The 288358-nt window shown below is 38.8% G+C and overlaps 1 protein-coding gene and 1 long non-coding RNA gene across 2 annotated transcripts; one reads left to right on the top strand and one right to left on the bottom strand.

The window, feature by feature from the left end:
• The first annotated feature begins 85547 nt into the window (after positions 1-85547).
• nrg3b (neuregulin 3b) lies at positions 85548-288028 on the top strand. Its single transcript, XM_044338756.1, has 9 exons — positions 85548-87598; positions 185594-185729; positions 258700-258773; positions 264279-264305; positions 268710-268812; positions 271149-271275; positions 278286-278395; positions 283305-283487; positions 286821-288028. Exons 1-9 carry the CDS (start codon positions 86758-86760, stop codon positions 287551-287553), a joined length of 2334 nt encoding a protein of 777 aa, XP_044194691.1. The 5' UTR covers positions 85548-86757; the 3' UTR covers positions 287554-288028.
• LOC122971982 lies at positions 238198-250509 on the bottom strand. The gene is made up of 3 exons (XR_006399609.1): positions 250499-250509; positions 243750-243754; positions 238198-238341 (listed from the first exon to the last, which is right to left on the bottom strand). It is a non-coding gene; the product is annotated as an uncharacterized LOC122971982 (long non-coding RNA).
• Positions 288029-288358: the final 330 nt, after the last annotated feature.

Below are 288358 nucleotides of genomic sequence, written 5' to 3'. Positions count from 1 at the left end.
CTTCTTGTGTCAGCTGTTAGTAAAGTGCGTTCTATCATTTAACGCTTTCATATGGCGAAGAAATACAGCACAGCATGTGTACAAATCCATGCACAGTGTAAATCTTGTATGTTGTCTGCTGTACATTGCATAACCAGCAGGGGGCAGTGTTGTTACACTACTGAGAACCATGAAAAGACTTGAAGTGAAGACAGCACAGCATTTCATAACACCACAGTGGAGATAATCTTAAAAATAGTGCTGAGTGTTGCACTGCCATTGTTTCATCACCTCAAATGCTCTAGGAGAATTTAGCCATCATGCCGTGATCTTGCAAGCTTCTTTTTTTATTTTTTTGAGCTGCATTTTTTCCCCAGTTACATTGAACTAAATTGACAGTCAAGGTCTTAGAGGCAGTCATGTGGAACATTTAATTCCTTTTTTTTTTTTTTTTTTTTTTCCTACCTTAAGCTGGGTGTTTATGGGTTCCTTTTTAACTGCACATATGCATGTAGACAGTGTGTGGGAAGACTCACCGTCCAGGAGGAACACCACTACCAGGTTTCACGTCACGATCACGGAACCAGGTTTCACTGGTGCTTTAATGCTAACTGTTTTGTTCTATGTTAAATTAGATGATCCAGTTCCAGGTGGCGCCTGAGCCGCAGCAATTCCGCTATTGTTTTAACACTCCACAAATATCCTGCTGTGTTCTCCTAGCGGAGTCAGAGTCTGTATCTACAATGCAAGGCTTTGGACGGGGGCCCCCCCAACATTGCTTTACCTCCTGTCTCTGATGCCTGGGATGTTTTGGCCTCTAGTAGGTTTTAAGTGAGCAAGACATATTCTGGCTTGTTATAAACTTGCTCCGTTCTTGTAGAGCAATTATAACAAGCTGCTAGCAGTTGCTCTCATTTGGGATGCTTCCAATGTGGTTATATAATATGGTATTTTCTGGGGATTGCCTACAATTTCACAGGAATAGTGCAATATGTAAAGAGTAAGTTCATATCATTTGAATAATAATCTATGCATAATCATTGCTATATGGCAACCTAAGGCACAGATACGGTATAGTAATGACATGAGAGAATACGCTAATTGTATTCATGGGGATTGATTAAGTGCAGAGCTAAAATTAGGACAATAACAATGAGCAGTCTGAATTATAATATTAAATAAACTTCCTGTCAACTCTCGTTAGTTCATCCTGATACTAACAAGAGACCAGAAATACATTGCCTTTTCATGCCGAGATTCACATTAATTCAAAGCTTTCAACCAGTATTCCTGGTGGCAAAATGGCATACAGTAACTGCAGGAAGTTTCTGAATGGAAGATTAATAATAATGTGAGACTGAATAAGAGATTGATTTAAACAGCCCCCAGTACAAAAAAACAAAAACAAGAATGTTATGTTGTGTTTTTTGATAATAGCTTGAATGTAAAGTAATGTAAGAGTATACGGACACTGTTTTTTCTAATGTACCTTTCTACTGGCAAGATGAGTCCAATCTTAATACACTTCCCAACATAAACAAAGACCACACATCATATTATGGGATTATTATTCTGCATTTGGAATTGTGATCATGTAACATATTGCGTCACTTCTGCGGATACAGCTTAAATATCGTTCCTGGCTTTCACAGTTTCCCTTCACCATCATTTTGTCCTCAGTATCCTCGCTTGGTATTCCCCCCCACACTTCCAATTATCCTTGACGTGATAACACACTATAATGTGACATGCAAGGGCAAACGGCTACTCTGTCTAGAAACAGATCTCCCCCGGACCAACTTTACCCTCTGCATATCGGTAAAAGAAAGTGTCTTGGAAGTCTGAGTGAGTCGTCATTAACCGACATATCCTACAATATTTGAATTATTAGCACTTTAAGTACTGACAACACACTTCTGAAGTACTATTCATAATGCATTTTGCACAACAGCAAGATAATGAGTCCTTTTGCATTCCTTATGATAATAACAACCCATCACTTGCTGTTAAAAGGCAGAAAAGTGAAGTTCCTCAACCTGCTGACAATCTTAACCCATATAGCTGTAAATGTACTGCAAGAAACTAGCAAATCACCATGTGGCAAAGGGAACAATCAGTGCTAAAGCTATAGTTTACAAGTATAAGACAAGACAAGTAGTTGACAAAATAATAATAATAATAATAAGTTTATTTAGTATAGCACCTTTCACAGAAATGAAATTCACAAAGTGCTTCACAGGAACAAGAGTTGAAAATAAGACCATAAAAACATACATAGTGTAAAAACATATGCCACAAGTTAGAATAAAATAAAATAAAAAACACAATCAAACAAACAACTCAAGAAGACACAAAAGCCAATTTAAAAAGATGGGTCTTCAATAGTTTTTTAAAAGCTTCTACAGAGACTGCTGACCATAGTTGTACAGGGGGAGAGTTCCATAGGGTTGGAGCCATAAATGCAAAGGCACGATCACCTCTGGTTTTCAGCCGTGAGCGAGGGACAGCCAGTAGGTCCTGGTTGGAAGACCTGAGTGACCTACTGGCGACGTAGGGATGGATAGGTTCCATGATGTATTCTGGAGCCTGTCCATGCAGGGCTCTATATGTAATAGTAAGAACCTTAAAATGAATCCTAAAACGAATGGGCAACCAGTTCAAAGATCTTAAAATAGGAGTGATTTGAGTCATCCTGCTGGACCTGGTTAGACCTGGTTAAATGAATCCTATATAATTAAAACTGTAATCAATATTCCAACAAACATTTCAGTTAACACACAAGTAACACTGTGCATTATATCTTTTATCAGCCAACTTTCTGCAAGCAATAGCAGGGACTCGCTGCTCTTGCTGCTACCGTAGACAAACCTTTACGGCTTGCTTTGAGCTCCGTCCACAAATGAACAAACACATTGATTTACCTGGTAGAGTTAAAGTTGGCTTTGTTACACACTCCAGCATCCAATTTCCATAGCACACTTGATCTTTGTACAGCTCTACTGTACTGTACCTTTGCTGCCTTTGTTTGGGATATTTTCATCTGAGGAACACTTTCAGATACACAATGGTTGTGTGATTGATTTTCATAACATAATGTATTCTTGTCTAGTTAATAATGTAATTCATTTGGTTCTTATAGTCAGAACAGTAACAACACTGGGCCTTGATTGGGAGTGCAATAGCAGCTTCTCTAATTAAAATGAGGTAAACCTGCCCAGATGAGGCTTTTTGGTGGTAATGTCAGTGTAAATCCTGCAAAATGGCCTGACTGCAGGGGTCTAAATGAAGTTTAGCCATTCAAATAGTCAAATTTTAACAAGGTCTTCATTAAATATTTTTTGATTGTCTTCATTTGAAAGACATAATGGTTAGAGCAGACCATTTAAAGTTGAAACATGTTATCTATGGTGAAGAAAGCAGGTGAAATCACACATTTACTGTAGTTGGAGTTGCTTCCCATGCTTGACAACTTCACACACGCCACACTCCTCTGTAAGCTTTGTTGTTATTTCAACATGCAATGAGTTTGATATTTGAGGTTATATTTTATTGTTTGTTGAAAACAACAGTGTTTACACCAGGCGTTGTTAACACAATTAACATTGATTAGGGACAATTACATATTGTATCTTTCTTTTTCTTGTTGTCTACTACTTAATTGACTTTAATGAGGTATTTAATTTACTAACACATTTTAGGCAATGTGAACCTTAATGGGGATAATGCTGTGGTCTTGCAAGCTGAACTGAACAGACTCACTACTACAGTATATGCTTATGTAGTGCTTTCAGCACTGCAGCTTCAGCAAATATGAAGAGCAGCACATAAGCCGAAAGAGGTGCCTCATACAGGATCCGTACATTTACATGTTATAGAACGGAAAAGCATGCTTGGAAATTTATCATGTTTATAAACTGTAACACATTACCATGTGCACGATAAGCCAAGTTTTACACATTAGACACTTATTAAAAAGATATTTGGTAGATGTATCAAAACTGACACTATAAGCTTTGACTCACAACACTTAAAAGTGGTTTATCCAATGTCAATGTCCCCCAGGAAATGTCACCAATCGGAGGCAAAGTTTGATCATCATTACACCACAGACTGGAGTAGGATCAGCAACTGCAAAGGAGAAATGTAATGAAACAAACAGAACAGATGTCTAGCAGAAGTCTTGTTGGTTCTTCCACCGAGGTGTCAGTAATGACTGTTTCCATATGTGGTCTGAGGACGGGAATGTTGACTTTATTCTCAGCCTGCAGTATCATGTGGACATCCTGTTATTACTCAAAGTTAGACCTTTTCATAAGGTGCAGTAAAAGAAGTGTGATTGGAGTTGCTGCTTATTTACTGCATCCCTGTACAGTTTCTTTTTTTTATCACATTGTAAGATGCTGTATTTGGTCTCCAATGTTTTTCAAAGTAAATATTTTGAAATAAATACTGTTTAAATATGATAAGGTCTGAAATCGAGCTCTATTTCCTTTTCATTTTCAGACTTGGCAGCAATTCACATGAGGAGAGTCGTGACATACCACATTTTTGAAAAGAAAACCTACGATTGTAAGATTATCAACCAATAATCAATAATAATCCTTGAGGAAAACACAAAAGCAAAAGTAGGCACTTCAGTAACACTTTACTTTAAGTTTCCTTATTTAGCATTCATAAGCAGTATATAAATGTTTGATAAATGGTTTATGACACACTGCAGTGTTATAAGAGGATATCATAACTTCTCCTATGAAGACATTTTATATTATTACAACTGTGTTTCACTATATTGTCATTATTATCTGTGTATACCCCAGCCTCCACTTATGGGTGTCCAGGGTAGGTGTTATAATTGTTGACAAATAGATTAATAAACCATTTATTAAAGATTTCTATCCTGCTTATCAGTGCTAAACAGGGGGACTTAAAGTAAAGTGTTACCAGCACTCCTCCTATCTCCTACTTCCATGGTAGCGTTGCACCTAGGGATGCAACGATTACAGATTTTTATGGTATGATTATAGTCTGAGGAAGGAATCTTGGTTTCACGATTATTATGTGTTAATTTATTTCACAATACTATGAATGGATAAAATCACATGAGCATGTTTTTGTTTTGAAGAGGAAGCATAAGACACACATTTCATCAAGGAGATTAATATGGACTTTTTTGATCCCCCAGGGGGAAATATTATTAATTTAGGTAATAAACTGATGTGTTTTTTGTCATCAGCTGTCATTCATGCCTATTTTTCCATTCATTTTTAATGATCTATTTTAATTATTACTCTAATTTTGCATGCAGCCTGAAAAAATCCTGTCTAATATTCTTTTCCTGTCTACAAGGTCCTAATGTTAAGTTAGTCTTTCACACCTACCATACCTATTGTTTACTCAACACAGATGTTAGCAAGCAACAGGATGTAAATGGTCCCACTGAAGCCCTTGAGGGGATTACATGCTGTTTTGGTGAACGTTAATTTATAAATGGAGCAATGCTCCTTTTCCTGCCTTGTTGCCGTTGGGTTACATTGCACTGAAAGCCCGACTCTTAAGTCACTGCTACTTGGTTAATTGTAAGTGACACTTTTATATTTAATTAACTACCAACTCACTTTTTCATTAAGTAACTCTCCACTAAAATAATGTGTTTTTTTTAACTTAGTTATTACTTTGCATATTACCTTCATTTGCGAAGTATAGCTGGATGGTGATCTCGAAGATGTTGCATTAAGTTAGAAGTGTTGGATTCTTTAACAGCGACTTTTGTTCGGCAGGTTTTACAAATCAGAGATCCACCTTCTTGAACAACCCCTTGGCCATTCTTTATATATCCAAAATGCTCCCACAATGACGATTTAAGGTGTTTTGGTGGATGCAACGCTTCCATGTTGGGTCCATCAGTCATTGCCAGAACACTTCTCATCTAATTTAGCTAATGTCACCCCAATCAAACATGAATAAGGGGAGTCGCTCTTGTGACAGCATGTGTAACTTTGCGTACCTGAACTTATTGCAGCGTGGCATTTTAAGCTGGTACACCAGGTTTGTTTTGGTTCCACAATGAGACATCACCTGCAGTCTGCTGGTTGCACCTATGGACATTTTTTTTTAACACCATTGTCTAGTTTTATTTTACTTTTCTCACAGTACAACTGTTGTTCATAGAAAAACACCATAATGTCCCTTTTTTGAGAGTAAGAACAGAAACACTCGGTGTAGCTGAACCTTTATGGTTACAAGACCGTGAGGTTTTGAAGCGTGGTTAATAGTGAAATCCGTTAATCGCTGCATCCCTAGGTGTACCTGAGTGTTAACATGAGTTGAGCTGTTTATGCCCTTTTACTATTCTGATGCAACTCTGAAAAATATGATTGGTGGCCTCTGCTTCAGTCTGATAAATTGCTTTGACCGACTGAATTAGATGTCTCCTGAGTTATTTTCCCCGGCTTTGGAAACTGAACGAGCCAGAGAGGAACGGCAAAACCGTTTCTTACAATGCTCTCACTCATGGCGTGTGCATGTAATTATATCACATTTGAGTGAGACAAAGTAAAAAATCAACAAAAAAATCTACTTTCACTGGAAGTGACCTTAATGTCGACCTGAATCTGCATGTGTAGCCATAAACAATCTTTTTTTCTCTCCTTCTTTTCAGTGTCATTATTTTGGGACACTTCAGTAGAGAACATTGTGTCTTGCTGAATGTGTGAGGACTCAATTGTGCTGCTTGTGTTGCTGCTTCAGCTGTTCTGCTGTAAGTGGAGTGAAATTTCCAAAAAAACGCCTCTTTCATACACTCGTCTCAGTCCTCAAGGTCTTGCCACCTTCTTTATCACTGCTCACAGTGTTCAGAAACAACTCGATTCACCATATTTGTTATTTCTTCAAATGTTTTGTAAAGACATCTGTTCAGCATCTATTTGGATGGATGGGCACAAAATATACAAACATTCATGGTTTCCTGATGATGTATGATATATCCTACTGACTTCTGTGATCCTCTGATGTTTCCTCTAGCGCCACCAATAGGTCAGAGTTTTCACTTTTTTCCACTTTTCCTGTGAAATATCTCAAGAGCTACTGGATGGATTGGCACACAATTTTGTACAGACATTCATGGTGCCTAGAGGATGAATTCTAATGACTTTGGTAATCTCCTCATCCTCCTGATGTTTCCTCTAGCACCACCATGAGGTTGACATTTCTAATTTTAGGTGAAATGTCTAAACAGCAATTTGATGATTGCCATAACATTTCTTACACACATTCATGTCCCCCCTCAGGATTGTTATAACTTCGGTGACCCCTTTATTTTTCCTCAAGCGCCGTTTTATGTTCAAAATTTCCAATTTTTCCAATACTTTGGTTTATGACAAAATACTTGCAAAACGAAGACCTCCAGCTGGCTCCTCACCCACTTAAAGGGGATAAAATAATTTAATCTCTCAGCTCTTTTAGACTTTTCCAATGTTATTGAATGGAATGGATTGATTTCTGATAATAAAACGAGTCATTTTGTGGGGTTGTGACACTCAGAAAAATGTATTCACCCTTTTACAGCCACTCCTTTTCCAATGATTGTGTATGGGAAAAATACATTTTGGGCCAGTGTGCATCACGTAACGGAACCGGAAGTTTTAATTACACGGTTTGACCTCTATGTCAAATTGTTCCTGAGGGCTTGCTAAATACAGACTCACAGAGCCGCTAGCATGGCTGTAGACTCTCAGTCTTGTTAGCATACTGAATGTTGCCATTTTCCTTGTGTGAAGACCCAGTAAGAATTAGTGTTTAGTATGGAATTGGGACACAGCTTGTGGGCCACAATCTCAGCCATGCAAAGTCAAACAAGAAGAGAATAAATGTGGGACTGTAAGCCATTTCCTGAGTTTACCATTTTGATATTCAGTGGATATATTATACTATCAAGCACTGAATTAATCAAGGCAACAGAGAAAATCACAGGTACCATAACTTGACTTCACCATGACTTGCCTGGAAGACCTAACCTCTTTCTCTTCAGTGCCTTTAACCACGGAAATGCTCAGTTTAGTTTTTCCCTCTTAGGCCAAAGTGCCCCTATGAACCAAATTAATAAGTAATATTTTATACTGTTGATGTTGCCACTGCTTCAGTTACTGTTATAATTAGTATTGTGGGGAAACCTGCCAAGTCACTGTTAATTCAGAGATGTCATGATCTTTAATTATCAGCATATATCTTTTAGTGACTGAACTGAGGAGGAACTTTCTGTACACCTACACCATCTCTACACCTTTTTTCTCTCCAATGAACACAATTTAAGCTGTTCTTCATTATAATGTTGGTGATCTATCTATCTTAGGCAGTTACACTTGCCTAAGAAGTAAAGGTCAGTGAGTTAAATAGTATTGAGAACACCACATGGCAGCTATATTTTTTGCTTTAGTGGTCCACTGTAGTAGCTGGTTTTGAACCCTTCTAATGCCTGCATGTTAGGATTTAGGGACATTTCTATAATACCTTTTAAAAGTATGCTATGTTAGTTATTGACTTAGGTTTCATTAGAGATATTGGGGTTAGGTGTCTTAACAGGTTTTGGACATATATTTAGGCCATCATTCGGTTTATTCAGCAACCGTTTGGTACTCAGCATTGCACTTATTAAAACAGGGAGTGAAGTGCAGTCCAGCCTGCAGCCTCTCCCCACCTAGCCAGACACTTTGATGCCCTATGATAAGCTCCATTGCCATAGTGAAGGCTAAAGGGGAGGTTGTGCTCCCTACCATGAAGGCTATTTGCATATTATGCTGTAGCACAGCTGCAAAGCATATCTCAGTATCTTTAAAAATGTGACAGATTGTGCGTGATGTTTGGAGCCCTGAATTTTAGAGTATCTCATGTCTTATCACACGCAGTCCACATGGTCTTTCCTTAAGGCTTGGTTTGCATTATATATTACAGCTGGCTTATATAAAGTTTCTAGTTTACACAACATTATCTTTTATTAAATGTTCAACTTGTATATATTTGGATAATTACCAGTACTGACTGAGTATGAATTGATAATTTATAACTGGTGTTGTTGATCTGCATACTTTTGAATAACTGATTTTTCACAGCTTGCAAGTTATGGTAAAGTTAACATCACCAATGTGAACTAGAGCTGCAAGGATTAGTTGAGTAATCAATTAGTTTCCAGCTATTTTAATAATCACCAACTATTTTGATAATCGATTAATCATTTTGAGTCATTTTTTAAAAAAAAGTCCAAATTCTCTGATTCCAGCTTCTTAAATGTGAATTTTTTCTGGTTCCTTTAGTCCTCTATGACAGTAAACTGAATATCTTTCGATTATGGACAAAACAAGATATTTGAGAACGTTATCTTGGGCTTTGGGAAAAACTCATCATCATCATTTTCTGACGTTTTATGGACCACACAACTAATTGATTAATCGAGAAAAAAATCAAAAGATCAATTGATAATGAAAATAATTGTTAGTTGCAGCCCTAGAGTGAACATTGTGTTTGCATATAAAGATGTTTGCCACATTGGTAAGTTAGCTAAAAAGCTAAAGCCCAATTAAACAGTTATCATTGCCCTTAATTGCCTCATCAAACTCTGATAGTGAAAAAAGTTGACTTGTCATGAAATAAATTACACTCGTTTGACTTATATTTGAGGGCATTTAATTATATTATCTATCACATTTACTAACCTGTTGCTCTTTGAATGGCATGTCTGTTGGCGAAATGTTTTGCCAAGTTGGACATGTTATGCCAATAACAGCATAATGTGCCACTATCGACACGGTATTGCGATACTTTTCTAGTATTGGTATACAGTGCAACACTAGAATAGGCATGTACATAATTTAAGATTATCCAGGACGTGTCAAAATACATCAGCAAGACCCAATTCCCCCCCTCCATTTTTCACCATTCTCTGATCAACATTTGAATGAATATACTTCATACTTGGTTAAAACTCTTAGCCTGGAGCTACATTCGGGCTACACATTAGAGATTTACGTTGTTTTTACAATTTTGATAGATGTCCTCATACATTTAGTCATAAACAATTGAAAGGCAACATTTATTTAGTGATATGACCGACTGAATTCGTTCAGTGCGAGTTGATTTTAATCGAGATGCCTAGACTGGGACAAGGTGTCAGTCACAGTCTCGACACAGAAATGAGACGCCATCTGACGAAAGCGATACCTTTTCACAAATAATACATTACTCATCAGTCAAGCGACTACAATACGGTAGCTGAACCCCCTCTCAGTTGAAGTGATATAATGCGTTTTGTGATCTCTGAGTACACAGTGAAAATGCTCAGGGCGACTTAACAGATTCATCATTCAACATTCAAATACCATCTCTCTGACTAAAATCTCATCTCTTAAAAGCCCCCCTCTGCATGAATCCTCAATAGCGGGTGAATGCCCCAAAGATTCTCTATATAGAGATAATGTGATAACATAAAACAATTGATGCTTTTTGTCTTAATCTACGTCTGTTGTGTTAACAGATTAGCGTTTTATGTGTTGTGTACTGTTGTCTATCTGCTGTGCATACATAGTAGGCCTGCATTCATCTGTGTATGCCTATAATTATAAATCAATTAAAACATCTTCAATAATATGTTTACCATAGATTAATTTGCACCTGGTTGTGAAAAGGCAGTTTAGCTGCACAAGTGACATTGAGAGATAAAGCAGGGGTGGGTGTTTCTTTTCCCCATATTTCCCTCTTTTCTCTATTTTACAGAATTCTTTCCAATTATTAAGTAGTGTATGTAGGTATTGCTATTCAGTACATTTTATGGTTGGCTATTGCATTGGCTAATGTTAAAAACATAGCACTTCACTTTAATAATACTTAAGAAACTAAAAATCAAACACCCTTAATTAAGAGTAGCTTTCAATCTGCTGGTCTTAATCTTATTATAATTATCTTCAGTCTCATGTAGAGACACTGCATGAGGGCCTTTTAAGGATCTATGCTGCCTCATGCTTGAATATTTGAATTGTTGGAGATGAAAATAAAAGCCAAAGCAGAACATTCGCTTTTGAAACATTACTTGTAGACATAGCACTGTTGTAATGATGTATACAATCAGGTTAATGTCCTGCTGGTCTAAAAATGCTTTAAGAATAACAATGCAAAATGTAATTTAATTACAAATAAAGAGGATACACATCATGCACACATGCCTCCATATATGGCATTTGTATAGAGGTGACATTTTGGCGGTGAAAGCTCAATGTGCAATAGATCAGGACCATGCAAGATTTTGGGTAAACCTCACTATTACTTTTTGCTGGTATTGCATATATCCGTGTTCAACATCTACTTTTTCTCTACCTATGTTGGTAACAGACGGCACTTAGTTCAGCCTCAGGCTACACACCATCTCAAGACGGATGGCTCATCAACATGATTGACAAGTGTTGGAAAATGACTTTATCTGCTGAGGAGGAAGAAGCTGAGACCACCAAGGTGTGGCATTGGCAGCAGCTTCAAACTACTTCTGTCAGATAGATTAGAGTGCTGAGAGGCAGTGATTGTATCTCACACTTTTGTTTGCAGCAAGAGACAGTTGTTGCAAGAGGGATTCCCTGCCGCTACACATTTCCGCTTTTCCAGATGAGAATTCCTAGAGGGTGGAACAGCAGCATGTGATGTACTTTCTCTTGTTCTCCATCCAATTATCTTTGGCATGACTTTTAATGAACTTCCTTAACTGTTGGTTAATGCAAGAATCCAAAGACTTGTGGAAAGACTAGAGGAAGTAGATGAAATCTCTGAATGGAACCTTGTTCACATTACTTTCTCCGTTTATTTTTTTTTTCTTTCTCTTTTAGACATTTTTATTTTGCCAAATTGCTATTACCGAGTTCGTGGGGCAGTTCCTAGGGGAGCTACTTCTCATGATGCATATGACATCTGTATTTTCAAAAGTAAACTAAGAAAAATAATAGTACTGCAGGTATTTTGTTAGTTAACCCCCACATTTAAGATTTGAGACTACAGTATGTCTCTATGGCCTATATCAATGCAGTGCTGATGTCTAAACAATCATGGTGATGAGATCATAATCTGAAATCTATTGAAGGGTAAAATTTGAAGTCATAACTTTAAAAGCCCGTGTAGAATTTATAAAGTGGTCTTGCATCTTTTATTATTAAAAAAACAAAGAATATTACTCTTCTAGATTCAGATCCATCTTTCAATTTCACTCAGCACAAAATTCAAATTAATGTGCCTGGCAGCAGAAATGTCACCCCCCTCCACCACACACACACACACATTATGTGCTCCCCAAGGAATTCACAACAACTGATTAATTCTATTAGAACAATCTTTTTTGTTTTGGTGTCATTGAAAGCAACAGGGACAACATTTAAACACTTCCAGACTGACTGATGGAATAAAGCAACGTGACATTTTGTGAAAGTCAGATAAGGCGTTTTGTAAAATATACAACAGAGCAGCTACACACCGCATATGATCTTAATAAAAGCATGTAGATGAATAGCTTGTGGTGGAGGTGTGAACTGATGCAGATGTTCAGCAGCCGGAAGCCTGTGATCTGCTTTTGATACAAGATAAGTAAGAACCACTGTGCAGCAGTGTAGTGGGTACATAACTCAAAAGACAGATAAACAATAGGAGATACTGCCAGTTCAGCAGATGACACTCGCTACTTGTTTAGACTGCACTACATCAGATACAGTATTGTTAAAAGATGGACTATTTGCATACACTCTTACATTATACACACACTGGGTTCCGATCAAAAATGTGGGACAAAAAAAAAAAAAATGGCTGTCTTACCCCGGAGAATATTAAACAGCTTCAAAGCATTGGCATTATATTTAAATTATGCTAATTAAATTAAACAAAGACCACTGCCAAGCAAAGCTCAGTGGCTTCCACACACCTGTTCAGTTTGGATGGAACATTTGGTTAATTTTGAAGCAATATGGCTTCACAGACATGTCTGTCATTGGCATTTTTCTGTATTCCAAAGCATTTTCGTAACATTTTACATCAATTTGAGGATTAAAAAACAACATAAAAACAACAAAGATCACAACATCTAGTATAAACTGTGATGAACTATCCACTTTATTTGTTTCAGTTTGGTGACACGAGTGGACAGTGTTGACTGACCCAGGACAAAAAGGGCTGAGGAAAGTTGGAACATTAGGGATGAATTACAAATATGACAAGAAAAGAAAGGAACATCTTTAAAGCATTTATTTTATCATTACCACTCATCACAGCTCAAAAGAACAAGACACAAAGACAGTTGATAAACACATTTATGCTGTATATCTCTTGATAGCTCAGATTTGTGCCAGTGTTTCTTGAATGGGACACATGGAGAAACCAGTGAAATGAAAATGTAAGATGTTCTGTTTCCCAAAGAAGAGTTCCACTCAACCGATGTGCTTTATTAGACCAGACAAAAGAGGTAAATTAAACATTAAGTTGTGTAAAAAATTATTATGGAGGGATTAAAGATATAGTTTGGAAAATAAAAAGAAATTTAGGTAACCATATCATTTTAAACAGATTTATCCTTCCAATTAAATTTATGGGCAAGTCTGACTATTTGTTAGAGCTACCTTTTGGTTAATTAATTAGAGAAAGAAAGTTATCTTTGTATAATTGTGTTTTTTTCAGAACTTATAATGCAACCTAGGTGTCTTATCTTTTTTTTCCATTGGAAATTCTTAAAGAGGTACTGTGCACTAAAACATGTTTTTTGAGCTTTAAACTAAATTGTTTGACTGTACTGTGATGAAACACGTGAATGCTGGTATTAATATTGACATTGACACCAAATTTATAAAAATCAGCATTTCATGGGTTGAAAATGGCTCAACATGTCAACTGCTGGTTAAAATCAGCCCTGAAAAGGCGGACCCAATGCTGACGTAGAGTCAACCATTTGGGAGTTCTCTACGTCATGAAATATATGTAAGTGGTAGAATGATAACGCCCACCTCCCTCAGCCCTGCGCTTATTTTCAAATATATGCTGATCAAGAGAGAGAATTTTAGCTTCAGGAGCTAAAGGCAACTACAGCGGTGCTGGTCTGCTGGAGGAAATCTCTCTGTCTGCAACTATCTACAGGAGGAAGAGCTGCTGGCAGCCACAAAAACAAAGAAATCCTCCTTGCATCTTGCCCTGCAGCTCTTCAACTCTCTGGCTGTCTGTTCCTACAGTTATCAGATGGTGAAATCTTGTTTTAAAACGTTGAATTGCGGTATAAGCGAGCTCCACTGAAACTGTCTGTCCTGTCTGTCAGCTGAAACTGACCGCTGTGGAGCTGCTCCGCCAAAACTGAACCTGTCATCCACTGCCATCAGAGTCAAGTCTAGTTTTTGCCTCTTGGCATATTGTATTAACGATATACAGGTTCTAATATTGGTTTTAAGACTATTTTGTATAAAGCTAGTCTGATTACAGTGAATTATATCTGGGAGTATCTTGGCTATACAATTATGTAGGACTTTGGTAATAATTTTATTGTCACTATTAATTAAATTGTAAGTCGATACTCAGATGGAGGATTGCCCTCCCGTCCTGGTTTTGGTATTACATTGAGAATTGCTTGGTACATTGTTTGTGGGAGAACATGGTGTCTCCATGCGTTATTATTAATCACATTTAAAAGTAAGCTCATCTGTGTCCAGAATATAGAATAAAATTCTATTGGTAATCCATCCATGCCTGGCATCTTCCCTGGAAGAAAGCTATCAATTCCACCTTTAACTTCTGATATTGTTATTTCCTTTCTTAGATCCTCTTTTTGTTCAGCAGATAGACATTAAACTTTTAAACTGATTTTAGAAAGGGCATTGGATCAAAATTCTTTGTTATGATGTCAGATTTATATACATTTCCATAATATGCTGCAAACTTTTGATTAAATATTTCATTATCTGTTACTGGCATGTTGGAAACTGTGTCCGTCAGTGCTACGGTGTGCCTTTTTACTACTCTTGACTAAAGCACGAATAAAGCGGTATTAGTTTGTTTATGAATATTTCAAAAACAATTCTTTGATTTTTCTACTCTGTCAATCTCTTTATAGTTCTTGCTTCTTTTTAACTGAAAATGATATCATTGTATTATTGTAAATATCTCAATATGGTTTTTTATATATTTAAGAAATTCTGTATCGGTTAGATATTTTTCCTGATTTTACGAGAAAGTTTATTTATTGAAGTTGTTGTTATGCATGTAACTGCAGCGTAATGTGATATGACTATATCATGAATTTTTATTATTACATTGCTTAGCCCTATTCCTGATATGAAAATGTAGTCTATTCAGCTATATACCCTCCATATCTCCTGTAACGTGTTTGTTGAAAGAAATTCTAATTGTCGTATTGGTGGCTGTACACTCCTATTTTTACATGAACCGTGATGTTATAAAGATATAATATTCCTGTTGGAGTCATATCAAGTATTTTCTGGATTTTACTTTTGAATGTCACATGAGATGAAGTTGGGACATAAATATTAAATAATGTATACCCATTTCCAAAAATGTCACCTTTTGTAATCAAGAGTCTGTCTTCTGAGTCTGTATATTATTAAATTAGATTAAAAGAAATACTCGTACTAATAAGTATTCCAACTCCACTGCTGCTGGATGTGAAGGTAAACTCAGACACCTCCCCCACTCACTCTCTACTAAGATATTGTATTTCTCTGGTTTTGAAATGAAGCTCCTGAAGAAAGATAATGTTTTTTTAGCATCCTCTGTTGATATTCCAGGTACAAATGGTAAATTTATTAGGTAGAGTTTCTGTAATCTTACTTGGTACCATTTCTTCTTTTTATCTTACTTGAAATAGCAGTGGTTCTCAAACTTTTTAAAGTCAAGGACCCATAAACTGACACAAATTAGACCACTGACCCCCATCTGATAAGATTTTTGCTTTTTGATGTTTTATTAAAGATGTTTTATTATAGAAACCCATGACCAAAATAGTCATACATTCTGTTCTATTTTTTGTTAGTTATGGATGGTATTATAGTGAAAATGAATTATTCCCCCTTTCTGCTGGGGACCCCTTGGAACCCTCTCAAGGACGCCTGTGGGTCCTTGGACCCCACTTTGAGAACCACTGTATTTATAGGACACATAGCTGCTTCAGAGTCAAGGCAAACCCCAGCAGAGATCCAAGACACAGAACATAACCTAATATGACATAGACAATAGGACACGAATAAAGAAGAAAACTTACACATACCCTTGAAAACTTCTCTTTTCTAGACATGCTTCATTGAGCAGGTTACCTTGCTCCACCCCACAGTGTCATGAAGAATAGAATACCAGTGGTTTCCAAAATTTAACAAAACAGTCTTGTACTTCATCAACAATGTCATCATAATTTGATAATTAAGTTGAAATTAATATAAAGGGAACGAGGAAAAGAGGAGAGAAAAAAAGAGGGATAAAGAAGGGAGAGGGAGAGGTGATAGGTTTGAAAAAAGATTGCAAGGGAGAGTATTTAAGAAAGGGGTAAAAAACAAAAAAAGTAGGTTTCAACTCCCCCTGTGTAATACATTCAATATTTCCTAGTAAATAAAGTATATACAAAAGCACCTATATGCATCCTCTCCCAGTATGTCATAAACAGGAGGACGCATTATCTCAACATCCTCACACATCCACTCCATTACCCACCCATCCATACACCCACACACACACACTCACACACACCCAATACACTCCCATTCACATACTCCCACTATATATCCATTCTGTTGCAGTCCTTCCATCACAAGCTTACGACACATTCACACTCCTCCCCATCATCATCTACCCTCATCCCTGTTACGATGTCTGGACCCTAGGTTAGAAGAAGAGAAATAAAGAAGACAGAAAAGGTTTATCTGTAGACCTAACAAAATTCTTCTTCTTCAAATGTAAGAACAGAAGGAAGTCTTAAATTTCCAAGTCTAGAACTGTATTATTAAGCCTCACAGATGTTTTATATATATTGTATAATCAATAACACAGCTGAAGAACCCTGGATAAATATTGAAAGCAAACAGTTAAAACCTCACAGCCTATTTACATCTCTGTTTACAAAACACAATATGAAAATATCTAACTTTGTTATAAATAGCACGTTAAAATCATGGAAAAAAATGAAAAAATATTAGGAGTGCAATTTAGTATCCCTAGGAACACACAACATTTGGAATAATCCATTCATAAAATTCCAAACTTTGGAGCTCAACTGGGGCACTTGGAGTACAAGGAGAAATAAAACATTTATCAGATATGCATAACAGGGTTCAATCATTTACACAACTGCAGAATAAATTCACATTAACAAATCAAGAATTTTTTAGATATCTACAGCTAAAAAACTGGATTACTGAAAATTTCGATTTATGCTATAATTTGGTACCAGGAAGCTTTTAGGACCTTCTGTTTAAAGGTGGAAAAAAGAAACAGTGGATTGACAGAATATAACATGCTGCTGAGGGAACAATCGAAACATTTCTCACTGCAAAAGTTTGATATGACAAATGGAATTAAGATCTCCATTTTAAAGAAGCCAACACAAAATGAGAGAAATGCTTATATCTCACTAACAGCATTATCACAAATGAAAATCTACAGTTAATACAATAAAAATTGATGACAAGAATACACTACACTAGAGGTAAAAATTTTTTATCTCTAGTGTAGTATATTTCTAGTTTTATTAAGATTCCTCTGATCGAGCGTGAAGTGTGGCTCTCACGACTCCCTTATGCATTCCTTCTGGTTTTGTACAAAAGTGAACAAAATGTGGAATGAAATCCGAGAATGGATATCTACTTGTAAAACAAAAATTCAGTTCTCAGCTGAGCCGTGTATTTTTCAGAATGCTGAAAAAATAAGATATCCTATGGGATGGCAGATTATGTTTTCCTACCTTGTTTATAAGAAGCTCATTTTAAAACACTGGAAGAAAAAAAAACAGAGGTCCTTCCTCTACAGATTTGGAAAGAATTGGTGAGATATTATTTGACCCTAGAAAAGACATTGTCTGAAGATAGCAATAAAACAAAGAAATTCAATAAGGTATGGAAGTACATTTACGATGCCCTATAAGACTTAAACTTAAAAAAAAGAACTTGTGGTATGGCTGGGAAGGGAAAGGGGGGCTCTGGTGGAGACCACAGGACAGAGAATTAATGTGAGGCGTGTGTGTTATGTTTGCAGAGGGTAGGGGGTCGGGATGAGAGGTATATGTGTTACATGTTAAATGAATGAATATGATAATACTTGGAAATATGAATGTACATGTCTCGTGTCGGGTGTCTTATGTCTTGTCTTATGTGTCCTAGGATCGTATATACTATCTTATACATCAAGGTGTTATTCCATATGTTGGTTAGTAAGAGATTGTAATCAAAACCTCATGGTAAAAAGCATGAAATTAAAGAAAGATAATTATAAAAACATATTTTCCGTAATTATCAAGTCTGGCTGTATTTGTTGTGAGGAACTGGAGCCATATATTGTGCTGCTCACAGTAGCTGAATGACATGAATTAGCTCTGCAGCTCAAGGGAATTTGTGTAGCTGTGTTTTACAGTCTGGAACAAATGTTTTTTTTTTAATTTAATGCATTTTCCATATTTATTTTGTACCTGTTAGATGAATATAGGACATTTGGAAAGCTCTACATGACTTGAATATTATGTATTAAACATTAATCTAGTGTTTAAATTGTCATCCACAATGACCTTTGTCTATAACATTTATAGTGTTTAATTAGTTTTCTGTCTTCTTGCCTGTTATTTACAGTTCAGTAAGAGAGTCAGAAACCTTTACTTCGTTCTTTCTTTGTGAGGCTTCAACCCTAAAGACAAAATGAATATTAGGCTTAGGCAAGAAATTGTAAATACATACATGAAACAAATCTTAGATGATAAAAAAAGATGTTCTGTTTCCCAGAACACTGAACATGAGATGCGCCCTGAAATCAAAGTCATAGTGGAGTAGTGTGTGGAGTTCAGACAGCCAGGATAAGAGCCCTGTGCTCATTTTGCCCATTTTATCTGGCTGTTGCAATTGCAGTATGTGATATTTGTCCTCCTATTACTTCCAGATATATTTTCTCTTGTTACTAATTTCCATATGTATATATATTTGTATTTTCCATGGAGGTTTTGCATATGATTGGTCTACATATATACATATATGCATTTTCATTGTTAGAGTGCAAATCTATCGGTCACTTCTTTTTGCTGGTACAATAACATGTGCAATGTATTGAGTAGATCTATCTGTCACTTATCTGGCTGTTGTAAAGTAAGAATGTGATATATTTCCTCCTATCTGATTACTATTTTTCTTACTAATTTTCTGTCTAATATTTGTCTTATTGAGGATGATTGTTCACATTTATGTACATGCATTCGAAGGCTATTTTTTATGGAAATGCTGCAGATGATTAGGTCACATGTAGATCCACATACAGGCTATTTTTTATTGTTAATGTGTACATCAATAAGTCATTATTTGGTTGTTGCAATCACATAATGTGATACATGTCCTCTGGTGGCTTGTTATTTTTCTTATTAGTACTAGTTTTCTGATGAGCCCTGTTTGGATGATTTGTATCAACTAGTTTTAATCACCAGCAGTTTCCTGGCAGCTGTTTAATATGGTTTACACCCACAATTGTTCCAGTAACGCTGAGGAAAGCCTAGGGCTGAAATGTGTCTGTGTTTTTTTTGCTGCTGTGCATCAGTGATATACACTTATCTGTGAGTGCTGACGACTCCATTTGTTATTTTTGTAATTTTTTTTTGGGTCAGCACCCATTACTCTCTAAAGACCCTGAGCTGAGTGCACCAGTTCTTTCGTTTAAGCATTTTGCCTATAGACAATGCTTCAGTGGCCTTTTGAGAATTTCACCAGTATGTATGGCCTGATTTGCTGTAGCATATACCCTTAATTTCAATCTCTGCGAGCATGGCTGCTCAGTATCTGCACATGCTTCACCAGTCATCGTCTTTCCATCTGTCCCGGCAATATCTTTCCCCAGGGAAGCTGCTTTACTTGTAGCAGCAGATCCTTCTTGCCTTCTTTGTAGAATTTCCTCAGCAGTATATTCACACAGGGGTGCCTTAAGTGAAGGCGCAGATAAAACATGGTTGAATATGTTATCATCTATTACATGTTTGTCAGTGGGATTTCTTTTTGTGGTCGTAGTCACAGCACAGTAGCACTCCTAACACTTAATACATTTTCTTGGATATTCCCATTTTGTGGTATGATGGGTTGTGGATTAATGGTCTAGTGATTCCCAGCCCTCTGCCCAGTGTTTACTGACACAAAGAGAAAACACAGAAAGGTAGTTTAGAGTCTCCACTGACTTGTTCGTATGAGTGTGGAAAGAGACTCATCCAGATGTTAGAAAGAACATGCAATCTCCACACAGCCTGCCGTGCTCCCCCTCCTAGCAATTTAGATTTGTGATGTAATTATGGTGTTGCAAAAATTGAAATCCTGAGATAGAGAGACAAATACTGTATAAGTAATTGAGAGTAATTGACTGCCTGAGGACAAACTGTATTTAATTAAATGTTTTTCTTTGTGGTTTTGCTTTCCTCTGGAGGAAAATTATATAATAACTCGGGTTTTATTTTTGTAGTTTTGGTCATAATTCCAATCTGTAATCATGAAATTTTACCCACCAATTTCATATCTGAGTGATCTGATTACATGTGTTAATGTAACTGGTAATTAGTTTACTCAGTAGAACATTGCATTACAACAGAATAAGAGTGTTTGTGTGTTGTGTTCTTTTGTTATTTGGTATTTTATGGATGAGGAAGGTTGCAGTTAACAAGGCACAGGCTGGCAGATTAAATATATTACATCTACAGTACCAGTGAAATGTTTGGACACGTTTTCTCATTTAAGTGAACGGGAAGGTGTGTCCAAACGTTTGACTGCAGGAAACCTGTGAAATTATCCCCCTGTTTAAATGAGCCCACATTCATTATGCATATCAATGCTTTTCACTCAGCACTGAACAGTTTTTACCAATGACAGCAGATAACAGTCCATCTTTTGATCATAAAGATTTATTTCCGGACAAAGTGATCCTGGTCTTCAAATGTGGGGCTTTTACTGTAGGTCTGTTTGGATAATATCACCTTGCAGCAAAAACTTGTGTGTGCATAACATCAACCAGTACTCAAAAAACTGCCAGTCTAATGGAGAGCCAAAAATATAGCAAATTAAAAAGAAAAACTCTGAATTTTGAGTTAAAAGTTTGATTTTCTCAAAGCCTGCAGATAAGACATTTCATTGATCTCCACCCTCTGTAACTCCAGCCTGTTTGTCAAGATGTTCTGAGTTTTTGACAGCTGCTCCAATCCTGCAGCTATGCCTGCCCCGCATCAGACACTGGTCTCAACAATAAGCAGACTGCTTAAGATTCAAATAATGTTTATCTGGGATCTGATACATGTATTCTAAACATATCTTGTTGGAGAAGATGAGCCCTCCAAACTATCAAAAGTTAAAATCTTGCCTGCTGAGTTGTCTCCTACTTTTTTTTTTTAAGTAATACAAGCATTCATTCACTGAATGTGAAATGGCTAAGGTGCAATGCACATCATTTTACAAGTTCATAGCACAAAATTAAAAGGATATATAATCTGAAATTTGCAAAACAATTTATTTGCATTGTTGAATGATGTATTTGTAGTGAAAGTTAAAATAAAAGTTTTAAAAAAAGAAGACTGGGTGCAACACTAGAAGAACAATGATTAAAGACTTATGTTCTTGTGCAACAGCAAAGTTTGGCCCCCTGACCTTTGACAAGCTGTGTGTTACTTTGATTTCTGGGCAAAAAAGACCCCCAACAGATAAAAGCTAACACTGACATACACAAACAGACATAGACAGAAAACACTGGACACAGACAGGCACAAGCACAAAAAGACAAACTCGACCGACGTGTGCAGACAAACAGACTGAGAGTGACCCACACAGATACTGTAGGACAGTCAGTGGAGACAAGGGAAGGGCAGTCTTTTAAGCAGCAGCTGCAGAAAATCTCTCCACAGAAGTAGATCTTAGATGTTAATGATGCCGGTAAGTTCATTAGTGTTTCATGAGATCGTTAAGCCTGACGTCCACAGAGACTTCTAAAAATATTCATTTCAACTTTCAGATTTTACATTTACAATGTAATTATAAAGATTAATAGTAAAGTTAGACCAAAAATGAAGCATACTTTTCTGTTGCTGCTGCTGTTCATATGGCATTTCAAAAGCCCCACCTCCTCCCCAGCATCCACCTATAAGTCCACGGGGGTGGGGGGGGGGTATATTATCACTCCACATTCCCTGCTGTGCTGATCTTTGTTGTTCCTTGTGGGGAGTGACGAGGTCAAAGCCTAGATGCCAAATGTAAGCACTGTACCTTTTCTACATGCACACAATAATCCATATCATGTGGGCCGGATGACTAAACTTAAAATGTCAAATTTTAAAATACCAAGAAATTTAAGATTTGAGTGGAGTTTTAGAATAAAATAGACGATAAAGGGTACAACAACGGTGCATGAGGTGCTGTAGTTGGACCCTGGGGAGCTCCTCCCTAGCTTTACACTCTTGTCCAAATATGTTCACTACGCATCACCTCTGACTCCAAAAAACCAAGATGGCGAACAGTCAAAATGCCAAACTCGAGACTTCAAAATGTGAGTCCACAAACCAATGGGTGACGTCATGGTGGCTTTGTCCGTTATTTTTATATAGTCTATTGTTTTGTCTATATGTTTTAGCTAGGACAAGACAAGACAGAGTACAAGGTAGTGGTTTCAAGCAAGACATATTTCTGTGCTTAATCCTCCCAACATATTTACACAAATATCAAACATATATTTTAGAACTGCAACAATTAATTGATGATTGACAGACAATTAAATACGCAAATGATAATTTCTCATTTTTCAAGCAAAAATGCCAAACATTTGACACTTCTAGTTTCACAACTATGAGAATTTGCTGCCTTTCTTTGTCTTAATTCTGGACTGTTACTTGGATAAAACAATTTTTCACAGTTAACTTAATGTTTTTATAGCCCAAATGATTAATCAAGAAGATAATCGTCAGATAAATCAATTATATTTTGATTAATGTTATATAAATTTTTCCATATGTGACAAACATGAAACGTGTTTCACACATGCTATTTAATTTTGGAGATGAAAGGCAACATTGAAAATATATCTGTGTTAATAAGAGACAGATGGCTGAAGGTTGTGACCGAACATATGCAAGTCTGGAATCCAACCAGTAGACAGAGCCAAGCCATGCTTTACAGCCTCTATATACAGTATGCAGAGACAACACTGTATGGATCTGTGGATCATAATATAAACAGCATATTATGCTTCAGTGAGACGTGCGTTTAAATGTCTCGAGTGAAGCAAAGTATGTTGCCAAGAGAAACAGAAGTGATAGCACATCTCACACCATCAGTCTTCTCAGCAAAAACAGTTAACATGTCTCAGTGGGAGTTCACTGCACGGTACAGTACGCGCTCCTCAATAAAAAGCAGGTAGTTCAGATTAGTATATTAAGGAAGAAGATAGAAATGATTTCTCTTCGTGTGGTATCTAATCCATCTCTGCACAGCAGGAAGGACATCCTGTAGGAGATGGGCCTCTGGCTCTGGACTTTTAACGCTACACAGCTTATAACATAATGTGGACCAAAGGTTGCTCAAATGTTCCCAGTTTCAGAGATAAGCCCTGCAGTCTATAAATTGATAAACACCTTTATCACGCAGGCACTCAACTGTTTAGCTGCTGTTGCGATTCCTGCTCCAGATTAATACAGTTTCTCCAGCAGCAATGACTGAAACACATAGTGTAGATACAAAGACGGGGCGGTTAACCGGCAGTCACTGCTGTCAAACCAACACTCAATCCTCAACCTGCTTGTCATAGATAGCAGCAAACATATAGAAATCTGAAAAAAAGAAAGAATATGAAATCATATTATGTTCAAAGATGGTAAAAATACTAATTACCCTGCTCTGGTAACCAGGAGACAATTACTCTTTGAGAGATTTCATCACATTTTTATATTGTGGATACAAAAAGAATGAAAGTTTTATTAAATGTCAGGTCATGTCTGTTTTAAAATTACTGTAAAGCACATCCTCTTTGGCTTATTGTAGAACTTTAACACAAAGAATATTTGATCATCTGGTATTTACATTCTCTTTAGGTCAAACTTCAAGATCTTATCTTGTGAGGTCACTTTGTCATCAGCATTCCCCTCTGCTCTTGGCCTCTGACAACCTCTGTCCTGCAAATTACACCGTCTGATGCTTCAAAGAGCACCGTGACAAGCCCCCCTCAGACTCCAGCCAACTGCCACTATTTCTAGTCTTGGATTGACACTTGAAATGAAATAACAATCGAACAAGTGGAGAAGAGGCCATCTTTGTCTGCACAGTGGCATCTGTACCCGCTGAGTGTTAGACAACAAGGAGCCATAGGAGGTCTTCGGGTGTCGATGGAGGTTTGTCGGTGGCATGGGGGAGTAAGAGGCTCCACTCAGAAATGTCACGTCTATGACTGTCTGTAGCATTTTATGCTATACTTCATACTTTTGTCAGCAGATGAGACGCCTCTGGTTGTGTGTTTCCGATGTGTTCAGCTCATAGCAAAGGGAGTCACTGTAGGGATGGCAATCGTTGACAGATGGGACAATAAAGATACCATCAAATGCAAATGATTGTAGTATGGCCAAAGACTGTAATCAAGTGACTGACCTTTAGACATCAAACTGCACTTTTTTGTACTGTTTCTTCACACACACACAAGCATTTCACAACCTGTTCTTTGCTCTTTTTTTTTTTGCTACATCATCATCATACATATCATTTTCCTGTCATAAATGTGTTGTTACAGTGCTGTGATCTTAGTATATGTGCATTGTATGTTTTCCACATCTAACTATGTAGGAAATGTATCAACAGGATATTTACACCGCACACTGTCATGAGCAAATTCAATCTGCAGCCAACTGATTGAGCAATTTGCTCAGCAATTGAGCACAATAGGCCATCAGCTTGCAGGAATACTAATGTATATCACAGACCCAGAAGTAACAAGGAGCTGCAAGGAAAAAAAAAACACTGCTGCGAGAGGTTGTATTTTGGCGTTGATGATACACAGAGAGTTGGTAATCACTGTCAAAAGGGCTTTTTACTGAGAATGAAACATCACCTAGGGCTTGAATTTTCCTAATAACTAATGCATGACATGTTCAGCTATGTTTTGTTTTGATTGTGGTTCAATGCACCTTCCAGCACACAAAACGAAAACCAGCTGTTATACCTCTTTTATTCCATTTATATGTTCTGACTTGTTATATTTATGTTTGTGACAGATCTGGTATCCAAAAGTAGACTGAGGAGGCAAACTAAGAGGGCTCAGGCAGGCAGACAGGCAGTAGAAAAGAGGCAGGCGGATCAGAATAGAAGGAGTGTAAAGCAAAGTGATGGTAGTATATGCCATCCTTTACAACTGACAGCTAGCTGTCGTCTTCATACTGAGGCTGACTGTGAGAGTCAGGTGATGAACTGAGGTGGGAAACTTGATACTGACGGCTGGTGGACAGGTGTGAAAAGGCAGGTTTGGAGTGACAGGAGGGGTTAGTATGCACAACGCAGAGAGAAATCAAATAAACTAGAGGCAGAGGACAGATAGGAGGAGGGTGTAGCAGCAGTAAACTTAAATATTGTATGTGTTGAATAAACTCCCATTTGTTTTTTCTTGTTTTTATTAATTTTAGGGAGAGTAGGATGCATTTAACTCCCTAGTCCATTTGTTGTCAAAATACTACAGTTTTTGCTCAAAAAAAATGTAAAACATTCATAGCATTAGTCCTTACTTCAACTGCACTTTTAATACAGGGATTCAGTATTTCTCAGTGGAACATTTCACACTCCAAACTTATGAATAACTCTCAACCACAATTATGAAAGACTATTTACAATGTGGTAATATGTAAGAGATAATGCACAAGAAACATCACCTCAACTTTTGCTGAAATTAGTCACTGCAGAATAAATGAAAACAAATTACCCCTCACATTCCTTCTTGCAAACTGTAAACATGACTGTTGAAAGGGAAATTGTGTATAATATGATTAGATGTTGTATATTTTGGGTATTTACATAACAAGAATCTCAATGAGAGGAAGGAAGGTAATAATTACAGTTTCAATGCATATTGTGCTTTCTGATTCAACATTCCCAGAGACAAACTGAGCATTTGTGCTGAAATTGAAAACACTTAAAGTCCCCCTCCACTCAAAAATGTGTTGTTTATTGTGCTGATTGTTACTTCAATTGGATGTTTGAGTTTCACTGTGCAGAATGATTCATGTGCAGAATTGGACACCATAAGGCTGTTTTCACATTCATCTACTGAAGTTCCTCTGTGCTCATTGAAAATCTGAGTTAAAGGCCTATGAGCATGATTTGTGACATCACAACGAGTTTGGAGGCTAATCCTTCATGGTCCAGTACATACACTGAGAATGGACTTTTCAGTGAAGGAGGAGACATCTTTTGTCAGGAAGTTAAACTTTTTAAATGAACAATATTTGCATATTCATTGATTCTGGATTTTTCTATGAGGGAGAAGGAATAGATGGAATTTTAATGAGGAAATTGTACTTTTTTTTTAGGAAAACAAATTAGACACATGTTATTATTCTAAGTAGAGTATCATATATCTATATCTACAACATGTCTGGAGGGGATCTTTAATTATACAAATACACACAAGTATGATAATTTGATGCACTCTACACCTTACACACAGTCTATAATGGAGGGCACATTGTTTAACCTACAGTAGAATAATCTTTAGGAAAGCAAAGGCGTCCCACTCCATCTGGGCATCTGAATTTGTGTCCTCAGTTTGAGGAAAGTCAGACACAAGGCACAAATGGCTTTTTACTTACACTGGGGTGTCCACCGGGAGCGGAAGGGTTTTTGATATGAATACTGAGTGGAAAAACAAGAAACAAGACATCCAGGGCTCAAACACTGGGAGTTAAAATAGGTTATTGGGCGTACACATACTCTCTGAAGGGATGAATAATGTAAAATAGGCTGGTTAGTTGTCAAAAGAAACTCCTCATAGATTTTGGGTTATTGCGATCTGCTTAGCAAAACTGACTTTCTTTCTCATTCAAGGCAAGCTACCTATTTATGAGCCCCCATTAATTTTCAACATGGCTTCTTTATTCCTCTTGTATTAGCCCTAATTTCAGATGGACAAACAGCAAAAGGGAATCATTTTTGCATGAGGCCTGACCTACATGACAGGAGAGAATAACTAAACTGGGTTATGCTTTGATGCGGAGGAATACTGAGTCGGCTCAATGTTATTGTATAATTAAACTGTTTAGAGCATCTGCTGAAATGACCAGTGACATGGAGTGCTAGGTGATACTGTTGCCAGACATGTGTGTGCATAAATATGGGACAAGCTAGAAGCAGTTGACAGATGTATCTTGTATTAGTGTGCTCTAGCAGAGAGAACATACACTGCAAGAGAGATGATGAAGAGGTAATGATTGTGAAACTATTGGAAAATGGAGTGGCTCTCATGAGCTGTACACTCCAAATATAAAAACATAACAGACTGTAAGTCTTTCTGTGAGGAAATCTCTTTGACTATCACTCCAAAAATGAATTCGAAATAACATTTTTTTTGTTGGAAAAAATCATCAAATGTCATTCAATGTCTGTAGTAAAAGTGGCCAGGGCGGTGGGTTATTATTACTGTTGTGAAATCAACTTGACATTAATTTGGGTGATCATGACAGAAGCACCTCTGAGACCAGGGCATGTGTGGGGGTGGGGAGAGTAATCATTTGCACTCTTGCTGGCTTCTATACCTCACCATCATTCTCTATCAAGTTAAAAGGCCAGAGTTTATGTCCTTACTCCAGAATGTCAGACCTTCTTGTCAAAACCTAACAAGTGATTTTGCTGAACGTTATGGTTAATGTGTGACATTTAATCCAAGTCATGACATTAGCATAATTTCCTGACCGGTCTTCTTAACCTCTAGTCACCTTTAATTGGTCAGAGATTTTTAATGCCCATGTTTCACACTGTGCTGAGCGAATTTCTCATTATTGTTATGACTGCAAGATAGCACTGTCGGACGTTTTAGATATAGATCTAGTTATGGTCAGGAACTGTACATGAAATTAAAACCATAAACATCCCTGAATGGAAGATATTCTCCAGATTAACCATCGTGCTTATTACTTGTCTATTAATGTCAGTGGGAGCCTGATTCTTGAAAAGCAGTGCGACACACACCGGCTCGAAAACAAGCCATCAAGTGTGCAACCAGCAGTGTCGGCCTTGTGAGGAGCAGATGTGATCAGTGACAGATATGTGGACCCTGCAGCACCCCGCTGTGTATGCGAGCTGTGTAGCCCCTGTCTCCTCTCAGTAATGGTGTCTCGGAGATGAGTTAACCCTTGGCTGCGTGTGCATTGTCAGGTGTGACGGCTGGCAGCCAAGCGCTCAGGACACAACACCTCTCTTGAGAGGAATGATTAGGGATGTGCACCAGCTATCACTGGAAGATCACAGAGTTTACTTAAAGAGATACAAAGATTGTGGACTTCCTTTCCGGGCGCCTTCAGATTTAAATCATGGACTTCAGAGAAAGAACGGCTGACCGAACATCTGCTGAAGGCAACAGTGAGAAACTTTGATTTGATCTCTGTCTTGTGCTCAAGCATATGAGCTGCAATTATGCTAAATAATATACTGAGCATTGAAGTAACCATATAGGACTTTAATGAATTCATAGTAGTTTATTTTTCATTTTTTTCTTGGCAATCAATTCTAGAGTGTTATATGTCTTTTTCTTTGGCTCTCCTCTCCATCCTGCTTGCTTCTATATTTAATTTTCTTAACGAGACACACTGCTAAAGCAACAAACTTAATGAAATACTGTCTAAAAAAGTAAATTGTTTGGCAGGAAGCTCCAGGTCATAATGTCTACATTCATATTGCAAGATGACTGGACTTTAATGTTCAGTTCTGATTTAGTGCTCCAAATGCATTTTTATGAGACTGTTCTCTTTGTTTTTAATGTGGTCAATATGAGTCTGAACAAATTACCCCTCGACTGAAATGTGCATGCTCATACCAGAGACATACCGCTCAATACGTGCAAGCAGAAATATATATTGTCAGACGTATAATGGCTTTTAAAAATGCACTAGCTATGTCAGCTCAGGTTTTACTTCAGCTGAAGCAATGCTTCAAATAAATGACCTCCCTAACCTTCCGTTGAACATTCAACTTAATTGCATGTTCCTTTTAACTGCTGAGTAATGTAAAAGTTCAATGGAATCTGATATGAATGTTTAGACAATGATTGTCTCTGGTGGGCATATTAGTAAATCTCAGATATGTATGTAGGACTGCACGACAGATCAGAATTGAAAATGTCAGAATTAACATTTTCTCTCTGTTCGCTCATTAGAAAACAGATATGAGTCACGTGTGAGAGGAAGACGAATCTGATTTGGGCCACTTTTACCTGCAATATGAACATAACCAGTGTTGGCAGAAAATCTAGCATAGGTTGAAACGTTTTATTAAGCATAAATAATTCAGAATGAAGACATGGACACAGCCTTGTGTAGGCTCTAAGCATACAGCACAACTTCAGTCTGCAGAAAACATTTCCAACAAAGTAGCCTGTACATGTTTCAGTGTGAATAAAAATTATTTATGATAACCTTGGAACATATTTTTCACATAGAAACATCAGTAAAATGTATACTGTGTGGTACACATTATAACTGTTACTGTTTGTGGCCTTGTGTATACATGTATGAATCTGGTGTCTAAATATGAAAGAAGCATTTCAATAATGAGGACATGCAGAGTGTAAAAGGTTCAATGCAGGGCAGTCAGGTTCCACAGAAAACAAATAACACATTCCTAGTGGTTCATTATTAAAAGGGATGGTATAGGTGTAGATTTTATCTGCCATCCTTGCATGCATAATGATTCAATATCAACATGGATATTTATAAGTCTTGTAAAGGATGTTACATGTGTTTCCACCTACCTTGCATGTGGATTGCAAGCATTCTCATTAATCCATACCTTCATCAGATGTATTCCCAGTCCATTTCTGGCAGGCAACAGCACACTAAACACCCTAACTTCCCTCCATAAATGTTGAGCCAGATTGTGTTTCCTCCATCCTCCCATCTTATTTGCCAACAAGCCTGCAAATATCCTTCATATAAACAGCCACAGCCACCTCCACATCTCCCTTTTTTTCTCAGAGGAGCGGTCAGCCTCAGTCTGGCCTTCAGGATGTCGCAGAGGGGAGGTAGAGTCTTTTCTAATGTTGTTTTCTAATGTTGCCCCTGCCACATTTTGTCCCCTCCACCCCCACCCCCTACCCAAATTACCCTGTGATTGAGCACGGCTCCTCTGAGACAATTTCCTGACCTTATAAGCAGCGTGGAAAAAAAACGCTCAAACGGTTGTTGTCTTGAATGCAGTGGTTGGCTGTTGTGTTGGAAAATGTTTGCAATCTGTGTTTTCCCATTTAAAAGTGTCTGCGCTGGGATAACTGTTTATAAAGAACTAGGATGATGTTGTTTTGTTATTTTGGGGTAGTACTGGTAAAGTGATTTTGTTCTTAAGTGTAGGGGTTTAGCACTAAGCCTTAAGGCTGCATCAGCTATTAACAGTCCATCACATACACTAAATGTCTTGTCAATAAGAAACGGCCTTACCTGAATCCTGACAAGCTCGACTAGCTTCCCAATCCTTCGCCGCAGCGTTTGCTCACTCGACTGCCTGGTTGGCCGGCTCGCTCCGGTCAGGTCCGCTCCTCTTCTTCTCGTCTCAACAACCGTGCACTGAGCTCGGTGTAAGTTTCAGCTCATTTAACCTGACAAATAGACAGACATGAACTAAACCAAGACGCTTCAGGGATGAGGGTCATCATTCATTATCCATCATGATCTCAATGAAAGGTTGCTCTGTGTATTCATCTGCAGCACACCACTGTAATACATCCATATCTCTACTCCTTTCTGTCTGGTGTTTGCCCCCTTGAAGCTTGGCAACCAATGAAAATTATGAATGGCAACCTATGACTGTGACATAACCCTTAAAATCAATTTAATTCCTCAAATTATAAAAAATCCTGCACATGAAGAGAAATGTATTGTTAACAGGTCCTATAAAATTAAAATTGTACCACTCAGTTATGAGTACGTAAATAGAATTTATACATATTTTATATATATATTACAGTACTACAAATTACCCTTTTAGTTTAAATCAATTTCATTCACTCCAGGCACAAGTTATCTATGTAAATGTGTGTGTTTTTGCACTGTATTATAGACTTAGGCCTACACATTCATTTTATATGTTTTGTCATATTTGACAGAGGACACAACTGAAGCACACAACTTATATAAATTACCAAAGTTTTGTTAAATGTGGTGATCATTGCTTTTATACTGTATATTGGATGTCTAGTGAGTAAGATATCATGAAACCTAATGGTAATATGATGAAAAATCATTACAGAGAAGCTGGAAACCTGCTCCCCCCTCCCTCTAATCTTCTCTGAAATACTGACAATAGATCACTTTTAAACAGCAGAAAAAAAAAAAAGCGTAGGCCAATGAGATTGAAAATGATGCAATTGGATTTCAAAGCGTGATTCTCTGACAAATATCCTGCGAATTAAAGCATTTTTCATTTTTCAACTGAGAGGCTTGCCTGGCCTCAGCTGACAGGAAACATGCCCCTGGTCAGAGATAATTCTAACACCTTTGAATAAACAATTGTCTGCACTGTTTTTATGAGCCCTCTTGTAAAGGAAAACAAATTACATCCACTCTTCACCTATGATTGAAGAAATCTCATAGCAGTACTCTTGAGTTCTTCCACTGTTATTTTTGGCTTTAAAACTTAGCTCTGCACTGCAGGTTTATGGTGGGTTCAGACCAGTTACCGAAGCACCAGGAAGCACAGCCAGTGGCCTTTCGGCGCCCATGTTAACTGATTGGACCATTCAAACTGGACGCACTGTGGCATGGAGCTCTGCGGCTTCGAGCTCTGCGCCTGACTCGTGATCTGCAGCAATAGTTTCAGCGTCTGGTCTATTTTCTCTGCATGCCGCAAGGGAACTTGACAAGAAAACACACTGATAATCTATTATAAATGATATAACTCCACTAAAAATACGCGCCTATTCTCAAAATAATAAAACACTCTTTGTCAATGAGGGACAGAAGTTTATCCACACTCACCTGGAAAAAAAAAAAAAAAAAAAAAAAAAAAAAAAAAATATATATATATATATATATATATATATATATATATATATTTGTCAGTTGTGTCTAAACAGACAGCAAGGGAGATGAGTAGACACACACACACACAAGTTTACTTAAGTCATTTTTGGGATATTTACATAGACATACATTCATTTCTCCAGGAAATGAATGCCAGTCTATGTAAACCCTAATCCTAACCATAACCACTAACTGCCTAAACCTAACCCTTACCCTAACCTTAACCACTAACCCAAAAATCAGCGTTTTACCAATTGGTGACAAGGCTTTTGTCCAAGGTGGGGGGTGGGTTGGCCATAGACTAGCCTAGGCCAATCAAATGTCAAATTGATGGGGTTTTTACTTACCTGTGATAAAGATCATCTCCACATGTGATTAGAAAAGCGCAGAGGAATGTGCCTCTAGTGTGAACAGCCAGGCTCCTGCTCGCACGTGAATTGACGCTTCACAAATATTCTGCATCTGGTCTGAACATGATGTTTGAGTTTGTGCTCTGTGTCAAGTGTCTAATCTCCCTAGTGTTTGGTTGTCATTTTCCTTTATCAACTTTACGCTTCAAAAGTAATTTTGTATCTTTCCTTCCATTTTTCACTTGATAGTGACAGCATACTAATGATGACCATTAGGTTATCTGTCAAGAAGATAAAAGGTGATCATTTTCTGGTTAGAATCAATAATATTATTATTGTATACTGAAGATTGTTCAGGAAATTGATCCCATTATGAAACTTTGACCTCATTTACACTTCACTTCATGCGTCTTGAACAATCCCCTGTGATAATGGCAGTTGAGGTTACACTGAAATTACACTTGAAGATCCCCTCCAGATATGTTTCAGAACATATAAATTTACTCTGCTTTGAATGATAATGTGTATCTCATGTGTTTTTTCCACAAAAAGTTTTAAGAAATTCTTGAAATGACAGCTACTCCTTCTACCTCATTAAAAATCCTGAATCTTTGAATATGCAAATGTTGTTAATTTTAAACATTTAACTGCTGGACACAAGATGTCTCCTACTTCACGTTCCATTCGTAGTGGATGTGCACTGGAGACTACCAAGTTTTCACACTTGTGCAAGTTGCAGATTGGACCAGGATTGGCTCCAAGTTATGTCACAAATCATGCTTGTAGGTACACGCCTTAAACTAGGATTTAACGTGAGCACAGAGAAACTTTCAGCAGAATAATGTGAAAACAGCCTTCAAGTGTCAAACTTTGCACATAGCCTACATCATTCTGAACAGTGAAGCTCAAACACGTTTTTGAGTGGAGGGGGACTTTAAATAAGCTGTCATTCTCTCTGTGTCTTTGAAGCGCCTGTGCTGTTTTAGATTTACAGTCAAATTTGTGAGCTGGCTAACAGAGATGCATATATGTGGCTTAGTGTAAACATAATTGAATCACAGTGTAAATAAGGTCTTAACTTACAGACTGCCAATTCTTAAAACATCCAGATACAGGTATGAAACAGGTCTGAGAGATGTGTAATACCAAGCCGATTCAAACTGATATATTTTTGTTACTGTAATTCAAAGCCCATTGAGCAGCAAAACCCAAAGTATCAGACAGACAGGCTCTTTCAGAATACTACTGAAGGTAAGACTGGGCGTTTGCTACTGTAAGAGCAAGGGATTTAAAATTGAGAGCATAAGATGTTTAAAGTTACATGATCAACAGCAGTTGATCATGTAACTTGTGCTTTGGATAAACTTTATGTAAGTGTTGCCTCCTGCAAAATGTGCAAAGAAAGAACAGAGACTGCTGCAGGCCTACTGAGAGTTGAATCAGATGTTACAGGGTCTGCAGGAAAAATAATAAAGCTTGATGACATGGCTTAGAGCAATACAAGGAATACCAATGAGTGACCTTAAAGGAAAGATTCACTGCTGTGAATATGATGATTTCTTAAAACCAGGTCACCTGTGTAGTAGAAATGTGCAATTATCTTTGCAATTGGTGCCCTATGATTAGAGAGGACTGAGAAAAAGGCTGCAGATTCCCCATACTGATCTTAAGGGTGAATCCTCCAACAACCGGAATGCATTACGTGCATCTTGTACAGTCAGCTTCCAGTGAACTACTCATGATGTGTTTACAACTAGCTGGTTAGCATAGACAAACTGAGCAGTATTATATATCTTTACTGAGGCTTATTTATAAAACGTCTTTTCTCATCGAGTCTGGATATATTGTACCCGTGTTTCTAACTGTAACCGCTGTTTCTTTTACCTATTTTGGACAATGATGAGCTGGACCGGATTGTGCACAAAGCTGGATGCTGCCGCAAGTTACAGGTTACACAGCAGTGTAATGGCTAATCCATTGTTGCTAACTTCAGAGCTGCTGCTTACTGCTAATCGTTTCCTCTGCTCCGCTCGCACTCACAGTCACTTTTCTGACACTCGCTCTCTTGCTTAACCACTCACTCGCTTACGCTCTGCCCTATTCCTTGAAAGGAGTTGCGCTACTTGGAGTTTCCAAGGCAACGGCACAGATGTTGACTCACATTTCGGAACAGCGCTGCTCAGAGGCTCCCAAGCGCTATTGATTTCTGAATGAATTGATATTTGGCATTATTTTTGGCATTTAAAAAAAAAAACGTTTTGGCCTGGCAGGGGTTCTCTTTGGCCTGGCGGCCCACCAGGCCAACAAGTTAGCAAAGTCTGATGTAATATTCTGTCAGAAGACAAAGTCAGGTTTACCAAAGCATCATTAAGTTTGTTCAAGCGCAGAGTTTTCAGTCTGTCTCCATTCTCTCTGACAATCCTCACCGGGCTCCGGTGGCGCAACCACCTCCCCAGCTGCAGCGCCTCAATTTTGGTTGACACTGTTACAGCTCCCCAAAACTGTATTTTGTCTGATTAGACAGCATTATATTCAGCCTCATAAACTGTAGTAGTAGTTTTCTTCCAAATATACTGATATTTTAAAGTATTTAATAGCATGATATTTTAGTGTCTGCTTTTTCCTATCGCTTGCATAACATGGTAGATGGGAGTGTTTTGGGAAACCCACATTTTACTGTCCTTGAAGGCACCACTACTGAAAATGAGGAAACATTGTTTGTAGTCTAATGTAGATCTCCAAAGTTTTGACTTTTGACAGCAAATGAGCAGGGAGCTCTGGGTGCAGGCAACATGGAGGGAAGTTAAACACTTTTCATTTGCATATACTACCCACATTGTAATGATACAATGCTGGTTGGAAATCTGCAAAGTTTCCCTTTAAAGATATTTGTCATTGGCAGGAATAGGCCCATCTGTTAGCTAAGCAGGTGTGAAGACTTTACTTGGTTTCATGGTTCCAGAAGCATAATATACTTCACCGAATGGCTACACTGTGATGTATAGTCATTTCTGTACAGAATTTCTTGCTGCTTAGTTGCCTGTCTGTGCTGTTGTTGTAATGTGATTTGAATGACTCCATGAGGATCCTTTCACCAATTGCATCTTATGTGTGTGCAATGTAGCGGCAAAATAATCATTTGGGTATCATTACCTTTACTATTACCTTACCATCCATTGTGGTTTAACTCAGCAAATGAGATTATTTTCCGCCTCTTGAGATTTTTTTTACTCAGTGAAACACCCGAATCTACTGGGTTAGAAGACACAGAGGTGAAGCTGCAGCACTTAAAGGTCCCTAAACTATCCAAAGACAAAAGGCTTAAGTGTTTCTGAGGCAGTTATTGACTGTAGGGGTTAGAGGAACCTGAGAACAGGTCATGGGAGCTTTATTTGAGACGGCTCCATGCTACCCGTAGCGACAGCCTGCTCTAGGTGGCTGGCTTTATTGTCTGTGCCACAATCCACCACAAAGCATGCATGCATTCAATTTAAATTCTGTTTGTCTTTCCTAGGGCTCTGCTCCTCTCCTCCCACACAACCACTTTCCTAAACGAAGTATAGCTCTAATGAGGGGAGGAAAATATATTAGAGAAGGAGGAGATGTGAGCAGAACTGGGCTGAGACCTTTAAAGGGGACGTATCATGCTTTTTGTGATTTTCTGGTATTTTTTTTAAATACTGTTATGATGTTGAAGGTCTATGTTAAATATGGTCAAAGATCCAAAATTTGAGGTGAACATATGTACAAGAACAGAGTGGGCTCATCGAGAGGGGGGCCTTAAAGAGACAGGAGCTAAAACGGCCTGTTTCAGATAAATGCTGAACTGAGGGGCTGCATAAAGAGCCAGTATAAGATAAATAAGCAGTTTTTGAACTATAAATCATGCAAAGATGTTCCAGTTGAGCCCCAGAATATAAATATAAACCTGGAATTGTGCGTGATACATCCCCTTAAAAAAATATCTTTGTGAATCTAAGTGTTGATTACAAATGGCTCAAGTGGTAAGCTAGTTGCTTGGCACAATCATGTTTAATCATGCTCAGCTGATTTAGATTGCAGAAGGCAACTGATATTTAAACTTTTTGTCATTAAATCTAGTCTGAATTGGCAATTTGCACAAGGTATTTGAGTGGCAGCTGTATGAAGGCTTCAGACTTTCAAGGAGTTTAATTTTAATTCTATAGGCACTACTAGATGTTATAAGTACAGATACATCTTGGAAATCTAGTTTTGAAAAATATTGTTGCAAGCACATAATGCCTGGCAGCTGTGGATTTTATCTTTTACATTGAGTATCCCTTTTTAAACACAGTTTACTTTATGTAGGTCAAGCAGCACATATCCGGTGAGGGGCATTGCATGTAAAGATACTTACTGCAAAGTCCTCTGACAAAACTGCTATGACAGATGTCACAATATTAGGACAGTCAGCCCGATAGTAGGTAAACATCAGTTTCTGTGTCACAAAGGGAAAGATAGAGCAAGAGATGATGGAAGGACACTAGAGAGGAACAGCTGGGTCTGTCTGAAATTAAATATGCTCAAAATTCATACCTGAGCAAGTATTTACCTTTCTCCAACACACATCAGCACCACATGAACACAGATCTGTGTATGTCTACATCTTGGGATTTATGCATTCTGAGCCTCCCACAGCACATGCCCCGAAATGTCCTGTATTTTTGTGCCACTGTATAGATTCCCACCAGGTTAGCGGTTCAGTTTGTTCTTCATTCAAACAAACATAGAAAACCCTTTAGTTTTAAAGTCCCCCTCCACTCAAAAATGTGTGTTTGCTTCTTGTTTGGATGTATTCTTAATTTGGATGTTTGAACTTCACTGTGCAGAATGATTCATGTGCAGAGTTTGACACTAGAAGGCTGTTTTCACATTCATCCGCTGAAGGGGGAAAGTTTCTCTGAGCTCACCGAAAGTCTCAAGAGTTAAAGGCGTGGGCATGATTTGTGACATTGATAACACAACAAATATGATGTAGAAACTTGAAGCCTACAGTGCACATATTGAGAATGGACCTTTCAGTGAAGTAGGCAGTTAAACTTTTGAAATGAACAATATTTGCATATTCATCGTTTATGGATTTTACAAGGAGGGAGAAAGATATGTAATTTTGAATAATTTAATGAGGTAAATGGACTTTTTGTGTGGTAAAACCATATTACACACATTACTATTCCAAGCAGAGCATTTTTAATTGATCTTACAACATGTCTGGAGGGGACCTTTAAAGTCATTGCCAGACTTTTACATGCAAAAACATGCACAGACTGTTTTTTTCCTTTTATTCTTACTGGCAACAATCAAGTGTTGGGTGTGATTTCCAATGTGGTTTTTGAGGAAGAAAAAGGAAAAGAGAAATGATTGTGGAGTGTAGTTACTTTTGGTCTAGCCTAAATTGGTAAAAAACTTTGAAATGGTTGTCCAACAAATGGCTTTGGTAAGCTTCATTTTCTACTGTGTCTAGGTCCTAATGGTTCCCCCAATCAAAAGTGACATTGAGCCATTTATGCTTAGTTTAATATAATTGTGAAATTGGTATTGCAGTTCATCTTGCCATGATAAAACAGACGCATTAATAACCAATTTGGAAGTAATATAGATCTGCTGAGAGAAAAAGAGAAGCCAATGCATAATAGCTCTTTTGTGTGAGCCAATGTTGCTGCCATAGCAACTGCTACCTGTTTCCACTCTTTGATCTGATTGGTTAAATAGTTTTTTTTCCTCCCTCCCCTTTACCCTAAATCCTGTACACAGTTGGCACAGCAACATGCTTCTGTGATCAATGTTTTTTCACCTTCCTTTTCTAACCCTGTCCAACTAAATTGAGAGTCAAAAGATGTGAGTTATTTATGAGGCACATGCGAACAGCTCAACAGTTTGAGAATAAGAAGGTCAGCCAAGATGTTTTGTCTTCTTTCATCCTGTTGATATTAGTTCTTCTCAATCTTGTGTTGCAGTTTTAAACTGACTGAATATCCTCATTTTGAATCTAGTAAATCTATAGCTTGTGGTCACTTCATCGAACCAGTGCCACATGTGGTTCCTGGTTACATGTGTGGTATTCTTTCATTAATATCAGCAAACTCCATATTGACACGTATCCTGATAACTACCTGTTTGCTTTTTCTGTGTCCCTATGAGGAGGGGGGCATACATTGCAGTAGTTCACGCACAGCTTGATGTTTAACAGTCTACACTTACACTTTTAGTCTCTCACTAACACACAGAGGTCACAAGACATACACAGAGAGAGAAACATGTCCGCCTTTGCTTTCAGCTTTATGTATGTTTATGCATGATGATCAATACCAAACAGGTCATGGTGAGTGTATATATTAGCATGCTTCTCCTGTTCGGCGCTATACTACCTACCTGTACGCACACTGGAGACATGCTTAGGCCATAAGTGTTTTAACGAGGGTGGTATGCTGGCTCAGCAGTTAGCACTGTATCCATGCAGCAAGATGTTTGTGTGTTTGAATCTACTCCTTCTTGTTTGGAGGCGTTTTCACCTCCTGTTTGTGTGGGTTTCCTCCAACTGCTCTGCTCTCCTCCTGCCATCCAAACACAGCTCAGGTCAACACTGATCTCTAAATTGTCCAGAAAATGTAAATGTTTGTCTACAGTTTGTATGTGTTTTTAATGTTTACTCAGTGCTTTCTGGGGCAGACTTACAGGCTCCCATGACTAGAAGCTGCTGAAAATTGATTAAGATATGAATCGGTCAAGGATAAAATGTTTAGGTGTACGAGCCAGCAGACAGAAAAATAGCTCTGCTAATATATTATCCAGTGTTATGTTTAAAGTTTCTCTATTCCTCTATTATTTGCAACAATTTTACAACAATACAACAATACAACAGCTGGGTTTTTTTTAAAAACCCTAAACCACTCAGATAAACTGAGGAAATATATTAAATGCGTAGTTCTTGTCAGTGTTTCTTTTTAGTTCCTGAAAATTTGAGATTTTGAGCAAATTATACAATCACACCATGAGATATAGATCTTTTGGGATATGTGAGCTATAAGTTTCTAAAGATGATACATCTACTGCGTACAGAACGACCTCATGCATTTACATGAAAGAAATAATTGTGTGTGCGCATGAAAATCAGAACACTCTTAGACACATTGAGACTGAAATATTGAGGCCTTGCTTCACTGGGACACTTTTATGGTGCATCTGATATATTCACTTATCAGTTGCAAAAAAAATATCATTGAACATCAACTAAGATAAATGTTCTTATAGTTTGAATTATGAAGGAATCACATTAGCAATGTTCAGATGCAATTTTCAGTCCTTTCAAGTCACTTCAAACATCTGTTGAAGTTTGGTTTTTACATAATTTAACAACAAAAATCGAGTGGGATCTCTATTTTCTATCTGCACGTCAAAGATCTTCATTACAAAGGCAGCCACGGGTAGACAAGATGGAATTGTTCAGCGAAAGGACATCTCAGTTGGCTTTATCCTCTCTACATTGCATAATTTCTCCATGTCTTGACTTCATTCCATCCACGCACTCACCTACACAACCTTCACATATGTCGCTCCGCCAAATGTTCCATGTGCAAATGCTCAAAATAGGCACGAATCCTCTACACTGGGGATGGGATGCAGATTTGTGGATTAGTCCGTCATCTCCAGGGTGCAATCATGTCATTCACAGTGGCGCTAATAAATACCAAGCTCATTTCACACCACGTTTCACTTCGATGTAGATGATATCAGAGACATTACCCATTTCTGCCATGTACTATATGGGAAGAAAGAAAAGTACCAAGCATAGTCGGTCCATCAGTGATGTGTTTTTCTGCATATTAGAGGAGACTGAGAGGCAGGAGGGTTAAACTGTGGAGTCTATGAACAGATGGTATGACAAACAGATGATAAATAGAAACAGAAAATAGAAGTGGAGATTAGGATACTGTGGTACAACGGCAAAAAATACTGGTGTAAGAAGAGATACATTATGAGCAGCTCATGATAAAGTGGAAATAGTTATGTGCATCATTTATTGTTTAAAAAAAAACACTCAACTGTAAGGGATTTTTATGTTGTAATTACCTGGAATCTTGCCGAATTATCTTTTTTTTTTTTTTTTTTTTTAACTGCTTCATTCAGTCGCTGTAAATGTAACTACTCATGCCTGATTGCAGAGGAGCTCTCATTTTGGCAGCAGGCCAAATTGGAAGAGTTGCTAATTAATACAACAGGTTAACCACTTAAGTAGCATGCATGCTTGATCGGTGGGTTGTAGTGGCTGTGCTCTCATCTAGATCAATGTAGAATTATTATGGAAATGTTGGCTTTGATGTGTCAAATCAGCACAGCCACGTTTCTGGAGTTTTGATGTCGGACCATCAGAACGCAAGCTTTGAACAGAAAGTTAGGTGGCATTTGCGGGAAGACCTACGTGTTTGAACGGGCGTCAAAGTAATTTGAAATTATGTTTTTCCAGCCTGTCTGTCGACCAGCGCAGGTCAGGTTTGTCAAACTCTATCTCAGCGAGGGCCAGACTGAGGAATTAGAGAGCAATTAAATGTCTGTCTCCAGACTTGAATCCATTGAGACAGAACCAAAGATATAAAGTGCTTCAAGGGACAGCTCGCATTCTAAGAAATATATTTCTCTGAGTTACCCAGAGTCTGAAAAAATAATGAACATTATCTCTCTGCATGCAGTTTGAAGGTATAGAAGACAATCAGAATAGCCTTTCTAAATTACTTGATCTAATATCTGCCCTGCTTAACAGCGTCTTTAATAGTAAGTGTAATTCTATACAATTTATTTAGCCATTTGTGATAGTATTTACCTACTCATTTTGAAATTAATAACATAGTGGCAGCTACACACACTGTACCTAATCCTACATCTAGCAATAAGGCTGCAACTAATGATTATTTTCATTATTGCCAAAATGGTGAGAAATGTCAATCACTGTTTCCCAATGACTGAGGTGATGTCTGCTAATGTATTGTTTGTCCCAATGGTCCATAACCCAAAGACACTCAGTTTACTATCACAGAAGACTAAATAAACCAGAAAATATTCACATTTGAGAGGCTGGAATAAGTGACTTTGGACATTATTTCTTAAAAAAAAGGACTCAAAACAATCAGAAAAGCAGCAAATCCTCCCATTTGAGAAGCTGAAACCAGAGAATTTTTGGCAAAACAATAAATCGATTAGTTGACTAATTGTTGCATATGTAAATAGCAACAATCTGACTGCTGACTAATCAATCTTTCCACATTTACATTGAAATGATTTAGTATGCATGATAAAGACTAAAGGCATAGAATATACTGAAATCCAATTAATTAGGAGCTAATTAAATTACCACATTAAAGTGCATTTTTATCAGTAGAAACTCCCATATACTTTACCTCGCCCCCCCCCCCCCCCACACACACAAACCTTCCCAAGAGGTTTACTGAGTGTGAACCTGCTGTAGATTTGCAGATCATGTCACTCGATTTGTTGAGAAACTCTTTTGACCAAGGGTGACAAAAAAGAAGCATGACCAATCATTGTGATCTGCAGGGGTCAGTGGACGCTAATGAGTGGTAGCCATTTTTCAGACTTCATTAATTGCACATTGCAGCGGGTAATAAATGGCCCTTGCAGTGCTGTTATTGGCTGGTGGGAAGAGCAAATTACCACAGCCATTGATCAGACTCAAGAGGATCCACATCTGCTGTGTTTGTTTGCATGGCTGCTTTCTGCCTCATTTCTGCGCCCCTGCCTTACATTCCTTTGACCTTGGGGGTTCTGAGGTTCCTGTGTCTATAATAGTGTCTTTTCAAGCCACCTCGTATTCGTGAAGCAGTTTTTATTATTATCAGATGGGCTTCCAGGTGGCTCGTTTAGCTGAGGGGTATACCATGTAACTAACAGGGTTTTGTATTCTTGAATGCAAGGTCTACCCCAATCTGTCCCATCTCTCTTGACTGTACCTGCAATTTAAGATGAAATGCCCTTAGAATAATCTTATTATTAATTCCAATGTGATCAATACTGTTTAATACAAAGATGCAGGAAATGTTTGAATTTCAATGTACATGGAGCAATATTGCCCACACTATAATGCGAACTATGTGGACTCATGATGTGACAGGTGGCTAATGGGACGCTGTATACCAATCCTGGATTGCGGCTTCACCATAAAATGAGATTTGCTTCAACAAATAATAACACTGTCATCCAAAAACTCTCATCACAGAAACATCAAAAGCATAATTGAAAAGCACTACCTCTTCAAGGACAACTCAACAATGTAATGGGTGTTAAAAAAAACGGTCTGGACCAGATTATTACAGTGCATTCCTGCCAGTTTGCTCAACGACATAGCAAGCTGTCACCTCTCCCCGCAATATGCGAATCCATAGCTAGATTATCCCCCTGAAAGACTGAAGCATCAGTATGAAATGTAAGTCAAATGTGGGTGGCATCCAGCAGACTTGTAGTCTGCTATCTGCACATGAAAGACTTATAAAACCTCCCACATGAAAAGATTTAAATATGCAGGATGTAAACATTTTCTGAACTTGCTTCTGCTAATCCGCATGATTCTAGGTTTTTACTTAGCATCACTGATCAACTGAGAAACCTTGCCTCTCCTGCTGTTCTGCTTATTGTGAGTTTCTAGCCTGATGGTATCAGATCTGTGATTACTCTTGCTGTTCTTTTGCTAATCTTCTGGGCCCAAGGCTAAGCTTATTAAGCCACATGATAACAATTTACCAGGAGAACCTTTTGGCTATCAGCCTGTCCTGCTGCCCCCTAGATATTATTGCCACTAGATTTCTCACAGAGGTGATGGAGAGTTAAGGCTCCAGCTTATGTTATAATTGAACTGGGTGCAACTCTCTTTAAAAATGATAAGCTTTCAGTGTTATAAAATACTGCTCCCTTGATACAGAAGTCCTATATAATTGCAAAACCTAAGCATCCAATTTCAAATGGGATGTCAACAATATTCCTCTTTCCTTGACTCATTAGTGCAGTGCGTAGACATATACATCTGCATTTCAAGGAGTCACAGAATTATACCAGCAGTGGGAGCTCAGAGGAAATGTGTGTGCCACGTTATATTCAATCACATGACACTGAGGCACATTTTATTGAGACAGGGCTAGATTGAGTCGTATTGACCTGTTGGCTATTTATAAATGTATCTAGATTCATTGGATGGCTGTTTGTATATTGAGATGTGAATTGAATCAGTCTCAGTGGGTGAGATGCACACGCCTCATCAGTGGTTCTCAAGCGTGTAGCATCATGGCCCTAGAGCACGCAGGATTTCTTTCCAGTCAGTCTCTGCAGCAGGTGTCGTTAGTTGAAGGTGCTAATTAGTGAAAGTAAAGTTTGTAAATTTTTAAATTTACTCTACAAAGCCTAAAGCTATGTTTTTTTTTTTTTTCAAATTGCATGCAGTCTGACAGAGCAGCGCAATAACTGACATCCCAAATTCCATTGCCTTTGATCATCATTTAGCGTATGATTTAGCAATTTATTCATAGAATCACCAATCAGGCGTTCTGAAAATGTCACAGACTGGAACAATTTTGCATAATCAAAGCAAAGCAAAGCAAAGCAAACCTTTATTTATACAGCACATTTCATTCCAGGTGGAAGCAAAATATGCTTCACAGAGCGTGAGCTATCACAGAAGTTGCAGCCAAAAAACCATGTGGATAGTGTACAAGATAAAACATTAGATATATAAGTAAACACAATTAAAACAAACATATAAATAATACATGTGAGTTAAAAACCATTAAGAAAGTAGGAATAATATAAAATAATTAAGACCAGCAACTGACTAGTACAAAAAAAATAATAAGACGTGAATTAAAATCATTAAAAAAGTAAGAATAAACTTAAATAATAATTAAGACCAGCAAACCAGACGACTGAGCAAAATGCGGGGGAAACTCAGCTCTGTTTAAGATTGGCTGAGATTGACACTAAAATAAAAATAGCTGGTCCACCTTAAAGGTCAGCCCCCTTAAGTGAGCCTGGTCAGTTTAGGCTAACCCGTTGTTGCTAACTTTGGGGCAAACCCCCTTTACTTTTCTAGCATTTGGGGAAACAACAGACGAGAGCTGCAGCATTTATTAACTCACACACTGTAGTCTGTACTGTGCATTTACTGGCAGATTGACAACTTACTGCCTAACTTTTCTTCTGCTCCGCTTGCATTCACCATCACTGTTCTGCCGCATACCCTCTCACACTTGCTCAACCACATACTTGCTATGTACACATTACACAGTGCCCTATTCCTTAAAGCAGCTACGCTACTCTTATAACAATACCTTTTGCATAGATGTCCTTTGAAGAATGAGGAGAAGGAGGATTCTGGAATTTGATGCACTAGTTGATGACTCAAAACAATTCCGCAATAACATAGGGTGTTATCGTGCTCGCACAGTGTGAGAGTGAAAATTAGTAGTAGTCCATTGATATTAATGATCGTGTGAAATTTTAGCAGCTGTGCTTATAACTCTTTGGGTAGGATGTTCCAGTGGCTTGGAGCATAAAAGCTAAAAGTAATTTCACCAATTTTCGTGGAGACGCAGGGAATAACCAAACGGCCCGTTCCAGATGACCTGAGACCTTAAAAACGAGCATTAAAATTTTAAAATTCACTGATGTCTGTTTTTTAATTTTGCCACCATATTTTCGATGTGAAATTTTGGGACTTTGTTAAATAAAGACCTACACTTTCTACACGGTTCATTTGATGTTGATGTAAACACCCTCAAATTAAAGTTGAAAGTGAGCACTTTACCCTCACATCCAATGCGCTTGAGTACAGAGCCAAAACAACAAAAAAATGCATTGTAAGACACATTGGTTTAAACCACCATGGCTTTACAATAGTATAAAGTCTGGGATGATTGTCCTGCATGCTGCTGAGCTGAGTACACACACGTGCAGTGTGTAGTGCAAGTCCTTAACAGATGGACCTCTTTTTCTCCTAAACAGTGACAATGTATTTTTTGGCCTCGTACAGCAGTGGACAAGCACTTTGTGAGAAAATACAAACACTTTAAAACACAGGTAAAGGACAAGCAAACCTGGACATTAACTGTAGCTTTGTAGCCCTAAAATCATATATGTAAAACTTAATATTAGTTGAGTTAATTTTACACATTTGTACTTTTGCCAGTAATATCAATATTGATTTTCTTATAAAAATGTGAAATATTATTGCTTTTTGAATCCCCCAACTACTAGTCAATCCCTAGATCCCTTTTGATGACTTGTTAATGAGAACTGAACTCCTCCTCAGAGACCAAGCAGTCCGTCTATTTCTACTAGAGAGGTGCTGATCTTCATCCTGACTTTATCCTGAGCAGTGTGAATCCCCAGTAACAGGACATATACTGCATCTCTGTGACATTCAAGAGACATAATAAAATAATAAAAGTTTTAGCCTTGGATAAATCATGCAGCCCTCCTCAGGGTTCCACTTAACATTTTTCCCCACTGGCCCACTTGGAAAGTAGAACAAAGTTTTACTGGCCCCTTGTATATTTTCACTGGCCAAAAATTAAAAACAATATGATGATATAATATGGATTTTTTCCCATGATTTTGGTTATTTATTATACATAATATGTACAACAGTGAAGTTCCTTCAGATTTGGTTGTTTTCCTTTAGTTATTGATATGTAATGTTGATATATTACACAGATGTGAAAAATATAAAATTAGGCACATACTGGATCAGTAAATGAATGCGTATATAAATGTAGGTTTCTCCATATTTTGTATAAAGCCAGAGCTAGAGAAGAGAACATAATTTATGATAATAACATTTCAGTGAGTATGGATGACCTTGATAATAAACTCAATTAAACAAATTAGCATTAACAACATCAACATTACAATTAAATAAATGCTGAAAGATCTGCAGAAATGTAACGGTGAACAGTTAGAGAAAGAACATAATGGCATTTGTTTGTTTTCACTCTGGGTTAAACCTCAGGTGAGTTACCTTAGGTTTAAACCTATATTAACAGCAGTTAAACAAACAGATACAGAGCAACAGCTGTAATATCTGTACTTTAGGAGAGATTTCTGCAGTAGATGTTGACAAAGCTGGCAGGAGCCACAGAGATGAAGGCTATACCTCAATAACGTCATAAAAAAACACCCTTGGTGATCAGCAGCAAGCATTTTGTTGGTTTTAACTAAACTGTATATGTTGTTGGCTGCTGCTATAAAGTCACACAGAAGACATGCACAGAACTATGCAGTAAGGATGCTAACCTGCAAGTGAATTAGTCAGCAAACTGTACAAAACATACCACAGTTGCTGTTTTCCACCCAGGACTATTGTTGCTTCTATGAAAGCAGAAAGCCACTATTTCTTTTCAAAGTCTTTGTTTGTATGCTGACATTTTTTTCAAGTAGCGATGTTACACCATATTTGGTGACTCATTAGATTCACCGGTAAAAGGTTAGTGGGCACAGCCAATCCACATAGAAAGCATTTTTTACGTCTGTCACTTGGTCTCATGGAACAGATACACTTCCATTTTATTAAATATGTCAATCCACACTGACTCTGAGACACATGCGAGTGAAGTGCGTTTCATGGCGACCCACTGCGTTTTTTTACATTCGAAGTCTATTTCCTCGCCTACTACGGTGGGAAATAAAATCAATGAATCAATGAATACAAATGCTGTTGATTTCTTCCCATGGACCCAACATGAAAACTATTTTGGTTCAGTAAATTTGTGCTGTCAGTCAGCCTGGTGAGGGCAGTTTGGCCGGCAGCTGCCCTCTCAGCTCCCCAGGAGCTGCTGCTCACAGATAGCTGCTTCTGTGGACAGAGATGCTGAACACAGGTCAGGTCAGAATCGATGTGGATTGAACAAATAGAATGCACGCTCTTGTCTCGCTTCCTATGTGGATTCCCAGTAAGAGCGCAGCCTTCCCCACGTGTATTTCAGCGAATCACGATGCATTTCGTCAGTTACACTCGAAAATGATGACATCTCCTAAAACATGCTCACAATGCAGACTCTAATTGGCCTGTCAAGTCAATTACAGCCAATCAACTTGCCCTGGCCATTCAACTTGCCCTGCATAAATTTTTACTGGCCCCCGGGCCATGGCTTCTGTTGAACCCTGACTTCTACAGGTATATTACTACAATAACTCTACTTAACAGAAACTGTCACTGAGCTAAATTCTGAATATAGACGCAGTAACCTTGGTTTAGATGATTAACAAAATGGAGTTCTGTGACATCAGTAACCCTTTTGATTTTCATATAAGTGAGCATATCAAAGTTAACAGTGCACCTGTCAACCAATGGAGCTTTTTGTTTCCTTCAAGAGCAAAGGAAATGTGCAGACTCTGCATAAGAAGAGTAGAATGGCTTAGAAATTACATGCTTTATATTAAAATCCTTTTAGCTTTCAAAAAGTATCACTGTCACCTTGGATGAACCTTTTTGCAATGAGATAATGAGGTAGCAAGCTTCACCCCATCCTAAATGTTGACAACTGAGACTACAGGTAGCAGACACTGTTTTTTGGCATTTTTTTTAAGTTGCCTATTCTTATTCAGGTCGATCCTATTAAGATTAAGAATATAAGACCTCTGGTAAATGGGTGTCATGGTGATCATACTCGGAAAACCATCAAAACCAAGGAATTATCATGTCTTACAATCTTGGCCCTGTATCTGTTTACTCTCAGGATCATACATATCTGGGGAAACTGGTCTTCGGCTTGTGTTTGTTCATCTCCACATGCAATTTCACCGGAGAATCTCGCTGCATCCCTTGATTCCTGGAGTCAGTACATCATATACTCCAATTTTCTGGATGGTGAATGAGTGTCTGCCCAGCATAGGCAGCGTGAACATCATGGCCAGACAGCAACCCCCGTACCAACAAACCAGGGTTATTCCTTCATTCTCTGTACTGTCCTCTTGCTATGTGGAGATGTTCACCTATGTCCCAGACCTACAGACGCTTGGCAAATGGAAGATATTGACTCTTGGAAATCAGCTGTCCCCCACGGGCCTGCGGCTAGACCAGAGACCTGCCTTCACCACTCTCTCCCTGCAAGATTACAAAGTAACAACAAGATGACAAGCACGATATCTAAACCACATGATATTGGCCAAAAACTGATAAACACTGGTCCCACTATTATGACAAATGTGCCATGGACTACCACCAACTCTGGGATTTTTAAACAACAGAGAACCATCTTTAAATCAACATGCCACCAAAAGGGATCTTTCATGGACATTTAAATATACAGAGCATTATTTCAAAGACTTAACAACTTGAACATTTACTGTGTCTTACGGAAACTTGGTTAACCCCTACAGCTCCTTTAGCTTTATTTGAAGTCCCAGGTTATAATGTGTACAGATGAGACAGAAGTAAAGGGAAGGGTGGTTGGATTTTGATCTAAGTTGAAGAGAGCATTCAAAGCAAACAAATAGTGATGAATTTGCAATTTATCAACCACCTACTGCAACAAATGTTTTGACTTTTTATCTGCAATGCTCAAACAATATTATGGTAAAGAAGTTCTTCTTATGGGAGACTTCAATTTAAACTCGCTAGATAGAGCATGCCGAAAGAGGCTTAAGGAAAAAACCTATGAGACTAACAAAAGCTTACCAAACTCTACTGGTTTTGAGTTTTACAAATAAAGCAGACAAGATAACAAAAACATACAGATTTAATGTCAGCTTTTATTAAAGTATACCAAAACAGTGGCCTCGAAGCCTAATGCAAAACGCATTGTTTTAATAGTAACCTATGGGACCTAATGAAAAAGAGATGCCTCCCTGAAAAAGTCCCTCAAATCAGGACTGAATACTGATAGATGAATCTATAAAGGTTTGAGAAATAAAGTCATTATCTTAGAAAGGCTAAAGCAATTTTATTTCTTAAAATCGTTAGAAAAACAAAAGGGAACAGTAAAATACTATGGAATTGCATTGACAAATTAACTAGAAAGGAAAAACCCAAGTGTGGTAGCATTACAGCTCAAAATAAATGGTACTTATCAAAATGATAGCTTAGCTGTTGCAACAAATTTGAACTCTGACACCTACAAATGAGGCAAAGGTCAACAAAATCCTCTAAACCCTATCAAACAGCAGAGCAAAGATACAATTATAGACTCATCAGCGTACTCCCCGCCATCTCAAAGGTCACTGAAAAGGCTATAGCAGAACAATGCAATTTGGATTCAGAAAAAAACATTAAACTGAAATGGCATGCTGCTACGTCCTTGAAGTCATTAAAGCAAACCTAGATAAAGGAGGGGTGGTGGGAACAGTCTTTCTCGACCTGCGTAAGGCTTTTGACTCAGTAAACCATCAAACACTTCCCAACAAACTGGCAAACTACAACCTTTCCATAACTACACAAAACTGGATTAAATCATACGTAAATGGCTGACATTAGTGTTTGCAGATAAACAATAAATTATTGCCCCTAAAAGCCTGCACCATGGGAGTGCCACAAGGCTTGATTCTAGGACCACTGCTTTTCAGTATATGCATTGATGATTTCCTGTCTGTTTGCTATGATGCTGAAATTGTGATGTATGCAGATGACACCGTGCAATACACCCATGGGAAAAATGCAATAGAAATCACCACAAAATTAACAAAGGAAATGGAAAATGTTGCTAAATGGCTAAATGACTCCTGTCTCACTTTAAATGTTGGAAAGACTGTAACTATGCACTTTACCAATAGAAACAAACTTAGAGATTGTCCTTACATCTGCTAAATGGACAAAAAATTAAAAATGTGGATGAATTTATATACTTGGGTGTCACTCTTGATCCCACTCTTGATTTCAAAAAGCATATTAAAAAACTAGGTAAGAGACTGAAAATTAACCCTGCAAATTTTAGACATATAAGAAACTCCCTTACAGTTGAGGCAACACATGTCTATTTAAATATGATTCTTTCACACCTTTCGTACTGTATGATTAGTTGGTCTCAGGCAGGAAAAAGCAAGCGAGTGCATCTATATGTCCACACTGGAGGCATTCAGGTACAGTGTTGAGCATAGGTCACCCGCGTGTTGGAAGCGCTCAGAGCCGAATACACATGATTGTAGTGACACACGTAAAATGAAATAAAACAGACTTGAAGCATAAATGAACACTTCAGGTCGCTGTTATACTCATGAGATATGGCTGAGACACAAGCCTGCACAGAGCCAGTGCAGACAGCTACATAGATCAAAATGAAAGCTTGTCTTTTGCGTGTGATGTGCATGTGAAAAACACGTCTGACATGCTTGCTGTCACAGGGGTTAAGACCACTCGAATCATTATATAAAAGCTCCCTTAAAATTCATGATAAAAAAACATGTCAATATCACAACTGTCATATACTCACTAAATAAGATATGTTAAATTGTTGTATAATATGTTAAAGATAAAGAGATTCAAAAGAAACAAACAAACAAACAGCAACTTCAGGTTCAGTCATAGAAAATAATATGCAGTTGAATGAATTCATAAAAAGCACTCATCAGAAAAGGATCCCTGAAAAAAGTGAGAGGGCAGAATGAGATATTGAGGGGGAAGAAAAGTGACACAATTGGGAAAAAAAAAGTCAGCCAAAAAGTTTTTATTAACAAGAGAATGTTTAAATTGCTATTGAACTTCAATATAAAGGGGATTTCAGCAGCAGGTGAATTGCAGAACTATAAACAGAATGATGTGGTGATGGTTATGACAAGAGGCACACCAGTGACCCTGTAGGACAAGCAGTTTGTAATTCTCAGCCATAACACACAAGGTCACAGCATTGCTCCTCAGATTATACAGGATTTGTACTGCGTCACAGACAAGAGACAAACATTAAAAGGTCTAATGGGATTACTTCATGTGTTTCAGAGAAGTATGGATGTAAAAGTTCAGTGGAGTTGCATAGTCACATAGTCATTCTTGTCACTTGTGATAATGTAGTCATAAACAATAGCACAATATCCTTTTTGAGGTACCTGATCTTGTCAAGAACATCCTCAGAACTGGCTGACCCCATGGGTCTGGGTGCTTATCTCCTCTTTAATTTATTTACTCATTTTCACCTCCCTCTTATTCCCCCTTTCTTAATTGATTTTCAATTTAATAACTTCATTCCTTAATCTTCCTCCTTGCTCCTGTTTTTTTTTTTTTTCCAATTATTATTATTTTTTTAGTAGATGCACTCACACACACACCTTGAACAACCGACCCTAGCAGTGGTAACTGGCTGGCATGTAATATTTTTTTGTAATTAGTATGGTGATTTTTGTCCTATTATTTGTTTCATTTGTTTTTATTTTAGGGTTTTGTAGGGTATTTTCTAGTTCTTGTCATTTTTTCACTTTATGTCTCTACCTCTGTCCTGTGTTTATGCACTATGCACAAAAAAACAAACTGGTTGGTATTTTGTGTTTGTGCAATTTAGGAGCATGGGTATCTGCGTATGCACTTAAAATCGTATGCAGATTGTTCCTTTTTACCACAACAATTGGCACAAAAAACAATAAAGCACAGTTGGCCTTATATACCCACCTGTCAGTACTTAATGTGCCCAACTGTTAGTCCTGGAGTATGACAAACTTTCCAAAGATAGTCTGTCTACCTATGGGCATTAACAGTAGGAAACTGTGGTGGAAAATGTTCAGAAAATGTCATTTGTCAGAATGTTAAGACATCCTCTAAAACATTCCTGGATCTGCACCAAAAGCTAATCATTTGTTACTTGGCCCACATTAGCCTAACATTTGTAACCCTTTTTAAACAAACACTTAATCATCAAATGTTTCTTTTAACCAAATGAAGATGATTTTAAGTGTCCTTGACAGCTACTGAAGCTCGGGCAGCTGGCCTGGACCTGTAACGAGTGGGCGTACATGGCAGACAAGTGGAGGACCCAAATGCAGTCTCTACAGACTGGCAGGTTAAATGAGAAAAGCTTTTAATGAGGAATCCAAAAACACTGGCTTACAGATAACAAGGAGTATATCAGGCAAAAAAAGGTGATAGCAGGCAAACAAAATGCAGCAAGGAAAAGGCAAAGGTGAGTTACAGAGAAAACAAGGACAAAAAGGCTAGAATGCTTGACACTTGGTACCAAGACAAACTGGCACTGAAAGAGGGGAACACACAGACTAAATACTAAGGAGGCAAGGCTAATGAGGGACAGGTGAAACTAATCAGGGTGGAGTAGACAATCACACAAGCAGTAAACACACAAGAGCAGGAATTAAAGTATCTGAAACGAGAGGAGAGGTGATTATTTTAAAATTAAACAGGAAATGATGCATGAATGACATAAAACAATGAAACACATAACTAAACAGGAAGGAAAGTCCAGGAGTATCTGGTGGACAGGTGGAAAAATGGCAAAGGCTAGAGCAGAGAGTGCTGAAGGACAGACACACAGGGCCTAAGCAGGAATCGTGACAGGACCTTTGCCAGTTTAATAGATTAAATCTGGCTTTTGGGCGTCCAAATATGGTAATTCTTAAATTGGTTTCATTGATTGGCACATAGGACTTGTCGAATTAATAAAAGAGCCATGTCTTTGAAACTTAATTTTAACATGAAGTCAAGATCAGTTTAAATTATAATCAAAAACCATTTGGCTCAAAACCATCTTAAGAGCTGTCAGCATGATCAACCACCCACCCATGCTTTGGAATGCTTAAAACCATCTCTAATGTAGCCAAGACTCATGACTGATATTGTTTAATTATTTTCCCTAAATATTATCTGAACAAATTGGGTGCACATGTTCTCCCTGGAACCAAGTGGCATGGTTTATTACTTGAGAATGGCTCCTTTATATTTCCAGGCTTTTGGTATCAAGGTTAAATCTTCCTGTTGTCAACTCCTCATGTTTCCCTGGTACCACTGGGGGATCTGGCTAACGCTCAGATCAAAGTCATAGTTATCACTAGATTCTTGAAAACCTCTTAAATTGGAGACTTTACTTTCCAGCACATAATAAATTAACTTTAGTAAGTGCCTGGCAATAACCCAAAACATAAAAAGTTTATCCTCCAGGTCTATAGGGAAGGCATTTGAGTCCAACCAAACTGTACTTTGTTACTTCAATCCTGTTTTTTTAAATCAAAAAGAACATCAGCATCCTCCTACATAATGTTATGACATTATGGAAATGCACTGGTTGAGCCTCTAGCCTCTTCTATGCTGCCTTGGGCAGATGCCGCTTGTTCTGATGCTGTCATCAGCCTTGCCACATTTCTATCCAGTGTCTTCCTCCCAGGAGCTTCAGATGTCCCCTACAGCTGCCCACGTCACCCGCAGCCATCCTCAGCCTGGCCTCTTTTCATGCTCAGGGTTTGAAGCATTGCTCAGCTCCCCTCTGGTCCGCCTCCACTAGAATACTTCCAGCACAAAGCCCGAGGACAGGTCCGAGGTCAAGAACTCAGGAAGAGAGAACTCTCAGTTTTAGCACAGAGATGAAATTCAACTCACACTTCATCTCCCCTCATTACTCTGTTTTTTTTCTTTCAAAGCTCATTATCTCTGCCCACTGCATCCTGCAAACTTTCATGCTTGCTTTCCAGTCCTCTTGGTTTTTATCAGTTGTTGAGAGAATATGATTATGAGATGATGCAACTAGCACTTAGGAGACAGAATGATGTCAGTTTCTGCAATATATATATATATATATATATTTATGTTTTTACAATTCACATTTCCTGCATTTAGTGGTCAACAATTGTCCCATTTAACTGTGAAGATGCTACACCAGAATGACAAATGCACTTTGTATAAACTCTGCTCTGCAATGCGTTCTCATTCATGCAGGGTCATGTGAGGCCATACATTTTGAAAAACTCAGATCAGATCCTTGTGAGAAGTACTGACTGTTCCAGCCCCACTGGAGCCCAACAGGTCCCCCGGGGGGCCTCAGAAAAACAAAATTTGGCGAGTTAAAGGTCTGTGCTTCAGTTTGGCACGTGGACACATCACACTTCACTGTGTGTATTAAAGACTGAGTTAAAAGTATGGTTGACTTGTTGGAGAGGGCCAAAAGACTAGAGAGAATTGCCACAAGCATTTAAGAAGCTCTGAGTCAGAGTGTGCTATTTCTGCTCCCTTTTCCTCTGGATAGTCATTAGTCAATACACTCATGGTGCGGAAACAGATAGATAAATAGCCAGATAGTTATATAGTTAGGTAATTAATTAGATAGATAGATACACACATAGTTGGTTCATTATTCAAGCAGCTCTTGCCTTTTTCTGACTATAAATTAATAAAATATTCCTGAAATTTGAAATGTACAAAGCAGGACAGTATGTCTGCTTGCATGAATGCACGTGTACATGTTTACATAGCAAACTAAGACATTATTTATCCGCTCTGCTGATTTTCCCACTTACACTGCCTGTTAAGATCATTTTCATGGTAGACTCAGTCTAGCCCCTTCACAAAACTCATCTGGTATGACATTTCCTCTCCCCTGTTAATATTTTTAGCACCATTAAAAAAATTCTCACATCCTTTTTTCAGTGTGATCCCGGGGATGGGGATTGAGGTTGGAGGAGTGGATTTGAATAACATGACTTATGTACTGTAAATGTTCTCTGAGTATGATTTAAATCTTTTTGATATTTGTGCTGTCTAAGGTTTTTGACATCCAAGAACTAGTGGTGCATTCTCAGTTAAAAACCCCAAGTAGCTACTTGACAGTTTAGTAGGATGATGCTCTACTTCACATGAAAATCATGAAATAATGATGATTTTTATGCACCTCTTTAATGAGGAGACAGAATGTGTAGGAGGACAGCCTTGTTTTGAATTTTTCAAACACAACCTTTCTTAAATGTCCAAAAAAGAGGTAAGTGTAGACACCCAAGAAGTGAACTGACCCTCTCTTTACCTCTCCTCCAACGAGTGAGGGCCTGACAGAATGGAAGTTAACCAGATCTCCCAAACAGATAATTTCTGACAAAATAGCTAAAGTAACGACTGGACTAAGGGCACTTCAATGACCTTAGGATCATTTGGACCGGAGAAAGGAGACTAACCGGATCTCCTCAAAGACCGCTCAACTGTTAAGACATCCCTTCTGGGTCTCGCTTATCTGCACATGCACTGCAATAAACTTGAGAAATGCGGTCCGTAGTTAACTTCTCACTGGTAAAGCTCCTATGTCAGCCAAGTTTTAATTCATGTGATTTAAGTTGTATCATCAGTATATAAATCAGATAATGGTGCTCAGCAAATGTTTTCTTAAAGAATTATATAATTTTGATAACTGTATAATAATCTATTGATGAAATATTAAAATTAAATTTTATTACATTTCTCACTCTCTCGTGATAACACTGACACCTGTTGACTGGAACAGTGAAGTCCTATAGTGTGTGTCTTGTGTAATCCTCTGAACTGTTACTTTAACCTTTTTGAATGTGTAATGTATATATATATGTATATTTTTTCCTGAATGCTTTACAATATATAATCCATAGTGACCTGAAGTGTGTGTGATTATGCGTGTAAACTTGAAATAAGTCACTAGTTTTCAAAATTACAGTCTGCCATCTTAAGTCAGAGTATCAGCCACACCTTAGAAGCCCCAAACAAAGAAAATTAATATTCATTAGAACTTTGGTGCGAAACGCTTTTTAACATGACCCAAAAACCCCAAACTGCTAAAAACCAGAGTCTGATGGAAATGCATTGGGCTGGTCCTCATTCTGAGCTCAAGAAACAATTATTCTCTTAAAGTCTTCCTTAGATGTCTTTTTCTTTTATTTCTTTAGTTTTTGACTTCCGCAAATTTTAATCCTTCATGAAAAGTTCAGTTATTTTTGCTTTTTATAATTTTTAACAAGAAACCTCACGGTTTAATGTGTAATATTTTACTTTTAGAGTTTATCCAACCAGACTAATCACTCTAGCCAACTAAAGAGTTTCAGCAGCCAAAGTAAATTTTCCGACACCCAACAACAGTCATACAAACCTAAGAAAGCCTTCATTCAACACCAGCTCATGTCACTCCAAAGAAGACAGTGGCACCTCAGCCAGACCTCTGGTCACCTGCCCAAAACTAGACAGCCACACGAACTGAAATAACTCTCTGTCTGGCTCACTAGCTAGTTGACAGACTCTTTCACAGTGTTGCCTGGGAGCTAAGCCAACAGCGAAGACCATTCACGGCGCAGTCTGAAACAAGACTAAACTGCTGCATCCACCAAGACTCATCCACAGCACGTCCAAGCCCGAACAGCACCAGCTGTTCAAGGCTGCACAACCACAGCTAACTACAGCGACCAACACAACGCCAGACCTGCCTAGGCAACATCTGCAGCGACAACTCTGCAGCAAGCACAGTAAGGCGTAACATGGCTTTATGATCAAGGCTGATATTGAGTAAAATAAAATGATAAATAATTTCATTAGATAAGCTGAAATCTTTAACATCCCTGTTGCTCTAACATTTTGTTAGGTTCAAGTCACACACCATGAGCCACTATTTCCCAATTATTCACAGTTCCTACTATCATTTAAAGGCCTTATTATTCTTTGGTTTTTTATTCTGTCCATCATGTATTATTAAGGCATTTTGCTATATGAGTAAATGTCTTAATTTCTCTTAAGAATTCGTTGTTGTTGTTTCCTTTGAGCACAGCAGACACAGGTCACTGTTTTGAAAAGAATTTACAATTAATTTGAGACTGATCAAACAAAAACATATGTGTTCCCTTCAATAAAAGAAGGGTGATGCCCTATCAAATGAGGAAAATAATTAATTTCAAGTAGTAACACCCAACACTGGTATTTATATAAGTAGACATAATATTGGTTTTGTGGCATTTAGCAGCTGATTTAGAATTAATCTGGGGTGATTCATTATTAAATAAATTATTCTAGATTAGCAGTCTGTTTTCAAATCTCATCATTATCTAATATTATTTGATTGAGAGTTGCAAATGTTTTGGTTTTTTTACTTGTTCCTTAGTAACTACGGAGGGTTTTTACACCTTATTGTGAAGTGTTACACATTTAACGGACCATAACCTAAAGCATTACCCAGGAGGAGAAGCTGCTGAATGCTGAAAGATATTAATATTGCATTTTGAACTTATTGTAACTGTTTCTTACATGCCTTGCATCTATTTAAGGTATTTATATGTTTCTGAATGCCTTCCTCCTGGTCCTTCTACTGTTTTCCTGTAAACTACAGTATGTTTGCCAGGTCTCAGCCAACCCATCATGAACATGTTGATTCACTGCCAGAACCAGTGATCAGATAAACCTTTTGATTGTCAAGAAATGCCGGTCCCACCTCTTTATGCATCTGAAAGCACACAGGGGGATGATCTTAACTTTAAATTAAGAGCTTGTCAAGAGGGATTACCTTCTGAATTACTTACTTCTATCTAAAAAACAAAAAACATTTCAAACAAAGGCATCTGTGACTTCTTTTTCTTATGAAATAAACACTGAACACATTTACATCTCAGGCAGGGTGTCTTGAATGCTTCACATCCATTTCCAGCACCTGTTTTTCCCTCTTAAAACAGGACTTAATGAACACAAATGTGCTGCAGTAGACACACAAATAAAGTAGATATCTTAAAAGATTTAAAAAAGAAAAAAAAATGCACTAGAGAAAGTGTGCACCTTCCTTCGGGCATGAAAACATCAGTGGCCAAAATCACAAAGACTGTAGAAAAACAAAAACAGAAAACTGTACCGCGGCAATATACTGTACACAACAAATGATAATGAGTGCTTCTGAACAGAGACAGATAAGGCATTAGACAGCATGTAGAAATATAATTTACATGGGAGAAATGAATATATTTTGGACAAAAATTTAATTAGAGTGAGGATTGGAAACATCATGAATTATGTAAAGTATAGATTCCTTGATAGACGGATGGATGGAAAAGGAGATAGCGACAAAGAAAGCTGGGCACATTGCTCCTTGGAAAAACAAAGATTAGAAAAAGGCCCTCTCAGTTTTAACTGTGGCTACAGCTCCATTCAGGTGTGAATGTTGCGGGCCGCACACCGTTAAGCCCTCATCTCCAGCAGCCATGGGGCATAGTCCCAGAGTTTCCTGCAAGGTGAAAAACAGAGGACTATTATGGGATTTAGAGTGAAATTGAATGTTGTCTTTTGTACCCAGCTCAGTTACTAGGTGCGGTGTTTGAAATGAGAGATAAAATAAGGAAATCACCCAGCAGGCATTGAGCAATGATTTTTTTCATCTATCACCATGAAAGATCATTTCATTCCAATTTGTGGCTGGAAGGGGGAAATAAAGGCATGTAATCATCTCTAAGGCCTTCCTCTTGCTTTACAAAAGATTTTTTTGTTGTTGGGAAAATAAACAATAAATGTGTGTAGTCGTTTGCACAGTTTACACAGTGGCCCTCAGCATCCCACAGCTCCAAATACGTTTTTTTGAAGTTCTTAAACCATGAGACAATATAACTTACCATTAAAATAATATGAGCTGCGAGTACATGAAGAGGGTTTAACACTGCGACTGTTAAAAACAAACTGTTTTTTGCAAATAGATTATCTTGCCACAAATTATATATCCATTACACTGCAGCAAACCGGACAATGAACACATCACAAAGAGTCACATTAATCTACTCTTATTATTAAAAGAACCTTCACCCTTTTTGTGCTTATCAAGAAGGCACTTCCAATTGGATGTTTTAGTGAATTAGGCCCATCACACATCCTGAAGGCTCTTTCCGCTTACCACACTGATAAAAGTTATTAATTAAAAACAGGATGTGCAGTGAGGATGTGGCAGCATTACTTAGACCTCAACAGTTAGAATGAGGTTAAAAGAACCCAAATATCCCTCCACTTAAAAAAAGTGTTTTTCTTCTTGTTCCTGAAGTTGGATGTTTGAGCTTCACTGTGCAGAATGATGTATGTGCAGAGTTTGACATTAGAGAGCTGTTTTTACATTCATCTGCTGTAGGAGGAAAGTTTCTCTGTGCTCACTGAAAATTTAAAAGTTTCAGGGGGCCACATCGAGCAGGATTTGTGACATCAAAACTGGTTGTGGGCCAGCATTCAACTTACACAAGTGTGATGTGGAAACCTGAAACCCCCAGTGCACACACACACACAGAATTGACTGTTCAGTGAAACAGGAGACATCATGTGACCAGAAGTTCAACATTTGAAATTAAAAATAGCTGCATATTCATAGATTTTGGAATTCCTAATGAGGGAGATGGATATGGATTTTAGTAATTTAGTAACTGAACTTTTTTTTTGTGGGAAAAGCATATTAGACATAAATTTAATATTTTATATAGTATTTTATATACATCTTAAAACATGTTTGGATGGGATCTTTAACTTTCAGTGACATAACAAAGAGATAAGCAGCAAATCTTCACATTTGAGATGCAGGAACCAGAGAATGTTTGGCATTTTTGCTTTTTGTAATTGACTAGTCGATCAATCACCCAGTCGTTTCTAGTTTCAACCCAGGTTATATCTCTCCTCCTGGTTGTCAAGCTCTGTGGTCTGGAGGCAGCTTAAATTCTGTATTCAACATTAAGCACTGTTTTCCAAAGTGTCTGTTTGGTGTGTCAGGAGGAAAAGTATCTGAAATTGCTGTTTGTGTCAGTTCATCACAGCCTGATGGATAAACTCACTCTTCTGAAGTGACTTTCTTTTCTCTGCTCTTAAACATCGCCATGGTTACAGGCAGTGTTCACAGCTATGTGGAACCGCCTAAGGAAATCTACTCTATTTACTTCTTTGTACAGAAAGTTCTAATTTTACTCGGCTAAGCTGTAGCATGTACAGCACAAATGTAGATTCACTCCCGCAGTAATTATTATTTTCAAAACCAAACCCTGAGAGCACGATTACAGTCTATGACTCAGCTGAGCTGGTTGTGGTGTAATGATACAATGATTGCTTTGCTGTTGTTCTCCGGACGTTTGCTAATGCAAAACAAAAGAATAAATCAAGAACATTGGATTCAAGAGCAAGATGAATTGTTTGGTCCGTGACGTAAACACTGTGTCCAAAACCTGATTAAATAGGAGAGTGTTGACATTCATTAATTATTAACAGCGGCCATACATCTATTTTTGTCAAGATTGTGCTACTTTCTGGCAGATTCGGTGACCAGTTTTGATAGCACACTGTTACTTTGGGAGTTATTATATGTCAGTGACTCTGACAAAACTTCAGACGAATTATTCAGGTGCGAGACAAAAACATTTTCATTGCAGGGTACAAAGGAGTGAGGTCTGCACACTGTTAAGCTCCCAATAAATAATTTTATTGGGATTCTGACATCCCATTTTCAGGAGGCATTTGTATCACTAGCAGACTGAGGTAAATTTTACAATGTTGTTCTGGCCCATTGTTTACATCACACCCTTGAATTAGTCCTTTCTAAAGGTGTTGATGTTAACAACTTAACTACTTTCAGCAGCTGTCCACGTGTATATTACTTTCTCTTACCATTTATATCTCAGCATGACACTGCTTGTCACTTCCATTCAATCAACTGTGGTTGTGCTCAATTATTCTAGGTCTTTCATGCTATCCTTAACTCTGTTTACTGCTTAAATGTCATATGTCATATTCAATAAGAAATTGTTTAAAAGATGGGTTTAAAATTCTGGACTACCCTCAACTTTGCTTCACTTCTTAAAATAAGAGCAAACATTGTGAAATTGGAGTCAAATACAGCCACTTAAGCCATTACAATGGTGTTCACAGTAAGCGAGTCATTCATCAGCTAGCCTGACAATCCTAAATGAAGAGGAGCTTCAGTTAAAGTTTTGCCTGGAAGCAGCCCTGAATCCCTATTGACAATTCAAGAATGACTTTTCTATTGAGTTTCTAAACCTGCTTCCTGCATAGGTCATTTCAGTGACCAGGATGCCACTCGAGGTAGAATTGTACCGTGAATGTGCCGTCCAAGAAAAACATGACAATGATTCAAAACTGTGAAGCAGTGAAATTTGTCCTTGTTGAAAATATCAGCGAATTGTTACAGTTTGCTGCAAGGAATGACAGAAGTGATCTGAAAGTGGTGAATAAACAAAGGTAGAGCATAGCGTAGCGACCGTGTGCATTGAAAGCCTTTCTTAAAGAGAAGGCCTTTTTCACCATCTTATACTGTACAAGATTCAGAAAAAAGTTAGTCTACAGCAATGCCCCTGTTTTTAAATTGGTCAAGCTGGAAATACTTGAAGAGCTAACGATCCAGTGTGAAATGACAAATGACAATTCGATATCTAAACATCAAAATATAAGGAAATCTTGCCCACCATTCTAATGGGATTGTGAGAAACATAAACAACTCTTATTCCCTTATCAGTACTGTTGCAAATCTCACCAAATGACATTGTACCACTTCTTTAGCACTGTGCAAAATCAGGTATGATTTTCTGACAGTCTAGTGAAAATACAGGTGGAAAACACATACAATGCGTCAGTGTCATCTCAGTGAGCAGGTACTGTGCTGTATGCCATGTAATTTATCAATCTAGAAAAAGTGATGTGTCTGCCCTGGAGTTGGTACCTGTTACACACACACACACACACACACACACACGCACACAGACACACACACACACAATATCCAACATAATGAAATCTCAGCAGCCACAGAATGTATGCAAACCAGAAAATCAAACCTACTTCCCCTGCCTGTGTCTGTTTTCACCGTCTCCCTCTAAAGTCCTGTTTCTAACCTACAAGATATTCCCGTCCTTACTCCTCAATATACTCTATGACTTATTGACTCACTCCCCAACTCACTTATTGACTCGCTCCCTGTAGTCCTTTTCAATGATTCAGACTCGACAGTTTTCAAATCCACACTCAAGAGCTGAAATTCAGCACAGCTTGCAACCTGCAGCCTGTGCTTCACTCTCTCTTCCTGCAGACTGTGCCGGTATTGTTGGATGGCTGGATGTGATTAGGGGATATGCTGTTCTGTGTGTGTGGCACACATAGGCAGTGATATACTGTACACATGTGCAACCACAATTACACACAGTCTCCCTCTGTCTCCCTCTCATGCAAATTAGCTCTGGCTCTTGGAGTTTCATTTTTGCTATAGCTTTTCTTTATCTGATTTTTATTTAAACCAAATTTTCCATTGCTTTTTTTTCAAGCCTTCCCTTTTAAAGTTGCTCTACAAATAAATGTGACTTAATGTGACTTGACCTACTGTTAAGACATTGCACTTACATCTAAATGACACCTTCTCTAGACCACAATGACCTCATCACTCTGAGCAGATAAAGGCCCAGACAAACCATTTTTTAGTGAGCTTCTTTCAATGGGCAATCAGGTCCTACATTAACACAAAATTTGCAATGCTTTTCTCACTGGTTTGAAGTGGGTGGAACTCAGTTGGATACATAGACTGTATATAAAGATGGATGTAGCGAAGTGTGACATCACCCATTGGTTTACATTGGAGCTTGTTTGAAGCCCAGAGTTGCAAGTTATAGTCTGTGCCATCTTTTCCGTTTGGAGCCAAGACCTTCAAAATATACCTTTAACGCTCTGGAAACACGCCCTGCTACCTCAGATGCTTTTTGAATGGGAGTCAGTTGGAGCCAGGGATTTTTTGGAGCCAGCATCTAGTGGCCGTCGGCAGCATTGCACTTCCGCATTAGCTTCACCCTCAAGCCATGGTAGTTGCTGCTTGGTTGGATATGTGTGATGTCAAGTATTTCTGTGCACCAATCAGAGATGAGCAAATTTGAGTTGATGTGCCTGTACATAGCCGTAGCCCTGCTGTTTATCTCGGTTAACGTTACTGTTCATCAGCTCTAAATATCTTTCTAAACTCTGAATATAGCACAGTTATCGACGGAGTCAAAAGAGGAATAAATATCTCGCTCATTTCGTCCACGACATTGTCTCTCTGCTTGGTGCATGTGGAGGCTTGCTAACGTTACTAATGACTAATGTGTGAGAGGCACAAACTGGGGTCAGCTAGCTACCACAGCTGGGGGGTCAACAAACGGAATATACCTCAGAGTCTCACCTGTTGCGTCATGGTTAGGGAGGGGCCAGAGAAATCGGCTGAACTGAACTTTCAAATCCATCTTTTTTTTTTTCCACAATATGTGTATTGTTTGAAAAAAAACACCTATTAACATGTCAACAAGAATCTATGTGATTTATTTGTATAGTGCTAAAAATGACTTAGTGTGGAGATCCTCTTTAAGTCAGCCACTGGAAAACAGTGTCACAACAGTCAAACAAAAACAAAACAAAACGATTATAACATGAACAAGATTGCAGTAACAGATGTGCATAAATAACCACGATTTCATAACTTGTTTCCTCTGCTGACTGAGATCCTTCTGCTTTATTCATGTTATAGAAGAAGCTGATTCCAAAAGGTCAACATAAAATAGAAATAACGCCCAATTGGAAATATTCCGGGGCTTTTTCCCTAAGAAATCAAGCTATATAATCAAAATGGGAACATTATACAGAATGTTTATATAAAGTATATGCCTCTAAACTTTTGCTACCTTAGCTATGGCATCATATGGTTCCTAGAATAGTCATGAGATATATTTCCATATTTTACACTCCAGCTGGTGTCTTTTCTTTTCAATCAGTCAATGGCTGCTCTTCTTGGCTGCTTCAGAAGAACGTCTGTGTTCTGCTGTAATCCCAAACCGCAAATCCCTGTAGACGCTCATTGCTGCAAGGCCACCACGATGAGCATGCCGTCCATGATGCCCCTAGATTCCTGGGAATCCAGTGCTCTCAATTAAATCTAAAAGTATGGTTGCTGCAGAGTATGTGTGATGACAGTGGTGCTTCTGAGACTTTTCTGCATGTGGTCTGCTTTATGTGTGGGTGTCCCATGGCTGACAGGACCCAGCTATCTGCCTTAAAGGAATTACTGATGTAAACTGCAACTTAAAAGGGAGACTTTGACTTTTCTTGTACTGTTATACCTGCTATTTACAGTAGAGACAACATATTTAAAGGTATGTTTTTATGTGTTTCCTCATGATCCTGAAAATATTATTTAGTAATCTTGGTATAACCAGCTTGTTTTTTAGCTCACAAAATAATACTTTGTAATGAATTCAAAATAATTGAATGATTTTGGGTGTCTCATTATTTTACAATTGCGTTATCTCAATATTGAAGCTGTGAAAAATGTTTTCTTGAGATTTTCTTTGAATAATAATCATTAGTAGAGTAAGTCAGTCGTCAATACAATAGTCATGGGAAATAATTATGTCCATGTTCTTTCCAGCTTTCCATACATCTATTAACGGTAAATCTGTCAAGGTTTTTTAAAAGATCGTGAAAAAACAGAACTACAAATGAAAGGGCCATTTTAAGTGTAAAGCCATATCAACTTCCCCTGCGTGGTTGTACTTTGTAGCCATGCGGGAGGCTAAATATTAACTTGAGCTCACTGGCAAGTCAAGACCATTTTAAAAGATTTTTTTGTTTGATATTTAATAAAGTATTTCTTCTTTCTGGGGAAATGGCATGACTAACATGAATTGGCTTTTCACTGTGATTAATTCACACCTCAAATTACTACATTTTAGCAGTTGCTACATCATAGGATTTCCCCACATTAAAGCCAGAAAGCAGGGGATTAGGCTTTGGTCTTGCAGAATGCCCTAGCTAATTAAAGGCTTGTTTTGTTGGACTCACACAGAGTGGGGACACTGGCTCAAATTCTGGTACCTTCAGAGAGCACGGTCACAGTGTTTGAAATATTTAATAGGCCTTTTTAAACTATTCAAACATTATTCGTTTGATCATTCTGGCTACTTCAGCTCATGGGTTCTTGGGTTAAATATTGGGAGGCCACCTTAAAAACGAATAAATCCTTGGGGTGTTCAACATTTAAAGCCAGAGTTTAATCAAGACCTTATGTCTGTGGATTAATTATGGATTGTGGTTTAACTTCCTTTTTTCCTGCCTCAGAAAGTATTACACCTTGGTCATATGACACCTCACCATTGTCAACCTTTTCTGCACTATTTATCATTCACACATTTTAGCAGATATTAAGCATATGACACCATACTCTGTGTAATATCTAACCTCATTTTCACAGTCATTGCCATAAGGTAATGATCTTGATTTATTGAGTTTTACATGTTAGCTTCTATATATTCAATAATAGCTACTTCATATATTAAAATATACAAAATATACACTGGATAAATAGAGTTTTGCCTTTCAGTTTCTGTGCTGTTCTAACAAACCACAATCCTCAGGCATTGTATCAGCAGGAAGATGTCAAAAGTCCACAGTGTACTTTTCCACTGTGCTAAGAGGCCACAGAAGCCAGTTTTGAATAAACCTGTGCTCAAGGAAAGGTATGCCTCAAGTCATCTTTATGTATCACCAATTAGCCCAGGATAGAAATCGTCCAAAGGTGCAAGTATCAGTCTGCATGGACCCAGGTGACTGATGAGTCAATCTGCCATAGAGAGCAGGCCAGACTGAAAATTTGATGACTCAAATTTGATATGCCGACAAAAACATTGACCCTAACAATGAGATGATAGAGGAAATAAGGATTGATTTCTGTTGAGTCATGCAAATGCCAAAAGACTGTGATATGCTACACCCTCAGTTAAGATAACATCTGATATCTATGCATGTAATGACAAAGGGCCAACAGAAGATATTCTTCCAGGATTCTATAGATTACATATCTTTTTCACATGCATCAGGTGTGTCAATAATCAATTATGTAATTGTCTTGTATTAATGTATGAAAGCACCAATGAATATGAATTATCCAATTATATCTCAGCACTTTGTTAGGAAACACAATCTTACTGTTCTGAAACATCCTTTTGAAATCTCAACAATTCAACATCAGGTTCTTCCCCTTCCCATTCAGGATCAGACTTCAGTTAATAGACCGCTATTGTCTTACGTCTCCAGCTGCAGCCATGACTCCAGGTAAAGATGTGCGGCAAGGGAACTTGCATTATTCATTAGGGTGGTATTCCGATTGGCTGGGGGTCAAGGTGGGGCCCACACCTCCAGCCAATCTGAGTGGTCATTTATAGCCTGCTGGAGGACAGAGAGGAAACTGGGCTGTAAGGAAAGATGGATTTAGAGTAAAACATCACAGATAAGTTTAAAATAGATTCTGTATATATACAAATGAGTCAAAAAAGCCATGATACCAGATATTTAAATGAGGGTTCAGTTCATGGTATTTCTTCTTGTCTACAAGTATGCTTAGTTGAAAAAATTGTAAAGCAAGCCACATTAGCATCTATTAATCAAAACTATTGGTTCAGACTCTTTACCTGCAACTACACATTTCTCCTCCTTTGTGCAATACTCTCATTGGTCGTGAAGTGTCATTTAAAAACTAATTAGTACTGTATCACCCACTCACCTGCATTAAGTAGAGGCTTTAAGACAACTTCTAGCTTCACAGCAGAGAGAAAAGTGCGTATCTGGGAGAAAAGCCACAGATACCGTCTCACTGACTTTAATGTCTGTCAGATCTGAGCTGTTATATAATTTGAGGGTGAATGAGGGTTTGCCTTGAGAATCTCACCTTGATGATCACACTTTTAAATTCTCTGCATGAGGAAAATAACAAAATTATACCTTCATGCCTGAATCTCAGTAATGGGTTACACTCTTTACTGATAAACTGGTGGGTGGAGTGTATGTATGCAAAGCGACCATGGTGGTTATGTCAAAGCAAGCAACTAATACACCTGATGAACCAGACTGCATTTCACAGGTTTCAGTTTCTGACCGCAAGTAGCTGTGACTTGGAGGTGTTTTTTCAGGGACAGATTTAGTGACTTGGGGGCTCTGTGTAACATTGTCTTGCTTTATTTTTCACTCTCTCTCTAACTGGCAATGTTGATATTGGTACTCAAAACTTTTTTTCTGAAGTAAAACTATTAACTATTAATAGTAAAACTATTAATACTGCACAGTAAAAGTCAAAGTCCTTCATTCAAATTTTTACAAAAACGGGAAGAATGAAAAAGAGGCATTATCAGCACTAGATAATAATAAAACCATAAGCATGAGCACAGCAGGCGATCAGAACTGAACAACCAGTCAGAGAAAAGTAATTTCACATGGCGTGCTCTAAAAAGAGAAAAGTAGGCAGCGAAAAGACAGCTTTTAATCTAGAATGGACAGACTCTTAGGCTATGTCCCACAGGTAGTTCAAATACAGGTTGTCTCATATGAACACAAATATTTTTAGCAAGTATACCCATTCAAATGATCCAAACTGACACCACAGAAAATAAACACTCTAAGAGCCCAATATGATCGATCCACTTTATTTTAGGATGCACATTTTTTTCAAAAGCTCTCTGTTATGTATTGTATTTTTAAATGCAGCCCTCATTATACTTGATATTAGAAAAGATTCACTATTACAGTGCTTAACATCTGTGTGTAATAGAATGTTAGTTTCTTTCATATTGTTGGTGTATATACTCATTCACACATCACATCAACAGTATTAATTTTTCTATGCGCTGAAGCAGCAATTGGTATGTTTTGAACAGTATCTGTGCAGGCATTACATAATTACCTTTAAAATAAATGCATCTGTAAGTATTATTAACCTACAAAGAAAAGTGGGACTTAATGAATCAAAATGTTAAAGGTCGGAAAAGGTTACAGTCCAAACTTGAACACTTGCGGCATGATAATTGTACAATGACATTTCTGCATACTGCAGGCAAAGATCAGCCAAACACACAAGCGGGTAGGTAGCAGCAACTCAGATAATTGTATCCACAGAAGAGATTGTCTTCTGTAAATCAATGCTTTGGGCACCGAAAGATTCCTTGTCCAATCTGAGGAAACATCTACCTCATTTAGGGCAAATTTATGGTTTCTGAGACTGTGCAGCGTTTGCATTGTTCTCTGCTGGACTTGGCAGCGTAACAGCGATTCACCATTTACGGTAACTGCAGCAGAAGTGCAGTTCAACTGTGGATGAATGGTCCAGTAGAAACTATTAAATATTTTGAAAAATAACTCACACTGAAACACTGTATTTTCTGAGCTTAAGTGGAGCGTGTTAACATTTGGCTCACGAAACGGTTTCACCTCAAAGCAAAACATATGCTATTCAAAATATATTGAAACTGGCAGTACATTTCTGTCCCAGCAGTTTCTTTTTTTTAAAAAAATATTTTCACACATAATTTAATGCAATTTTGCAGCACTCTTTACAGTTCTTTTCTCCACTGAGAGTGTGAATTGAAGAGCTTTACAAACCTACTTGTGATATACTTAAGCAGCATTTTCTCTAGTAATTTTAAGTTATTTACTTAATTCATTGGAAAGCGTCCACCTTAATATTGCTCAGGGTGCTATCTACCTTCTTGCAGAGGTGGATATCATTAGGTGAGCCGACCATGTAATTGATTTCCACCCTGTTACCTTTAGCTCTGGTATTTGTGATGTTCAGACAGCGCTACTGTTGCCTGTCTTTTTCTACTGCCTTGTGTCAACATCTCCACACGTGCATGCACTTTATTACAATCATGGGAATAAATATGATCTATGTAACCCGTTTAGGACACATGAGCTGCGACTCATTGTCATTTCATTAACTTAACCCTGCACACGACGCAAGATGGACACCAGGTCATTAATACCAAGTCACTATTACAACCATTATAATAAAATCAGATATGAGAACAAATTACATTTTTGTCCAATCTAAATGACTGCCTGATCTGCAATGACTGCTGCCTGACCAGCCATTCCTCTCACGTAAGAGGAAAAGGTTGTATGCACCTCTTGCTCTCGGCAATTTGAATAATTCACTCAGATGTGCCGATGCGATTGGTCCTGCGACCTGTGTCTGTGCGGTCTACCTCACTGTATGCACTGAGGAGATAAGAACGTGAATCACAGACAAGAGATACCACAGGGAGCCTCGAGGAGAGCGGAGCAGAGAGGGGCAACCCTGGGTCAACTACTTGCCCAAGAATGACAACTCCTGCCAAGGAGACGTAGGAGACTTACAAGATAAGTCAGGTTTTTGGATAGGTTGAGTTTAGAGAGAATATGATAAACTGGGATTTTAAGGTGTTATACCCTTATCTGACGCTACAGGTTGAAAGAGAAAATGAAACCAATTCTAAACTGCACCATAATACATCTCAGCCGAGAATGAAGAGAGAGCAAATCACAGGAATATCAGAGAACAAGTCAGAAGTAGAAATGCTTATACAGAATAATTTCAGGGTGATGATTAGTTTCACCACTAAGCTATTTGCATGTGTCGCTTCCCTCCCTTAATACATCAAGGGGCTGTCTAGCAGATTCATTGCATAGTCTGTGACATAAATATCAGCAGCTGCTTAATTTGGATCACATTATGTAAAATTAGCCAAATCTCTCATCTTTTGTCTTTGTTTTGTGCACCAGCTGTCTTCTAAGCTTTTCGAACTCACTGGTAATACTTGCTCATGACCATCTCATGTTCTTATCTTTTTTAATAAAAAACACATCAATATTAGATAGACTTTTATATTATTAAACATCACAGCTCATGCTGCTTTGCAGCTCAGGTGTGGTTATGGTTTATGCTGGGTGCTGGCACAGTAAGAGTTTTTTTTTTTTTTTATCTAACAGAATAAACCATGAATATCTTTGTGCTCCTCTTAACACTGCAATCCAGAAAATTAGATTGAATGAAATGGACAAGCGATTGCAGCGACACAATAGAAAACACTGGTGTGTTTTTACACTGATAAACATGATAGAGGAAAATATTTTTTGTAAAAGATTGCACATTTGATGGCAAAACACCTCATGCTCTGTATATAAGATAAACTTCCTGCAGAAAGATAAGCGTTGTGTCTGACTTGGATGTCGTTCGTAAAGGCAGTGGCCCACAGAGAAAGGAAAATAAATTCTGAGTCGAAGATGGAGAGATGGATATGCCCCTTTTCCATCATCTCTCTCACCATGCTCTTTAATATTCTGTCAACATAAACTATGAAGGGTTACTCATGGAAATAAAGAGGCAGAAAGCGAGGTAATTTTACTTGCAGCCCGTAGGTCCAATAATTTGTTTTGTGGTCCTTCTGGGTTCTCACGTACTTGGAAGGCAGCACTGCTCAATGCTTCAAGGTTAACACTGAAGTGCTGTTTTCATCTGCACATTCAAAGCAGAGTGCCTCAGTCACTAAAAGCTCCTGTCTCTGTCTGCCACTCTGTATGTGTGTGTATGAGCGTGCGAATGAGTGTGTGTGCACATGGGCGGCCTTTTTATTTCTTCCCACACACATGCACCATCTATCAAAAAAGGCCCCTCTGTTCCCTGAACTGGAAAACGGAATGTTATTCCACCACAAACTGTTGTGAATACAAACACAGGCAGTCTCTTTTAAGCCCCGGCATCAGGCTACGTTAAGATGGATCTCAGTCATGCTATCATGGAGAGTTACCTTGAAGAATCTCTGTATGTGTGTGTGCGTTTTCAGGAAGTTGACATCTTGACTTCTTTCAAATTGAACGTTATCATCCGCAAGATGGCACCATGGTGATTTCAGGTGGAATAACTCAACAGCTGTCTGTCATAGATCATGCACTTATAAGCCATTCATTGACTTTCTGCATGTCGTTACCGTCAGAGGTGAAACTGACAAGATTACAGGGAGGAGGAAAGCGTCTCACACTGGCCGACAGTAAACATCAAGGCCAGCTTGAAATGTGCGGAATTGCAATTACACCTTATCAATAGCAGGTCTGTCTGACATGACAACTTCAAATTGCTATCAGTGTGAGAAGTCGCTGCTGGAAGTCGTTTGATCATTACTGAAAAGAAAAAGAAACCGAGGAAAAGTCAGTGCAGTGGGAGTTACCTTGATGCTTATCAACGACAGGGAGTCTGGAAATTCTAGCATCATAAGGACGAGTAATATATCATTATTTTTCCTTTTGGTGCATCTTTTGTTTCCCCGCACACATCACGACGGCTGACTGATCTGAGGGTTTCTGGTCTTTGAGCAGAGATACTGAAATGTTCAAATCCCACTCATGACAAGCGTCTTTTTGAATTTTTTTTCTCCGTCTCCCTGCGATTCCAGACTTTTCAGATACAGTGTTGAGCAAATTAGCTTGCTGCCTGTCATCCCACCTATCAGAGCAAGATAGGAGGAAGGCAGGGCCCATGTAATGTTGTATGTGACAGTTTGACAGCTGAAAATGCTATTACCATGGTGCCAGTTTTACTTCCATCTGTGCTGTTATCCCCTGGCTTCTTTGGATAATGTTTTTCTTAGAATAATCATCATGTACAGTACTTTGCATTGATTATATTTCTGCTTGAGAGCAATAAGCCAAAAAGAAGACTATATTCGGGTTCCTTTTGGTGTCTACTGAACTTATTGTTTAACTAGTTTGTTGTGTAAGGTGAATCAGTCAGTGGCACTGGTGTGCAATATATGTGTAACAATGATTTTGCTTTGACAAAACATTCTTAATTCAGGGTCAATTTACTTGCTTTTTCCAATGTTTTAATCTTTTTTTCAAAGGTTTCAACTGTTATTCAAAGTTTCATACTTCAGTCATGTGATGACAATTCAGCTATCTTCATGACAACTGAAACAATTTTCTCAAACCACTGTTTCCAGAGTAAAGAACAAATTTTCACACCGAATAATGTTACTATTACTACTTGATTTTTCTACCAAAGAAGCCTGATAATACCAAAGAAATTAAAAAAAAATCCAATTGCAAACATGTGAAATCATGTCCTTGGTTTTTTATTCATAAATCTGCCTTTTTAATATTTCACTGTTCTGTCAGTGAGCAATGTTGACAACACAAACAATTTCAGATATACTGTAACTGCAGAAAAAGAATGACTCACATCTCACTGGTCTCTCCCTGCATGTGTGCTTTTATGTCAAACTGATGCTTGTCAAGACACATAGGAAAATCGCAGCATGCCTAATCACATATTACTGTTTTACATTCAGTTTGACAGAATCCACATGGGCTGTATGTAATAGACATGGTTAATGTACTGTAGATGTAATAGTGAGATATGCCAATCAACTAATGATGAACATTAGACCACATGGGATCAGAAAGGTCTGAACTGTGTCGCACAGTAGTTCAAGAATTTGTTAATGGCATCACACAGTGTTTTGGCAGATAATTTAGGGCTGGGAAATAATTCAATATCATCATTTATCGTCTGTCAGTGCATTTGGATCATGATGATATGATCATATTGTAATTGTGAAAGTGTAATTGTGCTGAAGAGTTTTATCTGATTTAATGCATGAGAAAGTGGAGTTCATGTATTTAACATTATTATAAATATGTGATTTTGTGTACACTTACCATGCAGTAAACAGCATAGAGTTGGGCAATGTAATGACACTGAGATGACAGGGATTTGTCAGTTGTCAGAGATTTTTTTTTTGTGCCATTTTTATCATGTCACATCACTATATCACTGTTGTGGTTGTATTGGGACATTGTGGGCAGGGTGTCAGGTTGTCAGAGAGCACGACAAATTTTTAGGTATTTTGGTACCATTTTATTTTTTCAGGGATTTTATTCACTGAATTAGCCAAAAACAGTCTGGTTATTCTATCCTAAAAACTGTTTCTCCACTGAGTTCCCTGTAAAAGCACAATTTAAACATCACCATTTCAATATTGCAATATAAAATTACTTATACCATATTAGAAAATGTTACCATGCACTCATAATATCAGTATTGGTAAAATGTTCCTGTTTCTCCATTGATTTCAACAGTGTCGCCCAGGTAGACATTCTGCTTTCTTCTTTATTTGTATTCCCATTAGCTTCCACAAAGTGGTCGCTAGTCTTCCTGGGGTCCACACAAAAACTGACACAATAAAACAAAACAAAAATTTGAAGTCAAATTGAAAGAGTGCAAAGTGTAAAAAAACCTGTACTAGTTAAGCTAAGAGATACATTTAAATGGACTGAAAGAGCCTGTGCAAAGAGATAGGCGTCTATCTAATCTTTACCAACATTATTCCATTAAAAGTTTTCATTACTGTCATACTATGAGTCATTTTATCATTGGTGCTGAAATTGTGACATATTAATACAAACACATCTGTTCAATTTACACAGAGGGAATTTCTGTCTTTTATACATAACTTTTATAAAGTAGTTACACTTAACTTCAGGACTTTGCTCCCACATAGCAACATGTAAACTGAGGTCCATATCTCTCCTGGTTATTAACACCGTGTGCATCACTGCTGCTGCATAGGTGACGTGACAGGCTGTAATGTAGGAGGACAGGTGACGCACAGTGGGGGAAAGCATTCCTTGAGACACGCTGTGAACCAGGTTGGAGACTGTATGTGTGAAATGTCACTTTGAATCAGCAAATCAGTGGACCTTTAGTAGCACCGTTAAGCAGCTTCACTGTATGGAGATGCAGAAGGATTACAAGGACAAATTCTGTGTGTGTGCCCCTGAGTGAGAGGTGTCTTTGACAGTCTAAGGTGTTGAAAAGTTAATAGTATGTGTTACAATATTAATTGTAAAACAAATTTGATTTAAAATGTTTTAACTAAGAAATTAAAGCTTGTTTGTTCACAGAAAAGGCTTACAAAGTGGATTTTGAATTACTGAATGTAACTTTTTTCCAGTTACAAATATAACATTTGCCAGTAGGAATATGGGAGTCTAATGCTTAAAAAAGAAGCCAGACTTTGAATGTCACTTTCACAATGTTATCTATTGAAGATGTGAAGTGTACCAGTCCAACTTGTAATACGTGATGCATTCTGCTGCATTCCTCAAAGCGAGTTGAAAATTAGTTTTTAATCTCAGTAAATTCCCTTCTGATATGGCTTATATGCGGAATCTAACTGTATTCATAACCATGCAGTGACTTACTGAATGCATTTTGTACTGTAATCCTATTAGTTTAATCATGATCACATTTTATCTGATACTGCTGAAATGCTGGTTGGTCCACCACTTTGGTCCAGACTGAAAGATCTCAACAACTATTGGATGTATTGTATGTAATATTTGGTATTCTGTACATTCATGTGCTCCTCATGATGAATTATATAATTAGAATTATGAATAATATATTTGATGATGCCTCAACTTTTTATCTAATGCCATCATCAGGTCTAATTTTTTTTTGGTTGATGACCCAATACCTTTAAAACTAAAGACATTCCCTTTTTGTTAAGTGCTGATTTGCAAAATTTAGCATACTAACATGCTAAACTAAGACAGTGAACATGGTAATCATTATACCTGCTAAGCATCAGCATGATAGCATTATCTTTGTGAGCATATTAGCATGCTGAACATGTGTCTATAGCCTCTTGTTCTTGTTTAGTAAAAGATGAACAAATTGCAAGAGGACAAGCAAAAAGAAATAGAAAAGAATTATGTTTTTAGATTTTTTTTTTCAGATTATCGTTCTATAGGCCTATGGAGCTGTTTTTGCCTGCAGACATGAAAAATTTGTTCTGGTTCACCTTCATGATGCTTGTTTGACATCATAAAGATGCAGCATTGTAGCACAGCACAGTAATGTCATCATGAAAAAACACTGTAAACCAACCAATAAGATGTAAAATTAAAATAGGTGCAGCCATGGTGCAGCTGCTTGTTGCATTCAGCCACATTTAACTACATCAATGCTCTACATACAGACATCTTTTTCAGTTCTGTTACAACTGTTGTAGAGATGCAGTAAAGCAGCAAACAGCAAAGCATGTATTTGCCAGAACACACAAATCTGATCTGGTCACTTGTATTTTGCAGCGTGGGCGGTTGAGTCTGAAATGGCAGATTTGAAATACAAAGCAGATTTCTGTGCAGTGTAGCTTCAATGACTCAGTGACCAATTTGTTCAGTCAGTCAAAACACTGTCTCTTCCTGGCTTGAAATACTTTGTGTGAGTGTTTAACAATGTATATTGATAATGCTGGACTGTGAATGGTTGTGACCAGAACATGCAGAGTAACCAGTACTGCCTTTTTTATTGGCGAGACAGGTAGGCGACATTTTTTCTTTATGTTTATGTCCAGCTCTTTGAGTCCCTGGTGGTGTGTTGTATAATGTCTCCACAGTCTGACCAAACTGGAGCAAACCTAATGTTTTTTTTAACATTGTATCTGACTAGTTATATGCCACAACCCCTCTGTAGACCCCTCTTTCCATGTGTTTTCCTCATTATGTCCTATGGATGTGACACTGGTCAGGGGGCTACTTCTTCTGGCCAATTAAAAAGAATTATCCAAGAAACAAACACACACCAAACACTCAATCTAATCACACACTATATGATGAATTATTAAGAAGGGGTTTGAATAAAACATAGAGATTAGTGTTTCCCAAATTATTCCCACAGAAAAAAACAAAAAACAAAAAACTGTGAACATGTTTGTATGGGGTTGTCCTGCAGCTTGAATTAATGGGGTTTTGGATTTTATTTTTCTGCTTTCAACAGAAAAGCGGATTTTTAATGGTCATCTGCTAAATCTCAGCAAAAGTCACTTTCTAACAGCATTTCTTCTTCTTTTTTTTTATCTGTGACTCAGGAGATTTGGAAACATTTGATTCAAAGCCCCTTGGTATCAAAGTAAAATATTGTGTCAGAAATTTCTCCTTCCATTTACCATGGGGTAAGATAAAGGCAAAGGACAGGCTAATACTACCTTTACGAAATATAGCTGTTTCACAGTTTAACAGAGATTTACCATTCACTGATGATGCTCCCCAGAGACAGGACCGCCTTTTGAGTAAGACACAAAACAGTAGCAGATAGAGCTCTCATCAATAAGTCATTGGAGGTCAGCTTAGTGTTTGTGGGTGGGAAACCGGTGGCTAATCAAGTAAAGAGAGGCAAAGTATTGGCTGGTTAAAGCATTAAGGCAAACGAATGATGTGTGAAGGACACAGTGATTTGACGGTGTTTCCTCCACTATAATTGAATTCTTTACTGTTTGACATTGACTATTTACCCAGCCAAACCCAAGCATGAATTTGAGAAATGGCACAAACGTATGAATTTCTGAAGGAAATCTAGCAAACATTGTGTTCATTTGATTCTATATGGATTAGTAATCTCTGTTCTTTAAAATGAAATATTAACAACAGTGTTTTCCTGTCTGAGTGTGTGTGGTTCACTCTATAACAAAGACTATTCACATTCACAATGGTGTGACTCAGTCGGAAATATATATTTTTTTAACTTTGGTGAAAATATTTGAACACTGATACCTGGTAAGAAAAATACCAAACACAAAGGACAACCACTAAGTCCCATTGAAGGTCTATTCAGTCATTGAAAGGCCGGAAATATAAACACCCTTTCTGGCAAGAGCCAAATAGCAGCTCTGTAGACAGAGTTGAATTCCAGTACGGGCAAAACATTTCATAGTTGACAAAGGCAAATTGAAAGCATAGGTTGTAGTGCATGTGCGACACTGTCCTCAGCTGGGGTTACTAAATGATCCCCCGCCCTCCTCCTCCTCCTGGCTCTGAAGTGAAGAAGACAGCTCATAACTGAATGATGCCACTGTACATGCCCTCTGGCCGCCATGTTGGGGGTCCATTGCTTTTGGCAACAATGGCTGAGAACATCTGATCCCATTTGTAAGCCTATGACTTGGCGGCCTCAACAATATGGAATACACATGGCTAATTTCTGTGTTGTTTCTAGTTGGGGACTGATGATTTAATTACTGCTACATCTGCAATATTGTCCGCCTGCTGCACCCCAATGATAAGATGGCTCCAGACTAACTTTCTAAAATGCATTCATAAAGAACTTTGATGCCTAAAGCAATACTATTGTTATTTTGGTAACGTAATGATGTTGATGTTGTTTCAAATCATTATATGAACACATTCATTAAAATGTAATATAATTTGTCTAATTAAGAAAAATGGTACTTGAGGGTATGTGTTATCTTATGGAGGTATTCATTAGGAATGGTTTTTATTAGTCATTTGCTACTCAGTAAAAACTCTGAAATGACAGATTATGTGATGGGTGGTAGAGTCTAGTTTCTTATAGCACCTCTGCTGCAACAACTTCAGCACAGCAGTTAGTAGTTTTGAATGTCATTATGTCTACCTAAGAGAATATGTTTTCATCCCATTTATTTGTCTAATAGCTGGCAGGATATCTCAAAAGCTATTCAGGTTTTGATTAAATTTAGTGGTAAGTTAGGGCACCATTACACCACCATGTGACTCATATGGATAGATGTGTTGGAGCAGAGAGTTTTTATGTATTCCAGTTCAGGCGTTATGTGCAAAAAACATAGTCTTTTAGAAATGCCTTTTTGTCCTGCCAGTGATAACAGGAGGCAAGTCTTTTGAGTGGCTTCAACAGTTTCAGAATCAGCACCCTGGACAGCGCTCTGGATAGTGCTTTCTATTCTCTTGAACTGGAGGTGCTGCTGCATTTTTTTCTCCCCTTGGCCTTCAACTCTTAGTTAAATGAGCAGATGGAGATGGCAGTCATAGAGCCAGACAGTTTTAGCCATGGCCACTGCTTAAAGGACATCCACTGTCACCAGTGATAAAGTAACTGAGAGCATGAAGGAAAAAGTTGGATAGTTAGTGAGAAAACTACAGGGATAGTGGTGGTGCTGAACATTGAAATACAGGATCCAAAAGCCTATTCCAGCAATTTATTAATTGCAATCAAAGATGAATGAACAGCTGCATGGATGATGGATGGTGGATAATTTTTCCTATACAAAGGAAATATTACAGAGGAAATATTACACATCAGAACACTAGCAGTAAACAAAGAACTGAATAAATTAAGTAAATTAGGTTCTCTTACATCATAAAGCATCCACAACCTTGGCATTTCAGTTATCCTCAGGCCTTACTAAACAGGAATCTAATGTAATGCAATGTAAAACAATTAGTTAAACATTCAGACAAATCCATGGAATATTAACTGAAGAAGATAAGGGTGAAACGTCTTTGTTTAAACGTACTTTCTCTCTTTATTCTGCTCACGAATAATGGTTTGGAAGGAAAAGAACTCACTGGCTTAGGGGTGGAGTTCTCTAACTTCTCAGAGTGTCTAATCAGGAGTGGCATTGAGTTAATGTAGGTGGGGTTGTTTGAGGTAAAACTAGGCCTGGAGACTTGTGATTTAACAGTTCTACTGTTTATTCACAACAACAACATTAAATTATTTGTGACCAAAGTGCTTGCTACACATGTAGTCTTGTTTAGCCAGGCAGTGTATTCTTTGATGAGGCTCTTGAAAGTACAATTTGTACTATAAATATACATGTATAATATGCTTTCTTGTATTTTCTGGAAAAGCTCATTTGGCTGTTGGGCTGTGAGATAATTAACCGTCGTCCAAACGGCGGGCGTGGCTTTGGCTATGACATGACGCCAATTCCATCTATTTCAGTGCTCCTCTACCCTGAAATATCTCCTGCTCCTCCCCAGTCCTTGATGCTTCTAATGTCCCAAGTACACCTGATCTAAAAACCTAACTCATTCATTGCTGTTATATGTTCACAGAAGTTAAATACATGATGATAAATCCATGCTCTGTCTTGTTGGTTCCTCTATCAAGAATATCTGGATCTAGAATTCAATAGGGAAGCTCTGGCCTTTTCTCAGAAGTGGACATATTGCCTAACAAGACCCCCCCCCCCCCCCCCACCCTGCCCCCAGGTTCTGCTCCGACAGGTAACCCATCCAACATTTAAATAGAGACTTCCTAGTGAACAAGATCTGAAAGGTATTTCCAAGTGCATCCATCCCAGAAGAGCTGGGATTTCCAAGAGGATGGATTGGATGCAGCCAGGCAGTGCAATGTGGTTTCTCTTGATTAACCCTTACTTTTATCTGAAGGTCAAGGGGAAAAACGCAGTGACACCTAGAGAAAAAAAAAGCCTCTGAGCAATGATGGTTGGTTGAATTCAGAGCCAACACTGTGAAGAACCATGCAATAGTGTATCATTAAATGACTGCTGCGTCATGAGAAGATGGGAGCTTGGCAACAAAATTTGCAGCTTTGGAGAAGCTATTCACAATGACCACCATGACATCTGACAAAGAAGGCCAGAAATAGAAGTTCAGAGCAATGTGGGGCCAACAAAGCATTCCCTAAAGCTCCATGTGGTCTGTGAAGGCCTGATTTGCCTCTGGGGTTCAACAGTGACAGGTGCAGTAGGGATCTTAGCAAGTGCATTTATAGGGGCAGCAATAGTACTAAGCTTTCTACTGAACTGCTGGTAGAAACTGGTGAACCCCATTAAGCAATAATCCTATTTTACAGAGTTGGATTGGGGCCATTCCAAGACTACATTCACCTTTTCTGCCCCCCCACACACCCAGGAAGTCATGAGGATGGATCACACAGCAACATAAAAATCTTTCCTCTACTTCAGCCTGAGGATAGTTGTTTTCCAACAGATGCTTAACACGCTCCTGCTCCCTGATCTGGGAATATGCCCGGATGATGTCCAAGAACACAAATACAAACCTTGGCATTTGCTGTGCTGGAGAAAAGGCCCATATTACAGTGACACGGGAGAAATTAGTTTCTCCCTGAATGTGCGCAGGGTTACACAAGTTGTGCTTGGCAAATAGTGGCTCACTGAAGATGATCAAATGCAGACACCAGCAGTGGGAAGAAGGTATTGATTTTTAATATTATTCAAGTATAATATTCAATACAGTGATGGAGGTTGCTGTTGTTTATGCCTACAAAAAACAGCAAGTGAGGAGGATGAGCAAATGAACCAGATGTTGATGTGTTCTTAAATCCAGGCTGTCTTTGGGCTGGACACAGCATGACAGTGGAGTCATAGGGAGGGTACATGTAGAAACGTGATCTCCTCACCGTTGTATACATTTTACTAGAAGCTTATAATGGACATCAATTGGCATGAAATCAACACACACAAATATGCTTCTTTGGGGTTCACAGACCCTGCTGCAACTACTGACACAGCTAGCAAACATGACATTACGTCATCTGTCTCTTAAAGGGGTACTGCCTAATTCTCTCTACACTACATCCCTTTTTTTCAAATGAAATGTCCTTCCTTGTTTTCAGCATTACTTAGTCTGATGGGACTTAGATTAAACAAAAAAAGAAGATTTTGAAAATGGGAGTAGCTTTGACTCAGCAATGTAATGTTACCTCCTAAATCAGTTACATACCATTGTATTTGTAAGTGAAAGCAATGTTTCTGAACTATTTTGAACACAAGTTAAGTTTGTTTAGTCAGTGATACAACAACACAACTGTGAAAACAGGTTGTGATGAGAGTTTATCAATGTCCTGTCTTTTCTTTCATTATCTTTGCTACGCTTCAGTCAAAAGTCTTTGAGGAGGTTTTCTATTTACTCTCTCAAGGTATCTCCTCCTGGCTTCAGGGTTAGGTTGTTGTTCAGGATTACTTGCATGTCCAACTACAATGTCATTGTCACTGCTGTCAGTATCTCCTGTTGTCAGTGGGACTTGAGGCTTGTGTTTTACAGGCTTAAGGTGTGACTGTGTGTTCATGTCTCTGTTCAGTGACCATTGATACTTTCACTGTGATGACTTTGTAGGGTTTAGGCTCGAATGGTGTAGCAAGTTTTCCTGTTTTCCTCTAATGTATGAGCTGAGCTGCATCATCAGGAGGACAAGAGATGGATGGCAGCTTTACTGACATGAGTGACCGTAGAGCACTTCAGCCAGCAACTCGTTGGTGGTGTGATGAAGAGTTGCATGATAGTTCCAGAGGAACTTGTATAGCTACTGTTTCCACAACTTGCCTTCCAGTGTAGCTGTATGCATCACTTTGTTCAGAATTCTGTTGAATCTTCAACTTCCTTATTAGCCTGTGGCCAGTAAGGGGCAATTTTTCTGTGGTGGAAACCTAGATATTTTACAAAATCCAAGACGTTTTTGCTCGAGAATAGAGGGCTATTATCATTTTTCACGTCCCCTACTATGCCCACTGTGGAGAAGACTTTGTCCATGATAGGGATGACTTTGCATGTCAGTTGAGTAATCTCAATGAAGGGAAATCTTGAGTATTTATCCAGCATGACCAGTAGGTAGTCACCTGAAGGGAAGGGTCCACAGAAATCCACTGCAACATTTTACCAGGGTCCATGCGGAAGCTCCGACATTTGTAATCGCTGGTGTTTGGTTTTGGGTGTGGACGACTGACAGGGAAGACAACAAGATACCAGTTCGTAAGCTTGTTTTTTATTCCTGGAAACCAGATTTTTTCTTGGAGGAGCCGCTTGGTTTTGACTATGCCTTAATGTCCTTCATGAGCAAGTGCAAGTGTGCATCACTACACTACATCCCTTTTTTTTCAAATGAAATGTCCTTCCTTGTTTTCAGCACTACCTAGTCTGATGGGACTCGGATTAAACAAAAATAGAAGATTTTGAAAATGAGAGTAGGTTTGACTCAGCAATGTAATATTACCTCCTAAATAAGTTACATACCATTGTCTTTGTAAGTAAAAGCAATGTTTCTGAACTATTTTGAACACAGGTTAAAGGTTACAATGCTTTCAGCATTGATTGATCAAGTTGTGTAGCATTATCATTCAAGTTGTTCCAGTTGCCCAAATGGATCACCTTGACAAGATGTTGTAGCAGGGGATCATCGAAGGTCTCTGTTTTTACTTCTTGGAGAGTCACTGCTTTGGGTACTGCAATGAAAATTTCCATAGCCTTTGTGTTGTTTTTTGGAGAAGCATGTACACTCTAGTACAAATATCTAGAGAGTCTAGAGAAACTTTCTGTCCTCCTTATTCAAAAAACAAAGTGTTACACAATTGAAACGAATATTTCAATGATTTGAATATATTCCTCTGCCGGAAGTTTTCTGTTATTTATTTTTTTTCTCTTAACTGACTGTGAATCTTCAAATGCTTTGAGGGGTAAAAGGAGCAGAGTGAATTCCTAGTAGGGAATGACTGTCGGCAGCCTGTCAAGTTCAAAGGCATCTTCAGAGCGGGTCATTACCTCTACTCCTAAACCGGTAAACAATGCAACCAGACTCATCATGCGCATTAGAAAGCCGCTAATGAAAGATGTGATCCATACTGAAATATGAATAAGCATGGCGATGTCACTGTGCTGCAATTGTCAGTCATTTTCTATTATTTATGAAAATCAATTGAGAAGCCAACCTCAGGGTGATGCAGATTGTTATTGTGAAAACAAGGCATTCAGAATGGCATAATTTTAGAGTCATTTGGGGAATGTGAGGAGTTTGAAATGGATCTAGATTTTTGCCATGAGAGCCCTGAGCAGTTTAGACACTAATAAATGATGTTTGTGATTGTGGAGTTTTTGGATCCTAGACTGTGTTGCAGATGCTTATATAAGTCTTTAAAAAAAGTCTGTAAAAAAAAAGCAGCAGACATTTTGCTCATTCTACTTTCTCCTACCTGCCCCTCCGCCCCTGCCCCCTTCTATCTCACCCCTCCCTCTCTCTTTCCCACTCTCCCCCACTTTCTTTCATCTTCACGCAGAGAGCACATACATTGTAAACACAAACACACACTCTAATTTTCAGGGATTATCATTACAGTATATATCCACCTGTGTTTTTCAATGATACATGATTTTTCTTGAACTTGCCAACTTCTCTGGTTTCATTGTTAAAAAGAATCAATCACACTCTAAAGAAACAGATGGCGGTCTTAAATAATGCCACTTATCTTAACATAATGATGAAGGAGAAATTAGAGAATATTTCTGTATTTGTCATTTATTCAATTCTACTTTTTGAAAATTCTAGACACTGAAGCAGTGAGTGTTATAGAGTGTACATATGTAATTAGTCCTTTAACAACCTTAATTTGTCCCCCTCCACTCAAAAATATGTTTTTCTTCTTGCTCCACAGTTGGATCACTTCACTGTGCAGAATGATGTGTGTGCAGAGTTTGACACCAGAAGGCTGTTTTTTTACATTCATCTGCTGAAAATGTAAAGTTTCTCTGTGCTCTTTGAAAATCTGATTTTAAGGGGCGGGCCTATGAGTATGATTTGTGACATCACAACTAATTTGGGAGCCAATCCTGGTCCAGTATGCAACTTACACAAGTGTGATGAGGAAACTTAGAGTGCACCTACACTGAGAATGGACTTTACAGTGAAGTAGGAGACTTTTTGTGTCCAGCAGTTAAACTTCTGAAATGAAATATATTTGCACATTTATACATTCTGGAATTTTTAATGAGGGAGAAAGAGTAGATGCCATTTTAAAGATTTTTACATGATAATCATACTTTTTTTTTTGGGAAAAACTGAAAATATCAGACACACATTACTGTTCCAAGAGTATTTTATATGCCTTAATACATGTCTGGGGGCGATCTTTAAAGACTGTAAAATGTCTGAGTAAAAGAGTAAAGAGTAAAAGAATTACAACAACAGAAATGAATTGAGGAAAACTGGGAAGTTTAATAATGACAGCATGGATACTACATGTCTCCCATGATTACATTGTGTGTAGGAGATTAATGTCACGACTATAGTTGCAGTAACGCACAAATATAGATAATATTAGGGACTTGCAGTGATGCTGAGTTGCATCTCCTTTTGCACACTTCAAAGCTCATTTGTGATGACTAGATATTTAAAAAGGGCGACTAATAAATGATAACGCCTCAAACTGAATTTACCTCATAATGTGATTCATGTAAATGCCCCTTTTTTCATATGTGCATAATTTGTTTATGCTGTTGAGTTCGCCAGCTATATCTTTCCCTAAAGGCTCTTTCCATGCCTGGTTGCTATGTTGCAGGCTTTTTATAAATACAAAACAAAATGCCAAATGTGCAATTAAAGGTGCCCCTGATTATACTGTAACTTGAGTGCGTTTTTCACGTCATAGCGAAATACCAGTTAGTCGTACTGCTCATAAAACCTGCTTGGCTGTGCGCCTAAAGCACTCCTGTCCCGTGTGAATTGTAAAATAAGGGATTCATCTGCTGCCCACGGAAGTATCAAGTTGAAGTAGGGCTCTAACTCGCCCATAAATTATGAGCCTGGTGTTTGGTTTGTTTGCTCTTGTGTGCCGCTGGTGGAAGACATCGGGGTGGCGGCTCCCTCCTCCTCCTCCTTCTCTCATCCTCTCCCTCCCTCCATCTCCCTGGGGTGTGTCTATGGCATCGCCTCTCCTCTCCATGCCGCGCGCGCATGTGTATATGTGTGTGCGGTGCGCGCTGCTGTTACTGCCGCCTCCTCCCTCTGCCTCCTATCTGCATCTGCTGCAGAGCTTAGCCAACACGCATCTATATGCTCCCTGTCTCTTGTTTTCCCACTACCTGCCTATTTCTACCTAGTACATTTTTTTTTACCTTTCTTTCTTTGCTGAAAGGGGAGTCAGCGCACATCTACAGGACAGCGGTGGGCGCACGGAGTCTGGAGGGGGGAGAGATGGGGCAGTCACTAGTCGTCACTTTGGAGTATTGAGGACGGCGGTGAACCGGAGGAGAGCGCCGGATGGGATAGGAGCCGTGAAACCCACATCACTCACCGCGGATTGAGCAAGCCTCCCCCTCTTCTCCCTCCCTCCTTCCTCTTTCTCTCTCTCTCTCTCACCCTCTCTGTCTCTCCCTAGTCTGCAGCCTCCAAGAACAGCCGCCGCATCATTTTTTTCAGAGCAGCAGCCCCCTCCCTCCCTCCCTCCTCCTCTCTCTCTCCTCTCTCCATCTCCCTTTCTGCTGCTTGCACCACTGTGGGAATGCAGCGAAGGTAAACGAATCGTAGAGGCGTCTTTTTTTTCTCCCCCAAAATCTTCCGCACACACCAATACCGGATCTATCATCACAGTGACGGGCTGCAGACAGACAGCTCTGGAGACACACGACTGTCACTCCGGGAAATCAGAGCGGGGTGGTCGGCGAACGGGATTGGACCCGGATCAGTTGGATTTAGACCGCTACCCAGGACATCACCACCACCCCATCTCACTGGCAGATCACATCAGATCTCTTCTGCCTTGCCTCGGTTTCGGTGGCTTTCACCGGCTTTCTCTCTACTGGATTACCAACAGCTGGAGCGACCAAAAAAAAAGGGTGGCCGGGCATGGAGAACTGAGGGCTGTGAGAAGCAAACTTGAAGTAGCCGATAAAGACACCTGCGAGAGAAGAAGGGAGCGCTCTCATGAAGGTAAAATAAAACTCAAATGAAACCTAAGAGAATAAAGGAACAGAGGAACAATCCGTGGTTTGTATTTTAAGCACCTTATGCGGCCGATAATTGAGAGTGGAGAAGGGTGCTGCCGTAGCCTGGGTTGTTGATTTACGCACGCACACGAGCACGCACATGGATTTACAGCTCCAGTCTGAAGCTCACCACGCAGCGGATCGATATCCTTCTCCGTTCATTTTTGCGTCGGCTTTTTTTTCTTTTTCTTTTTTTTTCTAACAAGGGAGTGAAGCAATCCTGGGATTTATCATCGCTTCGTTAGCGCTGAACTACACTGAGGCGCCCCCTCGCTTCGCTCTCTCACCTGTCCATAACCTGTGTGCTTGTGTGGAAGTGTGTATATTCTTGTGCATTTGTGTGTGTGTGTGTGCGCGTGCCTGCGCGTGTGTGTACGTGTTTGGTTTGTTGTCCGCCAGAGGGAGTGTAGGTTATATTGCTTGCGTATGCATTTGAATGCTGTGACAGTTTTTAATTAGTCGTACGTGACTGTGAGTAGTTGTGTCTGATCGTGCGTTGTGGGTGCTTGTGCATTAGTTCATGTTTTATGTTTGTGCATGTAGATATATAGGTATTGTGTGGGTAATTAATACTTAAGATGCCCAGCATTTCTTCTGCACCACTTCCCCTTCCTCGTATATGCCCTTGTGTCATTTGGCCACCTGTTTGACCTCCCTAACACCCTAAGAGACATAAGAGCTCCAGCAGGATGAGTGAGCGCTCTGGTGCAAGCACTCTAGCAGCCATGACGCTGGAGGAGCCAGGGGCTGAACAAGCATCTCCAAGAGCCCCGGGCCCTCTCCGCTGTGGCCCCTGTGCTGTGTGGCCTCGCCAGCAGACCTGGCTGTGTGCCGTGCCCCTGGTAATGGGCTTTGTGGGACTGGGACTCAGTCTCATGTTGCTGAAATGGATTGTGGTGGGATCTGTCCAAGACTATGTCCCCACTGATCTGGTGGATCCTAAAGGTAGCATTGGACAGGACCCTATATTTCTCTCCAAACCCAGTGCCATGCCCAAGGGGCCCGACATTTCCACCGCCACCACTACTTCAGCTGCCTCTACAACAGCTATGGTGTCGACTACCACGCCGCTAGCAGCGGATGGTACTGCCCCGGCGCCAAGAACTCGATCTGCGCCATCAGCAAACCACTCAGCCAATGGCAGCACTGCCAATGGAGTTGGAAATCGAGCCCCACACCCTCATAACCATGTTGGCACCCGTGTTAGTGGGACTGTGGTTACCACCTCCACCACCCGCACCACCCGACTCACCCCACCACCCAGCGGTAAGGAGGGCACCCCTCGCGGCACTGTTGGAAAAGGAGGCAGCACCGGTAATGGACGTAATGGACCTGCCAACTCAAAGCCAGGACAGACTTCTGCAACCATCACCACCACAGTATCCACCACAACTACCACTACTGTAAAGACCACCGCCAAGGTACAGCCGACCACCTCCCAGCCGTCAGCCCCAGTCAAGCCCACGTCACGCTGGAATCATGGACGCCAAGGCAAGGGCTCAGCTACACGCCCACACCGCTTCCGAACACGTGAGTTCTTTTTTTTTTTTTGGTTTATGGAGTTGTATGAGTGAGTGTGTTTGTGTGCGGTTATCTTAAGATGAGTGTTTTTTCTGGGCCTTTATGGCTGAAGTAATGGTATGTCAGTATAGCTACCAGTAGTCATATATAACTGCATCCCTGTGTTAAAAAAAAAAAAAAAAAGCAAGAAAGAAAACATCTTTTGTCTGTTATGCTCTGATATGACTCATGGTCTGAGAATATAAATTATTTCCTTTTATAACCACATGGAAAGTGTACACTCCAGCAGCTTAACATTAATCGTATTCATTAGCACAGACAGATATCAGGGGATATTCTCAGTATTTTCACCCCTCTCATCTTTATCGTTCACTTGTGCATTAATCTGATATGAATCTTCCTTCTGGAGGAGTGTTTTTTCTCTTTTTTCTTTTTTTTTTGCTCACTGATTTAAGTACCATTTAAGGCTGGGTTTCATCTCGTAGAATTTATTTTGTTTTGCCTGCTAGAGTTGGGATGTTAAAGCTTTGTGATGTGTGCTGTGACCTAGGACAGTATATTTGTGTTATGAAAACAAATAACAGGAGCTGGTGAGGTGTCGAAGTGGGAGAAAGGTTAGCTCACACCTCCTGTCTAGAGGAATCAGAAACAGTACAACCACACATTCCATTTAGATGAGAGGATACTGGGATCAGAGTGTCGCAGGTACCGCTTTTACACTGCAGGGAGAAACTATGAGGGAGGAGAGAGAGAGAAAGAAAGAGATGGCTCCGAGGGGAAAAAAACACAGATATGGGGATGAGAATAAGGTTGTAAAGGACAAGTGGATATAGACGAGGTTGGAAATGGAGAAAAATACTTTGAAAAACAACATAAAGCTGAAGAGGATGGTGAAGGAAGGAAGAGAATACAGGAAGCATAACAAAGGAGAATGAAGAGTGGGAGCTGCGAGTAGAGAGATGGCAGATGGAGTGGGCTAAGTGAGGGAAAGGCTTGAGGGAGATAGAGGGTATAAAGCAGGGGAGCTGTGAATTTTGCATATTTAGCATTGTGTAAAGAAGGAAGGCTTCCTGATTATTCATCCAACAAGGGACATGTTTTTAACATCACAAGGTATTTTTTTTCAGATGTTGGGGCAGGATGTGAGTGTAATCATGGGTACTGACTTTGTATGACTATGTGGAATTTTTTTTTCTATCAAACTCAAGCTGCTCTATATTCCAACTACTACTGGAATAATGCTTACTGGTTGGTTTATATGCGTCATATTTCTATATCTCACCTTCCTATAACAATGCATAGGATCCAGTGACAAATTAGTACTGTGATCAACAAAAAATGAGCTTAATAGATTCACCATGGGAGTGAATTATGAAATTGTCAGCTTTATGTTTTGTTTTTTTCCATCAAGCCACTCCAGAGGGCAAAATGTTAATATGAAAATGGAAACCTTCAATTCCCAACATTTCTGGTGTGGATCAAATGTTTGGACAGGAGTTCCGGTTGACTACATGGTATCCTCTCATTCATCAATTGGATGCGTCAATGGCATCGATTTCACAGACAAACAGTGATCAAGTGACATAATTTTCTTCTTCTTTACCTCCGGGTGAAACATTTGCAGCATAGCTGGTTGGATATTGGTTATTAAATCATATGTATTGTGTTTGCAGTCGCACAGCTTTGGATAGAAGAACTTAAATTCTGTTGTTTTTACCAGTTGAGGGAGAACATTGGCTGCAGTTAGTTTGAATCAAGTTGGTGTCAAGATTATCAAAATGCCCACAGAAACTCCTCAGACTCCTTCTGCATAATCCACTGCTCTAGAGTCAATTACATCACTCGACAAAAGAGCCACCAAACAGCTGAAACTGCCAATCTGGGTAGCTCCCTTGTGTGAAAATCAGAAATCTGTTTGTACTGTATACTATAAAAGGCCATTGGCTTCAAAAGCTAAAGCGTGCTTAGTAAAGCTGCCATGAGTTAATAAAAGCTTTCAGATATGTGAGTAATTTTCACTGAAGGCTGATGTTTTTGATCAGCCTACATTTTGACATCATGCTGACATTTTGGTCCACTTGTGGAATCTGTTTACCTGCATTTAGTAAATATCTGTCAGGCAACAGGTGGAACTTGCACCAGGCAGGCACCAAAACACATCTCTGTCATGCTCAAGGAGTTTCAAATCAACAGGTGCTTTTGCAGAGGTTGTTACTAAATTTAAATAAAATCCTTAAAAATCTTTTTAATGTATATAAAAAAAAACAACAACTAATAAGAGCTGTAAACTCTCAGCCCTTTCCGTGTTTGACAAAAACATCACCATGGCAGCAAGCATTGGTAATTGGTGACATCAATGATGGTGATAAAAACCTTCCTGGAAAAACAATGATATTTGTGGAAATAAATCCGGTGATTCTGTACCTGTCTGCCTCTTCCTGAGAAAGTCCATTAACATTGTCAAGCAATGAGTAGTGTAATTTTAATAGCTAGATACCTCACCAGAAAGTTATGGCAGTCTTAAAGCTATTGTTCACAGTGTATAAATGGTGCTGTTCACTGTCATAGCATCTTCAAATTAAGAAACAGATTTTTCTTTTTGCAAGATAAAGCTTTGTGGAAGCTATTGCCAATTTTTCAGGGAATGTTAACATTGACATGTCCCAGGTCACCATACTTACATTGTGTACATTATATATTATACATATTAATATTTTTTAAATTTGAGGTATAATTCTGCAATATCTAACAGAATCAGGCTGAAAGCGGGTTTAATAAGTTAGTTGTAGCCTATTTAGAAGTATGCAATTGTTTAGTCAAGAAGTTTCTTGATGAAAACTTAAACTTGTAATTGTGTCATTTGAATAAAGACATTTGACAATAGGAACAAAAGTCTTATTTGACTGATTGACCAGTTGAATTTGCTGCAAGCTTTTTAAGTCTTTTTATGTTCAGGACAGCTCTTCTTGTGCAAAACCATAGCTGTAAATCTTTTGGTTTATGTAGAATCTATTGATAAAATACACCCTCCAACTATCACGTATGATCACTCCCAGTATTCATGAATGATTGGAATTTACACTGAACTGGATTGAGTCAGTTGAACCTACACTTAACTTGATAGCATACATGGCTAGAATTGAATGCTTAGTGGACCTTTGCCATTGTCATTGTGTACTATGTCAAGTCAAGGCTATGCTGTGTGTTAAATGGCTTCTTGTTGCTATGTTATTCCACCCTTTGTCTAGTATTGACTCTGTTGCTACGGGTTAAAGTATTTAAGCATTCTCTTTAATGGATGCTAGTTTTTTATTCACACAACTCTTGTGGTGTGTGTGTGTTTATTAACACAACCTTTGTGTACAGCATTTATCTGCTATATTATATGCACAGCACTAACACAGTAGCAATATTCTTAAGGGCAAAACATAAGCTTTCATGAATCTAATTCCAGAGTTTCGGGAATGTAGTCTTGGCTGTATCAAACTTACTGTAATAGTATGTAGAGTTGTGCAATGCAGCGTATTTAAATTATAATGATACACAGAAAATGTCTCAGCAGATGATGAAATGCTCTGTAAAACATGGCTTCAGGTGCATGTGTTTTTACCCACAGCCAAGTGATCTCACATTTGATGTTAAGTTGTGTGCTAATGCAGAGATACTGCACGGTCTTGGGTTTCAGATAATATGCATATAGGAGGCATTATCATGATTTTTTTTCCACTCAACTCATCGACATTGCTGCTGCTGAAGATCTAACTTAATCTCTGTGTCGTGGAAGAAAGACAGGCTCTGTCCGTTGGGGATAATGTCATATTTTACCTACTCCTTTTGTCTTTTTTTCTCCTCCTCCTCTCTCCCCCTCTCCCTCTTTCCCCATGGTTATTGTGTCTGCCTCCATGTCATTGTCTTCCTCTGTCTATTTTTGCCTCGCTTTTGTGCTTCCTATTTCCCTTAATACGTTAGCTCCTCAGCTCACATTCATGAGCATATGGGCAGACACAGAAAAACTGGTGCACTTGTGAACACAAAGACAAGCCTGTAGCATGTGTGTGTCCATACTCATGAATCTATTATCTGGTTTTCTGCATTTGACGCTATTATGTATCCTACTCCACTCTCTTCATACAAGCCCCATTGGCTCAGAAGTAGGGAAATAACAGGCGAATGGAGCAGTGCACAATGAATGCCTGTTGGGAAACCATGGGACTCTGTGTTGGCTCTGGGCCCATTCCACTCTTCTCACTTGCAAGAAATCTTCCTTAGTGAAGTGTGGTTGTAATTCCATGCACATCTCACTAGCCTGATTCCAGACTTGTGAATCCCCACCCACATTCGAATTTTTTGTCAAGCAATTCAAAAGGTCTGGTGTTGCTCTTCAATGGAATCAATGGCTGTTCCCCCAGTTGAGGAAACAACCGATTCAGTCAGCGCCTTTATAGGTTGGAGTCGTTTTAAGAGCGTTGTCAAACTGGGCAAGAGCCAGAATGGATAGAAACTGACACAGCTATCAAGGCTGTTGTAAATCAACTGAGTGAAACAACAGCTATTAAATCAGAACAGCTGTGCACTACAGGCATTAAAAAAAGATGAAAAAGTGTTGTTGCTGTTCTCCCTATGGGTTTAATTTATCAGTTGTCTCCTCTGGTACTTGAGACATTGGATTGGGAGGTTTCAATGCCTATAGTTAGTCTTGCATCTTGGAACCACCTGTGCAGAGGTTTTTATTTTTGGGGTCTACTGTGAACAACATTTTTGTTTTTTCATCACTCCTTTATACAACAGAATAATTATATAATAACCAATGTAAGGAGAAAGAAGCCAATGTTAGACTGAAAACTGAAGTGGTAACAATATGACATTCAGTCTGAGTAACAGGCAAGAATCACACAAAGCCAGTGCCAAAGTTGTTTTTTATTCAGGTAGAAAAATATAGGAGCACAACATCGACGGGCGTCTCCTCTGATGTCACTGAAAAAAAGAACAGAAATGGATGTTTTTCCTCACACACAAGCCCCTGTTACTTTTTTGTTTTTTCCTGGCTATACATGACGCCTGCACAAAGTACTACTGTAGAACCAGTGGAGCGTGTAAGGGGGATTAAAAACAAAGATATAAATCCAGTTTGCCTCTCTCTCTCTCTCTCTCTCTCTCTCTCTCTCTCTCTCTCCAGGGAGGTCATGCTCAGATTTGCCAGGCTGCCTCTGAGGCCCCTCTGTCTCTCCTGAGACACGCTCTGCTTGTTTCGTTGAGGCTGGCCCAAGCAGGGCTGCCTCTGCACAGCGTGTGTGTGCAGCTGCGCCAACTTACAAATATCTTTGTAGTTGGAAGGCAAGGTCTTACGCCTGCCTTTCGATCAATTTTTTTGGCTCAAAGTTATTAAGGAATATTTTAGCTGTCTTTATTTTTTGGTTTCAAAATGTGAGTTGCTGATCTTGAATAGCTGCACAGCTGTGTTGTAAGCTTCCAAAGAGTAGACGGTGCAATTTGATAACACACTGAGTAATTCAAAGACGTTTTTTGTAGGCTGTTAGTCACAATGAATAATATTTTGCTTTGCAATACATATGTGAAATTGTCTGTCTGTGGTGGTCACTGTGCATCAAATTAAGTGGTTTTAAAAAGCTTAATTGTTAAAACTTATTTCAGTAAAGTGCTTTTCAAGAATGTTCCAGAAATCAAAATTATTCATATTAGCATTGAGAGGAGGCATTAGCAAAAGCCATGCTTTTAGACACACTACAGTACTGTATATGTAATTCTTCTGACACTATGTGCCAGCTGGCTTCCATTAGTGTTTCTGTTGTGCAAAAAAATGTACATATACAATCTCAAAACAAAGAGCTCTGGTTCGCTTCCCAATTAATCAGACATGTTTCTTAAAAATACATGAACAATATTGGCATAGATGAGATTCATCAGACAGTGGAAGAGGTGTGCATATATTTTGCACTTGCAAATTAATGAAACTGTGCAGCATTCTGCAGTGTTGGCCCTGAACATTTAGCTAGCAGAGACACTTGACACTGGTGGGCACCAATTACAAAGCAGAATATATTATTGTGTTCAGTGGGGTAAGCTTGCAGACAAATTATCCCAGAGTGACAGCCCAGCGAATACTTGGAATTTTGTGGGAATTGATCTCATGCCCTTTCCATTGCTAGTGCCGCGCTCTATCCACTGAACCTCACAGAATCAATAAGGAAGAAGGAGGGAGAGAGCCCCGAGTAAGGAGGGCTGGGGGAGGGGGGGATAAAAGGACAGAAATAGTGTGTGTTGGACACAAAAGGGAAAGAAATTAATTTATTGAGGGCGAAGACTGTCAAAAACCATGAGAGCATGCTCCAGAAGTAAAGATCCAGCTGTACAGTTAAGGCATATAGACATCACAGTTGAGTGAATGAGCCTTGGCCAGACATTTTACATATCTCAAACCACCATTCTCCCCGTTCTATTATTATCTCGCTCATTTTTATGCAGATTGCCCCCAAGGTATTATCCATATTTGAATTTTTCTAAGTATTTTACTTCAGTCCTGTCACCAGAATGTCTGTATGATGTATCCTATACAGAACTGAATCAGCAGTACATGTAAATCAGTGGAGGTTATCAGTGGGGTTATATTATACTATATATTATACATGCATTTTATGGCAGCATAGGTGTATGAGTGAACATCTATTAAATATTGCACTATGTTTTGTGCATAAAGAAAATGAGGAAAGCATTTATTACAATGACTTTTGTTAAGAGACATTTCTGGATTTTTAAAAATTGTGCAATGAGACAATAACTGTAGCTGTCACAGCTTTTTGTTCAGTATTTATCATACATTATCATGATGCATAATACTATTGAGGGTATGCTAGAGAGAAAAAAGCTAGCTTTGACAGGTAAACATGAGCAATGTGCTAAAGGTTTAGATTCAGATTTCATTTACTATAGACCACACATTGTGCAATGGAGCACAAACATAAAACAAAACAGCAGTACAATGGCAAAGAACCAGAATAGATCTTAAGCACAAACTAAGTCATTTAAAGAGATGGCAGAACATTACTCAAAAATGCACCCAATTTACATACTGTCCTTGGTTTATCTGTCTGCAATAATAATATAAGTTTAAACATAGTCAGATGGTTTACAAAGTATTCTGGCACGTACTTCTTTCTGTACTCAACAATGCTTGTGTTTTTCCATTCAAACAAAACATGATACTCCCCAGACAGTTGTCATTACATAAATTACAAAACCTTTTATTCCTTTCCAGACCTTTGTATCTTCCTGTTATTTTAAGAATTCTGCTATTAGAAACACAGAAATTACAAATAGTCTGGTCATACCTCCTGTTTTCACAAAGTAAATACTTTTCAAACTTAAAGTCCTCTTTAAATTCACAGTATAAGTCACATGATGACATACTCTGGAGCTTGTAATGCCTCTTCTGCAAAAACTGATATTTTAACCTCTGCTTAGCTGCTGGCTTCAGCATTTGCTATCATCACACCTCTGAGCCAACCAAAGGTGGGAGAAACCACATTCATCTAATATTTACTGAACAGATGTAACCCATGTTGATACACATGTTCCAATCATGTACAAGTTGAATAAAGAACAATACATTGCCCAGATGAGCTTTGATACCTTCCCCTTCAACAAACTCCCCCAGTAACCAATAAATCTCTTTTAAATACCAATACATTGTGAGTATCTTCCTAACTCCCCACATATCATATTATTACAAGTTAACTTTTAATTTATACTTGAGGAATTTCAGATGTAACCTCTCTAAAATGTCTGTCTTCTCAAACCTCCATTTTTCGCATGCATACAACATAGCTGGTGTCACAATCCTATCACAAAGTTCTAGTCTAGTATCTATTTGTAAGTCACACTTCTGACACTTACACAGCAAAGCTAACGTATTTCTTGAGGGCTGTTCACAAAGTTCCTTGATAGCAATTTTAAATGAATCATTGTAATTAAATACAGTTAATGTAATACAGTAATAGTACAGTAATACAGTTTCTAACTCCTCACCATCACAGAAGAATTGATACTTCTTAACATCAATTTTGTGATGGCCAAACATTATAACTTAAGTTTTACTACTGTTTCTCAATGTTCATTTTCTACAAAAACAGCACATTTGATGACACCATAATAATGGTGTCATCTGCATACATTAATACCATGAGTTTAATATTACTGTCTATCATGGCCACATCACCACATCTAGCCGGCTTGCATCCAATTTGTACCAAATATTCCTCAAGATCATTTATAAATAATGCAAATAATTGTGGGGATAAGTTTTTACCCTGCCTGACCCCAGCCAAGCTAACAAAAAATTCAGATTTGGCTCCACAGGACTTGATATGGTTATATATGTTCACAATGACATCAAACAATCTACCCTTAATACCTACTTGAAAGAACAGAACAGGCTCCTTTTCTTAAAGCAAAACAGTTCCACAGCATGTTTAAGTACAAATATATGATCAACTGCAGAGTACCCATTTCTAAAACCTGCCTGGTTTTCCTTCGAAATACTATTATCTTCACAAAACTTGTACAACCTTACATTCAGTGTATTAGTAGAAAGCTTGCCAAAGCAACTCAAAGGTGTAATACCCTGATAGTTATTGCAAACTTCAATATCCCCATTCTTTGTATAGATTGGAACAATAAAACCAGTAACCCAATTTTTAGGGATTATCCCTGAGCTCAGGATAGTGTTGAACAAATTAACATAAACAGGTAAGAAGATGCAAGCTGTACTCTTTATGTATTCATTCAAAACTTTATCTCTACCAGCAGCCTTACCACTCTTAAGGTTTGCTATACCTTTTGCAATTTCCTCCTCTGTGAAATCAGCATTTAGTGCCCCAGTAGCAAATATATGATCACTACTGACCTCCTCTGTTAACTCATCCCTTTGGGGTTCACTATCTGCCAGGCTTTTTAAGCGTTCATAGAAGTCTTCCAGCTCTTTATCCTTATTATTGTCAGCCAACATATCCTAGTATAGCTTTGGGTTTTTTTTTTACCTTCATTTTCCTATTCTCACTTAAATTTCTTTCTATGAGCTCTCTGTGTCTTAATCAATTCTCTTTCATATTCTTTACTTTTAGTCCTTAAGTTTTACCCATTTTCCACACTTTTACATTTATTAAACATCTTCTTAGCTTTAAGATATGCATGTCTTTTATATCAACATTCAAAATTAAACCATGCTGTTTTTTCACATGCACAGTCTTATTCCTTTTCCACATCTTTCTAGGGAAAGTAACTCTCGCACTATCAATCACGATTTTGCATATTTCATCATCCACAGACATAACATCCCAATTATGTAACAGATTGTCCAAATTGCTTAACTGTATGTTTTCTACAAACTCCTTTCTTTTCTCCTTGTGCCATTTACCAATTTCTGCACTGCCTTTTACAACAGAATCCCGTGTGCAGTCATGATGAGTCACTGGTTCCTCCTTGTAAACTTTATAGTTCCCACACAACACCAATTCAACAATACAGTGCTTATCTGAGAACAGGCAATAAAAATCATGCACATATTTTTTTTTACTCTGCCTAATAAAAGGGGAACCAATCATGTAGTCAATCACAGTATTATCAGTTGAAGTAATTTTCCCCACATATTTATCTTACCCACATCTGCCATTTAAGATACAAAGAGCAAGGTTTTTGCACATACTCGAAAGAGCAATGCCATAGCCGCCGTAGTTTCTAGATGTATCCATTGACTTTCTCCTCAATGGTATTTGAGCCAGTTTTTTGGCAGTACACAAAATTCCATAACCCAATCTTCTCTTTCTTTGGTGTGCACATTCATGTCTCCACAGAGGAGAAGATAGTTGGTATCAATAGAAAGGTCAAGGATAGCTTATGTTAGATCATCAAACATAACAATATTAGCGTATCTACTCTTGTATGGCAGGATATAAACTGCCAGGAGCAACAAGTCTTTCTCACAGTTCAGTAAATTTCTATTGATTTATACACATACACAAGCATTATTATGGACTATTTTCTGCACAAACTTATCCCCAATAGCATTACTTACTGCGATTAGAATTCCACCTGATTGCAAATTTGTACGATTATATCGATTCTTGATAAACACTTTGAAGCCCATGTGATTTTGGTATGTATATATCATCTGTTTTTGTCTCCCTGAGGCATAGGACATTGTATTTCTTACACATTTCAATGAAATCTGGGATTTCTGGTTTACTTCTTATGCCACAAATATTTAGGGTAATTATTTGCAGATCCTGACACCAGTGGCCTTCTATTTGTACTCTGGGCCTGTCCTATCAGTCAATTCCAAAAAGTTTGTAGTCAATATCATCGTGTCCAATCAGGAAGACGTTGAGTTGTTGACGGCAATGTATTTACCATCCTTCTTGCAAATGACTTTGCCATCTTTGATGAATGTGTATTTGCATTTCTCCTTAGCATATTTAAACAGTGTATACCTCAAATTTGTTAGGTCCTCACCGCTGAATACTTTCTTGTACATATTGTTTTCCTTTAGCTTCTTCTTATTCATCATCAAGCCAGCCTTCTTTCTCCTGCACACATATCTTACTATCACTGGACGGTTTTTATCCTGCTTCCTTGTGCTGCCCAGCTGGTGTGCTGTTGAAATATCCTGCTCCTTTACATCCAAACTGGCAGCTGCAGCAAGTCGGCACACTTTCTCTATCAGCCGGTCCTCACTCTCTTTACCATCCTGCTCCTCCTTGATGCTGTTGATTCAGGCATTTACCTTCCAGCTGTTCTGTTTGAGCTCATCCTCTTTGTATTTGCAATCCAGAATGTTGTTATTGATCTTTTTATCGTCAGTGTATAAGTCCAGTTGTTTCTGCACAGCCTCAACAATAGCAGGTACTGCTGCTTTGATGGTAATCAGCAATATTTTAGATGGATCCTCTGTGCAGAAGTAGACCAGAATTTAGAAGACCAGCCTCAACTGCTGCCATTATGTCTGTGTGCATAGTGTTCTCTTTACTTTCACCTATCATGCTCTTTATGATAATTTCATCCTCATTGTTTGTCTCATAATGATTAGATAGGAAAACTCCTGTAGAGGCACTACTCTTTTTCTTTTCTCATTAATGGGCGGAATGTCCACTTGCAAGAGAGATGGGTTTGTCACATAGTTAGGGTGTTTTTTGCTGATGGCACTCTCGTTCTCGGTTCGAGCATGGTGGTCATCTAACTTCTGTTGTGGCTTTTCCGTGACAACCTCATCCACGAAACCCATTTTAGAACATTGTCTCCTTGTAGCAGGCTTCTCCGTCAACAGCAAGGCCGTCCTCTAGGCTTGGCACACAGGTTGCTTCACCTGTTCAAACCCTTGCCAGTAAAATTTTCAAAAGCCTTCCACCAGGAAATTATATGAGCTGTATTAGAAGTACTTTACATTTAACGTTCACTGAGGTTAGATAATCACCTATGTCAAGGCAAAAATCCACAAAATTTACTCCTCTTCTGTTCACTTGATCATTCCAGCCATTTATTCGAAAGCGGAAACCAGCTGCACCGCTTGATCACTTCATGCATGTGACCAAAGACATACCAATGTGAAATTGCGACCAAATTGTGTCATGTCAGCTGAGCGGTTCAGTACAGAACCTCCCATGTAACATCTAAGATTGGAGCCTTGGATTGTTGATGCATGCCATCCTCCATCACATAGAGACATTTGATCCTTGATTTGAACCTCTTAGGCAGCACTTCCTTTCATGCTGTGTACATACAGTATCCCACCTCCTTCAGTCAAATTGGCAGACCTTAACCACATTCATGGCCCTAACCTTAACCTTCCACAACCTAAAGCGTACAGAGCTTGTTGGGGGTGCTAAAAGGCCTGGGACCAAGTGCTTCCTGAGGGAAATTGGCCTGGGAAAATCCCTGTTTCTCCCCTTGTGTTTCTTATTGCACTTCACTGTTCATGACACAAACACACAAAAAATCTTAACACACTAAAGGAGCAAAATCAAATAATTCAACCTGAAGTTTTTAATTGTAAATTCTACTGTAGTCTTCAAGTCAAGTGCTCAGGTTCAAATATCATTCATTATCCAACCAGTTATGTCTAAAATTACAAATTTGTTGTCCATTACATTCCACATACTTTATGTGAATGCTAGCATACCAGTGAAAGTAACACTGTGATGCTGCTGCAATAGTTGTCTTGTAAAGTTTATCTGATGCTTTTACATGACTTTGACTCTCAGGGAACTCATAGATTGGCGGAGGAGAGGCTTGCCTACCAGGGTGGAAAATTAACTTTAAAAAAAACCTTTAAAATATGAATCTTAATCTTGAGAAAATCTACCAGCCACTGACAGATAAATGTTCAAATTCACCTGCCACTCAGTAGTAAGTCATTATTTTGCGTCTGAAATCTACCAACCACTTTCATATTTTGCAAGCATTTGGCTGGTAGCTGGTGCTAATTTCGAACCCTGTTGCCTATTCTAGCAGGCTAGTAAGTACTGACTGAGGCCATCTTAGGCCTTCTTAATGTCACTGTGTGATTTATGTAGACAAAATGTCCACCGGGAGGTGGCAGAGAGAAGAAGAGCTAGGGCGGGGGAATGTGTAGGGGGGTGGTATGGGCTGAAATATTAATGTATGGGAAGGGAAACGTGGAATGTGTGTTGCCGGAAGTGTGAATAATTGATGAAGCTTCCCTTTTATAAAGTGCTTGAGATGTCCCATGCACTGGAGTCTAATGGCAGAAACATGGTATAGGATCTTACTGTACAGTACTTGGCCTCCACAGGCTGTCTTTCAAAGGCAGAGGCACCAACAGTCATAATATTTTAGGTCCCAGGAAACAAAATCAGCAAAACGTTAGATTCACAGCTTCTTTTTGCTCATCTCTTTTCATAAATGCAGCAAGAAGTCCCCCCGCAGAGTTAATGGTTACTAATGTTTCCACTGAGAAATAAAGGTGTTCCTAGCCTAAGGAAAGAAATAATCCTAATTGAAAGTAAACAGTGGGATCATTATTGTCTCTGAACATGACTCCACCGCTTTATATCTTTTCAAATTGGAAGAAATGGAGGATAGAGAACAATTTTAAAGACTGAGTTTAGTGGTGGTGGTGATGTGTGTGTGCTGGGGGAGTACTCACTGACTCACTCATTTTAATCACATGCTGTCATGCCTACTTACCCACAAGTCTGCCACAACACTTTTTTGCTTTTTAGGAATGGGTACTTTATACTGGCCTGCTTCTAATCCACAAAACCATTCGCAATTTCTTTCATTCATTCATTCATTCATTCATTCATTTATTCATTCATGTGCAGAGAATGCAGCGACTTGCTGATAGCTAAAGGGCACGGAGATATAGTAGTGCATGTGGCTGTAGCAGTGCAGAGAGGATTACAGTCCATCATATCTGATCTGAGACTGTTAGATCCCAATATTGAATTACGGACCCTGCGGGGTCTCTGGTTCCGTTATCAATTTGCAAACGAATAACGCGGAAAGGAAGGGGATGGGGACTGGTGGTGGTGGCGGTGGAGGGACGCGTGGCTTTGAGGCAGGTTTTGGTGGGATGCGATGAATCTAATAACAGCCAATTTTTTCTGTCCAAGTGGCGACACAACTACAGTGCCAAGTGTGATTTAGGTATTACAGAGCTTGAATTCTCCCCTATTCAGTTGGATATATGGTCCCATTTTGGAGGGATTACAGCTGTAGTGGCTGCATAAAGCCTTCATTAACCATTATAAAAACTTATTTATGGCCCACAAATCCTTTAGAGCAACATTTTAAAAGCTGTATGCGTGGGTTATGAAAGGGGAGCACTGTGTGTATGATTTTAAGATATGTATGACATACAGTATGATGTTGTTGAGTTTCATCAAAGGGGGTGTATCATGCAAATTTCCTTGTCTGTATTTATACTGCGGAGCTCCACTTGAATATCTTTGCATGATTTACAGTTTAAAAAACTCTATATTTATCTTATACTGACGATTTATGCAGCCCCTCAGTTCAGCCTCTGTCAGAAAGAGGCCGTTTTGGCACCTGTCTCTTTAAAGCTCCCCTCTCTATTATTCCACATTACATTACATTAAATGTCAACTTCATCTGTATGTTTGAGCCAGAACGTGATCCGAAATATGCAAGTGGACAACACAAACAACACGTGGAACAACTTTAGCAACAACCGTAGCAACAAAGGCTTCCAATGGACGGTCGTTTGTGGGCATGGGCAAACAATCTTTCATCATCACTTGGAGGAAGTAGGCTGAAAGTTATAATATGTAATTATTCCACATTAAAATGTCTAAAAACAACCAGACCTATGTTATATATTTTGTTGAGTTGTGCACTTACATTATCCCAAATGTTTCCAACAACAAACCTAGAGAAATCTGTAATTTAATCAAAGTAACGGACCGTTTCATTTGGTCGCCTGTCGATGGCATCATACCTCCTCTACTAAAGAGTAAACACGCACAAGATGCATACGGCGGCGCTGTGTTTGTCCCCTACAATGCTGTCTACCAAAGAGTAACTTACACACATACAAGATAATACATCGGTGTATTGGTTGTTCCACAGAAACTGTTATAAATTGACTTTTATTCAGTTTCAAGCCACATTTTCATGATAAATTTAGGTCGCGTTTAACTTTATCTTTTAGCCGGAAGAAGGATTTTAGTCATTGGACCTCTGGATCTTAAGTTATCAGAGAAATAAACTGGGCAAATGTTAGCAGCAGCTTGGCTAACAGCCCCTCCAGGAAGTCCGGAGGTTGCTGAACATCATCGGAGAAATATTGATTTTTTAAGTAAAACAGCTTTAATTAGTATTTTAACGATTTTAATCTGCGTGTACTTTTGTTTTTGGAGAGGAGGACACCTCTGCAGATAATTCGGCTCCCGGGAGAAACCAGCTGAACGCCTGGATCTAAAGTTATAAGAGAAATAAACCGAACAAGTGTTAGCAGCAGCTCGGCTAACAGCCCGTACCTGACGTCTGGTGGTCACCGTACACCGTGGCGTAATCCTATCCCGGTGAAGCTGGTTATTTAACAACGGAGACAACAACTCCCATGATCCCTTGCTACTTCTGACCATCATCACACTCCGTCTTTTGTTATTGTCTTGATTGAGAGACCCCTAGCGGCTGAAATAACATATTGTCCGTTGAAGCCAGGTCTTTTGACTTTCAAGTATAAAAATAACACAAAATCACAAAAAACATGATATGTCCCCTTTAAAGTTGAATTACATTGCCCAGTGCTTTTTTAAGTAGATACTCAAGTAACATTTCATAATAATAATTTAAGTTACTGTCTGGAATGTTGTTAATTTAAAATTTGCATGTATCTTGTTGGCATGAAAATAAGCCTCTAGTTGTAACGTGTAATTTAGACAGAGTTGCATCAATTCCTCCAAACTTCTCTATCTAAACCCAGATTATTGCCAAAAAGGAAAGATATTTAAGTCACGACTTCAAACTGAGGTATGTGCAGCATGTGGAACATGATTTCTCACTAGCTGTGCTTCGCACATAGCATCTGGGTACATGACGAGCCTGCAGGAAAGTGTGGATTGCGGAGGTTGCAGCAGTCGGATTGATTCACTGCAATGTGTGGCCCGCTGCCACCCCCAGTGACGGGAAATGTGCCATGGTGCCCCGGTTGAGATTGAGAGGCTTGTTGTGGTGTGTGGAGGTGGAGGTGGAGATGGAGGTCACCTCTCTCTCTCTCATGCCTCCCTCCCACTATCATTCATGCCTCTATACTTAGTTTCTCCTTTTTTTATCCTCATCCTGCAGTCTATTTTAAGACACCCTCTTGCCTCTCTCTTTCCTCTCAGTGCTTCTTTGTGGGCTTCCTTCATTCACCTCACATCGCTGACAGTATGAATATACCAGCCAATGAGAGCTCTTATCTTCAGCGTTTACCGGAAGAGATATGGGTATCATTCATCATTCTATATTCACTTCTGTCACCACCTCCTGCAAAGAATCCCCAAGGAAATTATGACAAGGAACCACTTGTATCATTATCATGTGTGATACATTTTTATGTCGGCCTCTTTAAAATCCATAATATGCTGAACTTTAAAGCTGCATAGGTGTAACATGCTTAGTCATAGGGGTGGGTGAAAAAATCAATTCACATAAGAATTGCAATTCTTATCTTCTACGATTCTGAATTCACAAATGTCAAAAATTGATTTTCTAAATGTTAATTAATAATGTCATGTTGATGGAACGAAAAGGGTGGACCTCAACTGCAAGGACAGCGTAGCACCTGGACTGTCTACGGTGTGCACATGCTAGAGTTATCTTGTAGTTCATCTTCAAAAACAAACGTCAAGTATATCGAATACTTTATACATCATCACTCAGAGACTAATGTTAGCATAGGAATGATTTCCAGCAGTAACAAATGAGAGTGGCTGACCAACACACACTGCTGCATTAAACAACTTAGACCAACTCTTCTGGGACGAAGAAAATAACTCGTGCACAGTCTTTTGACTCCAAAAACCCTGTGCCTGTTAAGTGTATTGAACGCAATGGCTACGATGTCTTTCCCTGGAGCTAACAGGGCAGCAGAGAGGCTGCTCTCCACTGCTGGAGACATAATGTTAATGACAACACAGCGGAGCACTCCTCCTCCCTCCCCTTACTCACGAACAAACACACACACACTATTCATTCAATCGAGAATCAGTTTTGAATCATGATCGATTCTGAATCAAATCAGACACCAGAGAATCAGAGTCAAATTGTGAGATTCCCAAAGATTCCCATCCCTACTTAGGCATTGCTTTTTCATGACAGCTCAGTGTCTTACATAATTGTTTCCATTCACATCTTTTTGTACCTTATTGTAGATGTCAAATGGGATTACAAATAGATTATCCAATTCATCTGTTATTTTCTAGAGCATTACATAATGGCAATATGTAATGCCTGAAATGCTCAAACTGAGGTATGTGCAATTGAGGAATTAGCTTCATTTTAACAATTCTAACAATAAAATTACAACTCTTAGAGCTGGTAATTTTGAAAAACAAACAAACAAACAAACAAAAAAGCCCCATCTGTACTCACTCCTTCAAAAGGCAGAAATTTATGAATACATTTTTCTGCCTCAAAACTCTGTAAGGTTGTAAGTGAAGGTAAATCCTCCATGGGTCATCTTCCCTCTAGAATTTTGAAGCGTGACTTCAACAGTGTCTCAGATAATGTCCTGAAAATTAAAAACATATCCCTCAAGTATGGGATTCTTCCAGACTCTTTTGAAACTACTTTTGCTAAGCCTTCTCCTAAAGAAACCTAATAAAGTCCTCTATCAAACCTTTCTTTAATGGTATAAGAAATACACCCAAAAAGTGCACTGTATTATTCCGCAGATGAGCTGTTGGGATCAGAGAGCTGATTGGAAGTTCTACAGTTAAGAAAATGTAGCGCCAAAGGAAAGGGCTGTCTGACGAAGAAGTAAAGCAGTGAAAATATTGTAAATATAGCTTACACTTGAGTTTTTTAGATGGGCCTTTTTTTAGGTGGCTAAAACACGTTTTGGCTGCTGCCTCTGTCCACAGCAGTACATTGCTTAGCTTCTGTGCCGGTACTCCTGCCTGCTTGTACAAACTGAGGGCGTGCTGACCACCATCTACTGCAGGTAATACACTGACTGTGGATAAGTACCTCATACAACCCCACTTCAAAAGATCCGAACTAACCCTTTGAGCTTCATTATCTGTATGAAGGGTGCTATATGTAAACATAGTCTTTTATGTTAATATAATACATCAATATTAATACCATAGGTAGTACAATTAACCTGGCTTTAAAGATAAAGCAACACCTTGTCAGAGTTTTTGAGTTGTTTTTTTTTTTGCCACATTATTCGGTCTAAACTGAAAGATGGCCCAATGCCCCCTTGTGAAGTTACAGCAGATGACATTATTTTCAAACAGTGTCAGGAGCCCCAGGTGTGCTGATCATGGCATTGATGAATAGTGAATGAGGGAGCCTGAGTGGAGAGGGAGAAGGAGACGGGGATCGACTAAGGTCCTCTCATGTTATTTTCCTGGGGGCGTGCACAGCTTGTCTCATGCGGTAATCCATGCATGGTAAAACCTTATCCATGGGGATAATGTCAACTCACTCCCGAAGATAACAAGACAAAAGCCCTTGCCTAGCGCTCACTCCAGAGTGTGTTTCATATTCCCCTAATCTGCCATCTTACATGGCTCTGTTCTATGGATTTGTTGCCCAGGCTCGTCGATTAACACAGACATACACACACAAACTCTTTGGACTGTGTAGCTTTGCACTGTTGCTTTTTTATCAAAAAAGACATTGGACAGAATTCAACTACAGTACATCAAGCGCCCCTTTTTGTTTGAGTAGACACAGCTGCAAATATCTGGTTGAAAACATTATGGCACAAAGGCTGCATGGAAACAGTGTAAAGCCAGTGGGTGCAGCTGTTATTGTACAATACATGATCAATAAAATCAGCAGAGAGTAAACACATTCATCAGTCTTCATGCTAGTCCATATTAAATATTATTTTAGCCTTGGATTTAAGTGTACCAGGTCTTTTTATTACGCATGGCACTCATAGATATTTGATTACTCATGCCTGCTCAAGTTGATTGAGCAGGCATAAGAAGAGAGTGAAGGTACATAACCTGCTGTGCTACTGGAGTGACTTACCCTTTTTGGTGTGTATGCGTGCGTGTGTGGAGTGCTGCAGTTCTTCAGTAGCAGTGTAAGCATCAAAAGATCATAAAAGGACATTTGGTGGTGTATTCTGTGCTAAAAGTGGCCTAAGAGATCCGAGGGTTTAAGAACACTGAAACTTCACCAGACTGAAAGAGCATCCATCACATTCACATCCAACCCGTCAGACAACTCAGTGAATTATATATTGAAAGTTCCCCCCCTGCACATGCAGGCAGAGACATCTTTCTCTCTGTCTCTCCCTTCCATCTGATGTGCTGCATTGAATCATTGATAGGACATCCACAACAACAACGCTCCTCCCCATAAAACACCTGTCACAGACAGCCTGAAAGGAATACAACCAGACCGAGATGTGGAGTCTGTTTTGATCTTTTGAATAGTGAGAATGCGGCAAAATGATGCATATTGGGCTCTGTATACAAATAACGGTGAGGTCATGCTGTTTACTGCAGTACCTGTTAGGACACTTTGAAAGTGGTATTTTCAACTGCTGGAAGCTGTTAAAAGAGTGAAGCATTGGAGAACAGAAAACTAGCGCCATTAATTATCGTCGTCATCATTTCATGAAAGAACAGTGGCATATGAGTGTCATCCTCCTTCACTGGCCTTTTTTAGCCCAGTGTGTCTTCTCCTGTTATCCATCTATACTTACAGAGGAAATGGAAACACCAAACCCTATCATGTAGTCTTCCACGACGGCTATTAATGGAATGGAATGAAGGGCTCAGTGCAAGTGAGACACAGCCGTTGTAGCCACTAATATGCACTCCTCTCTCAGTCATCAAGTATACTCTTTGATCTCAGCTGGAGTCAGAGATGCTTCAGGGATATGATGGAATATTTTATTGCAGTTGTGGGAAAGCAATTGGTGGGGTTGCCTCAGTCCGACAGTTTCACCCTCTCCCCCTCAGAGTAACTTAAGCTTTAAAGCCTCAGCTGGGTACCCAAGTGGCTATTTTGCATGTTGTTACTCTTAAACCATCTGGTTTACAAAAGGACTGTGCTCCCTCTGAATTTGCGAAATATATGTGCGTGCGTGCATGTGTGTGTGTGCATGCGTGTGTGTATGTGTGTGTATGTGTCTGTCGGGTAAGGTTGGTATGTGGCTGGTAGGGGGGTTGAGAGGGTTAGTAAAGATGAGGCTGACACTCCACCCAGAAAGAGTCTCTGGCTTTATAGAGAATAATGAAGATTAAGATGAAATCTGGTAGTGGGAAGATTGGAGGGTCAATGTGTAAGATCAATGTATGGAGGGAAGTTAAGATAGATGAAGGTGAGAGCAGACAGATTTCCTGTTTCTCAGAAATAGAGACAGTCTTGATTAAAAGAACCCACATCTCTCTCTCCACATCAGATAAAAAAAAATAAAGCACAAGGCATAATTCATGGTTTCCCTATTGGCAGACGGTTTTAAGTTGCCAGATGGATTTTGGACCACTAGCTGACAAATTAAATGCAAACAGTTTCTAAACAATAACCCATCACTCATCACAATTCACTCTAAGAGCATTTTCTTTCCATTTGTACTCACTATGCAGTATTATTGTATGTAATAATAAGCAAGCCTGTGCTTTTGTGTTGGGTCACACTCAGGGCAAGGCCATCAAACACTGGGCATAAGTCAGAAAATAGACCTGTCCTTGTTCTTTGGTAATCCATAACAGCTGGTGTGTGTGTGTTTTTGTGTGTGTTCGCATGTGCATGTGTGTATGTGCGGAGAAAGAGAGAGGAGATAGCAAGGCCAGATGGGTCCAGCTGTGGATCTGGTGGCCTAGATAAAGGCTAGATGGGTGCCACCACCTTCATGAGATGCCAGCAGAAAATTTAGAGTAGGTGTTAAAGCTTGGTGAAATCAAACATTCAGCTCACTAAGAACTGCTTTTTAATAAAATCTGTAATTTTTAAGAATGTTTAAAAATGGCAACTGAGGCAGTTGTGTCTCATCATCGCATCAATTGGGAAACTTCTGTGTTTGTGAAACTCTTAAATAGGGCTGAAACTAAGAGTTATTTTTTATTAAAATGTCAAACATTAGTGAAAATCAAAATTTCCTGAAGGCCAAGCTGACATCCAAAACCCAATTTGCGATTATACAAAACAGAGAAAGTCAGCAAATCCTCACATTTGAGAGGCAGCAACTAGTAAATGTTTGCTTGATGCATGACTTAAAGAATTAATCAATTACCAAAACTGTGTTGCTTAATTTTCTGTCAGGCAACAAACCAATTCATCAGCTAATCATTTTTTAAATCTGGAGGGCAATATTGGAAAATTGAGCAATTTCCTTCTTTTCAAAGTTGGTCTGGCAGTGCCTGCAGCCCATAGCGGCCATTTCAGACAACCTCAGCACACAGCCCACTCCCACACAAACACTTAAATGGCCATTATGAAAGCAGAGGTGGAGAGCTGGCCTAAGGAGAAGGAGGTGAAGCATCCAGCCGCTGTCCTTTTTCCGTGGAACTCTAGGACAGAGAGAGCCTTCACCAGCACCCCAGGGAGAAGGAAGACAGATTAATGCAGAGGCTTTAATATTTCAGATGAAAACGTATTACTGCTCTCTTGCTCTTTCTTCTCTCTCTCTCTGGCTCAGAAAAGTGGGCCTGAATTTTTTGCTCTATCCTGCTCGCTTTTTATGTCTTCCTCTCTGGCTGGAAGCATGAATGTGTTTTGCTGAAGGGTAGACGCCCCCATTTAAAGCTTCCCTGTCGACTCATTGTGACAGCAAGTGGTAGATCAGCAGCAGACAAATCTATTTGAATAGGGAATGTGGTGTGTTTTTGTGTGTGAGGTGCACTTGCGTTGAAAGCTCTTGACCTTGCAATCAACCCTCGTCTTTCTTTGGTGACATGTTATGTCTACTATATGTCACCTTGGATGAAATACAGTGTAGTTCTGTCCTCATATCTCTGCCATGAAAACCCCTTGGAGAAACATTGCACCCAGCAACACGTCACTGGCCAGATAGCCACTGTCTCAAAATGTCAGAAAAATCCATTGTGATCACATTTTGATCTGATCCGGGTCAATCTATCCTGTCTTAAGACTAAGGATTCACCATAACATTTATTACAACATGCATAGGTTTCCAACATGTCTGCTGGAAAAGTAAATCCAGCATAAGAAGATTAGAACCGACAAACCCTCTCCACATGTGTGTGATCCGGCCACGTAAAAGAGCTCCATGAACGTAGGCTTACAGGGTATGTCATAAGGCACCTCCTAGGGGACTCAGAGACTGTGCACCGAGCTTTTAGAGAGTAATGGGGAAAATCTACAGCATCTTTATTGCCCTTTTTAATGACAGTAATGTTCACGGATGCTCAGATCTTTTTCTTTTTTTAGAACGCTCCAGCTGTTCTCCATTACAGTTTTGACAAAACAGAAGCTGAAAAGCAAATTTGATGCATGGATGTTTTTAAGAGAACTGGATATTTTGATAGAAAGGGTCAACATTTTTGAAGCCATTGCACATGTGCATTAACCTCCTTTTCTGGCAAAGGAGTCAGAGCAGGTGGAAGACACCAAATGGCAAATATGGTGTAGTTAAGATTTGGAAAGATTGTTGTTATGACAAACAGGGCGGCAACTAACAATTATTTTTATTATAGATTAATGTACAAATCATTTTTGAGATCATCAGTTACTGATATGTGAAAAATGCCCACCACAAGTTCCCAAAGTCCGACTTCATGTGTCTTATTTTGTCTGACAAACAGTCCAAAACCCAGATATTCAGTTTACATAAATATAAAACAGAAAACAGAAAAAAGCAGCAACATCTCAGATTTAAGAAGCTGGAACCAGTGCATATTTGGCATATTTTCTTGTAAAATGACCTTAAATGATTAATCTAATATCAAAATAGTTGCCAATAGTATACCAAAATAGTATACCAATCATGGTAAAACACGTGGTTTCACGTCTGGATGCAAACCCCTGCACAAAGTCAGGTAGTCTCTGCTTCCTAGCATTAAGGGAACATCACTTCCTGCACACTGTGTGCTGGCATTGATTGTAAGTCATATGTTGCAGATTTGCCTATATGAACGTAATTCCAAGGGATATAGCGCTGCGTCACATGAAAATAATGTACTCATTTGGCTCAGTTAAATTTATGGCCCCAATGGTACAAATTCTGATAATTAAAATATTTTCTGAATGCTCAATACATTTTCTTGAGCTGTCTCTCTTGTAATGGTTGTGTTAGACTGTCTTGGCCAAAGTGTGTCACATGACCTGCAGTTCCAACTGTGGCCACTGCACTGAAATGGCTGCAGCTGTTCCTGGTGATTTGGCTTGACATTGAACCTCACTGATCCATGTTTGGCATCTGCAAAAGAACATATTAGCACTGTGGATGCTTCCTGACACACAGGTTGGGACCCAGATCGTCCTGTTTGAAGTATAATCTCTGTAATCATTTACCTCTGCTGAAGCCCATCAAACAGCCATCCATTACCTTAACACACGTGCAGGTCAGGGTCACTGTGACTACATGTCAAGCAGAGCACCGTTCTCCAGTGAGTACCAGGGAGGGGTTGTGCAGCCCTACTTCTGCTGGGAAATGTATTCCCTGCAGTGTATCTTGGATCAAACCCAGGTACCCTCTCCTCCTGGCCCAGTAAACCTCTGAAGGGAGATCTTACAGGTACCCAGGCCACCCTTACTACTCCAGTGTTTTTTTTTTTTCCAATCAGCAGCTTAAGCTGGCAGGTTCATTCTGTGCTTGTGTTTTTTTTTCTCTTCTCATGGTGTTCAGTTGATGCATACTATTTAAGATGTCATCCCTCATCTACCTCCGCTCTCTAGGCCTGAGGCTGTTCGTTGGAGAATGAAGTTCTCTTCCTCCTCGCTTTCCAGAGCTGCACATGTCACACGCGCAAAAAGCACACGTGCACACCTAGGCACAAGACACATGCTCGCACTCTCATTACACACTGTCTCTTCACACATGCATAAAAAAACACTAGTTTTCTCTCTCCTCTTTGTCCCACTCCATCTCACCGTTTCTCTCTCTCTCTCTCTCTCTCTCTCCCCCTTTCTCTCTCCATTACACACACACACACACACACACACACACACACACACACACACACACACACACACACACACATACCTACAGCTCTGCAATTCATCTCCCTAGAGGCCTCCTGCCTCTCTCTAAGCCAAACAGTGTGCTAATGTGGTGATGTGTTTGACACACGCCCTCCCTCTTGTTTCCCCCATTTCTTCTCTCTCTCCTTCACCTTTCCTCATATCACTTTTCCTCACAGCTCACTCCCTGATCCCTCCTATCTCCACGAACACCAAACATGCCAAAATACTCACACACACAGGAATCAAACAGATTCTGGTGTGTGACACTGAATGAACAGTCTTAAGCTGTGCTTAGACAGAATGCAAGGAAAATTTTAGAGGTAACGCGATTAAATTCAGAATCAACAGAAACATGTGAGTGGGCTCCATGTGACGTGAATTGATGGTGCAAAGAGGAATTGGTGCATTTGTTGCTAGTTAGCTTAAAGCTAACATCTGTACAGTGGGAACATTGGCAGTTTGGGGTAAATCAACATGGACTACACAAACAATCCAGCAGTTAAATTGGTGTGAGTGACGGAAGGAGTAAAATTAGCTTTGCTTTCTGTCTTTAATTTCTGTCTAATTCAAGATAATAACAACAGTACATCAGAAATCAGTTAAACATTATATACAAGTGAAGTCCCCCAAAACTATTACAATTGTAATAAATACATAAGAAATTTTCAAATATCAAAGATTAATGTCAAAAAGTAAGTGCCATACTTCACTAATAAAAACAAATATGGAAAAGGGAATCAAATAGAAAGAAATGATGAGTATTTGATCATAATACATTTCTACATAAACACATAATATAAAGAAATATATTTGAGGATCCTTTAAACTATGTTTTTTTCTTCTTCAAGAATTGTGACTATTTTCTCTTTGTAATGGAGACCCTGTTCCTGAATCACCTCAAACATATCTTTGGCATTTCTGCTGTGCATTTTCTTGTTATTATCAGCAGACTTATACACAGACATTAATCTTACGCACAGAATATGATCAAGTTTGAAAACTGATGCTGTAACACCTTGTTTATGAAGAGGGTTTTACTGAGAATCCTTTATGTATTCAATTTGGGGGCCTAGTTTGAGGGTGATATAGCCAACAGACTTCTCATTGGAGGAGATATGAATATAATTTTTTTGACAAATGTTATCTGTATAGTAGGGCTGGGCAATGTAGCTGAAAAATGTATCACGATAAAATGTTATATTTTTACATCGATAATTATTGACAATTTTTTATTACCTATTTTTAATAAAGATTAGGAGAAAAAAGGTTGAATTTAACCACCTTACTTTGAATGTAACCACTTCATTTATCAAGGCAGACCTGTCCTTCTTCTATCAACAGTTTCCTCACTGTCTGCACTCATTTTCTCACTCCATGCTGTTTCTGTTGTTGTGTCACATGTCGATGGTGTGACCGAACAACACACCTTTTAAATGATTTGCTGTTTGCATGTCACTCATAGCACACTCTATTATCAAGGGATATGACTGGCTGTTTATGAGCTAGGCAGGGAGCACACTTGGGGTTTGTTCATGCAACCAATCTTTGTGTATTTGCCTTCATTTAATGCATTTAAGTGAAACTATCAAACATTCTATTGAACAATTTTCTTATTGCTATTGATGAAGTGTCTATCGCTGGTACATATCCCTATAGTTTTATCACCCAGGCCTACTTTATAGCCATTTTTAAAATGTATTTTTTGGCTGTTTTGCCACAATTCCACTTTCTCACTGTTAGTTTAACCTCAGCTTATTCCTATTATCCGTATTCCTCTCGATGTTTTGGTTGTTTTGGTCTTCTGCCATGGACATTCTCCGCTGCCATAGCTGATCCGTCTGACACAGCATTTACTAACAGCGCTAGCAGCTCCACAGTCTTATCTTGCTCTCCTCTTGAAAATAAAGTTGGCCTGTCCAGTCAAGGAGCTGTCCAGTGCTGAAAGTGGTAACACGGGCAAATACAGCACGGAGCTTTTAGAGGTCAACAAGAGTCAGCAGAAGACAGGGTGCAACAGGAACACGATGTCGAGAGGCAGAGACACACTGAGAGCAGCTGGCCAGGGGAGAGGGGTGGGGGGAGCAAGAGGTGAGCGCCAGAAAACGGAGAGAAATGTAAGAGCAGAGGGACGGAGGACAAAATGGGGAATGGAGCAACGAGAGTATCATTCTCAGTTACACTGTTTCACATGGTAGAGCCCCTCTTTAAAAGGCCAATTACTCTGTAATAGTCCTAGACTGACTAGGTGATTTCTCACTGTGCTGAGTGGAATGGCAGAGCCAGAGTGGAGTCAGTCCAGTGGAGAGACCCAATCATCATTGCATTGGAGTGAAGGGAGTCAAGGGACGCACACGTATGTGGGTGTGTGCGTGTATGTGTGGCTTGTGTAGGTGTGCATGAACAGTCAGTGTGTATAATTGGTTGGTGTGTCACAATTCCGCTGAATTCATTATTGAATGTGACCTTCAAGTGCTACAATCATCCCTTGATAGAAGTGAAATGTTGTATATGTGTGTGCTTACATGCCTGTGTATGACATAACACTCGCCAGAGAAAAATGATGTGTACCTTGCTAATGCAGTTCAATACAGCGATGCAGTACCAGAGGCTGGATTCACTTTGACAGCAAATTGAATTGGAATTCATTTTCTAGATATATTATGATTTTAGTTTCTGTTTTAAATTGATTTAATTGAAAGTGAATTTAATTTGAAAAAGCTTAGCAACCATTAATTGACAGCCATGATAAATGGTGGTTCAGTCTCACCTTTCCTCACTGAATCATGCTCTCTCCTGCCCTTTTTTTTTCTCTCTGTGCCTCTTATTTCAACATGGCGGTACTGTGGGCTTAACCCGGACAGCACTCCGTACTAATTAGTTGCTTGTAAATTTGGCGATGTAGGGATTTAAGCTTGATTCAGTGTTGCACTCATGTCGCTTTGGATAAGAACATCAGGTATACCTAAAGTAGAAATGGACAGACTGAGAAGATTTCAGGAGCTATATACCTGCGCAGTAACCCATCCTGACAAAGAAACGATTACAGGCACATTTAAACTCAAATCCTGTCCACTGCCTGCACTATGAATTGCAAATTAAGTGTCACACATCTCAGTGTGATTTCAAAACCAACAGAAACAAAATGATCAAAAACAGCCAATCAGGAACAGGCAGCAGCATAATGACATCACACAAAAAAGGGTAAAAATAGAGTACTCACCTCCCAGTCTGGCAAACTATTTGATTTCAATTGTTACAGATGATGAAAACCAGCAAAAATGTTAAGTTTTTAGAATGGGATAGCATGATGCCATTCATTGACAGAAAATGTGAATGAATCAATAAATGAATTTGTGATTTAGGAGAAATAGAAATGAGTTCCATATTCTATTATACTGCTCATACTATGATGATTTAAAAATGTCTATTTTTCCATGAAATGTAGATGTGTTTATGTCAGAAGCCTGGAAAAGAAGACAAGATAGACTATGTAGTTAGTATTGACTCAGAAGTCTGAAGATCTTATTGTCATTCAAGTAGGTTTTCTTTATTTATGGAGATTGTTTTGTAGGTTGGGCTGGATATGTGCATATGCATGTCGCAATAATAAAAACTCCATTCATTCATTCATTTATAAAAAAGTAGAAATTGGGCAGCAACAGTCAATGGTGGACCTCTTATCAGTATATTTTTCAGGATCAACAGATTGAAAAAATGTCACTTTGCGATGAACCATCACTCATGTCTATGCGACAGTAATATCAATAGATACATGATAAAATCAGCACAGTTTCTTTCAGATGTTGAAAGAGCGGAGGACTCAGTCATCAAACAGCTAATCAGGAAGATGAAATGAACTTTACCAACACTTAACAGTCCAGTGAGCAATTTGACAGTCTGTCATTCACGTCAATGCAATTTCGGAATTAAAAGACACAGGATCTAATTATGACCTCAGGCTCACTTTTTATGGATTTCACTAATGTTTGCCACAATAGACAAACATCACTCATGATGAGGCAGAATGATGTAGCATACATACATAAATAAACATGTGCAGCTTATTTTCTTGAGTTTCTTGACAGGCTAGATTTTCAAACATCAAAACTGTCAAAATCTAATCTAATTTGATTGTTGCTGGAAAATAAACTGGGGCATCCTCAAAGCACAAGGCGGAGAATTCCCCTGACCTCCCAGGCTGACTTTAATGGTTCTTCCTCAGTGGTTCCCTTTTAAAAGCCAACTTACCACAAGCTAATGGTTGTGTATGAATGTTTAAACACATATGGATGGGATCAAAGATTTTCCGATGTGTGTGACAGGACCCAGTTCCTCCCTCGTGGAGTTTGCTTGCCTCAAATAAAGATCCTTGAGTGAAGTCATGCTGAAAGGACCAGATGACACTAATGCTGCATTAGTACTCTGTATAGGTGTGTGTATGCATGTGTACTTACAAGGGGAGTGTAAATAGGTATGATGGAGGTGGAGGAGGAGCTGTTTTCACGCCCAACAACCTGCCAAAGATTGTGATTTAAAATGATACAAATGCATTGCATGTGGAGAGACACAGCGGGAAGGCTTCTAGCCTGAGATTGAGAGGTTAGTGCTGCCAAAATGGACTGAGAAAAAACCATACAGGCTTCTGCAAATAATAGAAAAGGCCAGGCTTTTGTGTGTGTGTACATATATGTCCGTGATAGATATTACTTGATATGAAATTCACTGTTAATGCACAAATACTCAACAAAAATTCTCCATATCACATTCCCGAGCATCCTTTCTCTACCACACAGTGTGCGTGAATGTGTGCTTTAGTGTGACCTTGTATGCTGAGTAAACACGCATGTTTATGTGTTATGTGGATGTTTGTGCACCAGATTGCAAGTGCACTGGAGTGGTTTGTAATATATAGATGCTGCCATCTTTCACTCGATTGACAAGTCGACAAGACTTTCTAGTGCACAGGCATGTCAAGAGAGGCACAGGGGAGGATACAGACAGACAACACTGTAGCAGAAACACAAGTAAAGAAGTACCAGTTAGAGAAAATATAGTGTACAATTTACTGAGAGATAGAAACTGAGATGGGAATGTTTTGTATTTTAATAATCTGAAATTTTATAGTAAAGTTTGACTTACGCTCCATAGATAATGAGATTTAAACTATCATGATTTATAAATTGACCACTATTTTGTACAAGCAGGTAACAAGTTTTTATATTCTTGTAGTGAAATTTAAAATGTTGCTTCTCTTCTTCTAGCATGATATATTGCGCAGATTTGTTACTGGATACCTGCCATTATTTGAAAATGATGCACACAGCTGACAAGCAGACAGTGAGTTCCCAGAGTTAATGTGTCCAGATGTGAGGAAAACAAGTTAATACCTTTAAGCATCTTTTGTCGCTGTCATAATGTGACATTTGGAGCAGCGGATCCAAAATTGCCAAAACAGATAAGTGCAGTGGACCAACTAGATTTGACAAGTCAAATCAAGCCAGTTCAGTGCATCAGTTACATTTCCTTATTGCTAAGCCTGTGGGCAGTGAAGTAGAAAAGAATGCATTGCACCTATTTCTCTGTTTCTGCCGCTTTCCAGCAAGTCAATAATATTCCAATTTCTCAAAGTAAATGCAAAACGAATGATGTCGATCGGAGCGGTGTGTCAGGGCAACCCTGTCTGGGGCCTTTTAAATTGAATCTTTCCAGATCAGGCATCACTTTTTACCCTGGCCTTGTAAACAAAGACTAGTTGCATATTGTCTAATCCAGGGTTAGATTCACCTGTAATTGGGCCTGCGTGGAGCGAGTTAACTTTTAAATTGCTCTTCAGTGAGGGAATGCCATCCGATACGCCGGGGTCCAACCATCTGGGGAACACAGTGATGAGTCTGTAACAAGATGGGGAGACAAAGAGCGATGTGCTACCTAAGAAACGAAAGGCTCTACAGTATAGGGTGTTTTGCAACACACACAGTAGATTCAGTAATGCAGTAGACGTGATGAGCAGAACCATAATTATCTCTGGCCATTGAACCCCTCATTGGCTCACCACAATGACAGTGGACTGCAGACTTTGTATGGGTAAGTTGTGACCACATTAGCTGCATTCATTGGTGCATTTGGGGGCAATTTCATAATGATGTAGAGTGGCGGCCATTAGGGTTGTGGTGTGGTAATGGTAATAGTCCAGCTATTGCAGCAGGTGCTTATAGGGGTTATGAGCCCATTCAGGCCTCATCATCACAGAGCAGTTAAGAATTGAAAGGGGATTCACTTAAATCTGAATGTGAGGCACTTTAACACATGCATGCTTCATGTGTCGTTGGTTGCAGTATTTGTTTCTCCTATTTCTATGGCTGCTATCTATCTGCACTGTCACTAATAGTGAGCCACTTTCTAACATTTCTCCTTTCTCTGTGACCAATGGAACTGAAACCTCAACAGTTATGTGAAAAGGCGATTCTGTTTTTGCATGGTTAATATCTTAAGTAGGTTTAGCATTTTATTTCAGTCTGTTTTGTGTTTTTGAACGCTCGTGCCTGCCCATTCCAGAGGGTTTTAAATCACTCATTGTATTTGTATGCTCAGAGCTGCCCCATTCGGATGGGATTAATATTCCAGAGGGATGTGGGTGATAAAATATTAGCCATGCTCCTCGGCAACCAGACCCATCATTCTGGACAGCTTTTCTGCCAGTGACGTATTAAACAAAGTGGTTTGGAATAGACAACGCAACACAACACACCACACAACCAAGCCTGACAGCACACAACAGCAGCTATAAGGCAGCCTATGGCCAAGACATTACATCAGCCCATTTGAAGAGCTGGCTGAGTCTCCTAATGGCTCTCCTTTTTTCCTTAGCTGTATAGGCTCACAAGAATGACTGCTCATTGGTGAAAATGTGTTTGTATGCATCAGGTTAGCCGAAAACCTTTCCAAATTATCCCAGTACTCCCCTCTAACCTTAAATGGCGTGCAAAGTTGATTGAATGCAGTAAGAGAAAGCAAAGCTCTTCATGCACAGAAATAGTCAGGGATACACTTTAAAACAAAGATTTTTAGTGTAACTCTAATAGGTTAATGCAGGCAGACACAGACTGAGTTGGAAAAACAAACAAAAAATCGAAATAAAATCAGCAAAATATGAATATTTGCTACTAATTAATAAATAGTATGCCACAGTGGACCAAATTATTTGTGTAAGTTGATGATATAGCCATTTTTTTAATGTGCCATGAGATTCTTTGCAATTGTACCCTCAAATAGATTTAATTTGTAGATGGGCATATTTGGGAGTGTCCATGGAGTGTCCATAGTCTATTCAGGGTTCATGGATGTTACCTAAAATTAGAGTTCCTGGTTCTAAACAACTGGTAAAAATGGCAATGAAAGGGTAACATCCATATTATGCAGTATGTATGTCCATATTTTATCCTGTCTATAACATATAAGTGCTCACATCCTACAGATAGTAGTATTAAAACTTAAAATTACCATACTGGTGACCGCACAAAAACTTAAATTACAATTTGCCATTTTATATCAGTTGTAGCCTTCTCTAACTGTGCTAGAAATACAGTGCACCGAAGATGACATTTGCTCTCACCTCCACAGCAAACACCTTAACAACATCCTCTGGATCATGAGGTTTATGGGGGGAATGGGAGCCTATAATATGAGTTTTTTGTTTTGCTCTTCTTTGATCGCTGTGTCTGTGCTCTTAGGTAGTGCTTTACAAATCGTATCAATTATGCCTCATTTCTAGAGGTGTCACGATTTCAACTAAATTGAAAATCGATTGAAATGAGTGTTTGACCTTCAAAATCACAAGCAGGTTCGCCATTCTCACAGTATTTTTTTTCTCTCCACCCCGGCCTACTGAGCAAAAAAAAAAAAAAGTTTGTAATTTCTCTATGGGAGGTCAGAAGCAGCATTACGTAGTCTAGTTTATTTTCGAAGGGGTGGACGTTGGCGAGGAAGATTTGCGGGAGAGCTTGGATGCTGGCTCGCTTCCCGTGCTTCCACTTCCTTGCGCACCACTTTCGGCGTGTTTGGCATTTTCTACGGATGTCATATAATGTCCACCGAGTGTACATATAGATGTCCAGTAAGGGTCCAGTGACAGAAAACATACAGGGTACACAAACGACGGTACAGAAAAAAGCTTTAGGTTACTTGCGTAAACCCAGTTCTCAGAGTAGTATGAATGAAGCGCACTGCAGACAGAGTGCAGATCTACTTAAGCAAACAGAGACAATGCAGACAATAACATTAGAGTTAAATAAATGTTCATTTAAGTTCAGCAATTATGTGTCTCTTTTGTTATTATTATTAAATTGTTGTATTTTATCAGAACCCAACAACAACATGACATTGGTATTATATATCAACCATCGGCTGCCCTGCTCTCTAAATATCAGCATCAGCCATTGGAAAAAACCATGAAGGTCGACCACTAATCTTTACAAATCAAGACTCCATAGTCTAAGAATGGCGTAGCTGTCAGTGCTGAGAAAAAATTGTTTAAATCGAAAATTGAATCGTGACCGTAAAATCGAAAGTCAAATTGAATCGTGGATTTGGAGAATCATGACACCCCTACTCATTTCCAATCCGAAGTAATCCCGCACATCTTAATTTGAGAGCACACATGGTCATTTATCCTCGCACACCTCCAGGGACAGTACACACATCCTCTCTAAGCTTTGCTATCCCAGATTTCTTACCGTTACTGTGGTGTGGATCCAAAGACAAATTGCTGCTGTCGTCATGGACAGATTCTGGGTGGTGAGGATCTCTGAGGCTCTTGAGCGTAGTGTCAATATCTTTGATCTTATTAACACAGAGATGGGGGAAATGATCAATGCATTTCTGTCATGCAGTCATAGTTTTCCTGATGTCTCGATTATAACTAGTTATCATTTTAATATGGCCATTTGGCATAGCAATGGTAATTGTCCCTCTGTCACTGTTCATTTGTCTCCATTTCTCAATATTACAGTATAGGCAGAGCACTAAATGAAGACCATGTTTTAAATGACATACTCCAAAGCACTTTGATATCAATTCTCTTTAATGAAAACATGGGGAAAAGCACAAGTCAATTTTAATGAGTATTAGATCATATATATTACAGTTCCGGACAGTATAATACAGTGAAATGCAGTGTAGTTGTATTGAAAGGGAGTCACGCCCTGCACAGTCATCCTGTAAGACATTGTCAAAAAGATGTTGTGTGCTCATGGGAAAATAAAGCCAGCACATTGGATCATTTTTTTCTTTTTTTTGGTTGGAGGGGTAGCTCTTTTAAAATCACTACTGAAAAATGTATGTCTGCTTGCTTTCATTTTTCTTATGGATAATATATGGTGACTTAAAGGGCTGGATTGTCTCATTGACTTCAAAGCTTTGGTTAGAAATGTGAAGGCTTAATATATCACTGCTTTGAGAGAGTGGTTTTGTTTTTAATGCATGGCAGTCTGGAATGATGGTGTTGATGGAAGTTCTCCACACTGCAGTTTTATACCGCACTTGCAGCAGAAGACACATTGTAATGGAGCTTTTTTATTTTAAATATACTTAAACTGCACCTTAGGATTTCGTTGTAATGATGAGGAATGAGCTGTGAATGTAGCTGATGTACAGTCTATGTGGTTTCCTTGCCTGGTTTGAACATAATCCACATAATCACAATCATACTTCAGATATGGGTTGGATTCACTATGTGTACAATTGTTTGATTATTTCCAGGAATTGTTGAACACTGCAGTCAAATTCTGTAAATGCATTTTTTTAATGTTAAGGTCAAAATTTTGTAACTGAAATAAGAATCTTTCATAAACATTTTCATCACTTTAACCATTTGCTATTTGTTTTGAATTCTTCTTTCTTCTTCTTTTTTTTTTTTTTTTTACCAGACCTTGACTTTCCTTTCCATTTTGTTTGGCATCTGCTCTCTACGAACGTATTAAACCAGGGTTGCTTTAGAATTACTTTGATGTTGTTAATTGTATTTTTATGAATTAATTATAATTCCAAAATAGCTAAAAAAAACCAAGTCTACTGCCACGCTAATGGTTCTGTTAAGCTATGTTTTTCGTTTGTTAAGCTAAATGCTAACATCAACATGCTTACAATAAGTAAGTTAAAGTCCCCCTCCACTCAAAAATGTGTTTTGCTTATTGTTACTTCATTTAATATTTGAGTTTCACTACACAGAATTATGTATGTGCAGAGTTTAAAAAGAGAAAGCTAAACAGGCTTTGAAATGTTAAACAGGGTCCACTGCTACCATCTTACTTTAGCTTGTAAGCATGCTAACATTTGCTAATTGGCGCTGAACACAAAGTACAGTAAAGACTAATGGGAATAGAATTTGTTTTGCAGTATTTGGTCATAAACCAAAGTATCAGATAAGCTGAAACTTTGACCTGATGATGGCGCTACAGTATATGAAAAAGTCATCCATGTCAATTTAAATTACATAGCAATTCATCTGATAATTAAGATATTTTCAGCACCAAATTTCATGGCAATGCATCCAATAGTTGTTGAGGTATATACTTCTGGACATTGTGGTCCAGATACTGCATTTATTGCTGAAATTCAAATAGACTATAAATTTTCTATCCTTCCAGCTGGTTAATTGCATTCACCTGGCATCCCAGGTGTAATCTAATCCCAGTTGATTAGATGGTGAGAATATAGCAGCAATACAGCAGGACCCCTGGGGGATGAAGAACCATTTCAGACACATGTGTGGAGGGTGGAGGGCAGCCAGAGGGTTTCCAGATCTATTCCCGTTGTCATAATCCTGACTAATGTGGAATAAAGAACCAGGCATCTCTCCCTCTGCTCCTGCCAGTTCAGCCATAACATCGCTTGAAGCCATAGAGGTCTCATGTCACCTCCATTAATTAGTCATATTAGCATCAGCTGTGTCTCAGTATTCTATTCAGAAGAAGGCAATAACAATGCTGTGTTCCCCATGTTCGCCATTACACAATATCCTCTCATTTTCCTGTCCTCTGCAACAGGGAAATAACAATAAATAAAGACATCAAATTTGTAAAAAACAGGCAGGGATCTGAGAGCGCAATAGCTTTGCATAAACCTATGATTTGGTGCTGAATGTTTGTCCTCATACTAGTGATGGCTTGACCTTTAAAAGGCGATCCATAATGGCCTACGCAGAGAGAAAGACTGAAAGTGATCAGATTCTGGCACACCGTTTCTGCAGTCAAGGTCTTAATCGCTCATGGCCTTTACTCCTGAGAGGCTGTCAACACTGTGTATTTTTTCACTTGACCGTATGACCCGACAAACAGCCATATCTTTGCATTTGAATCACTGGAATTCACTTTTAAAACAGTGCTAGTTGCTCATAAAATATTGTGTTATGAATGTAATATAAGTCTTAAAAAAACTTCTTCTTGCTCCCATTTTTTTTATTTTGACTTTGATAAAAATTCATCATCTGAGGTGTTGAATCCTCACTTCACACTCATTTATACATTCCCATGTACCACAGCTCCTCCCAATTGTGAATCAAGGGAGAAATGTAAAGAAAAAAAAAATGTGTGGATGAATTTTATTGACCTCATTGCGACATCCTCACTCTCCCCGGAAAAATTTTAAAGACATGTCAATTACTCCTGATGCACAGCTTTATCACTTGTCACCCTATTTTGTTATTTCAGAGCTTGCTAAAATAATGTGATGCAGGGCTGCTGTTGCACTGACTGATGTATCCATGACATATTATTGCCACGATTCCTGTTTTTTTTAGTCATTTCCCCCCCGCCAACATGGCAGATATGAAACTAGGATGTGAAATATTATTCCTATTTTACATTCAAATTATGCCATAGATCCATACGTGCACAATAAACCACTATGAGACAAAGGAAACAGAAATCAGTCACATCAACCCGGTGTGTTCCACCTTGCGGAATAAAGTATTACATCTTCCGGCCATCCATCAATACATTCTCAAACAGGCATGCTGTGTAATTAAACTTTAAGCGCATTAAAAATGTCACTGACCATCATCAGGGTTGTCGATTTTCAGTCACATCAGGTGTGCAGAGCTCAGTGCCACGTGTTACAGTAATACTGCAGGTTAAATGATGAGATCAGGAAGTCATTTCCTTCTCATATAAAATGTATAAACCTGCGTGAGAATTTAAGCCAGTTAATTGAATCTGCAGTTGTTTTTGTTTCTACATTTTAATTTGAATGGAACCTGAGTATGGTGAGGATGCCTCATAAATGTAGCAATCATTTAATAACCAGTTCACAGAAGAAAAAAAAACTAATGTGGGATAGGAAAATCATTTCAAAAGTAGTGGGTAGTGTTTTAGACCGTGATTGATTACACTTTCCGCTCCAATACTGATGACAGATCGATTGCATGCATCACAGACTGTGACTAAATGAAAATAACACAAACGGAAAATAAGAATCTTTTCATTAATGAAAGGAAAGATCTGACATGAGGCGGCATTCAGAGCAGCCATGAAAATTAAAATGAAGTCTAAAGCTTTTTTTTTTTCCATAAAGTGCAGTAAGTATTCTTTCATAGCTTGATATTATACAACTAATGAAGGCTGGCTAGTGAAGATGAGATAGAGAAGGTAGAAAAGTGTTTTTATGATTCATTTGTGATTCAGATTACGTTTAACATGCATCTAATAATTTTGAGTTCGTAATGGAAAAAGTGGGACTAATGTGACACGTTTGGTTAGTGCTGTTGTTTGTCTTGTCCCAACAGGCGGCTTGATACAGTCACAGTCTTGCAGTGCTGCTGAATCCACACACCAGCCTTTCACACCCCTTTTACAGTCCAATCAGTTGAGCTGTACTGACCAATGAATAAACAGATTTCCAGTGAAATGGTGTTACCGTCTAGTAAAAACATATGCACAGCACAGGATACAACTGTGTATCTTCTTTTCAATATCCTGTGGCAGTCTCTCTTTGCTCCCTCATTTCCTCTGAGCTGCATTTAACTGATTGCAGCATCCCCTGTAATGGTGGACCTTGATCGATTCATAGGTCAGAGAGTGGAGAAGGAAGGAGGAGTGAGTAGATGAGAAAGCACAAATGGAGCTCACAGCGTAGGTTCAGGCAGGAACACAGTCATTGACACCATCTGCATCAGCTGAGCATCAGCTGATATCCCTAAATGCCATCTTTACGCCTACACGCACATTTACCTATGTAATCTATTCACAGTGTTTCTCCATTGCTTAAGCCAATAATCCTGAAACATTGTTGCAATTCTGGAAACATGAAAAGCAATCACCATAACGTTTTATACCGCGCAGCACAACACTGCATTTGTGCTGCAAAAGGCTTTTATTCACCCTCTCAAAACATTTAACTTGTGTGTCAAAAGCAAATAAGTTCACCAACAAGTTCATCACTTCTCCTTTTATCATCGCTTGAGTCAAATCTCGAAGGAACTGTGTCAGTATGACAGACGACACTAAAATTGTGTTTGTCATTTCTCATTGAGACTTACACACAGTAACCCAATAATAAGGTCAAATATCCTCCACAACCAACTGAATATACTCATACAAACACCAGTTTCAGCTTTCTATTCACTGATTTCTCACTTTCACTGTTTGCCCCTCTTGCCCTTATTCACAGTAAAGTAACAGCTGCACGGTTCACATCAGGAGCCCAAACTGTTTGTTTTTAACAGTAAATGGTGAGCATCATCATGTTGCCAGCTCACCAGTTAACTCACAGATTTGATATTTGGTAGTGTGTTTGTGAAATCTAAAGCAGTTTTAATGCCCTGCTAGGAGGCTCACTTGCTGCACATCATGTTAAAGTAACAGCTCGGCTGCAGGTAAACGCCACTGTTTAGCGGTTTGCTCACCTGCTAACTGGTAGAACTAACTTCTGTCAGCTAGCATGATGTCAGCTCTGGTGTACTGTGTTGGTACCTTTTTTTAATGCAGCACATTCTGCTAGTTATCTGAAATGCAACACTAATGCCTCTCCACTGTTTGCTGTTCAGCTGTGAAATTAGTTTGGTTGTACTCTTAGGTTTCCCACTGCAATATGCATTTTAAACAAGGCCAAATAGACTGTCACTACTTTTTAATGCAGCTTTGCACACCTGCTCTTATTTATTTATGGAATTGTTTGTATTTTAATGTAATTTTATTTTAGTCTCTCATGGGTGTATGTTTTTCTGTTTGTGAACCCCTAACCTAAGACAAATTACAAATAAAGATTTTTGAATCTTTAATCTTGAGTACTGTTCAGGAACTTGCAAATAGTCTGAAAAACCAACATGAAAAAGAATCGTGATAAAATCATAGATCATCATCCTGCCTGAAAAAAAGCATGATATGATACAATAAAACAATATACATGTAAGGATGTCATCTGCCCTCAGAATGAATTATAAAACATATTGTTTAATGAATACACTTTTAAGTTAACTGAAATAAATAAATGATAGCTAAATGAAATAAACAATACATTTTCAAGACACAGGCGTTTGTTTCCACTGTGCTGGTCCCCTAATGAATAATGCTGAAACAAAGGGCCCATGGCTGAACACAGTTGCTGACCCCTGGATTACAGTATGTTGATAAATGTGCTTGAGAGTAATTCAGACCTCTCAGACCATTACAAAAGCAGTGTAATCCACTTTGATTGCCAAGGCAAAGTAAATGCATCAGTGGAGCAAGCAACAAGAAATTCCTACACTGTTCTGAGAACATGAAATGAGGATTTGAGAATTACACACAGTGTGCTGAGAGTCACAATATTCATTCGACAATTGTGCCAAAGCAACTGAGAAAAGCTGTAAATTCCCTCCTGTGGTGCACCCACACAGGTATTTTCACTTATTTTGGCTCATTAGACCTCCTCATAGGACTGTGCTTGACTGACAATCTCCTACACACTTCACCCTTTTTACTCATTCTATACACCTCTGTAGAGGCTATAATCTCAAGCGACTTACTGGCTTGTACCTTTGCATCAGATCAAAGAATAGTCATTCTGAGTTTTGTGCTTTTTACTTGTGGAAAAGTTTACAAGAAGTGCACAAAGGCAGCAAAGAGCATTAAAGGTCACACTTGCAGCCGTCTCTGCGAATATTCACTCTGTGTCTCTCTGCCTTTTTCTTTCTTTAGCTTACCAGTGCCTGTGCCTTGCTATTGTGCATGCTGGCTCAATGATATGGCTTAGTAGAACAGATGAACTGAATGGAGCCATCATCAATGTTACTAGTTACACTTGCCTTTTGTTTTCTGCTAAAACAAGTCAAAACGTCATATAATATAACATGAAGTTCAAGATTGTAAGAAGTCTATCTTGCGTACAACAATAAGGAAATCACTCGCAAAGCATTTCAAGTGAGGAAATCAAACAATTAAATCTGACTAAACAGGGAAAAAAGTGTAATAAAGCAGTCACTGGAAAAACAGTTTGCATTATTACATTAATCAGTTCAGACAAATGTCAAGTGGAACCTCCCTAGAATAATAATCACCAACCAGGCACCACCTGAAGCAAAAATAGCAATGTTTTGTTCAGTTTGGTTCACTTTTTTGCTTATAGTGGGACACTGGTGCTATCATAGCAAGTCAAACAAATTAAAAGATTACCCTGCTGTCTATTCTATCATTTCATTTTGAAAAACAACCAAAAAGTGTCATGGCTTCCCATTCAACCACAGTAACGAGTGTTCAAGTAATGAGTAATAATCAAGCAGGAGAGACAAAGAGATTAGATTACACAACCTTGGCCCTTCTTACAACGAACATTTAGGTAATGGCTACAATATTATTGTAATGAAAACTACTTCAGCATCAGTGACGAAGAACACTGCAGCAAATTACGAGATGTGTGTAAAGTGCACTTCACAGGAGCTGTCCGTTCAGCACCACAGAAGCTCAAAACAAGCAGAAAGATCAGCAGCAACACAATGACAGTATTCATTTTCACCTGCCTTTTCTCTGCTTAGTTTCTTTACACTTGTACTTTTTAGAAATTCAATTAATTATTGTTTTTCCTCGTATTTATCATCTCGCAGCATGTTTGGTCCATTGCATTGAGATGAAATCATATACTTTTGTAATTGTTATTGTTAAATATGTAGAAGTACAATACACTGGTAAAGTTGATACCTAAAAAATAGATACCTAAAAAAATGAGGAAATAGGCAGTTTTTAAAGCCACTATACAAGTCTATTAATAAGAGAATAGAGTGAAGCCTGTATGTACTGTATATTAAGGTAAATGTTCAATACAAAGGCGCTTTAACAGTGACTCAGTCATTTGATTAATCAGATCTATAAGTGGTGTTATATTCATGGTTTTAATTTCAGTGAAAGTGCAGGTAGTTCAACTTACTATCCGGCTCACCTTACACTACCTCACTACTATTTATGGAACTACTGCAACCTATAGCAGATTTGATTGTGCAGAAGTCTGAAATTTGTGGACAGTTAACAGCTGGAGTAATATTTTTTTGTCCCGTTTTAATGCAAAATTCATTTTTAAAGTTCTGATTCTCATTTATATTTGGATTAGTAAACACATTAAATGATTTTTGGACTATACCAAAATATAATAGCTTCAACACAGCTGCACAGAGCTCTCAAGTTACAGACTTTTTCACTTTGCACAAGGCAACTTTACCCTAACTCTACTGCAAATAATGAGTTTACAGTTTTCCTATTCAAATACACCAACAGAATGATCTGTGAGACTAAAGCCACTGTAGCCAGCCCTGATGCATGGTGCTAAAAGGTGGCAGGATGCCACGGTGTAAGGGACACCATCCCTCAACTGGAGGATCCGGGTTTAAGCTTCTGTGTTGGTAAGCATTCGCCCTGCTTAAGCATCCTTGAGCAAGACACTGATCCGTGCCAGCTTTATGGTTGCTGCTTTGTCGCTGACCCCCCTGTTCAGGGTGGAAATCAAGAGAATTGATGTAGAATTTGTAAATTAATTATAAATACTTTCCTTATTTTGTAGTTGTCAGACTGACGGTAGACTTTTTGCCTGAATATATTCATATAAAGCAGCCAGAATTCTTGATTAACAGCTGTGGCATTGTGCCAAGTGATGGCCTTCACCACTGTGCTGCTGTGTGTTTTAGAAGGAGCCAACATTTACATTTTATTTTAACAAGAAGAACAAATGCTTGATTCCAAAGAGTGTTTTTTGTTCTGGTGTCCAGCCTTTGATGAAATGGCTTCTATTGCCTTCTGAAGTACAATATGCACCACAGGAAATAGTGGTAAAGACAAAAAAAAAGTATAAAGTATGTGGCCTGTTGGGTTTTTCATGACCCAACACCTTTGGCACATTTGTAACTTCTGAGGGAAAAGTAAAAATTCACAGGTAAGCACTCATGAGTGGGGACACGAGCTGTATTCACATTTTCCCGTTTGGAGAGGCTTTTTGGAGAGACTGTTAAGTGCTCTACACTCTCTAAAACAAATGAGCTCCGGGGAGGAGAGAGGTAGACAGAAGGAGACAAGAGGGGATGGGACGGGATGTACGCACATACGGGGACTTCATGTGTGATTGAGCTAAAAGTTCCACTGAGGGAGGGATTTCATTCCCTCGTGAAACCTAGATTGAAAGCATTTGTGATCTTCTGATCTTCCTTAATCTCTGTGCAACAGATGCCCGACATTCACTCAAAATGGCTGCCATGCGCCCACAACACTGTTACAGTAATGATTGAAAATGATAGCAGATTACTGTGCTAGGCAGAGCACTAATAAAGACAGGATAAAAGACAAAATGCAATGTTCACAATGAGCAGTTATAAAATTAGGAGTTTTTGTGTAGATTTTACATTGTTGGTGTAGTATAAAGTCAATAGTACCAGTAGATATAACCATTGAACATGTTTTCTACATCAATTTTATGTACAGATAAAGTTGCAAAAGTTTACATGTTCACATTTTTTCACTGTTTTTGCGACTTTTTTCTCTAAAACCTAGAATTCAAGCAACATTTGATCTGACAAATTCAGATCAGATTTTAGTCAAACTTGGTGTCAAATTTGAAGGATTTGATTTGGCATCAAAAAACTGGCTCTGTTTTATAAGAGAGTTTACAATTCTGCACCAGAAAATGTTCCTATAATAGAGGCTGTTAACAAAGCACAATATCATTAATTATTGTTGGGTAGATCTATAGGTTCTCACAGTGAGGTGTGAAGTATGCCTTTGCTCTCTTATTTACAGCTTTTAGAGAAAAGCTGGTGTTCCAAATTTTCATTAAATTTGCAAGGTCATACAATTTTTTTTTTTTTTATATGTTCTCTTTATCAGGAATAATACAAAAAATCCTTAATTGGACCTGTTTTGGAAAGCATTCTGGATGCACTATAAAGGGGTCAGGGTCAATACTTTGAAGACATCTAAGGAATTTTAGATGTTGAGCTCGCGGTGACCTTGAATAAGAGATGGGGCTTAGACTGTTGAATTCACGGTGGGTGACTCAGAGAATAATCTGTTCACTTTGCTAGCAGTCATCAAGCAGTCAGCCCCTCATCTGCATGATCCAGAATTAATTATTCATCAGGTCTTTTTCAACACTGAAAGGGTAGCACATCTCCCTCTCCTTTTGTCACAGTTAAATCAAGAATAAAGGCTTGCATATGCTTCCATCTTTCTTAAATATATTATGGTGCAGTGATCATTGCAAAGGCACAGTGTGTTCCTTGTACTCATTACAGAAGTCTGAGAAAATATGCCTGGATTTGTATATGTATATACAAATAATGAAACTCAGTAAAAAAAAGTACAGTACAATAGTGTATCTTATTTTTCTTGTATACTCAAAACCATATTATCTATCACAACAACATTATTTGCAATAAACCATCAGAAAATATACTTTAACAACACACAGGTATGTGTGCCTACATGTGTTTCTGAACAACCTCTTATACAGTGTTTGCAGTCTTGTTTACTGTTCCAAATAATAAAGCAGTGACTAACAATATAAAGAAACTCTTATGGGAACCCTTTTATAATAAACTCCACTAGTATTTCCATTTTATTTGCCTGATTTACTCACAACTTAGAGTCACTATTCATAAGATAAAATCTAACAAAATGTGCATCTTTTGAGCAAATTCGAGAGTAGTCTTGTTGAAAAACAGGGGTATTATACAATGATATGGATGTCCTGTAATATAAGCCGCATACAGAGCAATATTGGAACAAAGCAGTGAGCTGTTAGTGTTGCCAAACATGGATATTGCATAATCTATATGCAGCACTTGAAAGACAGTTGGAGAAAATGAAATACTGAACAAATATTTTGCAAAACAAATCATCTTTTTTAGGCAACCTCTTAACGTGAGAACAAAGCAGGGCCGTTTTTGCCTATTTGCATTATAAGGGACTGCAATGGCCCCCCTAACCACCAGGGGGCCCCTGTGGGGTGGTGTTTTTTTTGTTTTTGTTTTGTTCTTTCACAGAAAGAGGGCCCTCTTAAATGGCTATATTTTATATAGCACTTTAATCCTATATTTTAAGTTACCTTATCTGCCTGTCAGACTGTTTTTGTTTACATTAGTTTATCATTGGTTAGAAAGCGTAACGAAAGTTCCTGCTGGAGGAAATACATTAAGTCCCGCCCCTCCCCACACTACTCAATGAGGAAAAAGTTGATGAGAGCAGATGTAGAGAAGAGTGTGTAGCGAGTGAGAAATTCTGTGGATATTAAAAAGGGTGAAAAGTTAATAAATGTGTATGTAAAACTGAGTCTTGAGGACAGCAGACAAGCGGACTGATTGAGTGACTAATCCAGGGACCTGTGTGCCATGGGTTAACTATTCTTTCATAACATCTTGGTGAGTTAATTTTTTGACTAAACTCGCGTTGCTAACTCCCGTATGTGTGAGAGGGTGGACATGTGGTACTGCTGGGAGAGTGTGTATGTTCTATGCAGATGTGTGAGCCACATCTATTACATTTTACTGCTGTGAGATTTTACAGTAAAGGGAAATTTCTGTGGTGTTTACTCCGAATGAAAAACCTAAGATGTAAAATGTTGCTCATTTATTTAATTTTGCTGAGTACTTTTCCACTGTGTCATAATGGTGTTAAGTGCATAGCAGCATAACATTTCTGGTTTCTTACTGCTAGTGTGATAAACAGTTTTATTTGTGCATAAGGAGATAATATAGAAATGAAAGCACTTAAATGTTACTTCTATTATAAAAACATGAGGTGTGTAAGTACACTGTGTACTGTACCTCAGTCCATGGTTAAAAATGCAATAAATTCATGTGAAATGTTATTTCTAAATGTTAAAATGGTTAAAATGTGTATTCATTATTCATGCTTAATGTTAAAAAAAGAGAAGAAACACAGTTCATAAAATAAGATACTGTTAAACTATTGAACTTATTTAATTGCTATTATGTTACAGTGGCATATTAAGAGTTTAATGATGTGTTGATTTAATATGGCCGTAGATAATGGAGACGTGACCTAAAGTACAGCAATAGCCCTGATGTTATACAGGCTAGGTTTTTGAGACTCCCTGAAGGTATCGTGCCTTGAACCTTGGATTCTGGATTCTCTCCTTGATGAAGGAGATGGTGAGCCACCATTTGTACTTCATCTACCTGGAGGAAGACACCTTTCCTTCATCCCCTTTTGTGGTGAAACTGGTGTTGTAGGACTGTGTTACAAGCCCCTTAATCCCTTTGCTTTTGTTGCTGGGTGCACCCAGAACTCTAAACTGACCTCAGAACTAAGAATAGATCCAAAACTGACTGAACCTGACCTAAACACTGAATAGACTGAGTACAACTAAGGACTGGGGAAACTTGAACATACCAAAGAACTGAAATTTGTTACACCATAAGGGACATTGCTTTAGAGGACCTAAGGACATCTATATGATTTATAAAGAGGTTGAATTGGTTAAGTTATGTTATTAGTTTTAATAGTATGTTTGTCTGCTGAAATATTGTGGAGAAATGTGAGTTTTGTGTAGGTCTACTGTGAAACAGATTTATTGCACCTGAAGGTATTCATTTTTTTGTTAAAAAATGTTGGCTTAGGCTGTATCATTGTTTTCCTTACAAAAGAAAAGTTTTAATACAATCGTCATTGAACCTCCCCTTTGGCTCTAGCTACTGATTGAGTCCTTTACTTATCTTCAACCTCTCCCTACAAACTTAGACACTCGTCCAATAATCATTTAACTAGCCTGTGGTCATTAGGCGTTGTTTTGGAGATGATGATGATGATGATGATGATGATATTAACAATGTTATGTTCCTTAAATTTCCTTCATTTCCTTGAAGTTTTTATGTGTAAAAAGTAGCATTAGGTCTCATTTATATGCATATGGAATATGATGCAGATTTGGTGTGTATTCATGACTGCTTGGAATGGGGAGGGGGACAAGATTTGGCCCAAAAAAAGCTAAAACAGATATACATGCTTTAGTCTGGGTTTTTGTGGTAGCTTTTATTACCTGCAAATAATATGTTACATACATTTTCAAACTGCTTAAGTGCTACACTCGAGTGAAACTGATCTCTTGGTTGGACCACTGTAAAAATCTCTGCTGCTTCATATAGAATCTTTATTTATTCTTCAGTTTAACTGCCCACACATTGGCCACAGTGCATGACTCAGAGGGGCATTGTGACGTAATCCATGCATCTGAAAGGATAATGAACATATCAAACACTGGAACAGTGGCGGATTCCTGCAGTGATTTTTATGCTGCATCCTCTTGAGGTCTTTGAACCCTGACCCCTTTGATCCCTAAAGCTTACTGTATATGCAGGCGCACGCTGATCACCACTTTTAACAGAAAATCTCCAGTCAGCGTGCACACGAACTTCAGTAGCCTCTGAGGTGGAGGCTAATTACTATGCAGAGCAGAGAAAATGCTCTTTGAGCATTTTGAGCATGTCCCTTAACAGCTTTAACCACTACCAAAGAACTCCTAACCCCCTCTTCAACAGGGACATGCGCACACACTCATGCACATGCACAACATCATCTATAATTTAGTGTCAGAGTGTGATGGAAGGAATGTGTATCGGCAGCAGGAGCGGGCACAAACATCCAGCATCTTAGAGCCTGGTCTCATCAAAGTTCTGGCAGGTCAGAAGGTTAGAGGTGCAGTAATCAAAGTTGGTGTGAGGAGAAGGCATCTAGAGGCCCCTGTGGGCCCTTACGTGTTCAGAGCTCACAGTCACCCACCTGTTCATGCTTGCTAGAGTATACTAAGACTAGTGGAGTAGATTTAGAGTTTTAATGTTTTTATTATGGCCCATTTGTGGTTGAGAGTAGCTGCCAGCTGCGAGCACCAGCTTGCTGTGAAACCTGAGAATAAAATATTTCACACAATATAGGGATAACAAACTGCTGCCACTTAGAATAAATTCCTAGGACTCTGGGTGGGAGACTTTACCACGTAACTTAAAGGGGACCTATTGTGCTTATTTCCAGCTCTATATTTTTATCCTGGGACTGCACTAGAGTAGCTTTGCATGATTCACAGTTCAAAAAGCTCCTTATTTATCTTATACTGGCCTTTTATGCAGCCCCTCAGTTCAGCCTCTGTCTCTTAACAGGCAGTTTTAGCTCCTAGTGTGTAAGTGTGTGTGTGTGTGTGTGTGTGTGTGTGTGTGTGTGTTTATGATGTATTTAGCGGTTGTAAGCAGGTATATGAATAATAAATGTTGAATAATAAATTTAGAAGCAATGCAATTTTATTCATGAATCCTAGTTTGTATTTACTTTTGCAAATTGTGAAAACAGTAAGTTTTGCTGTGTTTTCTCACAGTAAATCATGCTATGAGCGGTTTCAGGCTGTTTGCAAACATTTTTTGTCATTTTGTTTGCAACTCATTATTTTATGTTTCCCTATGAAAATAATTTGCAATTTGCAAATCTGAAGAACAAACAATAATTTAGAACATAACTCCTTGTATTTTGGGATTTCATTTGTGTGTTATCACATTTTGAAAGGAAACGCTATGAAGAAATGTTTTAAGATATTTAATGACTTTAGGAAGTACTGATTATGGCACATAAGTTAAGAGACATTCCTTTGCAACATGTATTTGCAAATGCAAATAGAACAATCAGAAAAAACACAAAAGTTGTTCCAAACAATACCAAATTGTCTTGGATTTTGCAACTCACGTTAGTGGCTACTGTAGGTATATACAAGAAAATCACTTCATGCATGTGAATGTTTGCCAGCCACACCACTACTTGGTGGTGATCTAGCCAGATATTTTTTGCTACAAATTGACAATCTCATGTACACAGAGATTGCTAAAAACACTATGAGAGTTCCCTTTCAGGTAAGCTAACTAATGGTTTCTGTCCTAAATGTTGTGTTGAGCCCTGAAGGGCAGCTTTTTGTTAAAGTGGCCTTTTTGGACTCCATCTCTCCCGGCTAAGAAAAAACAGTCAATATAAAGTAATCAGAAAGTGTCATGTCCTCCATTTGCCTGTGGACAAGCCTAAATGAATGTTGAGTCTGGTTGGCCTTGGTTGGTGGCTGCATCATCTGTCACTGAGGCACTGAGGGGGCAGCGGATCTGAGGCCTTTCTCAAGGTTCATTGACTGGTTTGTAATCAAAGAGCTTATACTGTTAATGTACCAGTGTGACCAAGGACCATGCCATGTGAATCGTTATCGAACCAACTAAATGACAAGAACTTTTTGCTCACAAAATGCAAAAAAGTTCAGTCTTGCATATATGACATTTGTAACATTTGTGGCACTTGCCTTTATGTAAAAATGTCTCTCAGGCATTATGCTTCACATAATGAGAGACACCATAATGATGATCAGTCCCAGTAGAACAGTTTAAGTGAGGCTTGCACACGAACCAATTGGTCTATTGTGCTGTCAATCAACATATCAATAGCCCTGGTCCTTACAAGTAAAATGAGCTATTACACTTGGTTTTAAGCCTTCCTAATGTGTTCTAATGGCAAACCAAGAAACATCTGTGCATAAAGTTTGGTTGTTCTTAATGGGGGAAGAGGCTGTAACGAGGTCACTAAATAGTTGCCTGTGTCATTCTAAATGTTGACTCTTGTCCCCTGTGATGTTAGAAAGGTTAATGACATAGACGCACTTCAATTCAGACTTTTTTAAGGACACAGCTCATTATTTGGTATTTTGGTATTATTTGCTCAGTTTAGAGTTGGTTAAGGCTAAAATAATATCAGATAACCTATACATACATTTACATATAAGATTTCATATTACCGCAGAGCAGGTGGGTACACCAACTTCAGTAAATCCTGACTAAAAGGTACTTTGTGTTTGTACTTAATCAGTTATTCAGGTGTGTTATTTATTGCTTACAGGGATGTTGTAAGATCATAGTTGCTGTCAGTTGCTTAGCAATTCTAACCTAAATCTATACATAGAAGTAATTCATCATAAATCTTGAATGTGATTTATTCGTTTGAAGAAAATGTACAATACATATTTGAAGCAAATATACACTTTGTGAGGCAGATACAGTACATGTATATATGACAAAAATGCAGTTTTTTGCCTGGAACTGAGAGGGTTAATTCTTTTAATTTTTTGTTGGGCTCACGACTGCTACTCAAGGCATGATTGAGTAGTAAAAGTAAAATTCAAACAGTTTAACATTAAGACGTTTATCTACTGGTAAGGAGAAGGACAGAAGTGATGCAGCTTTAACTTTTTGACACAAATACCCCTGATTAAGATGAGCCAAGCTACAGTGTATTACAGTATGTTGAAGATGTGGTGAGAGTATTTCTAAAAATATTTTAAATTTTTTAGGGTCACATGATTTTCATATTGGAGTATTCAGCCTTAAGAAAAAGACAGTTATTCTTGTAAAGCCAATGTATAGTAAGAAACCAAATTTTTTGCAGAGCAAAATTCACATAAAGTAGATAAAGCTATTTCAGATACAACTCATTTGGATAACATGTTAAGTTTCATTGGAGTGTTCCTCAAAGCCTCAACTGTAATCTCCTTGGTGTGAAAAAATTAATCAACCAAGATAAATGTAATATGTATAAGGGTAAAAAATTCAGATTTTTGCATTGACTACCAGTAAGGACATTTAAGGACAGTGTCAGTGGGAAGAAAATGTAGATTTTTCTCCAAGTCTCAATTTCGTGATGCTTCATAAGTTAAGTTAAAAGGCAAGAAATCAGACTCACCCAGGGTTAAGTTTGGGAGCAGGCAAGTCCAGAAATAGTAAAACTCACCCAAATGTCAAATGAGGTTCCATAGAAATAAAAGTAACTTTCAGCCAGTTGACGGCATCATCCTTCTGCAGTTCCAGGTTAAAAAATACTGCTTCTGCTTCCCTCAGCTAATCAAAATGTACTCTGCAGTACTGCATCTACATAGTGGATACCATCTTACCTCCGCCATCACCTCTAGCTGTCCAAAAACAACAAGGAGGGGAAAAAGAAAGAATTTGTGGGGTTTGTGTGTGTGTGTGTGTGTGTGTGTGTGTGTGTGTGTGTGTGTGTGTGTGTGTGTGTGTGTGTGTGTGTGTGTGTGTGTGTTTTTTTTTTTTTTTGAGACAGCTAGAAGGTCAAGCGAGAGGACGGTCTGTGTTGACAGGCTGGTGATGTGTTCTGTCTGTTGGACACACATCACAGCAGTTAAGAAGAAGCTGTGGAAATCCAAACATCCTGTTTTTTAAAGTTACACACAGAAGAAGAGCAGAGGGAATTGCAGAAAGTGAAAAAAAAGAGGTTCGGGATAAACAGAAGGAGACTAGAATACAGAATTTGGACTTATTTCTTATCTACAACTGCTGCTTGTTTTAAATTAAATATGAACTGTAGCTGTTTTGTGTTGGGACATGTGTTTTCCTGCTATGTATAAAAGGACTTTAAGGGCTGAAACAATCAGGTCAAACAGAAAAAACTGCAAGCGAGTCAGAGCAGGAATAAAGATGATTATTAAAATACACAAGAGAACCAACCTTATGTATTCAGGGAGACTGTTTCATTCTCACTGCTGCTGGTTAAAGCCCTATCAGCAGACTTTTTCAACTGAGACTGGATAGCCTGCAGTCCACGGTGGGAGGATCTGAGGGCCCAGCAGTGCTGCAGAGATTGTAGTTTGCTGTGGGGGAAGAGACCATGCAGAGGTGTGAAGACAATTCAAGTGTAAAGAGGCTAGGATTGGTGTACTGTGGTGCTTTTTTTAAACATTTAAACAATAATCAATAGCTGATTCATATGAAATAGAGAGCCTGGAGGATGTTGGTGCATCAAATGACAGACAGGGTTTGATTTTGGAGATAATCCTTAATTGGATGAAGCTAGATTTCACAACCGAGCTTATGTGTTTGTCAAACTTCAGAGCACAAATATCACCCTGAGGTTTTCGCCATGTGGCCTGACATCAGAGGATAACAGGTCCAAGCTCTGGGTAATGACAGAAGCTGCGGGGCCAAACAATATTCTCATTCAACTGTAGAAAGTTGTGTGTCATCCAACTTTTGATGTTGTATTAGCAATGGACTTTAAAGGCTTGCACTTTCTGGTCTTTGTAGGTTATGGTTAAAGGGGACATATTATGCACATTTACAGGTCTATATTTTTATTCTGTGGCTCCACTGGAATATATTTGCATGATTTACAGTTCAAAAAACGTATTTTAATCTGGTCCTGTATGCAGCCCCTCAGTTCAGCCTCTGTCTGAAACAGGCTGTTTTAGTTCCTGTCTCTTTAAGGCCCCCCTCCCGAGGTGCCCACTTTGTTCTGATTGGCCAGCTCTTGGAAGCTGCACCTCAGTAGACTTCCTCTGGCTCTGGAGGCTATGTCAACAAACCATGAAACAAATTAGGATGTCACTACTTTTTTTGTGTTGTTTACTCGAAATGTTGACTTCTCAAATACATCCATACATGTTAGAGCCAAAGTCCAATCCGAAATATGAGAATGGACAGTGCAAACAAGACATGGAAAAACCTTAGCAACATATTAGCAACCAAGGCTATGGAACAGACAGCTGTTATGGGCACACATGGCAAGATAGAAACAACCATAGCAAATGAAGTGTTCAGAGCAGGTTGAAGCCCTGGCTTCTGTCTGGCAATGAGCAATTCTGCTTACGTTAACCTCAAATTTTGGAACTTTGACCATGTTTAGCAAAGATATTCAACATCATATATATCATATATTGAACTATACAGTAAATAACAGAAAATCACAAAAAAACATATCATGTACCCTTTAAAATTCATTGATTAGCCCAAATCACTTTCCATCTGACATGACATTATTTAGATTTGGAACAAAATGTAACATCTCAGTGTGACTTAAATTGTACTTTGACAAATTGGGAATTACACAATTGTATTACAATGCCTTTTTTCAACCAGATAAACTAGAATTTAACCTAAATTCTATTAAGAAAGAGTCTCTGTAATAGATGTATCTGTGCATGGGCATACCTGCCTTGTTAACTGTTCTCTATGTATGATTTACAGTACTATACATGCTACTACAATCTGTATATGACTACATGCAGCATATGATCATCATCATGCAGCAGGAACAAAATGTTTACCCAGTTGCAACTCGAGCTTAGCAGAAATAAGCAGTGCTTTCAGACATAATTGCATGAAATGAAAAGCTGCCAAGCGGCAGGTCCTTAAAATCAGTGTGGTGTGATTGAGAGGGAGGCAGGAATCTTCTGAGCGCAGCTGGAGTCCCTGGGTGTATGAGGCCTGCGGCTGTCATACTGTGTGTGTAGGTTGATGGTTTTTGTGGTCGTATTTGCACATTTGTGTAATGTCTGGGTATATTATTGAATATTATTTTGTGTGGGTGCAATCAGGTCTGTGGTTGTGCGTTTGCAGCTTTTGTTCATGTTGGTGTTTACATACATTACATGCATACTTGCGCTATGAGGAACAGGACATGTGAGTCCTCAGAGCAAATTCCCTGTAGCGTGATAATGAACATATACAGTAGTATCATTGAGGAGGCAGGTGAAAGCCCCATCCAGCAGGTCTTAATTACATCACAGCCAGTGCTGACATGCTTGGATGAACACTGCTGGCTTTGCAGGTAATGGCTACTGTGCATGTACAGTTGGCAGAGTAATCAGGTTCGGGGGGCGGTGACTCAGGGCCGAATTGCCCATTCTGCTTGAAGGAGCACATGCCCTCTCAAATTTTTGAGATCGGATGGCTTGAAAGAGTAGTTGAAGTCCATTTTGTCATGAATTAATTTTAATAACATTTTCTGTGTTCGTTATTCACAAATAAATAATTTAATAGTCTTTTTTTTCTCTGTCATGTCAGTTCTTGTGTTTCAATTATCTGTTTATACTCTGCCATTCTGGTCTGAACTGTCTGAGACTACAGTTTGGTCACATGGTCTAAAAGCACAGATTTTTTTGCATCAGGACTCATTTAGTGATTGCCAGTGTCTGTATACTGTGGTGTTTCCTTTTATTCCTGTTGATGCTTGAGGGTCTAATGGCTGAAAGCTTGCCCTGCTAAATCAATATTGCACAGATGCAGAACGTTTTACTTTGAATCTCAACTCCAGCACCTCTCACAAGCCTTTAATCAAGAACTGGTGATCCTAGTTGGTTCATTCCTGTAGGCTAAATGCAATTCAAACTCTGGGGAGTATTTTTTATGAATGATCTTAAGTCACACCATGAGAGCAGTATGACTTTACTAAATGGAGCTGGAACTTCAGAAATAACTTTTGCCTACACCAGAGGCTGGCCTTCTACCCCTCCCACCCCCGCGCCGTACATCAGTGCACCACTCAACATCGTTTAACTCCCGGGCTGAAAGTGAGTCCTACTCTGCCCCTGGATGTACAGCTAAAGCTTATCAACAAAATGTCCAACAGCAGTTTACAAAAAGCATCTCCTCCATGTTCACACTTTGGTTTTGCTAGCCTTGAAAACGCTACAAGGGTACAAATACGAACATTGGAGTCCCTGTAACCATGGAAACAATCTCTGCTGATAGGCCAGTGCAGAAGCCAAAAGATACGAGGCAACAGGGTGATGATTTTCACAGTATGTGAGGAATTAATGATTCATAGAGAAGAAAAGAACATCATACAGTGTATTTATAAGTAAACATATCTAAATGCGGGACATTTGCATTGCCTTGTTGCGAGACAAGTGTTAAAAATGTGGAGATGTCCCACATAACCGGGATGTTTGTTCACCCCTTTTTGCTCATGCATATTTTAATTTTGCATGAGAAGGGTTGACCCCATCACTAACAGCAGCAATTGTCTTCTAGACAGGTGTTTACAGATCATGAATACATTTAAAGGCTTCTTAAATGCATGGTTGAAAATATAAAATACAGTATTTACAACAGAGTTCAGCTCCTGGTCACAGAAATTAACCAAGTGCCATTGTCTCACATATTGTATAAAGGCATTACACTGGATGCTCTTTGTATGTCACATGTTCTTTCCTAGTAAATGCACCTTACTCTCTTTGGAAACCAAAATGTCATCACATCTTTATGTATGTCAGAAGACACACAGATTTTCTTTCTGCTTCTTTCCTTCTCCTCGCGTAACCTATCCAGCAGGCACTTTTTAAAGTTTAAAGAACACACTGAAAGAACACATTCACACACTTTACCTCGATGTTTTCTCGTGTGTGTGTACTCTGCACACTCGCCCACCAGAACTACAATCCTAAACCCACGAAGCACAACCTCTCCTGTAAACACATGGTGAATTTTGTCCACACTCTGTAAGCAAACACTGAGACAATCTCATAAATTGTTAGGATGGTTTGAGGTGAGTAAATTAGGGAGTAGACTCATTACCTGCTTTGTAGAGTAGCCTAGAAAGAGCCTGAAGCAAGAGCCGTAAACACCATTACCATAACACTGCAGTGTACTGCTGCACTCTGTCCCAACTCTCTCTCATGCATCTCTCACATGATTTCCTCTTTTGCCCTTATGCTGTCCTTCTTCTTTGCTTTCTCCCTCCACAGTCGGCATCATTCAGAAATGTTTTTCTGAACATGATTCTCTTTTGTGCAAGTTTCTTGTGCAGCCTTGACCACAAATCCTTTTAAGGCCTTAGTATTTCTCAGATATTATTATTTTTTGTAAATACACAGTACAGTGTCTCAGGCAAACAATAATCAAGGTGAAGAGTTCAACAATTTGTGAAATATACCTTCTCGCATTTATGCAGACATGAGAAGACTGATATCACTGTCATGTCCAGTGAGTAAATAGGAGGCTGCCATCAGCAGTCGGTTAGCTTAGCTTAGCTCAGCACAAAAGCTGGAAGCAGGTAGAAACAGCTCTGGCTCTGTCCAAAGGCAAACAGCATGCAACTCTAGCCCACCAAGTGAAATGTCATATAGGGTTTGTTTAAGTGTACAAAGACACATTGTGGTTTTACAGGCTGTCATGTACTAGCAGCCTTGTGCCAAGCTAAGCTAACCCTCTGCTGGCTGTAACTTCATATTTAATGGACAGATATGAGAATGGTATCAATCTTTTTATCTAACTCTCACGAAGTAAGCAAGTAAGCATATTTCTAAAAATTTTAAAATATGTTCTGCAAACACATACAAATTGCTTAATTGGGGTATTTTTAAATTTAAATTAAGCAGTAGGTTACTGCAAAATATGCTGAACAGTACAGTAGTCCAACCATTAGATCCCGATCAACATATACTACCTGCCTACATGTAATTTATCTGTCTTGTATACCTGCTAAGGGGATATATTCAAGTAACTTTAAATGCTCCAAATTTGCCCGAGTTTTGTGACTGTTCCATGAAAGGCCAATCAAGACCAAATTCAGATTGAAAGTGTTTTTTTTCTTTCTGTGTAGCCCTTAGTTACCATTACAATCTCAAATAGCTTCCCCTAGCCCACATTGTGAAAATTACACATTCCAACCTCAGAAATCTCCCTCAGTAACATTTTTGTAGTGTGATGTGATGACTTGAGGTAACCCAGAATTTCCTGTAAAAAAGAAAAGAATTTGTATTTGTTTACTGAGTCATATTTTAACCACTGTATGTCTTAATTATCTATGTATGTATACTTAATGGGGGCCTTTAGAGAGTCATGGTCTAGTCCATGACACTTGTGTGTAATGTGGGATGTGTTTCTCAACCTTTATGCATTTTTGAAGGCTGTCAAAAGGGTTGATGTAAATGCAATATTATTATGCATCGCACAAGATAATATAGGGCTGGAGAGGGCCTTGCCGCTGCTTGTTTAAATGCAGAGCACGCACAGTATTACCATTACAAGATCTCTTTACCTGTCTCATAGGCTCTACCACACTGTTACCACACTTGGCATCCAGAACGGCAAAATAAATCCAGTTGAATCCAGCTGGAGGACCATGAAACTGAATAGACGGAAGTCGGTCTTTAATAGTAGGGTTTTTTAACCATATTTGCAACACATATAGTAGAGACATTTTCACATTGTATTCGGTCACTTTTGAACATAAAAATTCATCAAATTTCAAGGCTGCGTGACTTAAGCCGAAAACCTTCTTAGACAGAGAAAGCTGATGTAAAATATGTGCTGCTGTACAGTTTAACTAGCTGAATAATGACTGTGCATGCTTGGCTGCTCTCTCCTTCGTGTGATTAAATCGGTCCACTTTAATTACAGCTGCCATTGATTTAAAGACAGGTTATTACCTTATTCATCAGCATCCACTATGACCTGGTCAGTAACCTGGCATAACTAATTCAGGATTAGATATGCTTTGTTACAGAGAGTATTGGCGTACATCTCTGTCTGTTAGACATAAAACACATCATAGTGACTATTTTACAGTGCACAGAATGGATCTAAATGGCTAACCTTTTGTTCTAATTCGATTGTCGAGGATGAAATCTCCATCTTTTGTAGATGTCAGGCAGGAGGAGCATTGGTGATCAGATGCTTAGGAGGATTCAAGGGATGATATTCAGCTGATCACAGAAGGATTGGCCTGGCAGTTTCACAGTTTCTCAGAATGTAGATTAGCAGCTTTGAACATTACCCTGTAGCAAGTGCAAATTGATTTTTTTTTTTTAAACAAGGTCATCTTCAGTTTTAGTATGAGTGATAGGATGTTTTCGCACCTCGTATGCTGAGCAATTGAAAACAACTACGTAGCCTAGAGAATTCTCCTATAGTTTGTGAAATGGATTGTGAAATAAACTTCTCTGCATTTTGTATCCTGATACTGCACTCAAAAAGGTGTTGAGCCTTTTCTCTTTTTAAGTCTTTGGTTTCCAATCATGCCTCAAAGAGGGTACAACAATGCAATGATGTTTTAGAAAACCATTTCGGAAATGGAGATAAGGGTGGATTCGCTGACAATGATTGCATTTCAGTTCATTCAATTTCGGCATTTGCAAATTCACCCTTATGCGTTTAACATAATCTCGATTGTAGATTACGTGGAACAAGGCTGTACTTGAGAAAAGAAAATATCTCCGTGATTGATTTCAGGGAAGGTAGTCTCTATGAATTGCAAATATTTGCTTAGTCGTGCAGCCCAGATCTAATGCGTTGTGAAATCAGTTGCACTTTGTTTAACCACCAAATCTCACTCAGTGTTTTGCTTTTAGGCGCCAATGCAGTATTTAGAGCTGATTTAATGCTGTGATTTCTTGGAAACTATCAGTAAGTGTTCTGCTGAGGGTCTGCTTTATTTCTGGCATCAGCATAGATCGTGATTTAAAACCCTTTGCTATTTGTTTTCAAACATAGGGATTCAGATTGTTAACTTTTGACATGTTATATATATGGAAATATTCATATAGTACATGAAATTCAAATTTCAATACAATATTAATCCTCCCAGATGAATAACTTACAAATACACAGAGCAGATACACAGAAGTAATTCAGAGAAGAGATGAGGAACATGTGCAGTGTGTGCAAAGCAAATACAGAATCGTGAACACCCACACAATGACCTTCCTCTGAAATGAAACTGGCACACACAACAATTTCTTTATTTATCAGGTTACAAGCCTCTGGAGCGGAATGCTGCTTCATTAACGGGCTACTTCTTTGGCTTTAATCAGTTCAGACCCAGTCAGGATATCCTTGGATGCCATTTCTTTGCCTTGATATCTGTAGTTCTGTTGTAGGGCAGTGATCCTGTTAGTATGAGGAATACATGAACAGCTCAAAGACCGGGATTGCTTTGGGTTGTGGAGGCAAAAAAACGAATGTTTTCTTTTTGAAGATGTGGTCCAAATCACACAGACACAGAAGAGAGATGTAATTTTCGTGAAAATATATATAGTTAAAAGCTATTAATATTTCAGCAATCCTCAAATTAGTTCATTGCAGTTCTTGCCTTGTGCATACTTAGCAGTACAGAGATCTGCTCTTTCATCAATTGGAGACCTTTGATAAATCTGGTTGAGATGATTTTTTTTATTCTATAATACATCTTGGTGAGACTTCAAAAGCCTATTAAAATAATCCCTGAGAAACATACCGTATTGACATCATAGAAAAGGCAGGAGGGGCCATGTTCTCTTCTCACTGTCTTGAGACGATGAAGTGACAGTCGTGAAGATTGCGATTTCGTCAGCTGCACTGGCGCATACAGCACCGCACGGTTTGAAAAATGGTTCGAATGTCATCTGAATTTCAAATCTGATGTATGTGCGGCACAGGAAACGTGAGGTATAAGGCCAGATTTTTCCTTAATTTCAAGAATTAAAAAAAAAAAAAAAAGCCATGGTGGTGAATAAATGGTTGCCAGTGAATGTCTTATCACATCCCCATTTTCAGATCAAATGGCATGAGAGGTTGCAGCTTATTTCATGTAAGCCAATGTAACGGAACAGTGTGTAGATGTGGAGGTTGAATGTTTTTTTCATCATCTTTGTAATACTCTGAACGATTCTCTTGACAGCAGGTGTAATCATTGGCAATTGAGCTCGTATGGTTTCTTGTTATTTGCGGTACTTCGCACTCCCATGCAAAGCACACATTCATGGGTCTCCCTACATGTCATCTCCGCTATTCATGTTTGCCTCTGCCTCTCACTGCTATTACCAGCGAAGATATAACAAGTGCAGACAGCTGATGTCGTGTTGGGTATCAGTAATGCCGGGACGATGAAAAGCCAAAGCAGTACAGTATCTCTTAGGCTCAGAGCACACGGATAAGAGACGATGTGTAATGATGCTCCAAATAACAGCGGGAAAATAAGCTTTTGACTCACACAGTGCTGTGGTCACATTGCTTTTTGTGACTCATTTCTGTCTCAAGCTTTTTATTTACTTGACTTGCTTCAGCTAGAGCCATAGCGGTAATCCTGATCGTCTTTTAAGTGATCACATGCAGCCTGATAAAGGAATTTATTTCTTTTTGTACACTGTATAATCTCCTTGGAGAAAAGCGGCCTTGTAATTATGAGGTGGTGAATTTGAAAGTTGGTTTTATGACGAAACCCACACACACTTAAGAATAGGTCAAAAATGGTCAGAAAAACAAGGTATTGCTTTAGCTAAATGTTTTCCCACAGCTGAACAACAATAAGCTGAATTTCAGAGTGTGAAAAGCATTTTAAATTAGTTTTAAGTTGCAGGCATTGATAACATAATAGAGTTGAACTGGAACTGGAAAAAGGGTCAGCTGTCATTTGACGCAAATTAAGTTGCAGATAATGAAAATTGTGAACATAGATCACCGTGAAATGACATTTTTAGGCAATACGGTTGCATAGGTGGGAGAACAGAGAGGTGCCAGGCCTGGCCTGGTGGAGGAGTCCTGGCTTGTCCTGCAGTGCTGCAGCTGCCAGGTTGTGTTCCACTATGCCGGATGGAGTAGCCCTCCTCTCACAATTGGATGGTAATGAGAGTGACTGACGGGGATGCTTGGAGAGGCTGCCAAAAATAATGTTTTGTGTTTCTCCTGCTCTCCCTGCCTCTGTGTCATGCTGTCTTTTTGGTGCACCTCTCTTTTCCTGTTTCATCTCTCCTACTCCTTATTTAACTCAACCGTCAGACGAAATTTAGGAAGTTTAGCTAGATTAATATTGGGATGAGCTTGAGTGATTCCAGCAGGGAAATTCAGTCACTGCAGCAGAAAAATAGGACAGTGGAAAATAGGGCAGATGTCATAAATATGATTTACTGCTGTTTGAAATTTACACCACTGAAAAGAGCAGTTGTGGAGTATAATACACAAACGTGGATCGGATCAGATTTGCGGAGCAGAAGTGCGAACGTATATATGACATCCCGCTGTCATTAGATCTGTAGGTTAAAAAAACCCCCAAAAAACACTGAAATATATCTGTGAAAGTTGTGAGAATGGAGGAGTGGGTGGCATGATTGAAACCATGATGGCGCCGGGTTACAGCAGTTGTAATCCTGCGATTACAGAGTGCACGACATTCCACGGAGCATCTGCATGCACTGACTGCAGAGGGGTAACAATGAGAGCAATGGCTTGTGAAAGTAGTGTTGCCTTAAACCCCTGGCCAGCGTTTCAGTGTCCCGATTACAGATATGTGCCTTCACTGTAATACAGCCAGGATTACAACATCTGTTGTTGTCAAAAAAAGACAAGACCACATCGCTTTTCCCTCGCCGATCTCATTCTTTCTGTCAGCCTGTACTCTGTCGCAGAGTCTGATGTATTTCTGTGTAGCCATGTCTTAGCGTGGCACATTAATCCCCACTATTCTTTCACTAGTTTTACTCATTATTCCCTTTGAGAACTGACCAAAATGGACAGCCAGCTCACCCCTCTATTTCAACAGTGTTTTTATTTCTCCCATAATGATAGATTGGAGATAAAAGTCTTCTTCCTCCAGCTCTTACCTTAATCCCTAGGTTCTTTCCTGTTCTGCACCTTTAATAATGCGATAAAAAGAGATGCATTACTGTCTCAGAGCCAAAGAAGAAAAATGTATTCAAATATAAAAAAGAATAATGTTTTGATCTTGTGATCTACAGTGCACCAGATACCTGTCTGTGTTGCAGCTCTATTATCAGATCTGCTGTTTACTTTTGGGCTGCTCCTCTCTCAAATGTTGTTTTGAGGCATTTTTGGTCTGGTTCTATCATGCACCTCTATAAAGACCATGTCAAGGGAGAAATAAGAATACAGTGATGGTAAAAGCAAACTTTTCCTTCATAAAAGAATACAGTACCCCTCACAGCCACTCAGACCTTATTTTGTCTTGTTATTGTTGTGTAATTTTGAAAATGGCACAGTGCAGTGGTGAAAAGCATCAATCCTGCAAATGGTCAGAATCCACTCTCTGGTGTCTGATAATGAATGTGTTGGACGGGGCATGAACTAAGGACCTAAGTCATCTGCCTGATGTCATTGTGAGGGCACGGACTCTCACAAGTTCTTGAAGTAATGAAGTTGGGAAAAGAGAGAGGAATTAAAAATACATTTGGAATCAGAATCATTTTAACAGAAGAGTGAAGCTGATGCATAAAGGATTCTACCAGGATATTCTTCCTGACATGTCAACACAGACTTAATACAAGATTGGCAAGCCAGATCTAGTCAGGTGTGTGCATAGAATAGCCTTGTTAGTACTGTGATTTAACACTATGTAAGCTTATTTTGGCATCTGTTGGCACTGGCCTGAGGGCAGTTCCTTTTACTGAAGAAAGGTAGTTTGTTCAAGAGTCAATTTATATATGAAAAGAAATACATAAATAAGAAATAAGTCTGTGTTGCAACTGTGTATCACGATTTTCAGCTAATACTATCAAATATTCCTCTGTCACTTGAATCATTTTAAATGGCAAAAACATATTTTTTTAACGTGTGGGTGGCACTTATCATTAAGGGAATTAAACTGAACATATTCAGATTCACACAGGCGAATAGAAGGCAAGTAAAAGGTAACAGCACTGTTTTATAAAGTAATACAAGTGTTATTTGTCAGAAGTTGAAACAAAAATAAAAATATTCACAGGCTAACAGAGAGGGAATATCCATACAAATCTGCATCTGGGAACAACTCATCTCCTTTAGTACTTATCACTTCTGCTTCAGTAGTACAGTTGTATCGTTAGCCTTTACACATGCATCAGTGTGTATTTTAAACTCCCTGACTGCATATTATGTATAAAGACAGTACATTTAAAATTAAATATTGAAATCTGATACATATACTGCAAGGGATAGGCGTTGCTTTGCCTGTGTGGGAAAAGGAAAGAATATTTAGAGCTCCCTGGACTTCCAGGAGAAGAATAACGTTGACGTACTGTAGCTCACACCGAACAGGCAGAATAGAGAGAGAGAGAATTTGGGAGAGGGAGACAGACAGGATTGAAAGTTGAGGGATGGGGGATGGGAGGTGAGGAGGGCATGTTAGCTAGCAGGGATCAGAGATTAAGCCAGTGTGGTTGGGGTGGGGTCCACCAGCTGTCCTACCCCAGACAACTTACTCAGTGTTCTGCGGCTTAGGATGGGTGGCTTCTGACTCTCATAAAACTCCAGCCAAATGTCAAGCAAATTTCAAGAAAAGAATTAGGTCTATCTGCTGCATCAAAGCAAAATAAAAACCCACTAAATTAATAGTGTACTTCCAATGTATTGCATAGGAAAAAATGTTTAGGATTTACACCGCCAATCAATTAGTGTACACTGTGAGGTAATAATGTGTTGAGGCGGGAGATCAAATATGTGGGAGCTTCCTTACAGCTGATACACTCAATGCAGCGTAGTGAGAAAGAGAAAAAAACAAACAAGATTTTTTTTATCAAAATATAGCCATACTTGCAATCTCTTCTTTTGATCTTTTGCAGCACTCGCTGTGCCGCTTTGTGCCTCAACTAGATGTCACACAAAAATGAACAGATTGTGCTGTCTGAGTCTCAGTATCCCACACTGTATCATACAGCACAACTGGGAAACATGGGAGACCTTAACAGTTCCACTGTGACTAAAAAAGCAGTGGATGCGGTTGTTTCTTGAAGAGACAGAGGAGGAAGAAACTGGAGAGGACAGGTCACACTAATAAAACCTCCTGTGCTGGAAACGCTTGGCATTCATTCAAGAACTATAGTGAAGAAAGCTCTGCTCACTCAGTGCCAAATAGAACTGACATAGTTACTCACATGAGACAAATTGTGCCCACAATTGGCGGGGGAGAGGGTGTTAATTTCAAGCCGTTATTGGTGATATTTCATGCTGCTCAAAGACAAAAACAAAGAAATTCAGTTGGCAGTAGTAATAATGACCAGCCAACCATGATGGGCATTGCTGCAGCTGCAGACCACTTGCCAAGAGGAACATAAATTTTGGACAATTCTGCAGAACACTGGATTAAGTCCAATGACAATGTTTTTTAATTCATTATTCCTATAAAATCTGGTCATTGCAACTACAGTGCAGTATAGTAGAGGTAACCTGGGCAACTACTTGGTCAATGTTAGGGAAACATTGCTGTTGTTTTAAGGAAGTTTGATCATAATGCATAATTATTACACTTTAATTTAATTTTTGATGTTAGGGGGGACCTCTGTATCTGGAATTTAAGTCATGTTATAAACCACCACTCTACATGCTTAACTCAACCATTGCTTAACATGCTTAACCACACAAACGCCTACATAAACAACACACTACTTTCTGCATTTGCATGCAGTAGCATTTGACATAAATGTAATGTAATTTAGAATCTCCATTATAAATGGTATTCCTATGTGGAGACCTGCAACTATTCATACATTTCTGGAGATTTGTGAAGAAAAACATTTAAATTACCCATATTTCAGAATACCAAATCCATGTATGTTTGAACTATTTTACAGCTGATCATGCAAAACCTTTAAGCATTATGTATGTTTAAGAAAAAATCTGTTTCCTGTTCTGTTTTCTGATTCCTTATAAGCAGCAACAACAAATGCAAATGCAGCTCCAGCATTTCTGCTAAATCTTCATCAGTTTGAATATTTTCATGAAAATAAACGGGAAGCCATCTTTTTAGGTCGAGCACTTACTGATACCACATTTTCACATTTTTTCCCATAATTTTTTCCTTTATAGTTTTGGCCATCGTTCCTATTCACACAGATATTCAGTAATTGAAGAGGTACGAGGACGTGGCACCACTCGACACAGCTGTACAATGGAGTCCATTGTGGCACGCAATAACAGTGATCAAACAGGTTTTAAACAAGGGCCTTTTTAACCTTCACCTGAGTCTCCTCTTTCTAAAAAGTACTTTAGATAATGCGGTTAAAACATGGTGTGTGTGCTGAGGTTAAAGTTGTGTAGAAAATGGTTAAAGTTTGTAAAAATGACCTGATAATTTTTGTAGAGCAACTCCTTTTAAGATTTATGTGTTCAAATTAGGTGGAAACAAAATTGAGGTGTGTCTTAGAAAAAAGTAGAAATAAAAGGATTAAACTTTGAATTAGTTTAAAACCTGGCCTGACTGACTTAATATGACACAGCTTATTAAAAAAAATACAACCATCTTGCTTTATTACATGCACTGTATGTGTTTGCTCTTTTGAGGACAAACCACTTATGTTGGTTGCGATTAAGGGGCCTCCAAATTCTTCCTAGAAGTGTTCTTAAATCCTCCCCGACACCCATTGACTGTTTGCCCAGGTACATCCCTCAGACAAGCCAGCAGAGGGCTCAACTGCTGGTGGGAGAGGAAGGATTTAGACTCTCCCTTGTGAGGACAGCCAAACCCCTGTGATTACTGCTTAATCCTCTCCAGCATATCATGTACATCATGGCAGCACAGTGAGCCTTTGTGACATCACGGCGGAGGCTGGTGCGGGGCTGCTTAGTCCATATTTCTCTCTGTCTCTGTCTCTCTCGTGCTTGTCCCGTCTAACCTCTCTCTTCTTCCCCTATCACTATTTCTTTACTCTGCATTTCCCCTGTCAGTCTCTTTGTGTCTCTCTGTCTCTCACGCCCTCCCTCTCCATTGTCTGACGGTTGGTGAGGACGGGAGAGAGGCGGAGAGGAGATCAGTGGGGATTATCACTGTCTGGAGAACACGGATGGATTTGTACGCCATCTCCGTAGTTGGATGTTGTGCCAACGTGCCCTCGACTAATGGGACAGCAGTGCACTGTCGTAGTACAAGTTGATATCATTCAAAAGTGCTTAACCAACAAAAACCGTCCCTTTGGCAACTCGTGTACGGCAGTTATCTTCAGTGTGGCTCCATCTGAGCAATCCATTCATACAATCAACAAAGATGTCAGCAGACAAATAACAAAACAACAAAATATTACATAGGAAAATGGGAATGGGTAGACGGCAGGGGGGTGCAGCAATGTGAAATTCCAAAACCTGAATCTGCTTATTAAAAAAAGAGTAAGCCCCTAGCTCCCTTTCTCTCCTATTTTAATCTGCTTCTCTGCTGTCTGTTTTGTGTCCACCCCTTTGTCATCTATCACTCTCACTCAGTCTTTCAATCATGTCAGCTTTCTGCTCTGGTCAACATAGACGTCACAGCAAGTTTGATGAGGATCTTTAAAAATGCAGCTGCAATCAGAATTGTTTGCAGAACGGGCACTTCCTGGTCTATTGCAGAAACTGACTGAGGGTATATTGTTGTATACTTTTTAAAATGAGAATTTGTGTTTCTCTGCTTTTGAGAATCAAGCCTTTTATATATTTATGTCAGTAACCCAGTGTAAGAATACATGTTGACTTTGAAGTGATATTCAGAAATGTAGCATGGAGCAATATGTCTGCTTTCATTGAAGACTCATGCCACATAATCATTGGTATATTTATTTAGAGTTTTTCATGTCAGCGTTGAAACAAAACAAACATCAATTGCACAATCATAGTTTTTGAAAAAGACATCTAGAATTTGGCCTTTAGGGTAAAAGTACTACTGTCTGAGCTTCGCCTCCCCACTGATGCTCGCCTAGAAAGCAAGCAGGAAGTGCTCTTAAAATGCTTGTCATGTCTATTTTGAGAAATCTAAAATTATGTGTATGTGTGCTCTGTAAGAATGTGGATTCTCATTTTTATTTTTGACAGACATTGTTTTGCCTCTGTAGCTCATTTTATGCATTTTTCAAGCATGAATGACTTGGATTTTATTTGTGTTTGTCTGGTTGTTGTATTTTATCTTTATGTAGTCAGATCAGGTAACTCAGGTCAGATCGGGTGACGATGCATTCACACCTGAGTGTTCCTCTCTTGGCAAAGTTGTTTTACTTTGCTGTTCACACTGCATGGTGACAAGATCACATGAATGTGAACATATTATTTACTGGAGTGGACAGGCTTGTCATTGTTAACCTGTGACACAAGCATCTCCAACCACAACATAGTATATGCACCATTATTGGCATGAAAACATTCCATTGTACAGACAGATACTATATACTTAATATGTATCATTTTTCATTTATTTGACAGGGACAATGCTCATTAAACAACAGAAAAAAGAACTGTAAATGAGCCAGAATCAGTCTAAAAAGCTCATTTCCATCTGTTGTCTCTGGCCAGATGTTAAAAATTATAAAAGGAATAGTTTGACATTTTGGTAAATATGCTTATTTGCTTTCCTCTCAATGGTTAGGTGAATTGAACAATGCCACTATCATGTTTGTATGTTAAATATGAAGGTATGGCTGTTAGCTCAGCTCAGCATAAAGACAGGAACAAGGGAAACCAGCTAGCCAGGCTCTGTCCAAAGGTTGAAAAATCTACTGAACCACCAAATCTTAAGATCAAAGTTTAACACATGAATTCCACAACAATTGGTCATACAGGGGTTTATTTACTGGACTAATTATTAGCTCACCCAGCTTGTAACCCCCTGTAAAAACTAGAAATTGGCATTTTCACGCTTTGTTTTGTGCATGGATTAAACAAATTGGATACAGTGTTAATTTGTGAGCTTTAGAAGTGGTTGTAGGCAGGCTATCTGTTTCCCCTGCTTCAAGTATTTATGCTAAGCTAGGCTAACTGCCTGCTAGTTCTAGCTGCGTATTTATTGTATGGACATGAAACTGATACACCATCCATCAGAGCTACCTTAGAAATTACAATTTAAAAAGCATCTCAGATTTTTAGCTTTGAATGTGTTTCAAAAAAGACGAGAGCTTTTATCTGCAATGGCTCCCTTTTTCCATTGAATTCCTCAGAGACATAGTACCTTTGTGAAATGTTCATTTGTTGTAGCAAATTTAATTGGATTTGAACCCCTGTGAGGCGGAAGGAAAAATAATATGATGTCTAAAATAGTCAGTCAAAACCACCCAGTTTAGTGTAATTCTGTCCACAGAAAGAAGCGGAAAGACATCTCCCAGCTTGTAGGTGAATGCTGAATGTAATGACAGTCATTGACATTTGAGTTGTCAGACAACTTGTCAATTAATCACAGCTGTCAGCGAGGGTTTCAGAGAGTGCATAGACGTATTCCTGCTTGTTCTCACAGATGAAAGACATGCCCATGCTATTGACAGAGCCATTTTTGCCCAGCAATATTCACCAAACTTTGATAGTAAATACCGAGTCTGGATGGAGGCACAGCAGCATTGCACAAAGGGATGGCTGAACAAAATCATTACAGAATGTTCAAAAACAACTTTTTTTTCATGCAAGAATGAGTATTTGAGGCCTCAATCCAAACTGGTATCAATAATTGTTTGCCCGTCGAGCATCTGTATAAATGGGTTTTATTGTGCGTAATTCTGCTTGTAAAAACAAAACGATCTGGAAAACATTCACTATCTACCTCCTGCAGAGTTTAACAAAGCAGAATCTGAGTTTATAGCCCACAGATTTATTCTAGGTGTGAATTTGAATTGTGGCGCATAGAGTACGGTTCAAGGCTTTTCTTTTTTTGCTATGTATAGTATATAATGCATATCCCCCTACAGATATAGCAGGCCTTCTGAATGTATATTTTATAAGACTTCTGTCTTCTTACATCAAGAAACCCACTGGTTGTTCTGTTAATGGCTGTCCCCCTGGCTGCTCATAAAGGATGCCGCTCAACCTCAAAGCCACGCGCTCCTGCATGTAACCCATAACAATAACACACTCAATTCTCACTGTCACAATTTAAATGAATGTGCATCAATTGAATAATGGGCGTGAACACTTGAGATGAAGCCACATAAGATAAATGTCAGCTTTGGTAGAGTAAATAATAAGCATCCATCATCAAGGATCAGTTGCTGAATGGTGAAATACCTAAGAGTGCATTAGAAAATAAATACCTGTGTTAAGATTCCAGTGATTTATCTGATTTTTGTGCAACTCACACGGGCGTTCTGCTCCTCCAGTGATCTTTTCATCTCATATGATATGTGGGAGTAGGTGCTCTAAGAGGGCAGATGAGCTGATGCCAGTAACGAGGTGTCGCGAGCGGTGGGCAGTGTTGCAATGATGAAGAGAAAAAGGATGTGGAGAATTCTTGAGTGCAGTTTCTGGACAGGGAACAAAGTGTCAAGTAGAACATAAGTGATACAGTAGGGAAACACTCAAGATTTACTCACTGCGTTCTCTTTTTGTTGCAGAATATCTCAGGCACTCACTAATAAAATCCCTAGCAGATACGAGTAACTACCTGCCATGCATATTTAAGGCTCAATATTTTCAGTTTAAAGATAGAGACGTGTATTAAGACATAAATATACTCTGCTTAGAACAAGAATGTGTGTCTGATTTGGTTTTCTGCAATAAAGTGTATAACTACCACATTAAAATCCTTAAAATGACATCTTCTCCTTCTCTCTCATTAAAAATGCCAGAATCTATGAATATTCAAATATATTTCATTTTAAAAGTTTAACTGCTAGACACAGGATGACTCCTACTTCACTGTAAAGTCCATTCTCAGTTTAACACTTGTGTAAGCTGCATACTGGACCATGATTGTCCTCCAAACTAGTTGTGAAGTCACAAATCATGCTCATAGACCCCTTAAAATCAGATTTTCAGTAACCGCAGAGATACTTTCCATTTTCAGCAGCGTTGTCCTGCTGATAAGCGGATCTCATTTACTGCAAAACACAGTGATCAGCATCTTCTTGCTGGGGAAAACACAACCCGAGGTGCATGAGGACAGAAAATCTGTGAAACGATATTTTACCGACCAGTCTCCTCCTTCGCACATTCCTGGGTATTTCTTTGGCAGGCAAATCTCTAAAAAAACAGAAATGATGACATGTCAGACAGCATGAACACACATGCCACAAACAGTAATATCCTTGTGCCTCCATAGAATCAGCACAAACCCAAGCTGACACATTAATATACAGAAGATATCATGGGAAATATAAGGGCTGATATAAGAATTCTACGCTGTCACTCTGAGAGTGTGGCACTCTGAAAATGACTCTTTTGTGTGTATATTTAGTCTCACCTGCTAATAGTCTTACATATATCATAGCATACAACTGTAGCAACAATTAACGCTTCAAACTGATAGATTTTGGAAGCAAAAACCTTGTAAATAATGAAATAGTTTGTCAGAAAAACTTAGAAATCTCTGCATTCCAAAACCATAGAACACATCCCTCTTTTGTATCAAAAGCATAGTCGCCGGTATTTATTACATGCTCAGTGAATTTGTTTGGTGCTGAGCAGCAGAATTGCATCCTATAAAAGGCAGATAATGAGAACACAGGGGAACACACAGGAAATGTAGGCACCAAATTATGTAGCACTGTGAAGGAGATGGTAATGGTCAAATAAGGTTGCAGAGACGGTGCACTAATTTGGCTTGCATATATGCCAACCTTTGTGTTGATTCCATTAAAAATTGCTGCAAAAGCAAATGAGAGACAGAGAGAGGGGGAAAAAAATCGACAACAGATGCTCAAAGCAGTCAAGTGACACTTCAACCCAGAGCAGCAAGGTCTGAAGAGGCTATTGGTGAGAGCACATTGGCTAGCTGGCTGATGCACTGTCTAGATTTCTCCATCACTGCGGATAATGTTAAACAGAATGATGGAAGTGACCAGAAAAACAGAGAGCTGACTGTGGTGCTGAAATGTGAAGCCGCAGTGGTGCGTTTGTGTACTGTATATACACTATAAGCGTGGTGCGATCAGGTGTTGCATGGAGGTGGTTGTTGTATCATGTTTCCAAAAAAGTAATCTCTGCTTCGGTGATGTGTTTGGAAGGTGAGGGCCTACTGCAGAGTGTGAATGATAGACGGGCTGCCAGCACGGATGGATGAAGTGTGCTGGCAGTACTGACGCTCGTCTGTGCCAGAGCACGGCGCACATTGTTCATTCTTGGCCTCTAATCCATGTGATCTGAAACAGAGGTGCTGACTCCAGTCAAAAAACCCTGAGCACCGTCAGAACAGAAAGCTGCCCCCTGCTCACCATTAGACGTCATGGTTTTAAAAATAGCTCCTCGGTGAAAGAACACACTCTCTCATCGGTCCAAATGCATTTAATATTCAGTCTGCACTCCTCAAATTTGTCCCCCTTTTATTAGCCCTCAGGATTATGATTACTCTCCAATTTCGAAATTGTGCCAACCCAACCCCGACAGTTTTCCATCTGATCCTCAAGGCAGAAACACGCCTCTTCACATAAGTTGCTAAGACCCGCAGAAATCATATTTCCATGTGCAGTCGCTCAGTAATGCTCTCCTACTGTAGGTTTTTCTTTTTAACTGTGAGGTTTTAGACACTGTGAGAAAAAACAAATATGATGCATCTCTAAAAAGTGAGGCTCTGTGAATTTCCTCCACCCACAGCAGAATCTAAGATGATCATTATTTGTGTGACAACAGGGGAATACAATTCATTGAGCATTGCAGTGGTCTGCATAGCCCTGCTTTAAATTATATTAACTGGTAGAGGCTTAATAAAGCACTTACAGTATGCAGTCATTTCCAAGCCAAATGAAATGTCTTTTAAAATCATTTGAAGAAGGTTTTCTTACATGTTACATTCCAAGTACTGGAGCTGACATTTCTTTTATCTTAAGGATATTTCCAATGTGCCTGCAGCTATCAACCTAGGCTTTGTTCTGTATAAGCCCTATTAATTTGATTCAATTTGAAATCTGTTACTTCTACACATATAGAAAAAATAATTGAAATTGAATGAGTAAAGTTACCAATCCTTTTTTGAAGTAAGTCATCAACTGATTGTTCATTTTTTTTTATGTCCTCCAGCAAAAATCTGAAATTAAAATCTGTTCTAACTACAAGTCAATTTAAATCAAACTGAACGTTGGCAGCGGCAAGTATAAGCAAGTACAGTTTTCGGTGACTATGCAAACAATGGAAATTCATGATAAACACTTGCAGAGCCTTCTGTCGCCGAGGGATATGAATCCAGGTCATGACTCTGCATATTGTGTCCACATGGCCAAGGGAGACATCACATCGCATCATCTGGCCGTAAGTGGACATGTTTGTTCTGACTAGTCCAGAGGATCATCAACCTCTCACTCCCCCCACCCCCCACCCCCATCCCCTCCCCTCCCACAGATCGCCCTGCGCCTCAACTGTCTTTAAACAAATCCAAGTGACTGGCTGCTCCTGTCAATGTCATCACCTACCAGAGTGAGATCATGTCTCATCCACCCACCCCTCGAGCAGCAATCTCACTTGAGAGGAGTGTGGGAGTGCTGAGGAGAGACACTTTTCAAATTTGAAAGGGCAGAAGACGGTGGCTTCTGCGCGGGGCCAAACCGGCCCGGCTGATGTGACGAGCCGCTGCGGTTTCTGTCACATGGTGAATCAAAGAAAACAGCGAGGATGCAGATCTAAAACCAGGAGGGGCTCTTTTCTTTGTCCTCACATCTTTGCGGTCATGAAACTGAAAACAGCCCTTCAGAAAATAGAAGATACATAACCTTTTCTCCCAGCTCCTTAGCATAAACTCATTTCTATGCTCAATTACAGTTTATGTCTAATGAAAGATGCCACAATTAATGTTAATGACTGATTAAGTATTAAAGTGTGCGTTATTGTTTCATGGAGCATTGATCTTGATGTTTGTTTAAAGCAATGTCTTGCCATTGTCAACCATTTTAATTACTACTTGATTGTTTGATGATGTAGCGAAGGACATTTCTGCATAGATTAAGGGAAAGTCATGTGACTAAATGTGCAAAGAAAGCGTCTACCTTCCGACCGTGTGCCTAAAGTGGCATTATTGTGTCTAGAAATCGTGTAAGGCCAGCCATGAAAGCAGACTGCCACATTTACTCTTATGATACCACATTTATGAGTATAGTATGCAATCACACTTCATTAATTAGTGGAATTCATCACAGCCCGGGACCCTGCAATACATTTTATGCCTGCACGCTAATGATAATGCCTTTTGTCTTTTCAGAGGCTGTAATAGAGAGTGAGATTTACCAAAATGAATGTCTTGCTTGAAGTGTCTTGCAGGCAAAGTTAGCATTGTGTAGCACACTTTTTTGTCATTCATTTTACCAAACCGATTGAATTATGCTTGTCTTTACCACAGGTTGCAAGCATAGCTTTAAAATTTGTTTAATCCCTGTGTCAAAGTACATCATCTGACTATTGTATAAGGCGAGGAATTGGGTTAGTTTGTGGTTTCAGGTCCTTTTACTCACCATATACAATAACCTCCATAGCTGCTATTTTATTCCACTCTACACTGGAAATACTATTCCAAATTTCTCCATACATTTCACCAGAGTAACACTCAATCTTACAAACAATATTAAACATAATACATAAGTACAAATGTGGTCTCACCTTCATGTAGACAATGACAAAATGACATTTTCTTAGAGTTCAAAAACTATCTCTCATTAACAGCTGCACCGTGAAAGCAGCTCAGTCTTCTCAATACCAAGGACACTGGAGATTTCGCTTCTGGTTCTGTCTTTTATTCCAGCACCAATAAAAAAACCACACACACACACACACACACACACACACACACACACACACACACACACACACACACACACACACAGCTAAAAAGGAGAACTCAAGTACATGCACAGTACTCTAGAGCTAGAATAACTTCTTCCACAGTCTTTTCTGGCTGCTTCACACTTAATCAAATCACTTTGTATCTCCATAGCTCATTTGTCAGCACCTACTGAGACAGAGCCAGACTTTAGAGAAGGGTTAATTGAGTGCATGTACCTGTGTGACCCACTAGTCCGCACCTGACTCATCACCTCTTGTCCGGGGTTTGTTGGAAAGACACACACTTGGCACTTGTGTCCATTTTTGTGTTGTTTGTGCTACCTCTTTAGACGATATTAAACAACAAAGGTGGAATTCCAGAGCAAAAGAACGCCAAGCTTGGAGGATGTTTACTGGCCTTTCAAGAATCCATGTTATGTGAGAACAAATAGGAGTCCCCAGCTTATATCCAAACATTTCTCCTGTCTGTTGAATCTGCTAGAAAAATAAACCGCTGTGTTTCTTACGCGACTCCACATCCTCAAGTACATAGTTCCTCTCAAACTGTGAGGATGTGTTCTCCGTTTTTGACAATTTGCTATCTCTAAGCCGAAAAATATCTTCCACAAACACATGCACTGTGTTGTGTTTGCATTCTTGAATTCGGTGATCACCTCACGTACACAGAAAACAACATCTCTCTTCCAAAAACACTGTAAAACTTGCTAAAGGTATGGAAGTATTTTTACTGTTTTGCTGTTTTCTTCCCACATTATATTATATCATATACTTGCCCTAAGTTAGCGTTATACTTTGCTCCCTAGGTTCATTATTCATTGCCTTATTGTTTCAGTTTAACAATGTACTGTTTTGCATTTTTGCTAAAAATTATTTGTATTGACTCTTGACAAGGACTGATGCTATTTTGAGTTGCAGACACAAAACAGCTGCAGCTGTAAAGTCATGACGGACATATCAAGGGAAATAAGGGAAGATGGACGGCAGACGGCTTTGAATTGCTCCGTCTATCACATCCACCTTCTTTGGCAACTCCATTTGAAGGGAAACTCATTTCCAAATCATCATCATGTAAGATTTACCTCAGTTCTTTTAGGATATTCCCATTTTGCATACGGCGTGTTTATTGCGGCATATTTCAGATGAGGATGGTGGTAGATGGTCATTTGCCTTCCTACGCAATCAGGTCTCTCGCTCGTGACCTGTTATCTTTCATTTTCACTCACAGCATGGAAAATAATGGGCTCAAGGGCAAGCAGTCAGGCAAAAGCTTCTGGAAATAGATTGAGACATGGCCCGCTCACCCACCCCCTCTCTACCTACACTCCCCACTTCAGTGGGATTCATTTTCCCTTTCATTTCCCAGGCCACTTCTTCACTACGTCAAATCACCGTGTGTTTTGTCTCGTCCATTCTGCAACCCGAGCTGCTACTCAGCTGTTTCTCTTAGGAGCCTAAAGGTACAGTTTACAGTGTCTAATGTATGGATTCATCAGTTTGTATGGTGAATCATAGATGCATAAAGATCCGTCTCTTCAAACCCCAGTATTATTTCCTTTCCATGACTATAATTGTGTCAAAGCTCTTAGATGATTGCAAACAGCCTATGAGCATCGACTAGCTCTCATATTTCTCTAATATATCTGAAAGAAATACATAAACTAGAGTTGCTTTTTTGTCATTTGCTGATAAGTCAGTGACATGCAGATTCAAAGTGAAACATATCCTTTGGTATGGATGCAGCTTTTTTTAAAAAAATTTTTGTTCTCCTTTATTATGAAGATGTGAATTTTAAATATATCAACTACAGAGTTACACATAAGAGATGAAAGGGGAACAATAGTATCCCTCTCAGAGTTTGCCCACAGTTTCCTCAAGCTAAATGCTGAGTTGGTGACACACACTGGGAGCTCATGCATTATTCAATAGCCTAGTTTCATTTTTGTGAAAAACTTGGGCGGGAGGTGATTATTATATCTACTGTCTTCAGGGTGAATAAACACTGTTGCTTTTGCTCACTCCACGCCCCCCTCCACCCCTCACTGTATATTCTTGGGTTTGAAGAGGATGAATATATCAGCCACAATATGAAGTAGCTGCAAGGTGTGTTTACATAGTGTATAGTGTATACATATGTATAGTGTGATTTCAAATGTGTAAAAACTGAAGAAATGACTATGCAGCTTTGGGTTTTTTGGGGTCTCTTCGCTGGGTTTCTCTATTTATTTGCCTAAAGTGGGATTGTTTATTAAACCAGAGCATATAAAGCTGGTTGACTATATTGACTAATTTGTCTGATCTTATCTAATTTGATATTATCCCAAGCATTATCCAGTTTTCCCATTGGCAAACTAAGGGCCTGCATTAATTAAAGGCTTAAATTAGCATCTTGCAGATCAGACCTTACACTAAGCATTACGCAGAGATGATTCAATTAATTTTACAGTCATATTCCTATAAATACTTTGAGGTCTGATAACATTAGAACTGTAAATGAAGTTTTGAGCATTTGAATTAGCTGTCTTTCACATCTGAGTGTGATTTTGTCAACAAATGCATGTCAAGTCTTCCATCCTCGACTGTGTGTTGCACCTACATAACACTTGATATAATGCACGGCTGTTCAGTAGAAAATAAACACCCTACGCTTGTTTTACAGTTTATACATTTCTGAATTAGTCTTAAATTAGAAAGGTGATAAATTGAGGATTAACCATATGCTGATAATCAGATATGGATGAAACATTGTAGGTGAAAAAGCACCAACAGACAGCAAACAAGAGTTTTTTTTGAATGTATAATTGGAATCCTCTGGATAATGAGGAAGAGGGCTGGTTTGGAAATTAGGATTGCAAAATAAAGAATGTCTCAAAGGCGGCATTTGATTTGAAATGCATTCTTCAAAACAAATACGGTTTTAATATTGCATGTTTATTTATTGTTTAATAAGTTGACAGCTGAACTAAGCAAGACTATATAGTTTTAACACTTTTCCCACAGCAAGTAACATATAATTTAGCCAAATGACAATGGATTTAGATTATATGCTTTAAGTTTGCTTTCCCGAGCAGGCTGATAGTAAACCATTTATGGTAATATGCTTGGTTGGTTCATGAGTGGCCAGCTCTGATAAAGCACTGTGTCTAATTAACACGCTGACAGCAGCGCTGTCTGGGCAATCACACTCTTCCAGTTTATTAAAGTGGTTAAGGAAGTCACTCTGGCCCTTGGGGGACTGGTACAGTAATTTTCCCCCTGCAAGCCAGATGATACGCCCAGAGATGAGGCAAACCAAGTGTGACTGTCTCTCCCTCTTGCTTTCTTTCTCTCATCTCTCCTTTTTTCTCTCCATTTTCCCTGCCTTGCTCCCCATGCTGCTCTTGCACATCATATCTCTCCTCCCCCTCCCTTTTTTCTCTCTCCCCCTCCTCCTCACTCTCCATGAGAGTCGGAAATGTAATATCACATGCATTTTTCTGGTCTTTTCTTTTTTTTTTTTCCAATGGACTCTAAAAATAACACTCACAGCAGGAACTGCTGACTTTTGCTTCTCACACCACTTTAGTGTAAACAACTAGATATTTTGATTGGTCAAGACAGGCTTCTGATAGCTGCACAGGAGAGTTGAGCTTGATTGGTGTCTAGTCAGCAGCAGTAAACAGCAAAAGCACACCGCAGAATACTTTGAAGCCACAAACAATAATTAGCATGAGAGATGGGGGAGATCCGGTTATTGTATTTACTACTTGGCACGCTGAACTGTAATACTTCACGTAAGCCAGGCTCTTTCAAACATAATTTAGGTGATGCTTTATTCCTGATAATTGTTGTTGACCTTTTTTTCTCCCTTTGAATAAATCAGTTCATGAGTTTCCAGACCCTTTGCCAAATATCTTTATGTTCATTAGCGTCAGATGCGCATGCATTTGCTGCTTTTTGTCATGAGACATTAAAGGTAATTAAGATAATGTGAAATCATACGGCTAAATTGAATACAGAGTCCATAAGTGAAGTCGGTGCAAAAAATGCTCTGTTTGAACATCCTTCCTGCTTGTTGAGCATTGCTGAAGACGGTATATGAGCTGGCCTGATTATGTGCAATGGGAATTCAAACAGCATCGGAGGTGAAATAGATACCACTCCGTTTCCTGCCAGCAGTCCCTTTGTAAGGGGCCAGTGTTTTTTAACAAAGTGGTTTGAGCTCAACGTTGTTGGGGCCCAGGGACTAAAACAATATCTGTTTTAAAGGAAATCCAATTCCAGAAAAAATGTTATCTCCACTATAGCCACCATCTTGGCACAATGAATCATTTTTCCTTTGTAAAATTCATAGTAGCTCAGAGGCATCAAAGGAGATGTTTTTGCAAAATGTATAGCATGTGATAGGACTCTGATATGAATGTGGTGAAAATTATTGCTCACTGAATTTCAGTATTTTCCAGGCACAGGTTACTGTATGAAAATGTCCAGCTATCAGTTCACTACAGCGCTCTACTGCACTACCTCCAGAGATTTGCCATTAGACTCATGTTGTACTTTGCCTCAGAATGCTATAGTATGTTGACAAAGCATGTTAATGTTTTTATAGGCAAGGGAAGTCTTGCCGGGATAGTTAAAGGCTGTTGTCGTTGTCCTTTCCTTCCCCTGCTCTGAGATATACCCAGAGAGACGTTTGGGCCATTTCTAGCACTCCTCTAACTGATCAAAGGTCAACACTTGGCAGGGCAGTGACACTGACCTTAGGCATGTGTGTCTGTTGAGGTGGCGAAGTCTAAGGCTTTCTGACAGGAGCCATAGTGACTCAGTCAGACTTTAACCCTCAGTGCACACTGACTAAACCGCGTTGTGTTCCTTTTGCTTACCTAGCATTCAAAATGCTCACATCATTGAGCAGCTCTTGGGGATCCTGTGAGGGTTTTTTTTTTTTTTTTTTTTTTTTCAGTACGCTTCACTCAGGAATCAGAAAGGTTAGGCTGGACATGGTTCAGAGAATTTCATGATTATTCATATGGAAAGTGCCAAAAGCAACTGGCAAGGTATGAAGCCACTGTAAGGATGTGTTCAATATGCTTGTACTGTAGTGTACTTTTTGGCTGCTACTGTAAATTTATAAGATTCATATCAATAAAAATTAAAAAAACATTCATATTTACAATTCAGTGTCTAATAAATAGTAAAATTAGAAAGCTATCATTTGAACATCATCAAACACTGGCTGTAAATATCATCAAATGCATATTTATCTCAAATTAGCACTCATATTGGGGCTCACAATCATTTTCTCACCACAAATGAGGAAGAATATGTCAAATAAATCAGTTTTTTTTCTGGATTACGGTTGACAGCTGACAGTAGCAACATTTTTCCATATCACCCAAGTTAACTACAAGGTTTCCCACATTGTGTCATAGTGGAGATGCATTTGAAGTAAAGAGCTAATGTCAGACGAAATGAATACACTTTTATGTAAAGGAATAGTTTTGGGAGATATGCTCATTCTTTTTCTTGTCAAGAGTTAGAAGACATGATTGATAACACTCTCATATCTGTCTGTTTAATATGAAGTTGGAGCCATGAGGTGGTTAGCTTAGCCTAGCATAACAACTGGAAGAAGGGGGAAACAGCTAACCTGGCTCTGTCCAATGGTTGAAAAGTCTACCAGCACTTATAAGACCAGTAATTCACACTTTATATCTTGCTTGTTTAATCCATACAAGAACCAAAGTGCGGTGAAGTTGCAGTTTTACGGAGGGTTATCTGTCAGACCATTTCTTGGACGGGTGCAGTGACTTCCTTCACTGTAAAACAGCAACTTGTGGTTGTTACATTTTGGATCTTGTACAGCCTTGCCTTCCACCTCCACTAACCCTGTTCTGTAGATATTAAAATTGGATGTTTGAGTTTATTTGTTCATGTTGCTTCACAGCTCACTTGCTAGCAATGCTTTGGGAATAGGTTTACTGTATTTTAATGGACCATGTTTTTCATAGCCTGAGTACACGTAGTCTAGTAGAATACAACAAACAAACGATTGGGACTGCTCTAACTTTATGTAGCATAAACCTTGCTTGGAATAGCCCCAGTCTCAAATCTGTGGATCCACTTGAGACATCTTTAATTTTTTATATGCACATTCAAATAAAATGCTCCACGGTATGTACACAGAGAAGGAGAGAGGCAAAAAAAGTTATTTTTAAATAATTTTCGCCTTCAATTACCTACAATTTTAAAAAAGCGGAATAGCAATGCTACCCTGCTGTGCTAGTAGATATAATTGAGCTTGTCTTTTCCCACCTGTGTTTAAAGGTTAGGCTTATCAAAACGGTAATGATGATTATGAGGAAGATAAATTACCATAACGCTTTTGTATATTTAGGGAACCCCGTCCAAATCAGCAGCTCAGCCTGTAACACATCGCTTGTAAAGGAAGCAACAACCAATCAATCGACTTCCTGTTGAGATAATTATGTTTGTATATTTCTGTTTAATCTTCACAAAGTAATACCTCTATGATATGGACAATTATCCTGTGATTTAGCAAGTTTAATGGGAAATCAGGGGAGGAATGTAACCGCAGGAAAGTATTGATTTTGTAATCTCTTTAAATACAGGCTATTTTAGGCATTTACCTTTTCTCTAGGAAACAAAGGAGTAGCCCAAAAAGCTGATCACATCTTATTATGTGATTTATTTTCCCTTCATCTAATAAAAACAACAGAAAAACAGCTATATTTTGAGTCCTTTAGAAGTGGCTACAATTGACTGGCAATTATTTTCTATATCTCTGCAGCCAGGTGTCATGTAAACTTTGATTAAACATTGTTTTGCTTTTAATGTGAAGACTTGACATCTCTTTTACAGCAAAAGGATGTGTCTTTGTATCTTTTGTCCACTAAGGATCACATGGCTGGTATCATAAATTTCTTCAAGTAAATATGTGTAACAAGGGGATTCAGGCTGATTCAAGCTATTTCCCTCTTCCCCAGTGGTAATCAGTCAATGCACAAAGCAAGCCATTGTGATTGTAATAGCGCCGAACCTTGATATTGTAGTATTGTGTACAACATGCCCTCTTGACACTTTATCCCAAAGGTCTTTTTCAATCCAAGGAGATCCAATTCGACCAGGGGAAATGCAAATGCACTCTACAAGTTAATGTCTGCTCAAGCACACGGGGAGGGGATTGGAAGGCCTGTGCTGTCAAGTGTAGCTTCAGTCAACAACCACAACCAGACCAAGTGAACACGTAGAATCCTGTTACAGCCTCACTGTTCTCCCTCCCTCTCGAGACTACCGTTTTCTCTCCTTCCCCCTGGAGTGGCGGTAACAGTGAATGAGGAGGCACGACTACCTCTACCAAACACAGGAGAGGGAAGCCTCCTTCATGCCTCATTGACTTTGTTTTCTCTGGCTAATTTTTCCTTTCTCCCCTCTACCCAACCCCCCCCCCCCCCCCTAAAAAAAAACATACACACACACACACATGCACATGCACAAAAACACGTTCCATTCATCTCCCACCCTCCCCTTTCCACGCCTCGTCGTTTTGATGGTGATTTTGACACGCAGGCTGTCATGCAGCAATTCTCTGGGAGGTGGCGATTAACAGAGCTGTCGCCATATGGAGTGAGATCAGCCGTCAAAACCCTACATAATTGGCTCGGGGTGGAAAAACTCTTGCATATCAGAGTTGAGAAGGGGAAGGGAGAAAGTGGTTAGGGGCGGACACCTTGGTCTCCGCATCCGCCAATATTAAATGCCCATTAAAACACTTGCAAGTGATTCATTAGTAATGAGAAACTAAATGCATCATAAAACCCAAAGGAAGACAGGACACATCTAGCATTCTGTGTAGCAGAAGATGAGAATAATTCCCCTCAGCCCCCAAAGAGGAACTAGTGTAACAGAAGGGAAACATTTGCCAGTTGTGTTTATTGATAAGCCACATAGAGGGGGGCTAAGAAAGAACAATTCATCAAATTAACGCAGGAAAAACTCACATTTGATGAAGCCATTGTCATGTCTCCACCTAATATTGAAATGGACTTGAAGTCTGAGCCAGGGGTTTACATTGCTGACGGCCTAATTATATGGATTGGCTGCAGTAGAGCGTAGCCTATCAGCTCTGGGGAGAAATTAATTCTGGTAGAGGGGAAGAGAGAGAGAGGGGCAGGCTGCAGTCGGCTTCAGTGCTGTGAATTGATGGCTGCAGAGGGCCGGGCTGCTCTGTGTGTGTATGCACAGAGTTCTGCTTCACTTAAAGCTACATGCAGCTTTACTATAGGGTGTATTCTTTGTGATTTAGAAACTGGTTGTGTAGCTCTGACAGATATGTGTTGAGTTACAACAACAGCCATAAGCAAGATGTAAACAGCAGTCTGTTGATTCACTGCTGTTTTCTGCATGTTTCTGAGTTAGCGTGCTGCTTTTTCTAGCTGAGAAGTGTGCATACATGAGCCCTGTTTATTTCAAAACCAGCTGGTGGTCAATGTAATGGATATCATCCCAGAGCATGCTGTGAATATTTCCTCTGAGTGACACGTTCACACATAAAATGCAAGCTGTAAGCTTGTTACTGCATCATTGAGTTTCTGTAGGAGCTAAGACTACAGATAATGGATTGTTTTGAGTGTGGACAAGTAAAGGTACTGACTATTAAAAGGAGAATAATTGAATCATAAAGGCTAAATTAAGGCTAAACAGATAAGACATTGGCTTTAGATGAGGTGAAACAAATCATCCTTTGGTGATTTTTTTCAACACAGTAGCAACTAAAAATAGGATAAAAAGTCACATAAACATACAGAAGACATGCTGGAAGCCACGTGTAAAAAAAAAAAAAGTGGTAGCGCTTCACTCCAATGTTTTTCCGCTTAGATCCATCTTCTTCACAGGCGATTATACCGGTAGCTTGTACATAGGATACTTATCAAGGGCAAACCACTGATGACCAGTTGATCATGTGTTTTTCATACAGCTGTAAAATTAATGATAAAGACAATGAAAATTAAATTTTCTGCTCTTTATGTGGACCAATTATGTATGTATTTGCTTCCCTCTAAACCTCCTTTACATCAAGACTGGCAATGCAAGTCCACCAATGGATGTGTGAATGTTGCCACTGTGACTGATTCACCAGCAATGCTGGAAGCCAAGAGGTTTCCAGCTGTTTTCACCTCTGGTTCCTTTGTGTTCCAGTCCTGCTGTCGTTTCAGGCGCACAGTGTGCAGAAATCCTGTTAGGCAGAGACTTAGCATCTTTAATGATCTAGCAAGGATTATGTATTTGCATTAGTGCATGGTGGCATTTTACTTGCAGCCACCTGCTTTATAAGTTTAATATGATATGTCATTTACAGTATCTGCTGCAGGGCTTATTGTGTATCACCATCACAATCTCTATTTTTTATTAGCTCTCTAAAGGCTGGGTATGAGATGATATCTTATATCTTATATACATAGGACATAAATGTTTTGCTGACGTTCACTGTAAACAATATTTTTTACACCCTGCATTTCAAGCAGGACTTAGCTAAGCTAAATTCATGAAACGAATGGCTTTATTCAAAAAATGTTTAATTCTTCTATGTGATTAATGAGACATTAATAATGGTGAGAATATCAATGATATGCAAAGTGGAGAATATAATACAAAGGCCATTAAAATCTCACCTAAATCAAGAATAAATTTATTGTTTCAGTTGCTACACTTTTAATGTCTGATGTAAACCATAATGGAAAGCTGTCCATTAATTAAATGCAGTCAACATCAAAATGATGATTATGATAAATTTTCAGCTGGTGTCACACTATGAACTGCTGGACAGCACAGAGCTATCTTGTGTTAAGTTATTTCAGCCAGTGCATTAGCTACTGGTTTGGGGGCATACAGAATGGGGGTCTACAAGGATATGGTACTTGTTTTTTGAGGCAAGAATAATGAATTAGAAAAAGCAATCAAAATGTGCCAACAAATATGAAATATGTGTTTTTGCAAGCCAGATGAGACTTTTGAGTTCCATGCCAACAGCTGCCATTCAGATAAATTGGGAGAATATGAAGTCAGGAAAAAAATATTCTGAATAGTTCATAAGGGCAGTGAAAGCATCCTGCCTCAGCACCCTGTTAATTTACTGAGTCTGGGGCTGTGGAACCAGCGCACAGTCAGCGCACATTACACCTAATATGCTAATATGCACCTAATATGCTCTGTGTTGTATCTTGAATGGGGAGGGAGATGCTCTGCAGCCCTACAGCGTAACAAGACTGTTTTTCAGAATAGTAATCTCACTTATGCCCTGGCTTTTTTAACGGTTCGACAATCCCACCTGCAGCACGTCAAACCTTTTCCCACAGTTTGCCGACCATTCCTATGGCCTCCAATTTCTTGCTACATCCTTAGTGCACAGCTACAAAGGGGTGCAGGCCGCCAATGATTGACATACTGTAGTGTTGTATAAACACTGAGAAGACCTGAGCCTCCCAAGCAGAACATACTTCTCTGCCCTCTGTCTTATAATACTTCCACGCTATCAGTCCAGTCAGTTTGACCAGTTTGTTATTTATGTGTACCATCACCCCTTTCTCATGCTTTGTGGTGACAGGTGTCAGTGGCTTTGTTAGAAATCCTCTACTAGCTCCTCTGTCTTGAGCTTAGCTGTGGATGGCTGTCAAAGTTGGCAGCACTGGTTGGCAAAAAGAGAGTGTCTTTCAGAGCGACAGGGACAGCATCAAAAGAATGCACAGATTTTTCTTTTTTTTTGTTCTTCACAGTATTTTTCCGCAGTTTTAGAAGCCTATAGCTGGTGCATTAGTATACATGAAGGGATATGCTTTTTATAGCTTTATCCATGATAATCTGCTAAAATGCAATTTGACCAGTGGCTTTAAGCAGAAAAGCCAGCACAACTGCCAGGTTACACTTACGCCTTCTTCCTTCTTTCCTTCTGTTTAGGCATTGATGAACTAATAGGCATCAATTATCATATTAGCACTACAAGTGATCATTTTTCATGTTTCACTGGTTCAAGCACTGTAACAGCCAATATATCAATCAGCAGGCATTTGTCCTACCAAAGCAAGACACTAATTTCACTCTAAACACTACAAATGTGAAGTTGTTTGATGCCACTGAAAACTACCTGATCAAGACTGAACAGTTGTTACTTTTTGCATCTGAATGGAAATTAATTCACAGTCTATTTTTACATACAAACCATAAAAAAACGACTGTTTTTTTAGCCGATGTCGACCACAGGAAACATTTTTCTATGTTTGGGTTCTGCACTGATCACCAGTGGGGATGCAGTAAATAAAACATCAATGGCATCTTTAACAGTGATCGTAGATTGTTAGTCCCAATCAGCGTACACTCATGCCCCATGATGTGGTAGACTCGTACTTGACCTTTCCTGCTACTGGAATGAAAGTAGTAAACATGACAAGCTGAGGTTCTGGCAGAAGTTCCCAATTTTTGCTAAAACACCCACCAGTGTGACAAGAATAAAGACTGCCGGCCGGTCGTGGTGTCACAGCAGAGCATTTGTCTTGTCAACTCAAAAAGGCCATATTAACCATTAACTAAAATCAGCATCAGTTTGACAGCTTATTTACAGGAGCTTTATCTTTTGAATGGATCTTTTTCCACAGCAATGGTTGTTCAAAGATCAGTGAGCTGCCACTTTTTATTGCGGCGAGGGTGGTAATGTCAGCTGCTGTTGTGGTGTAACTGGATTAAGGTATGCTGCGCAATTTGTCATTTCTTAAGCCTTGCTGCTCTCCTATTTGTCAATAGTGACAATGTGAGATTTTTCAGCCTGAGCTTTTACCTCAATAATGTGGTGTTCACATTATTGTTATAATAATAATATTAATATCAACATAATATGCTCTAGTCTCATCAGTTCAATTGTGATGATTTACCACAATTTGGGTTACCATCTTCCAATCTATTTTTTCCTTTACTGTATCCTAAAAGTATTAGTATGTGTCTATTTGTTTTATTTTATAACAGTATATTATCAGCTACAGATGAACCTTATTCTACCTTACAATTCTGAATACCCTGCTGGGTATTAAGAATTTGGGTTTGTCAAACTGAAACCATAAAATAATATTGCCTACATAAGAATTTATGAGTCTGCATGGCTGGTATGGCACAATTAAGATAATATGGCAATTCACTTTGCTGTGATATATTTATTAATAGAGGATGTTAAATTGTGATGTCAAATGGCTTTTATTAATGGTATCATCATTTATTCTTGTGTGAATATAAAGGCTTTTGAATCATGTTTAAAAAAAAAAACTAAATTACTGCAGCATTAGTTTTTCACTTAGCTATGATGATGCATTTTTCTTTTACGTGATCTTAAAGGTGAGCGTGAATGTCAGGAGCAATTGTCGCCGCAATTCACTGTCATTTCCGCATTGATTCATCCCCAGCCGCTCTCTGCTAAAGCCTTGTTTGTTTGCCATTCAAAGCACTTTATCTTGTGCTTCAGCTTAGTTTTTCCTCTGTTCTCAGCTTTGAGCAACCTGCAGTATCTACTGCTCCTAAATTTGCCAAATTTAACAGCCACACACATACACACACACACGCACACACACACAAAAATAACAGCATTTCACACTTTGTCCATGAAGCCAAAATTTTCTACATTTGTTTCCCCAAGAGAAAGTCTTTTGCAGTAATTTGGAGACAGACATCCAGTCAGTAAAATGCCTGTGGCATTCATTGAGTGTGACACATCAAGCAGAGGCAACATTGTTGTGCAGAGGAATGAGGGGACTGCATTGTATTCATCCCCCAAATGGCTCTAAGCGAAACTTCTTTGATTAATATGTCTGTTAGGGAACGCTGTGCACCGGAGAGAACCACTTTCGGAAAACACAACCATCATTCACACACAACATTTTTGTCCGTCAGGTTTAATGTTTTCATACGTCCTTTGATAGAGGCCGTAGAGGAGAATGGAGAAGAATATTTTGGGGGAAGCAATATGTTTTACAGGGATTTAACTGCTCCGATGTGACAGGTGAAATCATCACCATTAATCACTTCACGCACTCACACTGGATGACTTGCATAAAAATCAAATCCCTATGTTGGCCATTCCGAACACATCCAATTAACAGACTACACTATTATCACTGCTCAATATGTATGGGGAAATTATGGAAAACGTAATAAGTGTACAGGAAAAGCATACTGGATCAAGCTTGTGTGTGTGTGTGTTTCCTGCAGTCATGCTTCGTCTTAGAGAATGAGGTCACTCCTGGAGTCGAACTATACCTACAGTCACTGCACTTTTCTCTGCTTAGCACTGAACACACTGTTTCTCTCTTTCTCTCCCACACATACAGATAAACATAGCAGGTGGTGAGGTGTTAAGCAGGCCATGATTTGGCTAGAATTAGATGGCAGACACTCCCTGAAGGCCAGGGGGGGGCTAAACAGGATTTCACTGATCCAGCGTCAGTGCCAATGCTGCAGTCCTAGTGCCAGTCCAGCATTTCTGTGGACTTGGAGATACCCCACACTATGTGTTTGGCAGCCTTGCTTTCGGGGTAAAGCCTGTAGACACATTTGTACTCATAAAACTTTACCTCAATACTCACAAACTTGTCGCGTCAGAGTCCCTTGTCACTTATTGTTATTTGCTGAATCCGTTTAAAATCATTACCAGTGTTATGTCAGAGTTCTTCTCTCTCTTGTCAGGAAATGCTGATGACAGGCTTGTTCCTGAGGGAGGCCAAGCCACAACCTTTTCCTTGTTTCTGCATGTGTCACCATGATTGGATCAGAGCTGTGTCTTTTTGCTTGGAGTGAGCAGTCTGAGAGGCATGTAATCCTGTTCCCACTGCTCCATTGAGAGCAGCAGGCATTTTGCGGGTGTGTGTGGCTACGCGTTTCTACCTATGTTTATTTTTGTTAGAGCTTTAGGGTGATAATGCCAGGGCGAATTTGCTGTTACCTCTTTTTTGTGTGTATGTGTGAGGGAGCTACCTCTGAGGCTACGTTCACACTGCAAGCCTTAGTGCTCAATTCGGATTTATTGCTCAGATCTGTTTTTTGTTTTTTTTTGTTTGGTTGTTCATATTTTTTTTTTTTTTTAATGTGGCCAATATCAGATTAACCTGGTCACAGTCCTGAACTGACCCACATGCACAAAAACATCACATGAGGCATGCTATCATACAGAAGTAAACATGGAGGTCACTGAAGTCAGCGTTTGCGGTTTAATTTATACGTTGATGTGCAGTGGAAGCGAATTCGTGAGCAGAAATGTCACCACAAATGCTTTTTAGGTCAAACATCTCACTGTCCCTCCACTGACCACCTCTACAGAAACTGTTTTCCATGTTTGTATGCACAGAGTGACTTCAGAGTGAGGTTGCAATGCAAAACATCAGACTTGTGTCTGATTTAGGAGCACATATGAAGGTGGCCCAAATCAGAATTGAAACGACCAGATTCCATGTGATTTGTGCTGTTCACATTGTTATGAAAAAACTTTTTCCTGCCTCTGAATGTAGCCTAAGATATGGATGGCTTTATTGAGCAGAATGAGCTGACAGGGGAAATTTGCCCCATTTAAGGGAAAGCAAAACTCATCAGGGCTTTGCTTTGTCCACGAGATGTGCAGTTAGTGGGCTTTATAATTGGGATTAACCGTTGTCCCCTGGTGAGTTTTTCCAAGCTAGTTATCATTAATGTAATCCAATTAGTACATTCATTGTGTTTACAGATTTGTCTCTAAATGACTCATTACAGGTATACTTAACATAGACTCAATTATTAACCTACATATATTTACTTGACACTGTATAGTGTAGCTGCCTGGCTCAGATTAGTGTAATATTTTTAGTATATTATCTTTTATCTGCATATCTTGTTTTTGTATGTCTTTTGAAAATATCACTGTGCTTGTTTCTGTGATGCTGCCGTTAAGAAGTCATCATCATTGTCTCCAACACTCCAACTCTGATATAACCAAATAGTTTAATGAGCACAAAAGCACGGAAGTTTATATGGCTGATTTTACAAAAGCACGGCGCTGGTTGCACAAGATTTGAGAGTGTAGATGAAAGAACAGCCTTTCTTGCATTATTGCCATAATATAACATCTTCTTTTGAACGATTAGATGCACCTGCGGTTTGAATAATGTATAAAGAAAGTCTAACAGACAAGCATAACATGAATAAAAGGGCTTTGCTGAATTTCGGAGAGGTACAACTGATGCAATGGAAATATAAACCAAACACAGGTGTGACACAGTGCCCAGGCAGAAAGCATAAAATGTGGACAAACTTGACATCAAAATTGCAGTGTGCTGCTGGATTGCCAGCGACACACCCCCCCTACTGCACCTCTCCTCCCACTGCAGCGCACATCGAATCACCAAGTAACAAACAGGCACGGGCCAAGGGGAAAAAAGAAAAACACACACAGAAAAATACCACATTGCGATATGCCCACGAGAACACAGAACTCTGTGAATCTGACTCTATAAAGCTCTCTGAAATACTTACACAGCCAAACCTTTCCAAGTCACAGTTTATGTGTCAAATAGAGTGCAAGGCATCACTAGCTAAGCTTGCATTTCCCCCTCTTTCAAAATCTAGAGTAGGATTGTGCTTGCTTTTTTTCATATCAATAGAATCACCAGTTGGGATGGTGTAAGGGCTAATCACATCTTCCCTCCGGTAAGCCTAAGTCGCTACCCCATCTCAGTCAATTTTTACATCGGCTCCTCTAATCCCTCTCCCCTTTGATCCTGCTCTTTGTATAAAATCAATAAAATATACCGCGGAAAAATGCTCTCTTCTACCTTCATCTCGGCTATTTAGAGGAGACCAAAGCTAACCAAAAGGAGCTAGCTGCCACCTTCTGATCTCAGGAGTCACAAAAAGAGTAAAATGTATCACTGGGTGCTAAGACCATCCCCCCTGCTATGCTCATGTATGCCCCCAGTAGCTCCATATGCCAAGAGAGCTGCCAAGGGAGCGGACAGGCAAGCTCAGTGACTGCCAATCTGCAGATGCAGGAGCCGTCCGCTCATGCATATTAAACCCACACCACCTGCTCGTCGTACATCACACCCTGCATTCTTGGTCCCAGGAATTTTAATCAACATCGCTGACAGGAAGCCACTCTCTGGTCCACGTAGGTGAATCATTCAACTTCCCTCCTCTTACTCTCTTTCATGCTTAGATGGGGATGCATGTTGATGTTGTAGAAAATGCATACCGGAGTTCCCTTGAGGAAGAGTGACAGGAATATGGTGACGAGACAGAGTATACAGATCAGTGTGCCTTTAAAAAAAAATTATAAAAATGCAATGATCTCCAGGGGTGTTTGGTTGTCTTTCTTGTCAAGTTCTCACCCTTTGCACACCACCCCTCCTCTCCTGTTGTCCTCTCAGGAGTGAATAATTGCCTGCCTCATGTTGGATTAACCAAATAGAGAGAGAAAAAAACGAGATAATAGCATCAATAACGTGATCAAAATGACTTCTCAATCCTTCTTGGTTTACACGGCAGGGGTCGAGACAAATCAGGCTTTCCAACTTTTCCTTTTCTGCTCTCTTCCCCTCCTTTCATTACTATTTGATCTGTTTGCATGTGCAGAACTGCATCTAGAGACGAGTGTTGCATAAAACAGTATTTTGAGTCATTTACAATTCAAATATGTTTGTCGGGCTTAAAGTGGGAGCGTGGTGAATACCCATGGAAGGAAAATAAAAATGCTGGTTTTTCACAGCAAAGTATTTTAAAACAACTGTGCAGTGATCATAACACTGATAACACTGCATCTCCACTCATCAGCATGAAGAAATCAGCGCTTTTAGCTCCAGCCGTCATGTCAGTGAAGATGTTACAGTAACTAAATTAAGACACAATTAGGTACTCGTCCGACTGCACCTCTCAGTCTCACTGCCAGTTTCTGCTGGCACAGCATAATCCTCTAGAACCCCCCAGGATTAAATTTTTATGCCATCTTTTTAAATATAGTCTTTAAAAAAAAAAGGCAGATGGAGACAGGCACTGCCAAGGCAGGACCGAGTTTGGTATCAGCAGTGTGGTAACAGTTAGATGCACATTAACAGGCAAGCCAAATATGCCGTGTTTGATAAATGGGTTGTTAGCGTTGTTAATAAATTTTAATGAAGAACAAAAGACTTTCCATGGAAATGAATAAGATATTTTGATGGCCTCATGCTGGGCAAGCACACACAGACATACCAATTACAGATTGTAATCATATCTGTAAATGAGTATTTTGTGAAAATAACCCAAGCTTATTATGTTGTTATTTAATGAGTAATATAGGTGATTATTTTTTTCTAATGCAAAGTCACAGCCAGGTAATATCCAAGTGTACTTCTTTATATATAAATGTGTTCTATCAAAAGTACATAATCCCTCATACATGCATTTATTTTATAAGTCTGTCCTCTTCTGTCACGCCTTCTTGCACATTTGCATGCGAGCGTTGTGTGTTTTTCTTTAGTTTCACAGCTGCTTTCATGGTGTCCCATTTGTAAACAGTGATGAATTATCAATTACTTGGTCCTTCCTCGAGCAACGCCACAGGTATGTATATTTCAGCAAAACTCCAGCAAAGCTTTAATTTGGGTCTCATTTCTTGCGTGTCCTGTCCTGGAATCCAAATCTAAATTTAATGTCATTACCGTGGTAAAAGCACTAAGGCGACCTTGCTCATTAAATATACATTTGATAGATTCACATTTATTTCCCCAGTTGCTGGTTATTCTGTTATTTTCTCTGTAAGTAATGGAGATAATGGCATATAAGTACATCACCCACTGTTGACTATGAGGTAGAAGCACTCATCCCACACTTAACAGCTTTTACGAGTTTACCCCCAAGTGAATGGACGTACACGGCCACTGGTGCTTGCATCTACATCATAGTCGTTAAGCTAATGTGATGTGTAACACATATTGCTGTAACATAGATCATACTCAATTACAAAGGCATCTGAAAAACAACAAACAAAGCTGTCACAAGATAAAGAAATATGGCTTAAACACATTACAAATATCAGTGGAATAACAGGCACCACATACAGTACAGAAAATTTCATGTTTGTTTCATTTCTGAGATCATGAGCAGTAACATCATTGTGTCCCTCCTGGTGGTATATTATGATAATTACACCACAAATTACAATCAATTAATCAGGATAAATCATCTGTCTAGTTCCTTATTACCATGTACGGTTTGTGAAGACAAATTAGCAGAGGAGGAATTGCATCTAATAATGTTATATTGTGTTTGAGTATTCTTACAAACATCATTTCTGATTCAAATCTTAAACAGGGACGCAGTAGCATTCAACAGTTTCATTTTGACCTTGATAACCAAGCTGCAGGAGGATCTGCAGGCCAAAAGAAGTGGAGTCACTGCTGCCTCTTGTCGTGATGCCACTGTTATGATCGGCATTTGAAGTCTGTTGGCATTGTGACTTCATTACCACCACTGAGTCAGAAAGATGTGCAACTGAGGAGGCAAGTTATCTTCGAAAAGCCCCTCTGGACACCTTTAGAAAAGCATTAAGTTTGGGCACGGTGCTGATAATAACCTGACAATATGGGTCATATTTTCATTTAATCAGTGTGCTTGTGTATTCTCTTAAGAGTACTTTGTAATAAAGTACATCAATTTAATGTCTTAGGTGAAAATAATGCCTCAAATGGATTCAGAGAATTTTTCTATGCTATCTTGAAGAATCAGTCCTATCCAAAATTCAGTTCTCCCTCCTGTGTCAACCCTAGCTCCCCTGATGTCTGTACACTCGTGTACTAGTGGTGCACAAAGTCTCTGACAGTGCAGACACATTGCACCTCCAACAGAGGTAAAGAGCACATCACACAACAAGCAAGCTGGGCCTTCTGGTAGAGCACAGTACAGGCGTTTCGGGCTTACAGTGAAGTCTCTTGGCTGTAAAACATTTGCACTATGTTGTGTGGGTTGTTGAGAGAAATTTCATGGTCACTTTATGATCTGCTCGGAGCTGGTGTGGGAGAAGGCTGTAGGGTGGAACTGCGGGGGCTCAATTGTTGTGTATGGTGTACGGTGGTCATCCAAACTTTAATCAAGATTCAGCTGACATGGGGTCAGGAGATAATGGAGATAATTAAAACTTTTCTTTCAGCAGTGAATTGTTCCTTTAAGGTTTAATGGATATTTGATGTCTTCTGGGGTCTAGTTTATTAACCTGCTGCTTTGGACCTGTCATTTAGAACGTTTTGAAAATCCTATTTAGTTTATCTAATAATGATGCTATTAGAACAAAACAGCACTTCGAACTCCTGAAGGCACTCTAGGTTGAAGTGGGATTAAATTCTCCATTTTCTTTTTCGAACCATGCAAAAACCTCCATATCTGCTTTCCCTGAAATGGAAAAAAAAGTTCTTGTTTGAACATATGCAAAATAATCATAGGATTAAGGTATAGTATAAGCTGTATGTTACAGCCTGACACTTAACAGCCACCACCAGTGGGAGTAGAGTGAAGGCCAACGTTAGTACCTTTGACAAATGTCCCACTGAGTGCCTATCACTAGGCTGTCATGGCGACCATGGCCATGTGCTCTTTAACCCTGCTTACAGGCAGCAACTGCCACCTTTAACCAACTGTCCCGAGGGTCAGCTACTATTTGTTTGTGTCATGTCAGGGACAGAAGGTCTCCCAAGGCCTGTTGTCTTGATGATCATGCAAAACATATAGTATAGTATTTATGTGCATGTTTCTGTGTGTATGTCTGTATGTGTGTTTGTGTTACAAGGTTATGCCACTGAACTGTAGGTTCATACTGTAGTGGCCATGTGTTTTTTCTGTTAGTAAGTATTGGCTATTCATGGCTGTAAAGCAACTCTAGTTCTTACTCTTCCCTCTGTTTTTGTTGAACATGTCGCCTACAGCCTTATATTTCAAGGCCCACTAGTTTAATGTATTTTTTCAGTTTAAATATTCATGTATGCTGTTTATGTCCCTGCTAGTTACTGTGAAGCTTATGTAACATATATAGTATATGTGTTTTGCCATGTGTTGTGCGATAGTTTGAATAGATTACTTTCATGGGAGTTAACTGTCAAACAGAAATGCTAGCTTACTGTAGCTAGTGCTTGAAATCAGATTGTTGACTTTGGCAGCAGTTCAATTACATGCATAAGCATGGTATTACATACATTTGTTACATTTGCTTAAAAAAATGGCAAAACATTTTGTCACACTAGTGAAATTAGACTTCTTTATGCAGAATACAGTCTCTGCTTGTTAGTGGCTTGCTGAGAAGGAGACTGTCTGTTGGTCAGAAAGAGCTTTGTGGCAGCACTGCGCCTGCTACATGTGTAGCATTAAGCAGCTGTAACTACTGTAGCATTGCAAGCATTAGCGTTAGCTTAGCTGCTATTGCCCTGTACACAGGATTCACATCTTCACTTTTAGGAGGCAAAATTATTGCTCCAAACATGAGATTAGATAGATAGATAGATAGATAGATACATAGATAGATAGATGGTAGTAAGGTGCATGATTGTCCATGGATGTCAGAATTGCATTTATTAAATATTGATACCTGCATATACATACATATGACGACAGCATATACAGACAGTACCCCAACAATTATAAAACTATGAATCTGAAATACAACAGATGTGATGGACAATGTAATAAACTAAAATAAATCTGTCTTCAGTGTCAGAGGAGCCCCCTCTCTCGACACACAGGAGAGTCGTTGTACAGACTGATGGCAGGAATGACTTCTTGTAGCATTCTTTGATGTGTGTTTTGGAATTGGACTATCCTAACCATATGTTAGGCACTTTTTTCATGTGTTATTGTGTGAAGGAAGGTGTTCTCTAAAACTGTATCAACATGTTTTGCTTTTTTTTTTCAAGGCTTGAAACATGGTAAACTGAAACTGATCATTTATCCTCTCTGCATGCAGGCGGTTTAATAAGGATTCCAGTGATAAACTATTTCTATATTCCTGCTGCAGAGGTTGGTAGACTGCTTCAGAAAAAAAAAAGAAACCAGTATCCAGTCATTTCCATTGTGACAGATGGCATTGTCAAGTGCAATGTGTTGTCCATACTGGAGCCACTGTATATTTCTCTGAATATAGTTCTGTCCAAAAGGCAGCGGAACATGATGGGTAAGCAATCAGCAGGCTCTCTGAGGACCCTCCCTTTACGTAGTAAGGCCCTCTTTGATGTCTGCTGCAGTAAACACAGGCAGTTCTCTCCCGACCACTGTCTCCTGGGGGATAAGGCTCAGCACAAGAACACTAATGAGCACATTAGAAGGAAGCCATAGAAGGAAAATGCTACAGTTGTAAATGGAATTGTCTCTTGTGTTGTCTGTAATAATAAATAAATAATACATTTAATTGGTGCCGCACTTTTCATTCATAGTCAAACTCAAAATGCTACAGTATTAATAACATAGAACACACAGCATAAAGAAAATAGTAATAAGAGTTAAGATGAAAAAGCCTTCCTGAACAGAAAGGCTTTTAAACCTTTTTTAAAAGAGACCAGGGTCTGTGCTGCCCCCTGTTCCACAAGTGTGGTGCAGCAGAGCAGAAAGCTATACCAAGCAAAGCTCTGTCTACAGTACATCCATATACTGTGGGTATATGTGCAAATGACGTACATGCAGACAATAATAATATATCTAATGTGATAACACAACTTCATTTTTTTTGTGACAGTAACATTTTTAAAAGAGTTTGTATTTTGAATCAAGGCTGCGAAAATTGTAATGTAACCACCGCTTTCAGCCGAACTATAATTTGCAGTTGAAAGTGTGAGCTAAAAAGTGAAAGTGGGACTGTGAAACTGAGGTGACATATGCCACTGACAACAACAGGAACAAACCATTATGAATCAAGCATTCACCATTTATTCCATTTAAGATAATCATAGGGTGTAAAGAAGCGATGCCCACATTTTTATGGCTCAGTCAAGACATGTTTTGTTTTATAAAACTGTGTCTTGTCCAAATGGTATAAATATTGTATGTTCTAAAGCAGATTGTGTTACATACTCTCAAATGATCTGTTCCTAGCAGAACCTTGAAAATGTCTCAGTGGTTACAAAAAACTCTTCAGATCCTTCCTTCACTAATATTCTGACTGCAGACACTGGCATGCTTTTTGTGCACTTTCATTGGCTGTATCTGTATGTATTCATAAAAAAAAAAGTACTAATTGATCTTCATTGTCATCTTTTTCATTTTATTATAAGAAAAGATTATTTGTCTGACTCCCATGCTTCTTTTTCAATAATTACCAGATCTTGTGATAATAATATACAATGCATCAAGCTCTATTTTCATTCAGTACCTTCAGTTTTAACTCAGTGGGATTTTCTTTTTTTCCTGTGGAGTTATTGTAACCTTTGTGTCACAATAACATATCTGCATGTAATGATATCCCCCCATCCGAGATAATGGTTCGTTTCAGAGTGAAATGAATCTTATACATATTTTAAACAGTTGGAAATTAAGATACGGATTAAAAGTGATTCCTTACAAGTGAGAAGACGCACTATGGCCTCCGTATTCCTTTCAGATAGCTCTGATCTCTCCAGCATCATCTGAATCTGTGATCCCCAGCCAGTGGATTCCTTGAAAGTTACCTTGGGAATCAGCAATCTGGATTGCCTTTGTGCAACGGGGAGAGTGAGAGACGTGAAAATGATTTCAAAGAGTCCAGGATGAATCACGCTCCCACTGCAGCTGCCATTTATTAGCACATTTTCCACCATGGTTTCAGCTACCTAGCAGTCTGAGTTTCATAGATTTTGCTAGAGGCTTGCACTGAGAGATTGGGGTTTTTTTGTTTTTTTTGGTGAAAGGCTTCATTAAAAGTGTTGATAAATGGACCTAATGATGACTTGTATGTTTTTCATAATTAGTCATGACACTACATCTTAATAATAACTAAAAGCAAGGGACACATCATTTTTCAGCTATTAGCTCAGTAATGAAGACAAAGAGTGATTTAAAAACTGTGGTGTGCTTTCAGTTCTGGTTTGGTATAAAAAAAAGAGTGCGAACATCTGTTGTCTGAAAAAATACTTGGTACATGGTCTGACAGTTTTGGACCAATTGCAGAGTGAACACTGATCTATTCAGGGTCAATGCCTTGATAGTCAAGAAATAACAATAAAAAAACATCAGGTCAAAACATAAAGAAACAGATTTTCACCATTCTGCTCTAATACATTCAAGAAATTGTCTAATTGCTTCATTAACTTGTAACCTCTGATAGGGGGATGTTTAAAGAACAGGATCCTGTTTGGCAGGTGCTCATTCAAAACTGCCCGAGTTGTGCTCGCAATGGTGCAGATTTTTTCTTTTACTATTTCTTGCCTGTCACAGTGATGAAAAGGGAACCTATAAGAAATTGACAGCCTGTATTGCTCAAGGCCAAACACATCTGAAGATGACTTGTTCCTTGATGTGGCCAACAGGCTAAAGGAGTGGAGAATGGAGTCTTAAGAGGGATTTTTGCAGATTTTTGAGAGGTAGTCAGTACAGGCTGTTTGTTTGTAGACCTTGCACCCACTGAAGAATAGCAGAGTCTTAATCTTGTAAAATGACAGGTAAGAGGCTCAAATATTTTTCTGCTCTCTTATTTCCTTATTTCCTTTTAAGGAAATAAGAGAGCAGGCTGGGATGTATGTAATTTCTTTCACGTGTTGCATAGGTCAAATGATTCACTGGGCGCAGGTTTGTGCAATATTAAAAACCGCAGGACATTTGAAAGATCAGCTATTCTGGAATTCCTTTGCACATTTAAAGTATGCCATAATATGTTTAATTTAAGATACCCATGTCAGCCTCCCTCCCTCTGGCTGTGAAACTGGCACATTCAGTACCTGAAAAAGAGCACCAATATACAAAAGGTGGTGCCGTAGACTTGGGTACTGTGAGAGCTTTGTCCCTCATGAAAAAAATATATGGAGACATCATACATCATCATCGATTCTCAAAGTGCCATTGTGTCACTGGAACAACAGTGACCTTCTGTAGTTCACATCCTACCCCTCTGCTCCTCTACCAACATGTGGTAAATGAAGTGATGCTGCACTTGAACCACTTTTATTACAGGGAGGAAAAAAAGTTTTTGAAACGTTTCAGTAAAGATAAGATTACTTGCGATACACTTACTAAAAGGTTGTCTGATATCTGCATGACCTTGGCTTTTCTAATGTAAATATATCAATGGTTTAGCTTATAGTGCACAATCAATTTTCTCTTTTGTCAGAAAAAGCTCTGTTTCATGTGCTTAAACCCTGAACTACTGACCTAACATAGCAGTATTTGTATAGATCAAACATGCTTTTTCTCACATGTGGTCACTGCTGCAGTCTGAATAAAAATCTATGAGGGACTTTAAACGCCATGACAATTATTGCCGGGGACATGCATACCACAGGGGGATGTTGTGTTCTATTTTCTATTCTTAAAGTTGCATCTTGGAATAGATAACCCTTTGAACATTTCGCTGTGGGAATTTGTGGAATTAATATTACACGATGTAATCCAGTGTCTTTTAAAGCCTAGAGAGTAACAGAGTCAGCTCGGGTTCGAGGCCTACTTTCATATGCACACACACACACACACACGTGGGGCTGATAATAAGAAGTGATCCAAAAATTATTCTGCGTAGCAAGCAAAAGGCAAGACATATAACAGAACGTGAACCTTTTCTGTACTTTAAAATACAGTTTAACATTAGAAAGATGTCCCATTGTCTTCTACAGCCTCTACAGTACGTGATTTAAATGATATCTCCCAAAGTTATTACTCTGACAGAGTGGAGTCTTGGTCGGCCCCAGGAGCTACACATATCTCTTTTTGTGTTCCCTCTGATCTCTCATCATCTCCTGGGCCTTACATCAAGAGCCCCAGATTTATCGATCAATGGCCATAAACAAAACATAGATTGAACTGGACACTGGGGCGCAACAAACGGATTAGAGAGTTTTTATTCTGCCACATGCGATTGTTCACTAGAGCTCCAGCTGAAAGAAGGCCATTGGCCAACAGAAGTGTGGCACACAAAGCAGACTGGGCATCAAAGATGCACCAGACTCAAGCAAACGGATGATAGAAATAGGGACAGAATGACAATTACGAGAATATGGTGTGTATGTGTGATTGTGTGAGTGTGCATTTCAGTAGTGTGTTTATGTGCATAATATAAATGGATGTAAGCAGAATCAGATGTGTCATGCAATTGTATTGGCAAGATATTGAGCACAATACCAGTCAATCCAATTTTCAATACTTGACTACATGATGGAGTGAACAATCATCTGAGTAATAATTTCTGTCACTGTGTGTGTGTGCGTGTGTGTGTGTGCGCGCGTCAATATGTGTACTTGTGCATGAAGGATTTTGCATACATTAGCGTGTGGTTGCACATGCTAGCACACAACATTTATATATCACTGTGACCACATGCCTGACAGCTGTGCATATTTCACAGGGTGGAGAACCCTGCATTGCAGTGCTTGTACATGGCAGCCATGCTCTTTATGTGAGAGCAGCTCAGGGTCAGACTTGAAGAAGAGAATTAAAGCTACATCACCAGACCCATCTCTCTCTGTTCTGTCTCTGTGTAGTGGAGTACTAACATATTATCGTTTCACTTCCTTACGTCTGTAATTTATTTCTGTGTTTACTAAAGCAGCAAACCAAGAAATTCACTGAGGAATTGTGGTTAAAAACATGGAATAGAGTACAAATGTTTAATAAAATCAACTAATAGAACACAACCACAAAAAGCAGTGCGGTACTGATAGTCAAGTGTGTGATTGCAGTCCATTACTTAGCTTCCTCTATTGCAGGTCCAACTTTCAAACTATCAAGCAGGAATTTTTCATTTCTCTCACTCTATACTGAAAAAAGGTGTTCCCCAGGCTATCCTGCCTTTAGCTCATTGAGTTTCAGAAAACAACAAGGACTGAAGTCTTCTATTTCTGTCTGAGAAAAGCTTTCATCTCAGTATAAAAAGAAATCACCATATATGTATACTAAAACATAATGGCATGTGCAGTAGCACATCAAAGAGATTAAAGAAGTGAGAAATGTTCCTGTGCGAATTAGCTATGATTTGAGATACAAAGTTGAAAGAATGAGAGAAATGATCTTTTTTACTTGTTCTGTCTAACAATAACTAAATCTGTCTCCCTTTCTCTTTTTGTTTTCAGCAATGGCCCCCACACTTCCTAGTCTACGCTCCGAGGTCTTCAAGCCATGTGTGGAAGACAAGGACCTGGCCTTTTGTCTAAATGAGGGAGAGTGCTCAATCATTGAAACCGTGGCTGGGGTTCACAGACACTGCAGGTGAGTGTGATGGCACTGTGTGTATGTGTGTACGTGTGAGTGAAGCATTTAGTTTTCTTTGGCATTGACATTTCCTCTATTTGCCCATCCCCTCCAATCAGTAACCTCGGGGTCATTTTCATTCAAGTAACTTTTTTTTTTTTCATCCTGGCAGATTGTGTTCTTAGAGTGATGAAGCACAGGAAAATCGTTGTGCAAATGCACCTAAAATGCACTGAATGTCTATAATCACCCAAACCACTAACCGAGGGATCAGAGATGCTTTGGTCGCATTAGACGCAGCTGAGTCCCTGATCCGCACAACCAAACTACACAAATGGAAAGATATGTTACCATGTAGATCCAACTAGGAAGCACATGGAGTGGAAGCGTGATCAAACCTCTGTCTTCATTTTGGTTCCTTCTAATAGTGATGTCAGTTTTATAAAACAGCTTTCTCCTCATGTATTAACCTTGACATACGTGTTGTATGATATGACCTCTTCTGTATGAGGCACTTTTTAATGGTAGGTGTAAAGAAAAGGGGCTCTTGCAAGATTCTTCTTTGATCTTACTTAAAAGCAACAGATTTTTTTCCCTTTCCTTTTTTCCCCTTTTGTTTCACTCAGACCGTCACTCACACTCTGACTGCCCAACAGAATAAATAGAAGTAATTCCTATAAATATACCTGAGGCAGACTTTGACACAACTAATGTGGCAGGTGCAAGTAAAATGTTGTCAATTAACTAGATTCAATTTATTGAATCAACAGACACAATCCTAGACTATATGTAATGCATTTGACAACTTATTTGCCTATTAGCAAGCATATACTGTTACAATACGTTTCTTCAAATTTTATGATAGAGAGCCAACAATAGCAGAAGATTCAATCTGATTGTGCATATATAGTATAGATGATAGAATTAAGTAAATGGTATAAAATAATGATTTGCAGCAAACAAATAATAGAGTTCATAAGTTTAACAGCAGCAGCATATTCTGTTAGCTATCATTACTGTAATGTTAGCCAATAAATGTAATGTGTTTTTATTGTCGTGCAAAAACCACACTCATGAGAGTAACATTACGCAAGGAAAGCACGCTTCTAATCATGCATATGTAATAGTATGTATATAGGAAATATATGTATTTATTCTCTCTTCTTTGTACATTCCGACATGTCATGTCTGCCCCCCCCCCCCCCCCCCCCCCCCCCCCCCCCCCCCACACACACACACACACACACACCCCACCCCCCTTGTGGGCCAATACACTACCACTTCAAGTCTGCAATCACTCTGAAATACCACGTTAAAAATACATCACTTTAAAAATACATGATAAGAAATTTTCTCTGAGGGAAGACTTGTGCTGAATGGTGCTGAATTGAAAAACAGCTCATTAGTACACCTACCTGGAATTAAAGGGCCTAAATCTTCATCTGAAAAAGAAAAGGTATAAATGACACATGAGCATGAATCAAGCCTCTTAGAAAAGTAAATGTTAGGTAAAAGAAGTTGGAAAAAAGTCAGGAAAAAGGTGCATTTAATTAAAACTCACTAACATAATTAAATCAATCACATTATTTATTATCAGAGATAGTTTAGAGTTATTATAATATTATAAAAAATATAAAGTACAATTTGTTTTACAATTTTAGTAGTACAGTAACTAAAAAATGAACAAATATGTAATTAGATATAATTTTGTATGGCAGCAAATATTACTGATTCAGGTTTTCATGTTCTCAATACTTGTATATTTGATAATATATTATATATGATTCCACTGAATGAGTCTAGCTAAGGCTCTGAGAGTAATTACACGATAGGAGGAAATCTGAGTGTGTGTTTTATGTCATATGACGGTGGCCAGCACAACCATTTAGAATGCACCACCTGTGTGACAGCAACATCAAGAATCCTCCAAGACTTGTAGCAACTACACTCCAGGCTATAATTAGCGACAGTTGAATGACTAAATATAGGACTCAGGAAAAGACTGGAGGGCCTAACCTAGAGGCGCTGTCTGCCAATTTCTCACGAGCTGAGTGCCTGTTGTATGAAAGAATGATTACAGGTTTGTGAGTACTTTTATGGAAAGCTTTTGCGTGAGAAAAGTACAGGTAATAAGTCTGGAAAATGTAATAATTGTACTCAAAAATCACTTCCATGTAGATGTTGTACAATATCATTGCTACCAGGTGGAACTCCAGGTGTACTTGTGGTTTTAAAGAAGTGCTTTGGAGAACAATTATCACAAAAGTGAATGATTTTGTAGAGAACTTGCAACAAATAGTTTGGAAATAAAAACACTGAATCTAAAGTCTACATTAAGGCTGCATTTAGTGATTTTTGACCGCTAGGGGGCAGAAAGTCACTCAGCAGATCCTTCATACTGTAGAGTTGAAACAATCGAACTTATACCAAACACTCAGTCTCTTAAACTGATTATTTTATTTCATGATTTCACATGAAATAAACAGGGCTGCCAACTTTTGAGTTTAGCTTGGATTGAGATTTGTTCCTGTTCAGGGGGCAGGGGGTAGCACTTATTTTTGTTCATAATAACATGATCATTATTTGTGGTAAATTGACCCACTCAACCTCTCTCTGGCCTTGTTTAGTGCTGCAATACCTTTACTAACCTTGCTCTGCATAGGCCAGGTCTACAACTTTAAACTGACAGATCCTGAGTAACACCTGACCAGTTCATAAAATAAGACAAATGACCATTGCATACCTGTCAACCCGTAACCATAGTATCTCACTCTCCTGCCCACGTGCCATAATAGATTTGTCAATATTTGTGTATATTTCTTGCTTTCCCCTTGATGGTCTGAATAACTCACTTCTGCACGGTGCCGCTATTGTGCTGTGCTGCTCTGTCTTGTCTGTCTGTGTCACTGTCAGTGTCGCATCACGACATTATCAGTTATGAATTTGTTTTTCGCTGTGTGAGAAAATGGACGTGTGGTGTGAGAGTGTGTGAAAAGTGTAAATTGTGTGAGTCCCATGGTCCATGCATGAGATAAAATGGATAAAATAGTCATTCTTCACTGTACAAAATTATTTTAACCCATGGAATTGAAGAATTATTTCTAGAAATTTGGCAAGACAGTTTTCTCAACAGTGATTTGAGAAAACTGTCTTGAGCTCTGCGAAAAGAAATCCTTTTGTTGTGTGTGTTAAGAAACACTTTGCTCTGATACTGTATACTATTAACTTGTAGTATAATGACTGAGTAAACAGTTACCTTCTTACACATTTATCAGATGAGTATTCAAATCTTTCTGTCAAAGTCCGATATTCACTTGCCCTTTTTTATCTCTTGTGTGATCCACCAACTCCTGAGAATAACAATATTTTGTCCTTTTTTGGCTTGCTAAATGTTCAACTCTCTTCACCAGCTGTATGTTTACTTCAAATCTTCGCCATTTCATGCTGGGCAAGTAACGTACAGTCAGCTTGTGTGAGACTACTTGCTGAAAATGGCTTCCCATGGTTTTATTTTTTGTAGATTCAACCATATGGAGCTCTAAACCAAAACAATGATGTGAAACCTGCAGATCGCTGCGGAGCTGCTTCTGTGCCATTACTATATTCATACAATGCTGTACATTATCCATTTACACTACAGAGTAAATTATCCTGCTGGTTGATTGTGGTCTTCTTCCTGTCAGAGGTAATGTGTATGAGGATAAATCAAGATATTGTCCATCAACATTTATGGATAGAACAAACAGAGAAAAAGTTGTTATTTGAAGGAATATAAGGTAGATGATTACACTCAGGTTTCAGGTGCGGGAGGTATTTGTGTTGATCAGTAATCCCTCCAAGCAATGCCGGATCAGTGTCCTCATGACAATAACAGCTGATCTCCTCAGTCTGTTCTAAAGTACAGAAAAGTAAAGCTTTAATGATTGCTGCCTCCTTCGACGTCATCTTCTCCTCCAGGCCACAGTGCAAAGAGCATAATAGATGGTTGGATCTTTTCCAACATTAGACAAGTAAAGATGTCAGAACAATCTTTGAACACTTGAATCATTGGATGCCAACACAATTTTGAACTTGGGAATCAATTAATTTTGTTATGAAACATTTCCTTCACTCTCCTCCTCCTCCTTCTCCTCCTCCTTCTCCCCCCCACCCCCCCTTCTGCCGGATGTTCATGTTTGCCAATGCTAATAAGGTTCCCAAAATAAAAATGCAAATTTGAGTTTAAGACCTACTTTCACATCAGTGTCGTGGCTTCTTATACACTAAGTGCAATAAATGTACAAAGATTCAGAGGTCTTGAGGTATTTGGGGCCTGACACATGACGGCCACATATAGAGGTATGACTGTGTAGATAACGAGGAATAATAATACATTGTTGATCGAAGACTTTTAAACCAAACCATTACTTAAGTGACCTTCCCAACATTTTCTTTCTTTGATTAGTTGAAAATGGCAGACGAATCACTTAAAGATCAAACTGAAAAATATATTTTTTCTGTCTCAATCTTTTTAATTAGAGGTTCTTAAAGTTTTTCCCTAAGAGGACCAAAAACTGAAGCCAAACATATTATAGAATGTTAAAGTCATTTTGGACAGTATGTATTATACTGTATGCATAACAATTATAAAATGTGAGATTTGAGAATACAGCCTCATATTGAACAGTCAATCTGTGGATGAGCAAGAGTATAAATGTTTACTTTAATAAGACAAATATTGAGCTATAAGACAATTGTCCCCAATGTCTCCGTTACTTGTACAGTATGAGTCACGTTCCTGTTGAAAAGCAATACTATATCAATGCAGTGTCAACTTGCTGCACAGAAATCTAAAAAATAAATTACTGGTCTCATTTGAAACATTAGGCTTCAAATCATGAATAATTATAAATCACAATATTGTCCTCGTATCAAACCTGCCTTCAGGAGGAGGAGAAACATGATTTTGAAATGCACAATACAAGTTAGAAAAGTAGAGACTAAGATGATGACATCTCATTGGCCCTCAATGTCAGACTCACTGAGCGCACAAAAGTAGAATACATATATTCTATGAAAATATGAAAAAGCCAAAGGTGGAGGAATACATTATCAGGAGGTGTAGTAGAGCTGGCCGTCATACCCAATAATTTCACTTGCTTTCCTGTTCTGGTGTTCAGCGCTCAGACAGTTTTGAGATGGCAAGTCTGGAATAAAACCGCCACTAAAGAAGCTTCTCCCCAAGGGGAAAGTACATTGTTGTGCCAGAGGTAGAGAATCACCACAAGTGAATATATGGCACCTTAAAATTAAATTAGAATTGGAAGAGATAACACATGTTGCTGTGGTCCAACGAGAACTGTTGCCCAGTGTAAGGATTCTGTGTTGGTACGTGATGAGACAAACAGTACCTGCGGCTGACTGTTGGGACACTTTGGCTGTGCCAATGCAGCTCGGACCTGCCAGTGCCCGACAGCGCCATGGAGGATTCAGCTACCTCCACAACTGTCATTTCATGCATAATGGTGCATGCTGATAGTTTATTGTAGAATAACAGTCACAACACACATCCCATGTGTGTTAAGTAATGACAAAAAATGATTTAAGATATTTTTTTCCCCAAATGAGGGATACATGTGAAATTGCCTAACAAATCATCCACAAAAAGAGTTTAAATAATATCTGTTCCTGTGTTTTGTTTGGAAAACTCTCTAAACATAGCATATGACTGTGCCTTGCACCATGCACATTTGATATAATCTCTATGGGCAGGCAGTACAAGGGCAAATTATGTTAATTCCTCACACTAGAATTTCAGTGTTGCATGATCACTACTGACACAAAACATATTTTTTCTCTCCTTCTATTTAAGCACAGCCAAGTTCGTGGCAGTTCAGCAAAATACCAAATATGCACCAGCAAAACAGAAAAATCCTATTTGCTGAGCAGAAATTATTATTATTGTCTAACTTTATTTGGTTCAAAACCTTAGAAAATTGTAACATGTCCATAGATATTGGGAGGTTAATTTGTGGTGTAAAGGTTAGCTCTGTATGTGAGGTCTGTGGACTACAGGAGGGCATGTGGGTAAGTCAGTGAAGCAGAGCTTGCCACAGCCACTTAAAGTCCTCCTAGACCCCGAGACTAAATAGGACCTTATGGCCCCCGATAATATCTTATGGAAATAACTGTGTCAGGATCATTCTGCATGGATGCCCTTCATTTCAGATTAGCCTTTATTGATGATAAGCCCCAGATAGAGTTGCGTTCTTGATGCATTTTTCAATACAATTATTTCTTACAGGTTTTTAGTTTCAAAGTATGGGACCTGCTCAATGATGCGGGTTTTGACTTTGATGTGAGGGCTCAGCAGTATCAGTTTGACATGTGCTCAACAACCCAAAAGCATGCAGTTAGCTGCGGTTGGAGGGGTATTGTGGACTATATTAACTGGAATGATGGCGCACTGCATCTCTGGCCACCACCTGCAGCATTGTGTAGTGTTTTGGTGACACACAGAAATGGTCGTAACATTCAGGCGTTGACAAGCTGTGAATTCTGTACTCAGGGTCTGCTATACAGACAACGTGTCAATTCTTGATTTGGTATGTGGAGTTGGATGATGCGGGTGCTCTTTTTTATTCTTTATGTATTCATCAAAGTGATATTTTTCTGCAGTACCATCATCCTGGCTGCAAAAAATCTTTTTTCTTTACTCAAATAAGAAAGATTTCTCTTGCAAAAATCAGTAGGAAAATGGTCTCCCTTCACTGAAAACACTTGCCTCCCTTTCAACAGAATGTTTCCTAACTTGTATGGGCATTGTATCAACAACACAGTACACAGAGGCTTGCTTTTGTTGCACAGATGATGCAAAGCTGCTGCAAGTGAGATTTATAGTTGAAACAGCTTGATGATGCCTCCTCACCAAAGAGAAACTGAGAGAAATGGAGCATGGGTGCTGTTTTTTTTATACTCTGAAATCCATTATTATGGATTTCGAATATTGTTTCATCCTGATTGATATGCAAATCCAAACTAATAACGTAAAAATTCAAAATTATTATTCCAGACCAAAGTTGAGAAAGTAGTTATATAAGAATTAAACAGGATGCATTTTGCATATTAAGTAGTAAGTAAGAAAGACAGTTTCCCATCTAAATCTCCACTGGTAGGAACTTTTAATGTCTTTTGTTCTAATGTTGTAATATTGCACGTATCAAGGCTTAAGTGGCATGTATGTGTAATTGATCTAAAAAGGTCTAAAACATTAAACCAGTATAGAAAAGTATAAACATGGATATAATGATCCTGTAATAATGGGTGTTCATGAAAAGAATGTGCACGTTCAGCACATTAATTATAGTTTTAGTCAAAGTCATGCCTTGATAGACGTTGAAAAGGCAAAGGAGATCTGTTGCTGCCTTTTAATAATGATGATTATAGAAGAAAAAGTCTGACTTTCCCAATGGGTTCTTTTTCTTTTAAGATTATTTTTTGGGGATTTTTTGCCCTTATTGGACAGTTACTTGCGAAGAGGCTGACGGGGGAACGAGGGGAGAGAGACATGACTACGGGATGTTGCAAGATATGTGGCATAAATAGTAAACATTCGGCTGCCATGGCACTCCCCAATGGTTTCTGTGTGCTTGACCATGCCGTTAAATGTCCGTACATATTTAATGGTTTAACTATTATTCTCCTCAGCGTGGAGGATGAAATCACTATCCCCTGTGTGTGTGTGTCCTTGTGTGCGCGTGTTCATTAAAAGCCTGGCAAAGCTCAAGGTAGCTCGTGTCTACTATCACCATGGTAACGTCTTCCCTCATTAGTGTGAGGCCAGAAGCAGAAAAAAAAAAAATAGTTGTTGACTCACTTATAGTGCGCCTGCCGTGGCAGTTACATCCAAATGCTCTATCATTGCTTATCCTTTACATTATATTTTGTGCATTGATTCTGATTGATCAGACATTAAAATAATTGCCACCTAATGGTATGAATGACTGCTGTCGTGAATAATTCATGACCAAATTTGCATATTTGATTGCTTCTTCCAAAGCCATGCTGACATAAGATATTCGATCACATTTAAATGAACATTGATTTGTTTTATGTTTGTTCCTCCAAGACCTATCTGGGTAACTAGTAAAACCAGTATTTCATAAGCAAAGTGCTTACGTTGTGTGCGTGTGTGCATCCAAATGTCTTAGGGGACATGTTTGTGTAACCTGATGAGGAAAAATATGAAATCCCACAAAAAGAATGAAAAAAAAAACACTCTACAATTCTCTAGTCCCCATGAGGAAAAGAACCATTTCTATTGGTAGTTTGCTGTATGGTTAAGCTTAAGGATAGGCTGAGAGTGCCTGTGCGTGTTTGTCTGTGTCTCCATGAGCCTGTTTATGTTTTTCTCCCAGGACCCAGGAGATGTTGACAGCAGTATTAACAGAATCTGATATGACAAAATGAATCATATAAATGAAGACCACAGCCTCTTAACTTTCCCTTCCTGTTTTTCTTCCCCTCATCTTCCTTTTTCTACGGGGAGCCAGTTCAGCGATTAAATTGTCACTGCACCATCAGACCTTGACAGGCTGCACTAATCCACGATGCCGTCGCTCCTCTGCTGATCCATCCTGCTAGGGATGACGTTCTCCAGGCTTAAAGCCAATGGGCCATGTCCCCCACTACCCCACCCAGCAGCTGTATGAAAGCAACACAATTATAAACATTGGAGTAGACTTACCTGTTGGCAGAATCCCATGACCAAGACCAAATATCTTTCCTTGATGATGCTGAGTACAGTTGACACATTAAGTTTTTGTTAAGTTTCCCTAAAATATTGAATTAGTGTAAAATATGCACTCCTTTTCTGGCAACAAGTAAACAGTATATCTTCAATTATCTCTGAATATATGAGCAATTTCTTCCGAAACACATCTGCAAGCCGAACATTATCCTTCTTATAACTACTCAGACTACCACAGTACATGCACATGACTGATTTTGCCATACTTTGCTACCGACTTGGTTCTTTCAGCATTATATTTTACATTCTGCAGGCCTGTCACCAACACTGCAGATGAAAGAGTCACGTGTATGCGTTCAGTTTACAAAGGCTGCCTTGGTTTTCAAGCTATAAGACTTAATGAGCATAGGACAGGCACGCTCCACCATGCCTGCAGACAATTAAAGCTTTCACACAGTGTTAGTCTGTGATTTACAGTTTTATATACTGGGCTTAGTTAGAAAAAAAAAATGTACATTTAATTGAATTTTTGATGTCATTGTAGAGCAGGGCTGCCAACTCTCACACATTGAGCGTGAGACTCATGCATCTCATAATCTGACACTACACATGCCTTTGTTTGTAACTTTTTGTCTTCACTTCCTCTGATGTAAAATTTGTGATTTTTAAGTGAAGGAACAGCAGTTGTTTGTTTTGTTTCCAAGCTCAGATGGACTGAGGCAAAGAGCGTAATAAAGTCAAGGCAGAACTTTTCATGGATTGTCCGTCAACGCACTGATCATCGTCTGTTTGAACCCAAAGCATGCAGCAACAAATCATAGTGATGCACATTCTGGTGGAACTGATAATTTATGCAGATATTACTTCTATTTTGATAGACCTGAGAGAATTAAGTGGAGAGTGTCGGATGATGGGAGCGACTTCGTGAAGAGCATCGATCTTTCTTATCCTATGTTTTGAAGAAAAATATGTGTAATATCTGGAGGGTGTATCAAAAATGCTACCCAATAAACACAAATTAGCAAGAAAAAAAGAAAAGAAAAAGTCTATGAAAAAGGTGTTGGTTCATAAGGCCAGAGAGAGGTCAAGTTGGTCAATACTGCTAAAATAACCCCCTCCCCTCGGGAACAAATCTCACTCCATGTTAAAATCAGTAGTTGACAGCCCTGTTGTAGAGCAATATATCCTTGTTAAATACAGTACTACAAGGTGCTATATGTTAAATGCCCTTTCTTCAAGTAGAGCTGCAATTGAAACTAAATTCATTTTGCTAAGAAATAAGTATATACTGTATATCTTTGTTGTTTTTGAGTTGTGTACATTTTTAAAATAGTTGATAATATGTCTTCAATTCCATTGGCCACACAGATATAGGCTAACCGTTTTTTAACTGTTGTCCCATCTTTGATTTTAGCATGTGATTTGAATGCTGACAACTCAGCAGAAATGAAATGATCTTAGACCAAAACTAAGGTCTAGTGCTAACGTTACCAAGCTAGGCTAAGTAGCTTCCACCTCTTGAGTCGAGCTTCCACTTTATGAGTGGAAGCTAGTTAGTCTACCTTGCTAGCTTCTGCTTTCCGAGTGGAATACAAACTTATCAGGGTCCTCCTATATTATGTTTAATTTTATAAAGGGTAAGAGCTTAAATCACTAACAGTTGACAAGCAGCACTATATGGGCTTGTTGAAAAAGGGGGAAGATATCTTGTATCAATGTTTGTAGGCTGTACAGTATGATGTTCTTCAGTCAGTAGCGCACCACAGAGGTTGACAGTGCATCTCTCTGCCATCGGAAATAAACACTCTGAGGGTGGAATCAAGCTGTTTCCACAAATATCTTCATCCTTCATCCTTTTTTGAAAAAAACAAAATATGCACAATAGCTGCAGTATCATGACAGAAATATTCCTTCACACAAAAAGTGAGAATTAAAATTTCAGTTTGACTTTAAAACATTTTTCCAAAGGAATGAGCACAAACACGTGCCTTTGTTTCTGCCATGTTGCCTGTGAAAATTAAGACAAAAAAAAAAAAAACTTGATGGAAATGTATTTCTTACATTTCACATCACCCACCTAATAAACTGATGGAACTTCAATGCCTTTCCTTAACCACCATAGAGTGCAAAACATTATATCACTGTACACTTTCACATTTACAAAGTCACATTTCTGGAGAGAACTGTAGTTGCAAAATCCCATTTGCAAAGCCAGAGAAGATCACAAACAAGATGACAGACACACCCACGCATACAAAAGCACAGCATCTCTCTCCACTCTCTCTTCCCCACATCAAATGCACGCTTAGTCTCTCCATAATGTAATGACAGAGCATTTGGATGTAACCACCATGAAGAGACTGCAGTGGATTTGAAGGCAGCAGTACAACCCCAGTCAGTTGCCTGCAGCACTTTACTTGTCATTTCATTGTGAGCTCAGCTGGTGGAGGATAACAGCTGCTTCTCGTTACCGATGTTTAGACTAAATGATTTTTAGCGGTGGACACCGAATGAAGACCATGTCGCTACATCATCACGTTTGAGCACAGAAAACACGTTGACAGCAGACTTTGATGTATCTCGGATGCAGATGGGGTCTCTGGAGGTTTTCTCAAGGACTGTTAACTGTGTCTGTTACTCTGTCATTAGGACCAGAGGACCAGACAGAAAAGGAAAAGAAGAGGGACAGGTGGTAGGTTGTTTGTGATAATTAGATGTAATTTTTTTTTCTTGTTAAGGGGGAAACAATGAAGGAGATGGGGACTTAAGCTGTAGCTCCCTTCCATGCCAGGGGTATCAGATGGTAGAGCCTCTCAGATCAGGTGCATTGTAGATCTTAAAACATACTTCACAACCGTTCCAAGGATTGTCATATGTACTCCACCAGAGGGAGCTCCACTGGTTTCATCATTACAGATGCGAAGCCAATTTTGTTTACATGTAAAGATATTGTTGTGGATTACAAGATATCTAATTAGCCTTTCAGTGAAAATGAAACTAATAAGTCTCTGTTGTACTTCCATGATATTGCCAAACTTCACCTCTGTCTTCCCCTCATCCTTCCTTCTCTTTCTCCGACATGCAGTACAGTAAGTCTCAAGCCTCCTTTGTAGCATCTTTTCCAGCTTTGCTTGAGCTGCGGCTTGTACATTTTATCCTTTGGAGGGTGTCAAATAAGATAAACAGATCAGTTAGTTGGGGAACACAAGGCAGAGGATTGAGCAAAATCAGGAAAGAAGAGCCCACTTTGAACAAGAGATAGAAAATGTAAGGAAAGAAATAAAAGAAATAGGTGCAGTTAGTGCTGCTTGACCAAGGTGATATTTCATCATCAAGTGATCTGACGTGATTCTTGATTTTCCTGGTGTCTTTGTTCTAACTTGACGTTTTTTTTTACAAGAGAGTTTGCTTTGGTATTGCACTGGGAGAACTGTCCATGTTTATTGATAGAGCACTCCTGAATTAAAATTCGAATTTAATGAAGTAAAGTAGCAAATGAAAGGAGACAGAGAGAGGCAGAAAGAAATCCCGTTGTTCCACCTCAACCTGTCTCAGGCTGAGATCAATTATCAAGGAACAGACTAGTTTAATCCATGTTCTCAGGGAAACAAACAAGCAAACTGGGAGATAAATATTCATTTGTCAATACAGATAGATCTTGACTCACAGAGAGAGAATGTAAGGAGGATTCTCCGACTGCCAAAAGAGCACTTACTCACATTAGTTTAATCCAGCTTAATTTCTAAAAGTTAATGAAGCAACAAACATAACTCATGAAAAACAACATATATTTGCTAACAGTATAGAGTACTACTACAGTATAACATCCCTTTTTCAGAGTTATACTGGGCTGGATGTACCATTGGGTTGACTGGTGACAGCAGAAGACACTACCAAGTTTAATTGCCTTTTTTTTATTGAGTATTTTTAATTATCACTGAAACTGTAGAATTTCTTCCTTGTTTTCATATGATCACATGAGAATACTTACATGCACATTACAGTCAGCAGACAGGACTACTGATTCACATGCATCTGATGTAACCACAGTGAATTTGAATTTGAACACAGGCGTCTGTCATGTGTGCACCCGGTTCCAGGCTAAACCATCTTATCTATATGCAAATCTCCGTCACTATTTACTCTCAGGGAGCCCTTTTTAGAAAGCTGTGTAATGTGTGTGTCTTTTGCATGTGACCTGTATTGACAGAGTACTAGATGGGAGTGTTGGTGTGCAGTGAGTTTATGGTAAAGAGTGATGTTTTATTCTGAATTGGTGCATTCACATGGGAAGTCATGAGTGGAAAATAGGTCATACTGTGTAACTCCATGTGCTGGAGCTACCAAAGTGGGGAAAAACAAGAATGGCAACGATTAATTGACCATTCATCAAGCACCGCCCCCTCAGTTTCTGTTGCTATGCCTGTCAAGCTATCCAGTCTAGCACGCTTATCATGTAAGCGTAATAACAGTAGCTTTAGATTTAGATTAGACTCTAGTCTAATGAACAAACTTTTTTTTATGTATCCTGTCATGCCACAAACTTATATAGTCATTTAATGATATTCTAACTCTTGATATTAAAGCCACTTAGCTGGACTTCCTTATGATTGCAGCTTAAATTAGATTAGTTTAGTTTTAAATCAATTGTTCAGTCAATTTCTTACACATTTGCTCTTGTGTTTTTGGTTTTAGAAAGGCTAAAAAGAGACAACACCTTCTAGATCCTTTAGATACCTAGTATCTTTCTGACTGCAGCCCCAAGCACGCTGCTTTGGGATGTGGATAAATCAAAGCTTGACAGAATTGGTCGTTATACTACGAAGCAAGTCCAACATACCCAGGATATCTTTTTGTTAGCTGGCTTCACTGACATTGGTCGTCCAGATAACCAGTGCTACGAAGCTGGCTATCTAGCTAACTTGCTCAGAGGTGGGGTTGTTAATTACGAGTGACATCATCAGAACCATGAATGAAGTACTTCATATGATAAGAGATTAAACAGTGATACCAAGTACCTGCAGAAAACTTCTGTTTTAGGAACAGCAAAAAGTCATATTCAATGAAGTGAAATGTAAATGATAGTCTGTAATCATACAACTGAATAAGAAGATGTAGAAACACATTTCCACACATTAAAAGTAGGCTAATAAAGGCTTAAAATAATATAGTAATTATATGACTTAAGTGTAGATTGAGTATTTTTTGCTATTTAGTTGGATGATGAAGAAACTCTTCTGAATGTGTCGCATAAAACAACTTAAAAGTCATGCCAGACTTTCTGCTGCCGAAGCAAAGAGTGGAAAAGTATTTAATGACTGATAAGGTCTATCTAACCAAACGCTGCATTTATAATCATGGGAGCCAATTAATAGTGTGTGGGTTCTTTTTCTAATAAAAGACAAACTTTGGTTTTTATTTCCAATTATCATCACACAGTTGTCTCATGTTATTCTGAGCTACAGTGATGGAATCAGAGTGTAAAATCATCCACACTGTCAGCTATCACTTTGGGGATAAAATAAACTTTGCACAATTAAAATGCAGCTAAAATCATCATTATGTGTTTAGTGTTGTAAATGATCTTTCTGTTTATTAGAAGCTCTGTTTTAAAACCAGATTGTAAATAGAAAGCCTGGAACAATAAAATGTTTCCACTGACCTATAAATATATATATGTTGCTCTTTTTTACTTGTCAGGACTTTTGTCCATGTCAGGGTCCTGTAGAAATGATGACTCCTTTTCTCCAGTGATGTGACTGGTCAGCAGTTGCAGTGTTGACAGGTTGTGAACCGGTCCTCTGAAGCTGTTCAGCATAAGTTACCATGGTGATGTACCCTGGTAAGAAGGGAACCCTGAAAACCCAGACTTAACCCTGAAGTTACCTCGCTAACCCCAAACCCTGATTCGTAGAACAGGCCTCTTCTGTGCCTAGTTGCTATTGCTAAGCTATGATTGGACAATCACTGTTCGGGAGAGGGGTTTAGAAAACAGTCAGTTGTCAGTGTACAGCTTTAACCAGGTAACTGTAGTGAATTGATATTGTGATGAAAGCATACTGGAAACAAACTTAAAAGTGTTTTGAAAAATTCCAGGTCTATTTAGGTCACATTTGTTCACCGTTGACCTTGACAGACATTATGTCATGAACTAGAGTTGGAGAAAAAGTACCTCACCTCTTGAGATGGAACTTCAGCTTAATTTTGTTTATTTTTCTCAAGTTGGGAGTGAGAAATCTTGAGTTTGATTTAATCAATATAATCAAATGCAGATTAAATCCATATCTGTTACAAATGGTCTATGAATAATGGACATTGTATCTTACGCTGCTTGACCTCTGCCCAACCTTTGGCTTTGCAAATAATGAACTGAGGCATTGCCCTGGCATCTGTGGGACTGCCTCGGACTGGTTATCTGTCAGTACGTTTTTGGTTTTTATTGGTGATTATGTTACTTCTGCTTAATTTAGTATGTGCAGCGAGCCACTAGATTTCCTTAATTGCAATGGAAATACTGCAGCATCTGTCACTGTCCAACTGGGTGTCTTCCAACTTTCCTTGAGCTAATTGCAGAAAGACACTGAACTCCTTGTCACAGACTCTCATGTCATCTCAACAAATAGATGTTTCTGGCACCTTTCACTATACAAAGTAAATCAAGTGTCAATCTGAGAATTCAGGATTTTCATCTGAGTTATGTTTGCACTTTCAGTAGCATAACAGAAAACTATTGTCATTATGTTTTACTCAATAATGATGATAGTCATTCTATGTTGATACAATTTTACCAGCATTCAAACACTTTAGGGATTCATATGTTTATACATAAAAGTTTACACATGGCATGTTACACTTGTAATTAATAAACCACATCATAAGGAAATATGTCTCTATTTTTTTTTTTTTAGCCAACACCAAAGAAATTCCTTGATAGATGTCACCAGGCAATGCTGTATTCTCTTTTTGCCTGCACCAAGAAGTTCTTTTCAGTTGAGGAAGCTGTCTAAACTTGTGTCAAGAAATGGAGCAATGTTGTCAACGTCTGCATTTTCCAAACAGTTCAGTAGATATGAACATTTTACAGGGAAGCATGACAGTGATTACATGTTTTGAAATGCCTTTGGGTTTTTGGATGTTGATGGCGTTGAAGCTTTGTTGATATTTTTGCAAGTGTGCCAGTCTCCTGCTTGTCAGCGCTGTTCCTACTAATCTGAGTAGAGCTGAATTTTGTGAAAGGTCCTGCCATCTTTAATTAGATCGTGTCATTGTGTCGAAATCCAAAGCTTGTATAATATTATGATGTTTCCAAAAAGGGCATTGCAGAGCAGCACGCCTTTCACATGTCCCTATTTACTTGTTTTCACAGTCAGTATCAGACTGTGATAAATTCACATAAGTGCACTCATATAGTCTAAGTTCTATAATGGATCAAAACTATGTCTGGACAGATTTAATGTTTGATGGGCTCCAGAGTTGCTGATGTTTATTTTTTTTAAAAAACTTGCTTTTTAGTTTCTTTTTTATTCTTTTAATAACTGAATGGCTTAATCAAATTAGTATTCTATTAACATTGTTGACGGAGTTCATCACAGTTGTATGAACCTGCTGATTATAACAAATTAAAAATAATTAGACTGTCTTGAATGCTTGATTGTAAAGTAATACTACATAATGCTACTTTCTCACAGATACACACACACACACACACACGTAGAGAGAGGGACAGAGAGAGATTACTCTAAAGCCATCCTAAAAAAAAAAATATTTAGAATCTGTTAAGTTAATTTGCATGGTAGGTAATGAACACTAAAAAAGATGTTTTACTGGAAAGTGAGATGTAAAACCACACACAGAGATGCAGACATAGCCAGTCTGGTGAATGGGATGAGTTGTACGTTATTAAAAAAAACACACACACACAAAACAAACTAACATACATTTTAATCACTAAATAATAATCACAGTGTTATTTATACATTGTATAGCGATTCACAATTCTCATCTACAGTATATAATTCCAGTAAAGGACCATGCCGTATTAATACAATACTAGACGACACAGTATCTACTAGACTTGCATTAACCATGCACAGAATATTACCAGGCGCTATTGTTGTAGAGTTATGGTATAATCCTAATTTTTTGTTTTAGTTCAGTGTCTAGTTAAGACTTTAGGTATTTGTATTATTATTTCTCATTTACCTATTTTTGTATCCTTGTGTTTTGTTTGTTTTTGTTGTTGTTGTTCTTTATGACTCCTGTTTCTGTTCCTGTTCTTTATGATTCTGTTGTGAATTTCCCATTGGGGTTAGAGTATAGCTACAGTATATATAATACCCTATCTGTTCTACTAGGCAACCTTTTTGAGTCACTTATTGTTCAAATTACCAGAAAGCTCATAAATGGACCATTTGAGATTCAAATGTCTTTTTTTTTTTTTTTAAGTTTTCTTCCCTTTTTTGTCTTCAGGCATTTTCTGTAATATTTGTCAAGAGTGTGGCACCTGCCTCCACTCGCAGACAAACAAGCTCATCATAGATTTCAATTCACCGGGAGCTGTCATAAGACAGAGCAGAAGGTTAAACTTTCTAATTGATGTCCTGAGCTTCCTTAATCACTGCTTGTGTGAGAGAGCAGAGACCTGGGAGAGAGTACAACAGAGAGAAAGAGAGGGAGACGGGGAGAGAGAGGAAGATTAGAGTGTCTTGACAACGAAAGCCTTTCAAGTTTGTAGGTTTGAAGTGCTAATGACATGCAAATGTGTGCAAATGCGTGTGCACCCACCCCTTAAAACTCTCGCCGAATACTTGAAGCTGAGTGAAATTCTGGGCTTGTGTTTGTCTATGAATAGTCAAAGTTTGGGGAAGTTTGGATGTTTTTAACGATGTTAGTCGCGGCCCGAATCTGTGGAGGCCAAACAGGTCTGTGCACAGGACTCTACACAAATATGTAAATATATTTGTCTTTACTTATTTTCTAAATTAATATTTGATTAGTGAAATGTATGTGCGATCAATATGTCGTCGGTGTATGTTATGGTGAAAAATTTAATGGATGATTACATACATGAATCAAATTAATACTGATGTGTCAAAAGGGGTAAAGTTGATATAAAGTTGTACTCGGTAGTTCTGATAGTGATTATCTGTTTATGAGGGGGAGGTGTGGACTTGAGCTTGAACTTGATGAGGCCGAACGTAATTACACAAAACACTGACTATATAATGCGGCTCAGTTTTCAATAGAGAACAGTTTTACTACATATGACAAATAAAGGGATGAATGAACAGATCAATGATCCAATTACCTTAGCTGACACACAAATCCATACAGCGTGGAGAAAGATGGCAAACTAATCCATTTCACAGCAGTTAACAACTTTAATAAAAGTTTGCTTGTAAAGCAAAATAATTAGCAACTATGAGGCAAAATGAGAGATAAGATGAATAATGGCTCTAGACGAAAAAGAGGGAGAGAAGAGGCACAGAGAGAGAGAGAGAGAGAGATACAGCGTAACGTCATGGTAGATTGAGAACAGCAGTTGTTTTTCAAATGCTGGGGCCACATGAGAAAACTTGTATAATCCTCAGACGTTTTGAAAATGCATCACATCACAAAACTCAACAGATTCCTTTGTCTCACTCCTTTACATGCGAGATGATTAGGAAAAAGAGTATTGCACATTCAGCGATACAGCCGAGATGAGACTCCTGATATGTCGCTGATGTCAAGACCTCTAATCTGGTTGCTCCTGCGTGATCATGTATGCATTAACATGTGGCGATAAAAACCTACAAAACAGAATTTGCTGTGGCAGGTGAGAAACATTGATCCCCTTCAAAGGGTGTGTGCAGTCGCTGATACCTAAGAGTTTTCATATTATCAGGATGGCTCAGAACGGTCCACAAGTCAATTAAGAGTGATTAAGATGGATGGATAAATGTGTAAAGCCTTCACACCAGCAGATAATCTGTCCTAACCGTCACTCCCAACCAAGCCTCTAATGGGGATTTCACATTTGATTGTTGGGATGGATAAATCTGGTGGAAGTTGGCACAATAGAGCTCCAGTTAGTGCCCATCTGTAGTCAACAATTAGATGGCAGTGTCACATTACTTCTATAAATGAAGAGTAATCTTGGGGCTGGGGGGACGTGGGAAGCTCTTGCAGGGTCCAGTGCCTTGGCAGCAGCAAGGAGTAGGCCATGAATAGAGTGAGCTGCCTCGCTTCAATTCAGCATTACACAATACATGTCCAGGAAACATTTCAACTTGTTTCTGTTGACATCACTCTCTGTATTTAATATTTTCAAAGGATACAGGTACTTTTTGAAAATTGTCACTGTTGTCTAAGCAATTGTGTGGAAAGTAGATTATTTTGGCGTGTAAAAACTCCCAAACAAACTCAGACAGATATACTATCAGCTTATGAAGTACAGTATTCACCGCACATAAATCTGGTTTGGTCCACCCATAGCACTCCTGAGAAATTATTTGGTTCTCTTAAGTTGATAAATCCTTAACTTTCTTCACCAGGCTCTTGTTTACGGTGGCTCTCTGCCATTTGAAGCGACAAAAGAGGCATATCATCAGATCATGTAGCAGGAGCAGTTGGCCACAGTGTTATAATGAATGCTATACACAGAATGTATGGATGTGTTGATGAGATCTGCTGGGAGTCTGTGAAAACAAAGAGCTGAAACTCCAACTCTGCGGCTGTGAAAAGCAAAATTTGAGTGTGATTGTCAGTGGGATTAGCAGTACCAGCAAGCTTTTTCACATCTGACTAAGTGTTAACATCAAATAGGTTGCTTTGTAGGGCTTGAATACATAAATACAAATTTAATATTTACCTACTGGCTTTATAGAATTGAATAAGAAAAATAGTGTTATTTGATTTTAAGAGTATATTTATGGAAACGTTTTATTAATTAGAGATCCACCAAAAGCCTGGAAGAATACTTAAATCTCTGTCTCCTACCTGAAGCAAGGAGTGCTTATTCCTCTATTTTTTTCCATCCAAAATTCGAAATGTCTTCCAATTCTGGTACTTGGCACTTTTCCCCGTTGAAATGAAAAATAAACAACAGATCATTCACACTCCAGCATCTCTTTCAGTTGATAACATAATTCTGGGTTATTTACAATGCGATTTGCGCATCTGTGGAGTACAATGGAGTGCAAAAAGAAATTATAAAGTACTCTAAGCATAGCTTGGCAAACCTATTTTGGACTTTTTCTTTCTGCAAGAATGAAGGCTAATAGCAATTCAGTAATGCTCTCTGTTCAACACAAAGGTCAGTGTCTTAATTAAAGTGGGCTCCAGTCCTAGATTTATGGATTATATTTAAACGTGCTGGAATAAAATACACATCTCTCCTTTCACAAAGTTACTGCTGTAAACTATTTTTTCTTAATTGAACATGAAATATGATTGCTGTGTGATGCATGATGTGCTGTGAGGCATTAATTGCCTAAAATACAAATTCGAGTGAGCAACAACTGAAGGACAGCAGTTGGATAAGATACTGTTATTGTGTTTCTTGTCTCTGGTTTGCATAGCGGTGCTGAAAGGACAGCTCCCTTAAAGTGCACTTCCCACTGTCACTGAGGTGGTTTTTATTGCCATATTACTGTAGCTATAAGTGAAAGTTTGAGAAGGGCCAAAGTTGTGTCATTGTCCATAGTTAAAGATCCCTTCCAGACATGTATAAAGACACATAAAATACTCTGCTTGGATCAATAATGTATGTTCTGATATGGTTTTTCCACAAAAAATGTATAATTACCTCGTTAAAATCCTTAAAATGGCATTACTCCTTCTCTGTCATTAAAAATTCCAGAATCTATGAATATGCAAATATATTTCATTTCAGAAGTTTAACTGCAGAATACAGGATGTCTCCTACTTGAAAAGGCTATTTTCAGTGTTTGTGTGCTGGAGGCTTCCACATCACACATCACACGTTTAAGTTGCATACTGGACCAGGATTGGCTGCAAACTAGTTGTGATTGTCACAAATCATGCTTGTAGGCCCACCTCTTAAAATCTGATTTTCATTGAGAAACTTTCCAATTTCAGCAGATTAATGCAGAAAAAGTCCTTCAGTGTCAAACTCTGCACATACATCATTCTGTAGGAACAAGAAGAAAAACTATTTTGTGAGTGGTGGGGGACATTAAACAACTTTATTTGGTGCATTAGAATTTAAAGAAGCACCACAAATCTTTAATTAACCAATAGAGGGCAAATTTATTTTACTCCAGTCTGATCAGGAATTTTGCAAATCATGTTATGAAAATGATTTACCACTACTTACAGTCACCATCCTTGGAAACTTAACAGAAGAACAATTCCCTGCTCTGGGCAAAACTCTTAATGAATGTTATAAATACTTTTTTCCACCTAATTTTGTTCCTGAATTGACAAAAGAAGCAGTTTTGCAGTTTTCAAACAACTATTACAAAAGCTCATCAGAAACACTGAAATCTGAAAAATGACAGGCGAATATCCAATCTTGAACCCATTTACTTTCTCTATATCTATCACCTCCATGAATCTGCCTCAGACTGCAGTGTACAGTAGCATTGAGACAGGTCTAATGAAAGTAACAAATGACCTGCTACTTTGACCAGGGCTCTGCATTAGTCCTTGTTTTCTGGGACTCAAGTGTAGCCTTTGATGCTGTTGGTCTCAGTACAACAATCTTATTGGCATCTCCCGTCTTGTTCTCAGCTGGTTTTGCTAATACCTGAGTAATAAATCATTCAGATGGTTTTCAGCAACTCCGAAAGTATAGATTTATTCACTTGTCCAAGATGGTCCCCTTCAGTCACATACAGTATATAACATCACATTAAAAGTTGGTGCAACAGTTTTCTAACAACATTACCCCAAAGGTTGAGAGTATGCCAGCTGCACCAAGGCGTTATCCGAAAAAGTCTATTTACATCTTAAATAGTGTCTGGATTACTTGTTCTCTCATTTTCTTCAGCAGCTGAGAAAAACAGAATCCAATTGAAGCAACTGCTACAATGCAAAGGCTTCCTCAACTGCAATCTTTCACACAAATCAATCATCCACAAATATGTCCCCAAAAATCACAAACATAATCCAGTCTCTCTTAGTCTCTCTTCACCATCTTTTTGCAAATGCCCATATCGATTATGGCTTTGCAGAATTACTCATGCATACATTTGAAAGAGGACACATTGGGAACAAAAACCTTTGACAATAGGAACCCCTCTGTGTGGACAAGCTTCCCACCATTGTTAGGAAACCAGACGATGTCTCAGTATTTAAGTCCAGACTCCATTTATTCAACACATCACACATCCCACCTTACCTCCCACCTTGTCAGCCAGTCTCTTTTATCTACTGCCATGCAGTGTATCTTTCACTTCCCTCTACAGATGGTCCTAGTATTGCACAGTGCAGTGCACACATACAGTTTCCATGGTTATATGCACAGACAACCATTCACACCTACAGGCAATTTAGAGTCAGCAATTAACCTAACCTGCATATTTTTGGTCCGTGGGAGGAAGCTGGAGTACTTGAAGGGAACCCACGCATGCATGGAGAGAACATGCATCTCCACACAGCAATTCTCCAGCTGGCTAGTGGGTTCAAACCCAGAACCCTCCTGCTGTGAGGCGACGTGCTAACTGCACCACTGTGCCACCTGTTATACATTTATCACTTAACTACTTTTTCATGCACACATGACAGTCATTCTCATTACAAGATAAAGGTGAATTCACACATCAGGAATAGGTTCACAGTTTTTCAAGTCTGTCTTAATAATCAGGTGCCCATATGAGCATGGAAACAGTTTCTCCAGTTCATACTGGTTGTAAAGAGATTCCATCCTAATCTGCTTCCACAGTCCTTGTTCAGGTTGAAAAGTCATTGTTAAGTTTATTGAAGCCAATCTGAGGCTTCAGCAGTCTGAATTAGACAAATCAAGTGAATATCTTCCAAAGTTACAGCCGTTTTCAGTGCAAAGTATAGTGCTCAACAAAGAAACTGTCTGGGGAAACACAAAGCAGGTAATTTTGAAATAAAAAGACTGCAACCTTGGAAGATACCAGCTTGATTTGATTATGTCAGACTGCAGGAGCCTCATATTAAATTGAGATAAATGAGGACTGTGGATTTTATCCCACATCGCTCACATTAGAAGCACATCAGGAAGAGATCTCTGAATGGTCAGTATGAACAGGAGGGATGATTGCAGCAAGCACAACCTGCTTTGATGTTCATATAGGCAACTAACTATCTTTTTAAGACAGAAAAATGGTCCTTTAAGAGTTAAAAAGAAGAGGAAAAATAAGTCTGTTCTCATTGTCACATTATGTAGTTTAGCAACATATGAATGTGCAAATGAGCTAAAGGGATGAAAACACAGTCAAGAGCTATGTCTTAAAATACACTGATGAGACAGAGATGTGAAACAAATTAACAGTAACTGCAGGTGAGATAACTGATGCACAGTTTATTTCTAAAAGCACCTTAGCCTCTGCAGTCTAAAGAGTCTAATAAATCTATATTACAATAAAAGCTGAATTGGATAACATAATCTAATTAGTGGTATTAATAGCATTAAAATGAACATGAGCGTGATGTGTTTTGCGTATGTGTGTTGGCTATGTGCAGCATTTGTAGTATGTTTCATATGTGTCTATGACTGTAACCCCTGTTACATATATGCTAACACTTGTTTTTCCATCATGGAGGTGAATATAGGGTGAAAAGTTCAAAATATTTGGAAGAACCTCCATGATGCCATGATTGGCTAAAATGTTATTGCGATGACTTTAACCCACATGAAAGCAAAATACCTTTTCAAATTCACCATACACTGGGAGAAGTGACTCTGTTGGATCAGGAAATGAAAATCAACAGGAAGGCATTCAAAACATTAAACTGACAGCAGTTACGCCTCTTACTGTATGAAAGCGCAATCTCTGAGATGAGATGAGGCAGAAAGGAAACGAAGAGAGGGAAACAAGAATAAAGTGGAAAATCACTTAATGCTATTTATTACAAGGTGGGGTGAGTTCATTTTAGGCTGCACAGTGTTTTTCGTAGGCTATGAAGCTACTTCAAATGTCGGCAGTGTGCTGTTTCTGTTTAATGTTGTTTGTAGTTCATTTTCACAAAGCCAGAACATCAGTTGCATGTGACTTTCTGAACAGCATGTAAGGGGGGATGATGCAGTGTGATGAGTAATAATAAGATCTTTGAAGCATGAATTTCCTCAAGGATGATATGAGTCACACCAGCAATTAGATTTGTCACCTGTGTCAAATTAACAACATGAAATATATTTAAATATATTCAATATTAAAGCCCGTAATCAACATATTTATAGTAAACTTTGAAACACTATACTGAACAAAATGTCAGCTTATTGTCAGAAAAAAAGTATCAGAAATCACGTATGTTATAATAAAACAAGTTGTGCTTTTATGTAGTTTTAACTTTTATTTTAATCAGATTCTATTGCAGAAAATCAAATTCCAGAGCACCATATGCTACTATATGTGCATAATTAGCATCTACTTCTCTTTGGCGGTTCATTAAGACCTTGAAGTCTTGTGAAGGGAATTTAATGTATTTCTATTACTCATGGGCAGTGTGCAAGTGTTTTGTATCTTTTTATGGAAAATTATTGTGTACTATCAGTCAAGTTGATTAAAGAGCCCCATATCCTCTCTTCTAATTCTAGTAAAAGAAGTGAAGGAACATTTTTAATACTTTGGATCAACCCAGCCAGAGAAAAAATGGCACAAGTTGCTCCTGGTCATCATATAATGCAATCGAATGCAACAGCCATGCAATAAACAGCACTTTTATGAAGCTTATAATGTTCAAAGGATGTGACTCTTTTGAGAGTCGATTCAACTGTGTATTGATTTTTGAGGCTTTGGTTTGTGGTGTGCATTATCAAAAGTGAGAAGCAGCTTACAATGTAATGCAATACATCAAACAACACCACAATAATAAACATATACAGCATAAGGTTGTTTTTTTTCTCATGAGTATTACCTATACTATTGTTGAACTGCCTTACAGATTGCAAATGTTGATGAAAGTGTGTCCTTCATTGAAAAAATATTAACTAACTTATATTATAGATTTGAAATAATTATTTTTCACAGTTAAACACAAGTAAATTCTTACACTATACACTCCAATCAATTCCTCATTAGTGTCTAATATTAATTCATATGGATTTATAAATTTATCATTAGCTCACCTGGTCAGCGCACATATTGACCACTGTAGTTTGGACCTGTACTCACAAAGATTATATCTATCCCCACAGCACATAGCCATACAACAATATGGTCATGTGCCATAAAGAGGTTTGATTATCATGTAGCACATATACAATATGAATATACTGTACAAGTCAGCATATTATGTTCTCTTGGCCTCATGGTTACTTTTTGCAGAGCCAAAAATGCTCATAATAATGTATTTTAGCAACAATGGAGGGACCAAACAAAAAATAACTGACAATTGTCAGTGCTACTAAAAAAGATTAAGCATACTGTTTGCACATTATGGTTACTTAAAGTGAATTAAAAGGCAATAAACTAATGAAATGAGCTGAGAATGACACTTATATCACTGTGATGTGTTACTGCTGTGTTGCCTGTGGCATTCTGAATGTTGTGTGTGATGAATATTTGTATATCAGTAGTAAAGTATTTTAAACTTAAGAAAAGAGTATTTTAAGTGTAACCATATATATAAGTAAGAGTAAATTATGAAATGCAGTGTAAATTATCTATCATCAATGTTTTTCCTCTCCTATGACTCATATATAACATTTAACTATCAGTGCTAATGACTTGCTAAATCAAATGTTATCCTAAGATAAGTATTGTATGATTGGTATTGATTATCTTTCTTAAAGCTTGTAAAGTCCCATTATTGTGAAGTGTTCCCATAGTAGCACTTCACTTGACTTGAAGGTAGATTGTAATCGGTCTGCCGTCAGAGGGGTGCTGATGATAGCAATCAGGAAAAGTGGCAAGACTGTGGATCAGTTTCAGGACCTCATCTGTGGAGAAACGAGATAGATAATTTAAACCAAAGTCACTAAGGTCAGCACAGGAAGTAGTGGGGGAATTGAGGACAGGGCGGGTGGGTAGTTAAGAGAAAGAGTTTCGAATATTGTCCAACTTCTCGTCAAGGCAGGTGACAGAACTCTCAGAGGGAAGAGAGTAGGGAGGCATGTGAGGATGAAGGTGAGGAGAGGAAATCCAGAGAATTATTTGCCGGGGTAAGGAGTGCAGAATTGGAATTAGACGAAGAGGGTTGAGGTAGCAGCTGAAATAAATGTCGATAAGAAGGTGTGGAGCAACTGAAAGTGAGAGAGGTCATCAGACAAGCCAGATTTGAGCCACTTTCTTCCAGCAACCTGAACTCGTGTTCGCTCAATTTGCAATGCCCCAGACAGCAAAGAGGCAGGCAGATTGACAGGGAAGTCTAGAAGAAAGCGAACAGAGAAGGTCAAAAGAGGTGGAGAGGCAAATAGAAATATGGATTTAGTGTAGTCAGTTCAGGGAGAAAGGGTGTCAAGTGGAGGAAGTGAGAGTAGGATGGACATGAGGTAAGTGGAATGGAAAGATGCTACTGGCTATTTTGCCAGGTGGTGATAGTGTGAAGAATGATGTATATTGAAGTATCTTGGGAATTAAATTGAGCAAAAAATAGATGCTGCATTCAATGTTACAAGGCTGTGAAAGAGTCTGACAGAACAGTTTAGAGGAAGATTAAAATTTGCTACACCATCTTAATAGAAATCTATATCAGCCGACCGTTTAGCACCCTAGAAAGTCTACGAAAAATGAAGACTATCGATACCACAGCAGAAAAGGGGGGAATAGCCGTCAATTTAAGGATTCATATGTTATTTTTATGCTCAACTACAGTGCAATCAATGTTTGAGGTTCAAAGAGTACTTTCAAACACAGTCAGCATCATCTGCAGTGTTCTCATGTCCTGAAACTTCCTGTGCATTTTTACAATTTCTTATATATACTGTATATATTACTGCATTTTCTCTTCGACAGACAGTTAACTGTCAAATAATAAATTGAATTGTGATAACTGTAAGGTCTAGCAAATCAGTCTGCGGATGAATAAAACTCAAATTAGTGCGACCGTTTGATTTTGATGGTTTACATATAAATTCATGAACCATATCTGTCTTCCTCACTCACTGCTCTGTCGACAGATTGACTGTACATACCCGTGCAGTATTTATATGTAACATATGTGTATTATGCATACTGAACATATGTTTCAATCAGATGTTGTCTTCTCACTGTGAGCTCCTGCAAATGTATGACTTTTATCAAAGCACTCTTAGCATCCACTGTGACTCCATCCATCTAATGAGAGCACTAATTCTAACTCAGCTGTCACTCAACGTGATGAAATGCTTGTTACACAGGACCCTTCCTGTTAAGAACAAAACTTCAAGGACACCATCAGTTTTGGTCACACAAATATATGAATAGCTATAAACGTTGAATAATTGGAGATATCCTCTAACAAATTAGAGCTCTTGTACAATGAAATTCTGCACACCACAAGGTTAACAAGAAGCTTATAAATCTCAGAAATGCCGAGATAGAATTGAATCTCATTTTCTGCTTCTGTTGGATACATACTGTAAAACCAACACTTTGCTCACTACTTCCTGTTTAGAATGAATTTTGATATTTTCATATTCAGAGCTTACTCTACATCACTGAAAGAACTGTGACACATTTGCAACCCCACAAAAACTCACTTTCTAGTCTGTCTTAAAGGGCTGGTATTGTGGAAAACATGGAAAATGAGTTTTGGGTGGATTAGGGTGATGGTGGGGGCCCCTCTGTGCCGTAAAATTACTCAATTTTATCTCCTCAGTATTTTTAAGTTATTTGAATTTTTGAAATTTGTGGCTTAAGAACTAGCAGTGTCAGCAGTACCGGAATGAGTTTTGACATGGGTGGACATCCAGCTTTGGATGACATAATAGGCTAGTGAACTTTTTCACATCAACTTCCTTTCAGTCTCAGCCTTTTGTTAGCTAGCTAGCCTAGCCTACCCCAGTACTTGCATAATATACAGTATGCTAGCAAAGAGCACCCAGGATTTGTAGTTAGGCAAACAAACACACAAACGACACACACACACACACACACACAATTCATTATCAAATTTTATTGGATGTCACTTTGATTTCATCTGAATTACACAATGGTTGATTGGATTTAAAGGTCCCACAGGTTAGAGTGGGCTTACCATAATACCTGGCTTACCACTTTATTACCATAACACCTGAAAGTGGGGGAACAAGAAGACTTCTTGTCCTCACTATTCCAGCGCCAGCAAGCGGTGTTGAGGGGGAACCAGCGTGTTACTATGTCACACCATAAAGTCAAATCAAATATGCTGGGAAGCTTTAGCATGAGCCCACCCTTCAGTTTGTATTTCAGCTGGATGACGAACAAAACAGGACACTGGAAGCTGATGCTGATTGTTCTGCAGCTAAAAAGTCATTACAGCCTTCCAGAGGATGGAAATTTATGTTAGGAATGGCTGAAATTCCTTTTTAGAGACACCTGATTGCCCTTCCTCAACGAGCGGATGTGTGTCTCAGTGAACTGAAATTGAATTGCAAGAACTGAATTTGAATTGCCAGAACTGAATGTGGAAATATATAGAGTTGAATTTTCAGTGAAGCTCAAAAACAAGTTTCAGAGTAAATTAATTCAATTTCATAATATATAAAAATTCAGTTTCCAGCTGCAGCTGTTACTCCAGGTAAAGATGTGGTGTAAGTGAAGTTGCATTATTCATTATGTAATATTTTGATTGGCTAGGGGTAAAGGTGGGGGCTACACCAGCCAATCGGAGTAGGTGGTCATTAATAATGCAGATTTTATGTAAATAGCTTCCGAAACAGCTTGCTGGAGGACAGAGGGGAATATGGGCTGTAAGGAAAGATGGATTTAGAGAAATCTATACAACTTTTGGTGAATAAAATGTCACAGATATGTTTAAAATAGACTCATTATAAGATGATTAAAAAAAAAAAAATCTGTAGCTGTGATGACACTTTTGCTAATGAGTCTCCTGACACATGCGTCTACCTGATGTGGTATAATTGTCCCTCAGTAATAACCTTGTGTCAATTCTCACACAATGTTTGTTGCAGTGTGTTTCTATACATGTTATCAGGTTTAAAGGCGCACCAGACCAATTTTACAAGTGAATTTCTTTTTACTTGTCATCAGGAGTTAGAATCTCAATTCTTATCCCCTACAATTCTGAATCGATTCACAAATGTCAAAAAATGATTTTCTAAATGTTTATAATGTTTGTTATGGATATTTTGAGCGATGATCAACACTTCAGTGGAGAAAAGTGGACACGAGCCTTTGATGTCTTAAAGCTGAAAATGTTTATTGAAGCACTTGATCAAGCGGAGAACTGAAACAGTACACATCAAGGTGTTCTGGCCAAGATGCTGTCTCTTTCCATTCTGCCCTCTGAAAGTCTGACTCTTAGTCTTTAACCTCAACAGATCAGCCTACAATATGAAAAAATAGTCTAATTGGTTCACTAGTTTCTAAACAAGGAACTGCATTTTACCTGTGTTAGTTCAAGTCATGTTGCATGGAAGTTCAGGTTGCTGTCAGCACATTCTGGTTTGAATGTCTGATTGTGTCAATAAAATCTACGCATTCACCTATCTGTGTTGTCTAGGAAAGTCCCCGCCGACCTTGGTAACCATGGCAATTCTGATTTACCATTTAACAGAGAGGCTTCTGCTTCCCCAAAAAAACACATAGGGTGCTTGAGTCTCGAGGAGAGGAGAGAATGTCTCCTTTCTGCTTAAGAATTACAGTGTGACCTCAAGGCCCAGGCTTGACCCAATGTAACCCAATTTGTAACCTCTAAAGACAGAAAATTCCATAACAATGTTGACGGAACGAAAAAGGTGGAACTCAACTGTGAGAGAAGTGCAGCACTTAGACAGTCTACAACATGTACACACTAGAGTAATCTTGTCCAGTATACTGGAGCAAGAGACTGAAAATAGTGCCCCCTTTTCTATTCATTCAATAAAGAATTGGTTTTAAATCGACAACCAATTCTGAATCGAATCGGACACCCAAGAATCGGAATCGAATCAAATCATGAGATTCACACCCCTATCAGCAGTACTTCTCAGCTTGTGAAAAACAGTTCAAAAGTGTCTCCTTTGGCTCTGGAGGGGAAGAAAGAGAAAAAATAACCCTAATGATGCCATCAGGGGTTATCTTGGCTTGAGCTTGAGACTTCAACTTTGTAACTAGAAGCCTGTGTTACAAACTGGGGATGTAGGGTTTGAAAGAAATTGGCATTCATGAAGCAGGTGGTGTCAAACACAAGATGCTATTGCAGTATCCAAAATCAACTTTTTGACTCACCTGCCAAGGGGACTGGTAGATGAAAAAATCCACCAGCCAAGGATATTTTTACCAGCCAAAATAATAAATTGCCTTTTTTTTTTGGTCACATATACATTTAAATATAACTAAATATTGTTTTAAGAGCAGCAACAGTAAAGTAAGTCAGCAAAGTCACTATATAACCTCAATAATATCTCACTGGAAACAAATCTACAACAAAATAAATAATATTCCTGACATCAAAATACTGAGAGAAGTTTAGAAACCCTCTGCTGCTGGTAGAGAGAGGAGGGGCTGGTTAGGGAGGGGGGCTGCTGTTTCAACCAGTGGCTAAGTTTACAAGAATTTGCCACATTTTAAGATTTGTGGCAAACTAAGTAACTGTTAGGCTACATGCAGACAGCTTTTGTTTTAGCTTGTTCATAACAATGCGCTACAGACAAAGCAGTTAAAAATAGCGCTTTTCTACATGTTTATGCTTGTCGAAGAGGTGTTTTGATAATTTCTTATTGGCTTTTTTCTCTGGAAACTTTTATTGCACTTTCAATAATGAGCTTAGTTGTCGTCGACTCGACTAAAGCTCGAGCTAAGCCCCGCCCTCGGTGAAACTCACAGACAGCAGAGGAAAGAAGCAGTGCGCCTATAAATGACAGCAAAACACATTAGAGACTCTCAGTATAATGTTTTTCTGTTCATTAAGCTAAAGTGCTCTCAAAAAACATATTTTTTTTATTATTTTGGTACAAACCTTTACCTACCAGTGTGATGGATGGCCTTCTGAGATTTACTCGCCAAATGGACCCTGCTTTTGAGTTGCACTATGGGAAATGTAGGATCTGGTGTTTTTGGTGGTTGACACATACTGTAGGGACTAAAAGTCAGGATATCTCAGCCTCTGCTGCTTGAGTTTTGGTGATTCTTTTTTTTTTTTTTTTGATCTGTCTCATGCGGGTTCACAACTTTATGAAAGTGACTTACTTACTAAATAGTTGGAGTACCCCTTTAAGTGTTTACGCTTCCATGGATTTTACATATTCAGTATATAGGACAGCCGAGGGTCACAGTGCTGATCAGCCAACTGGACAAATCAGAGTAGAGATGTCCTCGAGCAAGACTCAACCCCTGCAGCAAGAGAGTACATTTGAAATTTCATTGCTTCTGTGGCGATCAATAGTTATCGCACTAGTATTTTGCAAGTAGCACATATGACGGGTGATAGTAACTGAACTCTCACAAAAATAATATTTGGTAAAGACATTTTCAAATCAAACATTTTCCTGATTAAAGTGTTACAGTATACTGCTGGGCCTGTGAACTGCACATGCTGTGGGTTTACTCTGACGGGAACAGATTTCTGAAATCTAATGGAAAAATCACATATCCTTTGGCACACAGTGTAATTGCAGAAAGTTACATGCATCCAAATGTGAAAGGTTAGAAGTAACAAAAAAGGCAATTAGCTTTCTTAAGCCATTTTACAAAAATCCCCCTGAGACATAGTAAACAAACAAAAAGGCCAGCTATTTTCCCCCACCAAGCTCTCAGTACATGCATATTTAAGGCTCAAGTGGAAAGCAACCACTGCATTGAGCTTACAGTCTCAGAAGACCATAAAAGACCCCCAAATTATACACTTTACATTTGTTGCTCTCAGTGGCGAAATGCTTTCTTATTGTCATCCACGCAACAAATCCAAAAAATTTGTGTTTATGGAGGGAGTATAAAAATGTAGACATCCTAATTGTTAGTCTTCTTGCTTCTGCAGTTCTTGTTGGCTGATATCAGTCTTTACAGTGATGCGCTGGCGAGTTGCTGCAGGTTTATAGTTACTTTATTGCCTTCCATTAGCACCAGTGTCCTGCATTACAGCCATGTCAGCAACAGATCAATACGATGCAGGGGAGTTTGAATTGGCCACCTTGATTCTTGCTATAAAATTTGTGTGACGTGGAGAGGTTGACACTGTTCGCCGTGTCCTGTAAACCACTAAATAATATTTCAGACAACAAAATGAGCAACCAAACTGTGCCTTCAGTGGGCCACCTGCTGACCTGTTGTGCTCACAACAACTGTTGTAAACAGAAAATATCATTTAGATCACATTGGGTGGTTTTTTTCTATTGAATGCTATCCACGCTACTGTTGTCATTCATATGTAGTTTTGAATAACCAAGACTGGAGATAAGATATTGTGATATTTATCATATTCACAATTGTTGGCCTGTTGTTGTTGTAGATATGGCTGTGTGCCTTTAGATATGCCTTTATTACTTTTTTCATGCCTTCCTGCACAATATCTTTACATTTATCATACCTGCATGTATATATATATATATATATCATGCTAATCACAATGCCAGCTCGGCCACATTAATTTATGGTATCGACAGTGCAGTAAAACTGCAAGCAAAATCTGATTTTTATATGTCTAGATTTGTCAATGAAAGTATCCTGGCGTGACTGTGTGAGAACAAGTCATATTGAAAAGAACCACAGGGTAACCGCAGCCTTGCAAAAACACTTGCAGTCATCCTAATTATCCCCATCCTTTGTGAGATTATTCAGCAGGGTTTTCTGCTCTGTGCTTGAAAGTCTGGGATTGAGGTTAGGCTCAGCTGAGTCTGACCTGGGTCAAACTCATTGGAAATTCAGTGCCAGTTTGCTTAAGCAAGACGTATCACAGCCCAGCCTTTCTCTCGTCAGAATCAGGGGCACAGTTGGGGTTGTCATTTCATTGAATTTAGGACAGGAAGGGAGATGCTTATCTTAATCTGCTCCCAGAAAGTATTAAAGTAGAGCAGAGTTTCCGACTGCATTGAAAATTGACCCAAAAATCTATAGCTCCAAAGTCACATTTGTGGCAGGATCCCTTTGTAGTACAACTGAGCAGAATTACTCGGTGACACATCACTGCTACAATGATGCTCCGCTTATTTCCCATGACTGGTAATGATGTGAGATGGATCACAGGGACTTAGACACCAAAGTTAGGCTGGAGGGTGGTTTTTCAAAACAAGAAATCCTCCACATGTGCAGGAGAAAAAAAAATCATCAAGGTATGTCTTATCACATAATGTCCTTGTCAGAGTTCATCCTCCATTGTTATGTAATCTGATGGGAGCCTACCTCTTGGAACCGACTTGTCCTGTAGTCTGCCTCTCTCTGCCTCTGCCTGGGAAGACACTCTGCTGTTAATGTAGCATGGAGTGCAGACTGCAGTTGGAAGTGCTATATTCAGTCTTCTCTGTGTGTCACCTGAAAGATTTGTTGAGTTGTGAGGTTATCGTATTGCTCTGTTGTCCTTTTCAGCGGTAGTCATTTAGAGAATTTATCACACAAACGGCTAATTATGGCTTCGCAGTCATCTTAAAGTTGCAATGATTCATCTGCAACGATTCAATGAAGTTTGATTTTACCCTGTTTGCTTAATTACTCTTAAATATCTGTCTTCAAAATGGGCACAATATAAGACCTTCAATTAGCAGTAACACTGTGTAATTTGCCTATTGCTTTGAAACATGAAGCCACAAGCCACCTCCGCTTGACGGCTGCCTAGAATTCATCTTACAAAATGTATCTCCACGACTTTTCCTCGACCCAGTTTCTGTAGAAACCAGAGTTGCTAGATTTTCAAAAATGACACAAAGAAATGGTACTTCTCATTATATTTACCCCCTTCAGTTGACAGCTTGTTGGCCCTCTCTAAGACTATCCAAACATGTTTTTGGACTATCTAGTGGGAAGCAGATGGCAGATCTCTGCACTTTCCAACTTAGTACTTATGCACACTGCAGTGGAGGCTGATTTACATTTAATTTGAATTTAAAGGTACTCAAAAATGTATTATTAACAAATGCAGCTGAACAAACATTTTGAATGCACTTCCTTGCTCATGAAAGATTTGCAAAGCTTTTTTTTTAATATTTGGAAATCTGTATTGTTTACATCAGGTCATGGTCATCTTCTACTACTTTATTGGCACTTTGCTGCTTTTTACAGTGCTTTAATATCATCAACAGCTGATATGTACTAACACATCAATTAATTTGACATGGAAATCTAGCTAGCGATGAGGTTTTTCCAGCCAAAGTAAGAATTTCCTGAACACATTAAACATAAGAGCTTAATTGTACTTTTTTAGAAAAAGTCTTTATAAAATATTTAAGGTTCAGCATGTAACTCAGTATGGAGGCAGTCATATTGGCATGCTCAAATTGCCCAGTCTATTCAGAAGACAAATCCGAAAACAGAATTGATCATTAAATCTAGTCTGTTCATTCAATTGCTATATACACCATGATGCATTTGTAATGCCGTCTCTGCAGTCTGCAGAAATGTTCATCACATCACTGATTTTTGAGCACAAGATACAAACAATATGAGGAAACACTCATCAAAACCCCAACTATTCATCACTCAGTGCAGAGTGATGACTAATGTGCGACTTTGACTTGATAGCAAAGAAATAAACAATTTTTTTTATCAAGACAATAGAAGCCCACAGAAGCAGCAGTATTAATCAAATGTTCAGTCTATGAACAATCTCTTTTATTGCATGCATTTGATACCAATATACTCTCAATAAACAAATAAACAAACCATGAACTTATCAAGACCCGAATGAAGAGACTCAATATTAAGAACAATAAAAACTTGAATAACTCATGGCCAGACCATTACTCCAGCGAGACGGATGAGTACACTGTTGCACTGACATAATAATTGCTGTTTAAGTGTCACTTCAAGCTTTAGGCTCTGATCAATTCATTTGCTAAGTGGATTTTAAATTTTAAACAACAGTCTGTCTAAATGGTGGATTGATAGAAGGTCCTATTGTGCAACATTTACAGGTTGCAGCATTAATGATGTTATTGTTTTAAAATCATTCCCCAGAAATGAATCAGTTAAAACTAATTTCCTTTCAAATGAATTTTCCGTTTTACAAACAACAGGGTTGTGGACTGTCGCCGACTCAGATGCATCAGTGTACTTTACTTTATATCATACTACACTTCCTTCAGTGTAAATGTCATGCATGACTACACACAGCTTCATGTCCACATCAATGTCCTGAATCTTCCTGCAAACAGCAGATGGGCTTGTATTTGCAATCTTACCTTTAGTCATAAGGACCGTAATCAAACATCAGTTTGGCTCAGAGTAATTTGCTCAAAAAGCGTTTACCCTTCAAGTCAGGTCAGCCCAAATCATCATTCCTGACATGGTTTTACCAATTCAAGCGAAGAATGCTTGCTAATGATAATATTTCCCTTCTTATCTTTCACTATGCTACCAAAACATCATCAACGTGTCCTCCATTTGTGCCCATACGTGTTCCGCTTAGTTATGTTGAGGCTGTGAAAAGCAGAGACAGAAACCACTGCCTTAAAATGTGCAAGCAGAAATTTAAACACTAATAATCACTGCTATGCATAATTACAATATCTTGAGTCATTGAATATATTAAACACAAACACAACAGTTGTTTCATACATATGCTGCCAAGCGATTGTGTATTTTACAGAGAAAGTTGCTATTTCAGTGATTTATAATAGTTAACTTGTTGCAGAATCAAAGCCAGAAAAACTATCATTGGGATGCTGTCTTATGATGAATATTTAAACTGAAACCAGACAGAATATAGACAAGAAATTAGTTTTTAGGAGGCGACCATGGTCAGACAAAATTATTTTCCATTATTGTCTGGACTAGACAGTAATACAGCACACATTGTTACAGCAGAAAATGTAATAATCTTTTGTACGGAGAGGCAAAATGATTTAATACAATTCTCCATCCATTGAATAATTATACCACAAACAAACCAGTGTCTGTATATTTATTTTTTGAAATATAATGATAAATACAAAGAAAAATAGAGGTGTAGCTATTAGACTGTATCAAAAGTTACTTACCAAAAGCAGTACAGCGAGGAGAGTTGTTAAGCTACCAAGCAGTGGTGTGATAAAAGGTGACAAAAAGAATGTTTAAAAAGGAAAATAGATTTTCTGTAATCATGGTGAATTTAGCCCAAAGATTCTAATGTGCTTGTATGTAAGCAGCTCTTTCACATTTCTTCTTACACTCTGCAATATTAAACAATATTGAACAAAAGCAAATAACTAACTAGAATATCAAACTGTATAAAATGAGCTCTGTGACACTCTTGTTTCCCCCAGCAGAGGTTTCTTGAGGTTTTCCTGGGGTATGAAAAAAACAGAAGCACAGAGAAATACTGCACAATTAATACTGTTCAATATGCATGCCAGTAATCTTATGTTTGAAATTCATTTCAGAGTTTCAGTTGCACTCACTCAAGACAAAAACAGTGGGTGTGAATGAGACGGAGGAACACTCACACCTGGGCAGCGTAGCACTGTAGCTCTTTGTACTATACCAATAAAAGTTGGTCTCTGAGGTTAAGAGTGTTGAGAGGTTAAGAATATTTACTCTGAGCTTTTCATTGAACATGATTAAGCAGGGTTAAGGTTACTATTGGTGACAAAAATAAGATCAAACACTAGAATGAACTGGAGAAAATGTGAAATTGCACACAAAAGAGTAGGAAAAGCAGCATTTGAGCTATGAGATTAATATTTGAGGTACTGATAGAAACTTAATTCAAGGGCGCACTAATAAAGATGAAATATAAGTATATGAGAACAATCTATCTGTCTATATAATTGCTGCACATGTCACCCTTACATGATAGTGATGAGCAAGTGGAGGATGGCGAGTTTTGCTTTTTGTGTTGTGTTAGGTATTTTATTACTTACACATCACCACTAAAGTTGCCTTAAACACCAATTTTATGTATAGAGAGCATTTGTGGTCATAGTAAAAGTATAAGCTAAAATATGCAATGAAATGAACACAAACACTATTTAGTAAATAAAGTATGTAGTCCTCTGTTCCTCCTGCAGGAGTTTGAGCTTTTAAAGATGCTGTTAACCTTCTGTGAGTGGGTAGAAGGCAGTCATTAATCTATGAAGTCAAAAACACCTTGAAAATGTAAGAAGATGCACAGGGATTTATGATCATTTTAGCCTTAAGATGCTTTCAGGAAATGAAGCCTGGTTGCAGGGGTGCCGAATTCATTTCAGAAGTGCAGAGGCCAAAAAGTGTGTGTGTGTGTGTGTGTATGTGTAGCAGTAGATAGACCGGAGACTCTCACTTAACCTTTGCGGAGTTACTGTAGCTTGCTTGCACCACATGGTGGCGGTATAATTTCAAACACATAGCAGCTAACTAGTGTCTGAGGAATTAAATACAAGATTTTTTGTTCAATTACCCAAAACTACAAGTTAACAGGACAGTAACACTTCTGCGGCTGAGTCACAGCAAGCAGGCAATAAGAATATTAAGTAAACAGCCATGCCCCAAATCCATATTTAACGATCAAAGAAAGACATTATTGTCCTACTGCTTCACCTTCGCAAATTATCAACCTTGCCATGCTGTTGTGAAAATGTCAGTCATAGCCTACAATAGCCTAAATAAACCAATACACAGTTACCCAATACACATGAACTTTCAAAACGTGTGTTGACTGGCTGGTTGCCTGCATGTGCCAAATAGGTTTCGTCTGTAGAAATGTAGTTGTAGCAGCACATCAGCAGGTCCTCTCTCATAAAGAAGAAGAAAGAAAAAAACGTATTTAATTAATGTATTTAACAACAAACTTTATCTTGGAATAAACAAGCAAGCAGATATAGCCCCATTTATTTCCTAACTGGATTAAAATGTAAATACTCTTCCCGTTTTATGTTTGCCTGCTTTTTTTTTTAACTAATGTCTTGGACGGGAATGATTGAAATGTCTTTTTACCATAAGTGCAATATAGGGGCATTTGGAAGGACGGTAAAGTGAGGAGGCCAATGTCGTTGGACCCCCTACTTCCAGCACCCTTGCCCAGTTGTAGTTTGGCATACTTTGTGGCAAAAAGTCTATTTCTGTTCCTTTTTGTATTCTGAAGGAGAGCCCTACAAGCTCAAATATTTGAAAAGAATCAGAGAAGGATGAGACTAAAGCTTTTGCAGTGATTGAGGAATGTTAGTTGAGACCCCATGGCTCCACTGTTGTTAACTAGAAAGGTTGGCTACACCAAAATACACAGACTTAGGTTAAGTGTAAAATGTCGCAACAGCTGCTGTGAGAGTAACAGCAAAGCACTTAAATGAGAGCTCTTCTCTTCTAAACGTTTAACCAGCTTGTAGCTCTTTCTTTCCCAGTCATTTGTGCACAAGGAACTTAATTTCTCATCTCAAATAAAATCTGATTTGTATAAAACTTCATTTTGCAATGAAAGGACCCATACGCTTTTGTATGAAAGCAGACAAAATGTGTGAAAAATGTTCATCATTAGAGAATCTTACACAGTATGTCAGCACAGAAGGCATTCCGAGAGATGCTTATTTTCTGATTTCATTTCTCATTTCATATAATTTTGATGTAAATACCCTGCACAGGACTGGGACAGAGATAAGAGTTTGTGTTTGTGTGCACATGCACAGTGTGGACATGTACAGTGAATCCTTGTATGCAGAGCTTACAGGGAATATCGCCAGAACATGCAGATACACTGCCAACAATGCTGAGAGGTGGCTTAAAATTCACCCGCCTACCTACCCCCACCCCACCCCCCCCAGATGACAGCAGCCTGGCATTTTGCACCAAAAATGTAAAGTCTCTCACTCATTTGTTTCAGTCTGGAAAGGAATCAGCACAGTAACAAATGATTCCTCGCACCAAGTCAAATGATGATGTTGTTTTTTTTTTTGTTTTTTTCTGCTGAATTTGCATGGAACCTCATGCTGTCGCCTCAACCTTCTGATAGTAGTTTGGGCACAAATTAATGACACCAGCAAGGCCCCTCCAGACGCCACAGAGGTTCAGTGACTCGTCTTTAAACATTCATGTGTTCCCGAACAGTTTTCTCTGTCTAATCTGAGGACGTTAGCACAAGTGTAAATTATTCATTAGCAGGTTGTCTGCCAGTGAAAGGGAAGTTGTGAAAAAGGAAGAGATCAGTCATGATGGGCATGGGCACATAGCAATAAACATGCACAAAGGAACTGGTACGTATACAGTTTCAGCCAGGCAGAGCCAGATTCATGGTAAAGCTAGAAAACAGGGCTGCAACATCAAAAAATTATTACCTGGCCAGAAATGTTTGGATGATTTTCCAATGTGTGTATGTCACATGGTTTGGTTGACATGTAAAAATGAATGAATTATAAATCAATCAATCATGTGTTAAATAATTATTCATTTGTTGATCTTTGTGCCATTAATAAATCATTTGTTTCATGCAGTTTATTATAATTATTCTTCTCATGTAAATATGATTTATTCAGTTTCATTTTGAATTCATTTTATCAGGGCTTAAAGAATAAGGCAGCCAATATTCTATATTTTTGTTACTGTCAACAAATCCCATGAAAAGACCAAAATCAATAATGTTTTAGCCTGTTTCTTAATGCTTTGTACCTTCCACACCCTGTTTGTGGCTCTCAACCCAAAACTATTGTTACCTATTGAAGATGTAAATCTTTAAAAACAGGTTTTTTAAAAAATAGTTTCATTCAACATCTGGGCACTGAAGTTTTTAGCAAACATTACTCAGACAGGTGTAAATTGTGTTTTTGCTAGGACTATTTTCAGCTGCGTATTTAAGCGTTTTGTAGCGAGTATTTATGGCACCAGGATTATATACAATACTGTATGTAGGATTGGCTCAAAATTAATGACAGTGCCCATGTTTATTGTAATGAAGGACTTGCTAGTAGAATCAATTTAAGATTGGTTTTGGTCTTTGTTGACATTAATAAGATATAGAGTATCACCAGACTTTTCTTTAAATTCACAAACTATGTTCTCCTTTTCTTCACTTTGCCCTCTTCTTTCATTTTTCCACTAATTTTTGGATTGTGCGATTTCCAAATGTAGAATATAGCATCACTTCATTATTTGAAAAATTTGCACTCTCTTTTTGTGTGAGTTCACATGTAGAAAAGAATTACATGTGGCATATCAAAGTGCAGTTTTTCCTTAAACCATTACACTTACAACATTGATCTGACCTTTTACACTGTACATTTATTAGTCAGTTGGCTTCTAGTTGTTGTTTTTCTCACAGAGATGAATGCTCCCCAGGTCATTCACTGACATTGTGGGCAGGGTGCCATGTGTGTTGAGGTGACTGAGGGGTTTGCATCCATAGTGGAGGCTGGCAAGGGGATGTGTTGGAGTGCTGATAAGAGCTACCTGGGACATCCTCTGCACATTGAGTTGATGGAGGAGGCATTTGTGTCGCCCGCAGGATAAGAGGAGTTATATCGAGGCTTACTTGTGTTCTCACAGCAGGAACAAAATTAGTCAAATAAACCATTACTTCAAAATATGGACATCACATCAATGCTATCACTCTAACAGGATAAAGCTAAACATTCACAAGCTTTGACCTGAAGATGCAGAGTAAATATTTTGCAGAGATTCCACGCAATCCCTTTACCAGCCCGTCCTCACTAGAAAAACAACAGTATAGGTCTAAAATTCAGGTGGTAAAAACGACGTAAAGTTACACAGTTCAGATGACGTCAATATAAGGTGACTTCCTTGGCTAGATAGATAGATGGCAAATTGTGGATTTGGCTACAGGAAACCGCTGTTCACTTCCTGTTTCGAACCATGAGTGTCATGTTTTGAACCGCGAGTCAGGACAGAGTTTTTTTAAAAACCGTAACAACTATTGTCGTGGTGTTTACTGTTGCCATGATGACGAAGGTTGCGTAACTTTAGGGAAGTAGAAACCATGTTTCAAGTGATCATTTTAACCCAAACCAGGATCTTTCCCTAATCCTTACCAACTTGTTTTTGTGCCTTAACCTAACCGTTACAACGTTGATTTGTAGCGGTTTTGGAAAGCGGGATATTATGCTTCCATGGGTCGTTCTGAAAATGTTCTTATGGGTCATTCTGAAGTGCAGGTACAATTGACCTCTTTGGTTGTTTAATTATGAAGATGTGTTGCATTGACACTCTACTGGGGTTGCACTTAATGAGGTTTCTTCTTATTAATTTTCCTTCACATCCTCCAGCCCATATGTGGAGGGAGTGCTGATTGTCCTGCTTTCATTTTCACTGCTTTCTTCATCTTGCCTGTCAAAACAGACCCTGTTCAACTGTTTGTTTTTGTGTTTTAAATTGTATTTAATTTTTTTTTGCACTGGAGCAATATAACCTGTTATGCTCAATTTCAGTTGCCATGTTCCTGGCACCTGTTCTCACAAATGACTTTCTAGGCTAAGATTATTTCTCTCTACAGGTCTGTCATGGCCAGAATGCACTCCGCTTTGACTTAGTCAGGTGCATAGGCAATCAGTTCACTGAGTGTTAAATATGCAACACTGAACTTGCATAATTATTTCATCACCTGTGCTGTGCTGCTGAATAGAGATACCTCATGTGAGTCTCAGAGTTACCATGGTAACTTCACACATCAGTTTTAATTAACGGGTCACAGATTTTTCAAGATGGGATACTGTCTTAGTTGTGTTTACTAAATCCATCCTTTGTCATTAACTTTCACTTGGATAAGAGACATAGCAGCATATTGTGTTCTAAAGGTCATGGCAAACACTGAGAAAGACACGAAGAATCATTTATTTATTAAGTAAAGCCACATCAATCTCTTTCTATTTGTTTATTTATTTGTTTTGGTCACTCATGGATCTCTACAGTAAGCTAAAAAATCATATTATATCCTGTAAAGTTAGTATGGCTAACGAGTTAGCAAAACATTGCCTGTTTACACATCCAGCAGACAATATTAAAAAACGATGTTAGCATTTATTCAGAGTTGTGTTTTTTTATGACCCAATGAGTTTGTGTCCAATATTAACTCTACTTCGAGCTTTCTTTTAGTTTCCACCAACTCCTGAAAAATATATCTCATTCTTTAGTTTGCTAGATGCTCCACTATGTTTTATTAGCTTGTTGCTAATGCGGTCTGCTGTTTGGTGCTGGGCAGGTAGCGTACAGTGGGTTTATCAAGGCTTTTTACCTGAAAACAGCTGCATGTTGCATCAGGAAACAGGGTTGACAGGTGGGGCAGGTGGGACTGAACCAAGACAGTAAATTTGTGGACTGTAAAACCAAAACAATGAGATGAAATATGCTAAAACACCAAGAGTAACCCCTTTCAAATAGTCATTTTAGCCTTTGTTCGTATGAAAATATTGATTAGAATAATAACCAAACCAAACCAAATTGCCCAAAGACTATGGGATGTGTTGTCTGCATTTTGTAGCATGTTTGAATGGCTGCACAGGCAATGTACTGTCTTTGTGACTTTGAGACTTACCAGGGTGTGTTCTGCCCTTATTGTTTTCAGTGTAACCACACACACCTGATCATCACCAGGCTACCCAGTATTTTTAGTAACTGATTAATGGGCTGTGTCTGTGTTTGCCTTACAGGTTCATTAAACACAGGTAGAATGTCATCAATCAGGCTACTTCTCACTATATGAGGCCTCATTGAATATAACCAGAATTAACTCCACATGCTGTAGGCTGTTAATTATTTATTTAAAGAAGCACAATCGTCATATTTGAAATATGTTGTAAAATGTCAAAACTTTATGGCCTACAGTTTTGATTTAAAGAGTTTCCTTCTATGTTGTAATTAATATCAGTGATTATATTTGTTGACAGTCCATGTAGAGAGGAGACTGGCGTGGATCGATGGGTAACCACAATCTAACCCCTAACCTCAACCCACATGGTTGTTATTGTAACCATGACAACCATAACTTTAAGGAAGTAGAAATTTTAACCTAATCCACAAAATTTTCACTAACCTTAACAAAGTATTTTCAACCTAAATCTAACCCATGATCTTTCTAAAAATCTAACCAAATTGTAACCATAGTGTTGTCATATCATAAAACATATTTTTTCTTCAACAATGATTTGTAATTTTGGAAGCTGAAGACAGATGATGTCGCCCAGGGGCGGCAGATCAGAAAACGCCTGCGCTTGTATGTGTCATTCTGGAGTGCACAGACCAACAGCATATTTTGTTGTTTAATTTGGAGAACCGGTTGCACATATTAGTGATGAATATTTGCACATCACTGAAGTGAATCTGTAGGCTACTTTAGTCAAGTTTCTGGCAGGTTGACAGTGAGACTCCTGAGAGAATCTAACATTCAAAGACAGACACTTCCTTCAAAATTTGAGTCACCCTTCTGAAATAAATACGTAGACCTAAATAAGTGCTCTCTTGTATTACCTCAGCCAATATAAATTAAGTGCCAGGGTAAAATAGCTGTGTATTTTAATAGGACTGTGAATGTAGCCCTGCGACACACAATAAAAGATTGCTGTAGTTACATCTTGTCATAAAGTTTTTATTTTTTGGCAGTGTAATGTTACCCCAGTTTGTTTGAACTGTGTTATTCTCCTGTGAAAAGGAGGATATTTTGGATCACTAGAATTAGCTGAAAGTATAAGCATTATTTGCTTGCATTACATTAAGCTAAGTTAACCCATGAATTATCGACTTGCCGCTTAAATGAGGTCTAATCTACTTTCATGCCACCAATCCCTAGGTTTCAAACCATGCCAGAGGGATCCCCAGTTTGCCTCTGTTAATCTGATCATTAGCAGCTCAGAAAACTTAACATCGCTAATTTGCCCAAAGCTCATTTCCATTCACTGACATGTAATTTTGATCAAGCTTTTAAAGGACCAATGTGTAAGATTTAGGGGATCTATTGGCAGAAATATTGGCAGAAATGGAATATATTATTCATAAGTATGTTTTAATTGGTATATAATCACCCGAAAATAAGAATCATTGTGTTTTCGTTACCTTAGAATGAGCCCTTTATATCTACATAAGTCCTCTTTCATAGAGGCTGCCATGTTTCTACAGTAGCCCAGAATGGACAAACCAAACACCGGCCTTTCGTGTTTTTTGTTCGCAGCCACTGTAAGTTCTCCTACATGCTTGGAAGGGGAGGGGGAGGGGTATTCGGTTGGTTGCAATCTTCAACCTCACCACTAGATGCCACTAAATCCTACACACTGGTCCTTTAACTCTTTCCCATGACTAACCTGCTCACAATCTCTGACGTCTCTCTGATATGTAATTACTGTACATTTCAAGATGACTGTCAGCATCCAGAAATGCAATACTGACATGTTAAAATGGATTGATGTACAAAATAATCCCTCATAATAATAATCCATCATATCAACACAAAAATACTCATTTTGTCTTTCTAAGAAATTGTTTATATGAACATTGGTTTGATAGGCTTGTGAATATACATTAGAATACTGAACATGAAATTGAATGCCAAATAAAAGTATTAAATTCCTTTGTGAAGTCACTTGAGCCAACTGTTAAATAAATTATGTAATTAAGTCATGGAATTGTATTATTGATCAATTAAATAATCTGCAATCATCAGTTAATTACCATTGACCCATTTAATTACCATTGGTGATTGCATCTTTACATTGTCATTGCGGTTAATCAATCATTTTCACTTTCAGCTGTATTAATTAACCAAGGCTATATTTATTACAGTGGCACAGTCAAAGAAAAATACCTGCATTCATTACTCAACACAGATCTATTTTTGTTCACTGACCAATTAGGGTGTGTGTGTGTGTGTGTGTGTGTGTGTGTGTGTGTGTGTGTGTGTGTACGTGTGCGTGTGCGTGTGCGTATAGGCAACTTTGTTGGCTTACACCAAAGCAGCACAGTTAGACATATTCTTGTCATTTCTTTTACCTTCAAATAAATAATTGCAACCCAGAATGTTTTTTTCCAGTGAAACATACACACTACATATTTAATAAGTTAACTCTCACTTCTTTGGTTTGAGAGAGAGATGTGCATATAGAGTGTTCTGGGGTATCTGTGATAACACAGTGGATATATGCTTCTGTATTTCAGCTCATGCTATTTCTCTCCTCTCTCAGTTTCCTTGGCTGGAAACACAATGATTAGAGAAACTTGTTCACACTATGAGGCTGCTGGCTCCAGTTGTACAACTTGGAAAATGTAGGTGGGAGATGTGAATGTGTGAGATTTCTTCTGTGCCTGAAAACCCAGCATGAGCAAAGCATTTATCCCCATCTGCTGCAGTCACTGTAGGCTGTTCACTGAAGACTGTGTTTGAACTGTTCATGCATACAGGTACAAATGATTACTGTTTCATTTATTTGCAAGAAATTTATACTATCCTAGTCTTCTACTACCTACTTATAATAGGTACTATGAGGATACAATGTAGTATATTCTGCTTTTACATCAAAGTTATATAGCACTTTACACAAATCACACAAGGATGGTGCACAGATTTTATAAAGACTAGAGAGCTCATTCAAAGGCAAAACTCAAAAACAGGGGAAGGTTGACTCATTTAGAGGTTCTGACGCAACATGCATGAATCACTGGGAAGGCTCAGATTACCAGACACCATCCTAAATGTGGTGGCTTTCATTTTCAAGACAGCAGCAGTCAAAGTAGTGACACGTAATATAATATATAGCACATCCTGTGAGTGTCGATGCAACCAACTGTATCTTAACACTGGTATTTTTAAAGCACTGCTGATTTTAAAGGGGAGACGTAAAGAATTGAGCCAAGTAGCTCACTTTGACCATGAACACTGAATTTGTTTCCAACAAAAGCTCTTACAAAGTTTCAAAGTCTTCATCCTTCAGTCATTTCATTAGACCTGGCTGAGGACGCACTACTTCATTAGGGCTGCTGCTTTGAGTTATGCCACCATGTAAAATCGATTTCAAAGACAAGGCATGCCAAATTGCCCCTTTTTGGCTTATCCTTTAAACAGCCCTCAGTCTTTTCTAAACTGGACATAAAGAAGACAGATTTTTGATCAGTGTCTCTGTGCTTGTGTATTAATTTTGATTCTACTCCAACATCTATGTCTAAGATGATTGATGTTGATGGTGAAATTCCTCATGTGGATGTCTTCTGGCAGGCTTAAAATTATATTTAGTATTTAGTCATGTTTCTGAGCAAATTTGCTCAAAATATGCTCAAGTGGGGGAAGTAGGCAGGATTCATCTTAAAAATGCACTCACTGTAGGTCCACTGTGCTTTCTATATTTCATTTTCTGCATGTACTGTATTTGAAATGGAAACAGTGCTAAAACACAGCAAGTGCTCATGTACTTTTCAGTTCTGAGAACCCAGGTTAGATCGACCACCACGGAAATGTGAAAATAATGTTTTCAGGCTATAATCTAATAATAATACAGTGCTTGGTGCACACTGTATAGTATAAAAGCTGGAGAGAGTTCAAAATGTGGCATCTTCTGGCCCATGATCTTGTTTTGAATGTAGTAAAACTCTATAGGGAAAAAATATAAATAGTAATACATTTAAAACACATTTAATATCAGTGTGCTTGCCTTTAAAATCTACCATGGCCCTGTCTGTATAAGAAGTGACCACACATCAGTCACCAGTCCACTCTGGGTGTGCATACAACCTTGTAACGATTATAATAACAGTTTTTAACAGATTATTACAAAATTACTTTGCACTCAGCTGTGTGTGACACTGTCACTTCATATTTAGTCTACCTATTCTCCAGAGCAGACACTGCACAATAGACCAGACATTTTGTTGAGTTTGGAACCTCAGTGAATTCAGCTCCTTTTGTGTAATTTCCACCTGTGTGCATACAGAATCTGCTCGAGTGGTGCTTATAACAGCTTTTTTGCATTGACTCAGGTGAAGCTAAGTGCTAATCTCTGTTCTTAATACAAACCTAATGGTGTAGAAATAAATCAGTTAGACTAGGGGAAATAGGTACACCAAAAGACTAAATGACTACATTTCGCCACAAATTAACTTCTGGAAAGCAGTGAACACAAATCACTAATTGGTGATACAGTGTATAACTGGGTAAATATCCGTTTTTTAATTAGTACCTGTTATTCACCTAATTAGCTTGCAGTATCCAAGCTTTTTTTTCTCAGGACCTGACCTTTCTGCAGAGCTAATGTGACAGTTGCGAGTCAGTTTGAAAAACTATGTCAATCTTCCACAGAGCACTGGAAAACTGTGGAATATAACCTCATTATATCAAATATTTCCCAAACCCCCACTTGAAAATACAGAGTGAGAGGATGCATGTTTATATAATCTCAGCACACCAACGCACGACTAAAGTTGTGTTGCACTCCCCTGTGTTTGTTTGTTGCACGCACAAGCTTGGATGTACTAGAAAAAAGTGTTTTGCACATTATTATCACACATTTTAAGATACTGTAGCTTAAATAATGGCACCATATAGTAGATCGAGAGTAAAAATCAATAATTTTGTCTGGGAACTATTGAAGACTACAATTTTTGAAGCTTATTTGTATTATAACTTAAAGCTGCAGAGCACTCTCTTTATTTTCATGGCAGCTGTTATAAATTATAGTAATTTGAAATCTGCCATGAACTTAACAAGTTCAATGTATTCAAAGAGGAGAATATTGTTATCAGACAATACAAGCAGCGGAGGATCTAGCATCCACATGGCAAAGCCTGCAGTTCAATTCACCATACAAGGCGCATTTGCTCTTTTCTCTCAATTTGATGAGAACAGTAGTCATGATAGCAGCACTGAATGTCAACGAGCGGGGAAAACCATGTTCTTTAAGTTCCCGAGCAGAGGGCGCCGTCAGGGTACAGATCAGCCACGTGACAAGGTGCTGTGACTCATTTCCAGCTCACTGGCATTAACGAGCAGTGCCCTTTCTGCTGGCAAGCACAGTGTGGGAGCAGGCAAGCTGGCTTGACAATGCGATAAGAAGGAGGGAGTGAGAAGGCTCCTGCTGCTTTCATCAAAGAGAAGTCAAGAGTGGAATACATTCACTGGCGCAGTTCTGCTCACATAATTGCTTTGATAAAACTGATTCTTTGTTATTTTGCTAACTGAGGCTGTCATGCAAGGAATAACATAGTTGGATACTCCCAGATATAATCATGTGTTTCAGTGATAGAGATTTTTGTTTTTGTTGCTTTTTTTTTGAATATGGTCTTGTTTGGAATTCTGCTCAGTACTTCTACCTTTAATCTAATCTGTTTGGGATCCCTGAGGCCCACAGGGCTCAAAACACATACTTAACAATGTCAATCAGCTTGATACTTCATATCTTTTCCTAATTTTACAATGGCTTATAATCATTATTTTTAACCAACGACCTGTTTCAGAAGTCTGCTACAGAAAATACCATAAGTGTTGGGGTCTCAGCACCATGGTGTAGAATAACAAACTATACATTTCTTTGTCTGTGAATCAATAGAACATACAGAACATAAAATATTTTCTGATTTAGTGTAATTATGGCTATTTCTGCAGTTTGTATTTTAATAAGTTTGGAATAAAAGCAGAGTATTTAAAGGGGAAAAAATGGGTAATTTTGCTTTTTTTTAATGTTTTTTTTACACACACAGCAGTGGAGTCTGTGGGACCCCAAACATAGAGGATGTGAAGGCCATCTTAACAAAACACAAGGGTTCAATCTAAATGATTCTATAAGTGATTGTATAGTTTTCACCTAGGTGCACACACAAAAAAGAAAATATAAAAGGACAAAATAAAAAAGGAAAGACACTGGTCCCTTCATGTTTCGCCCCTTTTAGCAGACAAAACTGCAGGAGCAGCTGGTGCCCAAACCAACACAGGTCTGAAATGAAGTTTCTGGGATTTGATTAAGTTTTGATTTCCGAACAAATATGTCAATTATTTTGCCTCAGGAAAAGTATTATTTGGCCGTCCTCCAAACAAGAAAGTTAGCCTACAAGGACATTGTAATCTGCTCGACTCTACTCACAAATTTAAATCTCATCGTGGCGTATGCACTGCCAGTTATAAAGCAGAGAGAGCTTTACTTAGTAACGCATCTGAAAAAAAAACATCGAACACAAACCAAGTGACAGAAAGCGATCCTCCTCTTAAAACCGTTTGCGCACTGATAAGCTTAGACATCTGGCAGTGTTCTCTTCCAGGTGAATATGTCAGTGCCAAAGATGTGGACAAACGGGTGGAGCTGTAGAGATAAAACACCGAAGGTTATCCTTGATCACGCTACAATGTAATCTTATCATCACCTCCACTTCAGAATGAGAGGAGAGAGTGAGGGATCTTGAGCCACCACATGCTAATTGAGCAGATGAGCGATCAGTTATCCCAAAATCACACGTGGTCATGCTCTAAGGATTGCCAGCTTTATGCAGTGGCTGATAGCAAACCTTGACTTTTCTTCATCTTCATGAAAAATGGTTATTTACTGGGTGCAATCAAATTGATTTTGCAGATGTGTTGTTATTTTAGTTACAACAGAAGTGATTAGGATCCTTGCATTTGTACACACACATAAACCCACGCACACACTAGGAGCTTTGGGCTCCAGGCAAAGCTAATCAGCAGTGTGTATGAAAGTAATTAGTGCTTACAGCAGCACCTCACATGCAAGATAAAATATGTGCATATAGTGCAATGACAGTTACAGGTGAAAAAAATAAAAATGCAAAGCACTTTTCTGCAAAGTCAACAATCAAACAAATATATGTGTGTCAATATAAGAAGAAAATCTCCTTTCCTCCTTATTTAGATTGTTTTAATTTAACCATTTCAGTGTCTTTGTTATTTTTATTGTCCTCATTATTGTCCCTATAAAGAGCTGGCCAAGTTACTGAATCACTGCTGCTGAATTGCAGCATTTTGGATTCCAAATGAAAATGCAGTCTGCCAAGAGGACTACAATTGAAGATTTTTTACCACTCCACCATGCAGTGCTACTGATTGGTTGGAAGGCAGTAAAAGAGGCTATAAGCAACGGCATGTGGTACATTCAACATGACAGATTATTACAGGCTTTAGAGCTCATTTTGAACCAAATTCCTTTTAAACATTTAAAACACTGTCTGCAGCATCAAGGTCAAACAAGGATGTGAGGAGTTGGCAATGAATCATTTAGGACAAACACCATCCATGTAGACAAACAACCAGACAGCCAGACAGCCACAGATAGATAGATAGATAGATAGATAGATAGATAGATAGATAGATAGATAGATAGATAGATAGATAGATAGATAGATAGATAGATAGAGGGGTGTTGCATTCAATTTATTTGAAGGAAACAGTTGCATTATGTTAATATTCACACCAAACCAGATTGTTACCAGCAATAGCTGCTTTGGCTTCTATGTTTATGATCAAAACCAAAACACCCCCCACCCCTCCACCCAGTAACTATCAACTACAACACACTTATTAACACTATATTGCATTCTGTAGCAATATTGAACAAGAAAATGTTGGCAAAAAGGCTGTGAAGTCACGGCTAACGTTAGCTGGTTAGCTAGCCTCTAACCAAGTAGCCTAAACAGAGAGGGTGATCTGTGTGAAGACGGCAGAGTTAAATATGAATAAAAACATAGACAGATAGACAGCTAGATCGATATTCTTTCCCCAAATAATTAATTTCCATGTGTGTCTCTGCATTTGCTTCTGCAAAAGATGCTAAATTGATTTTTATGTGGGTGTCTTGTCTGACACACAATCAAACCAGAAGTTCACTGACTCTACACTGAAACTCAGGTAATCAGGGGAAGCATTGTCAGCTTTTGCTGTGTGATTCTGCTGGCTTTGAAGTTTGTTTCGGGGAAGCTGTTTTGTTGTCAGCCAAGTAAAGCAATCAAGTAAGACATTGTTGAATGGCCTTCAACACCCACATACATGGGATTAAGAAAGCCTTGTTATTGTAGCAGGGAATCTACAGTAATGAGAATAGAAGAAAAGGGGAAAGAGTTGTTGGTATAAATTATCAATATGTTAACATGTATGATTGATTGTTAATTTCTGTTCATTTATTTGTAACATTTAGTTCTTATTCCTGTAGGTCATTTATTCATTTATTTCTATTTACGGATGCTGTTCTCCTCCACCTGTCACTGCATGTAAGCAGAACATGCATCTGTAATAACAACCCTAATTCTCCACTCGAACTATGTTCGCAGGCAGCACAGCTGACTCTGTTGACAATGCTATCAGTACATGTCAGCTGGCTATTGAGTTGCAAAATGTTTCTCCCTATCAGCATGATTTGTTGAGCATGGGAAAATCTAATTAGCCACCATCATTGGGGATGGAGCTTGACTGACATTGATGCACTCCACGTTGACGCTTTCCCGCTTATAATTCTCAGACTCACCCACCCTTCATTTTCATTTCTTTTGCCCATCGCTTTCATGTTCATCCTTTTAGCAGTGATTCAAAGTGTGACATAGATAGATATATTGAATTTAACCAAAGGCTAAATGTGGAAGCGTATCCGCTGACAACTGCATAGTTGGAGCTCTGCTCGCCTCAGACAGATGTATGATTTGGGTTTATTTTGTTTGCGTTTTTGGACAGTGACACAAATGAGGAGGGAATCATGGGATCTCACTGCAGTATTTTGCACTCCTCTGAAATGCTGTCATTTCACTGAAAACTGTCTCAAATCAGCTGGGAAACATCCACCAGGTGCTAAGTCTTATTTGTAGTATTTTTACTGAGGACAATAAAGACATTATACTGTTCAAATGTACAATTTCTCCACCCCATATACTAGTGAATGTAAATAATATAGTTCAACAAATCAAAAAAGACCACACTGACCAAGCTCCATGGGATCAAGGGTAATTAAAGCAACAGAGGTCATCTATTTCTGTGCTGGAGCTGCATTTGCGTAGACAGGTGGTACATCTCAGCCTCTGCTGGCAATAACAGGAAAAAAAAGGGGGGGAATTGAATTAGAATTTAATCAATAGCAATTCAAAGCTGTCCACAAGTTAAAAAATAGCCTTTACTCAAATGAAAAACTCACCAATAGGTAAATCATAAAATATTGGTGTATTTACAGAGTATATAGTAAATATAGATCACTGTCCATACAGAAAATCTATAGGGTTGACATCTGCTGTGAGACTGTGAGGTTATTTCTCCGGCTCAATTCTCTTCCAATTAGCATCCCAGCTATAACTTTGCTCTACCGCCTCATTTTTCATCTCCAAATGTGAAATCCATTCCTTAAATCTTTTAGGGGGGATTTTGTTTTCTCTACTGCCTAAGGACTATATTTGTTTTCTGTTCCTGTTGGATCTCACATTTGTGCTCTGTCAGAGTATTGACCTGCTTATAGTGTGGTTAATATTAACTCTTTGGCTGCATAACTGTTAAGATTATAATTTAAAAGAGGACATATCATGCTTTTTGTGATCTTCTGTTATTTTTATACTGTTATGATGTCAGATGTATATGTTAAAAATGGTCAATTGTCCAAAACCTGAGGTTAACATATGTAATAATGCTCCCTGCAAGTCAAAAGCCAGGGCTCTGAGTGCTTCATTTGCAATGTTATCTCTACTTTCTTGTTGTGATAATGTCAAATTTTTCCCACATGCCCACAAAAGGCCATCCACTCTGTAGACTTTGTTGCTAATGTTGTTCCAGGGGTTGTTCACACCGTCCACTTGCATATTTCGGATCAGATTTGGGCTTGAACATATATGGATGTATTTGAGAAATTTCTATTTCGAGTAAAGAATGAGAAAAAGAAGTGAAATCCTACTACTACTGTTTGTTCACATAACCTCCCGAGCCATCGGAAGTTGGCCGAGGGGCAGCTTCCAGGAGCTGGCCAATCAGAACAGAGTTTGCTCATCAGGGGCCTTAAAGAGATAGGAGCTAAAACAGCCTATTTCAGACAGAGGCTGAACTGAGGGGCTGCACAAAGAGCCAGTATAAGATAAATAAGGAGTTTTTTGAACTGTAAATCATGCAGAGATATTCCAGTAGAGATCCAAAATATAAATAAAGACTTAGATATGTGCATGATACATCCCTTTTAAAGGTGACATAAAAGATATCAGAATGCTAAGAGGACTCATATAATAGTATGATTTTCTGTTAAACAATATAAAATGTTAAAAATGTACATTGTAAAATTTGGTTGTGCATTTTAATAACTCCTTAAGGATGTTAACATTTGTGACTTGACTAGATTCAGATTTGTACAATCAGATTGTAGGCACAGCATGGTTGCCATATTCAGATTGTTCAAATATTCTATTGGGAGTCTGCAGTATTACTCCAGTTTTTTCTTTCTAACTTCTGTGATGCCCCTGAAAGCTTTCACTCTGCAATAACCACAGTGCTCTCTAAGTGGCTGCGGCAGTCAATCGTTTGAGTTTGACAGTGTTTTACATTTGCACATTATTAAGGTAACTGCAGGTGCGAGAAACTATGAAAATTTAGGTCTTATGAAAAAAAATGTCTACTTCACTCATTCTGATTTATGATTGGAAGCATTTAGGATCTATTCAGCCAGTATTATACTGTGAGATATTGGATAGACATAATTATAAAGGCACCATGCACAATATGAGTTTAATGACAGATTTTAAGCTTGGCTAAGATGTCATTCATTGTGTATGACAGTGTACTGCGTAGCGTCTCTGCCTGCAGGGTAAAGAAATGTGACCATCTATTCAAGGCTGGCTGGCTGGCTGGCTGGCTATGGCAGTCAGATTGATCACAATGGGAGCAATCTCTTTTTTTTCCCCAGACACTTGTTTGGGTTCTGTTAGAGGCTAGTGTAAGCTGTTTTAGTCGTCTCTATCAGAGCACACTCCTCTAAACCTCTTGCACTTGTGGGCAGCCTGCAGAAGTAAACATACCACATTCGACGCACAGGAGGCACAGTAGCTTTGTGCAGCCAGTCACTTTAAGATGCCCTCTCCTCTCTCTCTGTCTCTGTCTCTGTCTCTCTCTCTCACACACACACACACACACACACACACAATCACCTTATTACATTGTGCCTCAGTGTGAGAGTAGTTATAGAGGACCCTAATCCATCTTTTACAGCTGATACTGTAGCTGAGCCAGAGGGTTTGGCTTCAAGACAGTTCATCTACAGACAAAGCTCAGCCTCGACTGTGTTATACAATCTTATGTGTGTTTGGGTATTTGTAATTGTGTGTGTGTGTGTGTGTGTGTGCGTTTGTGTTTGTGGGTACGTATAGGTCCTTTGGAGTCCATTAGCATTTGCAATGATTTGAACTCAATCATGCTGAATGTAGCCGACAGGATTAAGGTTGTAGAGGCAGATGTCAACAGCATCCAAAACATTGGGCACAAAAGGCAGCAGTGTCCTCTTTCTTTTACAGAAAATCATTTTCAAAAAACTGCAGTGTCCCCACTCAACCGTGGGTGGGCCTGTGAGGATAAAAAAAAGAGCAACAGCTCAGCTATTTACAGACAGAAGACAGAACGTTAACCCGGTTCGACCTCTTTGATGAGCTGTATATGAATGCAGATCAGTGGAAACACCTGGAGCCACGTGGTGTTGTGGTTTTTGCACTCTGTTACGCATCACAAAGAGGAATGATCTCCCAGATACACACACACACACACAAAAGAGAGCCAGATTTGCACCATGTGGGAGAAGATGAGAAGCAGGGGAAATGGGCATAACTAATATCATTTATGTTTGTGGAGAAAACCACAACATAATCCTGCGCATATGATAATAGTATTTACTTGCAACTCTTGAGGGCATTCACATTGTCAGTGTTTTCTACCCACTTTTGATGTAAACTTATTGAGCGTGGCACAATGTCATATGTTGGCCAATCACTGTGTTTGTTCTATTGACTGAAAGTGTTACTGTCAGTGTGAACATTCATGTGGAACAGTGGTTATTCACAAACAGGAAAGTTATAAAGTGGCATATTGAGTATGTTGCTTTCAACTATGATTATGCTGTTTGCCAACATTTTTACCAACAAATGCAATTACATATAACTTAATTATAACTTGCAAATATGTGTATATATAAAATGTGTGTGTATATTGTATATTTTACTAGTCCTTTTTCCTCACTTTTTTCATGCTATTTGATTTAAAATATTGATTTTTACTCGTTTTTCGTGTTTTATTCTTGCTTTTTGTAAAAGCTGTCTGCATCTTTGCTGTCACTGCCTAATAATAATTTTAAAAAGCAAAATTGCAAAAACAATGTAATTCAGGCTGGGCAATAATATAATATTGTCTATCAAATGTCATGATCATATGATCATGATAGTTGTCCTTTCTCTAAATTAATGATTCAGGGAAAACTGACATTAAAAAGTAACAAAATTAGTTTGTTGAGTTTTTTGTTTGACACACATAAACAATTTCGCCTTATGTATTACATGCATTAAACAACAGTTTGATTGTTTTATATGTTATTTTATATTTACCATATTGTCATATATATCAATAGTGAAAATATCCTTGCTACTATCATGATAATGGTTTTGGCTAGGGCTGCAACTAACAATTATTTTCACCACAATTTCTTAAAGCCCAAGCAGATGTTCTCAAGTTGTTTGTTTTGTCCAACCAGCAGAAAACTCAAAAATATTCAATTGACACTGATGGGGCAGCACACCCTATGTTTCTTAGAATAAAGAAAAAGTAGCTGAACCAACCATAGGTTACTGTTTATCTCTCATAAAGCAAAGGTGAACTCAAAAACAAGGCGAAATGCCGGATGTTTTGGTTCCTGAGGAGACCGATAATGACAGTGTTTGAAAAAATTGGTGATACTCTATGTCAAGTGTTAGTAAAGTGTCCTGTAAAAGAGATCACATCTTACCTCCCCACAGTCTCTTATCCTATAATCACAGTATAATCATCTTTTAATGACAATGCCTTCTCCTTTAAGACTAAATTGCTAGTCTACAGAAAAACATCCCTCTCACCCTCATCTACATTTAATTCTACGCTTATTTACAAACTGAAGCACTTGTTTAGGTAAAGGTCATTTCTTCTCAGTTATCTCTCCACAGCACCATTACTGTTCTATGTACTTTCTATGTACTGAATACAAGGAAATGGAGATTAAAAGCTGTAACAGGGCACATTCTTATGCAGCTACTGGCAGTGGGTTTTTCAGCATCCTATGTTTTATTTTTTAGTGAGTTTGTGCATGTTTTTTTATGCTTGATTGCCTATACCTATGAAGTGCTTTTATACATTTTACTATTGATCTGCAGTGATGGAGCTTTTAATTAACACTGCCTTGTGGATTTTAATCAACTTAAGTCTCGTCTGCATCAGGGTCACACTTCATTCTCTGAGGACACAGTATACTAGAGACATCCTGCTGCAACAGAATACACAGAATCAAATCGCCGGGCTAACATTAGATCTTAAGTTGCCTGTCTTTATTCGGAGGGACTACAACAAAACCCTGATTTATGGTCATTCAAGTGGAGTTAAGAAGGAAGTGGAAAGCGGAGGTAAAATGGTTACAGAGATCGTCCAGTCCTTGTGGAATAAACTTGATGAGCTACAAGGAAATTAGCTTTCTGCAGGACTACAGAGACACCTGCGTCATGGTATTCTTGGCTCACCATGCAGGACTTGGATAACAATCTGTTCATAGACAGATTTGGTACTCGATATCACCTTGATCGGAAAGCAGAGGTGACAGGAAAATCTCATGGAGAGGGCGTGTGCCTCTATGTCAGAAAGCACTACTGTAGCTCTGTGACTGTCAGAGAAAGGCTCTGTTCCCCTGATGTTGAACTTCTATCAGTGTCTCTCCATCTACTCTATTTACCCCGTGAGTTCCCACAAATATTGATAACAACTGTGTATCCACTGCCACAAGTACTATATTTGATATGGCGCAAAAACTACAGTCCATTTCAACTGAAGCACCAAAACTCATATTTGGAGATTTTAATCATGTGTCCCTAAAAAAGTCTTTGACAGACTTCTACCAATATATATCCTGTCTAACCAGGCAGAATAAGACATTCGATCTCTGTTATGGTACAGTTAAAGGAGCAGATAATCAATCCCTGTGCTCTCCTTAGGTTCTGCCGACCACAACTGTGTGCTCCTTCTCCCCACATATTAAACTGTCCTAAAGGTATAATGTGTGAATTGGCCAGAATTTTAGTTAAAAACATTAACAAATTAACTAAATATGGGGTGATATGCCCACTATTTGTTTGGATCAGGTGACCAATTCTTACACATTATACCTTTAGGGAGAAAAAATCAAGGCCAAAGAGGGTCTGAGGAATTCACTGCTTGTCTTCAGGGCTGCTCTGACTGCACCGACTGGGGGGTGTTCAAAGACTCTTGCAAGGGCATTGATGTTATGTTACCTTTTGTTAGAATATGATTATTCCTAGTGAAATGATTAAGGTTTATTCCAATAACAAACCTTGGATACAACGGCTGCTAGATGGCGTAAATGTAACTATAGTAGACTACAGTCGTTTTTGTTGGCCTGAATTTTAGACCTATACTGTTGTTTTTCTTGTGAGGATGGGCTGCTTGATCAGTTTGACTTTAGAGATGAAGTTGAGGGACTTAGATGTAAACTTAAAGACAATCAGCACTTTGTCCTGGAGCTGAGAGAAGTTGAAAAGTTCTTCCTTTCTCTAAAGATAAAGAAGAGCCCTGATCCTGACAATATCAGTGGCAAATTACTGAAGTCTTGTGCAAGGCAATTAAGTTCTATCTTTTATGATATTTTCAACATGTTTCTGAACCTACAATGTGTACCTAACCTGAGGAAGCAGGCTCTGATCATCCCTGTTCCTAAAGGCAGCAGCCCCAAAGCTTTTAATGACTTTAGGCAGGTCACCCTCACTTCTATTGTAATGAAAACCTTTGAAAAGCTTGTGAAGACAGAGTTTGCAAGGGAAACTGAGCATGTACTCGACCCCATGCACTTTGCCTACTGTACAGGACACACAGAGGAGTTGTGGATGCTACAGTCACCCTACTTAACCTTTTGTTTAAACACCTAGAGGGGAATAAAACCATGCTAGATTGCTATTTGTTGATTTTTCTTCAGCCTTTAATACTGTACAATCCTACATTTTAGCCATGAGGCTGACAGAGCATTTTGAGTTGAGTCACAATCTGGTGGGTTGGATAATGGATTTTTTGACAAACAGAACACAAAGGGTGAATGTGAACGGCATTTTATCAGATTCATTATGTTCTTTCCCCCCCCCAGGGCTATGTTCTCTCACCTTTACTTAATATTCTGTACAAAAACATGTGCCAAAGTAAGCATGACAACAGGGCTATACTGAAATTTGCAGATGATTCAGTCATTGTGAGTCTCCTACACGACAATGAGTCCAGGTCAAGTCATTGATGAGTTTGTCACCTGGTGTGATGAATTTTTCTTGGAGCCAAACATTTCCAAGACAATGGAAATGATCATAGATTTTAGAAGGCAGTCTTCAGTCTATGAGACTATGATCATTGAAGACCAGCATTTGTTTTGTCTCAGAAAACTGTCCCATTTTCACATTGATAAAACCATGATGATCGTCTTTTATCAGGTTTTTATTGAGTCAATCTTGTCTTTTTCCCTTGTGTCATGGTTTGGTAGTCTGTCTCTGCAAATACAAAAATTCTCTAAACCAAATTGTCAGGTGGGCTAGTAAGCTAATAGGTAAGTCTAAACTCAACCCATCAATTCTTTACTCGTCACAGCTGCAGTGTAAGGCGAGCTCTATTCTTCAGGACTGTTCTCATCCCTTACATAGCGAATTCCAGCTCCTTCGCTCCGGCTGTTGGTTTGTGGCCCCTAGGTGGAGAAGAAAACAATACAGAAATGCTTTTGTACCTGCAGCCATTGCACTACCAGACAAAGCTAGCACAAAATGATGCACTTCACCCATGCATGGCACTTTAAGCTTCTGAGTGAGTGGGTGAGTGTTTATGTGTGTGTAGAAGCACTTTGTCATGACCTTCTTAGGAGTTCTTATACGCTGATACTATTTTTGATACTATGATGACACTTGTTTTAATGTATTTTGTTTTGATGTCTTCTGAATCTCTATTTCTGTTTACCCCTGGTTACTAATAAAGAAGCCTTGAACCTGATATTGTGGCAAAAGATTAAAGCAAATAATTTGCACCATTACATGCTTTCGCAAAGGACAAGTGTTTCTTTCTTTCACACTGTGAAATGATCACTCACAGAAAAGACCTATAGTTGCAATACAGATTTGCTTTTTTATAAAAGATGATTTGTTCCTTATGTATATTTGAAAACATATAAAGGAAGTGCTTGTAAAAATGTACGTGAGTTCTCTCTCAGCTCTGTAGGACATCGCGTGTTTTAAATCCATTCAAGATTTAAATGCACTCGTCATGTTTCCTTAACATAACATGCAAGTGATCTGCATTACTCTGAGGATCACCTGCTAAATGACAAAAGGCCCCCCTTTTTACACTACGTGTCCGGACGAAAATATGATGTTACATACATCTCCACTTACCCATTACCAGGAGGAGGTGAATTATTCAGGTCACTCTTGCTCCTGCTATGCTGATGTCATCTGCCGCACCTAATACAACTCTTGCCACCTTTTGTTAAGTCAAGTGAAACAGGCTGTTAGCAAATAAAAATGGAGCTCAATCACTCAAGACTTGATTTTTCTATCTATTGTAAAGGTTCCAAACAACACAGTTGAATTTAATTACTTTTTTACTGGCACCAGTCCTAAAGGGGCATGTGAATGATATCAAAGAGGATAAGCTTTTACACACCTCGTTGACAAGCGTGGGCTCTAGAGGGTTTTTTCCCCTCTCTCTTGCCATCTTTCTTTATTACTGTTTAATAATCACATTATGTCCTCTCAAGGTATAGTTCAAACACCCCTGCTAAATTCGTAATGTAGCGCATCATAGTAGAGGCAGCCAACAGTCTGTGTTGTGGCTGTCTGGCAGTCACTTGCAAAATGGGAAGTCTAATGAATAATAAAGTCACAGAAATGTCTCTGGTGATTCATGAAGATATTGTTTTGATGGCTCTCATAAGCTCTTTGGTGTCTTTAAAATAGTCAGGATGATCTCAGGCAAAATATGTAGCCAGTTAACTTTCCTGCCACTGCAGAAATCCCATGGTAGGGTGTAAACAAATACATTTAACATCAACTGTTGGCAGTGGTTCAGCCTCAAACTAGGCCAAAGTCGACATTAGATTAACACATAACAAGTGACAAAACAAGTGCACTCTACTTATTTCCCCCGATTTGAGTTACAGCAGGTAAAATGTAGAGATTGACTCAATTTGCCATTTAACGAAACGTTATTAACCTATATCTGTTTCCCCCATACTCAAATGGCCATGTTGTGGCATTTTTAGTTTGCAGTATTTTATATAGAACAAAGTTGGTAGGTGAATTATTGGATAATTCAGTTTGATATGGTGTAATTTGTTACTCTTATTTATAGGTATCTCATCTTGTCCTTGTGTCTCTTTAGCATGTCCATTGAGCATGTAAGAATTATGTAAAAACGTACTTCCCTGCAGGCAAAATAAACAACAAACCTAAACCAGAAACAACACAGTACTTCATTTTTTTCTTTAAAAACCGGCCAAAACTGGAATATGAGCTGTTGGTTCTTTTGCTTTGGCGTTTCTAAACACATTAATTGATGATGTTTAGCAAACACTCCAGATGATCAACATAAATACAGCTGATGGATGATAACATTATCTCCCCCCCTCCCCATGTGCTGTGTTAGGCTTGCTCTGTGCTTATATTCACATATGAAGTAATTAGAAATGTCTTGTTCCAAATAGCAAAGAGAGTGGTTTTGTTTTCTATTTGTCCATCATGGAAACTTCTAGATGATCAATTACTACAAGTGGGAAAGCAAGTTCCTAGCAGAGGTTAATAGTACACAATGCAGATGTCTACTGTAGTATTATACAGGGTTGGGAGTGTAAATGTTATAAATATTTAACCTATGTGGACTGCTGGTAAAATTCATCCTTACTGTTCAAGAGTGTAGCTTTAAGTATTATTCTCTTCAAAACAGAATAGAATTTCCCAGTCTGTCAGTATTTTTTTTTTGTGTGTGTATGTGATTGTGTGCACATGCTCGCGTGCACACACATACACATCTAGAAAGAGAAAGCGAAAAGAAATCTCTGAAGATGAAGAGGAATACATCCCCTTCAGCAGCAACCCCCCTCTCTCACTGTGTCCATCTCCCCTCACCCTTTTCTTCCCCTCTGTTATCTCTAGTCCTTTGAAACAGCACCTGTTACCGACTCGCAGCTTGGGAGCTCTGTCGTGATGTAGTGTGCACTCCTACGTGATACAGTGCCAGCTCCCAGTTTCACATTCAGCCCTGCTGATGTGTGAGGCAAACAAGCCGGACGTCTTCATCCTCCAAGAGCCTAATGACTTTTTGGAGCATTTTGGATAGGGTGCACTCGACCAGAACATCTTGTGCTGTGTTGTTCTTTGTACCCATAGACTGTATAAAAATAATGGATGTAACCACCTTGACGTCACCCACTGGTTTATGGAATTATTTTGAAGCCTTGAATTTGGCATTTTGACCGTCGCCATCTTGGATTTTTGGAGCCAGAAGTGATGAGAAGTGACCATATTTGGATGAGAGGGTGGAGCTGACCGTAACGCTAGCTGCTAGCTTGGTTTGCACGATGCATTTACAGTCTATGGTTAAGTATGATAACACTATTGCTAATGCTAATTTTCTCTAGCTTAAAACCATTAAAACAAAATGTACTTACTGAAAAAACTGAACATTCGACTCCTTCGAGAGTGATTTTCCCATAGATTGCTATACAATCAGACTTGTTTTTAGAGCCAGTGGAGTCGTCCCTAATGACCGTTAGTGAGAATGCAGGGTTAAAGCATTTCCACATTGGCTTCACTTTTCAGACTCGGAACTACCCGCTTGTTTGTGACTATTGAAATATTTTTTTCTGCTAGTTAGCTCGGATGACATTTGATAGTAAATTTGCATAAGTGTGTGTATACGTTGATAAATGAAATGGCTGCAGCAGCCTTGTTTACTGTGTTAGCTGATGAAAATGTAATGATCCCTGCAGCAACATGAGGACATTGCTGCAGCAATTACACCAGAGTACAGCTCAAGAAAATGCAATATACTGTAAAAATTATATAGCGGGGACACAAAATGTATTCAGGATCCAAAAAGTTGTGAAATATTATTAATGGAATCAGGACAGTATAACTTTACTTAACTTTATCCACCATGTATTTATTACAACAGTAAAGAGGCCCATTAGTCAAAACCGTAAGACTACAGTTGTTTGACTGACAGTCTTGATTTTAATCACAGCATTATAGCACTAAAACTCATACATCATACTTTTCATGTCTTCAACTTTATTAATATGTTTTGTCATCACAGTAATTAAGTCTACTTAAATTTATGATGCCAATTATTTACTGTAACTGCTGTGGCCGCGTTATGTTTCTATCCACATATTTTCAGCAAGTTCCTCGGTGACAGCTATCTTTCTAGCTTTACCTCTTTTTTGGCCCCTTCTTGGTATAACATTAAAGTTTTGAACACAGACACAGCCTGGCAGCTGCATATCACTCTTGCATGTAAACAGCTCACACATAGTAATAGACATCCATCAAATTCGCTTAAGGTATAAATCATGTCTAACCTACCTTCTCTGCTGCACTGCTGCAAAAGACAGATAGGAATATGTATGGCTTATGCGATAAAGGCAGAAGACTGTCTTTATTGGAGGCATTTTGGCCTTGTATTGTGTTTTTTTTTTTTTACTATAGAACAATTTTGGCAGATTGGAGCCAACTCATAGCCTATTCTTCCCTCATAGCCCATCAATAACAATGAGAGAAGTGTCAGCCACTGATTAGGCTTTGATATTGAGAGTGAAGCAGGGATGGCTGTGTGCATGTGTGTGTATGCATGTGTGTGTGATGGATGTGATATATTTATGTGTGTATTTTTCTTATTATAAAAGAAACAAGATCTCTGGAGGTCTACTTATTTTTCTGCTCATAAAAAATGTATTTTAGTCAGTCATTCCGACCTTCCCAGTGGTAAAAATTAGGCAGTGGTGGAAATCAAATTCAGCGTAAATGGACTGCATGCCCTCCACCTTCTCCTATGCTGTATTTATACACTTGATAGAATAGGTGTGCATCGCGGAATGCAGCATGGGCAGTATATCTCAGAAATGAGCAAATTAAAATATCACAGTAGTCACCAAGCCTACATAGTGAATGGAATTTAAATAATTTATTTCAATATTTAGCAATTAACATAATGCCATATTGCATCTGTGCTGTCTATGCATATGCAAATCTTGATTTTATTATGCATGACTTGTAGGTCAAGTTATGGAAATTAGGGGTAACGCCCAATTCAGTAATACTTAACAACATCAACTGCGCCAGTTGGTGTGCCATATGAAACATGGCAGTGAGTCAAAAGACTTGGTGCAGTGTGATAAATGTGTCTATTGAGTGTGTCGAGAACCCCTGCTGCCAAATAATGATTGCCTTTGATGGTGAGACTGAAGAAAAGTCATTTCCAAGAAGTCAGGTAATTAAGGGAATCGGATTCAGTCGAACGTTATCTGTGTTTCAATTTATTTGTAGATTCTTCATGTTAACTTCCCAATCATCACGCTGATGATTGGATCAAGTGCCAAGTTTTGCAAGCATGCAGTGTTTCTTCCTCTCACTGTAGGTTTACTGGGTTTCTTTTCAGTCATATGTTAATGCCAGCTTGACTAAGAAGTTATTCATTTCATTTTGGCACATACAGCTAACGTGTAAAAGCTGGTGATATTAATGTCTTGCAGTTCAGGGATACACCGATTTGTCAGATTGAGGCTGTGACTGTGCTGAACCTTATCTTCTTACATGGCATAACCAAAATATTGACCCCTACAGGATTCCAAATGTTCTAATCGCTAATTAAATTTCCAATGCAGCTACTTGTGTCCTTAGAAAAGCATTTGCATTTAACTATCTCAGAATATAGGCACCATAAAAGAGATGAATTGCTTTATTTAATTTTTAGCAGTATATAATCTACAAAGCTACAAAAAATGAACTTAATTAAGTACTTTTAATGATATATCATCCCAATTCTTACTATTGGAATAGCAATGATAGAAAAAAAATCATGAATTATTAATTAGTGCCTCTTTATTTAATGCTTCATGATAGATCCAGATGAGAGAATACATCTGAGAAAACTACAGCACAAGGTCTAATTAATAGCTGCTCTGGAGCTTTCTATCAAATCACATGCTCTTCATGTGAAGAGCTCTTCATGTGTCATTTGAGCACCGTTAGCAGAGGGATTTTTTCAGGAAATTGTGGATTTTTCAGAGCAGTTTCTGAGGTCAAGAATGAACTTTGAACCTCAGATTTGAGAAGTTTTTAAAGGACTAGTTCAACCTTTTGCTAGATAGGCTTATTTGCTTTCTATAGATGGTAAGCTTAGCTTAGCATAAAGAATGGGGGAAACAGAGGGAAACAGCTGGCCTTGCCCTGATCAAAGGTGACAAAATCCGGGACTATTTCTTGGCTTGGTACAGTTTTTGCATGTCTACACTCTTAATGCTAAGCTAAGCTAACTAGCTGCCGGCTGTAGCTTCATTTTTGGCTGGACTGGCCACAGACCAGCCCTATAACCCTGTATGTCTGTCCATCACTAACTCACTGACTGAGTGATGAAGTTACACCATTGGTTGGCCAGCCCAGTGTTGGAATTTTCCCATTTGCCGTTGCTCTTTCAAAATGAATTGGCGCAAGCAATTTCTACAGGATTGCCAGCTGCCTGGCTGGAGTGGGATTTATATGCCATGGGTTTAATCACACGTATGCACATGCGCACTTAATCACATGCACCTATTTGGACTCAATTCACCATCAGGGTTTAAAACAGTATACAGTTTACACATGTCTCTCTCTCTCTCTCTCTCACTCACTCACTTAGCCAAATATATACATGAACGCTCATTCACTCACTTCAGGCATGGATTAACACAGTGTGGTGCCCTACGGTGACCACACTTAAAGTGCCCCCCTCTGCCCACTTTACACATAAAAAAGTGAAATTTACTGTGAGAATATTGACCATAGACTAACATAAACTTATTGCTGAAGTACATGCTCAAAACACATACTGCAGAAAAATGTAAGCCACAACCATAAACCTGACACCATAGATAGACATGCCATACCAACCCTTACAATGATGCTCCAATCTGAATGCAACTCACATCCCAATGCAACACGTTATGTTAAATATTATTATCTCCATCATAAATGGCCTGTATGAGGTCTACATGCAAAACCATAACAGAGTTTGTCTAAAAAAATCATTACACGCATATAACAAACAATGAAAGCCCGATAACACCTGTTGCAAGCAATGATCATAGAGCTCCAGGTAAGGTGATGGTTGTTTTGTTGTTCTATCGTTTTCAGAAACTAAAGAAATTAAAGGAATGAGAACAAAATATTGATTTAATTTTCATTTCAAGATCCACAAACAAAAAGGCATTTTTTTTTCCTTGTCAGAAACGGCAGATACAACATTTATAGCAGGCTTGATTTTCCTTCTTGCCTTTGTGAAACAGAAAATAAAATAGTTAACTAATGTATGAACCGTAGCGCTCCTGAATACAAAGGTGTGCTCGCTCCACACAGGAGGGTGGAGTAGTAAAATAGTCTTTGAAATATTTTCTTTCAGCAATAAAATGTACCACTGTTATTGACATAAACAGAGTCTCTCTCTCCTCACCGCTCTCCACGCCTCCATGGTGCTGAAAGGCACACAGCAGAGGCTATTTTCAACTGTTTTCTTATTATTGTTATTCATATTCTTATTAATTAGGATAATGATGAATAAAAGCTAAATCAATTGCTTTATAAATGTTGCTGCTGTGTCTGACCACAAAACTATTTATGTTTTTCGTTTTTTTCACATTGGTGTCCCCCAGCACGGCAAATTGGCTGGTGCCTTCAGGCACTCACCGGATGAGATGTATGGATAATCCGGCCCAGCTAACTTACACATTTACACACACACACACACAGGGGTCTATTTGGGCCTAGTACAACCATAAGCAGCAGATTTGGACTTGATTATCATTTCTACCGGCGGCTCGTATTTGTAGCAGCATGGTTCGATCCGATTACTTTTGATGCACATAATGGATGACAGTGTCCCATCTAGTGCAAGTCTTTATAACAAACACCCTTGGTTTGTTAATTAATTAATCCACATCACTTACCTTGGTTCATGCCAGGTTAGTTGGAGTGTGGTTGGCTTTCTTGAACACCTTCTGGGCTCCTGGCTGTGAACTTGAGCAGCTGTCCAATCAACATGGAGATAAGCATTGTGGATGCAGCTCCATAGTAACACCAAAATGAAACACCCGGTTTTCGAATGCTAGGAGGACTTTGACCATAATACTTTTGTCTGTTCATCTCTGTTGCTGTCACAGAGTTTTAGCGTGAAAATTGTTTGGTCAGCGTGAGAGCGTGAGACTGACGGTGAACGTGTCACATGCCAGTAGCATGAGAGTTGGCAACCCTGGTTTCTATTAAGTCCTCAGGGGGCATTCACAGCGGATTCTCGAGTGACAGAGTGAGCGAAGTCCCAAAATAAGTTTTAAAGGTGCAGTGTGTAGGATTTAGTGGCATCTAGCGTTCAGGTTGCAGATTGCAACCAACTGAATACACCCGCCCCCCTCCCCTTCCATGCATGTAGGATAACCTATGGTGGCCACGAAAAAACGCAAAAGGCCCTCACTAAACCCAATGTTTGGTTTGTCCATTCTGGGCTAATGTTGAAACATGGCCGTGCAACATAGCGGGTTCCATGGAGGAGGACCTACTCCATCTGTAGATATAAACAGCTCAGTAAACATACTTATAAATATTATATTCCATTTCTGCCAAGTCCGTTCCACAAGTTGCTACTAAAATCTACACACTGCACCTTTAAAAACACACATTTACCAGGAGGCTCTGACACTGACAGGAGCACCAACCCGCGGATAATAAGATGTAGCCGTTACGGTGTTTGTGTGCTCTGAAAGACGTCCCAGCTCAGATATGAAGTCACATAGCTGACAGACTATTAGCCTAGCAAGCCAATCCTATGTAAACATATGGATGAGACCATATGTTCACAGACATCCGCAGATAGAAACAGATGTAAGAGCAGGGAGAGTTAACAGATAATTACAATAGTTATAACTAAAAATAAAATAAGTTCTCTTTTAAATCAAACATCCAAAGACATGAGTTCTTGCAACTGCATTTATAACCTTTTCTTTGACTCAGATGTTTGTGATATGATACCTCTGTACACATTAACAACAAATATTACTGGGACCACTACAGAAAGTTGCCGATGAACATTTAATATTCAGGAATTCACATAATAGACACTACAACTGACTATCCTTGTAACAAATAGGCCACAATTTCACACACTGACCATACACGGTCCAGCCATATACTAGGTTTTGACCTAGTCCTGTTACCGTACAGACATGAAAGTGGCATCTAACTGTCAATAAAAGAGCAAATAAGCATATTTCCAAAAATGTTGAACTATTCCTTTAAAGCACTCTAGCACTCTTTAAAGCAAAAATTGGAAACTGGAACTATTTCCAAGGTTCAGAAAGGACTTTGAAACCCAGCTAAATTAAAATAGTAAAGATTTGGCTGTATTACATCAGTCAAAGGCCAACAGGCTCATTGCAATTGGTGGTCAACAGATGTCAGAAAGTGAGGGATACTTAATACCCCTTTACTTTTTATATGTTTAAATATATTTTATTTAAACCATCAGTGACATCCAGATATCTTACATCCAAAAGTAAGTTGCAACTTAGTTATTCCAGGCAGCAAGTGCTCAATTCTCTGAAGCTATATGGTTCCTCCCTTGTGCCTCATCAGTTATAGCTCATATGGAGTAATTTCATAAGACATGTGGGAGCTAATATGCATGGGCGTCAGGAGGTAAATGAAAAGTTTGGTTGACATGATCACATTCCCTTCCCTTCTCTCCTCCTTGAACCTCCTTTCCCTCCCCTTGCACTCAAACTATCCTCCATTTTTCTTCACACTAATTAACAGGCAGGATGGTGATTAGTTATGAGGCAGCACTCCCCACCCCTCCGTCATCCTCCAGACTCTGAGGTGTGTTTTCTCTGTGACTGGAACATGTGTTAAAAGCAGCTGGGTAATCACAGAAAGCTCTGGAGCAGTGGGGGGAAAACATGCTCGGAGTCCATAGCTGCTGTTCATATGCATGTTGGTTATAGGATATAAACACACAGACTCCAGAAAGCTGTCATATGTGCTCCAATCCACACACGCAAATCTGGGTTCACTTTGAAATATTTCCCCCTTTTGAACGTACACATGCATAAATACAGTCCTTTGTTCTCCTATTTCCCTCATTGGAGACACACACCCAAACGTACTCAAAGCTCGTCATTATCTCACATTGTTTATCATCCATTCAGGCATTCAACTTCATGTTCACACAAACACATTTACAAAGCATTGTTTGCATCTTATTGAAGGATGGCTGAGCTTGTTTCACAGTGCTACAAAGATGGTAGGAGGGGAGAGATGGAGACATAGACAAACAGAAAGCAAGCCCAGACGTAAACAGATAGCCAGACAGGCATTCTGCCTTTGGGTTTGTGATTCAGAATACTAACAAGGCGTCTCAGCTCACACCCAGGCATTGAAAGTGTGATGTAGGGCAGAGCCAAGTAATAGGAGGGGAGGGACGATTTACCCTTGAAATCTGACTGGTCGCCTTGGGTGCCTCTCTAAATTTTGCGGCGCATCATTGGCTGTTTGGCTCACATTGGCACGCTGACAAAAAAAGAGACAGTCAAAGCTGTTTCCTGTGACATGCATTTGCATGATGACAACTTTTCAAGCAAAAGGTTAAAACAAACATGCCATTTTAATATTGTGTGAAAGATGAATATTTCTGTCAAAACTCCAGCTTCTCCTGGGATTCTGTCTTATTTTATACCCCTCTCCCACTGTTGCCTGACTTAATTTCTCCCATACAAAAGCAGCTCTAATTTGGTAATTAATCTGATATCTTTGCATTAGTCATTTGGACTGTTACTATACGCATCATATGGCATGTTCTTTTGCATATTCAATTTCACTCTAAAATGTTCGGTCTGATTTAATGGTCTGTCTCCATGGGGATTAATGATAATTTTCAAATCTGTTTCTTTTTTTTCTGAAACTCTATATTTCAGAGCATTTAAATCATGCTGGCTTTTGCCTAATTTTTTTGGTAAAATGGAAACTGAGTGCACTATGAATAATGAACATAAGAATCCAAGTCATGCTATTCATTATAGAAATTATTATTGTGCTATTTACTGTGTGATGCAAATAATTAATTAAACCCAGCCTCACAAATATACAATGGTCAAGATACAACATTGATATCTTAATATGGCAAAATCATTTCTTTTTTTCTTTTTTTCTTTTCTTTTTAGCAGGAAAAACAGTTGTGGGCCTGACTCAGTTTAGAAACAGGTTTCCTGCTGTCCCACAGTGAGGATAAAAGCAATAAAATTGTATAAAAACAAGACCAGCAGAGAATAAAAGCTGACAAGTTAGACAAAAAGTATTTTTTATATATATGGGCTAAAAACATACCAATTTTAAGAGTGAGTTCTCAGTGAAAGAATATGGCATTTGGCAAGAAAATAGCAAAACAGACTGAACTAATTTTAAACATAAACTAATTATACAGAATTCAAAGGGAACAATAAGACTGATTACTGAGACATTAGTGGTTACAATTCTGATTCAGAAGAACACAGATATTTACAATATTATAGTAACAACTTAAGATTTTCTGAACTTATGTCACTGTTTTAGCTCAGTGTTACAATCAGTGACTGCTTCTATCGGTTTGATCATCATATTCATATAACTAATCATTATTTACACAAAATATCTCCGGGACACACCAGTAGTCAGCCATAAAATGTTGCCATTTTATTGATATTATAGTTTTTGGTTCAGAATATTGTCGTATTTGATATTTGGCAGTGTTCAGTTGTCAGTCTATTGGTAACTCTGTGTGCTGCTCTGTAGGACAACATAACACAACATAATTGTGTGTGTGTCTGAAAGAGAGAGAGTTTGGAGAATACCAGTGTATTGCATTAGTCATTTGTTTTCAGGCTGATTAAGAGGTAGAAGTCTGGCTGTGTGAGAGAGAACGGCAGGAGAGAATCAAGTTCTTTATCCCTTCTTGCCTGAGCAGAGAAACTATAAAGGTTTTGCTTATTACTGTGGATGTGAAATGACACAAAGAGTTTGAGGTTTAAGATTTAGAGAGGGTTTATTCAAGGATATTTTTCACACTTCATCTGAGCAGTAATGAGCCCCACTGTTTAAAGGTGCAGTTAGAGAGATTTTTACTGCCACATAACGCTAAATGAACATCTCAACGATCACGCCCTGCAGCTTAACAGGGGTGCTGATCACTATGAAATGCAATGCGGTTTCAAAAGCTTTAAAAACTCACTTTCTATCCTTCTCATCATCGGTGATGTTGTTTACATGTAATTTTATTTAAAGCAGCTACAATCAATATTCTTATAGTAAATATGGATGAAATTTGTAATGTGAAAGGGGTCAGACTTTTCTCCTGCCTCTGCAGTTCCCCTCGGCTGCTGAGATTCATAACCTTCTTCAGCTTTTTGTTTTGGTTTTCCAGCTAGTACCATTACCATTTTGGTCCCAGTGTCATAAGTCATGTTTCCATTAATCTATTTTTATGCGCATTTTGAAGTATACTGCCATTTTCTGATGAAACTATGTGCTGCGCAGCCTAGTTTATTAGCTTCAAACCAGTTGAAGGAAATGCACCTATTTCGCACTTTCCTTTTTGCAATATTTCAAAAGTTCACTTAAAATTCTCTTGCAAATCTAATGAAAACATGGCTATTTTCGACTACAGCAGGCAGCCTTTTTCAGTGAAAAAGCTCTAAAAACTGACTGTAGACTACATGTCAAAAAAGCAGAGTGACTATCAGATTTATGTTTGCCAGGTGACCGGAAACACAACTCTAAATTAATGCTAATATTGCTCAGTGTGTGCAGTACTGGTTGCTAACAACCTAGCCATATCACCAGCCAACGCAGTTATCCAGTGCATCTCTGCCTATGTTTACTACATGGGACTAAAAAAGTCATTCTGTACGTCAGGTGATTTGTTAAACACAAACTCACCTGTGCCACTCCATCTACCTTTGGTAAGAGCAGGTTTCTTTTGAGCCTCAAAATCACCAAACAGGTGCAAACTGAAAAAATAGACACCTTACAAAAAATGGCATTGTATCTGCATTGGCACAATAATTAACTCTGAGTGAGATTAGAAGACAGTGTTTGATTTTCATCAATTGTGCAGTTCCATACTGAAATATAGACAAAATATTAGACATCAGAACTACATATGTTGAGCTGAGACAAACTGAACAAATGGACTTGAAACAGATGACTACGGAGACAATCTCTCAGTATTCACTCTGGTCCAACTCAACAGTGATCTAAATTGCTCAATTAGTTTTTAATGCTTTAGCTCAGTTGTATTTTTTTTTTTTGTTTTGTTTGTTTGTTTTTCCAAGCTATCAGGTCAAGCCAAGCTGTGTAAGACTGAATGGTCCATTGGAGTCATGTCACTCATCCAATACATTATACTGTATATGGTATCTGTGACACTGGTGGAAATGTGGTGAACAGATATTGATGCATAATGTTAGAGTGCAAATCCCCCCAGTTTACCCACAATATGTCATCGACTGATGGAATAGAGAAAATACAGACAACTCTGACATATCGCTCACTCATGTAGAAGTTTATGTTGAAGCAGACACATCAAAGCAAATCCCCAATTGTCTTCTCTAAGCCTTGAAAGAGCAGAGGGATGGATCAGCCCACTGAATGTGCTCACAGTATGGCCACTATTGAAGATAGGAGAAATAATGCCGAAGTTCTGTCTGAGACAAAAACTATTCAAGATTGTGCCAAATTGGAGGAACTACACAGAATTTTATATTTCTGTCCTGGATTTTTGTATTACTTCAAGTATTCTTACAGTAACAGTGTTTTTGTTAATTTGCCCATTTGGAAGAGTCAATTTCTGTCTTTCATTCAGTCAGTTATATGGACCAGATTAGAAAAATAGCTGATCATTAACAAGAATTATATGTGTGTTATAATGTTCTTGCATAAAGGGTATTTCTAAAACACTGGAACATACACAGCCAGATCTCATTCTTTCTGTGGTAATATTCATGACAGTTGCAGAGGGATCTGCAGGCATCAACAGTGCAGAGATATTTATTTGATGATGAAGGCAAATATCTGGACTTTGACAGGACTCTGTGTATATGGGTGTTCCAACTATGGCTGCTTTCCGTCCACTGTAGATCTTGCGTCACTTGCATCACGCCAAGTCCTCTCCATCCCAGTATCCCATTTCTTCCACTGGGACTTGGCATTCCTGTCAGTCATGTGCTATCAGCGCGGCTGCAGGCGCTGCTTAGGCCTGCCCAACTATCTTCTGCCTTCCCCTCTTTCTTCTCACCCCACCCCTCTCGACAGTTTCTGTGTATCTCCTTCCACCACCTCAGTCCTCAGTGAGCACTCCAATTTTTACCATCCATTTCTCCTTTTTCTTAACTTTCCTTATCTGAAAGCCTCTTCACCTGATAGTTCATGCTGTACTTTGCTACTTTTTGCTTGGTTTGTCTTACTTCTAATCTCAAATCTTGCTCTTTTTCCCCCTCTCTCACAGGTGTAAGGAGGGCTACCATGGACTACGCTGTGACCAGTTTGTACCCAAGACAGATGCTATCTTGTCAGACCCAAGTACGCTCTCTTTTCTATTTTTCATCCTACAGCTTTGGTGTATTGATCTGCAACATGAAAATGAATTCATAACAAATGTGTGTTACAAGCCCTTGAGCGAATCTCTGACTGCACTGTATCAGTCAACAAGATAAATATAAATCAAGTGAGATCAGCCTTAAATTAACTCAGGCAGCGCAGGATTGTAAAGTCCTGTGGGTCCTTGCAATGCGTAAATCTAGTAAAGAGACAACAGGATTTCTCTAACCTGTAATGAGTACACAGAGCTACATAGTTACAGTATACAGTGTATGATTTGTAAAACATAGATGTTTTCAGTTGGTGCATTATCTACTGTAGGATTTCCATACTTCGTCCATTTTTTTTGTAAAAGGTGGTCCAACATTGATCAATACTGTCATAATGATTTTCATTTAAATCTGAATTTGAGCAATTATTAAAGCAATAAATGAACATGATTAGTTTCTAGACAAAGTAAAAATGTATCATGAGACTGCATTCCTTTATTAGCCTACATAGGTACTACTGTGCAGCTATGCTATTAGAATTAAACCTGTGTATAAAACCTCCGATATCTTTTATTACGGTCTTCAATCCTGCTTTGCTTTAGTCTAGCTAAAAGGAAAGGAAGTCTTCACTTTCCTGTTGTTCATGAAAAACAGTTCCCCTGGAGTCTTTGAATCCCCACGACAGCTCTGTAGTGTAGTTAAAAAATAAAGCAAAAGTCAGAGGTACAAGAAAGAGAAATTGGAGGGCCCCAAGCCTTTCCCACGAGACTGCGGCTTTACAAATTTACACTATTTTATGGAGTGACTTGGCTCTTCTGCACCAAGAGTCAGAGAGAAAACTTAACTCCTATTGCCTTCTGTTTGATGCCACCAGGCCCACTGAGAGTCCGTTAATGGGGTCCAAAGCCAATGTCAGGAAGTATGTTTCATGGTCCCTCATGGCACCCAGTTTTCACTATGGGATTTATTTTACCTTCTATAGGCAGACATCAATTTTCCTGTGTGTCCAGCCCAGGAGATTGGTATGGTGTTGTTTGAGATAAGCGGAATCTTGTGTTTTTCACAAAAATGGACACTTGAGGAAACAAATGGATTACAGCACATTTACAATACATTTTTCTTATTAAAAATGTACAGTATAAGACAATAAGCCTTGAAGGCAAAATGTAAAAGAGGGTTTGTTTAATGTGTTATATGCATTTCTTATGTTATTTTGTGTGCTTCTATATTTTTTTTAGACTCCGCAATAAAATATACTGTATATCATTTGTTAGTATTTACAGCTTTAAAAACTACATTTCTTGCAATGTAAAGCAAAACTGCTACAGTATACCTTTCAGAGGGCTAAAAACTGTGATTCAGCATCTTCACAGTAGCTAAACATAAGCCTATAAAACAATTTAATCAACACTGGGTAAACACAGCTCTTAAGAAATAGAAGATGTGAATGTATTTAGAGTCCAGATAGTAAGTGGGAATGAAAATGTGTACAAATAAATATATGGAATAACATTTTCACATGCCGTAGTTATACAGAATGTGTATACACTACTGTATATACAATAGTCCAGTACTGCTTGGAAAGAGAACACATGCTGTAGGTGGAAAACCTGTGGATGCTACATTATATAAAAAGAAGATGGGCAAGTGTTGGTGTGTCAAAGATCTGCAAGACACCTCCCATTACAGGTGTTTCATTAAATTAGGCTCCAGACATTTCTAGAAGGCTCCATAGTGAACTCTGGTTGCCCAGAGTTATCCCCATCCTCCCCCACTATATACACTACATATATATACATATATACAGCCTGCATACAGTATGAGCAGACATCTTAAGCACAGCCTTGCCAGACCTGCCATGAATATAAAATATCATACAACATTCAGTATATATTTTTGTAGTCAGTTCTCTTTGAATTATATAATGTCTCACTAATGTTAATATTATATAAGTATATACAAGAATAAATGGGTGCATGGAATACATGCATGAATCAATGGGTGACATATACTTTACACAAATGTATTTATAGTAATAAAAAACACTATAAAAGACCTTGTTATAACTTTGTCAAAACATATTTTCAGAAATCTTCAGTAGTAATTTTGTGCTGTAAAGTCATCCATCTCCTCTTTCATAGGAAAAAAATAAATATTGACAGCTGGAATACAGAGCTGCATACAAATTATCTTGTATCAAAACTCTACAGATGCACCTGTTCACTACAAAAAACTGTGTTATGGCCACAAATGTTAACCACCATAAGAGATGCGTACCCTGGATGATTTTAGAGAGGAACGAAGCCTATTTTGATCTCTGTTGATACAGAGTAATCTAAAATTTACCCAGATTACCAAGGGTTTTGAGGATTATCCTGCTTTCAAAAGCCAAATCATGTACTAACATACACACATACATGCACACACTAACAACAACTACAAGTGAGACAAGCTCCAGTGAAATTCATTTCATTGTTGGTGTGTGTGTGTGTGTGTGTGTGTGTGTGTGTGTGTGTGTGTGTGTGTGTGTGTGTGTGAGCGAGTTATTGTTTGTTTTTCACTTGCATGTTTGCATGCCGAGTTTAATTCTATATCTTCATTCATTGAGCAGGCAGCATTACACACAGATGACACCCTGGGGTTAGAAAAAGTTTTATCTGTGATGCACACTTTTCTCCTTTCAGCTTTTTCTTTTTTTTTCTGAAAACAATCTCTGTGCACTTTGCAATCACAAATAATCCTTCGCCCCTCATCCTTTGTCTCGGTATTGACCGGCCACAAAGCGGCCACTCAAGAGAGCAGTCTGCACTGGCTTGCACTCAGCACCGCTCCATCATACACACATCCTCACAGAGGAAGAAAGAGAAGTGGAGACTGTTGTGCACATCTCAAAAGCTCAGCAACAAAAGGTAAAAGAGACACCCCGCCAGGTGCTCCAGCTATACTGCTGTGAACTCAGCTTTGGAAATGAGATGGGGAGAAGGTGCTGGGCTCTTACATATTGGTGCACAGTGGGGAAGCGGTGAGGTCTTTAATTGGAGGCATGGAAGTGTAGGAAGACTGCAATTTAGTTTACCTGGTAAAGAACCTGGACAAGTTACTTCCTTAACTGTGAGAGAGTTAAGGGCATGCCACTAATGGTGTTCGCTTGGGCCAGTTTCACCTTTGAGACTATGGAGGTAATGTCTGGTGGAAGATTGAGGAGGGAGGGAAAGCAAGCTTTTGGTTTTACCCAGCTAAATTACAAAGAGGAAGAAAACAAGCCTCTAATTTGAACTGTTTATCTCGGATAGATATTAAGCCTGGAGTAAGTAGCTACAAAGGATATTGGGTTCAATAACACACACACAGGCAAACACTCGCACACATTGACTCCCCAGTTCCCTGCTCACCCAAGTGAAGGAGGGGATTAAGGATTTGATTCACTTCTGCCATTGTCTCTCCCACCTGCCAGATTTCTGCCTCTTAATCAGGCCAAAAGCATCTGACATGATGCACAGGTATTCTCCAAGCTTGCTCAAGGCTCCCACAAGACGCCGTAAATGATTCCCCGGGGTGCTTTGAGTTGCCAGTGCGGAGGATTGGGAGCCTGCACATATTATGATTGGTGAATGTCTCCAGACAAGGCGATGCCAGAGGAAGGGATGTGTATCAGTGTTGTAATGACATCATCTGCACAGGCTGTGACAGTCAGGGCGATTTAGAGTGGAAAAGTGTTGGCTGTTGCCATGGGCAATCACAGGGAAAGGCTTGAATGGATAATACAGATCAGGCAACATCAGTAAGATGCTGCATTCACTTCCTCGGCCTTGCCAAGTGATTGCCACGGTGACAGTAAGCGCCTAGTAACAAAAGTGTGAGCCCTATCTTAATCACGCCGTTATATCTAGAAACTCCTCATGGCAAAAATCATAATGTCCGCCGGCCAGAATTGATTGGCTCTTAACTGTTTTAATCATTAGTTTGTGAGTTGCAATGAGACTGACTATGAATCAGCGGGAGCGTATAATAAATGCTGACACTTGTTTATTAATCCTTGAGGCTGCAGGAGATAAATCTGGAAATGATGAACTTACTGTACATTGTGTTCAATAAAAGCATGATGACACCTGCTTCCTTTCTAAACACAAGCATAAAGGAATGAGTTGATTGATTAAATTGGGGATTTCAGACCTGCTTTCAGGCTTTTTTTTCTCTTTTTTCTCGTTATCACTGTTATGATGAAAATCCCCTTGCCTCATTAAGAATCTGTCAGCGAAGTCTTATAGTAAATGGCTTCATATAAAGTAAGTTATTTTAATATTTTCCAGGTTAAATTCTCACTAAAACTTTCCCTAAATGGCATAAGTTTGCTTTCTGTATTTAAAATTTGATCATTAAAAAGACATATTTCCTCAAATTGCTCCCTTAATTGAGTGAGATAACCCCATACAATTATCATAATCCATTCATTCTAATGTTCATTTGTCTTGTGCCTATCTGGATCTCAGTCCTCTATATGTTCTCAAACCTTTAAAGCCAAAGCACTGACAGATTCTCCCATGGCACAATCAAAATGCATCCAGAAACAGATTTTTTATTTTTTGTGGGGTTTTTTTTGCCATTTTTTGACCACCACATAATCTGTCGAGAGCTTGGCAAGCCGCATTCTATTTAAAACTCAGACCACCTCTGTCAGAAAAGCAATTACTAGTGAGGGTTTCATTTTAATTTAAATGAGATTACATTACAGTGACATGAAAAAGGGGCACTGTCAGGGTGGAAAGAATACGAGAGCTCCTTTTTATCTGTTTCCCCAGCACTGGGATTGGGGGAAAAAGACTTGCATGAAGAAAGACTGTGTAGTATGTATGTGAGAGAGAGTGCATGTCAAAGAGTGTGTGTGTGAGACAGAGAGAGACAAAGAAATACAGACAAGAGTGTAATGTACTGTATGCCTATGGGTGCGCAAGCATTGTGTGTGCATGCGTGTGTTAGCGTGGCGCATCTTTAAGCGACCAGCTTGTGAATATTGAAACGCTCGCTATGCTTGGAGACAGAGGAGAACAATTACTGCAATGCCGCGGGCTCAAATCAATATAAAAGCCCTGTGCAAAGCAACATCAGTGACATAAAGCTATATGATATGTCATTTTCAACTTTTATTTTCATGATCCTTCCTCTAATCCTCTCAGCCCACATATCTTTGTTGTTTTCTTTCTTCATTCGAAGCCTCTGCAGGCTGTGTGCATTCAGAGTGTATCACGGAAAGGCATTACCAAGCATCCGGGGTTGGCTTGCTCATTACCTGGTGCACAAGGGAGAGTCATGTCACAGGAAGCCGTCAAACCAAATTTATGGTCAAGTTGCAGCATGTGTCTCTGCCTAAAGTGAATTCTGAGTAAGACAGAGGCGCATCATGTTCTAACTGCTTTATACTCTTCTCTCTCTCCCTCTCACCCTCTCTGTTTATCCATTCCCTCCCTTTTCTCATGCTATCCGGCCTCGAATGGAACAGCGGATGAACTTGGGATCGAGTTCATGGGTAAGACAACTTTTCATTGAATGTGTGGAGTGTTCGATCTTTCATGTGCCTTGTGTCTGTGAAATACCATACAAAACACACAATCCATCACAACAAGGCCGCTCACCTTGGAAAATTAATGTGGGCCAGTCGCCATGGAAACACAGTGGTGGTGAATTAGGTGTGTTCTGTCTGCATGAAGAAGAGTACCGTAAGAGAGGAGTGATGTAATGAGGATAGAGCAATAAAGACAGATCGTATGCGTGAATGTGTGTCTACCTTCCTGCTACATGTATGTACAGTCATTCTAGCAGCACTTTATGAAAATGTTACAGCATATATGATGCGAGAAATGTCATCCAGTTAACAAAACAAAGCCATTTTTACCTGTTTGTGTTTAATGGTGTGTGTACTTCATCTGGATTTGCAAAAGAATTCATCTAAAATAATGCAAAAATGAGCAAAAAGTCCACCAGTAGCAATAGAAATACAATATAAAACTCTTTGGAATTGCCTTGATATTATTTTAGGTGCCTTTACACCTTGCAGGTGGTTAACAAATCTTTAAAAACCAAATTATCAGCCTCTCTTCCTTTAATAATGACCCACTGTTCTTTGTCCAGAGGGAATATACAATCATACCCCTCCTAACACACACACACACACACACACACACGGGCTCCACCACATTCATACTGCTTTTCATTTTCTCTTTTTTGCCATCTCTCCCTTGCTCTCTGCCTCCCTTTTGTGCATATAAAAAACCAACATTGCGTGTTGTGAAGTTTTCCATTAACACGGCTCCATACGCCGCCGTCGTATCACACGCTTGCTTCAGGAAATAGGAAGAAGGAGAAGAGAGTCTGAAAGAGAAGCCTGCGCACAACATTCCTCAGTTGAGTGACTTTAATCTGGGGACTAAATTAGTTCAGAATGCTACTGCAGGTGGGTGGATGCATTAGAGAAAATGAGAACAGAATTGATCGATTGATAGCTGGAAAGATGACAGACAGAAGCACAGATAGTTGTTGTTTTTTGTTTTTTTGGGGGGCTTTGAGGTAAGCACTATGCATACTCACCTGCTTATTCATTGTGTTCCATTATGACTTCTTCTTCAGCTTTAGCAGCGAATCTTTCGATAGTTGTTATATAAGTCCAATATGTGACAGTCTGCGTCTGAGACAGTCAGAATACAGCAAAGCTGTCTTTTGATTCTCTTACATTCTGTGTGTATCTCACTAGTTTGCTCTGATGTATTTCAGTCTGAATACCCCATTTTGTCATGGCTACTTTAGCATGGTCTTCATTAGAGCGTTTTTCTTGTCATGTGTGAAGTGGTTGCTATACGGCATAGCTGGCCATATGGGATTGTCTTGTCCTTGTGTCAATACGACATGGCTCAGTCAGTATAGCTGAGGCTGTTCGGTTCGTTCCATTTTCAAACATGCTCATGCATCTAATTTCAAGAATGCCTCGTAGGCATCGGGCATGAAAGGCCTGTAATGGTTTTATGTACAGACTGCATGTTGGTTTTTCCTTGCAGCCATTCAGCAGAGCTTTGTAGACAGCTGTTTTTATGTTCTGATTTTAAAAAAACCCTATTTCATCTATCCAAAAAAGGCAGAGGCTTGTCTCAGGTTGTGCTCCACATGAACGCTGATGATGTGGCAGCAGGGGAAGATATTCCCCATATATTTCAAAGATGCAACTGTTGAGAGGTCATTTCACTGATGGTAAAGGCTGGAGGGTTTTCAGGGGCACCAATATACAAGTGACACATTACTTATAAACAAAGAACAGAGGCAACTTATCTGGTTCATTTGTAAAGTGCAGCTTGAAGACATTCCACTGCTGTGTTCCTGACAAATTACAGGACAGGTCAAGAATCTGCGAGTCAACAACTTCTGGGCATCTCCACCACTCAGACGTATTATATTAGCATCAAATGTGCGATTGGTTACACAATGCACAATAGAACCTGACAGGTAAATCACAGAGCTGATATTGGCTTATCATACATGCTGTATACATCATCTTATATGCTGGCACATATAGAAAGACAGAAATATTAATGAAGGTAAAATAGCACCATAAAAATATATTTGATCATTTTATGTAATTGGAGTTTAATATATTTTTTGTTTTATTCGTGCTTTAGACATAAATTGTATTTAATATACAGTATATACAGTTTATGGTATTGCTGTAATTTAATTTCCCATAAAAAATAATTGTATAAAATGTTCTCATATCTTATGTTTTTGCAAAAAGTTTTTCTACAAACCTACAAATCCTTTGTGTACATACCATTATTACAACTCCTGATAAACAAATTAATGATATTTGAAGGATATTGCTAGCCTAAATGTGTATTATATGTTTATGAAAAAACATGACTATAGGCAGATTTATTAAGTTTTGTAATATTCTCAAATATTGATATTGTCAACCTCAAAAAGTACCAGTCAGGCTCGAATGCACATTAAGTCTTAAACTAGTAAATCACAGTCTCTTTTCAAGATGATAAAATACCAGCAAAAACAAATAACTATAATATTAATCCTAATCTCCAACCATATTTGTTGTAACAAAAGCAAAACCCAATATATTGATGGCCAAAGAGCAAAACCTCCTATCTGAAAAATGCACTTTTTTGAGAAAACTTGTTTTAAAAAAACTTGTTTTCTTGCAGAATGTTATCTGTTAAGGATACCCAATACATAATACACTGTTTTTGGACAATATTATTATATTATGTGGTATTGTTTACGGTATGTTTGTATGGTTATTACGATATTGTTGACACATAATATACTAATATAGTTCAAAAACAGTGTATTATGCATTGGATATCCTTCACAAATAGCATTCTGCAAGAAAACAATAAAGGTTTTTGTAGTTTTCTCAAAAAAGTGCATTTTTCAGATAGGAGGTTTTGCTCTTCGGCCATCGATATGATCATATGCATATGTATTACAGCCATTTTTGATTCATCAATTCAAAATACCATATTGCTACATGGATACTAATTTGTCATTTAGCCAGCATTAAATGTGCAATTGTATGTCACAGCTGGCAACTGCTGCAGCATTTCTTCAGACTTGCTCTATTTTATTTTAAGTATATCCTGCCTCCTTCTCACAAGAGCTGAGTGGGCAGTTTGAACCTCTGATATATATATTTATCCACATATTGTATCCCCGGGATGTGTTCTGATGTTATCTTTATCTTATGCCAGAAGCATTCTAATATTATAAAGGTTTCCCTCGGGTTTGAACTCAGTTACACCATACTATCTTTTAAATGTATTGATACAGCACTGACGTAACGCAGAGGAGGAAAATGGAACGAAATGCTTGGTTGCACCCCTGTGTGAGCTTTGAACACAGGAAGCTCTCTAACAGTCCACTCTGCCCCTAAAACAAGAGTTGCAGGAAGTTGATAAACCTGGGCAGACAAGCATGGATGAAGAAGACCTCCCAGGACAGTTCTCTGTTGACAGCACAAAAAGCCACAGACAAGCCCTCAAAGGTCACGAACAGGTTGCGGCGATGTTTTCTGCACTTTTCCTGCAGTTGTCAAGGTGGCGAGATCAGACTCGGGGGAATTATTGTTTTTGAGTGATTGAGTCATGTCACAGGAGGTTGTGTTCAAGGTCATGAGTGACAGTGGGACAGAGAAGTCTCTCTAACTCAGTGGATGTCAGTGGATTAGTTACATACCATGTTGCAGTGTTTGGACGGACAGCTTTATCGTGCTCATCCTGTCCACTACACAGTTTGTTGTGAGAGTTTTTTTTTTTTTTTCTCAATAAGCCAGTGCATGCACCGCCTTCACCCCCCCCCCCCCGCATCATGCACTATGGTAAGTAGTGCAGCTCCACAATCCAGCTGCTCAGCCAGACAGATATCTGCTGGGATCAACTGCTACTTGTCCCAGCTGCTTGTGACCTTAAGCCTCTGTTGCTGATGTGCAGGGGTCTGACAAGAAGCTCCGGGAGCATTCATTTGCTGCTAATTCCCTGTCGCCATCAGTCTCCCAATGCTGACACACATACAGTATAGGCACGCACACACACTCAGCGCGGCCCCTGCTGTGCAGACAGTCCATCGGTGCGCCTGCTGGGTTTGTCTGAACGAAATGATTATCACACTTCAGTTAGCACATGTCACTGAGCCCTGCCTGTGTCTGCCATGCCCCTATCCTGTGCTCAAACACTGACATTTACTGACAGCAGCAATGGTCGCTTTATGCTAATGCACATTGTGGGTGGATGTCTGTGTGTGTTCGTCCGCCCGTGTTTTTGTGTGTTCGGTATGTTAATTCGTGATACATCTCTCCCTCTCCGCTCAATCACAGCCGCAGCCATATCCTTTGTGTCACAGTAGAATTTCAATGGCCTTAACTGTATTCTCTCCTCCACAGAGAGCGGTGACACCTACCAGAGGCAGGTGCTGTCCATCTTCAGCATTGCCTCAGGGATCTGTCTTCTTGGAGTGGCATGTATGGCTCTCTACCGCCGCAACAAGTAAGCGATGCCAGCCAGCACCACATTAGTGGAGTATCCCCCCCCAGCTGTGCAGAAAGAGCACTTTACTATCATGGCATGGAGCCCAATGAAATTCTGAGTCAGCTAGAGGATGTTTTAAGCAAGGCATCAAATCTAAATTGTGCAGGATGCATTTGGGACAGATACTCATGTAAGAAAAAGAAGTAATGGCAGAGTGTAAAGGGGGCGTTAATGTAGGTTGTGTTGATTGAATGGGACTTTATAAACAAAATCAGGGGTTTATTTTCGGTAGTGTAGAGTAGAGCTCTTAAGAAGTGCAGCATCTGTCAGCGTGACCAGAGAGCTCTGGCTCACTGGTAGTATGAGTGCACCGGAAATGATCCAAACCCAGAGTCCTCGTTAAATTTAATCTCTTTTTCCTCCAAATGTAGTTTGACAGTGTCGCTCAGATAGATGGTTTCTCTTTGCTAATGCTTAGGTTTATTCCGCTCCCTAGTAAAGACCCAAAATTTCCTTTGTATCAGTGCTTCACAGAGACAATTAGCGCAGTTGCATTCCCCATATTGTTTGAAGACTATACAGAGGAGTTAGAGATAAGACAGCTACTTCTACATTTTTAAAGACCCAAAGAAAAGAAAAGAAGAAGAAAAGAAGAAAAGAAGAAAATCAAAGCCTAGTTAATTATATGTGGTTGTTACATTTAGTAATCAAGCAGGATATGGAAGAGGGACTACATATCACAATAGTGCTGATGCTTGCCTAATATCCACCAGCAGTCGCTGATTATCTTAGATTGGACTATGAAATTAGCTTAATTAGATAATATGTATTGTACTATATTATACAGTATTATTGAACAGGTTCTTTGAAGTTGTAATTGAGTTAATTGTGCTCTCAGAGAAGCAGGTGTTCAGTCATCACTCAATCTAGATTTTTGTTCTTTTGTACCAGTTTTGCTTTCCACATTTCAACTCCTCGCTTTGTCCTTCACTCAGGAAAAACTCGACAGGGCTCGGCTGCGGAGAGAGAGTTTAGCAACCTAGTGTTAAAAAATGAACATTTAATGGCGAATTAACATTTAATCCAAAAGTCTTAAGCATCAATTAATTTTTAATCCAATCAAAGTTTAATCCAAAAATGAAGGAACACTCTCATATTTAGCATAGCTAAAAGATGCCATTTTGCTTTTTCTGTCTCACATTTTGCTTTTTTATCATTAAGGGAAAAGATCAGTAGCAATTATATGATGTAGGTGAAATAAATGATATTATGCTAAATAACTGGAAACTCTGCTTTAGTTGATAAATTAACACCACTTAACCATCCAAGCAAAATGTTCCCTTCGTAGTCTGAACTAATCATACGTACATCATCCATACATTAAATCACCGTTACAAGCTCTGGTTTTCTTTATAGTTTTAAAGTAAAGATCTGGACTCTGTTGTCTCTGGTGACATTTCCTGGAAATCTTTGTCTTTCTTTCTTTTCCCTGAATATTATCACAAGAGCATGTAATGTTCGTTTCACGGTACATTGCCTGGATTCAATTTTCACTTGTGCAAAGACATCTTCTCTCCTAATGCTATTTTTGTAGCCCTTTTTCAGCACTTTTCATCACCATCAAGCTTTCAGTTACACCTCTGACAGATACAAATTGACTGGTGCTGATTTTGTCACCCTGACCTTTCAAGGCTCTCATACATTTACGTTTGACAAATGTTGTCAGATCTCGCAGTTTCACCGTTAAGACAAATCAAAAATTGCTTTTTAAAAATCTGAGTAATAAAAATGTGCATTTGTACATTGTCACATTTTCAATACACATGCCTACAATGTATAGTTTTAAATCCTTCCTGGCATACAGTAGACAACTGTGACAGTTTTATTGGCAGTTCTCATCTCAAGGCTCATGTACTGTATTTGATGTATGTGCCTGTTTTTACACACATACAGTAAAGTGGGTGTCAGGAATAAAAGGTAACAGGTCAATAAAAATTATCACCTACCATTTCTGTTAGATGTGTGTGTGTGTGTGTGTGTGTGTGTGTGTGAGAAGAGATGGCTAAGAGAGTCGTAGAAATCAATGACTAGACTAAAAACAGTTATCGGAGGGTGTTATCATTAGAGAGAAGGTTTCGACCGCTACAAATAGAAAATACTGCCAGACATTTTATAGCCAACTGTACCACCATGGTCATCTTTTCTATTCCAGCCCATTTCTGTCTCATGGAAATATTGTTGCTTTTTAATTACTTTTTAATTAATCTGTATTTATGAGAGACTTGAAAAATTGCAAACCTATCCTTTAAGTCTAGAAATTATAGCTGTAATATTGTAATTTCTATTTCCTTCAGGAGACACAGGGAAAAACTCCAGGCTCATTTCTCCGATGGCCGCAGCCTGAGGGACTGCAGCATCAACGCCTCTGGCCTCATGTCCAAATCTGCACCTCGGCCTCAATACAGCCTTCAGCTCCAAAAGGCAAGTCTTAACCTATAATTGATTTATTTCCAATCATTATCATCTTTAGAATATCATTTTTAGAGCACTGAAAACAGAGTGCTTGACAGGATGATGTATAATGTATGTCTTAATAATCTCTGTACTGGCTCAAGCCTTTTGTTCACGCTCATATCTGACAAGGCTCGAGAGACAGCGGGGTATTATGGTTTAAAATAAATGCATCATGTGTTATATAGGAAAAATCTACTTGTCATGTTCACAATGACAGATTCCCTTGACGAACTGCAGATTGGAAATTCTAATCTGTAGCGTGTCAGGGATCCTGTATTCACTGTGCAAGCACAGCAGCAGTACTATATAGTAGAGAAATAATGTTAAGTGGCACTTTTCTCGTGGCCCTTTCACTACTCAGAACGCCAAAACTGTATTTTCAGACTGCCTTCCAGTCACTTTTTTTTTGTATTTTTTCGTAACAGAGTTAAAAAACAATTAGGAACCCTCAAAGAGCTTTTGAATGAAAAGAAAAATGAAGTTATGTGATTGAATTATTGATTAATGAAGAGACATAATACCAAGACATTCTGGAGAGAAACCCAATGAGCCAAAGGAGAGAAAATCTAATTTGGGCAACTCTTTCCAACAGTAAAAAAAAAAAAGCATGAAAGAGAGAGGACAGGGTGTAGACACAAAAGAAAAAGTTGCTGGAAAAACGACTTACAAGCCACCACATCCTGCGGCAGATGCTGCAGGAGAGAGAGCTGACCCCGACATCCATGGAAGAGCAAGTGTAGGATGTAGGTGTCACCGATAAGGCTGATGGTCTCTACAGAATCCCAGGGTAATTGCAGCCTAATGCACACTTGTAAAGGTCTCATCAAGAGAGTGCAATCGCCACAGTGCATTAGCACTTCCCTGAATGCGTCCTCTTTGTATGGAGTTAGAAAATGGTCACATATTGTGTTCATTTATAATTTGCTCCTCAACTTCTTTGTCTTTTTGATAACGTTATTTTTGGTGAGGAATTTGCTCAGCGTGCAGCTTTCTGTCATTGTTAGATGATGTTATATCCAACTCTACTTTCTTATAATGTGCTAATGTGCTCCAGCTGTTTATACTGCAGATGTGGAAATTTCCTGGTATAACTGACCCTTACAAACTGTAAGGAGATAAATAAATAAATCCTGTAGTACATGTCAGTCAGCCACGATCACAGTTGTTCATATTGTCTGCCATTTGCATGATCTTCTTTGTCTTTTTTGTTTTATCTTCTTCCTTTTTTTTCTTCTTTTTTATTCATGTCCTGATTTAAAATAATCTCATCTGTTCTTACTGGAGATTGCAATATGATCCTTTTCTTCCTCAGTAAGATAGAAGGCTTTTTGGCCTCTTCAAACACCAAGAAAAGCCAGAGTGATTTACTGCAGTGCCTTCAAGCCTTCAACTCAATCAGTATTGTGTACTGCATGTGTTTGTGTGTGTCTGTGAATGTCTGTGTACTTGCTTGTCTTTCCAGATAACCTTTTCTTTTTTCTTTTTAATTTTGTGTAAGACAAGTGATTAACAAACAAACAAAACCCATATATGACACAGGACAGTACAAACGGGAGAAGCAACAGGACCAGACTATAACTCAGACAAAACAACATGAACAAAAATAAATAAATACAATTTTGGCTTAATACTAGATGCATGTGTGTAGGTGTGTCTGTGACCGTGTCTGTGTGTTAATGTGGGTAGGTGATAAGTAAGGTGTAAGGATATAGAGGGGAGAGAGTGCAGAAGGGACAGAAGAAGAAGAAGAAGAAGAAGAAGAAGAAAGCTACAGTGCTGTTGGGAAAGTATTTCTGGTTGGGGCACCAGGGTGACACTAGGATGGGTCAGGCGAGCTGGGGCAACTCTCTAATAACATTTTGTGACAATAATAGTGACGGTGATAATGATATCACCATTACAACAACAACAGCCATAATATTAATATCAATAATGATAATAATAATAAATAATAACAATAGTAACATAATAATAACATCACAATGAGGATGTTAGTAATAATCATTGGTAGCAGTAATAGTATTGGTGATAGTACTGAATATCATAGCAACAGCAACAACAGTGATATAATAATATAGTGTTAACGTCATAATCAGAAATAAATATTGAAAAAAAGAAAAGATTACACATATCATATCAATAATTATACAAACAAGAGTATTGATAATAATGATAACTGACACTGTCACAGTAACAATAATAAAACGTGACAGCACTAATAATAAAAAAATAATAACATAATGGCAATAATAATAATAGATACCTGCATTACCAACAGGCAGTTGTGGCTCAGGAGGTAGAGCGAGTCATCCACTAATCGGACAATGTCGAATGCCTCATGTCGAAGTGTCCTTGGGCAAGATACTGATGCTAAATTGCTCCCGAAGGCTGTGCTATCAGTGTGTGTGTGACTCCTGATGTGCAGGCACCCTGCATGGCAGCCTCTGCCATCAGTGTATGAATGTGTGTTTGAATAGGTGAATTTTGGCATTTAGTGTAAAACGCTTTGAGTGGTCTAGAAGACTAGAAAGGCGTTGTGTAAATGCAGTCCATTTACCATAATAATCAATAATAAGAATATTAATAAAACCATTGCTACTAATCACTACTACCACCACATTAATAATAACAATAATAATAACGATACTAGTAACAAAACCTGAATAAAAGAAAAAAGATATAATATTCCTAATGTAGTTTAATTTGCTAGCTTGCCTGCCTTTTCCTCTTTTTTTTTCTTTTTTCATTTGCATGATTTTCCCTTAAATATGTGTGTGTAAAGGTAGGGAACACACTTCACTGATTACAAATAAGATGCAGCTCAGATTACATGAAAATGTATCTCTCGGGCTGGTGTTTTAGACACGGTTGCATTTTGTTGTCTGAAATTCTTAGTTCAGGTTCAGCCTTATTCTGTCTTTTTTTTTCTGTGTTAGTACTTTGCCAAATGTAGCCTCTGCTGAGGCTCTTTAATAATGCAACAGTGTCTAGTGTCACCCACTGAAACAAACACCCCTCGAGCTACTGGCCCCACCCACGGAACTGCAGTTGGCACAATCTCAAAGCTTTTTGAGGGTGTCATTTGAAATTATGGCTTTGAGCTGTTGACAGTTGAAAAGTGGTGGAACATTAAATATAAATGTCGGAGCTGTTAAATTGAAATAAGCAAGAACAAATTCAAATGTGCAAAACTCAAAATGCAAGAAGCAGCAAATAATTTCACTCTTGCACATACAACTCAAAAACCTGAAGTGTTGCAACTGTAACGAGTCCGCAAAGTTCTACCGACACCAAACCAGTTTCAGCGCATCAAAGCCCAGTTTAATGTATTTTAGTCAGATACAGGTCCATTGTCCCATAGCACAAACACAGGCTATTATATTAACACCATGACTGAGCGAATGTGGTGACAGCAATGTATGAGGGCTCAGCATGCAGTGAAGCTGTGTTTCCAGCCACAAAATGCTTTCAGAGGTGGACACAGGGAGGAAGCCAACGGGAAGGAAAAGACAAAAGTAAAAGACAGTAATAATAACACCACAACACAGAAACACAAGCTATAATAGAACAGCATGAGGGAAGCTTAAGGTGGGATGTGAAAGATCACCGGCTATAAGCACCCAGGAGGGGGCATGAGCTGCACAGGCCAAGGAAAGATTAACAAGTGAAACCTATTTTTCCACAGATTTGACACAGCGACCCCAGACCACTGCTTCTCTCCACCCACTCCCTCAGCTTGCAACCATCTAGGGAGAGGACATGTGCTGTGGGTGGTGCAGCCCTACAAGTCTTCTGGTGTTTCTATCAAGGATAAGTTAGACTGACAAAATGGAAACACTGTACAAGGAAGAACAGAGCAGAGTGTTCTTAAGGAGGCTCAAAACATTTCGGTGTATGCATCAGAACACAGCGGGTTTGTGCGTGTGTGTGTGTGTGCATGTGTGTGAGTGTGCGTGTGTGTTTTTGAGGCAATAAGGTGGAGGATGAGCGCAGTGAGCTGGAAACGAAAGGCTGGCTGTGTTGAGGCAGGTGCAGAAGGGAGGATGAAACTGAAGTCCATTTTGGTCACTGTCTTCCATACCATCCCTGTGATAAACTGATGCATCGCTAGCGTGTCTGTAATGTCCCAAACAATATGTCAGCTCTCTGGACCAAGGCATTACAGCCTAAGACACTTACCCTTAAGGTGCACTGAGTCGCAATGGAAGGACTTACACTGTATATGCTGACATCATTGTTACACAATGATTTCTGCAGCAATGCTCCAAGGCTGAGCCTACTAAAAGGTTACAAAAGCATATATCTTTTCAAAATAGCCACATGCTCCCGGTACCTATATGTACTTTACAGCTCTGAACTATTATCTCTGACTTCTTTGTGCACCTGCCCTGCCACACGCTGCATTTGTACATATTTCTGCGCGTATGTTCCATCTGCGATTGTGAATACCTATGAATACTTGCGCATCTGGAAACATTCCTTGTGCATATGCTCCCTCCATCTGTGTTTGAATAGCGGTTTGAATTGCACACACTACTCATACAGTAGTGTTTGCGCCTGCACTTAACTATAAAAGCACAGACATTTGAACAGTTGAAAGTCATATATGATAGTGTGAATCCCTTTGAGGCACTTTTTAAGGAAGGGAAAACCAAGGAAGAAATGTAATTGCATAGTTAAACACCTTTCACCACCTTGGAGAATTAAATTAACACCTCTGTTGGGATAAAATTGTGTCTCAAATAAAAAGAGGGAGGGTATACACCCATGAGACACATTGCAATGAAACGGAAGTGCACCAACATGAAGGAATAGGGGCACCCAGACTGGGAAGACAAAGATACAAAAACTCATTTCCTATCAGCAGAAAGCTGATTTGGTGGTAACTAACTAGTCCAGCCTTGTTCTAAGAAGAGACTGAGCCAACCTCAGGAATGATTTAGAGGTAGAGGTGAGCATACTGTATGAATACTTCATGGGAATAGAGAATTTTGAAGGCTGCAGAACAGACCAAAATCCAGACGTCAGAGTATTGTAATGAAATATCTGATGATGTTTTATTACAACAAATTCAGTTTATGTTTTCAAAGTATCACAAAGTACATAGTATCTTAGATAAGACTTGAACCAAGAAAGCACCTACCTCAGATGATTTTCAGATTATACCATCAAATGTATGAAAAAGTTGAAGCAGAATCATTTAAGTAGAGGATCATTAACTATTTTTGAGTGCAGTTTGTGGAATTAGAATATCCAAAAACCCCCGACTGAAATGTTTAAATAAACAGGATTAGGGCAGGTAATCAGTGAATTTACTGCCTACTTTCCTTTTGAGTATTTTCAAATGAAGGGGAAGTTTGAAACAGTCTGATGTTCTTGTGGATGAAAGTACGTCTCTTGAAGTTGAGATATACAAAACAGATGCCATCAGAGAATTACCCAGCGTGCTAGTATGAACGGGAAATGTAGGAGGAATATTAGCCACTTGTATAGCAAGTGTTGTGACAGCAGAGGGGATGATATGAAAGCTTCGGTAGGTATCTCCATGATTAATAAAATGACAGGCCAGTGCTGCTTGAAAATTAATAATGCTGTCAAGTGTTACAAACTCTACACTTATGTGCATGTCGGTGCATAATTTTAAAATAGCTTTTTTTTTTAAACATTTTTCTATCAGGTAGAGCCTAAATTGTCTCATCTTGGCACAGAGACATGGCTCAGTTTAAGCAGTGAACTACATCTGGCGGTGGCTTGTGCTGCCAGCCAATGGACTGTCCTTCTTGAAGATTGGTCAAATATCCCATTACGCACAGTTCAGGACCTTTGATTTGATAGTAATCCAAGTAGGATTAATGCTGCTCTGAATGCATTGGTTTGCCTTTCTCCTTGTTATGTAGCTGATAGTCAACATATTGATAGATTTTCTCTACAGGCTCCTGTATTCTCCCTTTGTCGCCCCTTGAAATAAATCCACATTGCATTGTGTTTATCCAAGGTGTTCACAAGTGGCATAAAACAAGGTAAAAGTGAGATAGGAAGGAACAAGTGAAATGGGTTGCACCATGCAGGGTTGCCATTGTCTGCCACAAGCTATTTATTTTATCCCCTGACACAGATATCAACCTCCAGGAAAGTTTGCCATGGCAATTGTTCCAGAAAGTGAGACGTTCTGCACCCGCGGGGTATATGAGAGGGTGGCCAAAATTATCCTATTTTCTTGCACAACTAGTGAACAGCAGTAACAGCTCCCTCTGGGAGTCAAGGGTGTAAGGGAGAAAAAGAGGCTTATCAGGCATGAGAACCCTGAGCCAGCTCTAAGTCACATGCAATTGCTTTAATGATGTACAATCAGACAGAGAGAAAGGGCAGCGCAGGAAGTACTGTAAGAGGAATAACAGAATTATCTCATGATTTAGTATTTCACAGGGGGGTTCTTGGGGCATTCATGGTCGCTGTGCCAAAGCAATGTCTGGGGCTTGTTGTAAGATAATGGTGTTAATTTTGATAAGAATAAAGGGAAAGAATTGAGGGGGGAAATTCTTTAGGAAACCATTAATGTAATCTTGTGTGGGATTAATTCTTGAGTGCAGCGGGAGTGCTGTGAGGGCCAGTGTGGAGTTTATTCACAAAGCGTCCCCTCCTAATCTGCAGTTTAAAATGTAAAGTGTAATTAAAGACACTGTCTGACTATGGGGGGATACATCAGTGAGAGAACATCCTCAACCTGACAGGGGACTTTAACCTGAGTGGGCACTGCTGCTACTAAGCCACATATTCCTGCCATTATGTATTATACTCAGAGCATTTTTCCTGTTGTGCCTTACATACTGTAACTCCTTGCACTTGCACACTCTTTATTTTTGATTTTGATCAACAGTGATAGAAATTAAGCTGTATCCTGAAGCCACAGATACCATGTATATTTATTTGTATATTTCACCACTTACCACATGCTCTACTCTTCTTCATTTTTGCAGAGCTGCAGTTCCCATGGATCGTCTGTCAAAGGCAGCAATGTGGCACCAGGCGCATCAACAGTAGCCCCACCTATTCTCAGCAGAGCGCTGTCTAAAGGGAAACGCTTCAGGTGAAAATGTGGCATCCTCTTATTTCCTGTTTCATATCTTTCACTCAGCCCAGATCCAGATATAAGAGGCAGCCAAGTAAGAAATTTAATCATCCCGCAATATGGTAAAATATTAGACTTCAAAAATAAAAAAACAGATCATTTATAAACATTTATAGAAAGATTTATGGTGATTATAAGTGGGAACAACTATTATATAGTATATTGGGTACCTTGCCTGTGAGCATATCCTTAGTCAGAATCAGACATTTTATAGGAGGATTATTGGTTTATCTAATTTAATAAAATGAAAAGACTGCCTCAAAATAGTTGGGAGAGTAGATTCTTAGGGTAGATAGAGTCTTTATTTACATGCATGTCCAGTAAATTGTGCAAAGTGATAAAATGTGTACTCAGGCAGATCCTGAAATTACTACTTGCTCTCGGATCAGGAAAAGCATATTGAAAAAAGGGATAAAAAAGGGAATTTTAATGTGCGGAGTTAAACATTGATTTAGCCAAATTCTTTTCACGCTATCCTTCAAATGACAGAAGATTCAAACAAAATTAACATTTTTGCTACAAGGGATTTCTGAAGTGGTTGTGCTTTGTGATCACAGCAGTCAGTATCAAATGCTGCCATATAAAACCCTTCAGAAGAACACAGGGGTGTGAATATAGAGCATGCAACAATAGCCCCATCTGGGATGTTTGCAGAAAAGCTTCATTTCCTCTGATGATGTGGATGCAGGCACGCTTTGACAATTAATGACACTCACACCACGCAAAACGCAGAAAACTCACTCTCATGGCAAAACTTAATTTCCCTGAGCACCCTTTGCATTTATTGTTGGTAAATCACTAGAATTGTTTGATTGCTGTTAGATGTCTACTTTTCACTTGATCTGATGGTGTTGTCTTAATCACAAGCAACACTGAAAGAGTTTTTTTTAACTGTACTGTATAATAGGATACAAATGAGACCAGGTCATCTGTGCATAAAGCTCCAGACATTTATTTTAAGTTTTGTTGCTATGTGTGTTAGACAAGCTTTCAGCATTATATACTGTAGCAAGGACACACTGTGAAGCACATGAAGTAAAGTGATTAAAAGCGGCTATGTTTGGGGAGATAATGGGGAACTCACAGGTTTTGTCTATACAGGCAGTCTTTGGATGCCTGGTTGACTATGATGACAACTTTAGTGAAACCCCCGCTGAGGCGGCAGTTGTTCTTTGTTTTAATGGACCGCTGCTGTGTCACAGAGGAACGTTTTTTTTTTCCTCCAAAAGCTTGTCTATGTGTGGCTGCAGGGACGCTGCCAACTCGTCCTGGCTTTTTATTCTCCACGGTGTCATGCAGGTGCTTCATGGAGGGCAGCTGACAGTCAATCATCTGTTCAGCTTGTTCTCAGAGTAAGGGGGAGGCGGGGGGAGAACTAGACTGTGATGGATGATGTTGAGATGCTTTCGGCTATTGACCTGAGAAACTGGACCACATTGCGAGCTATAAAGAGAAATGCCCCATAAAAACATGTCAATATGCGCCATCAATATTGCCTCAGAAGGTAACCTGTGCATCATGGGCCTTATCATAGGGTATGGGTATGTGCAGATTGATTTACCTGCTTGAATGCTTATTTTATCTGCTGAACAGATATTTTGCTAGAACAGTAAAGAAAATATAGACCTCATAAATAAGAAAAACACATACCCTGCTCTTCAGCCAAAAGCTATATTGTGAGTTTACTTTTAAAGTATAGGATTCTGTTTTTCCCTTTACATTTCATAATGCTTGCTATACATAACCAAGTAGAGAAAGTGCACAAATCAATCATTTTGAATCAGTCCTTTTTACGTTTGATACATACTGAATAGACTGACCAGCACGGCTCACTCTGTTCACTTGCTTTTCCTTGTTGCTTTGCCAGCAAATTCTGACAGAAATAACACTTTCCAAATCAATGTGTCATCACACAGCCAGTGGTCAATCATTGTTTTCATAGGTGCTATTGTGGAATTTGATCAATCACCAAGATTTCATCGTTGTCATTGGATTATGAGGAAATTGGAGTATTGAAGGCCAATCGATAATGTGCTCAAGTCGAGTGGGCATGAGTTTTTCTTTTCATGCTGAGTGGGAGTGCTTGGAGTACCCTGCTGGTTCAGTGGAGGAAAGTATCTGCTCTGTTGACATACCCAGTACCTTTGTAACCTGTATTCACCCTAGGGCTCTCTCTGGTTTTGCCCAATTAAAGCAGAAAAAGTGCAAAACTGATTAAAATATGTGCAGGACTATTCTCACAGTAGGACATTCCCGTTAAAATCAGACATATTTTTGGTGAATTGTGGATATAAGCAGCTGCCTTTCAGTTAGACCTTTGACATTCAACAATGATTTGTCAATGATTTGTCATTTTCAGCTAATCCTAATTAAAAAAGCACGCTAATAGCCAACAAAACAGGCATAATTCAGCTTTATTCATATCAACCTTTTAAAACATCAGTCGATACAAGAGCTAATGCTGGAAAAAACTAGAGCCAACATTAGCCATGCTAATTGTTCCACAGCCATGAACATTGGGAAATTGTTATAGCTGAGTATTTTTGCACTGTTTCAGTCGGCTATTAATTAATAACCAAACGTCTACTAGACTAGTTTACGGCATGAAATAAAGAGAGAGTTCAGTTTAAGGACAAGCTAGGTCATTACCACTACACTTGCCTGAATGCACCACAGTTTAATCATACAAGCCATATACATCATCAGAGGTAATGTTACAGGCACCAAGATGAACATTAACAGCATCGCATAGCCTGGCATGGCGGCCACATATTCACACACATACACACACACACACACACACACACACAGCTGACAGACATAACAGCATCATTGATCAAGTGTATGGATAGAGGTACACCGGCACTAACACGCTCAGTAACGTTAAAAATGACAGTTGAACATAGCCTGGCACAGTGGCCACATAAACCACACACATGCACGCACACATGCACACACACACATACACACACACACAGATGGCAGACACAGCAACATCAGCATAAAATCCAATTGGCTGCAGGTACCTGTGCTTTGGCATGGAGGGATGGATGTCATCGTTGGAGGATCAAGTGCTAAGTCACATGCTGCTGCTGTCAGGGAAAGGGCTGAATTAGCAGACACGTACGTGTCGTTTCTACTTGGCACTTGTTAAGTAGAAATTGGCGCAGGAGGAGGTGTCTGGGTTGAGAATGATGGCTGAACTTGAGCTGAATTCTCTTCCTCCTGCTCCTCATGACGTCTTTTTGTGACTAACTTAAGCAAACTGATTTGTGTCACCATGGTTTTTATCTAAACCTACATTAAAAGCAGCTGGATAGTGGAAAGTAGGCTTCTGTTCCTCTGTGTAATGCGGCAATCTGGCCCATCTAGGCCCACCCACAGCTACGTGCCTAGGACTACGGGATGGATTGTCATGAAATTTTGTACAGACATTCATGGTTCCCAGAGGATGAATCAAACTGTTTTTGGTGATCTCCTGACTTTTCCTCTATTGCCACCACAAGGTTAACATTTGTGGTTCAGACTGAAATATCTTAACAACTGTTGCTGCCCTGAAAAGATAGAAGTTCAATAAGGAGAGATCAATTGGAAGTGTATAGGAATATTTATTGATGTCAGCAACACAAAGATTTTTGGCGACTAGCAATGTGAAGCATCTTCATAAGCATAGGCCCTTATGAAGATAGGAGATAGGACAGGATCCCCCCGGAGTGGTGGTTGAGTCAAGCCAGCAGATGGTTGATTCAAACCTTTAGCGTTTCCATGGATATCATGGAGGTTATGGGGAGGAGGTGTGTTGCGCAATAGGTCTGAAAGACAGGATGGCAGATTTGCTGCGATATTAAAAGAATGGCATCTAGGGACTGAATGGCTTGAGGAATGCGGGCAGAAAGATCATTGGTCAGGTATGGTGATGTTAGAATTGTGAATGAAAGGATTTTGACAGCATGGGAAAGCTGACATGATGGAGAGAAATAGAACAGGAGGAAATAGCAGACATTCACTCATAGTGGAATAAAGGAGGAACACGAGGGAAGAGATCTTCCTTCTTGAACTTTCACCAAAGCTTTGCATTATTTCTAATACTTTTCCTGTAGCACCACAAGCAGGTCAAAGTTTACACAATACTTTGGTTTATGACCAAATACCTGCAAAGGTAATGACATTTCTATAAACGATGATGATGTATTTCACTGACTTGTCCTCTAGCGCCACAAGGTTGACATTTGTGATTTTGACTGAAATTGCTCAACAACTATTGGATGAAATTTGGGACATTCATGTTCATGTTCCAGGATGAATTGTGATCCCTTTGGTGATCCCTTGACTTCTAGCCAAAATAGATCAAACATCAACATTTTAGTTTGTTCAATACTTTGGTTATTACCTGCTAATCATCAGCATATTAGCATTGTGACTGTGAGCATGTTAGCATGCAGATGTTAGCATTTAGCTAAAAGCACCACTGTGCCTAAGTACAGCCTCACAGAGCCATTAGCAGGACTGTAGACTCTTGGTCTTCTACCTCAGTTCCTTCTCTCCTCTCTTTGATTCAGCCATAACAAACTAATGATTATGTAAATTGTATTGCTTACTGGTAAATTACTATTCTTTTCATATGAATATGATACCCCAGCCTGATGCTTTGAACACAATATCAAGGTCATTTATGTATGCACGGGTTAAATTTATGCTTTTTTCCCTCAAACGTTGAACAGAAAGGTCAACCCATTACAGTCCATTTTACATGAATGAGCACAAAAGATGAGACAGAGATGTTACAGTGGATTAGTAAGCACTGTGTGGAGTGTTGTGTTAAATCACTGATATTCATTCCCATTGTTGTTTTCCCCTCTGATTACAGGAGTAGTTCCCTTTCACTCAGTCCTGCCCAACAACGGAGGGAGAACAATTACTTCAGGACCCCACCAATTTCCAGAGGAAAACACAAAATATCGACAAATCTCATCGATGGATCCAGAGTGGCTGGCCATGTATACAAACACTTACAGGAGGATGAGTCAACAGATATGGAGTCCATAGGAAGGTGAAACTTTTTCTGTTTTTCTTTTTTGTTTTGTTTTGTCATGCTTATCTGAGCCTCAAAGAGGAAATTCTCTGCACACTGAGGTCAAATAGATGGTTCAGTGATACAGCCCCCCGGACTAACTGAGGTTAAGTAGGAGTGGCAGAGGGATAATTTTGGGAGAAATGAGTTTATGACTGAAATGCGCTCAGTTCAAATCCGTGAACTGGCTTATGAAATCTGATCCAGACAAATAAATGAAATCTGCTGTGCCCTCCTTCAACTGGGACTGTCACAATTAATTTGGAGAACACACTTGATCCCAACCGTATCCTGATACTGGGATAGAGCAAGATATGAGTCTGTGTGTAATCCTCCCTTCACTTGCCACTGGGCTGCTGCTGTGAATGAAAATGTGTTTTTATCTGCAATGGTTTTATCAGGGTTAGAAATACAACGACAGCGCCAAAGCTAATTAACAGATGATACACGAGTTCACATGATTTTCAAGATGTCCGGAATGGTTTGATTTTGGCAAATGCTCCAGCGTTATGTGAAAGCTTCATGGTTTATACAGTATATCAAAGAAATTATTTAATTTTCTCTTACAAACTGAACACAATCCACATTGGGCAGCTTTATAGAACAAGGCTACAAATTCCAAAGCATTAATTTCAGGCATTTACACATTTTGAATTCTCATGCTCGTCCTGATGTCGAGGAAGGCCAGCAAGTTGCCCTATTTTCATGGCTATCATGAGTGAAGTACAGCTACTGGCGCTGTTTCAGGAGGCATTAAAAGCAGGAAGGACTTTTGGCAGAGCCACCTCTCACCAGTTGGCTATCTGGGGGCTTAAAATAACTTCAACATTTTAAAAGTACAGTCTGATGCTCTCCGCTGGCATGAGTTCAAAAAAGTAGCCTGATGTGAAATCTTCTCTGACACATTTGTTATCAAAGAGGAGCATTCATCCGGTGTCCTCAAGGAGGGAAGAGATGTGAAGACAAAGTTGCGCATTATTTCACATCCGTTAAAACTTTTCTTTTTGCCCGAAAGACTTGGAGATTATAAATAAGACTGGTGGTTGCTTAACATCTACCAGAGCTGGAAAATATTTATCTTACACTGCTCATTGAGGTGCTTGTTTTCCTAAGTAGAATAACGCATAATGTCAAGCAGCTCCACAGGCATTTCCACTTAAAAAAGTAACACTGAAAACACTGAATAATTTTAGGTTTTATTTACAGATGCAGACGAGAGCGTCTTTAAGCCTGAGTAAGGCAGTCCTATTTAGCATATGACTCAGAAACAGCCTAATTTGCTGTCAGTGTGTGCAACTTGAGCGATGGCACTGTTATCAAAAACGCCTGTCATTAAAGCAGTAGTGTCCCTCGTGCATTCCACACACTTAAAAGTGCCTAGCAATGTTCCTATTAGCATGCCAACCTGATTGAGCGTTACAGTGACTTGTAAGATACACTGCAAGCTGCCAAACTCTTTATGTGACCTATTTCCATAATTTACATTTTTAAACAAAGCTCCATGGAGCTCAGCAGTTCTTTCAAATGCTTGTGCAGAGAGATCCTCCAGGAGCATAACAGTTTCCCTCCTTCACACACACACGCACACACACATTCATTCATGTGCTCAAGCACACACGCAGAATAACAAACAAACTAACTAACTAATGAAGAAACTAATGAGAATTCTTTTTTAAAATCACAAAGGCAAAATCTGTAAGCTATAGGCAATTAAATCTAACACAGCATTTTCAAGTGTTTAGGAGAAGAGATGAAATAAGAGGGCTTCTCATCTTCTTGGGGATAAGATTGCATTTGTATAGTTAAACAGTTTCAGATCTCATTAGTCATTGATAATTCCCTTACAGATCCATCAGTCGAGTATGGCTTTCGCTGGCCTCCAGGAGGCTGAAATGACCTATTTCTAGACTTACCAGACATACAACACCAAGCTACCAAGCTCACAGCCCCCTCCTCCTCCTCCTCCTTCCCCTCCTCCTCTTCTTCCTCCAGCCCCCACCTCTCCCTTGTTGCCATGGATACACCCTCTCATCTCTGGAAATGAGAAATGGGAGGTGGATGGGAGAGTGAGAGAACGAGAGAGGGAAAGTGAGGAAAGAAGGAAGATTGTGCAGAGATGATGAGAGTGCAGTGGAGGAAAGATGGAGGCGCAGAGTGATGCGCGCCATAGAGAGTGTAAAAAAAAAAAGAAAGAGGCGAGAACAGCAAACAAACACGAGAATAACCCTTCCATGTTTTCCATTTTGTGACAACAAATCCCCAGCAGAGTATTGTCAGTTTCATTATCCGCTGTCAAAACATATATTTACCCATCGAAGATAAGTGCAGAATTGAAGGCAAATTTGCTATGGAAGTTATTTTTAGATATGTTTTAATCTGCCGGATTTACCTCCAGCTTGCATCTCCCCTCTTCTAATACCGAGGGAGGAGTGGGAAAGTAATTCAATTATTTAAACTTGGTTATGCTACAACCAGTCTCTGAAGGCTGACAATAAAACTGGCTGTCTCCTAAGGCTAAGGTGATTCTAAATGTGAATTGAGTCTTCAATAACAATATTAGCTCTAGTGCACAATTCTGCACATATACAAACATACCCACTTAGCTCTGGATAAGTTCCCTCTGCTCTCCTGTGTTATTTTCATACTGAAAATGATGTGTTTCAATCTTGTCGCCACTGTAATACTCCACTCTTTTGAGATCTTTGACTGCAGCAACGTATTATCATGCAAATATACATGCAGAGACTCTCACACCCATTAGCACACCTACATTCACCCCAATTGTCACATTACAGTATGAGCCTGTCAGACAAGGCGTGTTCAGTGAGACTGCACAATAAGTTTCATGTCAAAAAATCCAAATTAAAATACACATATAAGTCCAAAAAGGCCTTTTTTGCCCGCATACTCACACTGGCCAGGGTCAGGAATCCAGCAGCTGTTTTGCTAAAGCCATAAATCTCCGATAAGGCATTCATGAGAGAAGGGATTTTTCAGTTAAACATTCATGCAGCAATAATACAGGCTGCTCATGCTGAGGATTATAAATAATTACACAAAGATTATGAAGGAACAATACCTAAATAATAATCATTTTGGTACAAGAAGGTTGCTTTTGTGGAAGTGGTGCATGGAATGATGAGAGGAATGAAATGGGTGAAAGCACAAAAGCAGCTTTATCACCACATTCTATATTACTCACTCTCTTTTATTCATCTTAGGAAATGAGTGTCTAGAACGAAAAGGTCACAGCATAAATGACTTGCTCTCTAATTCTCACCCTGCCATTTCTATTCTTTCTTCTGCCTGAAGGTGTGATTCTGCCAGCGGAAGGGTCGGCACCCTCCTCAGCAGGACCTCGCTCTCTCACTTTGCAGCCAGGAAGGGATGGACTGAGGTCCCTTGCACCCGCCTGGATAAGGGAACAACCTTCCTTCCACCCTCCCTGCGCACCCGCTCTGTGCCCATCATCCCCTCGCTCCAGGCATGCGACCGCGAGGCAGGGCATGCGGACACAAGTGACCGGAACCAAGGGGGACTTCTCAAGTGGCACCCCATGTTGGCTGGAAAGACAGCGGTGCCAATTAGCAACCCTCCCTCTACCCCCCGTGAGACTGTTGTGCTGGCGCCTGGTGTTATGCCCAGCAGTGTTAGCCCTCCTGCCACCACCGCTGCTCCAAGCTCCACACAAACACCCTCCTCCATTGAAATTACAGTGGAACTCACGCCGGAATTAAAACAGAAAAGCCTTTCCAGCCCCATGAAAATGTCTGGGTCTCACAGCGAGATTCATTGCGGTGGCACAAACACTCTGGAGGCTGGGACTGTGCTGGAGTCAGAAGGGAAAAGTGTCCAATATTCAGCCAGAGTTCTCCACACAGGCAGTGGTACCAGAGGTTTGAAGGCAGCAGGCCAAAGAGAAGCCCAGGGACCGAGCCAAGGTCAGACATCCCTTGTGTACGGAAGAGCAAACATCTCCTTGGCCACCAAAGGACCCAGCTGCAGAGGAACTGGAAATGCTTATGCAAGGCCTTCTGCAAGCTGATTGGATTAACTCTGTAAAGCTTCAAAGACACTGTTTTCAATAACTATATACCTTTGCTGGTGTCACAGGATGGTTAGCAGGTGGGACCATCTGTGTGGCCACATGGACCAACAACAGATGGCTTTCAATTTCTGAAGGAACGCAAACAGATTGAACTGCAGAGGAAAGAATATTGACACAACAAAAGACATCCAATTCTAAAGAAAAAGAGACAAACAAGCACACATTGTGAATAAATGTGACTCAATAAGGAAAACAAAACCGTGACTTGGGTGGGAGCTTGACTTAAACAGTGTATTGAAAAAATGCCACTATTTAAAGGGAGCTTCTACTTAGAAACCAAAATAGTGTGTCATCTCTATGTTGTTTCTCTATTGTAAAGAAATGAAATTATAAATGTCATATAATATATGTCATATAGACGTATATATATTTGACATACAATTGTGACAAAATAAAGACTAAGATAACAGTGTTAAGTAAGGGCTTTGTTCACCTCGATCCATTTTCACTTCATGACCCTGAGAATGTCTGTGCTTGTTTTCAACTTATTGTCTTTAATATACAAAAGAATCAATATAAATATACAAAAAAAAAAAAAATCCAGAGATGTTCACGTCACTTCTCACACAAAATATTCCAAGGTTAGGATAAATATCATCTGAATTATGGCCTGTACAGTATCGCCATGGCAACTGACACCTGTAGCATGCACTTCTTTCTTTTTCAGGGTGGATTTAATCAGACTACACCCAACCTAAAAACCTAAAAACAGCTACACTAATTAAGTATAGCTCATTATTTT

The sequence above is a fragment of the Thunnus albacares genome, chromosome 20 (assembly GCF_914725855.1).
Source record: "Thunnus albacares chromosome 20, fThuAlb1.1, whole genome shotgun sequence".
NCBI lineage: Eukaryota > Metazoa > Chordata > Actinopteri > Scombriformes > Scombridae > Thunnus > Thunnus albacares.
Note: the sequence above shows the minus strand (reverse complement) of the source record. Positions and strands in the feature narration are given on the sequence as shown.

Excerpts from the sequence above, each read along its gene's own strand:
- nrg3b (XM_044338756.1), top strand. The coding sequence starts at position 86,758 with ATGAGTGAGCGCTCTGGTGCAAGCACTCTAGCAGCCATGACGCTGGAG. Across the intron at positions 87,599-185,593 it reads CCCACACCGCTTCCGAACAC|CAATGGCCCCCACACTTCCT; the intron begins GTGAGTTCTTTT and ends TTTTGTTTTCAG. Across the intron at positions 264,306-268,709 it reads ACTTGGGATCGAGTTCATGG|AGAGCGGTGACACCTACCAG; the intron begins GTAAGACAACTT and ends TCTCCTCCACAG.